Source organism: Apodemus sylvaticus, chromosome 1, assembly GCF_947179515.1.
Source record: "Apodemus sylvaticus chromosome 1, mApoSyl1.1, whole genome shotgun sequence".
NCBI classification, from domain to species: Eukaryota; Metazoa; Chordata; class Mammalia; order Rodentia; family Muridae; genus Apodemus; species Apodemus sylvaticus.
In genome coordinates this window covers 4,770,160-5,058,517 of record NC_067472.1, presented here as the reverse complement: position 1 = coordinate 5,058,517, position 288,358 = coordinate 4,770,160, and the positions used below count along the sequence as shown (strand labels likewise).

General features: G+C 47.7%; 4 protein-coding genes and 1 non-coding gene across 10 annotated transcripts; 3 read left to right on the top strand and 2 right to left on the bottom strand.

Annotated features, from left to right (window-relative positions):
- Window positions 1–67,330: 67,330 nt before the first annotated feature.
- On the bottom strand, window positions 67,331–67,462 carry LOC127676554 (small nucleolar RNA SNORA17). Its single transcript, XR_007976023.1, has one exon. It is a non-coding gene; the product is annotated as a small nucleolar RNA SNORA17 (small nucleolar RNA).
- Window positions 67,463–80,758: 13,296 nt separating this feature from the next.
- Habp2 (hyaluronan binding protein 2) lies at window positions 80,759–115,216 on the top strand. Of its 2 annotated transcripts, XM_052183039.1 has the most exons (13): window positions 80,759–80,892; window positions 93,334–93,370; window positions 101,392–101,502; window positions 103,441–103,548; window positions 104,894–105,010; window positions 105,808–105,927; window positions 106,377–106,548; window positions 107,586–107,683; window positions 108,708–108,963; window positions 109,883–110,025; window positions 111,134–111,268; window positions 112,940–113,085; window positions 114,662–115,216. In XM_052183039.1, the coding sequence occupies exons 1-13, from the start codon at window positions 80,824–80,826 to the stop codon at window positions 114,824–114,826; spliced, it is 1,677 nt and encodes a 558-aa protein (XP_052038999.1). In that variant the 5' UTR covers window positions 80,759–80,823; the 3' UTR covers window positions 114,827–115,216. The 2 variants fall into 2 exon arrangements, with proteins under 2 accessions (XP_052038999.1, XP_052039008.1); XM_052183048.1 differs by lacking the exon at window positions 101,392–101,502.
- A 121-nt stretch (window positions 115,217–115,337) lies between these two features.
- Nrap (nebulin related anchoring protein) lies at window positions 115,338–183,505 on the bottom strand. Of its 3 annotated transcripts, XM_052183006.1 has the most exons (34): window positions 183,384–183,505; window positions 183,010–183,105; window positions 178,570–178,674; window positions 177,552–177,668; window positions 172,155–172,262; window positions 171,139–171,243; window positions 165,297–165,395; window positions 164,360–164,464; window positions 163,232–163,339; window positions 162,850–162,951; window positions 160,566–160,763; window positions 159,980–160,084; window positions 156,122–156,220; window positions 154,533–154,637; window positions 151,699–151,806; window positions 149,283–149,594; window positions 147,820–147,924; window positions 144,490–144,588; window positions 142,836–142,940; window positions 141,990–142,097; window positions 141,345–141,458; window positions 139,581–139,778; window positions 137,972–138,076; window positions 135,454–135,552; window positions 133,919–134,023; window positions 133,478–133,585; window positions 132,287–132,598; window positions 125,628–125,732; window positions 124,526–124,624; window positions 123,253–123,357; window positions 119,993–120,100; window positions 116,868–117,179; window positions 116,040–116,171; window positions 115,338–115,450 (listed from the first exon to the last, which is right to left on the bottom strand). In XM_052183006.1, the coding sequence occupies exons 1-34, from the start codon at window positions 183,480–183,482 to the stop codon at window positions 115,346–115,348; spliced, it is 4,395 nt and encodes a 1,464-aa protein (XP_052038966.1). In that variant the 5' UTR covers window positions 183,483–183,505; the 3' UTR covers window positions 115,338–115,345. The 3 variants fall into 3 exon arrangements, with proteins under 3 accessions (XP_052038966.1, XP_052038988.1, XP_052038977.1); XM_052183028.1 differs by lacking the exon at window positions 149,283–149,594; XM_052183017.1 differs by lacking the exon at window positions 156,122–156,220.
- Window positions 183,506–202,069: 18,564 nt separating this feature from the next.
- Casp7 (caspase 7) lies at window positions 202,070–238,949 on the top strand. Its single transcript, XM_052182992.1, has 7 exons — window positions 202,070–202,399; window positions 207,712–207,821; window positions 229,640–229,776; window positions 230,213–230,341; window positions 232,492–232,667; window positions 232,986–233,115; window positions 237,431–238,949. Exons 2-7 carry the CDS (start codon window positions 207,712–207,714, stop codon window positions 237,673–237,675), a joined length of 927 nt encoding a protein of 308 aa, XP_052038952.1. The 5' UTR covers window positions 202,070–202,399; the 3' UTR covers window positions 237,676–238,949.
- An 18,223-nt stretch (window positions 238,950–257,172) lies between these two features.
- On the top strand, window positions 257,173–287,952 carry Plekhs1 (pleckstrin homology domain containing S1). 3 transcript variants are annotated; one of them, XM_052182978.1, is made up of 13 exons: window positions 257,173–257,412; window positions 261,040–261,085; window positions 268,420–268,508; window positions 268,617–268,723; window positions 269,386–269,520; window positions 272,471–272,546; window positions 273,396–273,509; window positions 276,495–276,635; window positions 278,391–278,506; window positions 280,159–280,371; window positions 281,393–281,494; window positions 282,923–283,058; window positions 286,251–287,952. In XM_052182978.1, the coding sequence occupies exons 2-13, from the start codon at window positions 261,058–261,060 to the stop codon at window positions 286,428–286,430; spliced, it is 1,437 nt and encodes a 478-aa protein (XP_052038938.1). In that variant the 5' UTR covers window positions 257,173–257,412; window positions 261,040–261,057; the 3' UTR covers window positions 286,431–287,952. The 3 variants fall into 3 exon arrangements, with proteins under 3 accessions (XP_052038938.1, XP_052038918.1, XP_052038928.1); XM_052182958.1 differs by having other exon boundaries at window positions 257,174–257,412; window positions 273,393–273,509; XM_052182968.1 differs by having other exon boundaries at window positions 257,175–257,412; window positions 269,389–269,520; window positions 273,393–273,509.
- The last annotated feature ends 406 nt before the right edge of the window (window positions 287,953–288,358 follow it).

Here is a 288,358-nt window from a genome sequence, read left to right as displayed (position 1 = left end):
CACTTGATCTTAAGAAAAAGAAAATCTATTTTCTCACTCATATTCTCATATTCTCACTAAGTCCCAGTTCTAATGGCTTCACTGGCAATCACTAGTAAATGTTTAGGGAAGAAAAAGTGTTAGTCTTCATTTCTTTCAGAAAACTAAGAGGCAAGAATTCTCAACTCATGCGATGAACCGGGAGTGCTTGACTAGTAGGATGAAACAAAGATCTTACAAAAAAATGTATATGGATAAAACCCACATTTAAACATGCTGACGTCCTTACCAATGTGGGACCGTGAAAGGCAGTCTGTGGCAGCTGAGCAAGGCTTTGTCCGGAGACCTAGTAGAATATTTTATAAGGGACAGAACCAGTGAGCCATGCTCCCAAATACTCAGGCTCCTGACACCAACTCCATACTCCTGACTCCTCAACTCCATAATCCTGTGGCCCTCAGTCACAGGTAGGGCCAAGCCCCTCGTGTTCTGGCTGGACTCCACCCACACAGTCATCTGGCTACAACCAGGTAACCCAGCCCACACTATAAAGGGGGATAACAGGCCCCTCCCTGCTCTCTTGCTTTTCTCTTATGTTCTTGTCCTCCTGTTCCCTGTCTCTCCCCATTCTTCTCCCCTCTTACACATGGTCATGGCCAGCTCTCACCCCTCTATCTTTCCTTTCTCTCTTTCTCTATCTCTTTTTCTTTTCTTCTCTATAATAAAGCTTTGAAACCATGGACGCCTCTTCTTATCAAAACCCGCCGTGTAGCAGCAATGGACTGGGCCTCAGCATCTCCAGTCACCAGAGAGGACACAGGACTCTTCCCAGCCAGGCTGCCTCTACAGATACATGGGGCCCATGCCAGAATGGCTTGCCTTCTGAGCAAGAACCTCCCTGCTAGCGGGGTAGCCTTCCTCCAGCAGGCACACCGGTGCCTGCCTTCCCTACATGGGTACGCAGGCCCCACTTGTTTTCCCCACATATGAAAATATTAGTAAATCTCATCTGTGGATATAAAGCCATGTGACCAGACGAGCTTCTTTCAGGGACACAAGGATGACTTAGCACTCAAAATCAGTTACCATAACTCATCTTATTAATGAACTAAAAGAAATTTCCTGTAACATTTTCACTCGGGAATTTTCTCAAAGTGATAATGGTCTTCTACAAAATACTCTATGGTTGATATCATAAAAAAATTAAAAGTTCCCAAAGATTGAACACAAGTTATGAGCTCTCAACACCTCTGTTTGGTATTATAATAGAGACCCTATGGCATGCAACAAGATGAAAAAATTAAATAAAAGGCCTTAGGTTAAGTGGGAGATATAGGAATCAGACAAGGGGATGAGAAGGAACAGTGGGGATTGACGACAAAGCTGCATTTTAATTGTGGCAGAGGTTAATGAACACACATACACACAGAGCCTGACAGTTAAAATGGTTAAATGAACACACATACACACAGAGCCTGACAGTTGAAATGGGTTTATCTCATTGTTTATAAAATTTTGTCTCAATAAAGTTGATGTTTCAAAAGTCAAAAGATTCCTGGTGAGGAAAGACTTTATTATATCAGCAACAACTTACTAGAGAATGCAAAAGCACTCAGCTGTGAACGGCCTGCCCTACTCCCTCACTGCGAGTATCTAGGAATTAACTGAAAAACATGCACAGGATTCTATCAGATAAATACATAAATAAAATGAGACCCAAATAAATAGAGCCATAACATCTTTAGGAACCTATTGACTCAAATCCCTCAATATTAGTTCCTCAAATTATATTAAAAAACAGTAAAATTTTATTTTCATGGATCTTAATAAAAATGAGTCTGTACAGATAACGACCACATCTTTGAAAAATAAGAAAGCAAAGGAAAAAAACTTTGATATCTAGAATTTCTGCAGAATGTAGCAATGTAGATAGGGAGACACCAGTGTGGAGGCAGGCGGAAAACTGGACTAAGAAAGGGACACTGAAGACTCCTGCCAAGACCCTTGATGAAGAGGCCCCAGGGTCAGCAAAGGCAGAGGGTGGTTTGTGAAGTACTTGCTAGTAACCGGCATCTCTGACGACAATGAATGCAGCTGTGGCTCTAATTCAAAACGTATTTTAAAATGACTCATAAAAACTCATAAATGTGAGAGAAACACGTTAGGTAGCCAGTAGAAGAATATGTAAAAGTGGCATAATTTTGACCCTATGGTAACAAGGACACCTAAAACGTAAACCATGGGACAAAACCAAATATGGTAAATTTGATTACATTGAAATAAAAAAAATATCCGTTCAAACACGGCCACCAGAGTCATAGCAAAGGAGCACAGATTGGGAGCAGGTAATGAACATTGTCCAGTTCAACAAAGAACTGGGCTCTAGATTATAAGATAGTTACGAGCTCTCAACAACAGGATGAAAGCGAGAGAAACCCAATGGGGAGAGCGGACACTCCCAGAAGGGGAACCCGATGGGTCATGAGTGTGTGGGAGATGTGAAGGCCCACTGTTCATTTAAAAGATGGCAGGAAGGAAGGAGCAGGTGCTGGTGAGGATGTGGGCAGCCGGCGCCCTGTGCCAGCCCTCAGCACTGTGCAGCTCTGGAGATGACCTAAGCACGATGCTGTGCTCCAGGTTGGCAGCTGGGTCCTTGAGACAGAACCTCCAGCTGCCATTTCTTGTGAGTGGACTCCCAGGATGCAGCCCTGCAGGAGAGACCCTGGTGGCCTTCGGGGTCCAGACGAGATGGGAGTATGAAGAACGCAGCGTGTGTCCACTTGGGAGATGCACAGGACGGTTGCAGGACATTAGGGTCCCAAACACCAGTCTTCTGAGGACAGAAAGCAGACAGGGTTTAAGCATGCTCTGGAAGCATCTGCACGCCTGCCCTGCCTCAGAATGCCCGTGTATGCTGTGAACAGGCCACAGCTCACTCTCTCAGGGGCCAAGTCACATGTCTAACCATCAGGATGCATCTGCAGGGATCCCTTGAGGTTTGACCTATTTGTTTTTCACCAGGAGTTCTCAATGCCTCATTATCCTTATGTCTCCGTAAGAGTCTCATTAAAGCCCAAAGACCAAGAACACGGCTTCTCATCCAGTCCCAGCCTTCCTCTCAGGCTTCATCAGTCCCTTTAGTGGCCCAGGGTCCCAAGCAGAGGCCTGAGGACCCAATGTTTGTCCTGCACTCTGTAACCTCAAGGCCTAGTCGTTCCTCTTACATCATCAATCCAAACAAGATCTGTGGGTCTACAGAGCATGTTCGTAGCCGAACATGTCAGGAGACAAAACAGCTTTGCCTGTGAAGAGAACAGGCTCTGTGTTGCCGTCTGGTGGATCCGTGACTGGGAATGTGTGATTAGAAATGCAAAGGTCTCGGAAGGAGGTCCTATCAATCATTTATACCTCAGTGAGGGTAGGATCCATACAGATCCCTGAGCCCAAGAGTGTGAGAGCTCTCTCGGGCATTCTGCCAGGAAAGGCGCAGACTTCTGAGGTAGAAGGCGCCACAGGAAGAAGCTGTGGTGTTGGTTGCCAAAGGCCGCACTCACTCCTGACTGGCTCAGGCTTGGACTGCCCAAAGCTTACAGAGCCCCCAGAACGCAGGGCCACCCCTGCTCAGGCGGGCCACCCCTGCCAGCAGTAGGTGACTGCCCCACCCAAACCTTCCCTAGTGTTTTCAGTCTCTAGAAACCTCCTCCCCTCATGGTCTCTGTGATTTCTGGGTTTGTTCTCATGTTTTCTCTCATCCTTCATTTTACTCATCTGCATTTCCCCTCTTTGTCCTTCTCTTCACAGTTACCTTCCTCCCCTGCCCCCCTTCCCTTCTTCCCCCTCCTCCCCTTCATCCCCTTCCTCCCCCTTCCTTCCCCCTCCTCTGATTCTTCCCTCTCCTCCCCTACCTCCCTGTCCCCCTTTCCTCTGGTTCCTCTCCCTTCTCCCTATCCTCCCCTTCTTCCCCTTCTTCCTCCTCCTCTATTCTCTCCTGCTTCTTCCCCTCCACCCTTCCTCCTCCTCCCCCTCCTCCTCTTCCCCTTCCTCTCCCTTCCTCCTCTAACCTCTGATTCTTCCCCCCACCTCCCCCTCCTCCCCTACTCTGCCCTCCTCCCCTTCCTCTCAGTCCTCCCCCATTCCCTTCTTTCCCCTTCCTCCCTCTCCTTCCCTTTCCTCCCCTTCCTCTGCTTCCTCGCCCTCCTCTCTCTCCTTCCCTTCCTTCTCCTTCTTCCTTTTACATTTTGAGACAAGGTTTTGCTGTGTAGTCCTTGCTGGCCTGGTATTCCCAGGCTGGCCTCAAGTTTTCAGCAATTCCTCTGCCTCCACCTCCCAGGTGCTAAGATTACCTGTGTGGGCATCAAACTCTGAGCTTCCTTGTCTCTTACACCCCGTGTGTTCTGTCGCCTCTCCTGCTCTTTCCTTGTGCTTTTCTTGTCTCCTGCAACCCCTTTGATTCCTCTTTTTGATTTTTTAAGAATATGTCTATTTTTTGAAATATGTCTATATGTTTGCATCTGTGCGTGGGCGTGTGGGAACAGATGCCCACAGAAGCCAGCAGAGGCATTGGATCCCCTGAGCAGGAGTCACAGGAGGTTATAAGCTGCCCGAGGTGGACACCGGGAGCCTAAGCCATGTTCCCTGAAATAGCAGCAAGCACTCTTACCCGATACGCATCTCTCCATTACTCTGCCCGCTCTAAGTCAGTCTGTGTTCCAGAAGCTGCTCTATTTTATTCTCACGTCATTCATCTGGACCATATCAGTAGAAATAAAGTCTGGGTGTGCATTTGTGCGCGTGCTTGTGCACATGTTTGTGTACAAGAGTGTGTGTGTGTTCAGGCGCGTGCATGTGTGTGTTCATGTGTGCATGCATTTGTTTGTGTGTGCATGTTGAATGTGCATGTATGTGTGCATGCATGCATGTGTGTGTTTGTTTGTGGTGTGTGTGTGTGTGTGCTGTCAGGGACAATCTAGGGCCTTGCACATACTAGGCAAGCTCTCATCGAGCTTTCTCCTAACACCTTTAGAAGGTTGTTTCTGCTGGGTCATCTGTGACATAATCTCTCTCAGCTCTGGCTGGCTTTGGCCTCCTCGTGGAGCTGAGCATGCCCTCATCCTCCAGATGTCCCTGCCCCACTGACCAAGCGCTGGGTGCAGCACCACACCAGGCCTTTGTTTCACATTTCATTTGAGACACTGAGACCTTACTACACGCGGAGGCTGGCTTTGAACTCTGTTCTCCGGCGTCCCGTGACAGTTGCAGTCTCCCTCTCAACCTCCCGGGTGTGCATCCCAGACCCACACCACCAGGCCGAGCTAGCACTTTAGTTTTGATAGCAAGTACACTTTGGAGGAGCGACCTTTTCCTTCTTCTCCCTTACTTGGTTGGCTTCCCTGTGAAGACCTCCGCCCTCCCGCCTCTGCCAAGCTTCCTATCTCCTGACCTTCCCCCTTTCCCCTTCCTCTTCTCCCTTCTTTCTCCCCCTTCTCTGCCTTTCTTTCACCCCTTCATTTTGGCCACTTAAACATCTCAATCTTACCACGTCTGCAGATCCTTGCCGGTCTGATATTTTATACTAGGTGTGTCTGCTTCAACCATTCCCCTGAAAAATTAAACCCATCTGCCCTGAACTGAAAACAGCTTCCCCCACTACGGGGGACAATAAATATTGATGACTTGAGGCATGATCGGCTTTTATGGCGTTTGATGACAACTGGTATCAGTTACAGAATTTAATCATTTAATAATAAAAAATAAAGAGCCTAGCAGGGATGGTGCATGTCAACAGACATTATTAAGTGTCAAACGAAATCCTTGTCTTCCCCAAGCCTGGGATCTAAACAATATGCGGATGAGGATAGGGAGGAGGAAGGGATTCAGGGGACAGGGGTGGAGGGGGCTTGGTCAGCTTTACAGCAAGTTAGGACACTGTCTCTTTTTGTAGTCACCAGAATCAGTGCCAGTTGAAGTTTCCCAAGCTCTGCTGTGGCGCTTGCCACAGAGCCTTACTCAAACAAATTCCTCTTCACTGTGACTTGAAACCTCAGCCTGTTTGGCGTTGTTCACCATGGCCAGGAGTTGCCTCCAGTTGGACAGCTGACAGGCCAGGGAGCCGGGAGGCCGATGTAAGAACCCTCTTTACTTCTGTCATCAATAGAAAATGAGAGGCGTCTGACCCTGAGGTTTAAAGCGAGTAACCAAGAGCCCAGGGCCCTGCTATTTATTCTTGGATGTGTTAAATATAAAGTAGTGTTATTAAAGGGTGGCCGCCAGCATTTATATTTAGAGTTTATTCAGTCATAAAAAGAAGAGCGGAAACCATTTACTGAGGGTTTAAGTGTATTTATATGGTTTCTGGAACTAGAGTCCGACTACCTAAGATACTTTCAGAGACTCATTTGGGTATTTTTAGAAGGATCATAAATTCCTGTGGTCTTGAGGGTGGCTTGGTGAAGCAAACCCCTCAGGGCTTTTGTAATTAGAAAGAGTAACCTGGTTTCTCCAAGCTGTTGACTGACCTGTCTCCCACCGCCAGCAGCTTTAGCTGTGGGAGAGTTGGGCTCCTTTTTCATTCCAAGGAAGGTTATGGAGAAAGAGGCCATAACTGGAAAAAATAACACGGGCACTCAGGCACTGATGAAACAAGGTTATCCCTACAGCTCCCACAGGGTCCTCACACAGGCAGTAGGAGTTCGAAGACAAAGGGGACAGCTGAGAATTGCCTCTGGGGAAGCAGGGTGCCACCCAGCTGGGACTTTGAGGCAGTTACATGCTCTCTCAAAGGCTCCATTCACTGGCTGGGAGATGGCAGTGGTATCTGTGACCTCTGCCGTTCATGGGAAGTATACACACAGTGTGTCTGCAGTTTGGTAATCATGGATGCTGGATGCTTGCATTTGGATACATATCAGCACTGAGTGTGTGCCAGGAAGGCAGTAAGGCAGTAGGAACTGGGCTGGAGAGAAGTAGCAAGGGGTGGCAGTGGTGGGTGGGGGGGGTGGGGAGGGGGTTATGTCCCTGTGTATGTCTATATGTGTCTGTGTGTGTGCACGCGTGTCAGTGTCTATGTGTCCATGTATATCCGTGTGTGCTTATATGTGTCTCTGTGTGTCTCTGTGTGTGTCTGTGTGTATGTGTCTGTGTGTCTGTGTGTATGTGTCTGCGTGTGTAAGTGCGTGTTTCTGTATGTGGTTTTGTGTATGTTATTTTTATGTGCCTCTCCCCACGTGTGTCTGTGTATGTCCAACTTTACTAAGCAAGTGCAGACATGAGAAGCGGTGGGGGTAAGGTCGGATTCTTCCCCACTGACCACCATTACCTTAGGAGCCAGGCCCACCGCCTCGTTTCCTTCTTTTTGGATTGTGTTCCTGTAAGTGAGGTAGCCTCCATATGTTGGGGTAGATTTTTTTGTTGCTACTGTTGTTGCTGCTGTTTTGTTTTCTTGTAATATACACACATAATTTTTTTAAGGTATAGGCGACCAGCTCCTAGAAAAGAAAAAGAAGAAAAAAAGAAACCCCCACCACAACTCCTGGTTGTCAGAATCGGAATGCATATCAGCTTTGCTGGGAGACAATGAAAACATCAAAAAGCGCATACAGACCATAAAAAATTCAAGTCCTCTGAAGCAATGTGGGACGCTCTTGGTTGTGCTCCTCATTTGCATACCAGTACCCACAATGCTCTGCAAGCTCCCAGATCTTTCTGAGCAGCCCTGGCATCTGAGCTCTAGGGAACAAAGCGAGAGGATCCAGTGTGCTTGTGGGGAGGCACTTCTGTGTCTGCGCTCGCTCGAGCGTGGGGCTGGCGTGGGCGCGGGCACTTCTCCCTCTGTGGTGATTAGCAGCAACCCTTGAGGGCTCAATCACAGGCTGGGGAGCAGCGCCTGGCTTTTTGTTTTGTTGGGTTGTTATTTTGGCCTTACTCTGATTGGCATTCCCGAGATGGCTGTGCTGTGGAGGCGCACAGGGAGCAGAGGACACGAGCCCTCAGAAGGGCTACCTGGGTTGCTACAGCCGCTAGCCTGGAGCTGGGGACTCTGTGCAAGGTGTTCTTTCTGTGGTATGGCCACATGAGATTCGAGGCTTGGTGACCCAGTGGCCTGTTGCTAGTGGGAGGCAGTTTCTCTCATCCTTGCGTTTCCTGCTCACACAGCCACTTTCCCCTCAGGAACTGGTTCTTCACAGAGCCCAGCAGAGCTATTGTCTACATCTAAGGGGACAGAGCCCAGAGGAGGCTTGGAGCTCAAACTCAGAGCTACAGGTAGAGAGTCGAATCCAGCCCTTACACAGACCCTAGCACCCGACCTCACCTACCATGTGGCCAGCCCATACTGCACTGGCCAAAGCTACCCTGAATGCCCCCAGAGTGGCTGAGAAACATTCGTTATTCTTGCAGTTTTAGCTTCTCAACCACTCTAGAGCATTACCAAACACATTAAAAATATATAATAATAATCTTTGCGTCTGCAACCTTGAAGGCTTGGGTCTGCGTTTGTGTGTTTTCAGCCTTGCTTTCCCCAATGCCAGCGGAGGCGTTCATAGGCCAGATTAATTTTGCAGTAAGAAAACAGTGTGAGGCAAGTAACTGACCATATCCGTGGGCTGGTAGTCCACCTCCTGGAACACGGAGCTTCAGAGGAAAGATGAAAAGATCTCCTTTCTCCATACTCAGGAGCAGTTGCTCTGCCCTGGAAGCTCTAGCCAGCCAGCCCATCTGTTTGCTTTGTAGAAAGTGTCCAATCCCTTACCAACATCCTTACCATTTATTTTTAGGTCACTGGGCCTTGAACCCAGGTATTTGCACGTGCTGGCAATCACAACTGAGCCGTATCATACCCCCACCCCCACTTAAAAGTCTTTATAGATTTATTTTTAAAACAAGGTATCCTTATGTTGCTCAGGCCTTCAACTTGGAGTCCCCTTGCCTTAGTAACTCAAGTACTTAGAATTAAAGGACCCCCCCCCCCGGCCCAGCTACAGGTCAACATGAGGCTTCTATATGTTTTTACTAGGACCATCAGTTAAGGTTGTGGGGACAGCACTACTTCCTGCTGGTCTGCAGTAGTGACTCCATCAGCTCCAGAAGCCTGGGTCTTTCTGAGAGTGCCCCTGCCTAGCATTTGCAGCACATGCGCACTCCTGGCTGGACTCACGGACTGAATCCCTGAATGGTTCCATTTGTTACCTGGAACTCCAGCCCCAGGATGGCCCAGTCCAGTCCTTAGTTATGACAACTCACCCTGGAGGGGACAGAGAAGGGGCAGCACCAAGGTTCTTGCACTTTTCTAGAAAAGTGTCTCCAGCTTTTCTAGCTCAGTCCCAAAGTTAACAAATGCAACGTTCACCTGCTCTAGCCTGAAGTGTCTTCTCTGGCTTCCTGTCTCCTTCTGGTGTTTGTGTTTCTTTTCTGTTTGATACTGAAAGGAATCTAGAGAGAGGGGGATGGTGGATGGTTTGGATTTTAAAATTCCTCCCGAGGTTTGTTGTGTCTAATTTAAGATGCAAGTGGTTCTGGGTATCAACAACTTGTGATTCAACAGCCTTTTCTGTCGAATGTGGGTGGCGGTGAAAGCCCATTTCCCCAAATAAAGTCTAACACATTTACATACTTATCCCATATGTGTTGTGGCATTTCTGCCTGTCTTACCACACCTGAGAAACCACAGGAGGAGTGCCTCAGGGGAGAGAACAGGCAGGTCAACCCAAACTTCTGATGTAAACTCCACAGAAGAAAAATCGCCAGCCAGTCCAGGTGGTGAAGATGCTTGGGTTCGAGTTTGGTTTGGAATCGACTTTCCTTATGACCCAAGGAACAAATAATGGTGCCATTAAACCAAGGGGTGGGAACAGAACTGGGAGGTTAGAGAAGCAAGAAGGGGAAAAAAAGGAAAGAGGCCACTTTTTAAAATGACCCTCTTACCTCTAAAATGGAACCGGATTCCTTAGATGGCACAGCACCCTAAAGGGGGGGGGGGGGTACTTGTTGCCATGGTTACACTAGTACATTAGCTTCTCTTTCCACTGCTGAGACAAAACATCTGGTCCTGTTCCACCCTACCCCTCCAAAAAAAAATTAAAGAAGGAAAGGTTTGGTGTGACTCACAGCTAAGGGCAGTCTGTCAAGACGGGGAAGTCAGAGCAGTGGGAGCCTCAGGCTGCCCGCACAGTCAGGAAGCAGAGAGGCACAGGTGTTGATGCCCAGCTCTGCTTCTAACCTTCTGTTCCGTCCAGGAGGGAGGGTCCCGCATTGGGGTAGGCCTTCTGTTTAGAAGCATCTTCACAGGCACACCACAGGTGTGTTTCCATGGAGATTCTAAACTTCTCAAATTCCCAGTGATGATTGTGTGTCACTCACAGGTTGTAATAATGTTGCTGCTGATAGTGTATCAAGGGCTCTCTTGTCCTAGCAACACAGATAAGGCCTTTTCTGCACCAATGTCTTTCTCAATAGTTACTCTGTAAAATTAATACGTTACTGTCATGTCAAGGAAATAGACACATGCCACAGGAGCAGGCGCAAAGCCAGACAGGTGGTGAGGGGAGGATTTGCCTCTCTTCAGGTCAAACAGTGTGGGGCACTGCCCGGTAGGCTCTTCATCAGGAATCCCCATGCTGGGCTTGGCCCTGGGGGCACACAAAGCCTGGGGCTGGGGCTAGACTCAGCTGAGGAAGCCAAGCATAATAATGAATGGCCAGTGTACAGGGCGGAGTACGTGCTGAGAGAAAGCGCCCACATGAACCTCTGTGCCACAAAGCACATGCCGGAGAGACACAGACCTTGTCAGCAACCCAGAGTGGAGGCCGTTGACCTCTTACGCTGGCTGTTAGATGTGGCCATTGCTTAGTTAGGCAGGGGGAGGCAGGGGCCCCACCCGTGGACACCCAGTCACCTGGGCCTGGACCCAGGATAATGTGAGCTCAGCTTCCCAGCTTCCCAGCTGGACCCAAGAAGGAGGGCCTATGGGGGGTGGGGGTGTGAAGGCACGGTGCCTCGGTCAGTGGGTCAAGCTTTTAGAGATTCTTGGAAGGATGTGTGTGAATGACCAAGAGGGAGTGTCTTAGAGGTGTTACTGCTGTAAAGAGACACCATGACAAAGGCAACTCTTACAAGGACAGTGTTTAATTGGAGCTGGCTTACAGGTTCAGAGGGTCAGTCCGGTATCATCGAGGTGGGAGCATGGCAGCATCCAGGCAGGCATGATGTAGGAGGAGCTGAGAGTTCTACATCTTCATCTGAAGGCTGCTAGGAGAAGACTGGCTTCCAGGCAGCTAGGATGAGGGTCTTAAAGTCCACACCTACAGTGACACACCTACTCCAACAAGGCCACACCTCCCGATAATGCTACTTCCAGGGCCAAGCATGTAGAAACCATCGCAGGAGTGCATATTGCATCAGTTGAGACTTGCTGCACTTGGGAACCTTTGGACCAGCAGCTTCCTTCTGTAGAGCATGCAGCACAAGGTCTGCAGGCTAAGGATTGCACAGCAGCAGAGGGTGCTGAGCATGCTCTGCATGACGCTCCGTTCCCTGTCTTTCTGCTCTTTGACCTTAAGGGCGTAAATTAACCGTAGGATTGCTTTATGGAGACAGGACAGCTCCTGGAACCCTATGCTTCACACCTGCTTTCTAAGCAGGAAGACACAGTTCAGGAAGAAGGGAGCCTCTTCCCGGCAGGCTCAGTTGACTTCTACATATCTCACTGTCCATTTCTTTTTTTTTTATTCGATATATTCTTTATTTTCCATTTCAAATGATTTCCCCTTTTCTGGCTCCCCACTATATTTTTTCTTAATAAGAACATTTTAAATTATTGTATTGTTATAATTACTAACTTAGGAAAGTGTATGTTTTTTATTAGATATATTCTTTATTTACATTTCAAATGTTGTCCCCTTTCCTGTTTCCCAGCCCCCCCAAAAAATTCCATAAGCCATCTCCCCTCCCCCTGTTCGCCAATCAACTGTCTCCTGCTTCCCTGTCCTGGTATTCCTCTGCACTGCATCATTGAGCCTTTCCAGGACCAAGAGCCTCCCTCCCTTTGTGTCTAAGAAGGTGTGCATAAACTTATGTAAGGGCGCATACATGAAGACAAGCAGCACCAAGTACTGAGATATCCTGAGTTTAAGAGCTCTGGGAGCGCAAACCTCCAGGGGTCCGCCTGCGGCCAGGACCTGAGCACATAGGAGGTTCATCTGCCAGCCAGCCTGTCGTGGGGCCTATGTCCTATGTGGAGATCAGCAGAGGGAGTGACTCCCCGCCGCCATTGTCTATTTCTAATTAGAAAAGAGGCTAGGAAAGAGATCCGATTTCTGGGCATGTTGTCTTTCCATAGAATCTTGTGTCTGTTGGTGATGAGAAGGAAGAGGGTGGGTAACACAGCACAGAGCACCCAGGTCTTCCATACAGAACACAGGACACAGCAGCTCGCTGAGGCAACACCCACCTGGTCTCACCCCCATCCAGAGAGATGGCTCAGCTCTGGGACACACCTTGTGACCTGACGATGTCCACGTATGATGATTCTGTGGTGTGCAGAAGCTTCTAGGGCACATGATTAGTTCTTCATTCTGATCCTGCTGTCAAGACTTGGCTAATGGCACTTCTCCTTCCTGGTTTTCAGCTGTTTAAAGTGCCTCTCAGACACTCAGCCTCTGGTTGGTGGCGCAGCCTCTGCTGAAAGCGGGATCCTGACAGGTGTGTGGCCGGAGCCCCTGGGCAGTGGCTGTCAGAGTTGCTGGGTCAGTCAGGCAGGTAGATGAGTGGATGGGTTGGGAAAACCTCAGCCGTTACTCAACAAAAAATTATTGCCTTCCAATGAAATTTCTTGCTTAAAAAAAAAAAAAGGTTGACAAAAATCCAAGCTACCGTGTAAGTCGGTCTAAGTCAGGGGCTGATTCCCACTCCAGTGCTTGCTCAGCTTTCTTTGCCTCTATGAAGCCCAGGAGCGAGCCAGGTGCTCTCAGATAAAGGGAGTCCTCTGTCACAGGGCTTAGTGGGTCTCTGTATCCTAAGACGTGGAAAGCCAGGTCTCAGAGTGGAGAGGCAGGACTGTGAAGTGGACCCCTGCGGGGGAGGGACCTCCTCAGGACTGTGAAGTGGACCTGTGCGGGGAGGAGGCCCCTCAAGTCTGTGAAGTCACAGGAGGGGAAGGGGGCTCCTCAGGTTTGTGGAGTGGACCCCTCCAGAGATGGGGAAGGGAGGAGTTCCTCAGGGCTGTGAAGTGGAACCCTCCAGGGAGGGGAAAGGGGGAGAGGGCTCCTCAGGATTGTGAAGTGAACCTCTCCAGAGAGGGGGAGGGGGAGGGGTTCCTCAGGACTGTGAAATGCACCCCCCAGGGGGCTCAGTTTTGAAGAATCACTGAAGGTGTAGGTCACCTCTTGGTGCAACCACCAGGTGCTTCCGGGTGTGACAACAACCAGTCTTAAAAGACTGGGTGGCCGTTGAGAACCTTCCATTTCAGCAGCACTGCACTCTACAGAGCCACTCATCTGAAGAATGCCCGCCTGTGCTCAGGCTGGCTGCATTCACAAACCCCTTCCCCTCGGTTCCCCAGGAAAGGCGATAGAGCACGAACTGTCTCTCCTGATTTTTTTCCTTGCTTCAGCCAAACAGGAACAGTACTCTGAAGTGTTAGTTTAATGATTATGGAGCAAATGTCAGCTCATTTCTTTCTGAACCATACCAGAGCTGGCTTCTCCTTCCTCCTTCTTCCTCCTTTCCTCCTTCCTTCCTCTATTGCTTCCTTCCTTCTTTGTCTACCCCACCTTTTTTTTTAATAAAAAGTGTCTAATGTAGCACTAGGTAGCCAAGGAAGATCTTGGCCCTCTGGTCCCACTGCCTGCTGTATTGGGATTGCAGGCATGTGCCCCCGTGCTTGGTCCACACAAGCAGGAATGAGAGCCAGGGCACGCTCACGCCCTGTTCCGTTCTTCAGTATTCACCCCTACCAAGCAGGAGGGAGAGGAAGAGGGGAAGACAAGCACCTTCCTCATACAAACATAACGCATAAGGGTCCATTTCACTTGCCCGTTTGAGAAAACATTCCTGACTACAGCTTCCTGCAAAAGAGGCTGGAGCATCATCTCAGATGTGTCACATGTCAGGAACCGATGTATCACATGATGTGTCACATGTCAGGAGCTGATGCTTCTAGATAATCGATGTTAGTATTTCAAGCCACCAAGGCAATGTATGAACTACTGGCAATTATGTAGAAATCCTGAACTGGTAAGTAATTCTTAAGCCATCTCTCTGATCTTCACATTTGAGTGTTCCTGGAAATATCTAACAAACCAGTTTAACAGGTAAAAGCATTGTTATTCAGAACACTTACAATCTAAATTACTAAATTTATTTAGTTTACCATAACTAAATAAAATCTGAAATATACAAGTTGTCTTAGTCAGTGTTTCTGTTGCTGCAATGAAACACTATGGCTGAAAAACAAGTCAGAGAGGAAAGGGTTTCTGTGGTTCATTACTGAAGGAAGTCAGAACAGGAACTCACACAGGGCAGGAACCTGGAGGCAGGAGCTGATGCAGAGGCCAAGGAGGGTGCTGCTGACTGGCTTGCTCCCCATGGCTTGCTCAGCCTGCTTTCTCATAGAACCCAGGACCACCAGCCCAGGGGCAGCACCCAGGACCTCCAGCCCAGGGATGGCGCCATCCACCATGGCCTGGTCCCTCCCCCATCAGTCACTAAATAAGAAAATGTGTTACAGCCAGATCTTATGGAGTCATTTCCTCAACTGAAGTTCCCTCCTTTCAGATAACTCTAGCTTATGTCAAGTTGACACACAGAACTAGGCAGTACACAAGTGAATACCATTGGGCAATATTCAAGTAAAATGATTCTCATGGCCTCTAGCTGATAGAGACAAAGAATCCCACCATGGCTACCAATTTGGGGCTGGCTCTGCTTCCAAAAATTGGTATTTCTGAGAATATCAATAACAGGATTTGAAAAACACATGCGTGTATATGAAGTTAATATTGTTTTATTTCCAATTGTGACTATTGATGAGCAGCAGTTGAGGTTACAAAGACTTGGGGAGCAGGACACTTGCAGGACCCGGTCTCACTGGCGTCTCCTGGTCTGTGTCTAGCTCTGCCCCTCTCACCCCGTGCACCCTGCGTCCTCTTGCATCTTGGATCGGTGATCCGTGCACCTTGGTGGCCACTGTCATTTGCTTTTCTGCTGCCGTCCTGATGGACACCATAACCAAGGCAGGACTTTGAGGAGGAAAAGCTTTCCAGCTTCCGGGGGAACAGTGCATCATCATTGAGAAAGTCAGTCAGGAACTCAAACAAAACCTGGGAGGAAGGCAGCTTGCCAGCTCAAGCTGAGCAGCTTTCTTACACAGTGTAGGCCGCTGCCCAGGGAGGGCGCAGCCCGCAGGAGCGGCTCTCTCTCATCAACCATCAATCAATCCCTCAGAGAATACACCGAGTCCTGCAGAGACTAAATGTGGAGGGGCTTGTGTATGTGTGTGTGTGTGTGTGTGTGTGTGTGTGTGAGAGAGAGAGAGAGAGAGAGAGAGAGAGAGACAGAGACAGAGAGAGAGACAGAGTCAGAGACAGACCCAGAGGGACTCCTCTTCTCTTTTGAGAATGTGGGGAGGACTTGCATGAGGGGTACTGGGAGGAGAGGAAGGGCTGATATTGGGCTGTAAAGTGAATTAAAACAGAGAATCCCCCATAGGTAAAGCACTACAGTGTAACTCAGGCTGTCCTGTAACTCAATGTGCAACCCAGGCTGGCTTCAAACTCACAGACATCTCTTGACGCAGCATCCTAAGTGCTGGAATTACAGATGTGAACCGTGAGTTCCGGCTTCAAATTCTTCCTTCTGTGTTATGTATCTGTTTCACTTATGTTTATTCTTAAAATAAACAAACCCAACAAAAGAAGCTGATACAGTGAGAGCACTCAGCATGAAGTCAACACTCGTACCAGATTTTGAAGTGTGCAATATTTACTTATTGGTGACTGAACCCAGGGCCTCACACACGCCAGGCAAGTACCCCACCTCTGAGCCCTCTACAAGTTCTTCGCCTCGTAACAGAACCTTTATCCCCCTTTTCCCACTTCCCCTCTCCCAGCTCTGAAAACCACAACTCCACTCTTTGCCTCTGTGAATGTGGATACTCCTGTAGGTTTTTCATAGAGCGCATGATGTCATTTGTAAGCTTGCCAGTTTGCACCTCCAAAGTGGGGCTCTGCAGACGGAAGTCTCTGTGGCCTAAGATCCCTCCGTGGCTGCAGATGGTTGGGGCACTTCTGAGTATCAGCATCTCCAGGACCTAACAGAACAGGCTTCTACCCCCTCGCCCTCACAGAATATCCTTGGGGCAAGTTAAGATGAAGTTATAGGGCCTTGTCTCTGGGAGGATAGAGGGATCTGTTATTATTTTAAAAGTTCCCAGAATCCTATGCTCGAACAAATATCTGGCTAGCTCTGGGCCAATTTCTTTGCCTTTACTTCATCCTCCTATGATTCTGAAACTCACTCTCCAAGCTCTTAAGCCCCACGGTTGCTGAGTTTATTCCCCCCCCCACACACACACACTTTTAAATGTCCATTTGCTACGTTAGCTGGAAGGCAGGGGGCACTGGATGTGAGCTAATTCCTGAAGCAATGGCTGCGCTCTGAGAAGGAAATGATTTCCCCCTGGTCAGCCAGCTGGGGAAGCTGGACCTCATGCACTCAGCTCGTGGGCTCAGGAGAGCGTCGGTCTGGGAGGGTGTCTGTGTTTCCAAGTCAGCGCCCAAGGCTCAGTGGTGGGCAGAAGGGCCATTGATTTTTTTTTTCCTGCAATAATAACTCAAATGTGTTTGTTCAGTACCTTTCAGAAGCAGAGCTTTGTCTGATTATATTTTTGTTTTGGTTTTGGTTCTTCTGTTTGTTCTGAGAGGAAGAAGCTAGACAGACTAAAGCAAAGCCTTCAATGTCTTTGTTCCGCGGCTCCTAGGGTCGAGTCCTTCCGTCCTTCAGTCAGATACATTGATTTTCAGCCCATATTTAATGAGTGCCTACTGTGTGTTGCTGTGGGGTCTGTGGGCGAACTGTAAGGCTTGGGGATGTGTGAGAGGGCAGCCTCGTTTCTGAAGTCCACAGTCCTCCCCAAAGGGCCTCTGAGTCCTCACCTCAGTCCTATGTTAGCAAGCCAGTCCCGGACCACAACACAGAAAGAAATGTTCAGCCAACCGTGACTACTCTCTGGCCTGGTGCCTCAGTTCCTCTTCCTCATTCCTGCCTTATTCCCTGTGAGCTAGTCCTTGTGTTTAGAGTGACAGTGCCCCCGGAGCTGAAAGCTTTGAGCTTGCTGACCCAGTCTGTCTGCTCACAAACATAGCAGGTAAAAACCTTCACACCGATTGCTTGTCTTGGGGAAGTGTGGGAAGCAGCTATTCACCACTGAGAGGGCACAGACTGACTGAAGAAGTCAGTCTCTTCCCAGCCCGGTGTGGTGAAACAGGGATTTTGATCGCAGTTACTTCCAGGAGCATGCTGACTCAAATGCAACTACGTAAAACCCATCTCGAGCGCAGTGTCACTGAAGTCTGAACCCCAACTCTCTCCTCTCACATACTCTAGCACCCACCCTGTAACGATCTCATGCAGTTGAGGCAGACATATATTTGGGGACGGGGAATCTCAGATGACCCCTCTCTCCAAGGAGTAGGAGAGTCTCATGCAGACAGCCATGGACCCTCTAATTTTAAGACAGCAATCAATACTCAAGTCTTACCTAGACAAGATAGCTCTGGTATAGTAACATGTGACAGATATCTAGGCTTTGAAGCAAGGTAGTTGACATCAAGAGTTAGTATTCCCACCCTATACCATGACTTCAGTAATAGGATTAATCGTGCCCCTAAACAGGATCTCATCTCCAGACCCCGACATCCTGGTCATTAAAAATAAAATATCCTTTCATCGCACTGAATTTGGTTGGGAAACAGTGCATGTGTATGTAAAAAGACAGGCTTTAAAAAAAAACAGAATCACTAATCACAAATAAAAGATTACATCTTAAAATATATCCCTGCCTCAGCATTACCCAAAACACCTAGAACTATAAAAGATACATAACTTGGGCCTGGCTCCTGAAACACCGACCCAGAATCTCCAGGGCTCGGCTCAGGAAGCGAGTTTCCATTTTGCGTCCGGGGGCAGAGATTCACATCACGCTCCTGTTGAACATGTTTCGTCAGAATTAAATTCTCCGATGCTGTGCCAGACATTTGGGAACATAACAGAATTGTTAACCTTCCCTCGGGGATCTGTGCAGACTCCCATGAAGCAGAGTTTTAAGTGACTGTCCCTCCCCTGCCCCCAGCCCTGGACTTGGGCACCACTAGAGTCTGGACCTATCACCAAGTATTGCATTAATAAAAGGCTGAAGAACTAAAACATTTCCAACTATCAGAAATAATTTAGAGGCTCAGGGTTTGAGGGAACTCAGGGAGAGCATTTCCAAGATGATTCTCTCTTTCACCTGTGTGGAAAGGACTCTAAGACTAGCTTTGCCAACTGTCACTATGCCAACAAGCCCACTACCCGGTCACAGTCCTACTTCTGGTTCTCTAAGCACAACTCTTGCTATATTATGAAAGACTCTGATATGAGCACTCCTTTATTTGGGTACCATCTTTCATCCCTAAGTCTCCAGGCTGTATGAGAGAGATGGTTGTCAAGAGAATTACCCAACACGGAAGTCCTTCTTACAGTGAGAAGATAACAGAAGCTGGGGCCTGGCAGATACCAGAGTCACTGTCTGACTATTGAAGATGTCATCAAAGTTGAGGAGTTGACCTAGACAACATTGCCTAATTCCATGACTTAATATAAGAAAAAGAAAAGGGATTGATATTTTTTGTTCTCTTTGTGGTATCCTAAGAACTTCACATTTCATCACGAGATTCTTGACACCTGCAGGTCCCAGACATGTTTGAGTAGTGCCCTCAAATTACTCTGTAATAGATGTGGTTCCCCGTTCAGCAGGGAACCCCAAATGCTAGGCACACATGAAAGCTGGCACAGCAGAAGGCAGAGGCCTTCTGCATGGCAGCTGGCTTCTTCCGCTCCTATTTTCAAGAAGAATTTATTATTTTTTCCTTATAAGAAGAATATACTCTTATTAAAGGAACGTTACCAAAATAGAAAGGTAAAAAGCAAAGAAACGTTTATGATCCAACCAGAAGCACGATTAACAATTGGGCGTGTGTTCTTCCAGTTTGGGTTTTGGTTTGTCTTGCTTTGCTCTGCCTACAAAGTTTAGAAAGCAGGATTAATATGACAAAGTTTGGGCTTGGGATGTGGCTCAACCGGAAGATCGAATTTCCAACACACAAGAAGCCCTAAATTCCATCCCCAGCACCACACAAGCCAGGTGTGGTGGCCCAGACCAGCCCTCCCAGTGAAGACTAAAGGTCACACTCTCCAAAGCAAGTTTGAGACCAGCCTGGAAAACAAGATTCTTTTTTCTAAATATGCAAACGAGACCAACCTTGAAGGTGAGAATCACATTTGGTCTTTACTAATCTTGGAGACTCTGGATCCAGCACAAAGACTGCGAGTAAATGTGGCTGAAGAAAATGGTGGTGGGCAATATGGAGTTTGTGGGACTATCGGAGCTTGTGAAACCGGCCCGTGGTTCACAACACTGCAGTTCTGGTGGGCAAATTGAAAGTAGAAACTGTGATCATGTCAATGATCATTTACCCTCTGCTCTCGCTAGATGTGCTCACAGACAGTCCCTGAGAGTCCCCTGATTGCTGTGTCACCTGTCTGAGCTTGTTCTCTGGCCAATCAGGCACGTACATGCCTGGATGTACCAGTGGTGGTGGTCCCAAGCACTCTTTCACCAATGGGGACTCAAGTTGGCAGATACTATCCCAGATCCCTTGCGTTTCAGAGTGACCACCTTAAAACGTTGACTCCATGTGGTCCCAACAATCTTCAAAAAATTGTATTACCCTTGGCATTGCCTCATTAGCATATTCAGCATTGCCCTCATTAGCATGACCTCATTAGCATATTCGTCATTTTGCTTTTCAAACGCCCTCACTTCTCTTGTTCTCCAATCGCTTACTGTATTTCCTGGGATCACCTCCCTGAGAAACTGCACCAAATCCTCCTTTCGGTCTTGCTTCCAGAGGGCCCCAGCCAAACCATTCCCTCTGATGGTCTTAGAGACGCACGGTTCACATTGGTGGGCAAGGAACTTCCACCCAGAGGTTTCTTGGGACTCCTTTACCAGCCCTTGATTTGACTCTTGGAATCTGAACTCTGCACCGAACACTTAGGAAGAGGGAAAAGAAGTCACGGCCTGACCTGCTGGGTCAGCTCTGTGGAATCCTTAAGCAGCTGCGTTTGAGTTTGTTCCTTTTTGTTCTCTTCTCTGTTATTTGCTTTGCTGGTTTTCTTCTGTGCTCCTGGACAGCTGCCAGTGCTTCAGGATTTTTTTTTCCCTTTTGTCTCTACAAATGGAAAGAGAGCAGGGAGGGAAGGCAGCAGAGTAAAGAACCTGGGAGGTCAAACAGTGAGAAACGCTGCTTTGCAATATCCCAGCCCTAGGTCTTCTGAACAACCAGAGCATGACACTTTCAAAAAAATGAAAAGGGGCAGACTGCGGTGGGGACAGGTTTTTGTCATTATGAGACCCCGAGATCCGAGAGGACCATGTCCATTTGTGTTACAAACCAGAGCTGCGCTGCGGGGAGTGTCATGGTGACCTAGAAGCACGCGTCTCAGGGGAATCCCAGGAATGAAGCTTTCTCCTGGCTTCTCTGATGAGGTGGTGGCTGCACACACAAAAGGGCTGAGAATAATTTCCTGAAATCCAAAGATAGGCACAGTGCTTACTGTGCTCAGGACTGCCTGGACATTCCCAGAAAGCAGGGGCTTGGCTGGGTGACAGGAACGTGAACACCCCCACTTTGTGGAAAGAACCCTTGCCAACCCAGTCTCTGCTGCCGGCCACCTCCCCTGCAGCTTTTATCCCCAGCTCTCTTTTCAGAACTGCTTTCTGGTCCCTCTACCATCTCATCTGAGCATAGGAGAAGCTCCTGGCCGTCTTGGCTCTCCTGGGAGCCTCCAGTTCCACCTTGTCGTAGACTTTTCTTGTGGGTTCATCACAGACTCAGAACAGAGTATTCATCAAGGTAGGTGATATTTCAACCTAGCCAGGGATACTTCTACATTGTTATTGCTTAAATAAATAAAAATAGATCAATTTTAGTGACCTTGGTTTTAAATTCTTCAAGCCCCACCCCACCCCCACAGCCCTAGCCTTGTCTGCCTTGTCTGCAGATCCCACAGGCTCCGGGGAGAGAGTAAATGAAACCACCACGTGAGAGTGCTTGGCTCATAGCCAACAGCTAGCACCTTCTGGACTTGAGGGTCCTTTGCTCTGTGTGAGAAGAGAAGGCACAAAGCTAGGCCAACTGCACACGTGAAATGTCCCCCACAGGCTCATGTGTTGAACACTGGATCTCCAGCAGGTGGTGCTGTTTTGGAAGGTCGTGGAACTTTCAGGAGCTAGAACCTTGCTGGAGGAAGTGAGTCACTAGGAGGTGGGATTTGATATTTTACAACTCAGTCCATTTCCTGACCACTCTCTGGTCTATCAAGATGTGAGTGAGGGGCTCCAGCTGTAGACTTCTGACACTGTGAAGCGCCTGCCTCTGTGTCCTCCACTGGGGACTGTATGCCTTTGAATTGTAAGCCAGAATAAATCCCCACCCCACCCCCCACTTAAGTCACTTCTCATCCGGTATTTTGGGTACAGCAACAGGGAGACATCTGATTTGGTGGCTAAACTAAGGGCCCGGCATTACCAGTACCTGGTGTACATGCCAGCTGGTCTGGAACAGGCTCTCAAGTTTCCTGATCAACTTGCAGGTGACCTTGAAGGAGGGGTTGTTCCCTCTGCCTCTAGCTGAGTACTCCCACCACAGGGAAAACATGCCCACCCCGTGTCCCCCAGGGTGGGTTCTGAAGGTTAATGAATTGGAATTTGTGAAGTGCTTTGAGAGCAGGGATGAAAGGCCCTATGAAGTCAAAAGCGTTTGGCTGATTATTAAATTGCCTTGCCTGAGGTCAGACGTAGGAGCCAGAAGGCGAAGACACTTTTTCTTCATTCCCCTGCCAGAATAACTAAGACAGTAACCTGTGCTCGTTACAACGGGCTGTCCCTGGGTGGGCGATGTCCTCAGGCCCCACATCCTGTCTCCTTTATAACTCTGGTTACTACCAGTCTCCACATCCCGCCAACTCTGCTCACCAGAATGCCAAACAGCTCCCCCAGTCTTGGGGAGACCTCTGATTCGGGGCTGTGAGGAGCTCAAGGAAGCTGGTGGGGGCAGACATTCAGCCCAACCTTCAGTTCACACTGTGCGTGGAAACGAGGGGAGTCATTATAAGCCAACTAGACACCGGGTGAAGAGGGAGCTTGACTCTGACTGAATTTGGGGGGAGCTGAGTTCCACCTCCCCTGGGTCTTTCCTGTACCCCGTTTTTCTGGCAGAGGCGACATTTGTTTTACAAACAACCTTTCCATTCTTTTGTTTCCTTTTCTCCCCCACTTCAGCTGCTGTATAGACGACAGCTCATTGCAATTCAGACACCTGCCACTTTGGAATGTCAGTGTGGCTGTTGCCAAGCTGATTAGTTAAGATGAAGAAAAAAAATACAGCACCATATAAATAAAAAATTACAGACTGTCACATTGTTTCAAAAGAGCCCACCTTGCCATACTAGATCTCAGCAAAGTGGCCTCCCTTCTGTTCCCAGCTAAAGGGAACACTTATAATGTCTTGTTTTTAGTGATTAAGTGGTTAATGATTTAATGAACTAAAGGGAAAAAAAAACCCTCATTTGTTGCTTCCCTTGGACTTGGGGAAAAAAAACCTCAAAGAGCTGATTTTCTGTGTACCTCAGTCCAATATTGCTACCTGCTGGGATACGAACACAGTCTCTAAATAAATTGCTAGTGGCCTTAGGCGGATGGAAGAGCCTTGCTTTGATCCTGCTGGAACGGGTGAAGTCAAATGTTCAATCAATCAATCACATTCATAACTCGCAGCTACTATCGGGTTGACAACAGCCTATTATTTATTTTTAAAATCATATATTTCATTATTGTAAAACACACAGGCTCTCACGAGGGGAAGAGACTAAATTATTGATAAGCCATATAGATGACGGAGTTTGTTGTTTCTGACACGCTTGTCACTAACCATTGTCAGGAGGAATTTACTAAGGCATAGAGTCAAGAAAGTTGGCCAGGAACGTGTGTCACACTAAAGCAGAGAAGGCAAGAGGAAACTCTAATGGTCTCGGTCTCTCTCTCTCTCTCTCTCTCTCTCTCTCTCTCTCTCTCTCACTGAATTCTTGTAGGCAAAAGGCAGCTGAAGGCAGAACAGGTTTTTATTGTAAAGCAAGACTTTAAAAAGACCCCCATTTGATTGCTGCAGAACAGGAGATTTGGTTCTCAAAATAGCCATGTGTTTGGGAAATGAATTTTTGCTGGTGTCTGTACATTCCTGGAAATAACAATTGCGACTCTCCAGAACTCCCTCATGGAGCTGGGCCAGGCATATTTATCCAATATTGTGCACTGGGGTGAGGGAGTATGCAACCACAGCAGCTGAAGAAGTCGGGCTACGAGGAGGCCAGCTATGGGCTCCCCTTGCTTTTGAGGCTGGGGAAAGAAGAGAGAAATCTTCTGTTTTACTGTCATGATCCCTGAGCCATAGGACATTAACAATGTCTGGGTGTGTTTACATGTGTGTGTGTGAGTCTACATGTATGTGTCTACATGCGTATATGTGTGTACACATGCATGTGCTTGTGTGTACAAGCATGTATGTGTACATGTGTACTGCGTGTATTTTTATATGTGTATTTGTGGGTATAAATGTGTGTGTCTATGTATGTGTCTATATGTGTGTATGCATATGTGTGTGTATACATGTGTGTGCTTATGTTTACATGTGGGTATTGTGTACATGTGGGTATGTGTGTATGTGGGTAAATGTGAGTGTACATGTGTACTGTGTCTGCGTATGTGTGAGTATGCATGTGTACACGTGTGTGTGTGTGTGTGTGTGTGTGTGTGCTCTCTCTTCCATCCTTTGGGTTCTGCGTAGGTTCTTAGGCTTGTTGGCAAGTGCCTTTACCATTGAGCCACTCACCCGCTATGCAAACAAACTTTGGTAACGGGCTCTGGAGCAGGAAGAACATTTAGGAAAAACGATCAACCTGCCCAAACTCAAGGGCTCATGCCTCCTTTGCGGGCACCCTACACTGACCTTAATCCTCAACGTTTCAACAATTCCCTTTTGCCTTCTGTTTTCTGCATCACTGGCTGATAGAACCCTGCAAGCCGAGGTCCTGAAGCTGTGTGTATCTCCCCTACTCCCACCTGAAGAGCAGTGTGAACTGTAGATTCTCCCAGATCGTGACCCTATTTATACCACAGAGAAAAAGTTGTTCCAGACTTGTGCTAAAAGAAAGAGCCTCCCCAACTGAGGGGGAAGGAGATGTTTTAAAGAGCTTGAGTCTTCATTCACACAGATCAACCTCATTAGAACAAACACCATGACGTTTGAACCAAACAGCTATGGGACTACGACTCCTGACACCTGGCCCTGCCAATCCGGTACCCCTAGGACATAAATACAAGAAAAGTGAAATCAGTACCCTTTTAGAGGTCAGTGTGAGGTTTGGTTTGTACTCCCAAGTCACCCTCCTATCACAATGTGGTCTCCCAGCTGCAGGGATGGAGTGGAGTAGTGTTCCTGGTGCGCCCTGGAAACCAAGATTGTCAAGGTCAAAGTGCCCTTTCGGGATCCATCTATTCAATTATTAAGTTCTGACTCCATGGACAAGAAAAACAGAAGGCGGAGGAATTCTAGCCAGATAGCCACCTAGGGGAAAATTCTAAGAGAACCAGATGGCAACCTCCAACCTCTTCCCTGGGGTGATGCAGAAGGTGTTATCAGAGTTGAAACCGAAAGACAGGTGTCTGATTGCTCTGCCCCTCAGTGACGCTAACTTCTGGGGTACAATCCTGGCATGCACTGGTTTGGTTCTAAGGCAATAAATCCCAACTGCAACTCAATCAGTAAACTCTCTGAAGCACATCTGTGTGCACAGGGCAGACTGTGACCAGGGTTATAGGCTTAGAATTTGTAGGAAACTCCTGGATCCAGGGGAGACACTGACTCGGCCTTCTGGGGGCTGGGAGCTCTAACCTCCAGAATTTTACTTATGTTTCTTTTGTGTGCTCCATGTGGTTGCAGGGGCTACCTGTGGTTCTGCTGTGAGCTCCAGTCAGTAATGCTGTCCTCTGAACCAGACCTCTACATGGTTGTGCACTGAGCTCTGCCCCTGTTCTCTCAGGAGCTTATGACCCAATCAGTGTCAGAAAATTCTGCTAAGTTGGTTTAGAGCCTCTTATCCTTATTTTCTCGGCTACTTTATGTTTCGGAAAATATTAAAAAAGAACCCTGCCAACTTTCCACGAGTTCTGACCATGCTCCCACACTCTTGCTGCCGCCAACTCTGGAGCTGCTGGCCTCTAGGCCCGCAAACTCTCCAGCCCTGCGGGGCCATAGGGCCTCCACTGGGCCATCTCACTTGGCCATCCCTCTGTTAGCCATCTCTCAGGCAGGAAACTCCGAGTTCCTCTCGCTTCCACACACCTCCCCACACACCCATGGTCTACCAGCTCACCATCCAAAAGCTTAACTAGCCAATCAGATTTATGTATAAATAATATTACAGTTTACCAGATGCCAATATAGTAATTCTAGAGCCAATTAAAAGTGATAAAGCTTTATCCTTGATGTGTTTGTAAAAAGATGAATAGGTAAAGAATATGTTTTATGGGGGTTTGGTGAGGTGTGGGGGAAGGGCTGCCTCGGTGGGCGCATGCTGAGGCATCCCTTCCCCCGAGGGACCAGACACATGACGATATAGTATAGAATAGAGTTTATTCAGGGCATGGGGAGGGGAGTTAAGAGTGTACTAAGGCCAGAGAAAGGCAGAGAGAGAGGGAGAATAGAGAAATAGAGGCCAGCCATGACTATGTGGAGAAAGGAGGAAAGAGTCCAAGAGGGCAAAAGAGAGAGAAAGGGAGGAGGGGGCAAGAGGCCCCTTTTATAGTGGGCCAGGCCTACCTGGCTGTTGCCTGGTATCTGTAGGGAGTTGCCAGGCAACTGTGGGATGAGTTTATTTCTAACTTTATGAAAACACACAGAAAAAAATGTCAGAAGCCATCCTGGTTCTCCGACCTGCGACCTCTCTCTCCTCCACTCCCAGCTCCTGTCCAATTACAGGCCTTCCGCTGCTCCAATGTGATTGGGCAGGAAATATCCTGCAACAACCTTCAGCAAGAGGCTTCCCCCATCAGCTGAGCACCGCCCCTCTAGCCTTCTAAGAACCTTCTGGCTAACTTTCTAGCCAGCGATTGATTCTGATTCTTCTTGTCCCTTGAACACGTAAACCTTCCTCTTGGCTGTCCGTCCCCAGCTGCTGCTTTTGAAATGGTTCTTGGTTGTAAACTACGATTCCTAGCCAGGCAGTGGTGGCGCGACTGTAATCCCAGCATCCAAGAAGCAGAGGCAGGCGGATCTCAAAGTTCAAGGCTAGTCTGATCTACAGAGCAAGTTCCAGGCCAGTCAAAGGTACACAGAGAAACCCTGTCTCAAACAAACAAACAAACAAAAAACAAACAAGCAAACAAAAATCTCTGAGATATCTATCTCAAAATTTTTATATATTTTATATACACTTCTATAGCTGTGATTCTCTCTAATTATTTATGCGTGCTTCCAGTCAACTGCCAGTCCCAAAATTTTGTATAAAACCCTATTCAATGATATTTTTAATTTCTTTTTCAAACCCTTTGCAGTCTGGCTGACGCACATGGGTACAAAACTGACCCAATGCAGCAGAAGAAACCATTCCTAATTATCTTATTACCCAATGGAAGGAACTCTTCAGCAAGAGCAGAGGGAGCTGGCCTCTTGGCTAGGGTGTGATATCCCTGTGGGTTTTCTGTCTGTTAAATGTGGATGCTGGCTCCTTTGCTCTTTGACCATCGGAAGCCCCGTCTGCAAGAATTTACATCCATTACATGAATGAGGGGAGGATACAACAGAAGCTTAAGACACACATGGTGTGGATCACTGGTTACGCCCGGTGGCGCAGTTGGTGATAGAGCTGCTGCTCTGTGGAGACTGCACTGTTAATTACCTGCAGAGGCTGACCCATGTAAACGAGTACCTCCTGGGTCTTCAGAAAAGAGTAGGAGAAAGAGATGGGCAGGAACTGGTCCCGCACTGGCGGCCCAGCACCAGCTCGCCTGTCTGTTTGTTGTAGCTGCAAAGAATGCCTTCAAGAGAGGGAAGATGCAGCCACCTCATGGGCAGTTGCACAGATGGAAGCACCTGCCCTTCGTCTTTCTCGTCGTCTTGTTTCTGGGTTACAAGATGCACTCACCCCTAACAGCACACAGGCCGCTTCTCTTTGACAGCGTTCATAAATGCTGCAGCCATCGCCCGTGTGCGGCTCTTTTCTGTTGTGGCTTGTTTGCTGCTTACATCTGTGAGAGTTGTCTCCTGACGGTGGCCTGAAGAGATTGGAGGTGGGCGAGCAAACAGACGGGCTTTTGCCCCCACCTCACCCCCAGCCAGAGATGACTCTATTAAGTATAGCTTTATTAATAGCCTGTCTCCCAGCTCCGCCTCCCCAGGAGCCTTCTGTGATTGGTCAGTTGCACAGTTATAATGGCTGCTAATTATACCTGGAAGCCAAGGATGGCAGGCCTGCCTGATGAGGAAGGCCCTTGGTGATTTGGATCTGGATAAACATGAAGGGCTAAAACGACTTCACCTTTCCAAAGGGACAAAAGAAGTTCTTCTTGAAAAATGAGCAATTTAGGAAAACAGTTAAAAGTGGGAGTGAGGAATAAGACAGGAGTGTTCCCGGCTTTCTCCTGGTTAGGAGAGAAGATTGAAATGAACTCTATGTGGAACTCTGTGGTGTCAGGAAAGCACCGTCCTCAACCTGTCCTGGAGGGCGCCCCACTTCTTGAACTTTACAGTGACTCCCAAGGATCGGCTCTTTCCTTCAGATCCCAAATAGGCACAGTGAATCAAACAAACAAATGAAAAACCAAAACCAACCAAACAAAAATGGGCCTATATCTTCTTCTTCCATATGACCCCTCTCCATCTGTGACCCCTGACCCCTGACCCCAGACTGTGAGATTAGCTGCTGACTTACAGCTCCTCCCTTAGCATCTGTCACACTAGCTTCTCCACAAGAGCTACAGACAGAATCTTCTAGAAGGACAGTGCCAAAAAGAATCGCTGATTCACACAGAAGAGCTGACTCCAGGGCCTGGCGTGTCATAAGGCTGGGCTTCTCACTAGCTCCCTCAACGTCCTGGTGTCTGGGGAGCAACCGGGGAAGCAGATGGGATTGTCACTGCTGAGTTACTGACTGTCCTATCCCTGAGGCAAGACACTGAGTAGAACACCCACCCACGCCCTACCTTGGTCTAGAATAGGTTTTTTTTTACATACTCAAAGGGGTTCAAGTCCAAGGGGCAAATGGTTTGGAGGCAGACAAGTTTATTTGGATCAATGAGTTCAGAGCCCAAGTTCAGTGTTCTTAGATGTTCTAACTGCATGTGGTGTGACCCTGTAAAGTCATTGGCCTTGTTTCTGCCCCTTCTCTGTATCCTGTGATCTGCAACTTGGTGCTCTATTGCACTTCAGGCTGACTAATTCCTTCCCTGAGACCTCTTCTTCTTCCTCTGTCTTGGCACTCTGCCTCTGTTCTCTCCCAGCTACCGACACTTCCTTCAGGTCCTTATCCAAGATATCTTCCTTCACAAGCACCCCCAAATACCCTGAACTTCCTGTGTTACCTTTACTGGGATATGACACACCATGTGGACTCCTTTATGCCCAGTGGTCTAAAACCCCAACCACATGAAACTCCATGTACAAGAAGACAAGATCAGTCTATTTCCGCCATGCTCGACGCAAGCACTCTCTCATGGTGGGTGAACAAGAGGCCTCTTAACAAGCCGTGGTCCCCGTCATTAACCTCGTTGTACACTCATGGCTGAGTCCCAGGGAGATGAACCCCAGTGACTAGTCCACTTTCAGTGCACAAAAGCAGAAGCACAATGTTGGAGTCATTTCTAGATCAGCTTAGTTAGAGCTCCTCTTAGGAGCTTCAGAGGGTAGGACTGGGATGGAAGTCAGCTGGAAGAAGGCTTCGCGAGCAGGCGTTACACCCTGGGTGCAGTCATCAGCACTGCAGCAGTGATAGGTGCATACCCGTAGTCGAAGCCCTCCAGAGGTAGAAGCAGGAGGATCACAAGTTCAGAGCCATCCTTGGCTATGGTGCAAGTTCCAGGCCAGCTTCGGCTACATGAAGCCCTGTGTCAGAACAACAACAACAACAACAACAACAACAACAACAAGAGGAGATGTGGATAGCCCAGCCTGCTGCCTTCAGTAGCTAGCTAAGTGGAGCCTTCAAAGCTCTCATGTCTATGTTGTTCTCATTTGATGTACTTTAGCAGAAATTTGTTTCTAGACTTTTGGGCAAACATTGATCATTTCTGTAGATTCTCCTTGCCTAGTGTGTGAGTTACTTTCGATTGCTGTGAGAAAATACCATGGCAGAAGGCAACTTTAGAAGAAAGAGTATATGAGTTTACAGTTCCAGAGGGATAAAAGTTCTTCACGGTGGGGAGACATTACAGAAGGTAGGCATGACATCTGAAGCATGAAGTTGGGAATGGGAAGGACAGACTGGAAGGAAGGGAAGACTGTTTTATCCCAAGCCTGCCCTCCTTCCGTGACAAGCCTTCCCCAGCAAGGCTGCACCACCTAGAACTCCCCCAAACAGCATCAGCTTCAAGTCAGCTGTTCAAATACCTGAGCCTAGAGTCAATTCCATCCAAGCACCATATCTAAGTAATCATAGGAAAAGAAACACGGTTCCGAGGTTCAGTGGGCAAAGAGGACAGGACACAACAACTTCAGCTGCCGCCTCTCCCTCAGCCCCTGAGCCTTAGAGCACCTCACAGCCAGGCCTCCAAGCTTCCAACCCAGGTTTGTGGAGAGCTAGTTATCTCCTCGTGATGTCTCCTCTTGCCTGCCATTACATTCTTCCCTGTGGATGGAGTATGAGTCCTTGCACCTGGGTAGCAGACTTGGCTAGGTGAATTGCTCTAGCTATGTAACAGAGACAGGAATGTGCCAGTTCTGAGCCTAAGAGAAGGATTGCTTTTAGCTTCTGTCCGTGCCTCTTAAGGTTCTGACAGTCACCATGACATGAACATGCCCCAAAGAGTAAATAATCCAAAGGATAACTGAGCTGAATCCACAGCTTGAAGCACAGCTGTTCAGCCAACACCCAGACTCACAAGATGGGAGAGGGAGATCGATGTCCACACTGTGTCATTTGTTACCTGGCAACATTGTAGCCATAGCTGACCAACACATCTCAGTCACTGTAGTGTCCCAGACTTTCTGGTAACAAAGTGGCCATAGTATAAAGGTACCTAAGAGAGACAAAGGAAGATTCTGCAGAGAAAATGTGGGTGATGGTGGGTGTCCGGACAATGCATTGACACTCGAGTTGTCACTATGACAATGGATTGGTTTTGCTTGTCTTTGTCCTACATTTCAAAGAAAGACTCTAAATTATTGATGACTTTGGTGAACTCGGTTGCTCTCTAATTAATGATGGAGCTTTTCTGGGATGAAGCAAAAAAAAGGAGTCCCTGGAGGAAAGGCTTCCCTCATTGACTTTTATTTAATCATTGTCCTGTTTGAACAACAAGGCTTTGGGGTGCCCTTGCCATCAAACGGTAGGGTACCCTTCAGGGAAGGGGAGGGTGGGAGGAAGCTGATGACCTCACCTCTCGGGAAAATTAGTCAAGGTTGCTACTACTGTTAGGAATTTGGAAGATTCTCTTGGGCACCTGAGAGTGGGGATAGCGTGGATCTTGCTTCTAGAACAGATCCCAGAGTCTCCTTGGATTCCTCCAGAGGGTGTGGGCCACAGCAACACTTAGTGTTTCTTGACTCTGTGGTGTGAGGATGGAAGGTCCACCGAATGGCAGCTGCTTATACACTTCATTCCGGATCTCCTCTGCACCTCACAGCTGCCCTGTGGGGAAATCCAATTACAAACTGAACCATATTTTACTCCTGGGAGGTCAGGGACGCCCAGCCAGGACCCGGTGGGCGTTTGTAGCCTCTGACAATCTGCTCCTTAGCCAGACTGTGAGCCCTTGTGTTCCAAAAGCCTCCCTTTGATTTATTCTTTATGTTATTACCAATAGTTAATTAACTAATCAATTAACTAATTAATCAATGGTATCTGTGTGAAAGTCGTGGGACAATTTGCAAGAGTCAGTTCTCTCCCCTGCCTTGTGGGTCCAAGGAATCAAATCTATGTCTTCAGCCTTAACTACAGGGGCTTTTACCAACGAGGAAACTTGTAGCCTCCTCTAAGCTCTTGACCCAAAGGATGTGTGCCAGTTCCTGGCTCCTGACCAATTCCTGAAAGCCCAACTGAGCATTTAAAGCAGACATGGACCTGGGTTCATCCATATTATCCAGTGTTAGTGGCCACATTCAGGGAGGATCAGAGTAGGATGGCTCTGGACCCTTCCCAATGACTCTACTAAACTGTTCTTGAGGTCAGGTGGGCCATCAGCTTATGTGGAAGATGCTGCGTGAATCTATCCTTTTGCACAGGAAGGATACCACTAGGGACATTGACCTTAATACAACCCAGCAGCCACCCCATGAGAATTCATGAGGGAAATTCATTTATTCTAATATCTAGCCAACGTGTGGAGATGAAGCTTGGTTTGTCAAGCCTCACGCTGACTTCAGGGAACTTACAGACACATAGAGAAGACAGCTTGGGCCAGGCTTTTGAGCTAGCTTCTTTCTGACATGAGGTGATTCTTGTAGTTTATGCATTTTTACACGTTTTTAACAGTTTTTGCTGCCATTGTGTATGTAAGCAAGCACACACACTAATTTAATTGTATGCTCCTCAGGCTTAGGATTCACCTTTTACTGTTTAAGCATCTTCTATCCTCTGTTAGTCAGATTCCCACATTGAAGGCTTCCTCCAATCCCCACCCAATCTCTTCTCAACCCCCCAGGCTTTAAAGAAAGACAAACATTTAGTTTTGCTTCTAACTATGGGGTAAACAGATAAGCAGGGTGGCTGATGGTGTCCTGAGCTTTTGCTGCAGCCACTACTACATGGCTTCCCTGCTGATCTTCCACATTCCTAAGTTCCAGATTCCTAACAGGATCTCAAGGTATCTACCATAGTGTCTTGTCTGCTGCCTCATTCTTGTCATTCATCCTCAAAGTGTGATTTAATCCAGGGTGACACCTCAGGCACATAAACCCCAAACAGAACTCCTAGGTCCTTGGGATGAACATGGACCAGAACTGAGCAGTGACTCTCTGCTGCCTGATCCCCACTTACCAAGGGTTTCCAGGGAGCCCTATCTTCTACTGGATAGGACTCCATGTATAGAAAAAAAACAGTAAACATCACAGGGACAGGTTTGTTGGCAAGCAAAACTCTGACAGCCACCTGGTTCTTTCTTGTACCTCATCCCTGAGGTGGGTTCTCAGTCCCCTTAGATATCCAGGGAAGGATAGCCAAAGCCTCGGAGGAGGAATCTTTAGGAGAATCAAAGGGAAGGATGGTGACATATGCTCAGAGAGCAAAGAACACCAGAAGTCCCTTGAGATGGCTGAAAGGTGGGGGAAAGACCAATAGAAGAAATGTCTCTCAAGCACCTTAATGTGGAAGCCATATTGAAACATGAAGTCACAACGCTAAGAGGAGAGATCAGCACGTTTCCAACAGCATGTGAGACATTGGCCTTGGTTTTGGTGTAAGAAAATTATGGATTTGCATAACTACTTCTGTCTAGAAGAGAATTCCTCTGCACTTAGCAAATGCACCTACTGTGGATACTCACTGTTTGAGTCTCTTGTTTAGTCATTGTTCCTGTGATAGGATGATGAACATATAGCTGTATGGTGTATGCTACGTATCTATTTAAAGCAGCAACAATCAGTTAACTAAGGCATTGAGTATTGTTGTCCCTTAGAGGCTTTCTGAAAACTCTTCCAAACAGACATTACTAATCAACCACTGGAAGCATTCAGGGGCAAGTCTACTTCCTTCCCTATCCCAAAGAATATCTGTTCTTCTTGGTAGGTGTGTATTCTAGTAAGTGATAGTGTATTCTAGTATCTGACAAAAGATACTAGATAGTATCTGACAACTACTAGTAATAACTGACAAAAGAAATGACAACTACTAGTAGTAACTGACAAAAGAAATGGAGAACCAAGCAAAACCTTCTGCCCACCAAGAAACTGAGCTCTGCATTCTGATGATTCCGAGCACCGCCAGAGAGCAAAGGGTGAATAGGAGGCAGAAGTCAAATGATTTTCTCTGTGGGTCAGCCTTGTAGCCACAGTCTAAATGGAGACACAGAGTTTCCAGACAGCTCCGCCATTCATTTCCCCAACCATTACCCAGTCACAGACGACGCCCTGACTCCTCTCACCATGGGTCACACAGGAATGAAACGCTCTCATGTGTATTCATTTAAGCCAGGCTTTTTATCCTTCATTACTGTGTGTGTGTGTGTGTGTGTGTGTGTGTGTGTGTGTGTGAAAATCCTAGATGTGTATTCTAGTAAGTATCCTCTCGTGATAGTGCATTCTAGTAAGCGTTTTCGATTCTCTTTCCACCTCTGCTGGTAAGTATTTAGAAATGGGCTCTTTCTTACAACTCTTCCTGAAGCTAGGTATGGCCCTGGATGCAGCAGTTCGGGTACTGGAGACACTGGGAAGCCTTCATTTTTCTGATAACAGAAGCTAGAGCTAGTGACATGCCTCTCTCTCTGCTTTCCTCAAATGTAGACATAATCTTCAAAGCATCACTGCTCACTGGTGATCACATGATACTTTTAGACCCACCAGGAGATCCCTTAGCTTCGGATGACCTGCTGAGTGGGTAGCAACATCCTGATAGCTGAGACATGACTAGTCAGGTGTCTCTTACTTGTATTTTATACACTATTACTAAACTATACTAGATGGGTGGCAGGTGTTTGATTATCTATAACTGTCAACTGAGTCACCCGAGAAGGAGTCTCGACAGGGGAGTTGCCATGGTCAGATTGGCCTGTGAGCACAACTGTCTTGTGGGGTGGCAGGGTTGTCTTGATTGTTAATTGATGAAGAAGTCCCCCGTCCACTGAGCAATGCTATTGGCTGGCCCGGTGGTCCTGGGTGTATAAGAAAGTCAGGAAAGCATGAATTAGCAAGCGAGCTAGCAAGCTGTGTTCTTGTATGTCTGCTTCAAGAGTTTCAACTTGACTTGTGCTGGCTGCGACCTGGAGGTGCAGTGAGGTAAGCCCTTTCCTCCCACGATGCTCTTAGATAGCCTTGTATCACAAGGACAGGATGAGACTAGAACCCTGGGGTTTGTAAGACTGGACCATCAGATAAGCATTGTCGGGGAGACAAAATTGACCTGATGGTTAACACCCACTTTCGCCATTCTACTTTTAGGCTTTGGGGGAGGGGGCGGTGCAGGGTCTTTTGCTTTAGCCCAAGATGGCCTGAAACTCACTATGTTGTCCAAACTGGACTTGAACTGCCTCTGACTTCTGGGTGCTTGGTGTGTTCTCAATACTGTACACCATTACCAGTGTCAGATGCCAAACATCTGCATCCTTTATAAGGGAAACCCACTCCCGTGAAGCAATCGCCCTCCCGTTCCACCTCCTCCCAGCCCCCCGCACGCTCTCATCTTGCTGTCTCTACGGATCTGACTTTTCTTGGCCTTGCATATAAATGGAATCACACAATATGTGCCCTTTTGTCTAGGCTTTTTCACATAGCGTAATATTTTCAAGGTGCAGCCATGATGTAGCATCCACCGGGGCTACTGAGCTCTTTAAGGCTAAACAATCTATGTACAATCCTCCGTATCTGGCGTATCCATTTATCAGTTGATGGGTATTTGGGTTGTTTCCACTTTGGGGCTATTATGAATATCGCCACTATAAGCACTTGGGTACAAGTTATTTTTTTTCTGAACAGATGTTTCAAATGATCCTGAGAATACACCTAGAAGTGGAACGGCTGGATCCTATAGAAATTCTATTTTTAACTTCTTGGGGAACTGCCAAGCCATTTCCCACAGTGACTGCAACAATGTACATTTCCACAGCAATGCAGAAAACTTCCAACGGCTCCTCATCCTCAGCAGCATTTTTGGCTTTTCGAGATAAGGTATCCTGTCTTACAGGATGGCCTTGAACTCCTGCCCCAGCTTCCAGAGTGCTAGGATTAAGGCACAAGCCACCACACCTGGCTCTAGCCAGCTCTTACTGTTTAACACATATTTCTCTTCCGTGCTGGCCACCTACTGGGTATAAAGTACCCACACTGCAGTGTGGGTAACATTTTTCCTAATGACTTGAAGTGGAGCTGTTTACTTATACAGGTTTCTTGGCCATTTAGGTACTGTCCTTGGAGAAACGTCAGTTCTCGTCTTTTGCCCGTTCCTAATCGGATCCTTCTTTATGCTGAGTTTTAGAAGTTTTTATTGTGGATACTGAATATGTGTAGTCAGTGTTTTGTCGCATCCTATAGATTGCCTTTTCACTTCATTAATAATATCCGTAGACAAACTCAACATTGTAGCACAAATCTGGCTCTGGCAGAGGACAGGCTTTCTGTGAGTTCTGTCGGCAACTCCAGCTTCTGGGGATCTGATTCCCTCTTCTGGCCCCTGACGGCACTGCACTCATATGCACATACCCATACACAGACAAATACACAGCATTTAAAACTTTAAATAATCGTTCAAGGCTTACTGAATCCATACCAGTGCTGTATCCCATTGCTTTGTAATTTTCAGTTCTTACATAGAGTTGTTTGAACCCTCTGAGTTACTTTTCTGAACACTCTAAGAGACAAGGGCCCAAGCTAATATTTTTCTGCGTGTAAATTCAGCTGTCTCAGCCCCATTTGTTGAGAACACCACTTTTCTCTCCTCTAACAGTCTTGAAACTATTGAGCTTGGATGAACTTAATTTTGGATTCTTGATTCCAGTTCAAGTGCAGCGTTAACTATGCCAGCACTGCATGATTCCTGTTGGGAGGGCCTGAGCTTTCAGGTAAATGTCTTCCTCCCATGATGATCATTTTCTAGAGCGACTTTTGGAGTCATGTTGTATTATCTTTAATTTCTTTAACAACATTTGTCTGAAGGGCTGCCACGCAGGGAGTTAGGAGTTACCTAGGTTCCTCTGACCAACACATCTAGATGTACTTTTCCACTTCACACTTTCAACCTATTGACCTAAAGTAAATAGCTTGTAAACAGCACACAGTTCTGTGGTGCCCTTTAAATGCATACTTTGAACCATTTGCTTTTAAAGTAATTCTCAATATAGAAGAATTGAAAGAAATTATACTCATTTCACTGATATATATGTCACATATATGTGACATATATCACAGTGAAATTATATATATATATAAATATGTGTGTGTATGTGTGTGTGTGTGTTATATAGTTACCTCTATGGGTTTGAAACAACTAGATAGATGTTGGGGGAAATATTTTAAAAAGTAGAACCAGCATGTTCCTGCACTTGTGCCTCTAACTCTCTGCCCCAGCTGTCTGGCCAGCCATGCACTGGAGATTTGTGGAGATTCACTAGCCCAGAGCTCCTGAAATGTTTCCTCAAAGCTTGCTAGGTTCCCAATGGCAGGTCACTACCATGGCAACCCCGTGCCCCACGGCCTTTGTGGTACACTTCTGGCAAACCCACACTTTGCCGCCATACCTTTCTCTCTTGAACCCAGACAAGCCACCACATGAAGGAAAATGCAACACAAACTTGGTTCAGAAACAATGGTAACTCAATCTCTGGGTACAACAACTAAAACCTAATCTTGTAAGCCTTATTAAAATCTGATCCCTCCAGTGGCATATTCTTGGGGACCCGCCATGATACTAGAAGACTGTAGTAGCCACATCTTACCCCTCTGCTGTCCCAGTTCCAAAAGGAAGTCCCTCTCTCCCGCTTCCTCTCTTCTTCAGTTCAACCAGGAAGTCCCGGCTACTTGCCCAGTGATTGGCTCCTTTATTCATTAGGGGATTGGTTCACAGGAATAGCACCATGCCCATCCACAACAGATAGATAGATAGAGAAAGAGAGAGAGAGAGAGAGAGAGGGAGAGACAGACAGACAGACATATAGCAATAGATACATAGATACTGATAAATAGATTGTTGTTATACATCAATTCATTAGTGCCTTCTTCAGGGATATGTGCACATGCATGTGTGCACACATATGTGTACACATGAGTTGCAGACGTGTATCAGTCCTAAGTCAACATCAGATGTCTTCAACAATTGCCTCTCTGTGCCCTATCTTTTTGAAACACTTTCTCTCAGGGCACCTGCAGCTCACCACCGTGAGGGAGTGGCTCACTCATTGGCTGCCCAGTGTGCCTCAAGGGTCCTCCTGTTTCCATCTCTGCAGCTTTGGAATACAGATGCAGGGCACTGTACCCAGGTTTGCTTGTTTTAACACAGGGGCTGGAGTTCAAACTCTGACCCACATGCCAGGCGGTGGTGGCACATGCCTGTAATCCCAGCACCCTGGGAGGCAGAGGCAGGCAGATTTCTGAGTTTGAGGCCAGCCTGGTCTACAGAGTGAATTCCAGGACAGCCAGGGCTACACAGAGAAATCCTGCCTCCTAAAAAAACAAATCCAAAAAACCAAAAAAACCAAAAACCAAAAACCAAAAACCAAAAACAAAAACAAAAACAAAGAAAACAAACTCTGACCCCCACCCCCACTTGCACAGCAGGGACTTTACTGACCGAGTCTTCCCCCAGCCCCTCTATTTTTAATTTTTCTGATTCTTTTTTTTTCTTTCTTTCACTCAGGTATGTTGTTGGATGCACAGAGTATATTTTTCATCTTTTTTCTCCAACAAAAGTATTTATATTTGGTTTTTGTTTTTATTAATTGCACATTGCATTCCAATGGCTTCCTTTCTTCTACTCTTTCTTCATCTGTTTGTATATCATTTCCTTTAGCTCTTTGGGTATATTTAAAATAATTTACTCAACATTTTTAATCTAGGTAACTAGACTACTAAGTAACCATTCTTAGTACTAGAGCACAGCCCCCTGGAGATTCAAATTCTGGTCCTCCACACCACAGTGCCCCACGATGCGGCGCATACATTCCTCAGACACATTCTTCTTTTCTCCTCTCCCGTGGTTTCCTTTCTTCTAAGTTCTTACCCTGTTCCGTCCTTTCAAGAATAGATGTCCTGACATTGCCTATCCAGCACAAAGTGAAGCCCTGACAAATGCAGGCCGGGTTTTGGGGAACCCGATCTGATGGTTGAATCAGGAATTTAGGAGGCAAGCAGCCCAAAGAATGGCTCCAACTCTAGGTAAGAGAGGAAGGCAGAAATAGCAGTGACTCTAGAAAAGGCAGTGAGGGGTGTAGCCAGAGGAAGACTAGAGAAATGCAAAGGACTGAAGATGAGTGGAAATCAGAGCAAACCGGAGTGCTGGGGCCGGGGGGTGGGGGGTGGGGTGAGGGGGAGGCAGGGTACCAGGTGACACTGGGGAAGGACCAGAGCCAGGTTCTGCCATCTGGGGTCTTGCACAGTTGTGAACATTCTCCAAAAGCGACAACAACTATAATGGTCACCATCCCAGTGCTGTGGGGTGGGGTGGGGAGCACCCGGGCTTACACTCAAAGCCTCCAATGCAGCTGTGGCATTCAGAGTCCCCGAGAAAACACCCTCTGACCCAGACCGCCAACCCAGATAAGGAGGGAAGCCCATTCTGCAGCCAGGGAGCCGTGGCTTCATCGCTGGTTTCATCCCATCTTGGTGAGATTATAAAACATCCTCCCTGCCTACACGTGCACCAAGAGAAAGGCGATTCACAGTCTGGGAGGACTTGATTAAATAAATATAAAATGAATAACATGCTTTAAAGCCCAGGGATTAAGTGTCTGAGCTTGATGCTGAAGCCGGAAAAGAAACAAAAACTTCAGGTCACGTTACTAGGTTTAAACAAACATCTTCTAATTCTTATTTATTTGGATAACACTTTGGAACAAGAGAAGAAAGTCAAATGTTACATCTTCAGCATCAAAGACACATGTAAAGGAGTCCCTGCTCGCCCGCCGTTGACAGGAACTGCCCTTTCAGAAGGGGCACGCACAAATTCCTTTGCGCTGCTGCGTCCCCATGTCCTTCTAGACTGAGCGGATCAAGGACAGGTGTGGAAGTAGTTCCCACTCACAATCAGCAAGGATTACTGCAACCCAAAGTGGAAGGGGAAGAGAGCGGTGGATGCGGCCATTCCTTCTAGGAAGCACATTCTTTCTGGTAATGGGCACAGAGGGAGCATGTCCTGTGTGCTTGGACTCACTGGGAGAGATTTGAGGGTGGAGGAGGAAGGGGGTGTCTCCTGGTGCTGTGAGAGGCTTCCCCGGGGCTTCCTCAGGGTAAAGGCAGCTCTTCGAATCCACTAACTATCTTGTCTGGCAGCCCAAAACCTGCAGGAAACCATTTGGAATTAGGCACAGAAGAGCGAAGGAGAACATTCCAAATCCTGTAGAGTGAATTATGAGTACTACTCTATCTGATTTCCAGAATAATCTTCTGAGGAAAGCCTTTATCCAAAGAATTGTGGAATCTGACATGTTCTTAAATTGAGACTATTTATTTATTTATCCATTTATGGGATTAGTAAAGTTGCCCAGGTTAGCCTTAAACTTATAATCCCTGCCTCAGCCACTTGCGTTATTTAATGTTTTTAAAGGTCTCTCATAATCATAATTCAGACTGTCCTGGCCCAGCACTCACTGAGCTTAGGCTAGCTCAGACTGGCCTCAGACTCTTAACAATCCTCCTGTTTCAAACTGTGAGTGCTGAGACTACAGGTATGAGCCAAGCCCAGCTGAAATTTTTTTTTCCTTTTAGCTATTATAAAGGAATAATCTGAGACACAGACTGAGTCACACCACACCCAGAACATCTGCAGTGGTACCCTTTGATCAGAAAGATTCATGTTTTGCATGAAATTTTATTAATGGTCACCTTTGGTGGGACACACAAAAGTTAGCTTCACAACCATTCAGCTCAGGTTCTCTGCTAAGTAGGTGTTAGTGGCAGACCTTGGGGGAGAGAGGCAAGGCTTTCTACACGAACAGCCTGTTGGATGTGAGAGCCAGAGGGCATCTGGACCCGTGCAGCATCACCCGTGCTCTGTATCACGCTCTCATTTTGAGTGACAGCTTTATAGAATGTCATATCTCTGGGATCTGAGCCCAGTCCCTCTGGAATTCGCGTCCGTCCGTCAGTCTTGCTGCTCTCTCTTTGCTGGCCCTCTGAGGACACTCAGCCGCTGGAGCATCTGCCCAGTTACAGAGATCTGCCCACCTCCCTCCCTTCAGCCAACTCTGCCCCTTCCTTCTTGGTTCTCAAGAAGGAGGATCAACCAACGGGTAGGCAAAAGGCAAAATATGGTCATTTTTATAAAAAAAAAAAAAAAAAGGAAGCCTCAGTAGAGTTGTCTGCCTGGAATACTGCATGACTTGGGAACTGTCATTGGTGGGTCTAGAACAGTCCATGTCCAATACAGTTAACCTTTCTTTCTTTCTTTCTTTCTTTCTTTCTTTCTTTCTTTCTTTCTTTCTTTCTTTCTTTCTTTCTTTCTTTCTTTCCTTCTTTCTTTCTTTCATTCTTTCTTTCTTTCATTCTTTCTTTCTTTCATTCTTTTTTCTTTTGTGTTTGTTTGTTTGTTTGTTTGTTTGTTTTTTGAGACAGGATTTCTCTGTGTAGCCCTGGCTGTCCTGGAACTCACGCTGTAGATCAGGCTAGTCTCAAACTCAGAAATCTGCCTGCCTCTGCCTCTGCCTCCCAAATGTTAGGATTAAAGGCGTGCGCCACCACCGCCCAGCTACAGTTAACATTTCTAGAGCAGCAGGCAGAGTCTTCATCTGGTGCTCAGATCCCCCTGCCTCTGTAGGATATCCCCGGGGTCACCTGGGTCTGAGACAGGTTGCTTCAGAGTTTTTGTTTTTGTTTTTGTTTTGTTTTGTTTTTGGCCTGTGTGAGCAAGTTTGTGGGCCGCTTTAGAAAGACCAAGTCGTAGCAGAACCCAGAGCCTTCCTCAAAAGCAAAGTGTCTGGGGGTTGTCTCTGTCTCTCCTCCTAAGTTCTGTCCAAGTGGAAGCAAAAGAGCCCAAAACCATGAGGATGAGACAACAGAGAGTCTCTGTGAGTGCAACAGGCTGAGGTAATGGAGAGGCTGACTGTGTGTGCGCAATAGGGGCGGGCACCCAGCCCTCACCAGAGAATCCCATTCTTCCAGTGATAGACGACTAATGTCTTCATTAAAGTTTCCAGCTGTGAGTGACAGGGGCTCCTGGATCATTGCTCTGGGTCTGCAGAGAGCTGGCAGCCCTTAGCAGAGTTTGCCTTCGGCCTCTTCAGGCGGCTCGTGTCTCTCTTTCAAGCAATGCAAGAGGCCTCACCATTCCAGAACAAGCAGGCGCTGAGTTGAGGGTGGGGAGAGAACTCCATCACGCCTCGGGAGAAAGAAAAGTTTTAGTGCAGCACAGAAGTTCTGCTGTGTACTCAGCTCCCTGCTGAGACAGCTAAGGTTCGAACTTTCAAAGAACCAGGTAGGAGTCTGACAGGCTCGCCGAGAACAGAGAGGAGTCAAATCTTCCCCGAGAATCTTGCAAGGTACTTTTTTCTCTGTTTCTGAAGGGACTTGGGGCCAAGTTTTTGCCTGGGGAGAAACTGCTCTCAAGAGCTCGGGGGCAGGAAGAGACTGAGTCGTGGGGAGAGGCCCCCGAGGGCAGAGGGAATTCCAACAGGGACCCTAGGCAGACAGGATAGTGAATAGTGAGCCCTGGATTCAATCAGAGCAAGAAACTATGCAGAGGGTTTTATGTGGGGACCACAGGTCTCCATCTCTCACACAAACATCATGATAGGAGATATCACCAAAACAAAACGTGCATGTTTCTGGCAATACGTGGCACGTGGCACTTCATTGTTGAGATTAGTTTAATTGACAGCTCTGTGTGTGTGTGAGAGAGAGAGAGAGAGAGAAAGAGAGAGAGAGAGAGAGAGAGAGAGAGAGAGAGAGAGAAAGAGAGAGAGAGAGAGAGAGACCATGAGAGGTAGCCTTGTTCCTGGTTGAGCTAAAGGGACGGTAGGTGTTCCTGGGCCCAGGCCCCTGTCACTAACCTCAGTCCCCCATAGATTTATGGCCATCAGTCACATAGGGGCAACTCCCCCAGGGCCCTCTACTTGTAGAGGACGTGACCTGTAAGCTCAAGACAGATCTCCATTTTACTGAGGTACCTAAAGGCCTGGAGGACTTAGCCAATTATCTTTCCTTCCCAGACACTCCTCCCTGCAAAAGGTATTTAACTTCAGGCCCACCCTGAGAAGTGGGGTACGGTTTTACACATCCACTTTCCACCATGACAATAAATGCCTCAAAACCATGAACTGCCTCTTTTCATTGGACTCCACCTGGGGAGCCATGGAGAAAGCCTTTGTCTAATCTCCCATGGAAGGCCTCTCTGCGATCCCAGCAAAGCCCAAACCCAAACTCAAGCCCACCTCTGTCGTCAAGCCAAGAACTTTCCCTGTGGGACAAGCCAGAGCTCTCCCCACTTCCCTCCTCGCCCCCGGGCCAGATCCCAGCCCAAGGGCCCCACTTAATTATCAGCACTTCCACAGCTTCCAGCGGCGCCTGCGTGTCTGAGGGCCTGAGAACCAGATGGCCCAGCCTCGGCCTCCTCTCAGGCCCGGAGACATCGGTGCGGAGACCTCGGTGCCTCAGACTGCGATTCCCCACCCCTGGAGTGGAGTCCCCAGGCTGTCCTAGGGCCTAGCTCTGTGGCGGAGCAGACGCGGGACCCCATCATCCTACGTGTGTGTGTGTGTGTGTGTGTGTGTGTGTGTGTGTGTGTGTGAAGATCTCAAACTACACATAGTCCAGGCTGACCTAGAACTCACAGTGATCCTCCTGCCTTAGCCTCTCAAGAGTTGGAACTACAGGTGTGCACCACCATACTCAGCTGAGTGGCAGTTTTTCTTTTTCCTTATACAGTGACACACAAAAAGCTCCTGGGGGCAACTTAGATTTGTGATTTGAAGACGAAATATCCTGCATAGAGCTGTGTGTGAACGGGTCTCAGCAGGCGGCACTATCTGAGGAGGATATGGAACGATTAGGCTGTGTGGTTTTGCTGGGTGAAATCCATCGCTGGGGGTGGGTTTTGAGGCGCTCCAGCCAGGTCCCACTTCCTGTTCTTTCTGTGTTCTGCTTTGCCCCGCCAGCACCAGGATCACTGAGCATGCGCAGTCTCAGTATGGCCCCTGTACCCTCTGGATCTAAGGATTAAGCACTTTCTCTCTACCATTGTGTGTGTGTGTGTGTTTTAATTTAATATAATCTACATTTACATTTCAAATGGTAAAACCTTTCCCAGTTTACCCTCCCTGAAAACCCCCAACCCCTCCTCCCACCCCCTGCCTCTACCTATATGCCCCTCCACCCGACACACTCCTACCTCCCCCCCCTCGATTTCCCTTTGTTGGGGCCTCTATTGAGCCTTCACTGGACCAAGGACCACTCCTCCCACTGATGCCCGACAAGGCATTCCTCTGCCACATTTTGGGCTGGAACCATGTGTACCCTTTGGTTGTTGGGAGTCGTGGGATGTCTGGGTGGCCTACATCGTTGTTCTTCCCATGGGGCTGTAAACCCCTTCAGCTCCTTTGGACCACCTCCAGCTCCTCCATTGGAGACCCCACGCCCAGTCCAATGGTTGGCTGCTAGCATCTGCCTCTGTATTTGTAAGGCTCTGGCAGGGCCCCTCTAGAGACAACCATGGCATGCTCCTTTTGGTATACACTTCTTGTTGTCCATAGTAGTGTGGGGTTTTGGTGACTGTTTATAGGATGAATCCCCAGGTAGGGCAGTCTCTGGTGGCCTTTACTTCAGTCTCTGTTCCACACTTTGTCTCCCTTATTGCTCCTGTTGTAAGACCCCACCCCAAAACCAAGGGTGCCCCAGCACCCCACGCCTCAGAAGGTGACACCCAAATTACTCACCAGAAACGGTCTCCATGCAATAACATGAGGATGTCTTTATTCCAGAATTCTGGGTTCCACACCCGTACACCATGCAGGATGTGGGCCCTGAGTGCAGAATTGGGACAGCTTTTATAAGTTCACAATGAAGCCCTCGAATCACCAACCAATCATTCCTTAGCATCGAGAGCCCGCGAAATGCGAGCCAATCGATTTGTACCACTCCATAGCTTTTAGGCCAATCAGTTTAAATGGAGCCCGTGCTCAGTGGACCAATTAGTTTCCTATTTTCTTGAATGTCTATAGCTGCGTGGACTCCTGGATAGGGTTAATTTTAAGCAGTTTACAGAAGCAAGATAAGCTTAGCTCATTTCCAGTTACCTTATGGAGCCAGGATCACCTATTCAAGGCCTTTTTGCTAGCTCTAAACAAAGGGCAGGCTCTGGAATGTGACCTTTTTACCTACTTTCCAACAAAGAGCACAAAGAGCGGGCTCTGGAATATGAAGTGTTTGGGGCTCCTTAGAAGGCTGGAGTTAGGCTGTATTTTCTATTCTTTTACTGTGAGTATTTTGTTCCCTCTCTCAGAGGAAGCAAAGCACCCTCACTTAAGTCCTCCTTCTTCTTGAGTTTCCAGGGCCAATGAATTGTAACTTGTTTATTTTGAGCTTTAGTGCTAACAACCACTTATCACTGAGTGCAGACCAGGTGCCATTGTTTTTTATCAGAGTATTTTATCACAATAATGGGAAGAGATTTCTGTCTTGCAGATTGAGGACACAGCCTCAGAGAAACCGGGTTTGGACCCATCCAGGGCCCTCCCGGCCTCCGTTGGTATTTGACGTGATCCAGACCTGCTTCTGGAGAGGCAGGAGGGAAAGCCATCCTTCGGAGTGGGGAGCATCTGCTCTTCTGACAACCCTGAAGGGAGTAAGAGGACATTGCAAGACACAGGCTGCTGGGCTGCAGGGTGGGATTGGGAGGGCGGGAGGACCTAGGGCTGCCTCCCCATGGGCGGCGCTCAGCTCACAAACTCCAACTGATTTTAAGACTCTGCCTCCAAGTTAGATGGAGGTTTTAAATACATTGTTGTATTGGTTAATGGGTGGATCCATTAGTCAATCAATTGGCTGATCAATTGGCTGGTTGATTTGGGGGTGCCACGGCACCTCTGTGGAGGTAAGAAAGAACATACAGGAGTTGGTTTTCTCCTGCTGTGTGGTCTTAGGTATCTGCCATGTCCCTAGCCCAGATTCACTTTAATTCAAGGTAGCTGAATTGTTGACGGAAAACAAGCAAGCAAAACCCACAATGGAAACTTTCCCTGCCTATCAGATAAACTGTGACTGACCCTTCCATAGAAGCAGCTGGAAATGGAGGAATTCTGAACTTAGACGTTAAGCAAACACACTAAGCCTGGATCTTGGCTTTTGTGAATGTGTACATGCATGTGTGTTGCAGGGTCCAAAGATTATGCTCTCTCTGTAGCCCAGGCTGGCCTTAAATCTTCTAGGTGGGGTTACAGGCCTGGCATCTTGCACTTTTTAAGAAGTCTTAGCTCACTGAACTCCCAGAGCCTCAGTGTGTTCGGTTGCAAAATGGGAACAGTAAGGACACCAGCCAGGAAGTGCGGTTGTAAACATTTCCTACCTGGGAAAGGCCTGGCGTGGCTTGTTCTCCAAAATTGCTGCCATGAGGTCATCATGGTGATAGACAGCGCTGGACCTTTCCATCCCCACTGCTCCTGAGACCACAGATGTCACGCGTTAGCCCCTCCTCCCTCTGCCTCCAGAGACCCCTGAGAAGGGCCATGCCTGCTCTCTAGCGCCCCCAGGTGTTCATGATGGTAATTCGTGCTCATGTTTTTCTTCTATGCCTTCAGGTCTCCCAGAAATCTTAGGCTAAAAGAACAGGGTTAGGGAACAGTAACGCCTTGCCAAGTAGTTTCTGGCCACGGTTCCCCAGCTGAACTGCCACAGACTGAGGGAAGGAGAGTACTGGACCCTCCCAGGAGCTACCTAGGGGATCAACCCAAGTCTGTTTACCCTGGTGCGTTGAACAGTCCCCCAAGCCCTCAGGATCCCAAGATCCTCGGTGCTCTAGTTCTGCAGCTCAGGTCCCCAGGCAGCCCCTAATTCAGTGATCTGTGAGTTCATCATATCGGAAGAGGAGGGGACTATGATAATCACTCTCTGATATGAAACTTAGAGTTGTCCCTCTCCAGCTCTCTTTATCTAGGGTGGTCACCTTTGACCTCCAATGCAAGGTCAAATGTCACCTCCTCCAAGATGCCCCCCGGGATCTCAGACAAGCTCTGGGCCTCCCAGATATCTTTTCCCAAATGTGCTAGAATTTGCCAGTCTGAATATCCTATACGGTCCTTCCTCCTCTCCTCCCTGACAACACAGAGCTATAATATAGTAGACGCTCAATAAATATAGGCCGGACAAAGACATTGATGACTAAATGCTGTTCCCGCATTCTGTGGAAGTTGCAAGGAAATTATCCATTAGATCTTTGCATCCGCCTGCTGTGGCACAAGTAGTCTGAGATCAATGACAGCAGCTACAGCAAAAGAAACAGCGTCCCTCCCCGCTGGACTCCCCTTGCTTTATGAGGCCTGGCTTAGGAGCTGGATTTAGTATCCTTGTCTTTACTGCCCTCTTGTGGAAAAACATTGATACTGCATCTGGGAAAGTTACTCCCTGGAGTAATGTTTTTAGAATTTTTAGAGTCAGTTCGAGCCAAGGTCCCACACTCTATATGCATCTGTGCCCCTCATTCCATATTCCCAAATTATAAGGGAACTGTCAGAATAGTAAATAGACCCAACCCCCAAAGAGCATCATTACAGAGACCCCATCGATTCTGGATTAGAGCTGTTGGATACTTCAGTGTGGCAGGGAAGGATATAAAAAAGTATATAGCAAGACCTTCCTGCTGAGACTTTAAAATAATTGCAGCTATCTCATCCAAAGCAAGTGGCTCTGGATCACACCAACCACCAGTACCTACAAAGAAAAGGACCAAGATTCATGTAGTCTAACCGCCAAGTTTGGAGCCAGACACTGGCCCCATCACACGCTGTCTAGTTGGCTTTAAAAGGCTGCTTTATCTCTGTGACTGTCAATTCCCTAATATGGCTCAGCTGGAGAACCTGCTGTACAGGGTTGTGACCATGACTAAGATTTTGACAATGACAAAGCCAGGACTTCATTATGTTGCTGGCATCTAGTGAGCTCTGATAAGAACTAGTCAGAAACTCCGATGAGTCCTTAACTGTCTGGTGCAGATCCAGTATGGAAGGGAGTCAGGTCTCCCCCCCAGAGCCAAGAAAATAAGATGTTTGTTGATACCATAGTCCATGAAAAGCTGAGACAAGCCACTGTTATAAACTGCAGGAAGAGGCAGACATCCATTGGCTCTTAGACAAAATCTGCTTCCATTTCTCCCTCTTCCATCCACGGCAGACATCACTAACCAGTAGTCTGCCTTTCTTTTACCTGTGGCAGACATTATTCATCAATAACGTCTTCTTCCTATAACCCCAGCAGACATCACTAGTCGATAGCTTCCTCCTACACGCGTGGATACATTGTTAATCACGACTCTTTCATGTAGATCATGTATCTATTTCAGAGTATACATCACAGAGGGCTCTAGGCACTTAGAACTACTGAGCTGAGTGGGAAAATGTAAGACAATGGAAACTATCTTTCCAGGTCGTGGCACCTGGGTAGATTAAAGCAGAACAGAGGAAGGAGGAAGGCATCTTAGCCAGAGGCAGTGGGGTCGGATGAAGTGTGACTGAAAAGGCAGATCTAAGAGGAAGAGGAAGTGAATTAAAGATGGGCTGGGTTATGGAGCCCTTGACAGCAGACTTTGGAGAAGTCAGAGACAATAGGGAACCTCACACAGCGTTGGGCAGGTAAGGGTGTCGTCACTCTCCGAGAGACCCGATCTCTGTGGCAGCCTGCACCAGGTGAACAGGAAGGGAGGCTGAGCTGAGGCTGCCACGTGAGGGAGGAAGACCTGCTTCCTCTTGGATCCTCACAACCTAAAGGGCAGGAAGCTAGTGAGGCTTCTTTGTGTCTGAACTCCACCTGCGGAAGGGCAGTGGCATCCCCACCAGAAAACGGGGTGGGGAGAGAGAGAGGGGAGGAGATGCCTTGTTTCCAGCTCCTGGCCTTTGAGGGCTTTAGGACATCCAGCTGTGACTGCCTGTGGGCAGCTGGCAAGGGGTTTGGAGCCAGCTCTGGAGACAGAGAGGAAAGATAGGAGGCAGCCAGTTAATGCCTCCTGAGTCCTGCCTCGGCTTCTCTCAAAGCAGCCTAAGTGGGAAGAGAAAGCCAGAGACAGGAAACAGCTGAACTGGGGGAAGGTCAGGCCTTAATTAAGAGCTATTCTCTGCAATCTGCTTATTCGAAAAGACACTGTGTATCTGGGTCAAGTGTCCCTTTTACATCCTTGCCCCCCCAAAAAAATGAGGAGGAAAAAGAACTTTTTGGTACTAGGGTTTGAAGAGTCTCATACACAGGACCCCTAATGTCCCCGTTGCTAAGAAAGAACGTACAAATTTAACTGAAATACCCAAGCAATCAGAAGCAGGGTCAAAGTGACACCCCCTTTATTCCAAGACTCCATTTCCTAATGGGTAACAAGGTCCCTCCACTTGGATTTGAACCTCAGCTCCACCACTTCCTAGCTGGGTGACCCTGGACAAGATACTTAGCCTTTCTGAACCCCATTTCCCTCATCTGTAGAGCAGAGATAATAGAGTGTCTAGTTCATAGGACTAGGGTGGCACTCAAACAAAGTGTTGCATGTGCAGGCTTCGTGCGGGACTTGACACATAATTGAATGGATTAGAATCGTCTTTTTATCCAATCGCCTACCTGCTTTAGGAACCAATTTGAAATGCCCAATCTGTCTTTTCATGACTGATGTGCCTCCTTGAACCTGCCAGGGACACAGAGAAACACAATTCTAAGTGCCTTTCCCCTCTGTCCTCCACGCCATCCAGGCAGCACAAAGTAGACAAAGACCTAGAGATGCCACACACAGCATAGTTCCTAGCCCCCTGGGAGGATCAGTAGGCTCTGTCTCTGCCCCCCAGAACTTGGGCTGCAGTTTAGAAGACGGAGCTATTTGCCAAGGGAGGGTTAAGCAACTGTTGTATCAGGCACTGTGCTACACTCTGTTACCCACTCCACCATCATCAAAATCTATGAAGAAAGAGTCAAGAGTCACCCCACTTCACATACAGTCACTACGGCCCAGAGACCTTAACCAACTTGCCCAAGGTACTTTTGTTTTTAAATGTCTGTGTGAGGGTGTCTGGTCCCCTGGGATTGTAGTCGCAGACAGCTGTGAGCTGTCGTGTAGGTGCTGCGAATTGAACCTGGGTCCTTTGGAGGACCAGTTGGCGTTCTTAACTGCTGAGCCATCTCGCCAGCCCTTGCCCAAGGTCTTACACTTAGTAAGTTGAAAAGAAAGACTTGAGTAAAGGCAACTGGGCTTCAAAGACCACATGGTTTCCTTGGGTGAGCACCTCTCTTTGGAATGAACAGAAAGCAGAGACAATTATAGCTTACCTGTGTTCACCACCTTCCCTTCCGAAATGGCCAGTCTCCCCTTCTGTGCAGTAGGAAACAGAGCACATCTGTTCCTCTGTTCTCCGTGCCCCAGCTGGTGGACTGTAACAGACTCATCCAGTGCTGGTCCTCCACCATCCTACAGCACGACGGAGGAAGGCAGGAAGAGTGGGTAAATCTGCCCGCCTCTTCCCACGGGCAAAAGACAGAACTTCTCTTAGAGTCTTAGCAGAGACCTCAGGTAGAAACGGTAGACAAGGGGAGAGGAAACTGACCTTCAGCCTGGAGGATCTTTTGAAGCAGGGTGTACCCTGTGAAGCACTGGTGAGCCTGGACCACTCTGAGGCTAGTCCAGGCACAGGACATTCGCAGAAGGAGATCTGAGCTTGCCCACTCGTGGGTTTGCTCTTTCGCCCCACCTTTTTGAGGAGTGTTTTTGTTGTGTGGAGAGTCTTGCTGTAACCTGAGGATTCAGAACCAAAAGAAACAGACTTTCTGGGGACACTTGGGGACACTTGAGGACATGTGAGCACCCAGAGGACTTCCTTCCAGCCCCACATTACTACTTGGAAAGTCACAGACTCACAAATGTCTGTCATCAGGACCAAACAATTGACTAAAGCAAGGAGGGAAAGATTTAGACTCTCAGCTTCTGGGGGCTTTCAGCCCATCCTGGCAGGGAGGAAGGAAGGAGCCATTCTGTCCAAAGCCGTGGGCCCATGGGGTGGAACCGCTGTTACACAGAGCTTGATCTTGAAGTAGAAAACACAGGCCAGAACCAGGGGCTAGTTTAACTTTCGCCCATCCCTCATGCCTCTTTCTACCAGGCAGGCCCCACCTCTTAAAAGCCTTATATTCTTCAAAACAGCACCATAAACCGGAAGCTGAATTTTTTTGAACACAGGCCTATGGAGATGTTTCAAGTCTAAACCACCATAGCCCCCTTTTACTATAGTCTCCACATGCAAAGTGACTCTGTCTAGGCCTTGGGAGAAGGTAGGTGGCCACTGGTGTGAAGCCCTGCTCTGAGTGGGTCGTCCGTGGACCGTGGGCACTCACTTGGCCTTCTTCCTTACCCATCCCACGGAAGCTGTGTGCTGCCTGTAGCTCAGTTAAGCTGAAGGTTTGGAGAGCTGCCCTCCTTCTTCATATCTTTTCAAACGGCATCGGGTCATGGGGACAAAGGCCCCCGGAGGCTTCCTCTTTGAGGAACAGGCAAAATATTACAAAGGTCACACACACAGATTTGAAGCCAGATTCATCTTGGTTCCAATCACGGCTCTGCCCCGTGGGCAAGTGTCTTAATCTCTCTGGGTTTCGGCTTCCCCACCTGAGCCCAGTGGAGGATTAGAGGACCTTCCTCACAGGAACATGGTGACAGGGATGACTTCAAGGCTCTTAGCATAGAGCCTGGCACATCGGAGCCCGCGACAAACCGTAGCTGTTACTACAATGGCATCAAAAGTGTTTTTCATCACGTTCCCGTTCTTTGAAAATCAGAGTGAATTTAGAGGCAAGAGGACCTGGCTTAGAATCTGGTCCTGCCTCACCTCGCTGTTCTTTATGTCCATCTGTAAGCCCCGGGCCTCTCTTTCCTGGTCACTGAGAAAGAATGTCTGCCCTACTGTGTTGTGAGAATTAAATACCATGAAGGCTGGGCGAGGGTTTGAACATCCAGAGTGGTATAAATGAAGATCAGGAGCCCAGTGTCCCAGCCTCCTTTTATCTCTCTGGGATAAGCACTACCTAGTACTCAGTGCTCCCTGGCTATCCCCCCTCACCTCCCTTGGCTCCCAGAATCCCTTTAGCATTAGTATTCCCACCCTGTCCAAATCGGTTTTTTTGTTTGTTTGTTTGTTTTTTTACTCTTCCCGTCTCTGAGGAAATCCTAAGTCTCCCAAGATCAGCCGGGACCTCATACACTCAGTGTATAATCCAAGCCCCATTCGCTGCCCCGAGATTCACCGGTCTTTGAAGTCCCTACATGTGCAACTTGAGGGAGAAAGAACAGCTAGAAGCTAAGCGTCGACTTTGTCCCAGGGATGTGAACCAACTTGGTGGGCTCATGCTAAGTGCTTAGTCTTATCCAGATCTGAGTCAGTCGGCTCCTCTCCCCCACGCCCATTCTAAGTTAACTGACCTTTCTGTTTTATTCTTGCCTACAGGAGAAGAAACAACACAGGAATTCATGAGCCACACCCCCAACGCCTCAGACCTTACAGGAGCTCCAAGAGGTGGACAGAGACTGTTATCGGCATAGTCCCAATTTCCCGGCATTCCCCGACTCCAGGAGAGAGGTCACCCACGGAGTCCACACCCCACCCTGATTTCTCCCAGACGCCAGCCCTGTGCAGGCCCAGCAGAGGCTCAGGCCCTGGCTTCTCTTCACCTTACTCCTGTCTCCTGCCCTGGTGACAAGGCACGGGCCACTCCTCTGGGACATGTGAATAGTAAAATCTTCAGCGGGCTTTCTCATCCTTCATCCGGTGTCAGCCCTTGGCACCTCCGTGATTGCAGATGCCTTTTGAGACACATCAAGCTGAGACCTGTCCTGAGGGGTCTACGCTCAGGGGAAACCCATGCGCACGTGGCAGCCAATGGTTGGAATGAGAGCGGTGGGGAGCCCGTGGAGTTGGATGGTCAGAAGATGGGCCTCAAAGGGATGGATCTTTGAGCAGAGTTTCATTTGCTGTGATACTTTCCATACGGAGTCTATTTCTATTTACGAGGGGGTGCGGGGCAAAGAAGTGGGGCAAAGCAGCAGAGAGACAGGGCAATGGGCCACCAGAGAAAGAGTCCACCCACAAAGAGCTGAGCCGATGAGTTCCTTGGGGTCGGTGACAGGGGCATGGATGGGACGTTACTAACAGGAAACTTAATAACATGACCAAAAAGCCCCCGCCACCCCGCTGGCATAGGTGAGCACTCTGAACAGCTCCAAGCTGAACCAAGTTGAACCAAGTCTCCCGTACAACCCGCAGGCAGCTCCACCGAGAAGTCCCCTCTGCCGGGCCAGTGCTTACTGATCCTATAACTCAACCCAGCATGGGCCCGCTGGGAGGTCCCATATTTTCCCTTGTGTGGTGATCCTTCCTGTTCCCTCCTGGGTAGAACGGCTCCATCTGGAAGCAACATCTAGGCCACGCATCTGCATATGGTAGGAAGGGAGAAGTGCGGGTTCCAGGATGAAAGAAACACGAAGAACACTCCAAACCTAGGAAGGTGAGCATGGCTGGTAGAGAGCTAGGACAGGCCAAGGACAGGCGCATGCGCTGTCTGTGGCTGCATGGCAGGAGCATGCGCTGTCAGTGACTGGCGAGACCTCACTGGAGCATCGAACAGAAAACTGAATTCAGCCTTTGTCTTTCTGGTGATCCTTGTGTGGGGACAGCTTAGCCTAGCTCCCCATCTAGAATATTCAGTAGTGCCCTGGCTTATTTCTGATCACCAGAAACTGAGTTGGAGGAACAGAATGCGCAGAAGCTGGAGACAGTGCTAAGAATTCTCAAAAGCACAAGGGCAGTCCTACCGAGAGAGAAATTTCCAGGAAGTGCCCCGGGAACCCTGGTAAAGACCCAAGGTTTGACAAAGTTCTCTCAAGAAGGTCCATTTGGTTCTTAGAAGGGGTAGCCATGTATCTTAGATATTAAGTCTCCCGGGAAAATAGACCCTGGATGACAATTTCCTCCTGCCGGCCACTTCCTGCCGGGTGGTGCCTGCTGGGTGCCTAAGCTGAGGATGATGGATTTCCTTTCCTCTGACAAGCCATGTGTGTGTGTGTGTGTGTGTGTGTGTGTGTGTGTGGCTTCTGGTAGCCTCTGGCACTGTCTATGTATCCTACATCCTGACTCCTGATTTATTAGCTCTAATCCCTGTCTAGGGGGATGGTAAGTCTTCCCTGTAGGAATTCTGGGAGGAGGACTTGCCCATTATTATTTTATCAGGGACACCGCTGTGTATTCTGTGGTCCCTGAATAGATGTCACATATTTCTCAGATGATTTAGAGTGTAGACAGCCTGGGGCCTTGCTGTCCCCTCACTGGGGGTGGGGGGAATCCATAGATTGTCACGAGTGAGTCCCAGAATCTGTCTTGATGTCTATGCCTCTTCTCTCTGCTTCATGCCAAACTGCGGCCTGTGGCCACACTTTATACCCTCAAAACCTGCGATGCCAGTTTCCCTCCGAAATCAACACCGATAGAGGCTGCAGGGGCTCCTTTGTGTAAAGTCTCCTTCCTCAACCAGCTCAGCTTGGCAGATGTGCTCCCTGCTGCATGAGAGAGAGAGAGAGAGAGAGAGAGAGAGAGAGAGAGAGAGAGAGAGAGCAGGGCTGCCAAGTCTTCAGCCTACACGGCCCCCAAGAAGAAGCAGCTGTCTTCATCACCTGCCTTCCCCACCCTGTCTCCATGTGCAATGTCAACTCTAACATGAGCAGGGCGGGTCCAGTGTCACCAGACGCTGAGTCCTCAGGCTCTGATGTATGTCGTTCATGTGTGTTCATCTCAGCTGGCACACCCCGGCCGTGGGCTTCCTGTCTCCCCCAGCACATAGAGGCTACAGTCAGGATCTTCCTTGCCTTGTTATCTCAATGAGCTCACGCTCTGCCCATGGCTTTCCTCTATCCTGCTGAAGAACCCAGCTAGGACCAGGCCGGACCAGGCCGAGGGAAGGCTGTTGAGTCAGAGCCTCAAGATTACATCCTGATACTATACCTGACAGGTCTTGGCTGGGCTCTTTGCTCTCTCTGGACTTCCATTTTCTCATCTAGAAACTTTCCTCCTTGGGTTGTGGGCAGGAAATGCAACAACGCAGCAGAAGCAGCTCCCGCGAGGCAGGGGGATACCTCTGTGTAGATTGCAAGTGGGCAGAAGGACAGTGGGGAAGGGCACTTCCTCTCTGGCTGAGGGAGCGCCCAGCACTTGGGCTGAGCTGATAGGAAGTCTTGGATGTCACCGCTGGATCAGATGAGGAGGGGGAACACTGGGCTGCCATGTGTCAGGGTCACAGTTGCCCTCTGGAGAGACAGTATCTGAGGAGATGAAACCTGTGAAGACTTACAGGTCCTTTTCTCTTCTGCCTGGTGCACGGCAGTGGAATCGGAGCACAAAGTTCTCACACTAAAGTTTTGAAATCATTCCTGTTTAGCTCATCAATAGCTGCCTTATAAGAATGATTCCTGGCCTAAGAAGCATTTTAAGCCCTTTAAGCTCCAAGATTAGGGTAGGGTAGGTGGAAGACAGATAAACAACAGGCCTGAGAGTACTCTCCATGCAGGAGAGGAGATTGTTCACTTGGGTTGCATTAATCCCCACATTGAAACCAGCTGAATATCGTTCTGAGGAAGGAGAGTGGGAGATGAGAGAAAGCCCTCGGCAAAGCCCGACATTGAGCGGTGTGTAGACCACGTCCTTTCCTCTGCAGCAGAGGACGCAGAGACCAGCCTGTGGAGGACAAACAGAGGGGGAGAGGTAGAGGGGCCAGGAAGGAGTGGGGCTTACAAGGATGATGTCTGAATGTCCTGTGAAGGTACGTGACATCTTCCCGACCATTTGCCGGCCTGGGGCACACCCTAGGAAGTCACTGCACCAGGCAATACAAAGGCCAAGCAACAGTCATCAGCCTTGTTTCCTGTTCCAGGCAGGAGGACCCTCACGGAGGACCTCAGCACCCACCAGGAAGCCACCTCGTCTCCATTGCTAGGACCTTGGCCTTCTCTGAGGGGGAAGTCTAGGCTGGACATCGAGGTTGGCATCAGAGAGGCAGAAATAGGGTGGGGTAGGTCAGCTGGATGCCCATGGAAGGGAACTGGTACATCTTCCAACTGGCCTCAGGGCTTCTCAGAGCACGGTGCTCATTTGCATGTGTTGGTGGCTTTAAAAGGCAACCCAGTGGCTGCATAGTCACCTCTAGAAAGGCTGGATTTCAACCTCTGCAGACATAACCTGGAGGAGCCTGCTGTCGGCAGCAGGGGTGGGACAAGCCCTGTGTTTGCAGGAAGGGCCCAGCTGGGAAGCTTGGAGGGCCAGGGGTGTGACCTCAGAACCAGAGGAGGGCAGGCAGCTGGAGAGGCGCCCATGGGAAAGGCTTCGGACACCTGGTCTTTGCTGTCCCTCCTGTGGAAGGTTTTAAGACTGCTAGGTACGACGTAGACCAAGCCTCAGGGTCAAATGAGGAAGAAGGGCACTGGCCGGCTGTGGCAGTGGAAAGGGCACTGAGGTGTGGCCAAGAACCTGATCCTCGTTCCTGTGGCAGGGAAGGGCCCAGCCTGCCACTACAGGCATGAGGACTTCAGGACACTGTTTTTTGGTTTTGGTGTCCAGCTGCTCAATGGCTCCATCCAGCACCATCTGGCTTCTCTATGATTAATAATTAATATTCTTCACTTCCTATGGTGTGGAGCAAAGATGGCGGCCAGGCAGGCCTGCCCAGGACTGCACGGGTTACATCGCTATGAGCTGATACAGCAATTAAGTGGAGGAGGGTTTATTTAGACTTACTGTGGGAGCTGGTCATATTCTGTCCCAGTCAGGGAGCTGAGGTAAATGCTGGGGCTCCGTTTGCTTCCTCTGTTCAGTCCAGAACCCCAGCCCATGAGAGACAGCTTCCGAAATTTGGGAAATCGTCCCTCCTTGGTTAAACCTCTCTAGAAACACCTTCTCAGGCATGTCTGTAGTCAAGTACAGTCAAGATGCCAGTGGATATGAACCATTGCAGAGACCCAAGGTATTTTCCAGAGCTAAGGCAAGGCAAGGCTGGAGGACATTACCAGATAGGCACGGGCTCATGGGCTAGCCTGGGAAGCTGGGGGGAGAAAGCCCTGTGGAGGAGCGGGTCTCACATGGGCTCATGGGATAGCCTGAGAAGGTGAAGGAGAGAGCCCTGTGGAGGAGCGGGTCTCACACAGGCTCATGGGCTAGCCTGGGAAGGTGAAGGAGAGAGCCCTGTGGAGGAGCAGGTCTCACACAGGCTCATGGGCTAGCCTGGGAAGGTGAGGGAGAGAGCCCTATGGAGGAGCAGGTCTCACACAGGCTCATGGGCTAGCCTGGGAAGGTGAAGGAGAGAGCCCTGTGGAGGAGCAGGTCTCACAAAACTCTCCAGATTGCTCAGGCGCCCAGCACCTGCCTCTACCTAACCTAGCTTCTCTGATGGACCTCTGGGTCTTTTCACTTCAAAAATAATTCATGTCTAAGAAAACATGATGACCTTGTAAATTTTATCCAAGCCACAGAGTTTTACAGCTAGGTAATTGAAGTCAGGCATGGTGGCACACACCTTTAACTCCAGAACTCCGGAGACAGAAACATGCCGACATCCATGAGTTTCAGGCCAGTGTAGTCTATACAGCAAGCTCTAGGCTTGCTTTATGTCCAGCCAGGGTAACATAGTAAGACCCTGTCTAAGAATAAATCAAGTAAGTTGTGTTGAAGTTGTAGAAAAGCATGATTTAAAAAAAAAATCTACAGTGCTCTTTGACTTATGATTCAAAACAACCCTCCCCTCAAAACCCAGAGACAACTTCCTTTCTCTGTCAATTCTTTCTGGTTTTCTTGCTGGTGATCAGGCCGCTATCCTCAAATAATCCACTTTTTACCTTGTCTACTTGACACTTAACCTGTTGACCTTTGACCTGGGCAGAAGCAGCCTCTCAGAAGTTCCCCACCCCTCTCCTTCCTTCATGCAGCTAAATCAAATCATCTCTTAGCCCCTCTGTGGGTCACATTCTCTAAACAATATACTCATATTATTCAAAAGTACTCTCACAGGTCATAGGTCACAGGTCACAACAAGGACAGCCGAGCGCCCTGTCCCTAGGCTCTTTCATCATAGTTCAGAAATGTTTTCATCTGCATGACCTCAGGATGGGTGATGAAATATGGCAGGGTGGGCAGATGCGTATGGAGCTGACATCCCAGGCCCAAGTGAGGCAGTAAACTCCAGCCTGCATGACCACACATTTACCCACATGGTGTTGTCCCATGGATGGCCAGGCTTCTGTAGAAAGCTAGAAAGCTTTGCTGGGTCCCTCTTCAGCCTGCTGCCTCCTAGTTGTTGACAGCATTCTCAGCCTCCCAGGAATGTGTTGGCCTCCCTCCCAGCACCAACCAGCCCTGTGTTCTCCTGGGTGTCTTTGTGCTTGGACGCTGAGAACGAACACAGCATGTGTAAATAAATGGACAGTTCTCTGAATCCTGAGACTGAGGCATCGGAGGCCTCTGCGGGGATAGATAGTAAATAACTGTTTGTAGGAACTCACAAAGGGATATTGATATAGAAAAGGTAGAGCTCTTCTCTGGAGAAAGATGGAGCTGGGCATTTCAGCAGCTGAGGCCAGAGACCGTGGAAGAGCCGGGCTCACAAACAGCAGACTGAAGGAAGGCCCGGGCGGGGACAGGAATGGGCAGAGAGCCCGCAGAGCGATGGCAGAGGAGATGCTGGGCGGGTAAGGAACTGGGGAGCCTCACAGATCACTTGGAGTGTGGCTGTCAAAGGAAAGTGGTCCAGATAAAATGGAAAAAAACCAAGGGGTGGACGCACGCAGGCCTGCTTGCCTGGGAAAGCATTTTTATCTCTTCTAAGCACATTAGGAAGAAGGCAGCTAATGATTTCATCATAGAAGCAACTTGACCCAGATTTTGGGCATCCTCAGAGCGCCTCTTTTCTAACCACGGGCACAGACACCCCACTTTTGTGGTCCTCACTGCAGGTGCTATCACCTGTAGCCAGCAAGCCTTCGCCAATCTGCTAGGAGCAAAGACCATTGCAGGGAGCCAGTCCCCACATGGCACACTATCCAGGGGGACTCTTTCATCCCAAGCTGAGAGAATGTTCCCTAGCTCGAAGCGACCTCTCAGGATGTGCGGAGTCTGGCTGGGCACGAAGACACAGCAGCCTGATGGGTTCTGCCCCCAGCATCCCCACTGGGAAGGAGAAGACAGTGTGACAGCTCTCTATTAGCTTTTATATATATATTCTTATCACCTGAACTCATTCGAGGTCCCCCTGGCTCCACAGCAGGGGTCCCCATGTGATATCTGCCGGGATCCACCCCCACTTTCAGAGAGTGGGGTTTCTACACTGCCCTCCGCTTTTCAAAGCCTTCCGCTGGTCATCAGAGACTCTTGGGTTGGGCGCTGAGACACTGGGGGCTTCGTCTCTTCTCGCCCTCTCCCTGTTCTGCCTCCTCCACCCCCTCACTTTCTCTTCTCCTTTATACCGAGTGATCTGTTCAAAGCAAGGCATCCCCTGGAAGCGCCTGCATGGGATCCGGGCTCCCATCAAAGCCACAGGAGTTTCCTATAGCCTGGCTCGGTGTCTGTCACAAGAACTAACGGAGATTTGGGGGGCTGCTTCTTGCTTCTTGAGGCTGCAGAGTGGGGGGCTAGAGTGGGCCTGGTGGTTGGGGTCACAGTTGGCTAATAGAAGTGAGGTTTGAGCCAGGTCAGCACGGTTTTCCACCCTTAGCTAGTAAAATGGCCATGGCCTTAGTCATACTCTGGTGACCTTGCATCTCTTTCTGGCTGTACCACCAACTGTTCGCAGACAAGCTCACCACTCTCAGACTCAGTATTTTCATCTGCAAAGTGGTACTAATGGTTAGAGCATCTTCTTCTCTGGTCGTTGAGATGATGGGCGTGTTAGACAGCCAGTATGTGGAAATGGCAAGAGTCTGTACCATAGCCAGTCAGATCCACCAGACTCTGAGCAGGCCCTGGGATGGTAGAGGGGACCCAGGCACATCCAGAGTCGCTACAGAAGGCAAAAGAATGGGAAGGCCCCCTAGCAAGTACTTCTTGTCACTCTCTGATCTCCATCACCCATGGGTGGCCAAACTCACTGAGAAGTCGAGGGAGACTCTGAGAAGCACAGCTCCCTCCATCGAAGGGTGCAGGGCAGGCTGGGAGCTGAGAAGGCGAGCCGTGTGCCGTGTGCCATGGGTGACATTGTCACAATTTGGTGCATACTGTCTAGGCTGTGTGCTCATAAGCACAATGCAGAGAAAACAGCAGAGTCTCCATCCACCTCCCACAAGGACCCTGAAGGAGAAAGAAAGTAGGGCTCAGAGTGGATCAGACCGGGGTCCAAACTCATCTCCTGGGAAAACCAGGAGCAAGTGTCAGGGGAGACAAAGGCTGCATTCAGTGGACAAAGATTGGAGCGATCACACAGAGCTGATCTCACGCGTCAGCTTCTGGGCTTCAGGAGGGTTGAGGAGTCAGATTTGAAACGGGAACAATTCGAGAGAGACTCGTGCTAATAATGAGGAAGGGATGCTGCTGTCTTCTCTGGGAACAGCAACCTTGAGTCCCACCTCAAGTCACTCCTTCAGGTCATGGATGCTGCTTTGCATATTTCTAGATCCAGCTAGCCCTGTGTTATAGCCCTGGGCAGACGTCTCAGTGATTAGCATGTTGATGTGTGTGTCTGAGTGGAATTTGCCCCGTAGGTTAAGATGGCACAGAAGACAGACAGAACATGAAGACAAAGTTGGTGCACCTTCTTCTCCAGTTCTGGCCACCATCTCATGTCTATAGATGTAAGGGAAGAGCCAGTGTTTTCAGAAGAAAACCAGCCTTCAAAGGCAAGTGTGGCAAACCGCAACTGTAATCCCAGCACTTTGGAGGCTGAGGAGGGGGCTAGCAAGTTCAAGGCTAGCCCAGGCTACACAACGAGGCCGTATCACATAACAAAAGGCTTTGAAGTCCCTAAAGTAACCTAGGCTGTGATGTCTACCCATCCAGAACTGCTACAACGGGTAGGCTAATAGGAAATTAATAATGTGCTATTCAGTGGTGTCGCCACCCAAGTTAGAGATTTCAAGTCAACTGAGAGCAAGAGATAGACGGTGTCTTCAGGCACTTCCTCAGCAACACTAATGGAGCCATAGTCGAAAACAGTAGTTCTCGACCTATGGGATGAGACCCCTTTGGGGGCCTGAATGACCCTTTCACAGGGGTCGCTATCCGAAAACACAGATATTTACAATCCATAAATAGCAAAATTATAGATATGAAGTAGCAATGAAAATAATTTTATGGTTGAGGGGGTCACCACAACATGGGGAATTGTATTAAAGAGTTGTAGCATTAGGAAGGCTGAGAACCACCGCTCTAAAGGGACAGAGCTTTGGATATGACAGGTTGCTTGACGATTGTGACGGCCATGATGGCTATTCTTGGTGGTCAATTTGACTGCATCTGGGATTAACTAAAACCCAAGCTGCAGGGTACACCAGTGTTGGAATTCTCCTAATTAAACCATCTGGAGTGGGAAGACCCCCTTTGATCCAGATTGTTTGAAGTGGGAAGAACCACTTTTAACCTGGACCACACTTTCCGGTGGCAGAAGACACAGGAAGGACATCACAATGTCAAGCAAGCTCAAGTTCTTTGCCTGCTTGCCCTCACGCTTTCTGGCAAGTTCATCCCTCCGCTGCATTAGATGCTACTTCTTCAGGATTCTAGCATGCACTGAAGACCAGCTGAGATACCCAGCCTTTGGACTTTCTATTAGTAGGCAGCCGTTGTGGGACTGGCTTGACCACAGCCTGTAGCCAGTCTAACGGATCCTTGATGTGTTCCTTGATGTGATGGTTGACTTGACTGAACTTTCAGAGTCAGTGAGGAACACACCTCTGAGCATGTCTGTGAGGGTCTTTACAGAGCAGTTAACTGAGGCGGTAAGAGCTACTATGGATGTGAGCAGCGGTATCCCACGCACGAGGTCTGGGCTGAACCTCTGCATCCACCTCTTTCTGTTTCCTGATTGTGAAGTTGGTGTGACTAGCTGTTTTAAGATCCTGCCGCCATTACATTCCCAACATGATAGACCATGCCTTGAACTACAAGCCAAGAATAAACATTCTCTAAGTTGTTTTTCCTCCAGTATTTTGTTTCAGCACCACTTCAAGACATTGGGCATTGATTCACCCAAGGTCACTCGTGCCTTAAGCAGTGGACCCAGAACCCACTTAGCCTCGCTTGGAACAGAAGCCTCTGGCCTCATGGCCCCAGCAGTGGCGGGACTGGCCATGCTCTCTGTCAGGAATAGCAGTCTACCCTTTTTTGGGGGTGGAAAATCCCACTGAGGGAAATCTCAGAGGACAATCACTCCAGCTTTGATTGTTTCTGTCTGTGGGATTTACCATTTAGAATTGCTTCCTCAGCAAATTCAATCTACTGCTATAGGAAAAGTAAGAATCAATTACCCCAGATAGATAGGTAGATAGTAGCTTGGGGGGGGGGGGGGAATAACGAATTCTATCCACACAGATAAGTTTCTGACAAGAGATTCAAATAATCGTCCTCCTCCTGCAAAGTCTGAGTAGGCATAGGCAAAATAGGAGCCTGCAAGAATGAGGCTGCAGCCTCTGGTCAGCCCTCCTCCCTCCCCCCTCACTTGGCTCCCTCAGCAACAAGGCCAGGGCTCTGGGGGAAGCTAAGTGCCATCTTTCTCTTTCTCTAAAGGTGGGAGTGGGCTTTGAGGGTGTGGTCACCGCCCTCCCTTTTCATAATAACCACTTGGGCCACAGTAGCCCAGGACCCACCTCTGACTCCAGGTCTCTACTGCTGAATTTTGTTACCACTCTGGGCTTAATCTACTGTAAGGGGCTTGGGGGGGGGGCGGGAATGGGGAACCCTGAACCAGGAAAGGAGGCTGACCCGTAAGACAGGCTGTCACTCACTCTTAGACATCTGATGGATTCCAGGCTCCTGGTTGCTAGTACTGAGACCTGTGACATCATATAGGCGGCAATAAGCACAGCGCGACTTATAGGCCTGTTGCCAAGGCAACAGCCACCATATACCCAGAGTTCAATGGGCTTACCTTTACCTGTAATTACATCATCAACTGTATATATTTGGGTAGCATCTCTTTCTCTTTCTTTTCCTTCCTTCTTTCCACCCGCTGCCCCTTTGCCCCACACTAAATAAAGCCCCACATGGAATTGTTTGGTCTGGTGTGCGCAGCATGCAGGCAGACAACCTGCGTGGAGAAAACACTGGTGGCTTTTTATTCCAGGTCAAACTCTCTGGTCACTGGAGACCATACTCCAGCAGGGTCCTGATGCAGGTGGGCTGTCTAGATGGACCAAAGGCCTTCACTAACTCTACATCCTCCTTGGCCCTGAAGTTCAACACCATGACCGCCCACCCTCCCTCTGCCCTGCTCCCACCCACCTGCCACCATTCCTCCTCCTATTCATTGCCAGTTATCTGCCTGCTCTGTGGCCATCTGAGCTTGTAGCCCCATGTCTTTCATCTATAACTGCCATTGTTTCTGTCTTGTCACTTGATACCAGTCCTCTGGAATCAGCTTCCACTCTGATTCCTCTTACTTACCCCTACTCCTTTCTGAGAAGGTCTCACATACCCCAGGCTGGCCTAGGGGACAGAGGATAACCTTGGACTTCTGATATGCTGGGAATATAGGCAAGGACTGCCAATACCCGTTTTATATAGACCTGGGAATTGAACGTAGGACTTGATGCGTGCTAAGGCAAGCGTGCTGCTACCAAGCCACAGGTCTCTGTGGATTAGATTCGAGTGGAGGCTGGGCTGTTTTCCTCAGCAGTCTCTGTCTTGCCAGCTCTCAGCAGCAGGCTGTTTTTCTGCCTGGTGAGGCCACGGGCTCATGGTCTCTTATGTCTTTACAAGGTTGCCTCTCACACACTGGCATCTTTCTGACCCAGCCAGGAAAGCTTTTCCACTTACTGTTAAGGATTCACAGCTTTACAAACAAACAACAAAACCCTGGGCCCACCAGATATCCAAATTCACATTTCTGCAACAAGAGCCACATAGTTAATTGCATCTCCAAAGTTCCACCTGACATAGGCAGTTTGGATTCACTGGACGAGGCTTTTGGAAGCCATTGTTCTATCAGTGCGTTTATCTGGGTAACTAAGTGTGGATCCACCCTTGCCCCCAGCCCACTATTTTGTAATCACGGGGAAGTCTGACTCAAACCTTCCTAAGAAGTCCTCCTTAGCACATCCCAACCACTCTATGGTGGGCACTGAAACAGACTTGGCCTCCTTGGTCTTCATTTCAAGCAGGTGCATTGACGTGCTGCTGAACCTGAACCTGGCTCTTACAGCATCCAGCAATCCCTGGGTTATAATCTCCCCTCGCGGCTGACTTCAAGCTGCCATCTGAGGGCAGGAGGTGCAGTCAGTCCTTGCAAGCCAGAGTGAGCCATCCCTGCCACTTGATCAAATTATCACTTGTGGATTAAGGATCTCTCAGAAACGTGCTCACTTTTGACAGTTCTCCATGTTAGAGTTGGCCCTCTCGGGGTCTGAAGCTATGTGCAGTGTAATCGTTCCAAAGTAAGCTCTGCAAAAAGAACAGAGCAGAGAGCCGATGTCATAAGAAGGGACCAGAAGAAGCCCACCTAAAAGGAGACCTGGCTTCAGAGGCCTTTGGGGTGCACCGGCTTCAGGGTGACCGCAAAGTCCCAAGGGCCACAGTGAGATAAGCTTAGCTTCAGAAGAGTATGATTCTTCTTAGGAAACAAACCAGGAATGTGTGCCATGGGTTCTGTTGTGATTTGTTAGGTGTTTGTGAGAAGGAATGAGAAAAGAATGTCTGGTTCATGAGAAACCCCCCCCCCCCTGCCATGTGAAGCCATCACTAAAGTACACTAACTGCAGGCTGTTGATGTGCCTCTGTTCCCCGTCCAGGGCCAGGATCTTGGCTGACTGGGGTGCTCAGCCTCAGCAAGTGCTCTTTCCTAGGCATTCTAATTCAAACCACTTCAACAGACTGCACACTAGTGCCTGAATTAGGGTTTCTACTGCTGTGATAACACAATATGACTAAAAGCCACCGGTCGAGGAAAGGGGTTATTTCTCTCTGACAGCTTGTAGGCCATCATTCAGGGGAGTCAGGGAAGAAACTCAGGGCGGGAACCTGGGTGCAGGAGCTGAAGGAGAGATCACAGAGGGGTACTGCTTTCTGGCTTGTTCTCGGTGGCGGTTCAGCTGGTTTTCTCCCACCATCCAGCACCATACACCTAGAGGTGGTACTATCCCTAGGAGGAGGAGCCCACCTATACCATCAGTAAAGAAACGATATTACAGGCTCACCGCTGGCCAATGTGGTAGGATCATTTTTTCCACTAAGGTTCTCGCTTTCAAAATGATTCTCACCCATGTCGAGTTGATATAAACACTAATCACTACAACTGAGCCCTCCTCGACTCGACAAATACAATATTGTTTAACCATAACCTCTTCTTTCTTTCTTATCTCCAAGATCTCATATTAATGTCAAGTATCACAATGTAAGAGAACCGGCAAACAGTGGCCCCATGAGCCAAGCCCTTAGCACCTATGCTAAAATGTTCCTTGAACAACAGGCCTCGGGATAAGCTACCTACAATGATGTGAATGGTGCCAGAAGGAGGCTCAGCCTACCAAAGGACCATGGACTGGCTGGTTCTGTGTGTCAACTCGACACAGGCTGGAGTTATCACAGAGAAAGAAGCATCATTCGGGGAAGTGCCTCCATGAGATCCAGCTGTGGGGCATTTTCTCAATTAGTGATCAATGGTACCCTTGTGGGTGGTGCCATCCCTGCGCTGGTAGTCTTGGGTTCTATAAGAGAGCAAGCTAAGCAAGGCAAGGGAAGCAAATCAGTAAGGAGCATCCCTCCATGGCTTCTGCATCAGCTCCTGCTTCCTGGCCTGCTTGAGTTCCAGTCCTGACCTCCTTTACTGATGAACAGCAATGTGGAAGTGTAAGCTGAATAAACCCTTTCCTCCCCAACTTGCTTGTTGGCCATGATGTTTGTGCAGGAATAGACTAAGACAGACCATGAGCAGTGGGAATGTAGGGAGGCCTCTCTCTGTTAAGAATCTCATGGTGGCACAGACCTTTAGTCCCAGCACCAAGGAGGCGAAGGCAGAGGAACCTCCAGTCTGAGCTCAATCTGAGTGACATCAGCCAAGGTGACCCAGCGGGACCCTGTAAGAGAGGATCAGTTTCCACAGACCCATCTACTGATGTCCCTTATTCATTGGCTGCTGCAGACTTAGCTGTTGACTCAGCTATAAAGATCAACATCTGAATAGACTTGGACCAAATTTGGAGACCTACCATCTTATTTCTTCCTTTCCTTTCTTTTTTCCTTCCTTCCTCCTTTCCTTCCTTCCTTCCTTCCTTCCTTCCTTCCTTCCTTCCTTCCTTCCTTCCTTCCTTCCTTCCTTCCTTCCTGCCTTCCTCCTTCCTTTCTTTCTTTTGTGCAATGACCTAAAGGTCTTTGTGAGTTTCACATCATGCACCCCAATCCCACTCATCTCCCCATCCCTTCATACCCACCCTCTATCCTGGCAACCTCCCCCCACCACAGAGAAAAAATCTAGAGGTGGAATCTGTAGTGTGTCACCCTTTGTCCACACTTCTTCACTTGCAAATAATCACCACTATGACTCATTGGTCTGGTACGAGGCTCTGGCTTCTGCTACTCTATCAGTACTGTCCTATGTCAGGACACTCCAGCTTCTTCCTACACTCCAGCAGCTCATCAATGGGGTAGATGTTGGGATGAGTTGATCCAAAGCCCTAGATCTGGGCCTGAGAGCTTTTCTAGCTGTTAAGCCTGCTGAGTGTCTCATGGCTTCCGGGGTTAGCTCACCAGCAAACCCTGCAGCTAGGGCCAGGTCTACACTGCTGCCCAGGTGAGGTACAGGGCCTTCTCCTCAGTGCTGCAGCAGATGAGGGGCAGGGAGAGCTTTCCTGTTCTGAGGACCCCAGGGCCAGGTCTTCCATCTACCAAAGGTGGTGAGGGATGGGGGGGTGGGAGGGTATGTCTCCCTTATCCACACCACCGCATAGAAGATGAGCAGTAGGTCCAGCTCTCCCACAATGCCCCGTAAGGGGTGGAGCCACTTCCTCACAGCCTTCAGACATCAATATGTGCCCAGACCGGGGACATCTGCCTGGTCTGTGGTGGTGCCCCAGGTATCCAGATGTGGCCCCCCAGGGGCAGTACAGGTCAAGAGCCCACAATAGTCCCAGGTGGCATGGCAAACTGTGTACTTCAGGCTGTTCCTCACTACCCTCGAGTCTCCATTCTGTTCCTCTCCCTGTCTCTTCTCCACTTCCTCACTCCCCTGGGTCTCGGAGTGTCTGAGATCATCTCAGGAATGGTCTCAGGAGTTCCATACTCTACTCAGACATCATGGGGCCAAGCAGGGGGTCATCCTGCGCATGGTCTGCTCCACAACGCCTGCACAGCTCTGGACTTGTGGTGGTCTTGGGCTAGCTCCCTGTGTGGGTTTCACAGTGCTGTCCTTGCCTGGGACCACCCAAGTGGCCCCTTGTGAGGGTCGTCTGTCTTGGGCTCACTCCCACCCTGGGCCCACAGTCTCAGGCAGAGTTCTAGTTTCTGGCTTGTTCCCCATCCTGGGTCCCCATCTGAACCTGCCTGGCACCAGACCGGTGGTCGTCTCAGGCTCTCTTTTTTTCAGGGAATGTTAGGCTACTAATCGTTCAGCTGTTTACAGGTCAGAACATAGAGCGTAGACATAGCCTCTCTGCTCTCTGCCACCTACTGATGCCTGTGTGACACAGCAGCCATACCTGCTCGGCCTCTAGGGGCAGGTGCTCTGTTTCTAAGCTGTTTCTTTCTCTTTCCTTCTCCCCTCAAAATCACCCCTCTGAGACCTGGGTTTTTCTCACACACCCATAAAGTGATGAATCCATTTCTATACCTTTAGTCGACAATGCCTAGCACTGACCAACCACGGCGTCAGACCCAAAGGGCTCCCACGAGTGGCTGGCCCACCAGGGTCCTAAGGCCACAGACAGGCAAGATACCAATGTGTCCCACCTGTAGGTAGAGAGCTCGCTCTGAATCCCAGGGAAGATAAAGCTTTTGAGTTTTGGTTTTAAATGGCATGTGGGACTCTCTCCAAGGCCAGATATTGAGAAGCCCTCCCTCCAATGGAGACATTAGAAGACATTTGTCAGGAGACAGGCATGAGAGGAGCTTGGAGCGCTGGGGAGGGAACACAAGCTGTCGAGAACAGATTAGCAGGGCCTCTTGTGTCACATTAATCCATCTGACCTTTGTCCTGTGGACAGTGTAGCAACACTGGTGAGCTTCAAGCAGTGGTGACACCAGACCTCTCAGGCCCTTCCATCACGGTGAAAGCAGAACTTCAAGGCTGAAAAGCCATAGGCAGCTACACAAGCCCAGCACAGATATTACAGCCTCGGCCACAGGCCTGCAGCTGAGGTGGGGCTGAGAAGACCGAGGTGGAGGCTACTTGACAGGTGCACACGCCTCAGCTGGTTCCTTCACACCTCCCTCATGCCTCTCTGCCGGAGGGCAAGCTTGGTCAGCAGGCCAGAGGACGACTTAAAACTCCAGGGATGCAGAGCCACTCACGAGACAAAACTGCCCACTGCGGGGCCATTTGACAAGCAGGGATGACACGGTGGCAGAAGAGCTGCAGGGCACAGAGGACAATCATACCCATGATCAATACGCAGCAGTCCGGGGAGCTAGCCGGTCAGGAGGAACAAGGAAAGGACAGACAGCCGGCTTTCACGGGGCGTTGCAGTCCTGAGCCATGCTGGCCCCAGATAACAGCACTGTCTCCATGGGTCAAATAAGCTGTAGTTTACAGCTGGGGTTCCTGGGGTGCGAGGAAGTCACTCTCATTTGTTTCAGGCTACAGAGATGCTCCAAGAAGATTAACCCCAACCCACGGACCGAGTTTCATTTCACACTGCCCTGTCTTCTGAAATTCAGGGACTTGGTCGTCAGTTTCACATATAGGGAAGTGACAGCTTAAAGCTCGGGTCTACACCACCTGCCAAGCACAGCTTCAAACCTTTAGAGGTTGTAGACTGACCTAAGCCAGCCACTCCTTCCCAGGCTCCCTTGGAAGCAGCCAGGGACTCTTGGCAGTGGGCTAGGCCTCTCCCCTGCCCACTCTTGCAACACAGAGAGTGGCTTTACCCACAAAGCATTTCTCCAGCACGCACAGAGGCGTGAGGCCACGCAGGGAGAGGGTCCGGTTGGTCCTCAGGCTGACTTTTCAGACATTCTCACAGTGCATTTAGGGAAAGGGTTATTTTGCAAACACAGTCAGCCACTGGTAGGATCGTGTAGCCCTGACTGTCCACAGTAAGGGCAGCAGACAGACAGCCTTCTTACCACATATTTCATTCTGCACAGACTGTGGTAATGGCGTCTGTTTGTTCCTTTATGTAACTGTCTACCTTTAGTATGGTTCATTTATTTGAAGTGTCTTAAGAACAGTCTTGATGCTGACCAAAGGGCTCCTGGTGCTGCTACCTGAGACTGTAAAATGGATCCCACTCTGTTTCCTGGCTTGCTTGACTGGACCCAGAGGAACTATCATGGAAGACCCTGCTGCAGACATTGGAGGGTGAGCTGCTTCCTGTTCTCAATGAACCCACGCACTTGGAACTTGGCCCATCCTAATTCTATAAGGTGTGTTCTAATATCCCCCAAGTCACAGACGAAGAACCTGAAACTCAGAACCAAGGGCTGTGAGTGAAGTTGATCTTCTCAACTCCATCCACACGCTCAAAGCCTGTACTACACACACACACACACACACACACACACACACTCTCTCTCTCGATGAAGATAATCTCCACATGACAAATAGTGTCACTTTACATAAGGTCCATGGTTGCACATTTTCCATGAGAAATTACAGACAAACCAGGCATGGCGGTACATGTATAATAATCTTAGGACTTGGAAAGTTGAGTCAAGGGGATCACGGGCTCAAAACCAAGGCTACAAAGGGAGTTCAGGGCCAACCTCAGCAACTTGGCGACACACTTGTCTCAAAACAAAGGTGAAAAAGAGAGCTGGGGTACAACATGGTGGTAGGGCTCTTACCTAAATAGGCGAGATTTCGGTCCCTAGTCCTACAAAGGAAAATGAAAATTTAAAGTAGAAAATGCTAATTAATACAAATTAAGCATCTTTTGTGTTTCAGGAATTGTTGCTAATACCATCATGCACATTTAAGCAAAACAAACACAAACAAACAAACAAAAACACATTTAAGATAGACTCAGAAAGATTAAGTGGCTTGCCCAGTGTAACTCAGCAAGCCAGTGTTTTTTTTTATTGGCAGTCTGATGCTAACCCAGACTGAAGATAATCTCCAGCATACACGTGTACTTTGGGAAGCCAGCAATGCCAGAAAATGTCTAGAAATTCATTTTAGAGAGGGACTCAAATGTCCCTCTTCCTTCAAAGTGAAGAGGCTTTGAAAATATTGGTACACTGTATTCAGAAAAATAGCAAATCTAGACATCCAAATCTCTAGATCCCTTTCTCTTTCAGGTTTTCTATTTCATGGGAGGGAGAGGATTTTCCATTTGCTAAACAAATGCAGAATTTTACTAAAAAATGTTTAATAAATCAAAGATGTCACTGAGAGACAGAGCACACAGCCCAGGTGATGGCTCTTTGGGAGGGTGCAGATCCAAGCAGCTAGGCTGTGTTTCCACAGAATTGATTGGCAGGATGGGAGCGACCAGGGGAGAAGCAGGCTCCCTGCCTTAGAAACCATCTGAACAGAGGAAATTGGAAATGTGAGGGGGAAGATTGAAGTCCCACTGAAAGTTTAAAGGAATGGCACAAAATGTGAACAAGCCAGTCAAGTACTGGGGAGGGAGCTATGGTGTGTGCTTCAGACAGGGTTGGGCTACACCAGGGCTCCCATATCTCTCCAAAGCTCATGGTGCATAGAAGTCAGAACTACCAGTAACTTCAGGCTACAGCCCATGTGGCAAAAGGGATCATGCCAGAGTTTGGAGCTCATCACTTGACCATGAACTTTGGCCAAAAGATATTCCTTCATCCGTCCATCTATTTATCAAGCCCTGTATCCATCCATCCATCTATCCTGTATACATACATTCATCTTTACTTGTCCATATATCTGTCCAGCCCTCATCCATGCATATAGCCATATATACATCTATTCACATATTTACCTCTCTGCCCACATATCAATTCACTTATCCAGCCAGACGAAAGCCCCACCCATTCACCTCTCTATATCATCTTTCCATCTACTGATCCATTTATCCCTTTGTCCATCTATTATTTTATCCCTCTGTCCATCCACCCATTCATACATCCTCTTAGTTACTCCCCACCCATTCATTCATTCATTCATTCATTCATCAACCATTTCTCTACCAACTAACACATCTACTTATCTCCCACCCCTCACCTATGTATCTATCTATCAGATATTTATCAATGGTTGTTTCATGACAAGCCTTAAGTGGGAGGATAATGATAAGACAAGGAGACAAGCACATTAATTATGTGACAGAGCACAAAGCAAGGTTGGTGAAGGCGGTGCAGGGTCTTGGTAGAATGAGGGGCTTGTTCACAGTTCAAAAGAAAGATACTGAAGAGTTTTACACAGGATTGTGACATAATCACATTGGCTTTTAGTGGCTGGAAAATGAGTGTAACAGCAAACAGAAGTGAAAGCAGGCTGCTGACATGGGGGCTGCTGGAGGGGAACCAATAGGTGGTGTCCACGTGGGCACGAGTGCGTTAACAGGGCACACAGGACTGGAGAGACTTGAGGATCTTTCTGGAGATCGAAATATGCCTGTGACTTGGGTTGGGGAGGAGAAAAGGAAGAACTCAGTGATTTCCAAGCCTAACTTTTAAGGTCAGTGTGTGTGCTGTACTCCTGAAAATGGCCAGCTTGGGAGAGGCAAGTCATTCCTTCCATCCTTTAGCTCGTACTGGCTAAGCAACATTGTGTGCTAGAGATCCAAAACTTGTCTTGAAGAAGAGGATATCTGTCACAAGTCCATCCGGCCTTGTGGTTCAGTTTCGCAGCAGGGCCACACCAAAGCACAACCAGGAATTCAGGGTTTTCAGTGTCTTTGAGCTTTCCCATCTTGGGCATCCAACTCAGGTCTGTGCCTATTGGATCCTGACTTTTCTTAAAGATAAAAATTGTCCATGGGGGCAGGGAACCAGTTTTCACCTATAAACGTGGCTTTTGTGTGGTGTAACCATGACAGATGATCAGATGTCTCCTTCTCCATCAGAAACTCAGATATAGTTAAAGCAATATTGAACAAGTGTTCCTACAACAGTATTCTGGCTTTCTCTTGGGTATTGGTTAATATACTGAGCATCTGTCATGTGCTCATGAGCTACCTGGCCATGCCTGTGACTTCAGTCATCTCTGCTTAGACCATACAGAGACCAAGGATGTTTATTTAAAATCCAACTATCCTAGTTTGGATTTCTATTGCTGTGATGAAACTGTGGTCAAGAAACAGGTTAGGGTTAGTAAAGATCTTTTCCCAATTTGTTGGTTGCCATTTTGTCCTACTAACCGTAGGGCTAATATCCAATGTATACAAAGAACTCAAGAAGTTAGTCTCCAGAGAGTCAAATAATCCTATTTTAAAAATGGGGTACAGAGCTAAACAGGGAATTCTCAACTGAGGAAGTTCAAATGGCTCTAAAGCACCTAAAGAAATGTTCAGCATCCTTAGTTATCAGGGAAATGCAAATCAAAACAACACTGAGATTCTACCTCACACCGGTCAGAATGGCTAAGATGAAAAACTCAGGGGACCAAAAAAAAAAAAAAAAAGAAAGAAAGAAAGAAAGAAAGAAAGAAAGAAAGAAAGAAAGAAAGAAAGAAAAGAAAAACTCAGTGGACAGCAGATGCTGGAGAGGATGTGGGGAAAGAGGAACACTTCTCCATTGTTGGTAGGGTTGCAAGCTGGTACAACCACTCTGGAAATCAGTTTGGTGATTCCTCAGAAAATTAGACATAGTACTACCTGAGGACCCAGCTATACCACTCCTGGGCATATACCCAGAAGATGCTCCTACATGTAATAAGGACACATGCTCCACTATGTTCATAGCTGCCTTATTTATAATAGCCAGAATATGGAAAGAACCCAGATGGCCTTCAACAGAGGAATGGATACAGAAAATGTGGTATAAATGCACAATGAAGTACTATTCAGCTATTAAAAACAATGAGTTAATGAAATTCCTAGGCAAATGGATGGAACTAGAAAGTGTCATCCTGAGCGAGGTAACCTAATCACAAAAGAACACACATGGTATGAACTCACTGATAAGTGGATGTTAGCCCAAAAGCTCAAAATAAAGAAGTTACAATTCACCCAGCACAGGGAGCTCAAGAAGAAGGAGGACTTAAGTGAGGGTGTTTTGGTTCCTCTGAGAAAGGGAATAAAATGCTCACAGGAGCAATAAAGGAGACAAAGTGTGTAGCAGAGACTGAAGTAAAGGCCACCCAGAGACTGCCCTACCTGGGGATCCATTCTATAAACAGTCACCAAATCCTGACACTACTATGGATGACAAGAAGTGCATACCAAAAGGAGCATGCCATAGTTGTCTCTGGAAGGGCCCTGCCAGAGCCTTACAAATACAGAGGCAGATACTAGTAGCCAACCATTGAACTGGGCATGGGGTTCCCAATGCAGGAGTTGGAGGTTGGTCCAGAGGAGCTGAAGGGGTTTACAGCCCTATGGGAAGAACAACGAAGTTGGTCACTCAGAAGCCCAGGACTCCCAGGGACTAAAACACCAACCAAGGGGTGTACACATGGTTCCAAGCAAAAATGTGGCAGAGGAATGCCTTGTCGGGCGTCAGTGGGAGGAGTGGTCCTTGGCCAGGTGAAGGCTCAATAGATGCCCCAACAAAGGGAAATCGAGGGGGGAGAGGTGGGAGTGTGTCTGGTGGAGGGGCATATGCTTGGAGGCAGGGGGTGAGAGGAGGGGTTGGGGTTTTTAGGGGAGGGGGAAAATCGGGAAAGAGTTTACTATTGGAAATGTAAATGAAGATTATATTCAACAAATAAAAAAAAAGAAAATTAAAAAGAAAAGAAACAGGTTGGGGAGGAAAGGGTTTATTTGGTTTATATTTCCACACTGTAGCACAGCATTGAAGGAAGCCAGAACAGGAACTCAAACATGGCAGGAGCCTGGAGACAGGAGCTGATGCAGAGGCCATGGAGGGGTGCTGCTTACTGACTTGCTTAACTTGCTCAGTCTGCTTTCTTATAAAGCCCAGGGCCACCAACCCAGAAGTGTAACCACCCACAGTGGTTAGAACCTCCCCCATCTTTGTGTTTTGTAAAGGCTTGCAGCTTGAGTGGCTTATTGAACGCTCATCTCTCACTCCACAAAGACCCACACTGCTGTGGCCATGAGAAATCGAGGTACTTGCCTTCTGGGTTAGCTTTGTGAGGAAGACATCAGTCCAGGGCCTTCCCCTCTTGTCCAGAGTACTGTGTGTGTTGTCTGTGGGCCTCCTTCTACAGCCTCCCTGTGAAAGTGTAACCCTGATGTTGGCACACTTACACTGGAACATAACCACGTTCTTGACTTGACCTGGCCCGTGGTTGCATTTGTGGCCAGAAACAACCTGAAATTTTATACTCTCTGGACTGTTCGGAAAATGTGTTCACCTTCCTCCCAGAGAGGCCAGTTAAGAATGCAGGCCTTCCTCAAGTGGTGGCCATCCCACGGGGAAGTCTGGATGTCACAGGCAACACGTTCTGCAGAGCTCTACTCTCTCTCTCTCTCTCTCTCTCTCTCTCTCTCTCTCTCTCTCTCTCTCTCTCTAATACATCACTACTTTTTATTAAACTAATAAAACTTATTTTAAAATATACTACTCAGAATTGAAATTTTTTAAATCATCAAAATAATTTATAATAGTTAAATGCCTCTTAAATATACATGATATCTTCTGAAGCCAAAAGTAATATGCACTCAAACAGTTTTTAAAATCTGTTTGGAACATTAAACATGATAGAAGTAGAAAAATAATCTCTCATGAAATCCTCTGCGAAAGGAAATTGTGGCAGGTTCCTGATTAGACAGAAACCATTCCATCTCCAAGGGAGAATACTCAGTGTAACTGTGGCTTCATGGAATGAATTGGGTAGTGTCCCTTCTTTTTCTGTTTTGTGGAATAGTTTGAAGAGTATTTGGTATTAGGTCTTCTCTAAGGTCTGATAGAATTCTGTACTAAACCCATCTGGTCCTGGGATTTTTTTTTTCTTTTTTTGGTTGGGAAACTTTTAATGACTGCTTCTATTTCTTTAGAGGTTATGGGACTGTTTAGATGGTTTATCTGATCCTGATTTAACAGGTATTTGGTATCTGTCTATAAAATTGTCCATTTCATCCAGATTTTCCAGTTTTGTTGAATATACGCTTTTGTAGTAGGATCTGATGAATTTTTTAATTTCCTCAGTTTCTGTTGTTTATATCCCTCTTAGTTTCTGATTTTGTTAATTTGGATACTGTCTCTGTGCCCTCTGGTTAGTCTGGCTAAGGGTTCATTTATCTTGTTGATTTTCTCAAAGAACCCACGCCCGGTTTCATTGATACTTTGTATAGTTCTTTTTGTTTCTACGTGGTTGATTTCAGCCCTGAGTTTGATTATTTCCTGCTGTCAACTCCTCTTGGGTATATTTGCATCTTTTTGTTCTAGAGCTTTCAGTTGTGCTGTTAAACTGGTAGTGTATGTTCTCTCCAGTTTCTTTTTGGAGGCACTCAGAGTTGAGTTTTCCTCTTTGCACTGCCTTCATTGTATCCCATAAGTTTGGGTATGTTGTGCCTTCATTTTCATTAAGTTCTAAAAAGTCTTTACTTTCTTTATTTCTTCCTTGACCAAATTATCATTGAGTAGGGCGTTGTTCAGCTTCCATGTGTATGTGGGCTTTCTGTTGTTTTTGATGCTGTTGAAGATCAGCTTTAGTCCATGGTGATCTGATAGGATGTATGGGATTATTTCAATCTTCTTGTATCTGTTGAGGCCTGTTTTGTGACCAAAAATATGGTCAGTTTTGGAGAAGGTGCTGAGAAGAAGGTATATTCTTTTGTTTTAGGATGAAATGTTCTATAGACATCTGTTAAATCCATTTGGTCCATTGTGTTAGTTTCAATGTGTTGAAGTTTAGTTTGTGTTTCCATGATCTGTCCATTGATTAGAGAGGGGCGTTGAATTCTCTCACTATTATTGTGTGAGGTGTAATTTTGTGTGCTTTCAATTTTGTGAAGTTTCTTTTTTTAGAGTTCTTCTTGGTAGCTTTTTTTCCTTTGATGAGTATGAAGTGTCCTTCCTTATCCTTTTTGATAACTTTTGGTTGAAAATTGATTTTATTCGGTATTAGAATGTCTACTCCAGCTTGTTTCTTGGGACCATTTGTTTGGAAAATTGTTTTCCAGCCCTTTACTTTGACTTAGTATTTCTCTTTGACATTGAGGTGCATTTCCTATGTGCAGCAAAATGCTGGGTCCTGCTTATGTATCCAGTCTGTCAGTCTATGTCTTTTTATTGGGGAATTGGGTCCATTGATGTTAAAAGATATTAAGGAATAGTGATTGTTGCTTCCTGCTATTTTTGATGTTATTTTTATGTCTGTGTGACTATCTTCTTTGGGGTTTGTTGAAAGAAGATTACTTTCTTGCTTTTTCTAGGGTGTAGTTTCCCTCCTTGTGTTGATGTTTTCCATCTATTATCCTTTGTAGTGCTGGATTTGCAGAAGATATTGTGTAAATTTGGTTTTGTCATAGAATATCTTGGTTTCTCGCTCTATGATAATTGAGAGTTTTGCTGGGTATAGTAGTCTGGACTGGCGTTTCTCTGTGTTCGCTTAGGGTCTGTATAACATTTTCCCAGGATCTTCTAACTTTCATTGTCTCTGGTGAGAAATCTGGTGTAATTTGGATAGGTCTGCTTTTGTATGTTATGTGACCTTTTCCCCTTACTGCTTTTAATAGTCTCTCTTTGTTTTGTGCATTTGATGTTTTGACTATTATGTGTTGGGAGGAATTTCTTTTCTGGTCCAATCTATTTGGCGTTCTTTTTTCAGGTTAAAGAAGTTTTCTTCTATAATTTTGTTGAAGATATTTACTAGTCCTTTAAGTTGGAAATCTTCATTCTCTTCTATACCTATTATCCTTAGGTTTTGTCTTCTCATTGTGTCCTAGATGTGCTGGATGTTTTGAGTTAGGAGCTTTTTGCATTTTGCATTTCCTTTGACTGTTGTGTCAGTGTTTTCTATAGTATCTTCTGCACCTGAGATTCTTTCTTCTATCTCTTGTATTCTGTTGGTGATGCTTGCATCTATGACTCTTGATCTCTTTCCTAGGTTTTCTATCTCCAGAGTTGTCTCCCTTTGTGATTTCTTTATTATTTCGATTTCCATTTTTAGATCCTGGAAGATTTTGTTCAATTCCTTCACCTGTTTGGTTATGTTTTCCTGTAATTCTTTAAAGGATTTTTATGTTTCCTCTTTAAGGGCTTCTAGCTGTTTACCTGTGTTCTCCTGTGTTTCTTTAAGAAAGTTATTTATGTCCTTCTTAAAGTCATCCATCATCATCATGAGATGTGATTTTAAATTAGAGTCTTGCTTTTCTGGTGTGTTGGGGTATCCAGGGCTTTCTGTGTTAGGAGAACTGGCTTCTGATGATGCCAAGTAGCATTGGTTTTGTTACTTATGTTCTTGCCCTTGCCTCTTGCCATCTGGTTATCTCTGGTGTTAGTTGGTCTTGCTGTCTCTGACTGTGGCTTGTCCCTCCTGTAAGCCTGTATGTCAGTACTCCTGGGAGACCAGTTCTCTCTGGGAGGAATCTGGGTATGGAGAGTCGTGGAACAGGGTCAGCTCCAGGGTGCAGATAGAAACTGGAAGAAGGATCCTGACCCCAGTGGTTCCTTGGTTCCTGTGACCTGAAGTCTCCAGGTGGGTCCCTCTGAGCAGAAGTGGTGGTTTTAGCTGTGCTCACAGGCTTGTCAGCACTCCTGGGAGACAAGCTCCCTTCCGATGGTATTTGGGTCTGGAGCGCTGTGGCACAGGCTCAGCTTCCACGCAGAATATTCTCTTGCTAGTCCCATCACTAAGCATGAAGCCCTTGGCCCTGCCTGCTCCTGCGCACCTCTCAGTAATGCCACGAAAAGGAAACTGTTCCCATTTTACAGGTGGGAAACTGAAGCTCTGAGAAGGTAGATGATTGGCCCCAAGTTATGTGTTAGGTGTGGCCAAGAGGCTGGACCCTAGATCTGTTCTGATTCTAGGTTGCTGTCTCCCCCAGGCTCTTGTCTCTCCCGAGCTCCTGTCTGTGTGTCCAAGGCTGCTATCTCTCTGTCCTAGGCTGTTATGTGTCTGTCCCAGGCTGCCATTTCTCTCAGACTGCTGTCTCGCCATACTGAAGGCTTAGCAGGAAGAAGACTGGCTTTGAAGACAAGGAGCAAACATGAGTCATGTCCGTTCAGTCACGACATATGGCTTCTGTTAACAAGAGTCCCAGGCACATCAGAAAGGAACCATCCTGGCCAGGACTCTGTGTGTTTTTCCAGAAGGAGCAGCTCAGTGGAAAACAGTGTCCCAAGCTTGTTGCCCAAGACAAGGCTCCATTGAGAGCTGTGTAACCCAACATATGAGAACTTGACACCCAGAGTGCCCAGAACACAGACCAGTGGGCACACCTGAAACCTCCACCCCAGAGCACCAAGGGAGAAAACTGGGGCTCTCACATGGCTCTGACTCAACTCCACAGCTAAGCACAGATTACACAGTAAGCCAGTCCCTTCATCCTAGGGAACTAAAAGGACTGTCCTCTAGAGAATGATCTCTAGAGGGTGCAGTGTAGACATGTATTCAGTTCACATTATTGTGATAATAAAACCTTGGGGAAATAAGAGACTGTGTTGGAGGCCTGTAGTTATTACAAAAAAGTGAAAAATTGTCCCATTATTTTTTAACTAAGGAAAGATGTCCTGATAGAGCAACAGGTGCAGCCCACAGAGATGAGGAGCGAACAGGCCCTGCTCCCTTCCTTTTGAAACAAGAAGGGACATTTTTGGCTTGTTTTCTGGGAATCTCTCCACCAAGTGAGATTCACTAGTACCTGAAACTAGAGAGAAACAGAGATGCTGAGCTGGAGAGTCAGAGCGGCTGCTTTACCCCTCCCTGTTTGCAGATGCTTTTCCTTCAAACTCGGAAGGCTGGGGATGACTTCCACGGCCTCTCACGTTGCTTTATGATCACATAACCACAGGCAGCACCCTCAGAACACCCTGGGGACCCACTGGACTGCCACCGTCACCTCCCTGTCTTCTTAAAGCTTCCGTCTGTGTGGTTTCTATACCACTGACCTCTTCTCTGTCTATTGTGCATACCGCCGCCAACTAAAGTTAACTGATTTACCTTTCCAATCTCAACCTGCTCCTTAAGAATGAAGCTGGAAGCCTGGCGTAGGGTTTGGTAGGCAAAGTGTCCTGAATTTGGATCCCCAAACCCACATCAAAGCGAGGCATGGTGGCACACACCTCAAACCGCAGCATGGAGAGATGGAGGCAGAAAGATCACACACACTTGCTGGCCAGACAGTCTAGTCTGGCTGAAATGATGAGCTTAGGTTTAATCTCTCTCTCTCTCTCTCTCTCTCTCTGTCTCTCTCACACACACACACAAAGTACACACACATACACACGCGTACACATGCATACACACATACATACACACATGCACACATACGCGCATGCACGCGCACGCGCGCGCACACACACACACATATGCGCGCGCGCATACACACACACCCTCTGCCTTTTCACAGCTAATTTGGTCTCCACATAGATCCGCTTCTGCTTGTTTCTGGGCTGTTCATCTTGAGATAAAATGCCCAACTACTGAACCAATTGTTCACCTGTTCATGTTCCTAAATTTACTGGGTGTCCATCTATCTCAGGGGCTCTCACTGGTCATCTCCCTCAGCCTCAGGAACATTCCATCTAAGGGGGCAGAGAGAGAAGAGATACCGGTGAGCTAGGGGAAATTGTCCTCATGACAACCTTGTGAAGTTTGCAAAGCAGAACCCATCTAGTGAGTACCTTTGACTTCAGCACACACACCCCACAAGGAGCCTGTGGGGCTCACAACCATGGTCTCCGGCTTCTAGAGGGAAGGACAGCCTCTGGCTGAGCAGCATGAGTGCATGTGTCCTGGGGGGTGGCTGACGTGAGATGTGAGTATCGACCATGAGTCACTTGGCACCAAATCAAGCCTACATTGGAGACTCAGGTTGGAGGATTCCTGGAGCCTATGCATAGATTATTGTGGACAGGCAGGAGCGTGGGATCCGTTCGAGCTGAGATCGATTGAGTCCACAAGAACCCATCCTTCCCAGGCCATCATGTCTGCCAGCAACCTGTGCTGCTAGGTAGGGGACACTGGGAACCATTGTCCCAAAAGGGAGCACCATGGTTGTTTTTCCTGACCCCTGGTTGAAGAAAGTCTCCAACAAAAGTGAAAGCCTTATGTAATGAGATTTAAAAGAAAACTTTTGAAGCCAACAAGCAGCTGTGGGCAGCACTTCAAAGGGCCCAGGATCAATGTTTGTCAATAGCAGTTTGGCATTCTTTAATTTATCGTTCATGAATATAAGGTGTGATGCTAGTAGGGGCCCATCCATGCCTCCATTCTGGTTGAGATTTGAAGATCAGAATTCTAGCAGTAATTTCAGAAGTGTCAGAAGTTCTTGCTCGATCTGGAGTCCTTTATCCTGTGCCTTAGACGCCACCCATGCACCCAGATCTACAGCACCAAACATTCCCCAGCTTCTATCTGCACCCACAAGCCATACGGCTCTTTATTTTGGCCGCTATCTTTGGAGACTTTCTTTTTTTCTGCAGAAGACAAGGCACCCCTTGACTCTGCCCAACCCCCAAGTTGCCATTTGTTTAATCAAGATAGTTGGTTTGCAAAACATTAAACAGTATTTGATGCCTAGTTAATAATTTGCACCTTCTTCATTTGTTCCGGAATCCCCAGAGACTGACATCCCCACCCCCACCCCTATCCCCAAAGGAATAGACAAGAAGAGAAGCTGTAGAGGGAGAGAACAGAGAGGCCTCCAACTGAACAGATGTTTGTCAGGATGTTGGTGCTCCGTGTTCTGCTGCTAATCGCCCTGGTGGGGAAGGCAGTCGTCGGGGTAAGTGGTCACCTCATATTTCTATGGTTGAGAGACTCTGACGGTTTTTAGCAAAATCAAACCATCTGGGTTAGAAGCAAGAGAAATCTTAAATTGGGAAAGGCTGGTGTTGCCAAGTCCTGTGTGTCCTGACCACAAGAGCTAAACAGGCTGTACCACGGACTTCTGGGCAGTCGGTTTTGTAATGGCATGTGTGTGACATGAGCTCTTGTGGCAGAGCCTCTCCAAATTCATCCCCACAGAGGTGACTAGGGCACACAAATACTCTGTAGCAGGGATGAAATCTGGCATGGACATCAAGGAATCCTCTGAGAAGTCATGGAAAGAAAGCTACATACTCTGTCCCCAGGAGGAAAGATTAGGGTCCCAGCCTGAGCTCCCATGTCAGATTATCAGCAATCTGGGGCTGACACTGAGGACTCTCAGTGGCAGAAACGAGCCCAGCAAAGGACTTACTTAACTGTCCTGGATTTGTGGAGAAGCCCCACAGTTACTACTTACTATTCTTTTCCCCATGACCATGGTAGATGAGACAGGGAGGAGGAGACAGGGCCCCAGGGAGCTTGTGGTGGCCAGAAAGGGAAACTGTAGGGGCCTTTGACCAGGGGACTGAGTCCTTCGGGTTGAATGAGTTTGGTGGAGATGCTGACCCAGCCAAGCAGGGAGCAGAGCTTCCTGGGGTCTCCACGCTGGTTGTGGATCGAGGCTTGAGTGTTGAGCCTTGGCACCAGAAACAGTCTTGATTTTGTCACAGCATAACTGTGGGATAAACAGTCATAACAATCTCCCCCGAGCTGTGAAGGAATCGCCAACAACCAACTGCTTGTGTGGTAAGAGTCATGGCGACAAAAGGTTGCAGACCTGGTGGCTTTTAGTAAACCTTAGCTTTTTCTTTGTGCTGCTGCTTCTGATCGAACCCAAGAAGTTTATCGTGTGCAGGAGGCAAACTCTTTACTGGAGAGCCGATCCCCACCCTTGAGTCAGTTCTTCTCAGAGAAAATGCCCAGACTGAGAGTAATTCCCCTATAAAAATCAGAGCATAGTCCTTTGATGAGGAGATTTGGAAGAGAGACAGGAGAGGGTGGGAGTCATTGGAAACTTCTTGTATCCGGTTAAGCACTTTTGAATTGGATTTTCCTTTTAGACTGTTTCCTGAGGGAATGGAGTTAAACTCCAGCCTTTCTTATTAGCACGTCCATAAGATAATGGCCACACCTCACCTTGTCAGCCACCTTTCCTAGTCCCAGGTTCGCTAGCCAAGTGATTTGCTTTAGAAAGGATTTTCTTTCCAAACTATGGGGGTGGTGGCTGCAATTATAGATAGCTATCAAGTCCAGTGATCTGGTCTTGTAACTTCTTGGTGGGCACCTGGGCCTCAGAAAGAGCAGCTACCCACAGGGGTACAAAAAGGCAGTGGGAATTATCAGAGGCCCAGAGAGAAACCAGCAGAAAACAACTGAGCGGAAAGTTTGTAGGCAGGAAGGGTTGACACACTGTTACAATGTTTGAGGTTCACAAAAGGATAACATTGCCCCAGCCCCCAACCCTCCCACACACTTTTTTTTTGTAAGATCCAGGGAATTTTTATGGTTATCAATGAAACTGTAAGTCAATAATGGATAAAAGAAAACATATGAGGGCTAGCCTCGGGCAATGAGTTTAGTCGATTCCAAAGAGAGGACTCGCAGTCTTCGTATGTTTTCTTACCCAGATGTGTGCCAAACAGATGGCTTGGAAGTCTTTTCATGTTCCATGGGCTGGCACACTGCATCTAGGGCAAAGTAGCCAAGTTGGATGCTTGGAAGAGTTTGAGGCTTCATTGGGGACAAAGCCACATAGCCTGATGGACTGGGTGGCCTCTTCTATGTAGCTAAAAATAATAACCAGTTGTCTTTCAGCACTCAGGAGGTTGAGGCAGGAGGATTATGAATTCCAGGCCACTCTTGGCTATATAGTGAGTTACATGGGCCAGCTTGTCCTATGAGGCCAGATATTGTATCAATAATAATAATAACAATAATAATAATATAATGAACTGATATCATGTAATAGAGCCAGTCCACAGTGCTAGCCCCTAAGTTTGCTATGATTTGGTTCACTGCCAAAAGGGCGCCAAGCCATAGCTACTGTGATGGTTCCCATTTCACACTTACAGAACTGGATAGCATAGCCCCAAGTCCCATAGCTTGGAAATGACACGGTTAAACTTTAATCCTTTAGAGGATAGGCCTGGGTCCCTAAGTACAAGACCTCTTGGTGCTCGTGGTACCAGGAACCACAACCTTACAGGAGGTAAGGTCATTTGCAGGGTAGAGGGTAACGGGCTTCAGGTGCCTCTGGAATTGAAAGAAGAGAGCCTTGGCATCAGTATTGCCTCAGGCATCATGCTAACTTATCCTTAGGATCATGTGCATCAGAGGCTCTTCTTTAAAAAGCATTTATCATCATCATCATGATCATCTTCATCATCATCATCATCATCACTGTGTGTGTGTGTGTGTGTGTGTGTGTGTGTGTGTGTGTGTGTGTGTGTAGACCAAAGGACAACCTGTGAGGATCAGGTATCTCCTTCTACCCTGTGGATTCCAGGATTTGAACTCAAATTGTCAGGCTTGGTACCAGTCCCCTTTAGCTGCTAAGCATTTCCCAGACCTCTGCCTGAGATTTTATTTAGAAATTAATTCTCAGATACCACACAGTGAGCTCCAGGCATCCTTCATATGCCTTCATGCCTAGTCTAGACTGGTTTGTACACACTTATTTTACAAATCATTTTGACAGTCTATGCCCAATATAGCTGTGTGACATTATTCCTGTTCTCCAGAGAAGAAACAGGACTGGAGCAGAGCCACTAGCCTCTCTTGTACCAGGCCTGAGACAGAGTCTGTCTGACCCTCATCCTTATGGGAAGACCACCCAGCTGCCAAAAAGCCAGGCACTGCCTTAGAAATCTCTTCAACAGTGATTCTTAGAACGTTCGGCGGGGGCGGGAGGTACACTGGGCTTGACCACAGTGAAATTCTACCTCAGGGTCAGAATGAGAGAATAATGCTTGTAAGTCCTGTCCTGCTTCTGTGAAGATGCTGGTTTCTCCATTACTGCACAAAAGGGACATGTGGGCAAAATGCCTGTTTGCTTACACATCTGTACTCTTTGACTTCTGGAATCTTCCCAGGGGCCGAACCACAGAAACAGCCTGTGCAGAGGAGAGGTACGTTAGGAGTGTGGAGTACACGATTCTGCTTGTGGCCTAGTTTTGCCTGTAGAGAAGATGGTCAGACAGCAGAGCATTTCCTTTGTCTTTCAGTTGCCAGGCAGCATTTAAGAAGCAGAATATCTCAACTAGGGAGAGAGATTTCCAAGGTTTCATACAAGTTGCATATTCTGGTAACAGTGAGCACACGTTCCTGTCCACACCGCACCTTGAAGGGGATGTCTGTGGACCACCTCTGTATTCTTCATTGCCTTATTGGTGGAGGGAAAGGGGGAAGGAGGGAGGAGGGAAGGAAAGAAGGAAGAAGACAGGATGTCCAGGGGCAGAGTAGACTTATACGGTTCTTGCTCAAACACATAGAAGGCGAAGTATTAATGCCAATTTGGAATGGGTCAGTCCCCAGTCTCAGCACTCAAATCCACATGGGCCCCAGGGTAGAACCCGTGAGTCCCCTTTTGGGTGAAACACCAGCACCCCCAGAATGCAGCTTCTTCATGCCTGGTGTCTCCTCTTCTCCAATCCAGGCAAGGATTTCTGGAAAAGGGGAGAGATTGAATTCCCTTGAAACTTCTCATAAATTTAAGGGGAAAAAATCCCCCAAAACAAAAACTTGATTGCAAGCAGGAGCCCATCTCATTAGCTTTGCAATGTACACTGGTATTTAGGGAAATCAGGTCGCTGAAGTCGCATGCGTGTGTAAGCATGGATATATTTATATTCTAAGTGCATTAGGGTTTCCCAGATGCAAAAGAAGTTCTGCTGTCACAGAGAAACAGCATGGCAGAAAACTCAGCAGCCGGGATTTTAAATAAAACATGTTTTCTCTTCATAATTAATATAACAAAGTTTCCTGGCTTAGGGTTTGGCAAAGATCCCAGGGAAAAATGGCGAGGGAGGGGCTGTGATTCGCCTGTGATCGACCCAACAAAGGAGTTCCTGGAGGACTCTGTGCTGAGAGGGCTCTCCTGGGCCTGCCCCTCCCACGCTGTGCACCAAGCAATTTGAAAATAACAGCAATAAAATAAACTTGTTGACACTGATATCTCGTCACAGTACCACCACCATTTATCGACTTTTACCGCATATTTCTTGTGGTTTAAACTTCCTGACAAGTCCACGAGGTAGGGCCATGGTAAATTTCATAGATAATAAAGCAAACTACAGAGACAAGGTAACCCGTCCAAGATGGTGCCCACAGCAAGTCAGAAAGCTGGATTCAGACACACCTCTCCAAAGCCAGTTTCAAGGTTTATACCCAAGGTGACATTGGTGGGTGGTCACACCAGGCTCTACCCAAAGATGACAGGTCTCTTTGATGTGGAACCAGAGGTGGCAGGCTAGAGTATGGCCGCTGATTCCTGCTTACACTGAGGCTTCCACTAAGAGGTGAAATTGGTTCCTCCTGGCAGCCTCCCTTCAGCCCAGGAAGCTCCCCTTCCTGACATCAGAAGAATCAGTCATGCCAGACAACCAAGTAATTAAACTTCAGTCACGGCTGAGTCTGCTTCAGAAATTCTGCCACAGCCTCTGCTGATGTCTTAATACTTTTGTTAAACAGACTTACCTTTAACTACTTTAGTTTTTAAGATTTATTTTTATTACTTTCCTGAGTGTATATACATGTGTATGTATGTGTACATGCACATGTGTGTATGTGAGTGAGTGTACATTCATGTGTGTGTACCTAAGTGTGTACATGGGTGTGTGTAAGTGTAACTGAGTGTGTGCATGCATGTGTGTACATGAGTGTAAACGAATGTGTGTGCACAAGTGTATTTTTATGCATGTGTGCATGAGTGTACAGGCATGCATGTGTACATGAGTATATATGCACATGCAGATGAGTGTACATGCATGCATATGTACATGAGTGTATGTGCATGTGCACATGAGTGTGCACGCATGTGTGCATGAATGTACAAACCTATGGAGGCTAGGAGATAGTGTTAGAGATCTCCCCTGTCACTCATCATCTTTTTCTTTTTTCTCACTATGTAGCCCTGAGGAGCCTAGAAACCAGAGAGCTCTACTTGCCTCTGCTTCCCAATTGCCAAAGTTAAAGACGCACGCTACCATACCAAGCTCCCTCCTTATATTTTGAGATAGTCTCTCCCTCTCCCTCTCCCTGTCCCTGTCCCTGTCCCTGTCCCTGTCCCTCTCCCTCTCCCTCTCCCTCCTCCTCTCTCCCCCACTCCCTCTCTTCTGCCTGGGGCTCACCTACTCAGCTAAGATGGCTGGCCCGCCAGCTCCAGGGATCCTGCTGTCTCCACCCCTCACCCGTGGGATCACAGGCACATGGTACTGCCGTGTCTAGCTTTCCACACGGGTTCTTTGGAATTGAATCCATGTATTTATGCTTGCATGTCAAACATGTTACTGACTAAACCATTTCCCCAACCCAGAAATTCTTTATAATTGAGGAAACTGAGGTAAGAAACTAATCAACAGCCATACAAGAAAAAGATGAACCCTTGGTTTCCTGGGTTTAAGAGAAATGGCTATCATTCAGGGGACATATGACACTGGTCTCCACATGCACACACACACACACACACACACACACACACACACAAATAATAAAAACAGGGGCAAAGGTCAGAGTCGCCAGCCCCTGGTTAAGACCGCATTTTCTGGTCCCACCTGTACCCATAGGTTCCTGCAGGTCCCAGATCTCCACAGGGTCCCTATGCATTATAGTGTAAACCTAGAGGCGTTAAACCAGAAGTGTTCCAGGTCCTGAGATGAGATGCTTTCTTGTCTTCCCTGCCTATCTCTGCCTGCTCTTGTCACAAGAAACATAGCTCTCAGGCAGCTAAGCAGGAGCCCAATGGGACAGCTCTGGCCCTTGTAGCAGGGGAACCACTTGGAGTCCTTGTGAGCTATGGCAGAGGGTTAGAACTAGTGGACCTGAGCTCATATGTGCCCCCAAAGTCCTCCCAAATCTTCCACTAGCCACTTCCCCGGAGTCAGCTTCCTCCCTGAGGGGGCCTGTCCAGCTCCTCTCTGTGAAGGGCTTCCGGCAGGTCTCCAAGAAGGAATCCATCTGCAATATCTTCCTTTGGGGCATCCATCCCACAAGAGCCTTCCCCTCCCTACCTGAGCTTGAAGGCACAGCCATGCTGAGCCGTCCACTGAGGTGGCGCTGGGGACATTCTGGAGAACTGAGATTTCCTGTGGTAAAGAAGAGAGTGGTGGTACTTTGTACAAACCCCAGTGACTATAATTTCTTCCACTGGAAAATAACAAGCATGGTTTGGATGTGAAATGCACCCTAGACCCATGGGCTCATTTTGAATACTTGTTCCTTAGTTGGTGATACTATTTTGAAAGGTTACAAGCAGAACCTTTGAGACATGAGCTCTAGCTGCTTGATACAGACCACTAGAGGCAGCCATTGACGATTACAGACAAGCCCCACCTCTGGCCAAGTATCTCCACGCTCTGCTCTTGTGGGATGTGCTCAAAGCGTGTGGCCAGCTCCTGCCACCACAGAGACAGCGCTGCACCAGCTACCCTGATGACTGAGCAAGAACAAACCCACCCTCCTTTAAATTGCTTGCTAGGTGTTTAGCCAGGGTGAGGCAAATGTGATAAATACAAGTATTGTTGTGGACACGAGTAATGGGAAACTCGTGCATCCCCAGTGGGAGGAACATGAGATGGTACAACATGGAAAACAGCATAGCAGATCTCAGGAAATACAGGCAAACCACACTTGAACCACTCCTTCCCGTCTACAGACACAGAAGAACTGGGAGAAGGGATGTGTGCGCATAGGAATCCAGGATTCAGAATTGGAGTAGTCATTCTAAATACATGGGTAAACATTCTCTCTCCACTCTGGATGGAATGACCATGGCCAGTCCTTTAAGAGAGGCCAGTCATTTGTGACTATGAATTGCTTAAATCCCACTGAAACCAGTAATAGAGGTCAAGAGAGAAATGGGCAGTGAGTTACACTCCACATGACTGAAAGAGATGTTTCTTGAGATGTGTTTACCACAACGGACTGGCTGAGGCAGCCTTTCATGCTCTCCCCAGCTGCCACTGTGGCATGTGTCCCCCACTGTCACCTCCCAAGCCTAGACCCTTCCAGACAGAACTCTGATGAAGTGTCCCAATAACAGGGTCTTTGGTATCTTCACCTTGCTCCAAATCTGCTTCTTTGGGATCAAGGAGCTCTTCCATCTTCTCTGTGCTGGGTAATTTCTGTCAACCTGACACAAACCACAGTTGCCTGTGAGAAAGGACCCTCAACTGAGGAAATGCCTCCACCAGATTGCCCTGTGGACAAATCTACGTGGCATTTTCTTGACTGCTGATTGCAGTGGGAAGGCCTAGCTTACTGTGGACGGTTCCATCCTTGGGCAGATGACCCTGGGAGATGTGAAAACAGCAATAGAACATGAACCTGCGATGGAGCCAGCAACCCTCCATGGGTTCTGTGTTCCTCTGTGGGTTATGGGTTCTGTGTTCCTCTGTGGGTTCTGTGTTCCTCCATGGGTTCTGTGTTCCTCTGTGGGTTCTGTGCTCCTCCATGGGTTCTGTGCTCCTCCATGGGCCCTAAGTTCCTCCGTGGATCCTCTGTTTCTCCATGGGTTCTGTGTTCCTCCATGGGTCCTGAGTTCCTCCATGGGTTCTGTGCTCCTCCGTGGGTTCTGAGTTCCTCCATGGGTTCTGTGCTCCTCCATGGGTTCTGTGCTCCTCCATGGGTTCTGTGCTCCTCCATGGGTCCTGAGTTCCTCCATGGGTTCTGTGCTCCTCCATGGGTTCTGTGCTCCTCCATGGGTTCTGTGTTCCTCCATGGGTTCTGTGCTCCTCCATGGGTTCTGTGCTCCTCCATGGGTTCTGTGCTCCTCTGTGGGTTCTGTGTTCCTCTGTGGGTTCTGTGCTCCTCCATGGGTTCTGTGTTCCTCCATGGGTTCTGTGCTCCTCCATGGGTTCTGTGCTCCTCTGTGGGTTCTGTGTTCCTCCATGGGTTCTGTGCTCCTCCATGGGTTCTGTGTTCCTCCATGGGTTCTGTGCTCCTCCATGGGTTCTGTGCTCCTCTGTGGGTTCTGTGTTCCTCCGTGGGTCCTGAGTTCCTTCGTGGGTCCTGAGTTCCTCCGTGAGTTCTGTGTTCCTCCATGGGTTCTGTGTTCCTCCGTGGGTTCTGTGTTCCTCTGTGAGTCCTGAGTTCCTTTGTGGGTCCTGAGTTCCTCCATGGGTTCTGTGTTCCTCCGTGGGCCCTAAGTTCCTCCGTGGATCCTCTGTTTCTCCATGGGTTCTGTGCTCCTCCATGGGTTCTGTGTTCCTCCATGGGTCCTGAGTTCCTCCATGGGTTCTGTGCTCCTCCATGAGTTCTGTGCTCCTCCATGGGTTCTGTGCTTCTCCATGGGTTCTGTGCTCCTCCATGGGTTCTGTGCTTCTCCGTGGGTTCTGTGTTCCTCCATGGGTTCTGTGTTCCTCCATGGGTCCTGAGTTCCTCCATGGGTTCTGTGCTCCTCCATGGGTCCTGAGTTCCTCCATGGGTTCTGTGCTCCTTCATGGGTTCTGTGCTTCTCCATGGGTTCTGTGCTCCTCCATGGGTTCTGTGTTCCTCTGTGGGTCCTGAGTTCCTCCATGGGTTCTGTATTCCTCTGTGGGTTCTGTGTTCCTCCGTGGGTTCTGTGTTCCTCCTTGGGTCCTGAGTTCCTTCGTGGGTCCTGAGCTCCTCCATGGGTTCTGTGTTCTTCCGTGGGCCCTGAGTTCCTCCGTGGGTCCTGTGTTTCTCCATGGGTTCTGTGTTCCTCCATGGGTTCTGTGTTCCTCCGTGGGTTCTGTGTTCCTCCGTGGGTTCTGTGTTCCTCCGTGGGTCCTGAGTTCCTTAGTGGGTCCTGAGTTCCTCCTTGGGTTCTGTGTTCCTCCATGGGTCCTGAGTTCCTCCGTAGGTTCTGTGTTCCTCTGTGGGTTCTGTGTTCCTTCATGGGTTCTGTGTTCCTCCATGGGTTCTGTGTTCTTCCATGGGTTCTGTGTTCCTCCGTAGGTTCTGTGTTCCTCCGTAGGTTCTGTGTTCCTCCATGAGTTCTGTGTTCCTCCGTAGGTTCTGTGTTCCTCCATGGGTTCTATGTTCCTCTGTGGGTTCTGTGTTCCTCCGTTGGTCTGTGTTCCTCCGTGGGTTCTGTGTTCCTCCATGGGTTCTGTGTTCCTCTGTGGGTTCTGTGTTCCTCTGTGGGTTCTGTGTTCCTCCGTGGGTTCTGTGTTCCTCCGTGGGTTCTGTGTTCCTCCGTGGGTTCTGCCTTTGCTCCTCTTTGATTCCTTCAGTAATATGCAACAATGAGGACATGGGAGACAAGCTAATCCTTTCTCCCAAATTGCTCTTGGTCATATTTACCACAGCAAGAGAAACCAAACCAGGACAGTCTCTGTCCTTCTGCTACAATGTGTGCATGCAATGACCCTCTTAATCTCTCTCCCTGGTGGTTAGGAACCAGGACTCTGATGGACAACAGGCAATTCTATTCCAAGGCTGTGTTAATCTTTGGGTGTAAGTTGATAATTACAGCATTGGAATGATCAAGTGGCTTGGGGAATAATCAAGACAGTGTATATGGAACATTTTACCACCACTGGCTCACTGCCAGCTCTTCAATTAGACAGAGAGCTCCGTTTTCTCATTTGCTTCTTGGCTATCCCTCACACACACCACTTCTTCCTCTGAGTCTCATCTTCGGAATCTCAAGTCCCCGGAGGAAGGGCTCTTCTATTATTTCCTGCCTGAGGAAAATCAGAATAGAATGGCGTGGTGGGAGGAGACAAATGGTATCTGTTCTTCCTGCTTCTGATGCAGGGTGGATTAGTATGGAGGTACCCAGACACCAGCCAGGTGTAAGGTTGCCTTTCTCTGGCACCATAGCCTCCCTGTGAGTAGAAACAGGGTCATACAATGAGTACACAGCCCTTGCAAGAGCTGGAAACAGGGTCATATATTGAGTACACTGCCCTTTCAGGAGCTGAGGGCTGGATGGAGGCTTGTGTGAGCAGGGCGGTGCTGTCCAAAGGACCAGGCTGGTTCTGCCAGGAAACCTGCCTATTTCCAGTTTCAATTCCTTCAGCGACCATGCCTAGAAAGGACATGTCTGCCACCTGCTGGCTACAGGTAGAACAGCAGCAGCTGTCTCTCAGGCTCCCCTTGTAGCCAAGATTTGAGATTCTTACCTAACTCTGGCACAAGCCACTAGGGCTTTTCTCTGCTGGCTCAAAAAAGATGTCTCTCCTGCCCTGCCCACTACTCAGGGCTGGCGGCATCCAGGAATGCCCATCGTAGTCAGCTTGAGCTGATACCCTAGTGGTGTCTACCTGAACAGAGATGGACGCAGACCGTGGGCTCCCCATAGTTCAATGGAGCAGATGGGGTTGAGCAGAGAACCAGATCCGAAGTGCAGCCACTGGCCGTACTGGGGTGTGGAGCCATTCTCCAGGGACCCCCAGCCTTTCTTCTAGCACCCCCAATACTCCCATTTCCCCAAGCCTAAGAATACCCCTCCCCACCTCCAGTGAACTATGCGTCCCTATCTTGTTCTCATAAAAAACAGGGCTGGAGAACCACACGGTAATTAAACAGAGACACACCTCCAGATAGTGGAGACCATTTTCCTTCTTTCTTTTTATCCCTTGCCTCCCTGAGTTTCACCTTGTCACTGTTCCAGCCTAAGAAGAGGGAGAGAGATGCTGGGAGCCTCCCCTTCACTTTGTCACCCCAACACTAGAGCTCACCCTCCCGAGTATGCATTGTTTGTTTCCTTGCCATTTCCAAATAGAAGGCAGAGAGCACCCTAACCCAACTCTAAAGACACTGTGCTACTGAAGTGCAATGTCTCCATCCACTCTCGATATCCACAACACTATCTGATGCATCTGTATTTAGATTCCCCTTGATCTCAACACTGCACTAATCCAGGGTCACACCCTGCGCTCAGCGGTCCCAGCAGTCCCATCGCTTGAGCCCTCCATCCTCTTGCTCTTAGGGCACCGTCATCTCTGTGGTGTCAAGGCGGGGTGTCCTATGGAGGTCCTGTGATCTGGAGAGCTGAGTGGGGATCCGTTCTGCCCCTGAGGATGCATTTCTGTCAAGGATGCTATTTATCGATGCCACATCCTCACTGTGCTGCATCCAGGAGTGTCCCTTTACTTTCTCTGTAATGTGACATCTGCCCAGTCCCCAACATGGTTCATCAGAAAACCACAACCTGAGCAGGGAGTTATCACAGACTGTTCGGTGCAAGCACAGGGACCTGCATTTGAGCCCTGAAATCTGTGCACAAACGTGGCATGTGCTAATGTAACCTCAGAGTCCCAACTTTGGGGAGCCAAGGACAGGACGATCTCTGGATCCTGTTGGCCATCCAGTCTAGCCTTGTCCAATTAGAAACTCACAAAAAGCCCTGTCTCAAAAAAGAAAAGAGGGGTGACATTTAAAGAATGATATAAAGAAGTCTTTGGCTCCCACATGTGTGTTCACAGAAGTGCATGAACACCTATGCCCATGGGTGCCCACACACATCCATCTGCACATATGTGCATACACACACATATGGACACACACACACAAAAAAAAAACCATGGAAGAAATGAATGGAGATGATGTAGTGCTGTTCTGACAGAGCCTTTGTACTGAGATTTGGTCAAGAACTTGAAAGAGGGTTTCAGGTTGAACCATCAGTGCAGAGGCTTGGGGTGGGAGGAGTCTGGCTTGATCCAGTCTGAAGCCAGATGCGGCAGCTGTTCTCTAGGGGCAGGGAGGAGCGTGGGAAGAGGTTTGCATGTCAGGGCAGGTGTTTATATTTTATTCCAGGAACACTGGGGGATAAAGCTCTGGAGAGCTTTGCTCATTCCCAATCCACAGGGTCAGTCACCCCAAGAATCACTCAGATGAGAGCAGAAATCCTAAGCGTTCTCCTCTGTAAATGGGGTTGTCATGGGAACATAACACAACCATGCCACCCATGATCCCAGAGCAGCTGACTAGTTAATATTGTGGCAGATTCCAGAGACGCCATGTTCCAACAGGTGTGTATGAGGGACACGTGTCTGCAGAGAGGAAGGGTCAAGATGTGTGCACAAAAGGAGTGTCTTCCCATAGGCTCTGCTTCTCCCTCTGCAGACTCCCAGCATGCCTGTGTCTGGGGAGTGGTGATTTCTGGCTGAGGGCATCTGAGGAAGGTGCCGGAGGCTCCATCACACACTCACTGTGTCCTTTTGTTTTTCAGCTGTCACTGATGTCCTTCATCGCGCCCCCAGACCCAGGTGAGTGCGCCATCACCCCGGGCTTCCACAAGCCAAGACCCAGAGCACAGAAGCACTTACGGGACCTTGGGACTCAGTTGGTTTCAGGGCATCGCAGAAATTGTTGAGAATTTATCCAGAAACACTGCAGCTGTGTAACACTCCGCACAGCTTTGAGATGCCGGTCTCAGCCTCCTAAAGGAGAAACTGCAAATGTGGTTAAACACCCTGATTTCATAGAGAAAGAAACTGAGGCCCAGAGGAGGGAAGTAACTGGTTCCTTGTCCATTCCTGATTGGAGACAGAAAAAAAATGTGACTGAGCAAGGAGCCTACTAACTTCACTTCCCCATAGAGAAGCCAAGACACTGGACAGGTAGCCCCACGAGGAGCTACTCCAGTGCTGACCCCCCCCCCCAGGACCACCACCTCCATTACTGTTAGGCTTAGGGTGTCCAGAAACCCCACAGGAAGTCTCAGGTTGATAACAAGGCACGAAGCACTGAGTCAGGTAGACCTGAGGTGGATGCTGTGTCCGGCACTGGCATGGTGTTACGATCACATTCAGAACTGGGCATGGTGGACACATCTGTAATCCTGACACTTGGGAAATGGAGGTGGGAGAATCAGAGACCCTGGTTCAGACTACTGGCATACATGGAGTTCAGAGAGGAGCCAGGGCCAAGGCTGGAAGGGCATCGTTTCTCCAGCCTCAAGAACAGCTTGCTCAGACCTCAATAACGTGTTCTTGGAGTTGGGAGGTCAGAAAGACAGTAAGACATAGCTGTAGATGCTATGGCAAGGAAAGAGGCAGAGGCATAGAAGGGCTAAAGAACCTCAGTTTCAAGTGTCCACACTTGTCTTTATGGGCCAGGAAGATGGCTAAGCGGGTAAAGTGCTCACTTTGAAGCACAAGGTGTGACTCTACAATGATGTGAATGCTAGATGCACAAGGCAGCCACCCTGTCATTCTCACCTTGGAAGATGGGGGCAAGGCAGCTGGGAAGACTAGCTGTAGCAATGAACTCTGGGTTTGATTGAGAGCCCCTACCTCAGTGAGCAAAGTGGAGGAACAATAGTTAAGGATGATCTTTGATAGTACTCTGTCCTCTATGTGCACATGCACGCACGCACGCACACACACACACACTCATAGGTGGGCAAAAATACACACACACACACACACACACACATGTACCACAACACGTGTACCACATACATGTACCAAACACAAGTACCAAACATATGTCACACACGCATGTACCACACACATGTACCACACACATACCACTAACATACATATATCACACATACATATACCATATACACACACACCACACACAGATACAAATGTACCACACATACACAAACATATCACACACACAAATGTACCACACACACACACTACACACATACCACACACACACACTACACACACACATACAAATATACCACATACATGCAGGCCACACACACATGTATCACACACACATGAAAAAGAAAAAAATATTTAAGGAATATCTTCACCACAAGGCACTTTACTATTATCTTCCAGAATATTGTGTACGATGTCTAGAGGGAGGTTATGACATTCTGAAATTAGGCAAGGAACTGGTTGAACCAATGTAATTACTCTGTAGACAAAAGAGTGGATTGACTCACTGTGTCCATACATGAACAGGTGACAAAGCATAGTTTCAGATTTGGCCTACAGACAGACAGACAGACTTTCCCAGCATTAGACTATCTCAATTCTGAGTGGGCTGATGGACTCTTGAGAAGAAGGAATGAACATCCCAACACCAGAGGCACTTAAGGCAAAGACTTAAGTTGGAAAACAACTTAGAAAAGCATGGACAGTTGTGAGACTGAGCACGCCAAGACACCAAACCCAAGAACGCCGCAGATAACGTCCAAGAGTCAGTGAGCAGAGGAAGCCTGTGGCCCTGGCAAGGTCTGTCTCCAGATGTTCTGTTGGCCTCAGGCTGTGGACTGAGAAAGTCAGATTTAAGGCGTGTCCTTGTCTGGCTTCATTGACACGGGGCTGTTCTTTGATGAAATTCATCAGCTCCATGCTCCCCTCAGATAGTAGCATGCTGAAGAGACGCCCTGCTCATGCCCTCAGGCAAACTGCTTCCTTGGTTGGTCTTACTGGTGCCAGTACATGGCAAGGGCCTTGCCGGAGCAGAAGGTGCCTGGTCCCCAGTCCCCAGTGTGCGGTAGAGGAGGTGGCCATCAAAGAGCCCAAGCTCTGACCGTCTCCCCAAAGCAGGTGACACACAGCCGGCAGGCCTGCGGAAATGCATCTTCAAAGCTGGCTTGACTCTGCCCGGCACCACAGGCTGTGCCCATCCATCAGCTGCCTGACGCCTGCCAGCCAGTCTCCCGGCTGTGGTTGCCTGCCAGCACGGCTGGAAATGTCACAGGCAGGCCGACAGGGCTGGGGTTTGGGGAAGGCCCTCAGAGGAGCCAGCTGTGGCACAGTGATGAATGAAGCCACCTGGGATGACATTCCAGGGATTTTCATTCCATCCCGCACATCTGGCAAGCTCCTTCAGCAGAGCAGCTGTGGGGTTCCCACAGCACCGACTGGGAGCTCATTCCAAGAGGCCCTCACCATGGACCACAGGAATAGGCAGGGATGAGGGGCATGTGATGAGTGAAGATTTCCTGAGGAGGCTACTTCCTGAAAGGCAAAAGGCCAAAGGTTTTCTAACCTGAACCAGGAGATGCCAGGCTCATGAAGAGGCACACGGGACTTGGAGTCAGATGAACCCGGGTGTGGATGCCCTTCTGCCTGGGCCTTTCCTTCTGTAGAATACAGATAATGATTACCTCCACCGAGGAGGTAGACAGTTACATGGAATTTTGTTTACCCACAGTTTCATAGAGTATCTGACACACAGAATATTTAACATGCAATAACCTACCATTAGAATCACCTGTGTTGATTCAGAATACCCTTAATGCTCTTCATAGTTATTTCAAACTAGACTCTGGTAAAGGAGCAAGGCCACAGAATTTCTTTTTGTACCTGATGTAAAATGCTTTTGAGAGTCACACTTTCTTCCCAAGGTTCTCCCATTCTCAACACTTCAGAGGAAGTCTCAAGCAATCTGAATTTAAACCCAAAGCAGTCTTTCTTTGTGTACATGCATGTTTGTGGAGGGCAACCTCAGGCATAGTTCCTGAGACAGACACACACTCTCTCCCTCTCCCTCTCCCTCTCCCTCTCCCTCTCCCTCTCCCTCTCCCTCTCCCTCTCCCTCTCCCTCTCCCTCTCCCTCTCCCCTCTCCCTCTCCCTCTCCCTCTCCCTCTCCCTCTTCCTCTCCATGGACATATATGCATGTCCATGTATGGATGGATGCATGTGCACATATGTTGCAGTACTGGAGGTCAAAGGACAACCTCTGGAGTTGCTCTTTGCCTACCCCCCTGTGCTTGAGCCACAGTAATCTTCATTCCCACACATGCCAAGCTGCCTGATCTACAACTTTCTGAGGATTCTGAGATGAGTCCTCATAGGTCTGGAACTAACAGTGGGCCCCAGGGATCACACTGTCGCTGCCTTCTCAGCACTAGGATTGAAAGTCTGTAACCCCAACCCCTGCTTTTTAAAATGTGGATTCTGGAGGCTGAATTCAGGTTCCCTACCTTTCAAGGAAAGCACTTTACCAACTGTGTCTCTAAAGAAGTTTTCTCCAGTCTGCCAGAGCAGGACCAGATTTCATGTTAGATAACAGTTCCTTTCTACCAAGAAAATAGATGGCTTTACAGCCTTGTACAAAGATCATCAGGTTTTGTTAAGTACAAATCTCACCTACATTCTTCCTAAGGTCCCTGATCATGCTGTTTCAAGCTGGGCCAATCAGAAGGCAAGGAGGTTTAGTCACAGGTAGAGTCACTCTGTTACACATAGCAATTATACATAGGGTTCTATGTTGGGCACTGTAGGAAGACAGAACAGAGGCAGCCTCATTTTTAAGATTCCAGGAAACAAATCAGATAGACGTGTTGAGGCCCAGAGGGAAACAAAGAGCTTCCATCTAAGACATCCATACCCTACAGACAACAAGGCTACAACAAGGAACACCCCTGTATCTTAACCCCCAATCTCATGAGCAACCCAGTGTCAATCAAGCCCTGTGTGTCTGTTGCTGTTATTATAATACAGGGCCCCAACTTGAAGATGTCCATCAATAACCATGTATTTAGATATTCATTTCTTGGGTGCAGTTTAATCTGTGTTCTTCTGGTCTATACCAGGTCTAGCTGCTCTGAGCTGGATTTCCTTGCATCTTTATTCAACTAGAGGCCCATCTGGCATCTCATTTTGCAATTAGCTGGCTTTCTTGTGTCCAAGACTTCATCTGGGATTGCTGTTGACTCCTATGGCAAAATAGGCCAGACTATTTCCACAGGAGTCAGGAAGGCCCAGGAAAGTAGGCGAGAACAGGGGAGAAGGAGGGAGGAAGGGAGGGAGGGAGGGAGGGAGGGAGGGAGGGAGGGAGGAAGGAAGGGAGGAAGGAAGGAAGAAGGGAGGGAGGGATGGAAGGGGAAAGGAAGGAGAAAAGGAAGGAGAGAGGATGACATGAGGTTTCGAGGTCAGCCTTAGAGCCAGTCTCAAAGTCAGCAAAGGTCCAAGAGGTGAAATATGAACCATCCCTGCGAAAACGAACTGGAACATCCTGCTGTAAGGGAGGAAAGATGCAGGAGGCGGGAGAATTGGGGCATCCGTGTCATTGATTGGCTCAAACCAAGTCAAATATCCAGCACTGAAAGCACAGACAGCAGGCTTCCGTGTGGCCACACCCAACTACTCTTCCCCCACACCATTCTCGGTCTGCTCCTCTTGCTTCTTCCTCAAGGCTATTCAGACTGGAGGCTCCTCCAGGACAAGCTGTGCCCACTCTTGTGGGTCTAACTTTGTGACACTCTGTGGTCCCCAGTGCCTTCCACCACCCGACATAACACGCCGTCCACTGTAGGTTTCCTATATACTGTTCATACGTTCAGTGAGACGGAGTGTCAACATTACAAAAGAGGTAGGGGTCTGCCCACATGGAGAGCCCTTGGTAACATCCTCTGCAGCCCCCTTACTGAATGGCTTCTCCTTCCCTGGTGATCTGAAGCCTAACGCTGAGCCCACCTCCACCCCGGACCCTCACAAGCTGTCAGACTTAATGCATCTCCTTTATTTCGTGCTTTTTAAATGTGTGAGTGGTAAGCAAATGTGTACAGATTTGTGTGTTTGAGCTTTATATATGTGGGTGGTGTGTGCATGTGTGTGTGCCCATGTGTTTAAGACAAATGTGTGTATATGAGTACGCACGCATTTACATGGTTGTGGTGTGTATATATACATGTAGAGGATTGCAGTAAATGCCAGGGATCTTTATCACTTACTTCCTAGTTTTTTAATAGAATCTCTGATTGGACACAAATCTCACCAACTCAGCAAGAATAGCTGGATGCTCCAGGGATTTCCCATCTCCAACTGACCCCATGAAGCACTAGAATTATAGGCCTATGTCACCATGTTCTTACGTACATAGGCAGTAGATACCAGAACTCAGGTCTCAAGCTTGTGTAGGAAGCATCTTGCCAATGGAGCATCTTCCTGGCCACAGAGCGGGGCTGTGGAGTGGAAAACCTTAATAATATAGTCAAGTCAATCCGCCCTCCAATTTGTGGGACTATTGAGAAGGGTTCTACAAACTCCCTGAGAGACTCTTATCTGTAAACACCTGTAAGAAAAACAAAATAGTCAGGCAGTGAAAACAGAGATAAATCCGTGTTGCAATCAACTCTCTGTCTCCTTCAAATGTCAGCTTGGAACTTTTCATGGCCAACTCAGAACAGTTTCCGTCACCTCCTCCTTGTCTCTACTTAATTATATTTGTGGAAGGAAACTTCATTGCTCCAGGAAGTCTGGGGTCTTATCTTCAACCTAGACCTTCATGCCTAGAAAGGCGGCCTCCTCTGGGTCCATTTTCATAGTCGGGGGAAAGCAGCCAGGGAAAATAATGAGCAAGTAAAGAGTCTTGACTTGACACCGTGATAAATGAGGTAAAACTTCACCAAGGAACCAGGGTTGGCATATTCAAAAAAAAATGAAATGAAAAGATAATTCCGATTTTAATGGGAAATATAAAATAGCCATGTGCAAAAGTCAGTTTTTCAGATGCCACTGATATAAAGACTATTACAGAATGCTGGGAAGATGCACGAGGCAGTGTGCTTGGGAATCAGGCTTAGATGGAGAGCGGTCCTCCGGTCCTCCTCACCATCGCTGCCTTATTGGGCTTCCTCTCAAGTCTTGCCTCATTGTCATGCCTCTCTGGAGAGTTTCCTCCAAGCTCCCTGCACCAACTTGCCATCCTCTCATCAGCTGCAAAAGGCGAAATGAGCTCAGCTTCCTCCCAGTTCCAAAGTTCTCTCCTCCAGTCACAGGGCCTCCAGCATCTTCCAAGACTCCATGTAACCAAGAGCTCAAGTTCAGACACACACGCCTCCTTGTCTCAAAGTCCTGTGTAACTGAACATTCCATCTATGGGTGTCACGGCAGTCTGTCTCCTTTGGCAACCAAGGTCCAGGAAGAGTCTGAGGGCTGAATGTGGGTGTCTGCTAAGTAGTAGGCTAGACATTCAGTGGGGATTTGTGTGTGTGTGTGTGTGTGTGTGTGTGTGTGTGTAGAGCCAATTAAAGCAAAAGAAAGAACCTATCAAAGCAATTGAGCACTGTTGTTAAACTAGAAAGATGTGGTGATTGCACTGAGGCAAACTTTAGTGTGAATCTGGCCATGGGACCCTTGGGCACATTGCTTTTGCTTTTCTCTGTGTGTCTCAGAGCCCACAGGGTAAGGCCCAGTCAGCACACACTTTCCAGATTATTTCGAGCCAGGGTCTCATGTATCCCGGGTTGGCCTGAGTGCCTGATTCCTTTTTGCCTTTACCTCGTACGGTCCGATGCCAAAGTGCCAATCGTCAACATGACCACTTCTGTACTCATCTAGGAGACAAGCCTCCAGGCACACCTGTGGGGGATTATTTTTCCTCTGTGCAGGTACGTGAGGATGCAGTTGATTGGGTTCATTGAGGAGAGGACACCATTTCCTGGCCTCAGATCTAGACTGTCTAAAATGGAGAAAGGGAACAGAGCGTTAATGTCCACTCATCCCTCTATTCTTCCTGACTGTGACTCCAACGAGACCAGTGCCCCAAGCTCCTGGTACCCTGACTTCCCCACCATGGGAGACTGTATCCTCTAACCTGTGAGCAAAAAAAAAAAAACCTCCCTTCCTTAAGTGCATTTGTTGGGGGTATCTTTATTTCATAGCACATTGAAAGAAACTAAGACATTTGGGATCACAGTTCCACCACAGCTGGTTCATACAAAACTGGGATCTGCATCTAAAGGCAAGCAATCTATCAGCTGAGCTACATCCCTGGCCCGGCTTCCCTGGTTTCTATGAGGATAAACCTGCAAACGTTTAGCACAGGCCCAGCAGAAGCTCAGTAAAGCTCGCTGTTAAATGATCTGTAGTGGCAACTGTGTGACCCGAGAGGAAAGGCACAGGAGCCTTGGACTTCATTAAGCTAAGATGACTGATGAAATCTCATGGGGAAATACTACGTCCCTCACGGTGGCAGCACCATGTGCTCTATCCCTGGTAGACCCTATGTAGATATGTGAAGACCTGGAGGCCACAGGATGATTCCTGCTGTTCAGAGATGAGAAACCTAAGGCATGGAGAATAAAGAACCACAGCCACGGTCACACTTAGTGTAAAGTTGGGGCTTGATCTCCTTCTGCATTTCTAACCTGTGCTACCATGCCTTGCTGGCCCATAACATCTCCCAAATTAAACATTACCAAGCCTGACCCTCCTATCTTCCTGTGTCGCTGGGAGAGCTGAAAAGATATGTGATTTTTCCTTAAAGAAACTGAGCTTGCAGGGTAGAGGTGGTCTCCTAAATCAAGGATGCTTTCCTTAAGCCTAATGACTAGGGTGTGTCTTCTGTCCTGTCCTGCCCCTGCAGATTGGACTCCCGATGACTATTACTACAGCTACGAGCACTCCAGCCCAGACAAAGACCCCAGTGCCACGGCAACCTCCCCCGAGAACCCCGACTGGTACTATGAAGATGATGGTGGGTGCCAATCCAGAAGGAGGGACCATGGCTGGATTTATGTGTGGCCGTGTGCAAGGGCCTTTCTCTCCCCTCTCTGGCCTGTGTGGAAAAATAGGTATTGAAGAGCTTCGTAGACTGGCTCTGTCCCCATCCGTCTGTGTCTTACACTACGAGAACAGGGAAGGTGCTTTGAAGCATCTCCCCACCTCCAGTACCAAGTGAAGTAAGGGAGGCCAAGAGAGGAGCAGACTCGACCAAGGTCATGCAGCAAGGCCATGCCTCATCATCCGGCTCCTGTCACTGCAAAGAGATCTCAAGTTCAACATCAGCTCTGTGTCTTTGACCTCAAGCTGTGTCCTAACAGTGCAAAATAGTTTAACTTAGCTTTGAATATTTACATCCCAGCATTGACACATCTGGCTATACATATTTGTTCTTTTTCTTTCTCTTTTGCTACTTATAATCTCTGTGTGTATGCCTGATCATGCATGTGTACATGTGAGTCTGTGTGTATGTTGGAGGGGTGTGAACAGTTAGATGCTTGTGTACATGTATGCATACAAAGTCCAGCAGGCAACCTCTGATGTCCTGCTTCAGGATGTCCACCTCAGTTTTTGAGATGGGACCTCTCACTGGCCAGGGCTTACCCTGATTAAACTGCACTGACTGATCAATGAGCCTCGAGTTCTGCCTGCTTCTACCTCCTGGGTGCTAGCTGGGATTATAAATATTTGCCAACATGCACAGCTTTTTGCTCAGAATCTTTTCACAGTTGTTAGTGTGGTTGTATGAATGTTTATGTGTATTTGTTTGTGTTTTATGTGTTTGTGTGAGTGTGTGTATGTAAAAATTTATGTGTATATCTGTGTATTTGTGACTGTGATTGTGTGTGTATATATATGTATGTGTGTGTGTGTGTACTTGTATGTACATATATGTGTTTAGGTGAATGTGGTTGTGTGTATAGGTGAATGTGTCTGTGTGTGTGTTTGTGTGTATATGTAATGTAGTTGTGTGTGTTTGTGCGTGTGTTTGTGTGTGTGTAATCACACACTTAGTTTTGGTTTATGACTCCTTAAACTAATCAATAGGACAGAAAAGGAAAATAAGAAGCTAGATCCAGGCAAAGCCACGTGACTGAGCCAGCAGAAGGCATAGAAAGCACTTAACAGCTGGTATAAAAAGCCCTGTTACTGCAAAGTGGCCTGGAAGGCAGGGCCAAGATACGGGGCACAGGGGGAACATCAGAGGAGACCATCAAAACAGGAGCCAGGCCCCGGGATCCTACTTCCCGAACCAAAGAACAATGAATGTGAGTGCAGGACAAAGAATTCCCCAAGGGAGGATCCATTCAGACGACCATGAAAAAGCCAAAAGCACAGATGAAATATGACAAAATCTAACTGAACAAGGAGTTGAAGAAAGACGAAGGCCACTGGGTCATTTCCTCTGAGCTGTCAATTCTCTGTCACCCTCTTGCCTTTGCTCTGCCTTCCTGATGTTCAGAAAGCCGCGTGTTTCATGAGGGGTGGGCTAGCTTTGCACACTTCTGCCTGACCTCCACCCCTGGGCACTGGAAGTAGAGGAGGTCTTCAGGCTTGTGAAATGCCTTCAGCATCAGAGACAGACCCCAATGTACTCCCGGCGAGGTGGGAGGGGAAAACACTCACAAGGGGAAGGGGACTTTCTCAATGAGAAAGCCGGGTCCAAAGCGGGGCTGAGGGGCACAGTCACAACTGTGTCTGCCTGCCTCCCCTCTTACTCGCCTGCATTCCTATCCCCGGCATGTGACTGTGGTTGCCCTTGATCTCGAAGGATGATACAGTTTTCGCCTTTGTCCAAGCAACAGTTCTATTGTTGTTCCCCGTCTGGGGCAGGAGGCCTACGTTAGGTGAGAAGTGGGTCTTCTCTTTGGATTCCCCCCCTCTGACCTTGACTTCTGCCTTTGCGTCTTAGATCCATGCCAGTCCAACCCCTGTGAACACGGCGGGGACTGTATCATCAGAGGAGATACCTTCAGCTGCAACTGTCCAGCCCCCTTCTCTGGGAGCCGGTGTCAGACTGGTGAGCACACTGCTTTGTATCCTTCATCCCTTGGGGTTAACTGTGACCCCCTCCTGCGATGGGAAAACGCTGGGCGATCCTGGGGCAAAGGTTATAATTGCACAGGCTGTGACCATGCATGGTTGGATCAGGCTCTGTGTGGTCACAAGTGGCACCCGTGTACATCCTACCCCCAACACTATGACACGGGCCTCATGGTTCCATTCTCTAGAGAATAATATTGAGGCCAAAAGAGGGTGAGAAACTGGGAAATGTGCTTTTAGACTAACTTCAGCGGAGGAATGTGCTCCTCGAACGCCATGACAGGACTATCCCAGGGCACATAAGGGCCAGCTTGAGAGCAGGGTGCACAGGAGCTGCAGACCTGCTCCTGACCACACAGCTGGTCAGCGTGGAAGCAGACACCAGAGCAGCCAGCCCGACTCCTGGGCTCTTTCTCCCACTGCCCTCCTAGTGTCTGCATTTAGAACTGCTGTAGGGCTGTACAGTAGTGGGAATAGAGACACGGGCGAGGAGCTGGCTTTTGTCCGACTGAGGGTCACCTCCTGTGGTAAAGGAAGGAGAAAAGATAGGGATAAGTGCAGAGAGCCTCATCCTGGCCTCTGGCCTTTGTGCCTCTCCCACTTATTCCTTCCATTTTGACCCTGAGTGTCCTTCAGGAAATGGTTGAGACCATTGGGAACACAGCTGAGCACACCCGATCACTGAGATCTTTGGTTCACCCATCTCCTTACACCTCAGGAGAATGGCCAAAACTGGAAAATCAAATCTATGCAATTTAATCTAAGGGGCAAGCCGGGCAGTGGTGGCCTTTAATCCCAGCACTTGGGAGGCAGAGGCAGGCAGTTTTCTGAGTTCAAGGCCAGCCTGGTCTACAGAGTGAGTTCCAGGACAGCCAGAGCTACACAGAGAAAACCTGTCTCAAAAAAAACAAAAAACAAAAAAAACAAAAAACAAAAAAACAAAAAAACAAAAACAAAAAAAAAAACACACACAGAGAGAGAGAGAGAGAGAGAGAGAGAGAGAGAGAGAGAGAGAGAGCAGAAACCACAACTGCCTGTTGAAGGTATGAACATGGAGGTGTGAACATGGGAGGTGTGAACATGGAGGTGTGAACAGCTATCTAAGTGTATGTTAGGATGGGGGGAAATATCAGTCAGGACCCAAGGTTAAAAGGAAATCCTTGTCCTGGAGCAGCTTGGCATTCCAGGACTGTGGCCAAAGCCACAGATACAGTTGGCTTGCCCCGCCTCCAAAGTTAAGCTAAGCAGGTGTCCCTCTAAATCAAATGTGCCCCAAGTAATGTCCCACCCCCATTATCTACTTCTCTGTGTATCTTACACAGCCCAAAACAAGTGCAAGGACAACCCGTGTGTCCATGGTGATTGCCTCATTACCCAGAAGCCTCCCTACTACCGCTGTGCCTGCAAATACCCTTACACGGGGCCAGACTGCTCCAAAGGTGAGTGGCAGGTGCTCTTCTGGGCAGAAGATTTCCTCTGCTCTAACTTGTGCCTATGGTGTCTGCATCTTACTGTATGTATGTGGGTTGAAGTGTGTCTGCTGAAATTTTTGTGGCATCCAAGACAGGCCTCTTAATTAGGATCCTTAGAAAAGGGATCCTCCCTGGGGAACTCAGGGAGAATTCACTAATCTGTATTCCTACACACACACACACACACACACACACAGAGAGAGAGAGAGAGAGAGAGAGAGAGAGAGAGAGAGAGAGAGAGAGAGAGAGCTTGGAGGTTGATTCCTCCAGGAAGTAGGCACTGATCTATTATTCCTGAATGGGTTGTGTGAGGGACTTACACACTGAGACACTGTTATGAGTAGGTACATCGTCCCAAGAGATTTACTCTTGTCTATGAGAGAAAGAAATTCATAAATGAAGAACCTAAAATTCAGAGAGGTTAACTTACCCATGGTCACATAGCTCTCAAGGGCCACAGACAAGTTTCTATGTTGATCAGACTATCTGAAAACTTCCGGATCCGTCTGTAAGGACCCTGTGACCCATTTTGGGGAGAGGGGTTATTTGGTTTTTTGGTTTTTTGTTTTCCTGTTGCTCCTCTATCCATCTGGCTTTATGCGTGTTGGTCTATGCCTTCTGGGACATTTGTCAGGGTGTCAATGATCTGTCTACGTCCTTTGGTGTCCCATCATTTAGGAGAGGATGACTGCAGAAGAGTGCTACCATTAGGGGGTGTCACACCTCCTAACATGCCCTCTGAGTCCTGCTTCCTGTTTTCACAGTGCTTCCAGCGTGCAGACCAAATCCCTGCCACAATGGCGGGGTCTGTTCCCGACACAGACGGAGGTCCAGGTTTAGCTGTGCCTGTCCGGACGAGTATAAGGGGAGATTCTGTGAAATAGGTATGGGTCTTCATACCGCTACATCTTCCAAGACTCTGGGACAAGGGAAACCTCCCGGGCCTTTTCTGTTCAAGCGTCTCCCAAACTCACGGCTCAGAGTTTCCCAAGGTCTACTCCTCCCCAGTCTTCCTACCTCAGAGCCCAGAGCCCCTGCCAAGGAAGTGATGCTCTGGGGTGTAGTGTAGCAAATCAACCCTCCACCTAGACCAACCCTCCACCAGAGCCCTTTCCCATCTCCTTTAGTTGTTCTGTAAGCACCTTCTCAAACTGGACGATTTCATATTTTTAATTCTGGTTGAATGTGGAGCTTTCTGGAGCTTTTTGATGAAACCGAGGGATAACACATGATCAGGCCCAGACCCGTGACCCACCCGATATCCCCACGGACCCTCGTTGCTGGCAACGAGTCCACAACTGACCGTTCTCATAGGTGGCCTGCTCTCTCCGAGGTCCGGACGACTGTTATGTCGGTGACGGCTACTCGTACCGAGGCAAAGTGAGTAGGACAGTCAACCAGAACCCATGCCTTTACTGGAGCTCCCACCTCCTCTTGCAGGAGAATTACAACGTGTTCATGGAGGACGCCGAGACCCACGGGATCGCAGATCACAACTTCTGCAGGTACGAATTATCACCTCCTGGAGGTCCCATCTTGGTTGCTTGATTTTAACCGATCGCAAGTCAGCAGCTTTCTTTCTGAATAGAGAATCATCCTGCTCGGGATAACACACCAACAAAAACTCCCCTAGTCTCGGGGCCTCATGTGTGTCGAAGTTCATTTCTTCCTAATGATACACGTGTTGTGGGCAGTAGGACGGTGATGATGGGAGAGTTCAGTGCCACAGAGTATTGCAAAGACTCAGAAAGGGTAAAAAGAGAAAAAATGAGGCAACCCCGCCTCCTCCCCCAAAAAATCCAAAAGTCAACTCAAAACCAAGAAATGACACATTACCTTCCACATGAATTCTGGGATTCTGTGGCAGAAGTGGTCACATGGGCCCACTTGCCATCAAGAGAGGCTGAGGAGCAAATGGACCAGACTGCCCGAGCCTTCTGTCTCCAGACAACACTTCTGGTTTCCTTGATCTACCTTTAGTCTAACCAAGGTCCCTGACCCAGGTGACTTGCATATAGGAAGCAGGTGGGGTGTTTTGCCTGCCTTTGCACTGGTCTCCCCAGCAAGGGTGTCTTCTCTGCACATAGCACCCGTCCTCTGTTTTCTTAATGCTCATTGGGAGCTGCCTTCTGTGGAACTATCTTCATGGAGAAAGTCTTTGACTATTTCCCAAAGGGTTCTTCTCATGCCTGGGACTCAGAGGTTGGGGCCAGCTCTCACCGTGTCTGTCTGTATCCCTTTCCTGACACACTGAGTGGGGTCTTCAGTCGGAACCCCACGTTTCCCATGTTCCGTGTCTCCCGTGGTCCAGCACACTGGTTGGAAACTGCTTTCTGGTTCTCAGGACTCTCCCTCTGACGTTAAGATTTTGCCCAAAATCTGTGAGCATGCCTGGATGCCAAGGTTTGCCAACCTGTTGGAGGATTCCAGTGAAGAATGGTTCCGGGACATGTGGGCACTGTGTATCCTCTGACTCAGGGTGCTTCCGTGAGACAATGGCCTCCGAGCCTTGATGGTCAGTCACTTAAATTTTGTATTTTAGAAACCCAGATGGAGACCACAAACCCTGGTGTTTCGTCAAGGTGAACAGTGAGAAGGTGAAATGGGAATACTGTGATGTCACAGTCTGTCCAGTGCCTGGTGAGTCTGTGCTATCCATGGGGCCTGGGGAGGAGATGGATGGTCCTGGACAGTCCTGGTGGAAATCCTGGGGCTCAGCCACTTCCGCCCTACACATCCCTTGACTTCGCCTTACAAACAAACGTATCCCTCTTCCCAGACTTCTGTAGCCCTCAGGCAATGAGCTAGCCTCAACACTTCTATCATCTCAGGTTAGATACAAAACTTCCTTTCGTAACCCCAGGTCAGTACCCTCAGCATCATTCACTGGCTATGTCAGGTAGACAATGACCATCACACGCTGTTGATCACTTACTGTGTCAGGTGGACAATGACCACCGCTGGCTGGGCCCTTGTGGCCTCTCAGGAGGAACTATGGTCTGAAGCCCAGCTTCTCATTCTTTCTGACAATCCTCACTGGCCCACCTCTCCACAACATCGGAAAGAATGTGCTGATCTGACCGAAGACATTCTCTCTCTTTCACACATACGGCAGTGTTCTGTGGGCACCTTTCTGTGACGGTCCATCTCGTATCTGCTTTTCCTTGTTTTTAAGCGTCCTTTGATAAATGACCCAAGCATTCTTTCCTCTGACAAGCCCCCTTGAGCTCTTGAATTGGGTGTTGTATCTCCCTCTGCACAACTCAAGGAACAGAACAAAGTCTCAGCCCTATAGCCCTTACACTCTTTGCTTGCCACAGATTTCTGGGTAAACTTCCTACCTCCCCTAACCTACTAAAAGAAAAGCCTGAAAACACACATGTGTATGCATGTCCGTGATAGGTTGTATATTTTGCATATATATTTGTATACCCTAGGAGTAATGCACTTCAAAATATGGAAATAAAAGCAATGTCTTTCACATCAATTCTATGAGCTTGCTTTATATTACCTAAGTCATCTAGCGAGTCTCAGTCACACACCAAACAACATATTGAAGGTGTACAGTCTCTCGGCTCTGGGCATTTGGTCAACCTGTGGTCAGAGTTATGACTCCAGCTATGTCCTCCACAGCTTGCATGATTTATCTTCATGTGCCCTACAGACAGTCCTAACCCAGTGGAAAGCCTTGTGGCACCTGTGATGGAGATGCCAGGGTTTGACTCCTGTGGGAAGACGGAGATAGCTGAACGCACAGTCAAGCGTATCTACGGGGGCTTTAAGAGCACGGCGGGCAAGCACCCGTGGCAGGTGTCCCTGCAGACCTCACTGCCACTGACCACCTCCATGCCCCAAGGCCACTTCTGTGGGGGTTCCCTGATCCACCCCTGCTGGGTGCTCACTGCAGCCCACTGTACTGAGTAGGTATCTGTGGGGAAGGGAGAACACGTGACTGTAGTGCAAACAGGCTTTCTTCCCTCCAGGTGATAACTCAGACATTTTGGCATGACTGGGGCTAAATGTCCAAAGGACAGAGCCTTAAATGAGAGTAGATATAGTTACCATGGCTTACCACAGCTGTTCCATGAAGTTTGCTAACTACCAAGAGAGGGCAGGGTTCGTGTGTTTTGTAAATTGTGATATCCCTGATGCCTTCACTACAGAGGTCTTTCCATGTAGCAAGCACTTAGTATGTATGCTGAAGGAAAGATATATAGTTATTCCTTTTTTAAAAGAAACTTGGGTTTTAGGAAAGTTTAATGTCTTAACTAAAGTCTCATGGAAAGAAGGCCAGTGAGTGAGACTGAATTCAGCTCTGTCTTCTTCCTGAGCCTCTAGAGTTTACCCTGAATGGGCAAAATGGCCCATTACTATCAGTGAACCTCTGGGTCAGGCATTCACATCTGACCTCCAGTGACTTCTGGGAGCTGAGAAATCATCACCTCTTCTAGATTCACAAAGTTCACGGTCAGGGCTGGTTTCATGAGCCCTGGCTTGAGAGGGCAGCCTGCAAATTTTCTAAAGAACTATTCTATCCTCTGGGATTCTAGTGTGGTCCCCAAGAGAAATTAGACACATGAACATTAGGTACCTACCCATGAATTACAGCAGACTTGCTCAAGACTTCAATGGCCAACTTTTAGCCAAGCCCAAAGAGAAGAGATCTCCCAGGAAAAATGAGAGTGTTTATTCCACTGATGAAGAAGTTCCCTTGCATTGTCTTATCTGGAACCCAAAGAGAGTTTTTTAATGGAGAAAAGAACTATAGATAAGGATACTGAAAGCTCCTTCTTCTGGCATCCCAGAGCAATTTTCTGAGCATCTTATTCTACCTTGTAGCATGAACCCCAAGCATCTAAAAGTTGTACTAGGGGACCAGGACCTGAAGAAGACAGAATCCCATGAGCAGACCTTCAGGGTGGAAAAGATACTGAAGTACAGTCAGTATAATGAAAGAGATGAGATTCCCCACAATGACATTGGCAAGTATCCCCCGTCTCCTCTGGGTCTTATCCTGGGTGGATTTCTCCACAGATAGGAATCTGGGGTTGGATTATAAAAAGTTCCCTGGAAATGTTTGCTTTCTATCCCTCGTGGATCCTATAATGTAGATGATTTATTTCAAAGCTTGCTATGTCTTGGGAGTGTGTGGTAGCATTGCTGATAACTGGGTAAAACTTTTCAATTGAGGGGAAGAGATGTGAAGAATATCATATAATGAAAAGCACTCAGCCTTGAACCCAAGCTCTCTGGCTTATTAGCTAGGATTCAAGTCATCTTCCCAAGTCTTGGTTTTCTGTTCCGTAAAATTGGGATGCTGTTACACAGCTTCCAACTGACTGTGTGCTGTGACACAATGTGTATGTGTACTTGTGTGGTACCTACTAGGTGACTATGTGCAGAGGCAGTGTGTTGTTTTTGGCTGTTGGGTGTTCAAATCTGGGGTGCTGTGTTCTGACCCATTCTCATTATGGGTTTTCTTCCTCCTCTTGTTCCTCTTCTCCTCCTCCTCTTCTTCTTCCCTCTTCCCTCTTCCCTCTTCTTTTCTTCTCCTCCTCCTCTTCTTTCTTCTTCTTCCTTCTTTCTTCTTCTTCTTCTTCTTCTTCTTCTTCTTCTTCTTCTTCTTCTTCTTCTTCTTCTTCTTCTTCTTCTTCTTCTTCTTCTTTCTTCTTCTTCTTCTTCTTCCTCTTCCTCCTCCTCCTCCTCCTCCTCCTTCTTCTTCTTCTTCTTCTTCTTCTTCTTCTTCTCTCTCTCTCTCTCTCTCTCTCTCTCTCTCTCTCTCTCTCTCTCTCTCTCTCTCTCTTCCCTCCTCTTCATCTACAACCCCTCCTATACAGCCTGCTTTTGAAAAGTGAATCAGCAATGATTTTAAATCTACTTAGTTTTATTGACTGTTGACCTTCTTTTTGTGTTGGGTTACCCCTCTCTGGAAGTTTTAAAACACGAAACATAGATGGGGACATTTTTCAGTTGGGGAAGGAGTAATATGGCTTGCTAACTGACTTTCCAAAGCAACATGAAGCCAATACTTCTCTGATCAGGAGATGACATCACACCCAATTCTCGCCACCCCTTCTGTCTCTCATCCAGCTTTGCTCAAGTTAAAGCCAGTGGGTGGGCACTGTGCTCTGGAATCCAAATACGTGAAGACCATATGTTTGCCCAGTGACCCCTTTCCCTCTGGAACTGAGTGCCACATCTCTGGCTGGGGCATAACAGAAACAGGTGAGTCTGCGATGTGCTCTCCACACTCATAGGAGAGCAACACCCTCCAAAGAATGAAGGACCAAAGCATCTGTCCTTCTGCTCCTGGAACAAGTACAAAATGCACCATCAAAGAATGCACCTGGCTCGTTGCTCGGGCCCTGGTTGAATTTAGCCATTTGCACGGAGCTTGCCCTGTAGGTCTCTGATCTCCACAGTGGTCTCTGGCCTTCTCTTCTAGACAGGTGGCCTTTCTCAAGCACTGATACACCAGGGAAGACCACTCTCCTCCTCTGAGGAGATTGCAAAGCTGCTGGATGTTGCACATGTGGGCACTTGTGGTGCTGGGCAGGTGCTCAAGGGCAAAGATAACGCTGTTGTGAGCTCCTGGCACTGGGCAGCTCTTCAGCGTCAGGCATTCTTGACACTGAATTCTTGCTTGTTTCCCAAGCAGCTCAGTTTCACTTTCTCAGTTGTTATTTTTACCTCCAGGGCTTGGATTATGTGCACCAAAATTATATCTTGAATACAAAGAAGTTCGTAAGAGTATTTTCAAGTTTTTGCCAAATACCCAAAATATGTCGCCTCCTACTAGTAGTATCCTTAATAATGGACAGGGGAAAAAAATCACTTTGAATAGGTTTAGATTCATAAAGAAAGGGAAATAGAATGTATGTGTTACATTTGCCAGAGGCTCAGGGGAAAGAAAATCTCGGACTAATTGGACTCAAGGTCAACCACGAAGTGTTTTGCAGCTCTTTGTTGTAGTCTGTCTAAGCCTTTCCACTTTCTCTCTCCTTAGTGGGGTCTGCGCAGCGTGGTGATGTCTTAGTTGGGAAACCTATAGGGCATCAGATTAGAGGGCCTTTATTTTTCCACAAATAGCTCCTAAGATTATATGTTCAAAGTTAACGATGCTTCAAGCAACTTCATTATCTTTAAGAAGGGGATATCCTCTCTAGGAAGCAGATAATTTAATATGTCAGGGCACTTCAACTATTCACCCACCCATGTACATATGCAGGAATCCATCTGTCCATCTATCCGCACCCATTCATCTCTTCAGAACCTACTCTGTGTTAACCCTTCTGCTAGATACAGGAAAGTTAAAAGAGGTTATGAATCATCCCCACTTTCCAGAATTTGCGATCTGGTTGAAAAGACAGAGAACAGAGCAAATGATTTGTCCACCTGTGATCAGAATGGCTCTGAAAGTGCACATGCGGGCTGGAGAGATGGCTCAGCGGTTAAGATTCCTGACTGCTCTTTCAGAGGTCCTGAGTTCGATTCCCAGCAACCACATGTTAGCTCAAAACCATCTGTAATGGGATCTGATGCCCTCTTCTGGTGTGTCTGAAGACAGTAACAGTGTATTCATATAAAATAAATAAATAAATCTAACAAGAAAAGAAATGTTTGACCAGCTGGGTGTGATAGCACACACTTTAAGAAAGGAAGGAAGGAAGGAAGGAAGGAAGGAAGGAAGGAAGGAAGGAAGGAAGAACACATGCATAGGGTGAGGAGAATGCAGGAAAGTTGTCACTGTGTTGGAAGATAGGACATTTCTCCCCATACTCTGTAAAAACACCCTTTTCCCTGAACTGAGAGTCGGTGGCTTCTTGCTAATGGTGAGTTCTAGTAAGGCGGGTATCATTCCAGTCTTCATAGTAGTGACTGTTTTCTATCCCACAGGGGAAGGATCCCGCCAGCTCCTGGATGCCAAAGTCAAGCTGATCGCCAACCCTTTGTGCAACTCCCGCCAACTCTATGACCACACAATCGATGACAGTATGATTTGTGCAGGGAACCTTCAGAAGCCTGGATCAGACACCTGCCAGGTCAGACACCCCACAGGGTACTTGGAGGTAGAGGCTCACTGAATACCGAGCTCAGTGAAGAGGCTTGTGACAGCTCTGGGATGGAAACCGGGCTCAACAGGCCACCTGCCTCAGCATGAAGACACAGGCGGGCATATCTATCTATCCTAGACGACACCAAGATGGGTCAGCGCAATAACTGTAATCGCATGTGGCTGCACAGCCTTGTTTAACTCTCCCAGCATCGTAAGATGTCACTGCCATGCATTACAAAGGCTTGTAGACATTATCAATGTCAAAAGCAACGGGGCACTAAGTGGCAGGCAGGATCAGAACAACCCAGGTGTGTGCGACACCAGAGCCTTTGCTCCACTCTGATAACAGCAAATACTCAGCTGCTAAGGTCTGTGGAGATCCAAATGTGCTCCTGGAGACTGAGGAGGTGGTGACTCCATCAACTTCGGGTCCCTGCCCCAAATCCAAGCCCATACCCCATTTAAGTCAGAGTTCGTGTCACCTGGGAGGCATTGTTCTAGACTCCCAGGGTCAGCTCTGTTTATGCTTTCTGCCTGTCTTTACTGCCCAGGCATTCTAGAAAATCCAGCATAGCCACACCCTGATCCTGTCCTAGACAGAGCCTCCCTACGAACAGACCCAATAATAAGCAGCCAACTCAGAGCCTGTTTGGGTTTAGAAACTGGCGTTTCTCCAGACTCCAGAGTCTGTTTGATCCTCTCTACCCCTCCAAGGGCACATGAGTAGGTAGGTACTCAGGATGGAGAAGATTGAGTGGGTATAGTTTTCCCTAAGCTCTTTGAAGATAAGCAGGATCACGGTATGCTTGGTATCCTACAAAATGTGGGCTATACTAAAGAGAAGCCAATAGCCACGGTTTCGAAGCCTGATTCTGTCACATATTATAGGACCTCAGTCAATCATTGAAAAGACATATCAAACTTCAGATACCTGTAATATGATCATAAGACTGCAGAGTATTGGTTATGATTAGGAGAGTAAGTTATGTGATAAAAGCTGTTAGTTGCAGCGACTAAGCAAGCTGTTTCCTCTCTGCTTCCCTTCCTGCCCATCTCTGCCCTGTCCTTCACCCTTCAGAAAGAATCTCTACAGTTCCTTTCAGGAGCACAGTTCCTCCATAGGTATCCACAGCTCTCCACTGAAAAAGCAAGTCCTCAGGTCACTGGTCAACAGGCAATAGGTTGAGGATATAACTACCTCTGAGTCTCTGTCATACTCCTTAAATGTGGGTCCACCCAAAAATAAAACCATCACCCACCTTGGTCAGCTACTAAAAGAAGTTGGGGAACCCTGGGAATGGAAAATTCTAGAACTGAGAGTCAGGAAGCATTACTTGTCCACAACCCTGGGATTCAAGCTTTTTCCAAACTCTGGGACTGAAGCAGGTGCTAGCTTCTCTCCCTTTGGAGCTGTGCATCATGGGACGCTTGAGAAGAGCCTTGGCTTCCAGAGAAGCCCAGGGTAGCTAGCAGGTGACTTCGCTCCCCCTTCCCCGTGTGGGCAGTTTGGGACACATCTGAATTAAGTTTACAAGGCTGAACCCCTTTTGCTCTTCCTTTAGGGTGACTCGGGGGGCCCTCTAACCTGTGAGAAGGATGGAACTTACTACATCTATGGGATTGTAAGCTGGGGCCAGGAGTGTGGGAAGAAACCAGGAGTCTACACTCAAGTCACCAAGTTCCTGAATTGGATAAAGACCACCATGCACAGGGAGACTGGCCTCTGAGGGGCTGTCTGCAGAGCACCAAACAAGAGGGGCTTCCTGTGTAGCCAGGGATGCCCTGGGTCCATGCTCTAGACAGAGGCATCGCTGCCCAGCCTGGGCCTTTCCAGACTGGCACTATACCATTTCATGAGGTCCACTCTGTCCTTCCCTCTCTGGGAGCCAACAAGAAATAAATTACCTTTGCCCCGCTTCCGGCGAGTGTACCTTCTAGAAAACCAGAATTCAGAGATGTTCTTCGCCACGGAGTCCTGCAAATCTGAGCTCCCGGCTTGCCCAGCACCAGGGGATGCTACCTTGACTCTTACTCTTCTGCCCACACCATCAGGGTCCTCCACAGAACCAGCCCTCAGAGAGAAACCCCCAAAAGATCACAAGCTCTTTGTTTGCTTCAGAGTTGTTGTTTTAATAAAGGCAGACGTGGGAATGGGGAGGGTGTGCCATTTTGTACACGGACTGAAGCCACAGAGGCGTCCATGCCTCTTGCAAGCAGCCCTCAAGGTGGCTTCTTTCTCAGGAGGCTCACATCAGCAGAGTCTTCTTCCTGTTGATATGCAGGATCTCCGAGGCATCCGGGTTCACTCCCCTGCCCTGATGATCTCCAAGCTCCACAGCCTCTGGCTCCACCTGCGGAAGCCGCACATTAGCGCCCCACCCCCACTGAGTTCACAGGAAACCCCTTTGCTGCTCCCACAAGCCTTGTTAAGATGCCCCTGCAACATCTAACGCGCTCCCCTTCCCTCCTTTGTCCTCTCTTCCACCCCTGCTCAAGAAAAAGGATCCTCAAGGCAGAAATGAGAAAGAAGCAACGCCGGTGCCTGTTTCTCATTTAGACGTGGTGTCTCTCTCCCGAACAAAGTAGGGTTCAAAATGCAGACTGCTGGAGCCAGCACGTCCCCGACCCTTTCCGCGAATGTAACAAGCGAGCAGTCAGCACAGCCTGGGCTGCCCTGGCCCGGGATTGATGTCCCCCTGGTAGGTTTGCCTCTGCAGAACTAATGGCTGTGACTTCAGAGGAAGCCCGCGGGAAGTTTAACCCACGTGTCATCCGCCTGGTCATCTCAGACCCATGAAATTAGGCGCCTTGTTCAGCTGCCTTTCACGCTTCTTTAGAACTACCTGACCTTTGGCCAAAAATAAACTTTGAAAAGCAACAATGAGTTTGTGTTTCCCGCGGTCTCGCAAGGCAGGGTGCAGCTTGCAGCTTGTTACTCACAGAAGCCCCCTGGATCCCCAGACCCCTCCTGTTGGCCAGTTCTGCAGCCCGGCGAGCCATTTCCACTTTGTAGGAGCCGGGAGGGGTCCAGCCAACACCTCGAGTCAGGTTCAAGTCAGATTTGTATTTGACCTTGAGGGAAGGAAGAAGCAAGGGGAAAATCAGCGGGATTGGGTGCTTTGACCACCGAGTGAGAGAGATGCTGGCCACACTGACATCATTAAAGTCGGGACAAAGAGCAGTCAGGAGATGCAGAGGACCTGCACGATGAGTCTGGCCAGCCACTGTGCACTCGCTCCTGAAATCCCAGTGGGGTAATAAAATACCCTGGGGACACCTGGCTCAAGTCTAAGTTCCCATCTTAATGTGCACTTACTGTGTCCTTGGAAAACTCCCCTCCCCTCTCTGAGCCTCAGTTGCCTATCAGGGAAAGCAGAAAACTGGCTTCTGTAATTATCAAGACCTCGTGGAAATAGCAGAACGACACCACCAGGGGGCCTGAGCTTCCGGGCTGGACAGCTGCTGAGTGGCTGAACCCATGGCCAACATGTATAAGGCCCTCGGCACAATCCCCAGCACCAATTAATTAATTAAGGAAAATAAGAAGTTGGGCTATCACAGCAAACACCCGGGGCTGCCACTTATTTCCTGTGTGATCTTAGGTTGCTTAACTTTTCCTGGCTTGGGTAATCTGTCTGTTAAAATGGCCATACCACCCTGTCCTGAGAAGGCATTGGATGCATTTGTAGAAGAATTGGGACTGGCTGTCATCAGGCCTCCTCAGCCTGCTCCCCCAGAATGTCACAGGGCGTATGTGGAGGCGCTCACATCACTCTGTAGCTGGTGGGCTCTCCGGGCGTGCCTCAGGCCCAGCTGTTCGGGGTCGCTGGTGTGCTGGGGCAGCGGCTGCCTATAGAGTACATCACTGGCCAGTTGCTGACTCCTCTTGGCCTGGAGGAAGCCGGGTTGGTCAGTGCGACTGTGGAACTGGGAGCAACCTTTGGCAAAGTCCTTCCTGTACTCGCTGTCACTCTGGAGTCTGCCTACGCGGAGGAAATGTGTCATCCTTGGGTCGTCATTGATGCTGCGATATCCAATCTGTAGGCCCCGGGCCCTCAGAAATGCCTCTTTGTACCGGAACTGCAAGTCAGAGAAACAGAGAGGTGATGGGGATGCCCTTCCCCTTTAAAGCCAGCTTCCCCAGAGAGGACAGACCCCAGGCCTTCAGCAAGAAGCTCAACAGTGGATAAGGGAGTAAGCTTTGGAATCAAAGCAAGCTGTATGGTCTTGGAACAGTTGGGGAGCCTCTCTGAAAATCTAATAAAATGGGAGAATAAATCTTCACCACATGGAGTGTTGAGAGAGGTCAATGATATGGAACTGAAATGCAATCCACACCCACTGATGATGTCCTGTAGGTAACCGGTAACCTCGGGTGTGGAAGGATGCACCTGTAACCTCAGGTGTGGAAGGATGAACCTGTAACCTCAGGTGTGGAAGGATACACCTGTAACCTCAGGTGTGGAAGGTTGCACCTGTAACCTCAGGTGTGGAAGGATACACCTGTAACCTCAGGTGTGGAAGGATGCACCTGTAACCTCAGGTGTGGAAGGATGCACCTGTAACCTCAGGTGTGGTAAGTTGCACCTGTAACCTCAGGTGTGGAAGGATGCACCTATAACCTCAGGTGTGGAAGGATGCACCTGTAACCTCAGGTGTGGAAGGATGCACCTGTAACCTCAGGTGTGGAAGGATACACCTGTAACCTCAGGTGTGGAAGGATGCACCTGTAACCTCAGGTGTGGAAGGATGCACCTGTAACCTCAGGTGTGGAAGGATGCACCTGTAACCTCAGGTATGGAAGGATGCACCTGTAACCTCAGGTGTGGAAGGATGCACCTATAACCTCAGGTGTGGAAGGATGCACCTGTAACCTCAGGTGTGGAAGGATGCACCTGTAACCCCAGGTGTGGAAGAATGCACCTGTAACCTCAGGTGTGGAAGGATGCACCTGTAACCTCAGGTGTGGAAGGATGCACCTGTAACCTCAGGTGTGGAAGGATGCACCTGTAACTTCAGGTGTGGAATGTTGCACCTGTAACCTCAGGTGTGGACGGATGCACCTGTAACATCAGGTGTGGAAGGTTGCACCTTTAACGTCAGGTGTGGAAGGATGCACCTGTAACCTCAGGTGTGTAAGGATGCACCTGTAACATCAGGTGTGGAAGGTTACACCTGTAACCTCAGGTGTGGAAGGATGCACCTGTAACCTCAGGTGTGGAAGGTTGCACCTGTAACCTCAGGTGTGGAAGGATGCACCTGTAACCTCAGGTGTGGAAGGATACACCTGTAACCTCAGGTGTGGAAGGATACACCTGTAACCTCAGGTGTGGATGGATGCACCTGTAACCTCAGGTGTGGAAGGATGCACCTGTAACCTCAGGTGTGGAAGGTTGCACCTGTAACCTCAGGTATGGAAGGATGCACCTGTAACCTCAGGTGTGGAAGGTTGCACCTGTAACCTCAGGTGTGGTAAGTTGCACCTGTAACCTCAGGTGTGGTAGGATGCACCTGTAACCTCAGGTGTGGTAAGTTGCACCTGTAACCTCAGGTGTGGAATGTTGCACCTGTAACCTCAGGTGTGGAAGGATGCACCTGTAACCTCAGGTGTAGTAGGATGCACCTGTAACCTCAGGTGTGGTAAGTTGCACCTGTAACCTCAGGTGTGGAATGTTGCACCTGTAACCTCAGGTGTGGAAGGATGCACCTGTAACCTCAGGTGTGGAAGGATGCACCTGTAACCTCAGGTGTGGTAAGTTGCACCTGTAACCTCAGGTGTGGTAGGTTGCACCTGTAACCTCAGGTGTGGTAAGTTGCACCTGTAACCTCAGATGTGGTAAGTTGCACCTGTAACCTCAGATGTGGTAAGTTGCACCTGTAACCTCAGGTGTGGTAGGTTGCACCTGTAACCTCAGGTGCGGAAGGATACACCTGTAACCTCAGGTGTGGAAGGATGCACCTGTAACCTCAGGTGTGGAAGGATGCACCTGTAACCTGTGTGACTGCTGTAATTACCACTCCAACAGGAATGGAAGTGAGACAATCTGTCTTCTGTCCTCCCTACACTCAGGGATTAAGGCTAATGCTTCTCAAATCACTTAAAGTGAAGAATCTAGTTCGTTTTACACAGCCACACCTCTTATTTTATCTTGTGTGTATGAGTACATGTGTCAATTTGTGTGTGTGAGTTGGGGAACATATGTTCCACAGTGTACTTGTGGTGGACAGAGAACAGTGCTGGGTGTCTGTCTTGGCCTTCTACAGTGTTAAAGTTTCATGTTAGCCAGTGCATATGTCAGGCATCACATCTGGGGCTACACAGACCTCCACATCTGGGGCTACAGACACAAACTCCACATCTGGGGTTACAGACACAAACTCCACATCTGGAACTACAGATACAAACTCCACATTTGGGGTTACAGACAATACCTCTACATCTTGGACTAGAGACACATACCACCACATCTGAGGCTATAGACAGATACCACCACATCTGGCTTTACACGGGATCTGTGCGTCTGAACCTAAGTCCTCATGCTTGTACAGAAGCGATTTCACAAGAGGCCCGTTATTACAGATGGGGCAGACAAAGAAGCACAGGTTCCCTGGCTTCTAGGGGCGCCACACCAACTACTGTGTACCCCTCCTTTAAAAGCTGCCCCCCAAAAAACCCAAAACAAAACAAACCCTTCCCAACCTCATATTTCTGGCTACAATCCTAACTGCCAGGCCTGTGTTCTCGCCCCTTTGAAGCATACATTGTGTTTATGTTTTAGTTTGGAGAAAGGCAGTCTGGCAGCCCAAGAGCCTGCCCTGAGCCTTTCAGTTCACTTGGATAACCAGGGAGAATCTACCATCTGCAGACTAGATGGTAGGGTCTAGAGTCTTACATCACTGGCGATATCCCTGGATGCCCGCGCGGTCTGGAATGGGATAGCGTCCAGCCTGAAGTCATAGCCGCCAGCCCGGTTCTGCTCCCAGGCACTCCTGTAGACTTTCTGGTGGAGAGAACAAGAACACTCAGTGAGAAACAACCACTGCCTGCTATTTGGTCTCCGCTGGTCTCATAAGCAATCAGGCCCCAGAGATATCAGAGTCCGTCTGAGGCTGGGGGCTTCCTGACTCTGGGATTGACGAGACTGGCTGTAAAGGGTTTCTGCTCTTCAGGAGTTGTGGTCTGTGGGTCTAGCTCACGTGCCACACCCTGCTATTCTCAGGGGCCTTGCACCATCCCTTCTGTGTCTGGATCCTCTCTCTGTCTCATCTTTCCAGGCCCCTGACCCCAGAACCCGGAGCTCCAGAACCAAGGTGCTCCCAAGTGCTGGAAGTGCTCCTCTCTGGATCCTCTCACCCACCTCTTGTTCCTCTGACTCCTGAGGTTGGGGGTTCAGTCTCGCTGTGATACCTCATCCCATCACTAGGAGGCATGGAATATCTCTCCTGCACTCCAGACTCCTGCAGGGAGGTCTGAGGTTTCATCTGAATTAAATGTATTGTCAAGAACCTGACAGGGTACTTGACCCACACAGTTCCTATCTTCTTCCTTCCTCTTTCCCCCCTTTTCAAGTTGACCCACACCTCCAAGGGGTCTCATCCTCTCAGGCCTGATACACAGCCGTGTCTCCTATGGAGGTGCTAATCTATCCTTGCCCTCCTGTAGCTATTTCTTTCCAAGATAAGGCGATGTCTCCGTGAAAAGAGTTTTCAGGAGACCCCAGTGCATGTTCTCCCCTATTCAGTCTTAGAGAAACGGGACAGCAGGAGAGTCACAGCACCCACAGATGGCAAGGTGCCAGCCCCAGACTGTGATGGTTGCTCGCGCGTTCCGAGAGCTGCCGCAGGTCAAGGGCCCCTGGAGAGCCTTCCTTCCCTTTGTTGCCTGAAAATGGAAGTCAGGACCAGCTCTCTGCTCTTCAAAGACTTGGGGAAGTTACAAGGGAAAACAGGCAAATACAAAGCAAAGTGCTCTACCCACTTTTATTCTGGATCCAGCACTGGAAGTGGAGCAGTAGTGCCTGTGCCAAGCAGGACAGATCTCATCACCTACCCGAGACTGCTGAGATCACACCATCTCGACCTCCATCCAACTCCAACACACAAGCCAAATAAATCAGGCCCGAGAAACACAGAACCAAGCCTTGGAATGGGAACCACCTAACTGAGGTCACAGCCAGAGCCGACTTCTTCCATGCACTGGGTCACTATCTAGCTTATTGGTGAGGACTGGAAGATATTCAAGAGAAGGAGGAGTCAGACGATAACTCATCAATGATCCCTTCTAGCAGTCCTGACAGCTTCCAATTGATGTCTGAATGGGAAGTCAGAGACAAGAACCCCAAATGCTCTGAGGAACCAGTGCTTTCCTAATAAGAGCCTCTACCCCAGATCTGGGCCAGCTAATGACTTTCTACCAACTTCAAGTCCAACACCAGGCTGTGCCAGTGGCCTGTGCACCCCAGCCTCAGGTAACTGAGAGACACCTATAGATGCAGTGGCCTGAACTAGGGTTGTCCCTGGCGTGCGAGCTCTCTTTCCCCGGGTGCCCCCACCCACCCACACACACCGCTGGCCTATTGCGGTGTCCTCCTGTGTTTGCTCTGCTGCTGAGGTCTCTGCTTTGCTGCTGACATCCTTTACATTCTGCAGGCGAGGCGCGCTTTGATTCGGAACCCTGGGCGTCCCTCTTCTTGATCACAGTTTTGTCCTCGTCCTCACACATTAGAGTCATTTGATTTTTTTTTTTTTTTAGTTATTTCGGCTGCCTTGCACATCTCAATGGCTTTCTTTGCTCAGGAAGGTCACTCTGCCTCCACATCCTCCTCACAGAGCACTTGATCCAATTGTGCACAGCCCACACGCCCCTGAAGAAGTGCTCTTTCAAACGAGGTTCACGAGTTCTCCACACCCCATGAGCTCTGGTGGCTAATTTCAGCTCTGGGACTCTGCAGGCTGCCTCCCTTGTGAGAGCTAGCACACTGCTCCTGCTAGCCCAGGGTGGCTGTCCTCCTTAATCTGGGACCCTCATGAACTAGTACCTTCCTCCCAGTCTCTGGGCTGAGGTCCTCGGAGAGTTACTCCAGCGGAGACCTGGCCTCTCCATCCTTGGGAATTAATGAGCTGGACCTTCTGCCAGCTCTGCAGAGGGGGCGTTCCAGCTTCCCCCAGATGGAGGCCAGCCCACCAGAGCTGCTTTCTAAAATTATCTCTTGCTCGTTCCTCAAAAGCATCAAATGGATGTAATAACTCATATTTACAAAGCACGAGAGCATTCACCGTGCGGGATCCCACAGGGCTTTACAACCGCAACAAACTGATACACACGCTAACTAGAAGGCGCCTCTCTCCAACCCCTGCAAGGCAGCCACCTCTGGGGTGAACAGCAGCAGCTGTCATCCACACGCAGCCCCAGGACACAATGGCCAGGCCAGGCAAGGAAGAATGCCTGGGCGCCAGGAGGCCGCTCGCTGCCCCAGGCCGACACACTCAGCCTGTGTTATTCCGACCTGACGGTGTCTTTTGATTGCACAGTTTCGTTACCTGTCATCTGGGGATCACAGCATCGCTGGCTGAGCGGCTGCCTATTCTATTACAACCAGAGGCCTCCAACCCCCGCCAACAACAAGCCCAAGTTTAGGAAACAGCACGTTGGTTATGCACGCAAAGGGCAGATGTCCAAGGGAAGCGGAGTGCTGCAGGCATGGGCACAAAGGAGCCGGCTATGCTGGGAACGTCTTTTCAAACTGCAGAGTAAGATGGTATCATTCCATCTCCAGGGCCAGACGTCTCTGAAAGTCCAAGGTGCCCAAGAAACTGATAGAGTGGGTGTGTCTACACCTGCCCGTGCCTGGGACCACACCCCTGACCATCACCAGGCACATGACTGAGGCCTTCGAAGCTTCACCTACAATCAGAATGTTAGAGCTACCAGAGACTCGCTTATCCCTTCCTGGTTTACAAGTAAGGAAACTGAGACCCGATGAGGAAAATGATAGGAACTCACAGGAACAGTTTATCCCACTCTAGGTACAGGTTTTTTTCATTTTTATGTCCTCCTTCTTAGACTTAAAAATAAAAGTCTATAAATCCCTTGGGAGCTGGAAGCGTTACAGACACGGGCACACAGCACACGTGACCACTTATGACCACTTACGTCACTCAGATGCATTGCGTTCATGCGTGCTCTGGTGAAGTCCGGGTGGTCCGGGATTGGAGTGTACCTATGCAGGGAGTCTGCATCTCCCAGCCTGTACAGTCGCTGTGGAGGAGATGAGACAGTCAGGGCAGAGCTGAGGTAGGACTGTCCTCAGTAAAGAGCCCAGGAGAAAAGCCATTGATTCCTCCCCCTTACCTGTCCCCTCTACTATGTGAAGCAGAATCCATCACTGCTCTTTGAGACAAATCCTTCTAGAACTATCTGCTGGGTGAAAGTGCCTATGTGGCCAGGATCATGTGATGGTGAACGTCATCAAAATATTCACATGATCTGTTCCAAACTAGACCTTAAACCAACAACTCCCTGGCTGGCCATGTCTGTGGATGCCATTTGGCCACAAGTGGGTGGCTATGTCTCAGACCCTAAGCAACCCAGTGCATGCGTTCATTGGTAACTAGACACAACCCCAGGCCTTGAGGCCCCATTGTTGAGCACGAATTGTTTTAATAAAAAGCAGATAATCTTTTTTTTTATTATTCAGTTTATTACTTGGTTTTCATAATTTACCCAGATCCTACAAAGACACAATTTTAAGATTAATGCTTTGTCTTGGTTTTCATTCTTTGAGCATCGATGTAAACCTTGCCAACAACTTTAAGAAGCAGTTGGATCCTGTCTATTTCTGCAGGTGAAGACATCCTATTTCTTACTATTCCCAAAGCTATTACATGAGGTCTTTTAATTCCATTGCAAACACCAGTAATTAGGATGCATCTGATCTCACGTTTGGTAGCACTAGATATCACTATGATTATAACTCAAGCCATAATAATGTCATTTATGGAAGACTCACTGTGTTCCTAGTCCCTCCTTAAAGCTGTATTTGCTTTTTCTTATTCAATCCTCTTTATGTGTAAGTACACTGTAGCTGTCTTCAGACACCAGAAGACGGCGTCAGATATGTTTACAGATGGTTGTGAGCCACCAGGTGGGTGCTGGGATTTGATCCTATGACCATTGGAAGATCAGTTGGTGCTCTTACCGGCTCAGCCATCTCTCCAGCCCCTCAATCCTCCTTAACTTTACTCAACTGGCTGCTGTCTTTACTCTCCCACCCCATCCCTCCTCCAAGCAAGGAGAACGGGAGAATGCATGTGGCCAGGAGAGCCTAGCACCTGGCCCACGAGCCCCAGACAGTTTGCACTCCCATCTAGCACCAAGCCACAGCACCCCACTGCATGCCCAGGGTGGGTGAGGTTGAGGAACCCACCTCGTTACAGTGCTCGTAGCTCTTCTTGGCATGAATGAGGTCTGGAGAGTCGACCACCGTAGTGAACTTGATGCTGTCTGGTTTCTTACGGTACTTGGTCTATAAAAGAGAAGATTTCCATGAGGGATGATTAAATACAACTTCCATCTTTAATCCCAGCTTCTTGTATAAATAATAATGGCATATCAGAAGGCAAGCTTTCTTGATCTACAAAGCTTGATAGGCACCTGCCAATCAGGAGTATGGGAGGGGCTCAAGCTTTCCTCTATGATTAAAAGCACGTGACAGATATTTAGCCTGACCATTACAGATTTGGATGCTCACAGCCAAGCCTTGGCCTGAGCACAGGGACCCCAATAGAGGAGTTAGGGGACGGACTGAAGGAACTGAAGGGGTTCACAACCCCATAGGAATAACAACAAAATCAATGAACCAGAACCTCCAGAGCTCCCAGGGACCAAACCACCAACCAAAGAGAACACATGGAGGGACGCATGGCTCCCGTTGCATATGTAGCAGAGGATGGCCTTATCTGGCATCGATGGGAGGGGAGACCCTTGGGCTTGTGGAGGCTTGATGCTAGGGGTGGTGAGGAGGGAATGGGTTGGGTGGGTGGGTTGGGGAGCTCCCTCATAGAAGCAGAGGGAGGGAGGATGGGATGGGATGGGGGTTTGTAGAAGGGAAACTGGGAAGGGAGATAACATTTGAAATATAAATAAATAAAATAACATATATATTATATGCAAGTTTAACACCCATATAGAGGTCAAGAGACCCCTGTACACTGGACCAAACTCAATGGGTAGATAAAGATTCCCCACATTGCTGATGAAAACAGAGGCCACATGGGATGATAACTGGTCACAGCGTATTTACTAGGAAGCCCCTAATATGTCTAATGGCTTTATCTCCCAGGCAATGAATTAGTTGTAGGAAAATATTGTCTTAGGTTTGGGTTGCAAATGGCTCCAGAAAAGATGTTGGGTATCTGTCAGTTGTAGGTCCCCTTGGCATGCATGGTCTCTCCTGTGTAAACCGGTTCCCTAATTCAAAAGGGGGTACTCGGGTTGCCCTGTCACTGGGGAAGGTGGGCAGATGGTACCTCACTGATGAGCTCCCCGGCCTTCTTTGCACTCTCTATCTGAGGAGATCTCAGAGCCAGCCATCCTGTTCCCCTCATGCCCATCAAGTCTGCCTTGTAGCGAAACTGCAGAAAGAAAACCAAGGGCTTCTGTCAAGATCAGGCCTAGGACCATCGGGCATTTCAGGAAGGCCCTTGCTTTCTTATAATGACAATAAAGAATAAAGAATAACAAGATCTTTGCCATCACACTTCATCCCAACAGGTCTTCACTAAGAGAAGACTCCGGACACCATCCAGCTGGTTTGGGTTTGTGTACTTTTCCATGAATAAAGGAACACAATAAAGGTGCACGATGCCCGTCAGCAAGACCTGAAGCTGGCAGCGACGGATGACGTCCGTGGAGAAGCGTTTAAAGAAAGAGCTATGTGCTCAAATCCAAGGATCAACCAGGATTATTGGGGTTCATTCTGCCAGTGAGGCAGTCTACCACTTGTCAACTGAGAATGATCTACACCCAGGTTCAGCTGATCAAACGGTTTTGAGCCTCGGATCAAAGCTGCCACAACTCAGAGCAAGTTACTTTTCCAAAATGCAACTCAGTCTCTGTCAGGTGTGAAGGCCAAAACAACCCTTCTTGTGAAGCGTGTGCACACATACGCGCACGCGCGCGCGCATACACACACACACACACACACACACACACACATGAACATTAAGAGTCTCCGGGGACAAGAAATAGTCAGATTTAGTGGCCACACAGGGTGCCAGAGTCAAGTTTAAAAACTAAAACAAATTCCAATGTGAAGGGCCAGCGATGAGCAGCCCCTTCAATCTCTTCCGGCCTCAGTTTCCTCCCACCCCCAGCTATAACTTATTACGATTTGCTCGTATTGCAAAATCAGGCAAAATCTTATCAGCTTTCTTTATTCTAAAGGCTTAGAAGGTTAGGCCAGTAATACCATTCCTGGGAGAAAATAAATAGGATGCATTACAACGGTGGCTCTGATTCAAGCCCCAAACTGTCAAGTCTTATTAGGAGTCCTTGATCTACCTGCATTGCCTAAATGATGCCATCGCCCAAGTGCCTTTCTTCTCCTCCTTATGGAAATTGGGTGTTTTTTTTTTCCAAAGGTAGAAAAAGCCTCTCTAAGGAAATCTGAAATTTGGCCCTAAACGAAGTTTGATGGCATCTCTCTAATTTAGATATAAGCCCCGCTGCAACGCAAAATATCGTTCTAGATGTCAGCCTCTCGGCCTCTTTAGTTCCCTTTCATTTCAGGATCCACAGCGCTCCTCACAGCCGGCCTCAAAGAGGGTCTGTTTCTGATCTACTGTCTGCTGGTTAATGCCCCTGTGTCAATCCCACACTGCTCTCCGACCGGCGAAGGGGAGGGCATCACTCAGGCTCGGGAGCAGGTTTCAAAACCCCATGTCAGTAAGATTGCTTTTCATACCGTGTCTTTTCAGTCTACCGCGGCAATGCTTTTGCCTTCGACTCTGATAAAGAACAGAGAAAATTGGATAAATTTCTAAGTTGGAGAGAATAATCCTACAGGGCCTCTTCACAGCCAGCCTCTGCTCCTTTCATGAGCGAGATGAAGTGCGGAGCACCCTTTCAACTCGCCTCTTGTTCAGCTGAACAGTACGATTACAGGTAAGACAGAAAGCAAGATGCGGGTTCCCGAAGAGCTGACTGTGCCTTGACTCCTATAAACAGACTATCCATTGATATCTCCGCATCCCCAGCCCAGCTTTCGCTATCTACACAGACCCTAAAAACAACACGCCCGCCCCAGACTTCACGACGGAAGGGAGAAAGGAGGGAAGTAGAGAAGAACTCGGCTATCCAAAGACAGAATTAGTCTAAGAAAGGAATGAACCTTCTCAGACCGCCCAGCCTCATCTAACTTTACCCAAATGGCAGATTCTCTTTTCCCTTACACATGCTAAGGCCTGGAAGCCCACTAGAGACATCACAGATGGAGCGTTCCCGACGCCCCGATCTCTTGCAAATTCTATAAGCACAACATTCACTTCCTGAGTGAGTGTGGGTCCCATGCAGGTGATTGTTTCCCCGGAAGCAACTGTGCCTTTGTCATGCGAATACAAAATGGCATCCTTACTATCTAGGTGGCGCTTGTGTAGAATCTATCTGAACGCATGCCCGTCCTGCCTTGCAAAGGAGGGGTTCTAAAAACAGAATGATTTTAGCGATCTAATGCTGTTTCAGATACCAAGAGCCACGGGCTGCTGTGCTCTTGGTAAGGCACACCGGAAACCATCAGGAACACAGACTAGAGCACCTGGGTCAGAGATCGCTTCCTATGGAAGCCAGAGAGACTGAACCAGGAATGAGGAGACCAGAGCCGTAAGCCCTGCTCCTCCGTCTCTTTCTGGCTGTAGGGCTTTGGGAAAGCCATTTCCCTGCCAGCTTGTAACCCAAGGCAGATGACTTAGATGATGACGGTATCATATCAACACCTGTAAATATAAGAGTGACACTTGTTCCTTTATATTAAATGAGATTGCAAAGTCTTTACACTAACGCCTGCACCAGGAAGTTATAGGGGTTCTGTGTTTTAGCTATTCTTGTTTCTCATGGAGGAACTGAAGCCTGCAGTATTTCAAGAGTCAACCCAAGGTCACCGCACTGGGAAATGTGTTTCAAGACTTCCTACAGCCCTGGCATGAGATTATGCAGGAGCAAGGAACAGCGGACTCATCACAGGCCGAAGAAGCCATAGAAGGCTCTGTCAAGTGTACATAATGGATGCCCCCCAGGCCAGAGCGAACAGGTCGTGACCCTCGAAGGAAAGCAGAACTTGGACATGATGCCTTGTGAAGTTTAGCCCAAGTTGGGAGAGCATGTCTCAGACATTCTGGTACAACCTAATGCTTTCTTCCTGGCCAGAGCAGGGAAACACAGAGTGGCTCAACTAACAATCTCCTGTGGTGTGCCTGGCAGTTAAGAGCACTTGCTGCTCCTACAAAGGACCCACACAAGCTAACTCACAACTGCCCATAACGCCAGTTCTGGGAGATAGGGTGCCCTCTTCTGGTCCCTTCAGGCACTACACTGACATAGTGTGTGTGTGTGTGTGTGTGTGTGTGTGTGTATGTATGTATATATGTATGTATGTATGACATATGTATATATTATATATGTATATAATATATATGATATGTACATATATACATATGATATATATATATATATGTGTGTATATATATATATATATATATATATATATATATGAAAGATGGATACGACGATGACTATAAATAAGTTAATGCCTGGAACACTATCACTGTTCATCACAGCTAGGAGTTCAGACTTCTTAACATCCCACCAATTGTAGGCTAAAAACAGTGCCCAGAGCATCATGTGGTCACTTCTTAGGCCTCAAATTGTAAATCTGACCCTGTTTTTAAAATGTAATATTCAGTTGCCAGCTACCATTTTTCCTTTGAGACTATGGTCTCGATACTTTTCAAATATTAAACTTTTTTTTCTTTCTTTGCAAAAATAACAGTAACATAAATCATACATTTGGGTGGTATTTTGGATTTTTTTTCCTTTTTTTCCTTGATAAAATAAAACTTGGCATTATTTTGATCCTTTGGTTAAAGGAAAATTTCCTATGACTCTCAAAGATCTGAGATCACGGAAAGATCAAACTTTGCTCTTTTCCTGATTCAGGAAATACATCGACGACTCAGGTTCACCGAGCCAGCTGAGGGCAGAGCTGGGTAAACCTCATGTCCTAGCTCAGCATGAGTCATAGTGAATCATTCATTGATATGATCATTATTCTAATAGTCCTTAGCCATTTCTGTGCTTGCGATACCCTGCTCATTGGCTTGAACTAAGACAGACACTGACCTGGGGGCAGCAGAACTGAGGTCTGGTGGGGGAACTTACGAAAGCAGCCTGTTTCTTCCAGGATGCTGTGGACCAGGCTTCAGGCTAAGTCCTTCACATAGACCAGCTCAGCTCCAGACTGGATTCTCAGTGTGAGTTAATTTTGCTCCCCGAGGACTTCTTGGAGGCACTCTGTCGCTTTGGTAAATACCACCTTGAGACAGCTAAGTGTCTTGCGGTGCTCGGAAAACACTCCCCACTCCCACTGTCAGGCCTGACCTTCCAATGGTAGGAAGAGCAGGAGCCCGTAGCTCACAGGCTAAAGTGGGTGGAGTGCCTTTTGCTTAGGGTTGGCATAGGACCCAGAGAGATGGCGGGGTACTGCTCTCCACTCTGGGTGTCCTACACAACCACAGCACATGATCACTTAACTATCACCACCATGTCTGAGACTGGGCAAGGACGAGGGACCCGTGCAGACTCACATGGCGAGCACGGAGGAATGGAATATAACCGTAGAGCCTTCCTCCAGGGTCATGGATCCTCTTTCCCCTTACCTGACCCTGCTCTTGATTAGGGAGATCTCTCCTTTGGGAGCCTGGGGGCCTATACCTGTTGCTACTGTTTTTTAGAGCTTACAAGAGAACCAGAGTTCAGAGGGTAGGATCCGGGCCCACCTTGCCAAGCCTTCATAGCAGCTGTAAGTGTGGTCAGTGTGAGCCGCGGTCGAATTATCTTCAGATGCTCAGCTCCACTCTGTGCTCTCTGCCCATCCATGAAACATCACTTCGTTCACCCGCTTTCGTGTGTATGTAGTGTCCATGGTGTGTATGTGCCTGTTCACAAATGTGTGGGCATGAGTATGTTTGTGGGGGAGGCATATAGTATGTGTGCATGTTCACATGTGTGTGGGCATGAGCATGTTCATAAGGGGTGCACACTGTGTATATGTGTGTTCACATGTGTGTAGGCATGAGCATGTTCATGGGAGATGCACACTGTATATGTACATGTTCACATGTGTGTGGGCATGAGTGTGTTTATAGGGGATGCACACTGTATATGTGTGTGTTCACATGTGTGTGGGCATGAGTGTGTTCATAGGGGATGCACACTGTATATGTGTATGTTCACATATGTATGGGCATGAGTGTATTCATAGGGGATGCACACTGTATATGTGTGTGTTCACATGTGAGTGGGCATGAGTGTGCTCATAGGGGATGCACACTGTATATGTGTATGTTCACATGTATGTGGGCATGAGTGTGTTCATAGGGGATGCACACTGTATATGTGTATGTTCACATGTGTGTGGGCATGAGTGTGTTCATAGGGGATGCACACTGTATATGTGTGTGATCACATGTGTGTGGGCATGAGTGTGTTCATAGGGATGCACACTGTATATGTGTATGTTCACATGTATGTGGGCATGAGTGTGTTCATAGGGGATGCACACTGTATATGTGTGTGTTCACATGTGTGTGGGCATGAGTGTGTTCATAGGGGATGCACACTGTATATGTGTGTATTCACATGTGTGTGGGCATGAGCATGTTCATGAGGGATGCACGCTGTATATGTGCGTGTTCACATGTGTGTGGGCATGAGCATGTTCATGGGGGTGTATACTGTGTATGTGTGTGTTGTATGTACGTGTTCAAGCCTGGAACTGGCACCAGCCATGTTCTGTAGTCATTCTCTGCTCTCTTTATTGAGACAGGGTCTCTCACTGAACCTGAAGTTTGCTGGGTTCCGGGGAGCTGAGCTCTCCAGTTTGTCCTGGAGACCCCGTCTCTGCTTTCCGAGCATCGGAATGGCGGATGGCTGTCATTCTCATCTGGCTTTTATGTGGGTCCCAGGGACCCAGCCTCTGGTCCCCACACTTGCTTGTCAAGCGCTTGTCCTCTGAGCCTTCCCCCTGCTGGCTTCTGCCTGACATCAAACATATTACAACTGGTCCAGGGTTTGGCCTAACTTACTGCTCTATCTGCACGTTCCTCCGTCTCCTTCCCTCATGGCCTTTAGGCCTTTGTGCTCAGTTGTTGGGATGTTTCCAGTGAGAACTACACGGATGCCCATTGTAAATGTGACGTAAGCCGGGTGTTGGTGTGTGCTGCCACCACCTGTTATCACAGCACTTCAGAAGCTGAGGCAGAAGCACCTCACATTTGAAGACATCCCGGGCTACACAGAAAGGCCCTGCCTCAAAAATTTCCATATATTCATGAACATACGCACCTGTGCACACATATGCATGTGTGCACCCACACACCATTTCTGTGTTCACACACACACACACACACACACACACACACCACTTCTATGTTCCATTTATCTTTCTAGCACGTATCTCCATCTGAGGTATAAGACAGCAGAGTGCTTATAGTAGGTGCTCAGTAAATACCAGTTGAATAAATAACCCCAACCTGGATGCTCAGTCTCCCTTCACAGGGGTTCCACATGCATAGGAGATATGTTTTACTTTTGATGATGATGACTGAATTCTCCCAGAGAGAGAGAGGAATTGAAGGGATGAGAGGGAAAGAGAGGAGATAGGAGGGGCGGGCGGTGAGAGGGGAGGAAGGTAAGAAACTCACAGCAGGAATTCAGGTGAGAGGAAGTTTCTAAAGAGAGATGGAAGTCAAGATAGACCAGCAGAGTGCTTATAGTAGGTGCTCAATAAATATCAGTTGAATAAATAGCCCCAACCTGGAGGACATAGGCAAGTTTGCAGTGGAGAGGGTTCAAAGGTCAAAGAAGAACCTCAGGTGTGGGGGAAAGAAGGCTCTACTAGCACCATAGAGCCTACCTCACTCTGCAGGGCATGCACTTTCTTGGCCCAGGCCATCTTCAGATCCTCGGGTAGGGCGGTGAACTCATGGCACTGCATCCGGTAGTCATGGTCACTGGCCAGGGCCTGGGCCTTCCTGGCATGGACCAGGTGCACCATATCCATGGGCAGGTGGTACTGAGCTTGGCCGCTGGCTGCCTCCTTCCTGTACTGATTCTCACTCTGCAGCTGGCCCATTCGTTGGCAGTGCCGCAACCGCGGGTCGTCGCTCACACTCCGCACCCCTATGAGCTGTCCGCGCTCCTTCACGAACTCGTGCTTGTAGAGAAACTGGAAGGGAAGGCGAGCTGAGCGGGCGCCGACGCTTGCGCACCTATCTCACAGCAGCATGGAGTCAGTGCCTTGTGTGCACTGTCACTTGTGTGTGTGACTTCATCCCAGGCCTAGTGGGGAAGGGGATCACCTCTTCTTCTTCTAAGCAGTGAGGACCACCTCAGGCAGTTGGCCTGAAGCATGCTACCCCGCACCCTGGCCTCAGGGCTGAAAAGTGAAAACATTATACCTCCCTCGCTATCTCATTAAAATCAGATTCTCAGAACTTTGCGAAGTGACCTGCTTCCCTTGCATATCCTGTGGCCAACAGGAATTTTATCAAATAGGGTAAGAAATAATCTTATATTTCATCCATTCATATTTGGAGGATCGTTAGATCCCAAAACAGGATCTTCTCATTTGAAGTCTATGATTTCTGTGATTTGTTTGCAGGAAAGAGAACATCACTGTCATGTCCCAAAGCAATGGATGTATGAGAGAAAGTCACCATCATGTCCCAAAGCAATGGGTGTGTGACACACAGCTGTGGGGTGTGGAGGGAAGTGACAGAGAGCCAAGGGGGAGGCAGTCACCATCTCTGATCATGTCCTTGTTATTCTGCAAACAGGCAACTCCCAGGTGACCGCTGCCGCCATTTGCAGTCAGACTCAAGCGGCCGGCTCCTTCTGCTGGAGACCGTTGCACACATGTAACCTGTGAGAGGCTCTCCCTCCTTTTGCATAAGGACCTCATTCAGAACTAATATATTCTGCAGGTGACACCTTGACTCCCATGGCTATAGAGTTCCTTTAATTCAGGGAAAATCAACCCCACACATTGCTTTACATGAAGTTAACAGAGAGACAAGGCAAGATGGGGTCAGGGGAGTTCACTCACATCACTGGCTATGTCTCCAGAGGCCCGCGCAGCCTGGAAGGGGAGGGCGTCAATCGTCAGCTTGTAGCCTTGAGCACGAAGATTATGCCAAGACTCCTTGTATTTTGCCTAAAGTGGGAACACATATATATCTTTTAAAAAATACAGATGAATCAATTAGCAAAGGGTGAATGCCCTTTGGTATGGTGTCCTAGAATCCATTTATGAGCAGCAAACACTTCCGGTTTCACAGAGCAAACTCTCATTAGCACATACTCTATGTTAGGCTCTGAGCACAAATGCATATATAACACGCATGTGGATTTTACATGAGCATCTACAATGGGTGCTTTTTTAAAACTTCGGCAAAGAGTGGGGAAGTGGCTGTTAGATCGCTTGTAGCACACAACATGGGTATCTTCAGAGTGTGCTTGAAGAACTTCCACAGGGAGAAAGGTTCACCTCGCTCAGGTTGGCTGCGTTGGTTTTTGCTCGGATGAATTCTGGCAGGCCAAGGGTCATCGTGTACTGGTGCCGTGCTTCCTCGCCAGCTGCCTTATAAAGTCGCTGAACCCAAATTAAAAATAAGTAAATAAACAGAGGAGCAAACAAATGAATAAATAACGAGGGGCTACACACAAATTAAAAAGTAATTAGCTGACTAATAATAATAAGCAGGTGAGCAAACAAATAAATAGCGAGACACCACACATAAATTAAAAATTAATTAATTGACTAATTAATTAATCATAAATAAGTCGTGAGAAGACAGTGGTGTGTGGGCCCACGCTTGCCGCTGAGAAGGCTTCCCCGGGCACAGCTTCAGCCTGGGTTGGTGGCCATTTCTTTCAGTTCAGTCAGGCTGTCTAAATCACATTGAGTGAACATGGATGGAACTGCTAAAGCAGTTTACTAAACACGGAGGAAGATAAACAAGGGGCGAGTGTCCTGAAACTCATTCCCCCTGGTATAGCACAAGGTGGTCCCAAGACCTGGGACACATAATGGAAGCCCTGCTGGTGGAAAGAGGTAACTCAGGTCTGCACCCTTCCCTGACACCTCAGGATCCCTTCTGAGAGCAAGCTGAGCCGGGGCCACTCTGGAGGGCCAGTCTCTGTGATCAGAAGTGGGTCAGTGCTTGGCAGCCTCTGTAGGGTCAGAGGCTGTCTTAAAACAGCCTCTCCACAGCACGCAACTTTAGAAAGAGGCAGGGAGGGCCAAGGAAGAATTTTAAATTGATGGCATCTCTGTGCAAGATGCTGAACTCTGTCTCTTTTGGGTGCTTCTCTTCAGCTGCCACTTCCAGCTTCTGAAGGCTTGGGTTGTATGCGAAGGTGAGTGGGAGAAACAGCCAGATTCCCCACATGACTTCTGAAAGCTAGCGTTGGGAGAATCTTAAGAACGAAAATGATCTGATAATATGTGTCTGCTCGGCTGACAGGAGAGCCCCAGCAAGGGGAAGAGCTAGGAGGGCGGGAGAAATAATTTTGGCAGAGGAGACCCCTTCCCCTCCTTTTCTTTCTTATTAGAAATAGAAAGTACTGGGGTGAATAGGTAGTGGACTGAGATTAAGGTGAAAAGTTCCAGACAGATGCCATGCGAGACCTGCCTTTAGATAACCATATGTCTTCCACAAGTGAACACTATATTGGTTAGCCACCATCTGTCTAGAATAGGGCACAGGCCAGCCTTTCTGACATTGTACAAACAAGTCAGCTGAGGGCCGTGTCTACAACTCCTTGGGTCCAGCCACTGTAGGGTGTGACCTGAGGCTGAGATTCCAACCTGTCCCTGGTCTAGAGGAATCAGACTCAAGTCCAAAGCAGATGCCTGACTAGCCCTCCTGTCCCCTGAAAGATTTCTAGGCTCTGTAGGAAATGTTCTTTTCTTTCAAAATACCCCCATAATTACAAATGATTTTCCCTTCCCCGGGCCACACATCTTTTTCCTTTTCTTTAAAAATCTAGCCATCCGTGAACGGCCACTGGAGATTTCACCTCATTGGTGATCTGGTTGCTGAACTTGGCATGCAGAAGGTTGGGAGTATCTGTCACAGCGGTGTACTTGAATGACCCAGGATGCTGGCGGTATTTACTCTGAGAAAGAAAAGGGATAGCTTGGTAAGAGAGGAAACGGTGCTGTAAATCCTAGTGTGTGTGTGTGTGTGTGTGTGTGTGTGTGTGTGTGTGTCTGTGTGTGTGTGTGTGTGTGTCTGTGTCTGTGTGTGTTGTGTGCATTTGTATGTGCACACATGCCTGTGCATGTGTATGCACAGGTATGTGTCCCTATGTGTACATGCATGTAGATGCCAGAGGATAATTTGGGTTGTTGTTCCTCAGGAACACTATAAAGATCTTCTGTGTGAGATCGATCCCTCACAGGACCTGGAACTTGCTGACTAGACAGCCTGGTGGCCAGAGACACCCCTCCCCAACCCCACCCCAGGATCCTCCTGCCTCTGCCTTTCTCCACGTTGGAACTGGAAGTGTATGCCACCATGCCCACTCAAGCCTCTTCCCACCCAGACTGCCAGCCCACCCATCCCTCTAGAATCCAGCAGGCCATCTCCCTCTGTGGCAAACAGGACTGACTACACTTGCAGTCTGCACTTGAGGAAATTGGATATCCGCAGCATCGAGGACACGTGAAAGACTGTGCACCTTCAAAACCACACTCGTGTGAGGTGACATGCTTGTAATCCCAGCACTGGAGAGGCAGGCAGGCACATCCCTGGGGCTCACTGGCCAGCCTGCCTAGGGGATCATGGAAAGACCTTGTCTCAAAAAAACAAGAAGAATAGCTTCTGGGGAACAGAGTCTTGGCCCCGGGTACACACCCACACAAATGTACACACAGACACACACACACACCACACCTGCCTGCACCAGGACTCAGAAAGCCATTGGCTTGATGGGTTCTTTGAAGTTCCACATAGGGTTCTGAGGAACATGGGCCACGGAGAGCTTTGATGCAGAGACTGTTCTGGGAATGCAGAGGCCAGGCCTCTGAGCTCCCACTCCACCCACCTTAGCTTGCAGGCTGATGCTAAACATCTGTCCCCCCACCACGCTGGTGCTTGAGTCCACCATAAGCATCCTGGGTGAGTAAGGCTCACCCTTACTCTCATGCATTCCAAGTCTATTTACTTTTTTTTTTTAACCAGCTAATCAGCAAGCACATAGCTGTCATCTCAAACACAGCTGTCAGAGAGACACCGGGCTTAAGTCAGTGCCAATCCTTACAAAAGCCGGACAAAAGTTCTCTGCATAACCCCATGTGACTAATTTAGAAGCTGGAGATCAGAAAGGGCAGGTAACTAGGCTGAGGTCACAAAGCAGATGAGAGCTAACAGAGAATTTCAATGCCTTCCTTGTGGTTTTCAAAGCCTTCCTGCTTCTATTGTACCACAGAGCTGTCCTTCAAAGGACCTAGGAAAAGTGCATCTTATGGGCTCATGAGTCACTGACTTGATATTTTTATATATGTGTTTGTGTGTGTATGCATGTGTGTGTGCAGAGTGTATTATGTATTGCATGCATGTGTATGTACAGTATGTGTGTCTGTATGTATACATTGTATGTATACATGTGTGTATAGTATTGTAGCATGTGTACTGTATGTATACACTGTATATATGCATGTGCACGGGTGTGTGTACAGTATGTGTATTCACATGCATGCATATTTGTGTACAGTGTGCTCACGTGCATGCATATGTGTGCAGTGTGTGTGTACATGCAATGTGCATGCATGTGTGTGTACAACGTGTATGCATGCATGTACATGCATGTATGTGTATAATTTGTGTGCACATGTATGCATGTGTTTGCAGTGTATATGGATGTGCAGTGTGCATACATGTGTGTACAGTGTGTGTATAGTATGTGTCTCTGTGTATACACTGTATTCTTAAATATGAGTGCATGTGTGTCTACAGTATGTGTATACATACAGTGTGTACAAATGTGTATGCATGTACATGTGCATGCATGTGTGTGTATGATGTGTGCATGCATGTACACACATGTATGTGTACAGTGTGTGCTGCATACATGTGTATGTGTATGTATGTGTGTATATGAATGCCAGAGGTCAATGTTGGGTATCTTCCTCTATCACCACTCGCTTTATTCTAGAGACATTCTATCACTGAACCTGAGACTCACTGCTTCAGCTGGACTCATTGGCCAGTAAGCTACAGGAATCCTCCTGCCTCCATTTGCCCAGTACTGGCATTACAGATGTACACCGTGGTGCCTGGCTATGTAAGTGGATGCTTGGGGATCTAAACTCACACTTGCTCATTTAACCTTATCTCCTGAGCCATCTCTCCAGCCCCCACCAAGCTTTCTTAGGTGGAGTCCAGTCTGAACGAAAACTTCAGTAAGAACAAATATTCAGGACACGAGGTGACGGCTTAGCCCCCAGCCACCTGAGAGCAGCGGGACACACAGCGACCAGGACGTCTGTCGTGGACATCCCATAGCACCATCACTCTCTGGAGTCCCACGTTACCTCGCTGATGAGCTCGGAGGCTTTCTTCCTTCCTTCAATCTCCAGTGTTCCAGGAATGACACAGGGAACACCACGCATGAAGTTCAAGTCCGAGCGGTACAGATTCTACGAGGAATATATAAACAAACGTCAGAAGAGCCAAACTGAACAGGGAGGCAAGAGACGCCGGGGTCTCCGGACACCATCTGGAAGTGCACGGCTAGGACCCCAGGCAGCCTGGGTCTGTCTGTACAGATGTGATACCACTCAACAATGCTTCTCTGCAAAGGCTTACCAGGGGGAAAACATGGGTCAGAAGGAAATCACTCGGCTGTCACTTCTCTGTGAGTAGCTGTGACAGGGATGCCGGATGGAGTTTTGTTTTAATGTGAGCTATCAAAACCTAAATGCTGGAGAGGATTATGGCCAGAAAGTCAGGTGTCTTGGGGCAAATATACAAATGGTTTAACCAGGCTTTCAAACAAAAGCCAACAGCAGTGGGTGGTATTAATTAATCATGGGTAAGGCAAGAACTAATGAATGAATCCAAAATAAGTTGGCAAAGACCCGTTTCAGGTTTGCACCTCTGTGGGTAAGTGTATTTTAAACCCTAACCCTGAGTGATTTGGAATGACAGTTAGAGTCCCCAAGTTTACTCCCCACAGCCAGCAAAGCAGCGGCTGTGCTGCCCTCCGACTGGTACCACAGCACCAGAAAGGACAAGCTCCAGGGCTTTGCATAACTGACAAATGGCCTATGATGAGCGAGCAAGCGAGCGTGCAGCTTCCTCCTTCCTACAGCTGCGCTCAGTTCCAGGTAATTAGTGCCTGCCGCCGTTCAGTAAATGCTGTGCACAGTCACGGTGTTCCGAGGGTGAGATTCCAGGAGGCCCGCGCCGTGGAACCACGGATTTCACTGTCCTCCATGGTGTTTATTGCCTGCACATTCCTGGAACAGGCAAACCTGACAGGCTGTGGGGAAGGTGGGTACCAGGGATACCATTGTCTGGAAGGAAAACCCACCTCATTTCCTCAGGTATGTAAGACTACCTAACTCCCCTCTGCCCTCTTGTCTTGCAGAACAGGCATCAGGAGTTGGGCATGCCACCAGAGGAGCAAGGCTATCTCAGGAAGACCAAGAGGACTCTGGGAGACATCTCCAGGGCCTGACTGCCTAACCTCAATCTGTGCTCCCCCATAAAACAGTAAGAAGGTTTTCCACCCAACATAAGGCCAAGGACAAATCCTGAAAACCCACCAACCCTTGCAGCATCTCCCCTCATCCCTCATGTACAGCTGACCTCATTTAGACTACTGAGTTCCCTTCTGTGTGTCTTCTACAACTTCTATGAGTGGTAAGAACTATGAATGCAGGGATATGATGGGGTTAAATGAGGTAATTTCCAAATATAATGCCTTGTATTCAACAGGAACTCTCAAGGAACTGCAGCTATTCTCACTGGAGTGCTGTAATTGTGTCAGGACGGTATGGGAGCTCTTGGGCTAGATAAAGATGTTTAGGATGCCTGACCTAAAGAGGCTACAAAGAGCCACGAGGAGCTTGAGGGTCACAGACTTGTGGTCTGAGCTGCCAGGAGAAGGGTCCTGAGGGAGAGGCCCGGGCACTTTACCTCACTCTGTAACTTGTGAGCTTTCTTGGCACAGCTCAGCCTCAGGTCTTCTGCCAAGGATGTGTGTTGGGGGAGCGGATGTCTGTAGTCCTGGTTGCTGGCCAGGGTCTGAGCCTTCTTGGCACACACCAAGGTTACCATATCCAGCGGCAGATGGAAGTGAGCCTTTGAGTGTTCAAAGTCTTTCTTATAATTCACCTAGAGGGGCAGGCAGATGAGCAGACATCATTTCAAAGCTACTCTGTACACAGGGCCATCAGGGAGAGCAACTACAACGCAACTGTCCCATCATCCGGAGACACTGATGCAAGTCCTAGTTGTCCCCTTGCAGACACACACCTAACAAGCATGCTTGAGTCTGGCTCATGACTTTGCAACTCTTGGCCATGGAAGTCACTGGCCTAGGTACGAGGGCCATGGATCCCTGACTAGGGGAAATATAAACGAGAGGCATATCCAACACCAGGGAGGCCCTGGTCAATTTCCTAGGTCGCCCTGTTTTACATTGTCAAAAAGGCTCATGAGCTCCATCCAATGTATCCCCCAATATCTGCTCAAGTTCAGGGGTTCTCAGGTCATGGCACTTGGCAAAGAGCTTCGTCAAACATTAGATAGACTCCTAGTCAATCTGAGAGCCAGCAAGAAGAGAAGGCTGAGAAGCAAGTCCTGAGAATAGATTCTCATCCAAAAGCCCAACATATATCTTGAAAACTGAGGGAGGAGCCCATTTCAGACTCACCACCTCTCCCTTTAACCAACTGCCCTGACATTCAACCAAGCACGTGACCCAAACCTCCCCCTCTCTCCTCAGAACAAGGCCAGCTCCCATCTAATCCCATACTCAGAGGTCAGCGACCCAAGTCAGAAAGCAAGGGTGGAAACAGAAAGCCTGAGGCAGAGGAACATGGCAGAGAACAAAGATGTGGGGCAGGAGAGAGGGAGAGGGGGAAAGCAGAAGAGGAAGTGAGGAGGGAGAGAGGGGGAGAGGGAGAGAGTGGGAATTAAAAAGAAGAGGGAGAGAGCATGTACTGCCTCTTTCTATCTGACTCTGGGCAAGGGACTGAGCGATTCATTCACTCTTGACCTCAATAAGCCAGTGGAGACCCTAAAGGGACACTTTGACAGTTACATGAGATAATATATAAGCTAGACCCCTGTAACATGTTGGGTACAGCCTGACATTTGCCCCTCATGCATGTGCAAGGAGGTTGCACATACATCTGTGTATGAGAGTCCACAAGATCATATTAATTGTCAAAGGGTGATAGCAAATCAGGTGCACAAATAAGAGTAAAGGTGTGTGTGTGTGTGTGTGTGTGTGTGTGTGTGCAAGTACACACCCCATCTACAATCAATTATTAGCGAGCAACTTCAACTGGCTGTAGCCTCCAGGAATCCAGTCTGTCACCTAACAAGCATTCTAGAACGTTCATAAAAATCTTTTCGCATTTCTGAACACTCGCGGTAGTCCACTCTGTTGCCCTCAAAAGTAAAGTATCTCTGCAGGCCAAACACATCTCACAGGCCACCTAGATCCAAATCAGAGAATGCCGACTCCAGAATGGAATTGCGAGGTCCACAAATCCAAGCACATTTTATGGAGGAAGAAGCTGAAACCCTGAAAGAGATTCCACTGACTCTGCCCAACAAGTCAGAAGCAGCAGCAGCACCACCCACTTCCCAGAGGCTGGGCGAGCTGGGCCGGCTGTTCTGGGAGCAGCGTCCGGTGGGCCCTCCACGGCCCCCGCCTCTCCTCCGACTTACATCACTCTGCAGCGAGGTCGCGTGGACTGAATGTGCAAGGCTGAGGTCATCTTCCAAGCTCCGGGAGCCGAGCATCTGGCCTTTCATTCTCTCAAATGCTTCTTTGTATTTGTACTAAAGGGAGAGAGCGCGGGGAGAGTAACAGCTTGGGGACAAGGGGCATAGAATGGAAGAGGTGGGTATTGGGCAAAAATGTTTTGTTCTTTTGACAGTAACTGGGTGAGTTAAAAGGGAGCTCACGGGAGTCGTCAAAAAGTCTATTCTTTCATATGCAAGACTCCCAGTGACTAAAGGGCTCCAATTTGAAATGGCGGAAGCGTTAGCACTTGGGCAGCCCGGGCTGGGAGACCGTGCAGCATCGTTAGTGGGCTCCTCACAGGCTGGCTTTATGAAATCTCTCGGTGGCACGTACATTTCATCTGCCCGGGTTCCGTGTTTACAGTCCGGCATTTGGCTTTGTGTCCCAGGCCAGGGAATTTTTTGTGTAAGATGCACTCTTTCTCACTGATCATTATCTGATTGCCCTAACACAGCTGGTTTGGATGGGAGAGGATATGAAATCCACAGGCAAAAGAAGGCAAGAGTTAGAGGCAAAAGAACGGAAACAGGTTTGGATTAAACGTTGCCACAGAACTGGACGCTCACGTCACTTATAACTTCACTGGACGCCTTTGCTGCCTGGAACGGAAGGGCGTCCAGCCTCAGCTTGTACCCTCCATCTCGAAGCCGGCTCCAAGATTCCTTATAGCGAGTCTGGGAGGGAGGAAGTCACAGGAGAAAGGCTCTACATTCTGCCTTCCCCCCAAGGGATCTGGCTCGGTAGGTCTCCCTCTCCCACCTAGAGCCCCATCTGGGGCTCGAAATCACTGAGGCTGAGAATGGATTATATCCTGGAGTGAGCTCCTGCCTCAGCTCGGGAAGCCATAGAGGGAATGGGCTCAGAACAAGGCCTTAGCTCCGACAGGCTAGAGCTTGCTGGGCAGTAAGCTCAGTAAGGAGGCATAAGGCATAAGGCTCTGCTCGTACAGCTCATTGCACAAAATAGAATAGGCAAACGCCACTGCAAAAGACCAGGAATGACTGGAGAGGGCCTCTTAGAGAAACTACAGAGGGAGGAGTTGAGGTCCCCAAATGCATCCTTGGTACGACCACCAGCTACTCTAGCGTTATTAGGATGTGTCTGTATTTCATCTCCTTTGCATGGAGGCCTTGATACTGAAGGAGATACTTTTCCTGACTCATTCTCCCTAGCGAGCTTGCATGTTTGCACAGGACATGAAATCATTTACAGAGCCCAGCGCAAACACAAGTGTGGATCCTCTTCTTCCCAGCAATCATAAACCCCAATATCATGAAGCCCATGAAGGCACTCCATCCCCTTCTGTCTCCGAGCCCAGCATCCCACCACAGTGCCAGCACAGGGTACCATGATGCCGGTGAGGACACCCTGCCCTCCCGCCTCTATCCCAGCATCCCCTTCGGCAGTTTCACCTCGCTAATGTTCATGGCGTTCAGCTTGGCCAGCAGGACTTCAGGCAAGTCTACAGTCTGCGTGTAATGGTGCTTTATGTTCTCTCCTTGCTCCCTGTACAGTCTCTGTGGGCGGGGAGAGGGCCTTGCATTACACCCAGAGCCTTCCCGATGCAGTTGTACCTCCCAGAGTCAGAGGGCCTGCAGCTGCTATGCCACGGTAGAAAGCTGATCAAGGCGCCCTGCCCCCACCCATATCTCTCACAGCTGGCACAGTGAAATTCATGTCACTCTTGCCAGTTCTACATTCCAACTCAGAGCATGACAGGTGGGAGCCTTCCCCACCACCAAGGCTATATACACTTAAGCTCTGCTGGACCAAGTGTCACCTGGAGAAAATGAGGTCTGGCCACCTTGACTATTCACTTCAAGCTATGCGATAAGGACTGGGGACCCAGAAGGCACACTGGCGCTGGCATACTGCAGGGGGTATCACAAGCCCACCTATATCTTCCTTCTGTCCCCACCTTTAGGATTCCTGACCTAATAAATATTCTCCTCCTCTAGAGTTCTGGTTTTCTTTACCCAGAACTCGCAGGGAGCTTCAGGCAGCTTGCAAGTTTGCTTGATGGCATGCAGAGTTGGCACAGCCACTTAAGAAACTTTCAAAATTATGTGTTCCCATCCTTATCGGACATGTCTAGGGTTCTACATATCACAGCAGTGCCCCCTAGAGTTGGTTAGAATAAGGACACAGCAAGTATTTTTCCTCCTCAAAAATTTCTTGTCCAACTGTTTCTCAGAATTAAATTTGATTCTGATGAACAGGTAAACAAGAAATAGTTTCCAAAGTTCAAAAGTCTTGAATCGGTTCCAAAGTCCAATGCATGAAAAGTACCTAGGCCATTTTGGGGTGCCTATAGACAAAGATACAACCGGAATTTCTTGTAAAGCCATACAAAGAATTTTGAAAGCTGGATCCCAGGGTTTGTCAATATTTTTGTGGGTCAGACTTGAATATTTTGAGATATTTCAAAGCCAAGCATGCCTTATGCACAGATCTGTGGACTTTGCTCAGTAGTAGCAGCCTGTTAATTCCTGCGCTTAAGGGAGTTTTTTATAAGATCTCAATGATCTATTTAATCTCTAGTGAACTGAGCACGGGGTCAAATCTTGGTTTCTGGTAATATACAGAATACGGTAAGTGGCTTAAAAGTCAGGCTGGTATCCACAAATCAGCCTCAAATCATTTTTGAAAGTGTGGGGGAAATGAGAACACGGTGTCAGTGTCTGCCCTCGGATCCCCAAGAGCCCCGAGCCTCATCCCAATTAGCCAGAATCCTACTCCAAGTTCTAGCTCTGAAAACAACATTTTTGAACAAAAGGAGGAGGGGGAAAGGGGCCTGGCGGCCACAAATCCACAAGCTCCGCAGAGGCAAGGAGGAAGAGCTTCCAAGGCGGCAGTGGGGCGCAGAGCCCCACTTGGCACATGAGTACAGGAACGCCCCGTTTGCATCCTAATGAGGAAGGAACCCCACTAAGGGTAGCATCATGAAAGACAAGGGTCCCTTCATCCTCGGGACAACAGAAGGAGCAGACCCGAGATCCCCTCCGCTTCAATCATACCGCTGAAAGAGAGCACAGTCTCGGAGTCATAATGTACATTATCACTTACATCCACTGCTTGGGTATAACTAATCCTGGCCTGGACCATCTCCGGAGTGTCTTTAATACTGGTAAACTTCAAAGCATCTGGATGCTGACGGTACTTCTTCTGTTGAGCAGGGAAAGATCAAAGCTGTGAATTTTGTGCCGCTCTTTCATGCCATTTGAAAGGGAAAAAATCACAGGTTGCTTGAGATTAGAGTGAATTTGTGAACATAATTATTATTCGGCTTCCTCCATCTTTATTTCTTAGGTACCTTCGGGTTAATATTTGTTTCCATTTAAGAATAACCTTGTGTCAATTAACATTAAAGTATTGCTACCCGGTGCAAAGACAACATCTCAAAATTAGATTACACCAGTAAAATACTGTAGGGTATACACTTCCAAAGCCGTCCTTTCGAGAGGCTTCAAATGCTGCGTCTCAGGTGTTTACAGCTTAGTTTGGCAAGAAAGTGCATTCCTGGCTACGTTTATCGATGGAAGCTTTCTGTTTTCCTTCCCCCAAAGGACCCGGCAGGCATTATCACAGCCAAAACCCTGCATTTAACACGCAGGGTGTATTCATTGTAGACCATGCTTTATTTAGCATATGTGCAAATTCTCAAAGACATTACAGTAAGGAAAAGGGTCCCATTACCATTGAAAGAAGCGCTCCTAACATTTGAAAGACAGAACGCGTGCACTAAACAAAACAAAAAGCAACAGAAAATGTAAATGCCGGCAAAGGTCTAGATGATTCCATTTGAAGAAATCTGAATATCATGGTCAAGTTCATTCCATGTTCTTTTAATCAAAGAGTCTGAAATATCATAATCTTAATGGCACAGTGAAATCTATTTTCCCCGAAATCATATTATTTTTCTAAACTCCTGCTCGTTTGTCTGCTTGAGTTTGTGTATACTATACTAGGCTGTCTCGGGTGCAATTAAACCCTGCCAACCATCTGCATTTTGCAAATGAAGTTTTACTATAGCATACCCACACTCCTTCACTGACATATTCTCCATAAGCATTTTCAGTGAGCTGTGATGGAGACTATGCAATTAGCAGAGCTAAAAAATTTACTACCTGGGGCTAAGCAGAATAGTTGTAATGACTTCTGTGTCATATCTCAGATGTATGTGCATGTATGTGTGTCTGTTTCTGTGTTTATATGTGAATGCATGCATACATGAATTTGTGTATATGTGGATGAACACATGTATACATGTGTATGCATGTGTGAATTCAATTATACATATGTGAATGAATGTATACATGTATGTGCGCATATGTGTATGAATGCATGTGTACGTGCATGTGGATGAATGTATACAAGTGTGAATTAATATATGCATGTATGTGTGCATATGTGAATGCATGTATTCATGTGTGTAAATGTATGTATATGTGTGTGAATGAATGTGTACATGTATGTGTGTGTGAATGCATGCATACATGTATATGGATGAATGTGTACAAGTGTGAATGAATGTATATATGTACATGTGAATATGTATGAATCATGTATTCATATGTGTAAATGTATGTATATGTGTGTGAATGAATATATACATATATGCGTGCATATGTGTGAATGTATGTATACAAGTGTACATGTATATGGAAATGCATGTATACATGTGCACGCATGTGTTTGTGAATTTATATATCCATGTGTATTTGCATAAATATGTGTGTGAGCGTGTCCACATTCATTTGTGGCTCTTTCCACAGTGTCTGGTATTCTCTCTGAAGAATTTCCAGCCCAATTTGACATGACCCTAGAAACATCAGATAGTTGTGGAGAAATTGTTAAAATACATCTTGCCTGATATAAAGTTTGATAACTGGTCTGAAGCAAAGATGTTAAGAACATAAGCAAAGGTCTTGAGAAAGTCCACAAAATGAGGCAAGTATTATGACAATTGCACCACTATGGAGCAAATGACTCCCCTGAGAGTCCTTGGTGCCAGACTTAGACACATAAAGAACTCATCTGGAAGTCTAAATTGAAAATGATCAGGTAGGGAGTGAAGTCTCTCCTTTAGGAGAGGGCCCAATGCTCAAAGCTTGGGGTGATTAATCCTCGAGTGTAAACGCTTGTTCCCATAGCTTTGTATGTTTATGCTGCTGAGAGGCACTTTTTCCAATTAAACAAAAAACCCACAGACCAACACTGACCCCACTGAGGTCTCAGGGTTCTCTGAGTCTTAAGTGACAAATAAGATCTCTGAAAATTAGGTCAATGAGTACAAGGCAAGTTTAGCAGTTTCCTCTAATGTGTGAGGAGACTAGACTGCAGAGCCTTGCAACACTGGGTGAGGGCATTACAAAACCAATATAACTGTCATTCTACAGTGCCTGCATTCAGTAAGAAATGTGCTTCGAGTCAACATCTGAGAAGCCTCGCGGCCAAAACTAAAGTCTTCAAGGGCTATGCAAACTTAGGGCTCCTCCCTGTCCAGAAAGTTCTAGAAAGACCAGCCTACTCTAAGGGCAATAGAAGGGCACTAGCATGAAGGGGGTGAATTTGGGAGTTTGGTGGCATGGAGCCTCTAATGAGCTTGAGCTTCAAACCACAGTTCTCAGAGGCGCTCTGCTCAGCTGCCATTCTGCCCCCTAGAGGGCATCTGCTGCCTGCAGACATATGCAACCTTTCAGGTTGCCAAGGCTTGACAGAGAGTGCTTCTGACACCTAGAGGCCAGAGATGCTGCTGGCCATGAATCAACACTGTATCAACAAGAATCAACCCTGTATCAACTGCACAGGGGCAGCACCCGACCCTCGATCCTCACCGCCTTTAAAACAGCTGCTCAGGAGAAAGTATCCAGAGAGCAGGAGAATGGCTGTTCCCATGAGCAGAACTGCCTTCAGGTCCGCTAGGATGGCTGCACCCTGACATGGTGAGACAGGAGAACGGACGTGTCCCTCCCACAAGAAAGTAACAACCAGGTCCCCGTGTTGGACAGCATTGTGGATATTCACAAACTGTTTACACCGGGGCAACAGAGGAGGGATGAGCATGAAGCTATAGCAGAGCTTCCTGGCCCCACAGACCTGTCTCCTGGGCCGCTTCATTAAAATGGTACGGGGTGGGGAGCAGTTGAGCCGCGTTTGGTTGTCATTATTATACATAATGTCACTTGTCACCCACTTTGTTTTTGCCAGGGCTCTATGGGCCCCTACTGGTGTGTGTTTGGTGTGTGGGTTCTCTCTAATTACCAGCCCTAGTCTGGGGTTGGAGGCCTTTCATATGGCTTTGCCTTTTGAGTGGAAATTATTTTAATTTCATACAGAAACGCTGCACGCCGAATACAACCAAGCCCATCACACACTCTGCCGGGGAAATCTCACCTCACTAATGAGTTCTCCTGCCTTCTTCGCCTGCTCCACATTTAATGACCCGGCGGCCACCCAGCCGGTGCCTTTCATCCACTTCATGTCTGCCCTGTATTGGTTCTGACAAAAGAAAAAGGAAGAGGGAGAGGCAGGCCACTGTCACTGTGGAGCCATTTAAAGGGCTGATAGCGTTCCGGTGTGCCCTTAGTGCCAGCTGAGTCAAATCAAACGCCATTGTCTTACCAGTTTCTGAGGAGTCAGGGGTAAGGCTCCCAAATAGACAAGTTAGCCCCACCCTTTAATCAGAGGTTTACCTAGAGATGGTGGCTTTCGGCCCTGCCCAACATTACTCTAGGGATGCAGAAGGTGCCGAGTCAGCCTGGGCCCTCATGGGGGACTCATGTCTTCCCTCTGGACAAGCGTCCTCACTGTTGGCTGTATCCGTATTGTTTAAGTGACATGCAGGGGAGAAGACAATGATGGATCAGAACAGAACTAAGTGGGAGCCATTGGATGGACTTCTACGGCATCAACTCCCAGCACTGTGGGACATAGGAGAATAGGTCTCACTTCTCACTAGCTAATGAATGAATAGTTTTGATGAAAGTTATATAAATGAACGCTTTTCTTGAAAGGTAGTCTATCATTTATGTACCCTGAAACAGACATGCCAGGAAGGAATACAGGGATATTCTCCCCTCCCCCCCCCCACACACATGTAACAGCCTGACTATAGCTGAACCATTCTCATGTGTTCTTTTCCAAAATACAAGAGCAAGCAGAGAGAGGAAGCAGAGCCAAGCATGGGGCAGGGGAGGCAGAGGGAGCGGTGAAGGTCAACAAACTGGTCATTCACAAACCGGGACCAGCGGAGCTGGAACAAGCTCTCCGTGACACTCTCACAGGTGACCAAAGCTGGGGATGAAGCCAATACATTCAACTCCAGCAACAGAAAGAGACCTCCAACATATGTCAATCAGAACCCCTAAAGTAGCTCTGTCCAGCTGACGTTGGTACATAACTGCAAATCAGCATAGGAGGAACAGAACTCGTCAGCAGGAGGTTAAAGGTTTCCTCTGAGGGATTCAGAAATAAGCACCCTGGAAGCAGGAACTGTTGCCCCGAAGAATCTGACGAGACCAAGAGTTAAAAACAAACAAACAAAGCCAGCAAAGGCGCACATGCACACACACACACACACACACACACACTCATACACAGACACACACACACACACGCATACACAGACACACACACACTCTCACACACACTCACATACACACATACTTGCTTACACACACTCACACACATTCTCTCACACTCTCTCGCACACACTCACATATACATAATTGCTTACACACACTCACACACATACACACTCTTTCACACACATATTTGCTCTCTCTCTCTCTCTCACACACACACACACACACACACACACACGGTTCTGTGTACAGCAACAGCAACTCTAAGCTTACATCACTCTGCAGTCCATAGGCCTTCTTGGCCCACTCAACCTTCATGTCTGTGGGCAGAGCCGTGAAGCGGCGAGACGCCGTCCTGTAGCCTATGTCTGTGGCTAAGTGCTGTGCCTGGCGAGCGTGGGCGAGGTGAATCATGTCAAGGGAGACGTGGCACTGAGATCTGGTATCTTCCAAGCCCTTCTTGTATTCCAGCTCACTCTGTAGCTTCGACATCTGCAGCGAGTGGCTCATCTGCGAATCCCCCTGTGCGCTCTTCACCCCGATGAGTTTCCCTCTGGACCTTTCATAGTTCTCCTTGTACTTCACCTAAGTGTAAAGCACGGAGCGGGACACAGGTCAGTCTCCACAAGGAGCCGGGGGCGGGGGGGCTCCAAATCATAGGCAGGAGGTTGACAACAGCCATCTATCTGGTAGAATTCTATTAGTGGGCAACTGGTGTGTTCTTTAGTTATAGTATTCTATTATCCATAAAGACTCCAAGTCAGCTGTAATTGTGCCATATAACATGTTATAGTGCAACCCGTAGAGGAAGGACTTCTCACCAAACTGGCAAACGGAACATCACCACAGGATGCTGGATGTCATTACAGACCTACACCACACCTCTACGAGGCAGCATCTCTGCCCTCTCAACTCGAGATGTCCTTCACTTGATTTCTCTTTCATCTTTTGGACTTTTAAGGATTTGTTTATTTTTAGCTTATGTTTATGGCTGTTCTACCTGCGTGGACATTTGTGTGTCATATGCATGCAGTGCTCGCAGAGACCAGAAGGGGGCATCAGGTCCCCAGGAAGTTACAGAGCTTTGTGAGCAGCCGCGTGGGTGCTAGGAATCAAATCCTTCAGGTGTTCTTGACCTTAGCATTTCCAGCATTTTAAGATCACGCACACACACATGCACACATGTATAGAGGTGCCAAGAGAGAGCAGAGGAAGACGTCAGAGGTCCTAGAGCTAGACTTACAGGCAGTTGGGAGCCACCTGATATGGGTGCTGGACCCAAATTCTAATCCTCTGGAAAAGCAGCAAATGCCTTAGCTCCCAGTCATCTCTTTAGCCCCACTTTTGATTTCTTTTGAAATAACTTGTTGCCATCCACAAAGGCTGATTCTCAATCTTTAGGGATAACAGAACACTGTAACCAAAAAGCAGTGCAAAACTAAAACAGCACAAGGCTAGTGGGGCTGCTGTGGTTAAGAGTTCTGGAGTTGGGAGAGGGAGCAGAGGCAGGTGTGCTGATGCCGGACAAAGAGCAGGGAGAACCAGGAGAAAGAGCTGTGGGCGTGGCTTGAAGAAAACACTGACTCCAGCCAGGGGCCACTGTGTCCAATGCTGCCTTTCTTGCACTGTGAGGAGACTCTACACTCCTTTCCCAACAACAGCATCAACACCTTCTTGGTTTACTGTGAACCAGACATGGGATAAGCCAAGGGCACTCACTCACCCACTGATGGTGTCATAACGTGTTACATGGCAGACTTTACATCAACCCCACCACCAAACCACTGGATAAGCTCTTATTCTCTCTCTCTCTCTCTCTCTCTCTCTCTCTCTCTCTCTCTCTCTCTCTCTCTCCCACTCCCTCCCTCCTCCCTCCTCTTTTTCTTCCTTTCTCCTCCCTCCTCCTTTCTTCCCTCCCTTTTCCTCCCTCCCTCTTCCCTCCTCCCTCCCTCCCTGTATGTATGTTTTGTTTTAATTTTGGTTTTGCACTTCTTGTTGTTTAGCATGGTTTGGTTGGCTGTGTCTTTGGAGGTGGGTGCTGAGCCCAGATCCTCATAGGGAGGGAGATCTTAAACTTTTATCCTCCTGTCTCTGCATCTAGAATGCTGAGACTATAGAAATGGGCTGCCTTAGTTCGTCCCCCTCCTCCTTCTCCCCCCTCCCCTCTCCCCTTCCCTTCAATTCTGTCTGTTTATGTCTTTCAAGCATGGCTATCTCAAGGAAGGAAGCACAGATCTCTTCTACACTCTGGTCCACTTCACCGCCCACCTAAGCCATAAGGGATTGCACAGGACAGAAGAGCAGTGCACAAAATCCTGAGATTATGTTTGCCGGTAACTGGGATGCGGGAAGGTTAAACCATCTGCTTAACTCACAGAACCAATACACAACACGGAAGAGCTTTCATCCGAAGTCCATCTAACCAGAGAGCAGTCTCTGAACCATGGTCAGGCTGTGTCCCGCACCTGAGAAGGAGCGGACATTCCAAGACTCTTGCCACCGCGGTTTCTGCTTGCTGAGAAGTTGGCGTGTGGCAACAGCCCTCACTGTAGGAGTGGTGGCCTCACTGTGAGGGACTTGCCATGACCCCAATTCCCCATAAGAGCCCCAAGATTTGGGGAGTCGAAGATGCTGCCCAGATAGGCAGCAGCAGGGTGTGTGCGTCTGCCTCTAGCGCCGAGGCACTCACCTCACTAGCCAGGTCTCGCTTGGCTTTGGCCGTCAGGAACGTCAAGGAGTCAAGCCTCAGCTCAAACCCTTTTGCCTTCTGCTTCTCCCAGCTGCTCTTGTACAGGGTCTGGGGAGAATTGGGGGAGCAGTGGTTATCCTTAAGTGAGAGGGTTCCTCTAGAACAAGTGGTTCTCAACCTTCGACCCTTTAATACAGTTCCTCATGTCGTGGTGACCCGCCCCAACCATAAAATCATTTTCATTGCTACTTCATGATTGTAATTCTGCTACTGTTGTGAATTGTAATGTAACTATCTGATATGCAGGACATCTAATATATGACCCCTGTGAGTCCCCCAAAGGGGTCTTGAGCCACAGGTTGAGAGCCACTGCTCCAGACTCTGTGAAAACCTTTCTAAGGAGCGGCAGCATGGCACCCTCCCCGAGCCTGAGAACCAGACCTCTTCACTCTTCCTGAGCGCCTCCTGGCATATCTGATTTCCATCACAAGAAGCAAGGATTAAACCTTACATCCCTTTAAAAACATACCATAGGTTCCCTCAGAGAAGTCTCACAAACATGACAGATGCTACAACATTCCGTGGGTCAGCACAAGACTCAGACACAGGACTCAGCCACAGAGCTCAGCCACAGGGCTGAGCCACAGGGCTCAGACACAGGGCTCAGACACAGGACTCAGCCACAGAGCTCAGCCACAGGGCTCAGCCACAGGGCTCAGACACAGGGCTCAGACACAGGGCTCAGACACAGGGCTCAGACACAGGGCTGGGCCACAGGGCTCAGCCACAGAGCTCAGCCACAGGGCTGGGCCACAGGGCTCAGACACAGGGCTCAGACACAGAGCTCAGACACAGAGCTCAGACACAGGGCTCAGACACAGAGCTCAGACACAGAGCTTGGCCACAGGGCTGAGATACAGGGCTCAGCCACAGGACTGGGCCACAGGGCTCAGACACAGGGTTCAGTCACAGAGCTTGGCCACAGGGCTCAGATACAGGGCTCAGACACAGAGCTCAGCCACAGGACTCAGCCACAGAGCTCAGACACAGAGCTCAGACACAGGGCTCAGACACAGAGCTCAGACACAGGGCTCAGACACAGGGCTCAGACACAGGGCTCAGACACAGGGCTCAGACACAGGGCTCAGACACAGGGCTCAGACACAGGGCTCAGACACAGGGCTCAGACACAGGGCTCAGACACAGGGCTCAGACACAGGGCTCAGACACAGAGCTCAGACACAGGGCTCAGACACAGAGCTCAGCCACAGGGCTGGGCCACAGGGCTCAGACACAGAGCTCGGCCACAGGGCTCAGACACAGAGCTCGGCCACAGGGCTCAGACACAGAGCTCGGCCACAGGGCTCAGACACAGGGCTCAGCCACAGAGCTCAGCCACAGGGCCCAGACACAGGGCTCAGACACAGGGCTCAGACACAGGGCTCAGACACAGGGCTCAGACACAGGGCTCAGACACAGAGCTCAGACACAGGGCTCAGCCACAGAGCTCAGACACAGGGCTCAGACACAGAGCTCAGACACAGGGCTCAGACACAGGGCTCAGACACAGGGCTTAGCCACAGGGCTCAGACACAGAGCTCGGCCACAGGGCTCAGACACAGGGCTCAGACACAGGGCTGGGCCACAGGGCTCAGCCACAGGGCTCAGCCACAGAGCCCAGACACAGGGCTCAGACACAGGGCTCAGACACAGAGCTCAGACACAGGGCTCAGACACAGGGCTCAGACACAGAACTCAGCCACAGAGCTCGGCCACAGGGCTCAGACACAGGACTCAGCCACAGAGCTTGGCCACAGGGCTCAGACACAGGGCTCAGACACAGGGCTCAGACACAGGGCTCAGCCACAGAGCTCAGACACAGGGCTCAGCCACAGAGCTCAGCCACAGAGCTCAGCCACAGAGCTCGGCCACAGGGGTCAGACACAGAGCTCAGCCACAGGGCTCAGACACAGAGCTCAGCCACAGAGCTCGGCCACAGGGCTCAGACACAGGGCCCAGACACAGGGCTCAGACACAGGGCTCAGACACAGGGCTCAGACACAGAGCTCAGACACAGAGCTCAGCCACAGGGCTCAGCCACAGGACTCAGCCATTGATCTCAGAGGACTCTCTCCTGAACCACCCCTCCTCCAGCCTCCAGTCCTAGGCTACTTTTTGTCCCTTCCATCCCCAACCTCTGCCTCCAAATTTTAAGTCCTTTTTTCTGGAAGGCTTTCCTTCCTTCCTGAGTGGAAATCAGTTCAGCCTCTGCTGCATCTTCTGTTTCCCCTTCCTGCCTATTTCCAGGTCAGGATCAGAGAGACTTGGGAAACGTGTACGGACACTCAAGAGCAGGTGCGCTGGGCCAGGATATCAACCATGGGTACTGGCCACATCAGGGAGCTACCAGAGTGCACACTCCTGAAGAGCACCATGTATGTACGCGTGCCGAAGCCTTGTAGTAACTCAGGAGGAAGAACCAGCATTAGGTGCATTTCACTAACGGACAGCAAGAATAAAGACCTGGTCTGCGATCGCACCCCTGGTAAGCACGCCAAGGACCAAGGTTTGGAGTCAACAACTGGGCTTCCCTCCTTCTTCCATTCAGGGCTGACTCTTGGAATAAGTGCCTTTCTGTCCTCTATGATCTAGTCAGTAACTGAAGACCTTTCCAGCCATTGCTAGGACGTTCGTCTTCCTTTTCCCCAAAGCATTGGTCAGGAACCACACCACAAACACTATAGTTGAACCAAACACTGCAGAGTAGCTGGTGGCTCTGGTGACCACAGAGACACGGGGGAGCCGTGCCCGCAGCACCCACCCCTTGGGTTTACCTCACTGAGTTGGGCAGCATTGGCCCGGGCTTGTAAGAAGAAAGGCTCATCTTTGCTGATGGTGTACTGATGGACGGAATGCTCATGTCCTGCTTTGTAGGCCGCCTGATAGAGAGAACAGGGTCAGGGGTGAAGAAGGGACAGGTGGACCATCCGTCACAACCGGGGCAACATAGATGGAGTCAGGGACATTGAGGTCAATGCAATAGGCCGGCCACAGACAAAGACAACATGATGATTTCCACTTATCTGTGGAAACCGAAAGAGCTGACCTCACAAGCAAAGGTGAGAAAGTGGGCAGGAGTCAGGGAGACCAGGGAGGGGGTGCATGACAGGTATAAAATTACAGCTATTGTGAAATACCGCTGTTATATAGCACATATACATGTATGTACATAATGCATACATATACAAGTAAACACACATACATACGCACACATACACACACACACATGTGTATGTATGGGCTAGCCATGTACTCCAGCAATTAATTGTACATCCTTGAGAGAAATGCCAAGAATGTGAAGGTTCCCAACACACAGAAATCACACTGAAAACTGGAAATGCTAATTACCCTGGTTTGAGCATAGTCATGGATCAGATTATAATACTGTATCTCATGAGTGTAAATATTGCAAATCAATTAAAGCAAATAATAGGCTTATGCCTGTAATCCCAGGACTAGGAAGGCTGAAGGAGGAGGTTTGCGGAGGGTTCAAGGCCAGCCTTGTATATTTGTGTGTGTGTGTGTGTGTGTGTGTGTGTGTGTGTGTGTGTGTGTGAACACCAAACCAAACAGTAAGAGACAACACAGGAAAAAAATTATGTTTAGGGACAGAGACCAAGACAACTATCCTCCTGGTTTTCTTTCCTTAGAATTGCCATCTGCCTCCCAAATCTATTGTCATCTACATTCCTGTGAACACCAAAAATCTCCCAACACCCAGAGAACGCCAAAGTAGGCTGGGCAGGAAGCACAGCACCCAAGATCAATTCATACACTGTGAAGGGCTGACCCCAGGAAGTGGGCAGTGACCCGACCCGGAAATAGATCTCTGCTTTCCCGCTTCCTTTCTCCTCTCCCCCAAATCATGTTTGCAAGCAGTAGCTATACTGCCTCTGAGAGCTTTCAAGGGGTGCAGCATCTGCTGGGCCTGTGGGAAGAAAAGCTAGGAAGGACAGGCTGGGGCAATTAGTGGAGGGCTCTGGTTGAGCACCAGCCTGTACATCATACACATGGCACCTTGTTCGGACTCCCTTGTTAGAACTCAACTGGCACCCAGCCAGAAGCAAATGCTCCTCCAACACAATTATCTGTTAATCTAGAATTATAGTCTCGGATAAGGAAAAAGAAGAAAGGACAATTAAGAAATAGCAAAGGAGTAATCAAATTAATTGGTCTGTCTGGGTGAGTGAGGAAAAGCAGGGCGTGTCTGATCTGCAGACTTCCTGGACGCCTGGGTCATGCCGGGTCCAGTCTCCTTAAGGACTCCTGAGCTGTTCCTGTGGGCAGCACCTGCTGCTGTCTGCAGAGGATCCTGGGCCCATGACACAGCAGCCTGCTGCCTAGAGGGCAGCCCGGGACTCACCGCCTTCTGCAGCTCCTGGCTCTTCTTGGCATGCTCCATCTGGGAGCTGTCGGCCACACTGGTGAATGCCAACTCATCTACCCTCTGCCGGTAGTTTTTCTATTTCCAAAGAAAAGGTAGGGCATAGTGTTGGGATGGAGTCGCCCCTTCCACCTATGCACAGGCACGTACACTTCTGTGCTTACAGCTCAAGCATTTCCTTGCCGGAGGGGTGTTCTTGCAGGTCCTAGAACAGAACCTCACACCCTGCTCTAGTGGGATTCCCTCCCTCCCTCCCTCCCTCTCTCTCTCTCTCTCTCTCTCTCTCTGTGTGTATGTGTCTCTGTGTGTGTGTGTGTGTCTGTGTGTGTTGTGTTTCTCTGTGTGTGTGTCTGTGTGTGTGTCTCTCTGTGTGTGTGTGTGTATACATGTGTACATATAAACGAGTGCATGCTCACTCCTGTAAGCCCCCTCCTGCTTTCCCGTAAACCTGTTTCCATGGCTGCATGGGAACTTCAGTGCTTCTCGGCAAAGCACTACGTTACACTGCACACACTGGGGTGTTTCCACCCTACAGACCCAAGGTCTGACGTTAGAGGTGAAGTGGAAGGAACTTGGACTCAAGACTGTTTCAAATAACACCTCCACCTTTTTCCAGTTCCCTGATTGGACATGTCACTAACAGACTCAAGACCCTCTTCCTTCAGTTGCACAACAATAACAGTGATGAAAGAGGCTTTATCACCTTGAGGTGCAGCGGTGCATTAACATCATTCTGTCCATGTGACTCAAGGTCACAGCACGTGTAGCACATACTCTATCACCACTGCCCATGGGGCCCCCATGACTATCCAAGGAGCTAATGAAAGGAACACCAAAGCCACAGATGGAAGGGTAGAGGTCACAGGTCACTCTGTTTCTCTGCGGTCTGTGTCCCTACCCCACTGCCACTCGCTCATTGGAAAAATTTCAAGTGTGCTAATTCTGTCTCCCCTTGGGGGTGTCTCATCTTTCTTGGAGATTACTTCCTCTGGCTTTTCCATTGGCGTTGCCAAGGTGGATGGGAACGTTGCCTCTGTGGATGACTTGTTGAACAATAGCACAGGGAACTCACAAGCGAGCTCCTACTCCCTTGCCAGAAGCAGCACCTTGCCCACTGAGGGCCAGACAGTGACAGGAATATTGGACACCTCAAGTTTCCTTCTTTTAAATGGAAAACACAGACCTAAGATGAAGCTCACTATGAGCATCAGACTCCAATTCTGAAGGAATCACACACTTCCCCAACATAGTAGGATGCTTAATCTTGATTTTTCAACCTGTTAGGATGTAGCATCAACCTAGGAGGCATAGCCTCTGGCCGTGACAGTGAGTGTGTTTCCAGATGGGTCCAACTGGAGTGGGAAGATGTTCCCTGAATGTGGAGGCACCATTCCATGGACTAAGGATCCAGACAGAATAGAAACTGAGTATCAGCACCTGTCTCTTTTTGATTCCTGACTGTGGTGCCATGGGACCAGCTGCCTCCTGCCCTGCCACCATGCCTTCCCCATCGTGATGGACTGTACCCTCAAACCCTAAGCTAAAATAAGGCCCTTCTTGCCTGAAATAAACCCTTCTTGCCTTTAAAAAATGTCTACAGACAATATCCCAAGGAAACTGCTGACTTTCCTCCCTAGTTCCTGCATTGGATGGAAAAGCTCATTTGCCATGTAAATGAGGGAAGTCACATGACCCTTCTGTGGCTGGAAATTCCCAGTCACCATAGCACAGGGAATAATATCACCACTGAGAGCCTCAGCATGATAGTCTGCCTCTACTGCTCCCATTACTGACACAGTTTAGAAACAATGTGTTTTTGAGAGTAAGTAAGGTAGAAAAATGAGAATAAATTATAAAGTATAAAGGTCAAATCTTGAGTCTTTGGAGCTAAGAGTTCATTCTACTATATTTTAGCACACTGAAAATCACTAGGAGAGAAACCCCTCAAAGAGCTTAAAAAGCTGTGGCCAACACAGGAAGTGAGGTAGACACCCACATCTCTGACACTGTAAGGATAACCTCCGGGACCCTTCCCACACTGCATCCTGATCCAAGATCTACCTGGATCTCAGTAGATCTCAGAGAAGGGAATGAGGAGAGCCTCGGGGTGATACTCTGTCTCTACTGCCCCATTACTGACACAGTTAAAACCAAATGTATTTTTGAGAGTAAGTAAGGTAGAAAAATGAGAATAAATTATAAAGTGTGTGTTTGGGGATGTGTACTGCCAAGGAGTCACTGAGTCTTATGCTAAGTACTGTGTACTGAGCACTGAGTACTGAGTAGTTCTGCTCCTGAGTAGAGCCATTACTTAAGTCTGCTTTTCCTGTGTATGAGACAGAGCAAAACAGGATAACCTCAGAATCCGTGCATAGTACCGCAGTGACCAATGCACCATGAATCAATACACTCAGAGAGATCCATCAACTACACCAGTGATAAACAGTGGCTCTTTTATCTCTTTGCAATGTGCAGACTCAGCCTCCCTGGCCCAGAAGCAAGAATCTCCTTGACAATCCCAAGGTTCCTGACAGTCCCTCTTCCACATGAGACATCCTTCCAGGGTCCCTCTCTGCTTGCTGCCAAAGCAGTTCCCCAAGGCGTAAACAGATGCACAGCTTTAGAGCACGGGGACTGGAAGTGTCTCTGCTCCCTCTACCCTCCCATTCTTCCATGACAAAAGACTCCAAAAGAGTAAATGACCCTGCCCAAGACTCCAGAGTGTGGCAACACTTACTCCAAGTGCCAGACTGTGACTCAAATGTTCTTTGCGTAAAAAAAGCGTCACAGGTTGATTTCTTAGGATGGGAGGTTTTTCAGATATCAGAGAATCTTTCTTCCTTTGGTTGGATTGGGGTGGGTATTTGTACATGACATATTTTGGGGATGAGACCTCGATTTAAATTCATTTATGTTTCATATATACCTATGGTAGCTATAACTTTAAGGTCATTTTATGTGATATTTTAAATAATTTAGTGTCTAATATAAAATGTCACGATGTGAATTGTGATATCCATTTCAAAATGTTGGAGATTTTGAAGCATCTTGAGTTTTTTTGGTTTTCAATTGCTCTATTTATACAATCTCTCTACATTAAATGATTCTTTGGATAAGACTACTTCTTTCCAGGCAGTGACGGTGCATGCCTTTAATCCCAGCACTCGGGAGGCATAGGCAGGTGGATCTCTGAGTTTGAGGCCAACCTGGCCAAAGAGGGAGTTTCAGGACAGCCACGGCTACAGGAAGAAACCTGTCCCCCAAAAATATTCTTTAAAAAAGACTACTTCTAGGGCTGGAGAGATGGCTCCGTGGCTAAGAGCACTTACTGATCTCCTAGAGGTCCTGAGTTCAATTCCCAGAAAGCACTCGGTGTCTCACACCATCTGTAAGAGGATCTGACGCGCTCTCTGCTCTGCAACGTGTATGCAGCAGAGCACTCAGACATTAAGTTAATTTAAAAAAAAAAAGACTACTTGTTAAAATAAATTGATAATCTTCTTAAAAATATCTTCCCAGAGCTGGGCATGGTGTGGCAATCCTGTAATCCTACCACTCAAGAAGCACAACAGGAGGATGTGGAGCCCAGGGTCTGCTTGGGCTACATGGGCAGATCTTGTGTCAAGAAAACAACAAAACAAAACAAAACAAAACCTACAGGAAGTTTAAGGGGGCGACGAGTTGGTTCTAGAGAACTTACAGTTACAGACATGAAGATGTCTCGCCCTTTGACCTGAATTCAGAGTAAAGCCCTGGAGCTGGGGGAGGACACCGGCACTTCATGCCTCAGAGGTTGAGACTCAGTGGAGCCCAGGCACAGACACTCAAGTTACCTACCTCGCTGATGAGCTGTCCAGCCTTCTTCGCCTGTTCCAGGTTAAGACTCCCCTCTGTCAGCCACCCAACTCCCCTCATCCATGCCAGGTCAGCTTTGTACTTCACCTGCAGGAGAAGTGTCATCAAGTTCTAATCCTGCATACACAGACAGACACAACCAAGTCCCTGGGGAAATCCAAAATGGCCTCCCAGAAAGCCACTCCCATCTATCCTCATGGCTCTTCCTTAGGAAGGGAAAGCCACTGGGTGCTCCCTGCTATGGAGATGAACTCATTCCGCCTTCGTGTTGAAGCACTTTGGCCTTGCTAAGAGTAGTGTCTCATATCATTGACCGACATTGTCAAGATGTTTGTCCTTGACTATAGTTTCCAGCACACCTTGACTTTCACACTGGCTCCAAGCCCCGCCCTATGCTAAGTCTCTACTGCCTTGGTGCTTTGTCTCTCTACACCTGTCTTTCCTGGGCCTGGAACAGCTCTAGTTCTTCTCTGAGCTACACAATGAACTCACACACAAGTTCAAATCACCCTGAGAGTGCATCAATTGGCAAGGGGCTAGGCAGAGCCAGCAACCGGTGACCACTCACCTCACTCTGGAGCCCGTAGGCTTTCTTGGCCCACTGAGTTTTCATATCTTCAGGCAGCACAGTATAGTCATGCAGTTTCTTTCTATAGTCGAGGTCACTGGCGAGAGCTTGGGCCTTCTTAGCGTGCCTGAGGTTCACCATGTCCATGGGAAGATGAAAGTGGGTTTTACTCTCCTCAAACCCTTTCTTATATTCAACCTTGAATGCAACAAAACAGGGATCATTGGTTAAATGCTGTTCTTGCAGGAGTTAAGAGAGAGTGTGGGAGAGACTCTAGGCTTCTAGAAGAGTTAAGCACTCTGGGTGAGGCCACCTGTCTGCTGGAAAGGTGGCCCCAAGTCAGTGTTACCAAAGCCATACTGGTCCTGTTCCCTACCTACTTGTCATCTAAGGCCATCGCTTAACCAAACTTCACCCTGTGCATGGCTGTTGCAGGAGAGGCCGCCACCCATGCTTGCTGCAGAGGCTTTCCCACACAAAACAACAGAGTGTGAGCTATAGAGTCAAAGAAGCCTAACTTCAAACCAGCTGATTTCCACTATCTCTTAAACACAACTCACGTTGCTGGCCAGGCAGCCTCTGGAAAGTTACATCGCCTCCCTTAGGGCTCATCTTCCCGAAAGAAATGGTTGTGGTGATCTTACTATAGTAACAGAAATATGCTTAGAATAGGGAGTGTCAGGTGCAAACAGCACACGCTAATGATGAGAACACAAGGATGACAGTGATAGTGGTAAGGAGGATGGATGTCAATGGTGATTTCCATGGAAAAGGTGATGATGACTGATGGTGTGAAGATGGCGGTCATGACATTAGTTACAGTTGTGGCAATGGTGGTGACACTGGTTATAACAGCATATGGTGAGTGCCCAGCAGTGTGAGGGGTGTGGTACTAGGTATTGAGAGATCTAGGCTCTAAATCTACTCTCCTGCTATTGTTAACTACCAAATGGCTTTGGATCACAGATAAATATAACAATTTGTTGTCCATTTAAATCAAAGCCCAACTCAATTCTTACCATATCCTTGTGCTTCTTGGCCATGCATTTCCCAAGACATGTTCTACGGTGTGTCTAAATGCACGACTTCAGTGCCAACTCCCTTATACCACTCAGGCCATGGTCTCTTAAAGGCCCGCCAGGTAAATCTGCTCAGCTGCTCAGTAGAGCTTCATGGCTTCATTGCTTGGCTCGGGAAGGCAAGAGTAGGAACTCAATGCTCGTGGGTCCAACTTGTATGCTTTGCACTGGGTAAAAGATTTGACTGGAAACCATAGGTGTCTGTTCCAGTAGAACTCTCCTTTCCCAGTGGCTCTAAGACCAACCTAACATGGTCTTTCCTAGGTGACAAGCATCAATCTCCAGACACTCCAGTTATCTACAACCAATGACATTCAAGTTGGCTGGGGCCTGGGGTGCCTCAGTAGCCTGGTGAATGTTTTGAACACTATGCTGTGACCACCCAGAACATCATCACACACACACACACACACACACACACACACAAACCAAGCTTACAGCTCAACTCCCTGCTATGATTTAGATATGATTTGTCCCCACTGAAAGTTATGTTGAGGTTTAGTAGTGGTGGTGGTGGTGGTGGTGGTGGTGGTGGTGGTAATAGCAAGTAAAACTGTTTTGGGGTGTAGAGCCCTCATGAGTACATCATTGCCTGCCTCTCCTGGGGCTGGATTCATCATCATGAGAACACATTGTTATTAATATAAACCAAAGGTGCCTTGTGTTCTCTCATTTACATACATTCTCTCCCCTTTACACCTCTCTTCATCCTGAGCGACACGAGGCTTTTCTAGATGAAGATGCACATCCTCGGACTCTGGAGCCTCCAGAATTATATGACAAGACAGAGCTCTTCCTTCCTAAGTGCCATCTCTAGGATTCTGGTTTAGCAGCGGAAAGATGGACTAAGACACTCTCGACTTTTCGCTAATCTCTGCGAGGGAGGAACCTGTGAACTGCTCATTCTCACAGCTCCAGAGTCTCTTGCAGTATTTTACCCAAAGCAACCGCGGAAAATATCTGTGGCATAGATAGATGCACTCAAGCACCTGAGTACTTTGATCAGTGCTTTGTCATCCTCTGGGCCATACACCTTGCATACTTTTAAAGAACATTCTGCTTTGGCAAAATAAAGAAAAGGAACGAGTTCCTCATATACAAGCCAGGAGAGAACAGCCTTGCAGGTGAAGTCAGCAGAAAGGCAGGCTTGCCCAGGAGGAACTTTCAAGCACAACTGTCAGGAGCTGGGGGTGGGGGAAGTTTACCTCGCTGCTCATCTTGGCCACCTGCAGAGAGTGCAGGAGCTTGGAGTCTGCGGTTCCCAGGGCTTGGCCCTTTGTTTTTTCATATTCTTCTTTGTATTTAATCTTGAGAGGAAGAAGAAAGTCTAGTGTGAGCAAGAGGGAAACTGCCATAGAAGGGACTTTGACTGTAAGGAACACAAAGAGAACAATTCTTGCGGTGGGGGTGGGGGTGGGGGTGGGGGTGGGGGTAGTGTGCCCTCCATCTTCCTCAAACCCAGAAGAAGATTAAAGTGTTGCAATGTTTCCGATGTTAACAGTCATTATTTCTCCAGCAGGTGGCTGGCATTACTTTGGATTTGTTCCTTATCCCTTACACAGTTCTGAGTTAACGAGAAGAACCTACGCTGCTAGCAAGTTCCCCCGAGGCTTTGGCGGCCAACAGAGACATGGCGTCCAGCTTCATCTCAAATCCTCTTCCCTTTGTCTTCTGCCAGCCTTCTTTGTACTTCACCTGACAAACAAACACAAACACGGGTGAGTGGGCCCCGCTACCCACCGATCTGCCGGAAGTCGAGAGGATTTTTCTTTAAAGCCAGTTTGGTTTCTTCTATTGTTGGCAGGCAGGAGAGTCTTGGCTATTATTGTTAAGACTGTACTAGTAATTGTTAACACTGAGCCTTAGGACCACTCACAGGGCAGGACAAAGAGCCCTCATTGCCTGGTCATGTGACTTTGGGCAATTGCCTCTGACCATTTGCAAAACGCATATTATCATATTATCATTCTCCGGGCAGTGTAAGGCAAATCCTAGCCCACGGGTGGGGTACTGGCAAGATGCAAGGGGCTGATGCTGCCTGTAACAGCCACTGGGTGTGGTCCCTTCCTAAATGCTTTCTAGACACTAACTTCAAATCTTCACGCAAGCAAAGGCTCAGCAAGGGATTTACTAGGGTCATACAGATCAGAAGAGTCCAACATGGCTTCTGAATCTGGGTCTGTCTCATATCAAAACCCATGGCAACAAATGCTGGGAGGTACTTTACCAACATGCTGTGCCCCGTAACATGTCATATCTATGTCACCATATCCTCTGCCTCAACACAGAGCAGTCTTGTACAAAACAATTTGTCCCTGTTTTTCATTTTCCTACCCCATAACTCCCACCTAGGCTAGTGGCCCAGCCACAGTCCACCCAGTGACTCCTTGTATTTTTTTTGGTTGGATCAAGATTATTCTTGACACTTAAAATCTCTTCACACACGAGTCACCAGTCAGTCACCGGAATGGTGGTGGTGGTGGTGACAAGTCTGCTGGTTCACATACCACGCGTGTGTCTGCGTGTCCACGTACTATGTGTATGTCTATACAGGAATTGCATTGCTATGAACAATTCACACCCAGGGACTGTGTGTCAAAATTCTAACTCTCACTGTGGAGAATGCCCTAGAAGACTCTTCCTTAGAAGGCAAGGCCCTGCTTGTTCGACCGTTTCTTTCCACATTCGCAGCAAGCTCTCCCGGCTTGCTCTTACCTCGCTGAACAGTTCTGCATTGGTCTTGGCCTTCAGCAGCTGAGGAGCGTCCTGGGGCAGCGTGTAGTTCAGCTTGTTTCTCTCGTAGTCAGCTCGGTAATTCACCTGTCGGATTTAAAGTAGGTCTGCAACGTTTAGTGCGACAGGAGGAGAGCCTTGGGGAGACTGTCCTGTTTCCCATGTTCCTCTGATTCCCCTTGCAGAGAGGGAGTCTCTGGGAAAGGCCTTTTACAGGGAAGCCTGTAACCTGGGGTAAAGTTTTAGGTTAACAGATCGAAGCTGTCAAATGATAAATGAAACAGCTCACGGGCACATTCAAGTCTGTGATACCTTTGAGCTGCTATGGTGCTCAGTGCTTTGCTATATGCAGGCTATACACTTGCCAGGTATCAAAAATCAGTATTATCAGAATATTGATTATGTACAGTTATAAAATGCACATCTAGAATCCCATGTGCACAAAAGAGCCAAATGCATGGGTAAGAAGCCGATGTCATCTGTGTGGACCGTCGCTCAAAACTTCACCCTGGGCTGTGAACGGTGCCCAGATTTGAGATTAGTGTCAGGTTTTTTTGGTGTGCTGCATCAAAATTATAAAAATGTGTTCCATTCTTTTTACTTTTTAGAGATTCATACTAAAATATTTACAGATGAAGCTAGGTAGTATCTTGGATTTTCTTCAAAATAAGAGAGAAGGTAGGGGGAGGGCACACATATGTGGCAGGGCGTGCTGTGAGTGATAGTTATCAAAGCTGGTACTCAGGGTTTCCATATGCTCGGCTTCTGCATACGCTGACATCCTCCATAACAAATTGTTTGAAAGGAAGAGCATCATTTCTGGTCTGTAACCCCACATTAGTAAAAGTAAAATCCTTGGCTGTTCAGAGGCCTCACAGCGACTGCAAAATTCCCAGCTGGGCAGAAGCTTGCTACATACGTGGCTCAGCTGCTGGGCGTTGATTTTAGCTTGAACAATCTGTGGCGTGTTTGTCACCGAGCTGAACTTCAATCTGTCGATGTTCTGCCTGTAGTTGACCTGGGCGGAAAACAGGCACGGGAAATGTCATTCGCCATCATCTCTGTGATGTGCGTAGCTCCCTTACCCGACTGTAGTGATTCTCGGAGAATTAGAAAAGGAAGAGAAACTCCTAACTGGACACCAAGGGACACGTCAAGCCCACAGACTGAAAAGCGGTCTCTCCGTGAAAGGCTGAATGGCATGGACAAGAAACACGTAGCAGAGACCAGCTCACTCAGCAGCAGACACAGGAAACACACTGTCTTCACATTGCCAACCACAGCAATGCCCTCCCTTCCCCACCCACAGAGGGGGAAAGTCACCTGCGATAGTATAGGTTAGAAGGACAAGGTGGCTATGGGAATGGCAGAGACTTTGCTAACACTGCTGGAATCCAGAACAGCATTTGAGGACATACACAAAACCTCTATCCCAGTAATTCCATCGGGAGGCTCGCTGCAGCGAGAACAAACACAGAGCCATTTTATAAAACCATCAAGAGGCTGAAGAGATGGTTCAGTGGTAAAAGCACACACAGGCCTTGCAGAGGACCAGAGTTTAGTCTCCAATACCGTGTCAAGTGTTTCACAAATGGCAGTAACTCCAGCTCCGGAGCATCCAATGCTGAGATCTCTGAGATCATCCGATGCCCCTGGCCTCCCTAGATACTGGCACTCAGGAGTTCATGCCCACATTCAAGCATGTACACATAACTAATGTACAAGATGAGATGCATCTTGACAAAATTCAAGATGTGTATATATATATATATATATATATATATACATATATATACATATATAATGTAATTTGTCTGTATGTCTGACACTTCATAAAAGTGATATACTTTGAAAAGAGAACATGGAGAATAAAGGAGGGGCAAAAGTCCAACCAGTGTCACACATGTGCTATCCCTTGTTACTCCCTTGCCCTGCTGGGGATAAACCCAGGGCCTTGTGCCCATGGCGTGAGCTCTCTCTCAGAGCGATGGCCTGGCCCTTATGTGTGTGTCTGCGGGAGATACAAAGGAGCCCCAGTGGCCCTGGAAGTGCTGCGCTAATGTGCCCACCCTGGCACACCTGTGCACCAGCTGCAGCTTGGCCCTCTCTCCCACCTTTCCAAGACCCCAAAGAGACTGCCATATTTCAGCATCTTCCTGGAAGAGGAGGAGCCAGGGTCGCCAACCTAGCAGCTTTCCTACCTCTAGATATTTGGGGCTGCTAGATTTCACTTTTGAAACTGCAGATTATTTTTGAAGGTGTAAAGTGTCATCAGCCATTTGTATACACACACACACACACACACAAACAAAATACTTTCATCTAGATTGCATATTTCTCCTACATGCACCTGACTGTTGTTCAGAGTGGAAAGAAGGGAGCTTTAAAAAAAAAAAAAACCCATCAAGGCCTAGGTTGTGGCCCGAGGGTATGCAACATGGGAGGCAACTGAGATGGGATGAGTGAGAAGAAGCCCTCCATCCTACTCAGGACGGCAAGAAGAACAGCTGAAAGGGAAGCGGTCACGCCTTGGCAGGCCAGCGTGCCATGGCCGGCCAACGGCCCCTTCACAATGTCACTTTCCTACAATGCAAGGAAAAGACTAAGAAGCAAACGCATCCCTATTCTTCCTTTCAACCTATCTGGCCTCGACCTCTTGTTCATCCATCCACTCCTTCAACATACATGGAGTCTGTGCAGAACAAGCCAAATTAGACACAGCCCTGCCCACCCACATTCCAGATGAGTTTCCCTGCCTACGTACCCCATGCCGACAGTGGCAACTCCCTAGTGAGTGCCTCCCCATCTCCTGGACTCCCTAAGTTCAGCAAACCCATCAGGATGCCAGAGTGTGTCACTTCAGTCTCCCGGCCCACTGCTCTCCCCCCTGCAGCTGCGCACATGGCCTTGTGAGTAGGCACACAGTGGCTCTGTTTTCTGGTTGTTACCAACAAGCTATAAATCCACATTCTTGTGTAGACCATTGCTCAGTCTAGTCGTCCATGATGCATGAATGTTTTCAAGCATCTTTATGGAAAATGTATATACCTGTCATTGACGTACTTAAAAACAGATCTATAAAATCCTGGTTTGAGCAAGCTTTCACATGACCGCTTCTTGAAGGATTTCTTAGCCTTTCATTTTTTTCCACAGCATTTTGCCACTTCTGAAGACACAGCTTCAAGATGGTGGGCTTTCTAAATTTGGCTTTAGGCATTTCCTTTTACAGAGCGTTTAACTGATCGTTTTTGTTACCTGACCATCTCGCGATTGTGTATGATGTGCTCTGATCCCCGACTCCCCCATGCCCTCCCGAATCTCCCTCCCACACCTACCAATCCCCCCATCCTCATGCTCAGCAGATCCTTTCCCAAATATATGATCTTTGCTTTTATTTTTATGACCCGTTTAGTTTAACCTGGGTCACCTGGAAGCACCAGTGGGCACTATCAACTGGCCCTTTGTGGTCTCCAGTGGACACGTGATTGAAGGCAGCGATCTTTGTCTTCTCCCTGAATCTATCAGTAGCAAGCATGTCAACAGAGCAGGACAGACCAACCCCGCAACCATCTTCCTTCACGCTGACTTTTGCTAGGCCTTCTCTTTTGCAGCTCTATCCCTGGATGTGAGGGAATCCATTCCTGTAAACAGGGTCGGGAGATCCACAGCGAGGTCCTGACATCACAGGCCCCAGGGTGAAGGTAGAATGCAGATTATCTAAACTGCTGACTTCCAATCCGTACGCCCCCACCCACAGACAGCGCTGTGTTCTGCCTTAATCAGAGGAACTTCTCTCCCCAGTGAAGGGCAGTAAGCGCAGAGTTGTGAACTCACACAAAGCGAATCATGTGGAGGTGTGCTCACCATAAAGGAGGCGTGCACACCGTCTCGCCCCAGGCTCAGGAGCTCTGCAGAAATGACCCAAACGAATGCAAATGCCAGGAGACAGGAAGTCCGACTGCAATTGACATCTGGGCATGACACAGCTTTGCCAAATGCCAACTCCCAGCGGGGGCCTGCTAACCATAACCCCAACCTCAACCCCAAGCCAAAATCTAATCCTAACCCTAACCCTAACCCACTGACATTTTAAGAGCTGGCAAGTAAGTCCATATTTTAAAATTCCATCGACATGCGTGGGATGCCAAAGCGTTCACAGGCTCACTCCTGAAATAAACTTAAGGGTCACCTTGGCCGTGCTGGCTTCCAGCTCATCCATTCCAGGTCTTCCCTCCACTCAATATCTGGTAGTAGCAGTTCTGACCAACACAGGGCACTTACACGTCTCACGGCTCCAAATGCTCCATACATCCTAACTCATTTACCACCACCACCCCAGCCGTCCTGCAAAAACCCTTACCTTGAAACGTGGTAAGGGAAAAGCGGAGACCTAAACTAAACTGCTCAGTTAGTGAGGGGTGAGAGCTGTGGTCCATCGGCATCACAGTCTAACTGGAGAGTGGTCCTCAGGCTGAGCCCTTGAATCTGTGCTTCGTAAGCCCAGTTTACCTAGGGTGCTTGGGACCACTACCTCCAGACAGCAGGATTCACCACAGAGAACCCTCTGACTTCTCTATTGAGATCAGGAAAATCCATCCCAGGAGCAAACGAATGACAGGTAAACTTGTCTTTAAACAGCACATACGGACAGTGCAGACCTCAGGCACAGGGCGGCTGCTCTGCTGGGTTTGGAGACCATCACTTTGCTGCTTTTTTCATTAATAATTCAAGAAGGACAAAAAAACTGTACATCCGGAGTATATAGGGAAAACTGGAGATATAAAGTCATTTCAATGTCAACTGCTAATGAGATTAGAGTGCTGTGACTGTCTAATGCATTAATTCAGAGGGAAAATTATCAACTCATAATACTGTCTTATTAGGATTCAGTACTAGGCATGATAAAATGTCACAAAAACTATATTTTTTAAAATAGCACATTCTTTCCTGATAGTTCTGCACTAAATATGTCACACTGAGCATAATTACTTTTCTCTGCAGGACATAATTAACAGCCTCCATGATTAATTTCACAAAGGTTCGGCCACTGCTCCAATCTACATTCTGAAAGCTTCTATGCTAAAGATAGAGTCCCATTTTCATTCTATTAGTGTTTATAAAAAGCCATCCTCAGGAATGCCCGCTAATTAAGGACCCATGCTATATTTAATTTTCATGGCTATTTTACCACCTTTAAGGCTACCAGATGGCAAGACCACAAACTCTTGAAAAAGGAATGGGTTTCCCACTTGCTGAATGTTAATAATCTACATTAGGACTAATTCGCTCAAACATGTGCCAGAGCCAAGACAGGACGAGGAAGGAAGGAAGAGGCACTTGTAGACCAGCCCTGACTCAGTCCTGGCCAATTTCTGCTACATAAGACATAGCAGCCCTTTTGATTTTGATTTTCCTTCTGCACAGGCACAAGCAAACAAGTAGCTAGCCTGGGAATGGCTCATGTGCTGCCTGCTTAGAAGCTATCTCTCAACCCCATGTCTATTGCAGTCCAGTTTAATCCTGAGCAAGCTACAATGTTTTAGGCATAGACTTTGATGAAGAGTCCTACAGAAGAGGATGTTACAACAGAAATACAAAGCTATAGCAATCTATCTCATTTTACTTGTGTTAATTCCTCTGCTTGGTCTCTAGAACTTCATTGTAATCACACAACTCGACATTTTACTTTTAATTGCTAAGTAGCCTATGAAGAATTTGGGACCAAACATAAAGATATTTTGGTTTCATTAGGATACAAGAGAGTCAACCTAATTAAACTCCTTGGGAAAGAGAGGCACAAAGCTTGGTCCCTTCTGTCCTGTGGGGTCTCATTGCCTACGTCACCACCTTTGTAAAGGCCCTTTCACGCAATAGGCTGTCATCACCAGCTCTCACTCCTTGGTGGTCTAGACACTGTCTCAGATCCAGCACAACCAGTCTCATCACATCTACTCTCCACAAAAAAGAGAGAACCGTGAAGTCCTATCTAGCAGCAGGAAAACCCAGCTGGTCACTGGTGGTGTGCTGAGCCCATGGGAGATGGAGGAAAGCACCCCAGGTAGTCAGTGAGCACGCGCAGGACTACCTAATCTATTAGGTGGTCAGTAGACGAAAGAGTGTCTTCTCTGGCTAACTATGAGGTCAGCTGATTTTTAAGCAAGTGAATCATTTTATCTTTTACTTCATGCTCTTTTCTGTATTTTCTACAGTTTTAATACTGAACACATAATAGAATTATTGCAGTGCCAAAATAATAATTTTAATTAATTGTATTATTTTCTTTGGAATGCCAAACCACTCACTCCTGTAATAAGTAAGGAATCTAGATATTCATCTGTTTGTCTGCCTGCCTGTCACCTATGTTTGCCAGCATGTCCCCTGAAAAAAGGTATAGGTAACATTACCATTTGCTTGCTCTTAATTTATACCTACTTTGTCTTTACCATCCTAAGTTCTAATTCTTTAAAGGTCATCATTGCTATGGAAAAATTATTGTAAATGTGACCAGCAGATGCAGCTCTCCAAACTCTCAAGAGGAGCATCTGAACTTTAGGATATTTTCAAGACAAGGGCAGAATCATCCAAATTGTACGTAGAAAGTGAGTTTTTAGTCATGAGTGCATGGACTTCCCAGAAGAGAGACAGGCCCTATTCCTAGCCCCTCTGATCTCCTATATGTTGATGAGAATTTTTCCTTCTCATCTTTCTGCCTAAGCCTTGCTCCACAGCAAGTCACAGAATGAAGGGTAGTGGGAACTCACGTCCTTCAGGGGCACCAGTTTCATCGTTGTTTGGTAGAATGGCGTGGCAGTGGCTGGGTAGTTGTAATCCACAATGTCATGTTTATAATCAGCCTTGTAGGCAACCTGAAACCCAAGGAGGAGAGGAATCAGTTCCCACTTCCCCCAACCCCTTTTTGAATGTCATAAATATTCCTAAATAATTAGAAACAAAATTAATACGCTTTCATCACCTCCAAAGAAAATTACATTGCGTTCACACTTTCACCTTTAACGGAGCCTAATTACTCTTAATAAGTTCAAATTTAGTCAACTTCCATCTGCAGTACATTTATCTTTTGTTTTAATTATAAGGCTCTCGGTTTTGTTTTAAACGTGCAGTTACACACAGGTATGCAATGGAAGTGCTTCTGGGAAAACGTAAAGATAATGAAAACAAAAAGTTCAGAGTAGTTTAGTTACTTTTATAACAGGCAACATCAGTATCCTTGGGCAAAGGAAATCCAACATTTGGATGCTTTGAATGTAAAACAGGTCTTCTGTAAGTACTCGTTACCTCCAAGGTTTAATACGCAGTCTTTTCATATCTGTGAGTTAGTTTTCTCTCCCCTCCCCCAATGATGTCTGGTTACCCAGTACCTCTCACTATTACATGGCCACAGCATGTCTTCAATGAAAAACAAAGTCATCCCTCAGTAACCACCTCCCATTCATAAAAGCTTTGAAACCCCACAGTATCTCCAACAGGAATCACACTGTTCCATTTTATTATATCTTTCAGAAGTGGAGTGCTATATTACACTGAATCAATGATAACAGATCCTTTGAGTCAAAGTGCACTAATTGGCCCTGGCTGGGCCTCTGAAAGTTTTAAAGGCTTTTATAATCCTTTATATTTGTCAACATTTAAAGATCTGTGGGGGGGGTCTGTTTTTACAAATAGAAACATACACATTTTCAAAGGAGGGTTTAAAAGGAATTGGCCAAATTCTTCACATCCCAGCCAGTGATTCCCACTGTCCTTAAACACAACTCACATTACTGGCCAGGCTGCCAACTTTGAGAGCGTGGAGCATGCGTCTGTCCATGCCAACTCCGTCATAGTGGCCTCTCAGCTGGGTCTGATAGTTTTCTTTATATTTATTCTACAGGGAAACATTAAACTTTTGATGAAAAGTTCCCAACTAGATGAAGGTAAACGGTTTAGCTTAATGATCTAAGTCTAAATATAAGCATGATTGCACTACTGAAAAAAAAAAACCACTTGTTTTTAAACAACTTAAAGGTCCAAAGAACACAAGAACTTGAGGAAAGACAGGCAGGCAAGCACACAGAAGTAGATGTTGTCGGGAGCACCGAGGCAGACAGTTGTGGGGAGGGCCAATGCAGGCTGTCATGGGGAGCATTGTGGCAGACTGTTGTGGGGAGCACCAAGGCAGACCATCGTGGGGAGCACCAAGGCAGACCATCGTGGGGAGCACCAAGGCAGACCATCGTGGGGAGCACCAAGGCAGACCATTGTGGGGAGTACCAAGGCAGGCTGTCATGGGGAGCACTAAGGCAGGCTGTCATGGGGAGCACCAAGGCAGACTGCATGTGTTTTTTAATTTTTGCATGTTTACTTTTAAATCTACCAGACTTTTCAGGTGTGGAAATTCACTGCGAGAGTGTGGAACTGGCAGTGGGCAACCAATAAACAAGCCCTAGTTGTGTGGTCCTGATCCAGAAGTCAAGTCATTACAAGTTATTGCTTCTTTGTCTAAATGCAGTCAGGCCTCTACATTCATTAGCATCTACACCTGTGGACCCAACCAGACACAGATGGAATAATTTGAAAAAACAATTGTATCTGTAGGAAACATGTGTGAGCTTCTCTCTTACTGTTTTTCCTTTAAAAACATTCAGCATTACTATTTATGTAGCATTATTGATGCATAAGGGATTATAAGTAATCTGGAGAGACCTAAAGTCTATGTGAAGGCTGGGTCCCATCACCACACCATTTTTATATAAGGGACTTGGCACCTGAGGATTGTAGCACCTACCGAGAGGTCTTGAACCAGTCCCCAGTGGATATTATACACGAAGAATGGAATCTATGTCAAATTTTATGATGTAAAACTTGATCACTATGGCAACCAATAGGAAAATGAGTCCTGTCTTAAACTCTGCTTATCAAATAAAAGGAAAGTCAAAATGGGATGAATATATCTTCAAACCTTCTCTGAGAACACCAAAATTTGTAAATGACACTCTAGCATATGTCTGGTCATATGTAAAGTGAGGAGATCTTATCTGACTCTTCAGCTGACTGTGTTACGTGAGATCATATATTAACTCAGAAGCACAACATCCACAAGAGGTGCTGCATGCTCCCTCAGTCGCCCATGCTAGCATTCAGCACCAGGGACAGCTGCGGAGCCACAGATAGGATACACAAACAGTTCCACCTCGAGAACTCGGTCACATATGGGCAAGCAAGGGGACACTGGGGCCGTGACATCATTCGATCATAAACAGACTAATCCCAGAAGACACTCCTAACCAAACTCAATGTACCATGCACCTGAGAGGCCATGCTTCTCCGAGACACAAGGATATAGTCCCAAGTCCATCCCTCAGGAGACGCAGATGCTCAACCCACAAAACGTGCTTATGTAGTAACTCACATCGCTGGTGAATTTCGAGATCTTGCTCACGTTTCTGAACTGGGGTGTCTCACAGTAGTTGATACTGTGACCTTTACTGTTCTCCAGACCTTTCTTGTACTCCACCTTAGAATGCCAAACATCAGGTGCTCAACACAACCACCCCTGAAGCAATTCCTGAAATCATCCCCAAGGTCTGACTGAGATGGATATACATACACACACACACACACACACACACACACACATATATATATATATATATAATATTACATATAATATTACATATTGTTATATAATATATAATTATATAATTATTATATAATATGTATAATTATATATACATATTATATATATTACACAACTTTCAACCCAAGACTTAAAGTAGGTCAGAGGATACTGGGAATGTATGGTGCTTTCCTTTATAAAAATAAATAATAAAGCAAGTTATTTCATCCTGAAAAATTACAAATATACAATCCTTCTCAATAACAGGCACTCTAATGTTTTACACAGATCAAGAAGTGTAAGACAGGGGTTAGGGTGTAACTCATTACAGAGAGTCTCCCCAGTAGGGGCCTCTGCATTTGCCCTACAGCTTCAAACAATAACAATAGCAATGGCGGCAAAAAAAAAAAATTATCATTTTAGAGATGGCACGGGTACTCTTTAGGTAAAATGTCTTGGGTGTTTATGTGACATCCAGACTTCCAGCCATGTCCTGTCTCTTCTGAGAAACAAACACTACATAGACAAGTCCACCTAAGAAACTCCTCCCGCAGTAGACCCACATGCATGTCTCTCTGTGAACACATCAAGAAAATTGACAGAAATGCTTTACAAAGAAATATCATAAAGGAGTCCACTCTGAGGCAGGCCATCTTTAACTTAAAGTGAGCTGGTATTTGAGTTCCCAGGGTGCAGAATGTGAAGCTATTGCTATCAACTAGACTGAGTCCATCCCACGTAATTGCAGAAAACAGCTACTGGTGAGTGCCATTAGAAGAGACAGCTGACTCATCTTACTGAGTAATCATGAAGGCAAAAATGAAATCAAAAGTGCCTTGGAATGGCTCATCAAAGGAAATATGATGCAAATTGTTTTGGTGCGTGATCAAACGATATGGTAGAGCTATGCCTTTTTAAAGTATGTAAGGCTCACTTTAATGCTAACAATATGATATATATAGCTAAAAGTGCAAAACTGTGTATGCATTAACCTTAATTCTAGAGCTGCATCCTTATTAAAGCAGGGGGGGGCAGGGCTGGAAAGAGGGCTTAGTGTTAAGAGGACACTGCTCTTGCAGAGGACCTGGGTTTAGTTCTCAGCACCCATATGAAGGATCTCCAGTTCCAGGGAATCCAGTTCTGACCTCTTGGCATGCACATGGTGCAAAAACATACACTCGGGCACACACACATCCACATAAAATATTTTAAAGGACTATAGTTTTAATTGTGTGTGTGCATATGTCTCTGTGCTTGCGTGTACACACATACGCACTGTTAAGTCCACATGTGGAGGCCAGAGGCCAATCAATATTGAATGTATTTTTTTTTATGACTCTCTAACTTACTTTTCCGAGGTGTGGTCTCTTGCTGACCCTGGAACCTGTTGTTTCATCCACACTGGTTGGAGAGCAAGTTCCCAGGACATAGCTGCCTCTGCTCTCCCACTCCACCCCTGCCCACAGTGCTGAACGTGTAACTTTGTGCTGCCATTTCTGGCTTTAACTGGGTGCTATGGATTCGAACTCAGCTCCTCTTGTTTTTGTAGCAAGCCCTTTACCCACTGAGCCTTCTCCTTGGGCCCTATAAATGTGTCTTGATATTCATATGTTCAGTTATGCATAGTCACAAGGCTTTTTCTATGTGAATATACTCTTCCTGGGTAGTTGAACTGTTCCCAACCTCCACTGACCCGATGGACTCTGGTTCTACTTCTGTCCCTGAGTTCAGTAGATCAGGTCAGACACTTTCCTTTTCTAGGACTATGAAAAAGTAATCACCCAATGATTACAAAGATCTACCAGAGCTAACAAAATGATCATATAGTTATTATATATAAGGTATTATGTTAATATTAATTATATTAATATAGTCACTATTATATTATATATCATAGAACTAACAAAATAGATCAAGGCTCCCCCCTCCACACAGTCTCTGTGTCAAGTGTTCAGATTTGCTGTGTGAGCCTAATGGCCCGAGGGTCAGTATGTAAGCAGAGACAATGTGCTGGGTCCCAAACACAACTTTTTATTTAAAAAAAAAAAAAGATCCTGAGCTGGATTTGAGCCGTGCGCTGTATTTGACACTAAGGTCTCAGTGTGCTGACATCTGCTCTAGAGAACTGGAATCACCTAGAACATCTATCAAAATGCAGAGCCTAAGCCCTCGGCACTGCACTTACTACCTCAAAGTGTCCAGGGCTCTTGATGGGGCTCGGGAAAGTATGGTTCTGAGCATTTAAAAGTCAGAGGGTCACCGATGAGCTTGGATTGAGATTAAGGCGCAACCATTAGAAGAAACAGAATGCTCTAAGTGTTTACATCTCAGCAGAGAGCATTTTAATAGCCACAAATTCTTCCCATTCATCGCCAGAGATGTCACTCAAAGGTCTTCAAGTACTGAACAGCAGTACAAATGGCAGGAGGCACCATGAAGGGACACCAGAGCTCCAGGGAGCTCCGGGACATAAGTCCTTGCCAAGCAGTCCTGGTTCAGAAAGCCTTAAGCAGGGCTGGTTTAAACCGTGCGCACCCTCCCGCAGCTGGGACAGCCAGGAAGGAAAGAGGACTCGGATGGTAGACACAGCCTCTCTGGACTGACTCCAGTGATAAGGGAAATATGGCCTTTACGACAGTCTAGGCTTGGGCTGGAGAGATGGCTCAGCGGTTAAGAGCACTGACTGCTCTTCCAAAAGTTGTGAGTTCAAATGCCAGCAACCACATGGTGGCTCACAACCCTCCGTAATGAGATCTTCTGGGGTGTCTGAAGACAGCTACAGTGTGTACTTACATATAATAAATAAATATTTTTTTTAAAAAAGGCAGTCTAGACTTTGATTCCACACTAATGTAACAATATCTCAGAGGTTAACAGTGCTTGCATCTTTTTCAGAGGACCATTTTGTTTGGTTCCCAAGTTAATCAGCTCATAACTGCGTATAACTCTAGCTCCTGGGGGATATGACACCCTCTTCTGGCCTCTGAGAACACCTGCACTCACATGTGCACATACATACATACATACATGCACACACACACACACACACACACACGCATACACATGTACACACACGGGATTAAAAGATAAAAATAAATCTCTAAAAGTTGCATTCTCTAGAGTTCTTTCTAACAATTACAAATCTGTTGACTGGGACTTCAGAATATTTAGTAAGAAAGTTATGAGCCAACAGGGAGAGATTTCACTTGTTTGGTTCTATATTTGGTGAATTATTTGGAAGCTGGCAATGTGAGGACAGTCTGCGTGGTTCCATCTTGTTTATTTGTTATGAGCCAGGATGCCATGTAGCACAGGATAGCCTCTGACCCACTCTGTAGCCCAGAGTAGCCTTGAACTCCTGATCTCCCTGCCCTACCTGTCATGTTAGTTATGTATTTATGTGTGTATGTATGTGTGTGTGTATGTATGTATGTATGTATGTACACAGGCTTATACATATGTGCCGCGACCAGCTGCGTTACTTTTACACAAGGCCACTGCACCCCTTGTCTGAGAGAAGGGGGACAGTCCAGAGGTATAGCTCACCCCAGTACTCACCTCACTCACAAGCTTGTTCACACTCTGAGCTCGCTTCAGAACCAAGTTGTCCTGGGCTGTGAGGGAGTGAAAATGTGCTGCACCTTTCATTTTATGGAAGTCCTGCCTGTATTTTATCTGAAAGAAACACACATAGAGAGTCTGGAGTTGTGGTTGCCACATTAGGACTAACTCAGTAGGAGTCTCTAAAGGAAGGAGAGTTCCTATGGGCCTTTTAAAGTCTCTTATTAAATCTAGAAACCACTTGATCCTTTTTTGTGCTAATACATTTCCTGGCTCTCCACACACTTCTCGTTCTTCTCACTCTGACACTTCCAGGAGAAAGGAGACGGGTTCTTCAGGCTACTGTGGCAGAGAGAATAAAATCCAACCACATTCTGCCCTAAATTGCATCCCCATTTCTGCAGTGTCTCCTAGGCAGGAGTAACGTCTTGCATTTCCCATCTCAGGGCATAGGTGGCGCTGTTCCAGGTTCCCAGGTACTCACCGAACAGTGGCAGAAAGAAGGGCATAGGATGGAACGAATACTAGGGACTGAGTCCACGCTGGCATGTGAAGAACTGCGGTGAGCGCCGCACTCTACCAGGTTTAATTATAGCCTTCTCTCAAGGACCGACTGCCAGCTGCCTAACACTCTTTAAATAAAAACCACTTATCGCTCGCTGGGCCACACCCGACTTGATAATACACGACTTCCTTCAGTGAGCTTTCCCCTTCAATTTCACACTGGCATTTTGGCAAAGGCCCACCTCGTCCCAGCTGATCTGCTTGCACCAGCGCGCATACATTTCACAAATGACCTAAACAAGCAGTACAGTTTGTCCAACTGTATTTCCATGCAAACAGATAACACAGTCAGAGTATATGAACAGATCCATAAGACACTGAGTTTGGACAGGAGGCTGGGCTAGCAGCCTGCTTTTGCTTGGCTCTAGGAGATGCGCCTGTGCGTGGCTTTCAGCAAGTGTGGCTGTCAGCTTCCCATAATCCGCACCTCAGCGGCTCTGCCAGTACTTACATCACTAACGAGTTCATTGGCCTTCTTGGCATTCTGATAAGCGGGGGTGATCATGGCCGGGAAGCTGCCCTTTCCCCTAGGTCCATCACACTCTTCTGAGTAAACCTGATGAGTCAATCAGAAACTTTGATCAGTAATGTGTCCCTCCTGGCATGGATGGGGTCAGCAGTGATAGCCCCAGAGACTGATCGCAGAAAAGGTCATCCATGCTGGATATTCCAGTGACTGTCAGAGATGTACATGTGATGAATAAGATACTAGAGCTTGGAGTCTGGACCACTGTATGATGCATACACACACACACACACACACACATACTATATCATACATATATGCACATGCATACATACACTATATCATTTATGCATGCATACATACACTATATTATAATATATGCACACATGCATGCATACATAAACTATATCATACATGCATATATATACTATATCATACATACATGTATGAATGCATATATGCACACATACATACATGCATACATACACCTGTCACCATCAACTTTCTCATTATCAGTCATCACAATATCAGATAAGCCAAGAGACTCTCCCATTCCTGTGCTGTTATTGAATATACATGTTTGAACTCACGCTAGGGAGGGTCCACTAGTCTCAAATATTACTTTGTTTAGACATAACAGCAGACGTATGCAAAAGAGTGTTTGACATCTCTGATACTGCTCCCCATCAGCAAAGTGTGTTGTGGACCCAGAGAGCAGGCAGAATAAAACTTTTTATAACTTTGTGAGGAGGAACTTTGTGCTGCTATCAGTCTGTGAAATGGGGTAAATATGTCTTGAAAAATAAGAATTATCATTCTCATTTTAATTTTTCCCTTCCTTTCCCGATATCACTCTTCAACTCCCATAAAGAAAAACCTTCTTTCACAAAACCAGCATTGCATGAATGAGAAGGGACACGGCAAATAGAGACAGTTGCATCTTCGCCTGGAAGTCCCGAGTCCTCCATCCCAGACCTGCCCTGGGCAGAGTCAGCTGCTTCTTCATCTGCACTCTGCCCTGGCAGGAGATAGTCTACAGGACCCAGTCTACAAAACCACCGCACTGCCCTGGCAGGAGACAGTCTATAGAACCACCGCACTGCCCTGGCAGGAGACAGTCTACAGACAGAACCACCACACTGCCCTGGCAGGAGACAGTCTACAGGACCCCAGTCTACAGAACCACCACACTGCCCTGGCAGGAGACAGTCTACAGGACCCCAGTCTACAGAACCACCGCACTGCCCTGGCACGAGACAGTCTACAGAACCACCGCACTGCCCTGGCACGAGACAGTCTACAGGACCTCAGTCTACTGAACCACCGCACTGCCCTGGCAGGAGACAGTCTACAGGACCCCAGTCTACAGAACCACCACACTGCCCTGGCAGGAGACAGTCTACAGAACCACCGCACTGCCCTGGCACGAGACAGTCTACAGAACCACTGCACTGCCCTGGCAGGAGACAGTCTACAGGACCCCAGTCTACAGAACCACCACACTGCCCTGGCAGGAGACAGTCTACAGGACCCCAGTCTACAGAACCACCGCACTGCCCTGGCAGGAGACAGTCTACAGGACCTCAGTCTACTGAACCACCACACTGCCCTGGCAGGAGACAGTCTACAGGACCCCAGTCTACTGAACCACCGCACTGCCCTGGCAGGAGACAGTCTACAGGACCCCAGTCTACTGAACCACCGCACTGCCCTGGCAGGAGACAGTCTACAGGACCCCAGTCTACAGAACCACCGCACTGCCCTGGCAGGAGACAGTCGGCAGACAGGACCACCGCACTGCCCTGGCAGGAGACAGTCTACAGGACCCCAGTCTACTGAACCACCGCACTGCCCTGGCAGGAGACAGTCGGCAGACAGGACCACCGCACTGCCCTGGCAGAAGATAGTCTACAGGACCCCAGTCTACAGGACCACCGCACTGCCCTGGCAGGAGACAGTCTACAGGACTCCAGTCTACAGAACCACTGCACTGCCCTGGCAGGAGACAGTCTACAGGACCCAGTCTACAGAACCACCGCACTGCCCTGGCAGGAGACAGTCTACAGGACCCCAGTCTACAGAACCACTGCACTGCCCTGGCAGGAGACAGTCTACAGAACCACCACACTGCCCTGGCAGGAGACAGTCTACAGGACCCCAGTCTACAGAACCACCGCACTGCCCTGGCAGGAGACAGTCTACAGAACCACCACACTGCCCTGGCAGGAGACAGTCTACAGGACCCTAGTCTACAGAACCACCGCACTGCCCTGGCAGGAGACAGTCTGCAGACAGGACCACTGCACTGCCCTGGCAGGAGACAGTCTACAGGACCCCAGTCTACAGAACCACTGCACTGCCCTGGCAGGAGACAGTCTACAGAACCACCGCACTGCCCTGGCAGGAGACAGTCTACAGGACCACTGCACTGCCCTGGCTGGAGACAGTCTACAGGACCCCAGTCTACAGAACCACCGCACTGTCCTGGCAGGAGACAGTCTACAGGACCACTGCACTGCCTGGGCCTCCTCTGAGATGAGAGCCTGCCTTCAAGAGACCTATGATGGACTCTAGCAAACACATCTCCTTAAGCAAAATACTTGGGTCAAATCTAAGTAGCCAGGCCTCTTTTTACAACCAACATGAAGATTGGTTAGCTTGAGCCCTGTTTTTGCTTAGCTGCCAGAATGTTTGAGTCAATGTAAGTTCAGGGTGCTGGGGATGGGGGAAGTAAGTTTGGAGGAGGGAGAGGATCTAAGTTTATTGTTTGGTTTTGGTCTTCTGCTCTCTAGTTTTTGTTTTGGTAGCTTCATTTTAAAGTGTGTGTGTGTGTGTGTGTGTGTGTGTGTGTGTGTGTGTGTGTGTGTTTTGTAAGATACTGACTTCTATTAGGGAATTGCTTGGTTATGAATAACAAATTTGCATAGTGTAGAGTTTTCATGGGTGTAGTCATTTGCAAGAACAAGCTGTGTGGTATTTAAGGCAGTACAGATATTTATCATTTACCCACCTGCCTGCCTCTAACTCCTTCCTACTTATTCCCTGACAAGTCATGCTAAATCAAACAGCAAAATGCCACAGCAGACTGAGCTCCCTTCAGCCGCTGACAGTGCCATCCAACACCCACCTTGATTCTTAAGGGTGTTTTCATCAAGACTGGACAGTGCTGTCAACTACCAAACTACATTTCAACAACAGGTGAAACCTAGCATGCAGGCTTCCTTTTGACCCTCTCCCAAAATGAAAATTGATTAATTTAAGCCCTCCTTCCTGTTCGGCTGAGAGAATGTCCTAGGTCAAACATAATCAGTGAAAAGGGTGTGTTTTGGAGGAATGGGGGGAGAAGGTTCTAAGACTCTTTGATAATGGGCTTTGTGGCTTTCCAAGTTGGATGAACACAAATGAAATTATGTGTGTGTGTTATAACTAGGGGTGGGAAGATGGTGAAAATACAGATGGGATATTTATTTATTTATTTATTTATTTATTTATTTATTTATTTTTGCCAAATATAAAAGCAAAAGTTTTCTGCTCTGTTTTGTTTGTTTCTTTTGTTTATTGAGACAAGATCCCACTGTGTAGACCAGGTTAGACTGGAACTCACTGTGTTTTCCAGGCTCGAAATCATGGCAACCCTCCTTGCCTTGGCCTCCCAAGTTGTAGGATTACAGATGTAAGATGTAAGACATCACACTTAGCTCCTGCTAAGTGTGTGTGTGTGTGTGTGTGTGTGTGTGTGTGTTCTGAATGTGCACATGTATATGCAGATGTGCACAGGCGCAGAGGCCAGAGGGGGACTTCGAGTGTCCTGTTCTGTCATGCTCCACCTTACTCCTTGATACAGGGTCTTTCACTGAAACTGGAGCTAAGCTGTCAGTAAACCCCGGCAATTCCCACCTCTCCACTGCATTGACGTTGTAGCTGTGCACGGCCACGGCCAGCTTTTGTCCTTCCTTCCTTCCTTCCTTCCTTCCTTCCTTCCTTCCTTCCTTCCTTCCTTCCTTCCTTCCTTCTTTCCTTCCTTCCTTCCTTCCTTTTTTTTTAACGTGGATGGTGGAAATTTGAACTGAAATCATCCTACTGACACTGCAACCTCTTACCCACTAAGCTATCTGCCCAGTCCCTGAAGACACATACATTTGAATCCTGTCAATACTCATGCAGTGATGACCTAACTCAACTGGTCAGATTCCTAGTCACAGTTTTCCAACAAACCGATGGAAATGTCTTCCTATTGGCCAAACCACATTAGCGTCGGTTTTCTTTCTTTTTTAAGGACTTGGGATCTGTCACCTAAGCAGAGAGCTAAGCCCTGTATATTGCCTGCACCAAGTCCAAATCCTGATCACATGCCCATGGCTGTCACAGCTGTAGGGAGCAAACAGCTGGCCTTGGAGAAGACCAGCTCCCTGAAGTGTCACTTACCTGGCCACAATGGTCTACTGATGTCATCCCGCCCTCAGCTCCGACAGGACTAGCCACTCCCTTCATTTCTCTGTGATATTGTTGATGGTACCTCACCTGTTCAGAGTAAGAAAGAAAAATTCAATGAGTCCCAATATAAGAGCCACAAAAGTAAAAACCAGCATTGTGGCGTCTTCAATCTCTGCTTAGGTCTAAGGAGAACACCACAGACAGAAGTAGCAGGTCGCTGTCATGGGGAAAATGATTGACAGCTATGAAGAAAAGGTACTTCTTGTCTCTTAGGAATATATAAAAACAGACAGGAAGTTGGACCACCCGAACCAGGTTGACTTCCTCTTTCCTCCTTAGCTAGACAACACAACCAAGGTACTCACGTCACTCGCCAGCTCGGCGGCCCTTTTGGCTATCTGGTAAGCTGGTGTGATCATAGCAGGAAAACTGCCTTTCCCTCTCTGCTGCCCACCGTCTTCCATGTACCTCACCTGGAAAATTAAAAAGAGAAAAGCTGAATGGCCTACTGCGGTTGAACTAGAGGGTCTGAGAGGGGAGTCCTCTGAGAGCTCCGGGAGCCTGCCTATCACCTTGGACAGTCCTTAATGTATGGAACAGCGTGCAGCTTGGTGGGCCACGTGCATCTGCCTGGCCACACCCAACACCCAGCATGGTGCCTGGCTTCTGAAGACACACAGGGTGGAGTTCCCACGTTCTCGGGTTGCACCTGGTGTGGGCCGGGGGTGGGGCTGGGCAAAGCAGTCAGGCTCTCTCTGAAGAGCTGATGCCACGTGTGGGAGAGGAAGTGGGCATCTCAGTCACAGGTCTCAGCCAGGGCAGGGGAGAGCACCTTGGAGCCCAAGGCTGGGGTTCATGATGCTGGGGTGGTGCTCCATTCATGGATTTAGCACAATGTGGAACTCGTGGGCTGAGGAAAGGGAAGTGGTGACCCCTTGGAAGTCACTCTCTCGGGTCTGCAGGGGCTGGAGAGGTTTCTCTCACCCTCATCTGCTGTGCCTGGCTTGGTTCACATACAACAGGATGGCTTTTGGTTTAAGAGTTTTTGCATATCCTGGGAGGGCTGACTCATAGCATGTGACCTCAGGAATTTCTTCCTGGTACCTGGGCAGGACTAGGATTCTCACTCCATTCTCCCCTCCAGATAACAACAACAAAGAGGGGTCTTAAGAATCATCATGCGGAGGCTGGAGAGATGGCTCAGCAGTTAAGAGCGCTGACTGCTCTTCCAAAGGTCCTGAGTTCAAATCCCAGCAACTGCATGGGGGCTCGCAACCATCTGTAATGGGATCTGATGCCCTCTTCTCGAGTGTCTGTAGACAGCTACAGTGTATTTACATATAATAAATAAATAAATAGTTTACAAAAAGAATCATCATGCATCAGATTGAATCACTGGTACGTGTATGTGTGTGTGGTACACATGTATGTGTATACATGTGCTCGCATGAAAGGGAGTGCACGCAGTGTAGGTTCATTTGCATATGTATGCTTACATAGAGAGGCCTGAGGTTGGCATTTGGCATCTCCCTTGGTTGCCCTCCACCTTAGGCATGGAGGAAGGGTCCCTTGCTCACCATGATGCCCTCTAGCTAGCCAGCTTGTCCCAGGATCTGCTGTCTCTGCCTGCCAAGCTCTGGGACTGCAGGCAAGGCGGCACACTTGTCTGGCTTGTGTAAGGGTTGTGGGGATCCAGACTCTGGTCTGGTGCGGCCAGTGTCCACTGACCCATCTCCCTGGCCCTTCTGCATCATTTCTTACATCATTTTGAAGCTGTCCCCCAGCTTTGGCCCGTAGCAGCTCGGGAGTGTCCGCCACCGGAGTGAAGGTGGAGACGCGCTCATCGTGGCCTCTCTTGTATTGCACCTGATAGGGAGAAACTGAGTCAGAGTGGCACCATGCCTACTCAAGTCTCTGTGAGAACCCTGCCCTACCTCTCTCTAGAAGTTACCTCTTCAGACATTAAGACAAACCCGTTCCAAGACTGTACCCACAGACATTATCTTTGCTGATTTGGCAGTTCAGAGTACCACGTACTTCTAAAATGTCACCAAATAGCAACTCCTGTGACCCCTTCAACAGGCACATCCAGTGGGGCTATTATGTACCACGAATAACAGAGAGGCTAAATAATTTGACAAAAGCTACACAGAGAATGTTCGAGAGAGTCAGGATCCAGATGCTAAGTTTCTGTCTCTGAAACCTGAGCCCTTAACCCACAAGCTGCACCAATCTCTGGGTAAATCCACATCTGCTCTAAGAAGAAACAGCAAAGCCTGGAGAGACATTTACTTCAGCCACTGGGTAAGTTACAGGGTCTCTGCATCTTCCCCTTTCCACATCTCCTAAACGTGGCCGGATGAAAGCACAGAGGACTCGGCAGTAGGGGGTGTGGCTTTCCCCATGACTCTACAACTTTTTTTCATATTCTTTTCCTGGATCTTAGAGCTGGCTGTATTGAAGTCCAAAGTTAGCATCGTCAAGGGAAGAGGTGAGCTTGGGGACCCTCACCTGGCTAGCCAGCTGGTTGGCTGCCTTGGCCCGTTGGTAGGCGGGGGTGATCATAGCTGGGAAGCTCCCCTTGCCTTGCTGCTGCTCACCGTCTTCTGCATATCCCTGCTGGTCAGAACCAGAGAAGCATGAGAACGGACGGACGGATGGATGGATAAATGGACGGATGGATGGGAGCTCGTAAAACTGCCACCAAACCGGGGCGCTGGGCTCACTCCATCCATTGGAAACACATCGATTTCTGGGGTAAGTCTGAACATGACTCTTGAATAACACCATCAAGACTGAGAACCTGCATCTCTTATTACAGGAAGCCTGGCACAGTTCCCTCAGTGCCCTCGTATCTTAACACAGCCATTAATCCAGGAGGCTGGAACTCACCTCCAGGGCATGTGCTACAGACTGGAAGGGAAATGTCTTCTTATTCCTCCTCACTTTCTGAGCAACCCTGAAGGTCAGCTTTTCTAGTGACTTCTATTTTCTACTGCCTTCTGTTTTCTAAAGGGGAAAAAATGCAAAAACTAACTGTAGCTGGGCAGTGGTGGTGCACGCCTTTAATCCCAGCACTTGGGAGGCAGAGGCAGGAGGATCTCTGAGTTCAAGGCCAGCCTGGTCTATAGAGTGAGTTCTAAGGGAGTCTCACACAAGGAAACACTGTCATGAAGAAAAAAAGAAAAGAAAAGGGGGGGGGGAAGAAAACGACAACCCAACAGTAATTTCCCAAGTAGGTTTTTCAAAGCAGAGCTGTGTTCAGGAGTGAGAGGACCATCTGCGGTTATTCTGCAGCCTTGTCTTTTCCTACACTGTCTAAGCATTCCCTTACAGTCCTGGAGGTGAAGAGGCTGTGTAGGCCATCAGGACTGGCTCCTTCTGAAGCAACAAGAGGAGATTCGTCCCACCCTACCCCCACCCCACCCCCACCCCACCCCTACCCCACCCCGCTATTCTCCAGTCCTGCCACACTGCCCAACCTAGCCTGGCCCTGCCCCACTGCCCACCCCTCCCCCTTCACCCTGCCCTTCCATACTGGCTAGAAAAAACCTTGTGGCTCCGCCCTAAGAATCCAGGTTCTTCCCTTTGCCAGACCCGTAACTTCATCACATCTGTACAGTTTCTTTGGTGGGTGAGGAAACTGAGTGCTGGGGTCCACATGTTGGGACCACACAGGAATCTGATGGGGCGGCGGTGTTAAAACTTGACTGCACCCTTCCTGGTTCACGTGTTGAATACTTGTTCCCTAGCTTAGCGTGTGGTACCATTTTTGAGGTTGGAGCCTTTAGAGATGGAGTCTAGCTGTCAGAAGGAGCTGACGAGCAATCAGCCTTTGAAGGACAGATCTACTCCAGGTTCTCGCCTGATTGCGCTGTATGAACAAGTCACAGTGATCACAGGGTCACTGCCGATAGGCCCTCTGCAGCTGTGAGCCAAAATAACCCCTTCCCCTTTGTTTCTGTCAGGTTTGTTGTTTTGTTTTGTTTGTTTGTTTGCTTTGCCACCCTGACAAGACTAATAAGAGGGCAGGGAGTTCTGTCTACCACCATCTTAAAAATAAAGGATTATTTAAAGGACTTGTCGTGAGCAGTTCAAGGCCTCACCTCCATGAGAGACTGTCGAGCCTCTGCCATCCTTATGATCTCAGGGTCTGGCAGAGCTCCTGGACACCAAGTGCTCCCTTCTGCATGCCCTGGCCAGCAGTCTCTCTGTAAGGGGAGCACGGGCATGCATTTAGACACACTAGCTGCACACCTGATTGGTGTCCATCCTACACTCCCACAGGCCACCCCAAACTCCCCCCAGCTCACTCCACACTCCCCAAGCTCACCCCACATTCAACAATCCACCCCAAACTCCCCCCAGCTTACCCCACACTCCCCCAGCTCACCCCACACCCCACAGCCCCACAGTCTATCCCAAACTCCCCCCAGCTCACCCCAAACTCCCCAAACTCACCCCTCACCCCACAGTCTACCCCACACCCCCACAGCCCACCCCAAACTCCCCCCAGGCCACACCCTATCCCCAAGAGGACTCCCTCACTGTCAGGATAAGCTGTTCTCTAAGTGCAAGCAGCCCCTGAACTCAGGGTCTCAGCCAACCAAAGTGCTCACGCTTTTCAGACTAGAAAATGACCTCATATCTTGAATAATTGAATCCCCTGTGTCATGGAAACTTTCCAAATGCAATGAAACGTTTCTTTGCTCGTCAGTGTCCTAAGACTGAGCGGGAGAAGTCCCCATAGACGGCAAGTCTGGCTAAGTCAGCTTGGACAAATCTCAAAACCTACCACTTGTTTTGTATCAGAAGATTGCCAAGGGGAAAAATAGGTTTTTCTTTTTAAAAACATTTGCTGTAAAACTTCAGGAATAAAACTAACAAGGAATATAAATAATGGTTAGGAAATATTTGTGTGCTTACACATACTTTAAGGAGAGTTAAAGACTTGTGCTTATTTCTCATTGTCTGTTCCACAGAAACGCCCTCCTTATGTAAGAGACTGGGGGAGAGTGTCTGTCGCAATCATTTAAGACAACCTGCCCATGGCTGAGAAAAGACCTGCGTCTGCTCTCTTAGTGATGCACCCAGAACATATGCACAAAAGCTGAAAAAAAAGCTGATGTGGAAATATCTCTCAGGTGTCTGTAGAATGAAAAGACAAGCTGGAAAATAATGCATACTGTTCAGTGAAAAAAAAAACAAAGATTATGATTAACATATAATAATATGATATGTGATATATGATATGACATGATATATCATTAATATATTATATAACATATAATATTTGATGTATAATATATGATGTATCATATATAATATGTTTAATATATAATCATCTATAAAAATATTAATAGCTGATGTTTTTGTACCTGACACTATTCTAATATCTTTGCATTCATCCATTCTTTAATCTTCAAATAGCCCTGTTGATTAACAAGTATTTTTTAAGTATACTTTGCATGTAATAATAATTATTTTCTGATTTGATTTGCGAGGGACCTTATGCTACACATGAGTCCAGTACTGCGACCCTGGTCAACATGCCAGGGCCAGAGATGTCATAGGCCCTAGGGTCCCCCTGCTGCTGCTGTGCTAACTGGGAATATGGTGAACCTGCCTCTCAATGCTAATGTGTATATCCGCAGATTAGTGGTGCTCTGCACACTTGGCTGAAACTCAGCTGTTAAGGCATAGACTCATAACTCGCCAAAGTTCCAAGAATACAGGACAGTAGATTCCTGGCCCTAAATACACCTGTATCCCCACCCCATCCCCAAGGCTCAAGGAAAACCACAGGAAACAGGGAGAAAGGATGTAGAAGCTGAAGGGTGAGAAAATGGGCGACCATGAAAGATGACGCTTAGACCTCACATTCAGGACTGCCTGCAGTGTCGTCATCTGCGCAAGACTGGTCCCAGAAACGTTATACCACGGATTGGGAGGGACCATGAGGCCCCAGCCTTCCTTGGGGGACTGCTGGCCATAATGGTTGTTGGGTGAGGACATGTCATTTTCTTCAGTGGTGTGGCCACTGATGAGTGGTCCACATTCCAGTAAATAACCTTCGACCCACTCGTGTTAGTAATCTCAATTAAACTCTGTCAGTCAGTCAGTCTGTCTCTGACTCTGTCTCAGTCTCTCTCTCTCTCTCTCTCTCTCTCTCTCTCTCTCTCTCACACACACACACACACACAGACACACACATCATGAAAATAGGAGGGTGACTCAAAACACAAAGGATTTCATGAATGAGATAATAGAGGCATAGTAATGACTAAAATTCATCATAAATATGCACAAAAAGATTATTTAAAAATAAACATTAAATTAAGAATAAAGGGGCAGTTAAGCAGCTCAGCCCGGGTCCTTTAGGAAGCACGTAGGCGTGCCCAGACGTAAATGCTCGACGCTAGAGATGGGTAGAACATGGAGAGTCAGGTAGAGGGTGGAGAGGGACAGACAGGGGACAGTCACAGACAGAGAGAAGTACAGAGAAAGGCCAAGAAGGACACGTGCACGTTGGTAAGAGTTAACTGGCCTCGGAGGTGGTAGTTAAAGGGTAGCTCTCTGCTCGTTAGTACTGTATGAGCAATCAGAAATAAATAGGCCAAGGGCGTTTTAAGGAACCAGTCGTCAATACACAGGCCATGAGAAGCTCAAGTCAGGGACATGCGAGAGACTGTGTGACTGATGTGGCGCGCTGGACTGGGGATGAGAATTAGGGGAGAAGGGAAGCCATGCTGGGAGGCCCTCCTAGGGCCAGGCGGGAATGACTGGATCAGTGGGGACGGGACATGGAGACTGGGGCCAGGTGAAGTGTCACAAGAAGAGCAACACCAGCCACAAGTGGGTCATGGCTCCAGAGGACAGAAACCCTGTGATTGACAGAAACCCTGTGATTGGAGGAGAGCAGGCAGAAACCCTGTGATTGGAGGAGAGTAGAAAGAAACCCTGTGATTGGAGGAGAGCAGGCAGAAGCCCTGTGATTGGTGGAGAACAGGCAGAAACCCTGTGATTGGAGGAGAGCAGGCAGAAGCCCTGTGATTAGAGGAGAGCAGGCAGAAACCCTGTGATTGGAGGAGAGCAGGAAGAAACCCTGTGATTGGAGGAGAGCAGGCAGAAACCCTGTGATTGGAGGAAAGCAGGAGCTGAGCTGGAGCAGGTACAGTTGGGTGCTTTTAGGAAGGATTAATGGAGTCTGCTAAGGAGAGCTGGAGAGATTCGCTGGACAGAAGAAAGGCTAGCTGGCTTGCTCTAGAAGTGGTGGCGCTATCCGTCTTCATTCATTTCTGCATTCTCCCTCCTTCGACGTACTCACCTCGTTCATCAGCCGGCTAGCTGCCCCTGCTCCGGCCTTGGACTTCATGTCCCAGTGGAGAACGGATTTAAACTGCTCGCCATCTTCTTTGCCGTCCATCTGTATACAATGAAAGCATTTTCAGTAACTTCTCCACCAGAGGAGAGAAAGAAAATAAGCAATGCATAGGTAAACTGGGGCAGTTCTTTGGAGCCTAGGCAGTGAGGTGTTACTGCAAAGCTTGACACGTTATCAACACGTCTTCAACAAGTCTGATCAGTCCCTTTGTGGTTTCGTTTGTGCCACCAGCTGTATGGCATGCTGATCATCTGCTGTGTGCAGAGCTCTATTGAGTGGTGCATTTTAAAAGGCTAGAGGCACTCCAGCCATGCAGCTCAGCCAGCAAAGGTATGCCACCAAGCCTGACGACCTGAGTTCAATCCCCAGCACTGACTCCACAATCTTCTAACCTACACACACACACACACACATACATACACATACCCACATGTAATCAAACATGTAATTTTTAAAAGATAAGGTAAATTCTAGAAATGCAATGTTGCATTTTCTTTTGCTCTCAGAAAACAGGAAGTTCTAGCTTAATGTACATTTATTCATTTTTTTCGGAGTGACATTTGTGAAGTAGAAAACCAAGGATCTGTGACAAATCCCCAGTCAAAGTCTTTATCAAAATTCTCGTCACCACCGCCTTTTCTTCCTTTTGAAAATGTTAGCATATACATGATGCATTTATCTCTTTTTGATTGGTCATGTCTCTCAGAGAGGTAGAAGGGTATTATTGAAAATCTCATTCATCACATACCCTAGGAATATCTAAAGAATTGAGGTCTAGAAAGAACATGATTGGCCATTTCAATTTTTCCTGATGTTTTTTATCAGGAGGAGAAAGGAGAAGAAAGAAAGAAAGGGGTTCCAATAGTCAACTATTTATATGTGCACATATATGCACATGCTATATGCTTATATGGTATATGTACACACTTTATATACCATACATATATGCACATGCATATATATACATGCATGTACATATGATATACAACTGTAGTGTACACACATATATATCCATGAACAAAAATACATGCTGCAATATATCAATGTACAAACACATATACACAGAAACACACACACACACTTCACTTGAGACATATCCATGCATGCATGCACATATATTTCAGACATATAATGCACATGAATGTATACATATATATAGCAGTACACATATCATGTGTCTGTATGTACATGCATGGCTATTCACACTTGCTATGTATACTCTGCCCATGTGCAAACATATGAACATTGTCACATAGTCATAGATGCAAACAGTTAGACACACTCAGACCTCCTGGGAAACTGGCATTCCTTCCTATAGTCTAAAAGAGAATGAGAGATTGTGCTAACATCCTGCCAGATTAGTTCTGTCATACAGTTAGAAGGAAATGACTGCTCTGCCTCCCAAGGAAAGGTAAACACTGTGTGTCTTATAGAACTGTAAAGCAGCCTTGCCGACTAAGGCTGGGAGAGGCTGGGCGATGGCAGACAGTGTAGATCTGTTTGCACACTGTATGATATGCCCGAACAGCATTCTTAGAGCAAATACTCCCTGTACACATCTTCAGAAACATCTGGATGTATGAAGTTGCCATTTTTCTGGCTTTTGCAGTTTGCTACCTTCTGGGTATACACACAGTGGGCCAATGATATGAACTCTACAGCTGGACAGGTCTGGATTTGTATGCAGGGGTCTGGATGGAGTTGTACGGGTTGTGTAATGTCTTGGAGTCTCAGCTTCCTCTCCAGCAGGATGGGCTAGGAATAGTATCTGTTCCCTTGGTCGGTAATGTGTATGGAGTGAAGTAAGCACTTTCCAGTCAGTGCACTTGCGGAATGAAAGCGCGACGCAGAGAGCTTAGGGAGGCAGGTCTGGTAACAGCAGCTGTAGAGAGTCGCATGCAAGGACAGAAGCAGTAAGCCCCTTTCTTAAGCACAGTCCTGTGAATACCAGAGTCCATGCAATTGGGGGGTGATACCAGGAAAGGACTCTGGGGTGAAGAGAGATTACTAGAGAGCCCTCCACCTGCTGGGTAATTCCTAATTTTAGAAATGTGCCTAAATTCCATCCCACAGAGCCTCTTGGGCCTGCTGACAAAGCGCCAATGACTCATCGTATTAATAGACACAGCGGTTCCGTCAACAGCTGAGGGGGTGACAGAAGCTCACTGTTGGATTGGCCATGCACCATCCTCCCAAAGCAAACTTCATTTCTCAAAGTGTATCTGAGCTATCCTCCCCAAAGGGGGATCGTGAGATTATACATAATTGTAAGCCACTACTCCATTCAAGGAGAGAGAACTGGAGGGTTGTAATATTCTATTCCAAAATAACAGAAGAAGGAAAAGAAGAGTGCTTTTTGTAATATTTTTCAACTATGTAAATTTTGTTTTATGTGTTAATGATCCAACATATGCAAGGTCTACCATATAAAGTGATACCATGGTCTGGCTGGCCAGACATACGTTAGAATCAAGGACTCTAATGTTGAGGTAGGATGAAGAGCAGCAATAGTCTTCTAAGAGCCCTTTGCATGTGTCTGAGGAAGAAGTGAATAGGTCTGTATATAAACAGAAACACTTAAAAACTGACAGGTGTCGGAGTCCATGGATTTTTTCCTAAAGGCTATTTCAAAATGCAAAGCTGAGTGACTTACCCCACCCATGGCCGCCACAGGTTTCTTCAAGGTTAGATTTAAGGGTGTGTGGTAGACACTAGTGAACGTGTTGTTCTTAGGGTTATGGCTGCAAAATTAACACAGATCAAAATTAGGTAAGTTCTATATCCAAAGGGATAAGGGATTCTTCTTAAAATAATAGTCTCTTTTTAAGATGGGTGAGCACAGAACTCAAGGAGTCAGCTCATGACTCCCCAATGAATCACCCTCAAAAACTCAAGTCATGTAAGCCAAACACATATAACAATGAGATACAGTTCACCGAGGACAGTCACTCAAGAAGTTTCCAGCAGAATAGATGAATCTGGACATCATTTAAGAGAAATAGCTCTGTCTATGCATATCTTTGGCAATTCCACTGTTCTGCAGAGTTCACTGTCTAACACACGGTTACAAAGTGGGGCTTGGTCTCCCACTAACTAGAAACGACATTTATTGGCCACAGTTGAAAACCCCACCTGGGGCTCTTCCATGACTAGATATGAGTGAGCACTTCGGGAGAGGTGCTGGAGCTTGGGAACTGATCTCTCCGGGGACTACTTGTTGAAAACCAAAAGTCATGCACTGGTGAGCAGAGCGCCAGACACTTACGCGTGACAGTATGGCTTTTTCTGGTGACTCACAAAGTTATTAACAGAAAGCATCATCTTGCAGACTTCGCAGTGGAAACATGCTTTGTGCCACGTCTGAAAGTCACAGAAAAGAGCTGTCAATGAGCCGTCTTCCTCCCGGCCTGGAACTCACAGACTTTAAGGTAAAACATTGGGAATTATGGATAAAATGAGGATAAAATTCCTGAACTCACACATGAGTATAATATGTTAAAATAAAATGTTTCTTGAAACAGCACAGAAGACATAGAAATGAACAGAACCTACGTAAGGTAGAAAAATATAGCTTTTCCTTATCATTCAATATATCTCTATACTTGAGAAGATAAAAGTCCCAAGTTTGTCCGTCTTCCTAAAGACCATAGAACAAATCCACTGACCTGATCTATGCAGCTGATCTTCTCAGCAGGGTAGACCCCATAGCCACACCTAGAGCAGGCCTGCACATTCATCTTGGAGTGTGGGAGACAGGGAGAAGCCACAGGCAAAATCCGCTAGAACCCCCAATTGAGTCGCTATTGCCTTCAAAACCCCACCACTGTGAAACTCCGAGGGACGCCTGGAGCCTTCGGGATCCAACTTCCACTTTCCTACGCTGACCTTCTGCTTTGGAGTCTGCAGCTGGTTAGTTTTTAAAGCTGCCACTTACTCAAGTGACAATTTTGGCAACTCCGTCAGCACGCATGCGTCTGAGACAAGGTAGAGGTATTTCAAGCTGACGTGCTTCTCAAAATAGAAGAGTTAACTCACGATGGCATCATGTTTATGCTCTTGGTGTGTGTGTGTCCTGGTGAACACTAGTTGTGTTCATACTCTAGAAAAGGAACCTAAAGGAGAGCAGTACCCCCATGTAGGCATCAAATTAGAAAAGCTGACTGCAATGCCTCTGACGAAGGCAGGCAGGCCCCAGAATATTAGTGAGTAAAAAGAAAAAAATTAAAAGGAAAAAAAAAAGATCTTGACTGCTTCTAGGTGTGGTGGAGGAGAAAGCTTACTGCAGATTAAAGGGAGAGAATAGCCCGAGGCAGGGCCGTCTGGGGAGTCCAGAGTGGACATGGCCGCACTGAGCCCGGGCCGTGTGTGCAAGTAGAGGAAGGGAAAGAGGGAACTTGGTGTAGTGGCCAAGAGGCCAAAGGTGCCAAAGGGGGCAGGTAACCAAACAATGGGAATTATATAGGGAAGAGCCTCCAGAGGAGGACAGTCCAGCCTGGGGGGAAAGGAGGTTTACCAGCCTTACCCTGTGACAGGCGTGGACCAAAGGAAGCTGGGAGAACATGGCGGTGGGTCTGCTTGGATATGTTAAACAGGCACCTCAGCTGTTTGCCCAGGTTTGAGATCTAACGCTGGGGATAAATGAGAATTGATTCACACTCCTGGAAGAATAAAGACCAAATCTGAATTGTATTGATTTTATAGTAACAAAACTAAAAGCTTATTATGATACTCATTGGTGTTTGTTTAACTTTTACTGAGATTGAAAAATGTGTAAGAACAAATAAGAATGCTTGGTGTTTGACCTTCTATATCTTGCCCTAGAATATTCCAAAAAGGCTTATTTCCTGGCCTAGGAGGACCTAACAGAGAGTTTGGTGACAAAAATCTTCTGACTTTGGCAAGTGTCCATGGACTGCAGTCTCTGCTTACAAGCAACCTATGACCTTCTGAAACACCCTCTACAAAACGACACCTCACTTGTCCACACCAGGACCCGACTGCTTTGTGTCTCCCTCCTCCTGATTAGTCTTACAACAGTAATTGCCACCTGGAATTATTAAATATGAAAAAACTACTGTTCAGAATCATGTCCCCTCCACCAAAATATAACACTGTGGTCCAGACTACAGCTTCCATGTCCCAGGATCTAGAATAACGCCTGTCCTTGGTGCTCATGAGAGCTAATAAACTAATGTAAGAAACTTAATGCTTATACCAAGATCTGAAGTCTAGGCAATGGTAAATGCTTCAGACAGATGTATAAATGTCCCACCCACAGCAGGCAACAGGACACAGCCAACTGAGCTCAAGAGGAAACAGTCTCAGAATTGCCAAAAAGTCTCATTTTTCCATGGAAGCCAGAAATCTGGATTTTCACGTGAAATTTCCTTTTATAAAATGTAAATGGAACACTGGGAGTGAAAACTATTAAGCAGGGCTGTGCTCAGTACTTTTTTTTTTTTTATCAGACTATCAGTTTGTGACCTTGGGCCTCCCTTCCTGGAGAGAAGGCTGGGTGTGGGAGGTCAGCCAGTGGGGAGGAAGCGGCAAAGCTTGAAGCAGAGACTAGGGTGGGGCTGGGCGTGTCTCAGTAAACAGAGACTGGGGTGGGGGTGGAGCCTGTAAAATGGGAATCGGGTGGGGCCAGAGGCTGCCTTCTCCGAGCTGGGAGGGCACTTAAAGCAGCAACTCCAGGCTCAGCTGCTTTCCACAGAGCAACCGCCATCCTGGAAGCAGGATTGTCCCCAGCCTGAGCAATGGGAACAGACTTGGGGTGCTCTGCTGTGTACCAGAGTTCTCCAGCCTGAGTTAGCTGGGAGCCCCCAAACCATGAGAAGGAATCACTTTCACGTACCAGGGAAAGCTAAAAGCATTTGTAACCTGGCAAAGGTCGACTGCGCCCTACGGCTGCTCCGGGTCTCTGTCCACTTATAAAAACAAGGATCGTTGAAGGAAAAGATATTTAGTTTGATTTGTACCAGAACTTCTGTTTCCTGAGATATTGAAAGTTGGGGGTGGATGGTTAACAGCACAGAGAATGAGAATCGGGACAATGTATGGGTGGAGAAGTTAATGCCTATTGCAAGACAGACACAGGTGTTCGTTAGCTGACAGATACTAAGTTTCGAGCACGTCCTCCAGTTTGTCTCAGAAATTCTATCTCCAGTGTAACAATACCGGGAGAAGGGGCCTGAGTAGCAATCAGTGGATTGATGTCACCAAGGAGAGACAGAGGTGTCCCCTCCTTCCCTGTTCCTTCTCTTCATCCCGTCTGCCAAGGCATGAAGCAGCAGGAAGTCCTTCCCAGATGCAGTGTGGTGCAGTCACCCAGCCTGCTCTCCAGAGGCATGAGCCAAATGCTGTTGGTCATGAACTGCTGAACCTTGGGTGTTATTGTAACTGTAGGAACAGGGTGAGACAATAGGGTTGGCACTCGGCCCATACCAAGGCTCCCCTCTTTTCTTTCTTGGTCAGAGCTCTGTGTCCTTGGCTTCAGGATTATATCAGGCCACCAAGCACAGGGGTTCCTCTGACCTTAGAGAGTGGTTCAAATAATATGGGCCTTAGCCTCAGTCTCCAAAAAACCAAGGTGAAGGCCTGCGTTGAAGACTGTATTAAGTTAAAATTCAGGAATCAGAGTGAGGAGGCAGGAGACAAGAGGAGATAGGTGTTGTGAGGTTGGTCCTCAAGGTAACCAACATTTGTATCTAAAATGATCAGGACAAGAAGGATCCAGGTTTCAGCTTATATTTTAGTTTTGAATGTTTACATATATCATGAAGGTGATCTTAGGTGAAGAAGTCATATATAAGTATGAAAATCATATTTCATATATACCCTAATACACAGCCATAAAATACTTTTATGCATATCTTTAATAATTGTGTGTATGAAGCAAATTTTCCTGGTGTGGAATCTTCTACTAGTAGCTCCATGGTAGTGCTCACAAAGTTTTGGATTTCAGGGACACTTAACCCTATAAAGTGTATTAGTCCTATCTTTCAAGGGGGCCACCTCTGTTAATTAGCTTTTCATTGCTGTGAGGAATATCCAAGAGGAGGAAAGATTTACATTGGCCTGGAGTGTCAGAGAATTCCTTCCATGGCTGGATGACTCCATTGCTTTAGACCCACGAGGAGGCAGAAGTGGGTCAACAAGTGCATGGTGGGAAGAGCGGCTCACCTCAGCACAACCACCAATTGTCAGAAGTCAGAGGAAAGGGCCAGAAAATAGACACGTCCTCTGTCTTAGTGGCTTTGACACTATGACCAAAGCAAATTTAAAGAATAAAGCATTTAATTGGGATCTTATAGTTCCAGAGGGTTAGAGTCCACGACAGAGGTACAGAAATAGAGAGACAGAGACAGAGAATATACTAACTGGGAAAGGGGGCTTTTGAGATCTCAAAGCTGAGCCCCCAGTGACACATCGCCTCCAAGGTCACACCCCCTAATCCTTCCCAAATAGTTCCATTAACTGTTCACCAAGTATTGAATATACAAGCTGTGATGGTTTGTATATGATTGGTTCATGGAGAGACCCTATTAGGAGGTATGGCCTTGTTGGAGTAGGTGTGTCACTGTGGGTGTGGGCTTAAGACCCTCACCCTAGTTGCCTGAAAGTCAGTCTTCTACTAGCAGCCTTCAGAAGAAGATGTAGAACTCTCAGCTCCTCCTGCACCATATCTGCCTGGATGCTGTCATGTTTCTGTCTTGATGACAATGGACTGAACCTCTGAGCCTGTAAGCCAGCCCCAATTAAATGCTGTCTTTTATAAAACTTGCACTGGTCATGGTGTCTGTTCACAGCAGTAAAACCCTAAGACACAAGCCTTTTGGGGCCATTACCATTCAAACACTTCAAAGGTGTGTCTCTGGTGACCCTGGTCCTCCAACTGGATCCCACCTTCCTCATTCCTGCCACTTCTCCATCTATTCAAATTGAGACTCTAGCAATGGACTAAATCACTCATGAGGTCAAAGCTGTTATGAGCTAATCATCTCTCGAGTGCCTCCACAGGCACACACAAGAGTGCACTTCATTAATTTCCTGTGAGATCTCTCAATCCAATCAAACCAACCATTAAAATTCTCTGTCACACTACGTGAATGACAGCCAGAGGAAGAAAGGGGAGGAAACTGACCATCAGCCCTTGCTGATGAGAGCTCATAAGTATGAATGCTCTGTGAGACAGAGACCCAGAGCAGCTTAGCCCTCAACACCAGCAGGCAGAGGGCATGGTCACAGATACTTACCCATATGAAGATGGCCTGTGTCCAGAGAGCCAAGGCCCGGCTGGCACCAGAAGGTACAGCCCCTCCCCACCCCTGCAAACGCGCAAGTGAGGCTGAGGGAGTCTAAAGTGGCAGCTGAGAGTGGTGAGCGGAGTCTGGTCCTCCAGTCTGAGGATGAGAAGCTACAGCTAGATCAGGACAGATACCACAGTTTTGCGGACCCTTGGTGGTAATGCTTCTGGCAGCACAGTCCCGCTGGCTTTGGCTTTATGTGTTGATTCACAGGGAGCTGTGGTGAGTGAAAAACTCCACAGGTTGTGCTGTGCAGTCCTGACGCTGTTGGTGATATGGCCAGGGGTTTCCTTCCAACTCATGTATGATCAGATGATCTGTGGTTAGAATTCTAACAACGCCAGCTGTTCCTCAGCTGAAGTTCTTTCTTAGTTGAGAATCACGAACAGCTATCACAGGGAACAAAGAAAAGTCTCAAGTCTCCTCTGCTCTCCTCAGGGCTGAGGTCTGGACTTGGATGGAGAGGGTGTGGCTGAGGCTCAGTAGAGATGCATTAGAACTTGCTAGAAGTTTCTTCTCTAAACTCCACAGCAGCTGATACTGTTGGTACCAGACAGAGTAGGTCTTGGGGAGGGGGCCTCTGCTGGGAAAGCAATTCAAGAGGGTAGCAAGGGAAGTTACTGACTGCAGAGAGCTTTATACCACCAGGTGGGGTATGGGAACCTGCCACTAAGAGTCCACTGTTTCTTCAGGATGCAAGAAGTACAGAGACTACGAGCAAAACTTCCCATTATGGAAAGTCTCTTCAGCTCCGCCAACATACTATGTAGTCCTAACACTGGTATAGGAAAAATACTTAAAGGGCCTGAGTGAATTTTCTTTTGAAATTTTTTATTAGATATATTCTTTATTTACATTTCAAATGCTGTCCCCTTTCCTGGTTCCCCCCCTCAAAAAAAATCCCCCTCCCCCTGCTTACCGATTCACCTATTTCCCTGTCCCAGCATTCCTCTGTATTGGAGCATCTAGCCTTCTCAAGACCAAGGGCCTCTCCTCCCTTTGATGTCCAACAAGGCCATCCTCTGCTGCATATGCAGCTGGAGCCATTGGTCCCTCCATGTGTACTATCTGGTTGATGGTTTAGTCCCTGAGAGCTCTGGGGCTACTGGGTGGTTCCAGGAAATCCAGTTCACAATGAAAAGACCAAACCTAAGAATTATATGTATAGAAGAAAGCAAAGGTTGACAACTTAAAGGGTGGAGTGAATTTTCACAGGGCAGGCAGAATATACCTGGAGTTGAGAGGCAACATGAATTCCCTCTGTAGGAAAAGAAGGGGTTCTTCCTGGGCCCTGAGCTCCCCGTGCCACTCAAACAGCAGAAGGTTGTTGGCATCTCAGCAGAGGCCTGAGTTTGGGTCTGAGTCTGTGGGTACAGGAATGTCACTTCAGCTAGTCTCAGGGTATCTCTATCCTGAAGTCCTGTGTAGTTACAGCCTGAGTTTGTTAGATAAACAGTCATCTGGTGCCCGCAGGGGTGAGGTGTGGACAGGTGTGCCCTGCAGGTAGGCACGGGAGCTCACAGGCAGCTTGGCTACCAGAGGATGCCAGAGACAAAGCCTAGAGAGATGAGGCCAAGAGCAGTTATGAGCTCAGCCCCAGGAAACCACATGATAGATAAGGCTGGTAAAGGTCTTAGGAAGGAGATTCCCCCACGCACACATAGTATAGCCTGTAAGCTTAGCACAGTTACATGGCTGGCAAGAGTGGGGGGAGGGGCAGGGTATAACTTAGTGGAGCGTCTTCTCTCCAAGACTCTGGGGTTAAGCCATAACACCACCACACCCAAAGCTGGGGAGATCTAGGAGAGACATTCAGGAGAGAACATCACTTGCATTCAACATGTCACTCCAGTGTTACAGAGCAGAAGCAGCAATGGGTCTCTTTGCTTTAGTGCTTCTAGAAGTTTAAGAGTCGGTATTGTAACAATGCAGTCTGGGAGCAAGTCACTGGAGGTTCTCACTCCAGTCCATGTGCAAGAATGGACAAGAGCTTTCTGGTCATGCTGCCCTGCCTCTCCATCTGAGTTAGCTATGGATTCCCGTATGCCGAAGCGTCATGCGTGCTATAGCACAGGCGGAGCCTTCTTGTGGATAGAACATCACTGTCTGTCTAGGCAACAGGACCCTGGCTCTGTCACGTGGGCAACTCCTCACATTCCTCACCACCAAAAGAGCAGAGACTGGTTGTTAAGGCCCTTCCACATTTCAAGACTAGACTGGAAAACGTCACTGTTTACACTTAGATAAATTGCAGTGTCAATACGATCTCTTCATTTTTCAAAGAATTGCCAGTTGAATTATTTTAAAAAGCAAATCATCATAGCATGAGCCTTGGCTTACCCCAACATTTACCTCGACAGTTCAGGGATATCCGCATTAAATAAAAAGGAGGGCTGGCATATTAAGAATTGCTCGTTTTAATTTATGCCCCCACACTTGCCTCGAGTGAGTCTTTCTTAACATCCAGAAAATGCCCATATGGGCTGAGATTTTAGAGATAGTGCTAAAACTCGGGTTCAAGGAAAAGCACACTAGCAAATAAAATAGCCTCGATGGCTCTGGAGACCCGTAGGTGGGAGAAGCAAATACCTCCGGTATGCCCATAACCAGTTCTCTCACATAGCTCGCTTCAGTGAGCGAATGAATTGTTCTGAGGACTCTCGGTGGAGGGGAAGAATTGAAAGCGTCTACAGATGGAAGCCCAGGTGTGTGTGTGTGTGTGTTGTGTGTGTCATCTCCGTGTGTTGGATGTGACAAGAACAGGAACTCATGTTAGTTCACTGTCTGCTTCCTCAAACCTAATGCCTGACAAAGGCAAGAGAGCACTCATGCATGATTTTGGTGTAATATCCATATAAGCTGGGGTCGAGAGGTGTAAACTTGCTTAAGACAAAGTTCGTGCCCTAGTTTCCCCCTCCCAACAACGTCTGGGAAGACATCAGACTAAAGTGACTGGTGGTCGCTTTAGTAAAGCAAAGCATCCAGTCGAGATGCAGATTGCTTTAGGAAAAAAGGGAAAAAGACAAGACAGGAGCCCCATCGTTGAGGGCAAGTCAAATCTTTGGTATATTTGCTGCTGTATAGACAGTTTTGTAGAATAAGCTCCCAGTGGGACTTCTGGCGTTTATAGTTTTAGAATCTCGCAGCAGCACTCTCTCCCTCTCCGGGGAACAAGGGGAGATTTGCATATGTAGCCTAGGGAGAGGGCCGGCCCAAATTTGCAGGGCGACTCTCCTCTGGTGATGCTTGCCAACTTTGCCGAAGCCTGGACCGTGCGCGGTCAGAATTTCAGAGCACGTGACAGATTTGCAGCAAGTAGCCTGGGGCCACTTTTCTGGCGGGCAGTTTTGCTTAGCCCGCGGCCGGCCTGTTCTGTAGAGAGCGCTCTATCGCCCCGTTCCTGCTGCGGCAGGGGTCGCCCAAACCTCGCAGAAGGCGGGACGCAGCACGTGGGTGGCGACGGCTTCCCGCGCGAGCTTCCCGTGCGAGCTTCTCCCGTGGCGGCGGGCTCCGAAGCGCGTCCCCGCGCGCCCCCAGCTCTCCCGGGCCGCAGGCACAGCCCCGCCCGGCCTGCCAGCCACTCCTCCTCCGCCTCCCTCCGGGACTTTTACTTTCAGTTTCCCTAAAGCTGCCCTCGACCCTCGCGGAGGACGCACGCCGCCCTGGGCTCCTGGCCGCCGCCGTGGGAACGGTAACTTGGGCCGCCATCGCGGCTTTCCCGCCCCTCTTCCGCGCGCTCCCTCCTCCCGCGCGTCCCCGCCCCAGGTCCCCCTCCCTTCCTCCCTCCCGTAGGCTCGCAGAACCTGCTTGGAGGCACGGTGGCTCAGAAGGCTCTCCACGCCCCTGCCCAAGCTGGCTTTGCGCGGCTCTGCGGTCCCTTGGCCTCCTGGCCCGGGGTTTCGCGACATCCGGTGCCATTCCGGATGTAACAGGGAAGAAAGAGCGGGTGTAGAGCTGTAGATGTGGTTGTTTGAACCCGCACCGACTACCTTGTCAGACAGGCCGGGACGCTTAGGCGCCTGGTCCATTCGATGGGAATCTTGGGGGGTCCTGGTGGCCTGTGCTCAGGGAAGAGGGAGTCTGGTGCATAGACAAAGCGCTTGAACTAGTCTTTCTTGTTGGTGGACTCTTGCACTGGGACTCTTAAAGTGGCCGGTGAAAAACTGGCCGGCCACGCTTGTCAGTATGGGCTCTGGCGACACCTCACCCTTACTCTTTGGCCTTTCGGTTTTATGGAAAAGTACGTTTATTAGTAGGGGCAGGTGGTGTTCATAAGCAGTTCACAGGCCCTTCTCTTGAGCTGGGCTTACTGACGAGGCCCTGGTTTTCTGTTGACTTCTGTTTCTTCCTTCAGAGTTTGGCCAGCCCGACCTTACACCCCACTCCATATTGTCAAGTCCTAATAATCTGCGACTTTGCAGCCTCCTACAGGACATGGGCAAAGTCTCTGGTTACCTAACCATGTGAACCTCAGGTGGCACTGGTGGGTAGGGTGGAGGCCTCAGGACTTTTTCACTTAATGAGGAATGTATTTGGGCAGGAGGTGAGCCTGTTGGACATCTCTGTGCTAGGGAAGCAGACAGCCTGTTCCCTCAGGAATATCCTGAGGGCGTTCGGGCAGTATCCTGACCCACCTCAGTGACTTGCTTCACATCTGTTCTAGTCTGCTTTCTCTTGCTGGGATAAATACCATGACCACGGAGAGGAAAGGCTTTATTCCATTTGACTATTCAGATCGCGGTTTGTCTTTGAGGGAAGTCGAGGCAGGAACCTAGAGGCAGGAAATCTGAATACTCAACTCAGCTAGAATTCGTCCACAGCCCAGACCCAACTGCCTGTGGATGGTGCCACTACAGTTGGTTGGGCCCTCCCTCACTAGCCGTTAGTCAAGACTCTTCCCCACAGACATAGCCACAGGCCAATCTGATCTGGGCAGCTCCTCAAGTGAGAATTCCTGTTCCCAGGTGACTCTAGGCTGAGTTAACTTAACAATAAAAAAAAAAAACACCAAACCTAGATATCACACCTGTAAGTGTAGGTCTGGGTATGCTCTCAGGACAGGTGGCATCCCAGCGGCCTGCAAATAGGAGCTGCTGTGTAAGCTGCCACGCTGTAAGACAGGCATTTGGGGTAGCCAGGGAGTAGCTGGACATAGTATTTTCTAAGCAACCTCTTGGGAACTAACACTCAGAGCCCCCATGGCTTCCTGATGGATCCCATCTTGGCCCCTCGTGTAGGGGGCTAGCCTTCCAACACAAGGAGCCCACTTGTTGGGGGACCACTTACAGCCAGACCATAACAGCAGGCATCGCACATCTTACATCATTTAAAGGAGACATTCCATGTCTCTTTACAGCGGGCAAGCACTGTCTCTGTAATGACTGAACTTTGCAGCCCCTGGAAAAGGGGCAGGTAGAGAAGTCATGCTAGGAACCCTAACCCCCAAAGGTTGAGACCCTCCGCTCTAGAGCAGTTTGGGCTCCTGGTTCTGAAGTCTCAGTTCACCTGTGGCAGAGCACCATGGCAACCAGGTGTTGATTCCCCCTGACAGACGGGAATCAGGGAGAGGCTGCTGGAGGGGTCCAGGTACACACTACCCTTGCAGGAACTCCCAGTGCCCTGTCTCCTCCAGAGAGGCCGCAGCTCCAGAAGCTTCCAGTGCACCACCAGCCGGAGACCAGGCAAGCCTGAGCAACCCTTGAGTCTGTAGGAGACTCCTTTCACTTTGAGGCTCAACAATAGGGTATTGGCTTTATGGCTTAGAGGTAAAAAGGAGGAGGGTCTCAGTATTTCTTCTGAGGATGCATCAGCAACAGGAACCTCCCCAGGAGACCTCACTTGGGGGTCTCCTAGCAGCAGGATGCTGGGGACTTTGGGGGGGAAGGGGCACACCAAATCTAAACCAGCCAGATCTTTTGTGCATTCATTCATTCATTCGTTCATTCATTCATTCTAACTGGATGTTGCTGTCCTGGTGTGTGAATTCTTCTGTATACCCTCTCTCCTCAGTTTTGGGGTTAGCCTTTTGATATACACATTTTCTACATCCGTCCATTGGTCTTAAAATGTGTCCCTGTGTTGCATCTCCTTAAGGAAAGAGATGGGAGATGAACCATCAGAGGCTCCCTGCTGCTCACAGTTCTGCGAGTCTGACCTCTCAGTGCTGGAATCTCTTCTGGCACCTACACTTCCTGGATGTAGTCTGGCTTGTGGGGAATGGCCAGGGCTGGAGTTTCTAGGGCAGGATCAGAGCTGGAACCTCCTATCCTGGAGTCATAAGGACGTGTGTGTGTGTGTGTGTGTGTGTGTGTATGTGTGTGTGTGTATTCTCCCTCTCTCTCTCTCTCTCTCTCTCTCTCTCTCCTCCCCCTCCTTCTCTCCTCTTCTTCCCTCTCTCCCTCTCTCTGTTTTATGGATCTTTGGTTTAACCCTTAAGATTAAATTTGGCAAAAGAATCAAGGCTTAAGACCACAAGGCTTAAGACCTTATCTTTTCTTGGTAGGTTTTAACAAAACTTTGACTTGTTAACTTTGAAAGATATTTGAACGCACGCCTTGCTGATGGCCCTGCACCGATGAAATGTATGTGAAACTGCCGGGGTCTTCCATGCCCGGCCTCTGCTTCTTTCCTCTCTGCTGACATAAAACACACTTGGGGCCTGATCTGAAAGATTTGTGTCCTGAGCAGAACCATGTTGGTGACTGTGGTAAGGCTTGTGATGTGCAGAGAGACATGGCGGCCATCTGATTTCTCCTGGCCACTGCGGATGTGACCCCAGGTTCCTTCCTGACTCAGTTCTTTGTCCTTCCCCTTCCCCCCTCCCCTCCGTTGTTCTCCCCCATCTCTGTCATCTGCTGGAAGATAATGTCACAGTGAGACTTTACAGCTCCAGTCCGCAGAGCTGCTGCTGCCTGGCCTGCATGGCTGTCCCTCTCTGAGACTGCATTTCCAACTCCAGATGTCATTCCTTTTATTTTTTAAAGATTTATTTATTTATTTTATGTATATAAGTACACTGTAGCTGGACAGATGGTTGTGAGCCATCATGTGGTTGCTGGGACTTGAACTCAGGACCTCTGCTCTCTCCAGCTCTACTCACTCCAACTCAAAGATTTATTTATTTATTATATGTAGGTACACTGTAGCTGTCTTCAGACACACCCGAAGAAGGCATCAGATCTCATTATGGATAGTTGTGAGCCACCGTGTGGTGACTGGGATTTGAACTCAGGACCTTCGGAAGAGCAGTCAGTGCTCTTAACCACTGAGCCATCTCTCCAGACCCTAGATGGCATTTCTTGTCCCATTCTGTAATAAAGGATGGTCTATAAAAACAGACGCCATCTTCTTTTCCAACCAAGTGAAAACATCCCTAGGCCAACCCTTCAGGGACAGTTTGCTCATACTGTCCCTGCAGGCGGAGGCCTCCTGCCCCCGCGCTCACGGCTCAGAGCACAGAAAGCTGAAGTTTGCCAGTTGCCTTTGGTTGCTGACAGTGAACGAGTATTTGATTTGTGAGCAGTGATTCCAATATGGAGTCTCCCTGGACCAGCTGTGTCTTGTTTAGCTAGTTCTGTTCCCGTGGGGGTATTCATTTCTTCCAGCCTTCCACTCAATATTTATTTAATAAGCACCTTCTGCGTGCCAGATGCCTCTACCACAATGAGTTTATGTTGTCCTGCGGGAGCCAGGCAATTAGCAAAGCACAAATAAATGGAAAATAAATACAAGAGCCAAGCAGGCAGTGAGCAGGATAAACGGGCAGGTAGTGAACGCTGTGTCCGCTCACTGGGGGAAAGCAGGCAGAGGCCAGATGTAACAGGTAGACTTCCCTCACAGAAACAAGGGGCCGTCTCCTAGGGCGTGAAGGGCCTTGGAATCCAAGGAGGCGGGTTAAACAACTGAATTTTTAAATAGCGAAGATCACTTGAAGATGTGTGTGTATCTGGTGTGTATGTGTACGTGTGTGTACATGTATGATTACAGACCAGAGGTCGGCCTCAGGTGTCACTCCAAGACGTGTCCTACTATGTGTAACTCTTCCCTGGAACTGCCAGTTCAGCTAGGCTGGTTTGACAGTGAGACTCTGGCATCCACAGGTGTGGGAACTGGACTGGGGTGACAAGCACATGCTGCCATTGTGGGATCGGACTCCAGGCCTCGCTCACCCGTGCGACGTTGAGCTGTCCCCGTAAGCGTCGTGAAGGTTCTTGAGCAGGAGATTCATTTGTGGGCAGTCCACTTGTGTAAAGTGAAGCTTGTGTACACACACACACACACACACAGCCGCCCCTACAGTGCAGAGCTCTGTGACTTGGAGTTACCACTGCTGTTGAAGTGTGTGGAGTGATGCCAGGCTAGGTATGAGCATCTGTGACCTGCCGAGAACTTAGGGGGCTGATTGTTACGAACCTGACAGAACCTACACAGTTTATTGTACACACGTTTAACAGAGCCGTGGGAGCTGGAGCAGAAGCTCTGGGGTTTTGGTTTCTTCGAGTTGGTTACTTGGTCTTTGGAAGGAGGCCATCCATAGAATTGGCACTGACGTATCGGATTGCACTATCACATTGATGGTGCAGCAACTCTGAAGCTTAGATACAAAGCTGCTCACCCCTACGTTTAATTCATTAAGGGCTATGTCACCTGAAAATGCTAAAAGAATGAGGGCTGTAGTTGTTAGAGTGTTGTTCATGTGTGAAGACCTGCGTTCAGTTCCTAACACGCACATACAGAGCCTGGAGCCTCCCCACACAGTTGAGCCTGGTGGATCCTTGGGGTTCCCTGGCCGGCCAGCCTACGGGGAGATCCAGGCCAGCAGGGGAACCTGGCTGAAAACACACAGAGACAGCCTAGGGAGTGACGTCCAAGGCTGACCTGCAGCATGCATGCGCGCACACACACACACACACACACAACTTGTTCACACATGAACGCACACATAATCACAAGGCTAAGCCACCACCCTGCATCTCTGTTTTCCTGGTTTGGTTTTCCTCCTAGATGACAGATGATCAGGACTGTGCTGCGGAGCTGGAAGAGGTGGATTCTTCCAGTGAAGACGGAGTTGACGCCAAGCCAGACCGCTCCTCCGCCATCAGCTTCATCCTCCGGTAAGTTCTCTTCTTGCCTGGACTCAGCCATTTAGACCCACTTCACACCGGAGGGGAGGGGACACTCAGGAAAGGAGGCTCCAGGAAGGCAGGAAGTGTCCCCTCAGGACTGTGCTGTGGTGGCTCCTGCTCACAGCTGAGTGCTTGAGAGACAGTCTCCAGGAGTGAAAACCTGCTCTCTTTAGAGCGAGGCTGGGGCTTTGGATGCCTGTCCGTAAGGAACATGGCTGCCGGATAGCCGAGTTTGGGTTCTAGGAATAGCAGGTGCCAGGGCAGCTTGCTCCTGGGATGAAGCTGGAGCCCTCCATGCACATCCCTACCTTTCCTCAGTTCATGAATTACTCATATTATCACATTTAATCCATACATATTCCTGGGGGATGTGTCCCTTGTCGATGCCAACTGGTGGTTAGGGAAACTGAGGCACTAAGGTTTCATCACTTTTGTATCAGGTCAGTAATAGATGGTTGTGCTGAAACTAGTGTCCAGACAGTACCAGTTGCACTTACGTGAAGGGATTTCTAGTTAAAAAGACTGCTGGGCGAACAAGGGGACCCAGTGTTTCAAGCCTACCAACTGGCCAGTATATATCCCCTGGACTCACATGGTGGAAAGAACTGACTTCTCCCCAAGTTCTTTGACTGCCACAAGTATACAATTAAATAAGTAACATAATTTAAGAGGAAGGCTGCAGGGGACCCTTATACCTTTTTATGATCAGGGACATGTCTTCATATCCTGAAGGTCAAGAACACCCCTCTAATCCCTACCCCCTTCCCCTCTTTTCATCCCCCAACCCCCCTCCCATCACCCCACCCTGGGTCTACAACTTCACCTTCTGAAGTTTCAATTACTCATCAATCATGATCTGAAATTGTTAAAGACTCCAGAAATAAGAACTCATTGATTTCTAAGTGGCACATTGCTCATTTCACAAAGTGGTGAGACAGAGTCTGATGTCACGCCACTGTCCCGTGCAAGATGTGTCATCTCTCTGTGCAGGATGTCAGCCACCAAGTCGTGGCTCAGGCTATGACAGCTCTATGCTTGGGTTATCCCGTTTATTTAATAATTCCTCCAAAATGCCGGTTCTTAATGCTGCAGTCCCTATATGCCCAGAGGGTGCACACAGAGTTTCTTTCTTTAAGCGGAAGTTCTCAACCAGCAAGGAAATAAAAGCCTGTGCTAAAGTTGCTGAGTTCAGGACTTTTTCAGGGGCCTGGGGAGATGCCTGTGTGGTTACTCACTTACCGTGTAAGCATGATGTCAAGAATTCCAATTCCCAGAACTCATGTAGTAGGTGGGTGCTGGCCTAGCCTGCCCGTAGTTCCAGCCTTCTTTGGCAGAGACAGAGGAATCCACAGAGCAAGCTGGCTGGTGAGACTAGCCTTACTGTGAGCTCTGGAGTTGAATGAGACATTCTGCCTCAGGGAAGAAGGGGGAAGAGCCTTGGGTGCTAATTCCTGACAGCCTAGGGCCTCAACACACACACACACACACACACACACACACAGCATACACAGGCATGCACACACAAACACACACACACACACACACACACACAATGAAAATAGAAAGGGGAGAAGAAGAAAGGATCTTCTATTGTGAAGCTGTAAACAAAGGAGATGTAGTAAGATGCTGTGCTGTTCACGCTTCCAGCCTGTCCACCATGCTGGTGACATCATCACGGTGGAAAAGGCACCGGACAATAGGGTTTGGTTTTGCCTGTGGGTTGAAGGGCCCCATCAGTGGTTCTGGAATGCATGCCCCACTGGTAAGAAGGGACCACAGTGCTTCCTAAGCCATTCCCACTGGACACAGACCGCGAGGGCATGATGGCTGAAGCTGGACTCTGGGCAGTGCTAAGAAAGGGGAGAGCTGACTCATGAGGCTTCCCCTGAAACCCTCCAGAGACAGCTGCAGGTCATACCGTCCCAGACGAAAATAGGACTCAGGAGAGTAGTCCCCAGTGCAGCGGGCTTGAATTTCCATGGGTGTCACCTGAGTTCAGGAGTTCCAAATAATATGGCTCCAACTAATGGGGACTTTCAAAAGCCTGGTGAATTGGCCCAGGCTAACCTATTTCCCAGAGAAAGCCACTTAGAGGAGTAGCCTTCAAGGGTTAAATGTCACATTCTGACACTGCACCCTTGTACAGCTTAAGACATGACTATTTAGACAATGTAAAAACAATTATTAATATTCTGTGTATATTAATGCTGGAAATTAATATAATAGCAGTTATTCCTTAACCAGCTAGTTCCCAACTAACCACAGAGACCTTTTACTATTTCAGAGCTTAGCGACCACCTAGCCCCATCCAGCCATGTGGGTTGCTGAACCTTCCAGACCGATAGTCACATCTCTCTTATCTTACATCTCCTGGTGAAAGGGCCTTCCTCTTTCTTCTACCCAGAGTTTCTCTTTCCCTCTCAGGAATTCCTGTCTTCCTCTTCCTACTGCCCAATTACAGGCTCTAGTCTTTTATTGACCAGTGAACTTGGAGAGCAAGGTTTGCACAGCAAAAGCTGTTGTTCAGGAGAATTGGAGTGTCTCGAGGTAGCCTGATCTCGGGGTACAGAATTTCACACACGAATATATAGCAGCCACAGACCAACCCAACAAGACAGTCGCAAAGGATGTCTCACTTTTGATTGTTCAGGGGAAAAGACAAGTAAGAATTGTTTAACCATCAGTAGAGTCTTGGAGCATTGTACTTCTCAGAAGATAGGAAAAGAAATTGTGTGGTAACCAATGACGCTGGAGCACCTTGTCTTTGTGCGTCTGATGCGTCTAAACAGGAAGTGATCACAGCCATCCGTGTTTCATTGAAACCACTTTGGTGGACAGAATTTTATCTCATTTTTTACTCTTCCATTTGCCTTTTTTTTTTTAATCCTCTCTCTCGAGCCTTTTGTTTTATTCTTTCTGATCGAGTCATTTGAAAGTCTTCTGTTCCTCACCCAAGCGCGCAGCTGTGGATACTGCCCACGCTATCGTGTGATTGTATGTGATTGAAGGCGTTTTCTAGTTCTCCTCCTGAGTGTTATACGGAATTCATCCTCAACTAAGCTCCTGGTCCATTATTGCTCCAGATAAGTCATTAGATTATTACCTTCTTAGTCATCAGGATGATTAAGTAGGAATTGCAGATGATACTGAACTTGCAGACTTTAAAAATGGCTCTTAATAATGAAATATACTCGGTGTTGGATAAGAGAGCCAGTGTCTCTTTGCTTATCTTCCATTTTTAGACATGGAATCACTGGAGAGTCATGAATAGATTCATGAGACGAAAGAATGTCACAATAGCAATGCCACCTAATTCTTGAATTCCTTCTGTGTTCTGTACTGACAATGGCAGCTCAGTCAGGCGCTTCCTCGCGTTCAGAATCTAGAATTGGGAGTCACCTGGACCGCACCGCAGTTTCCAGGAAGGTCATCAGGGGTCTGTGTCGAAGCTCCTCCAGCAGTTGTTTCTGAGGCTGATTATCTTTTACTTAGAGGCAAATCCGTTTAACTCAAAAAGGAAGCACATATAAACATTCAAAACTATTCTTTGTAAGGGATTTATGTATGTGCGCATGCGTGCTGCATTAGTCACACCAAGCTGCTCACAGCATGCATTCGCTCGTGCATATATGGCGGCAGTGTGCAAAATTTGCAAAGCCAGCTCGTCAAGCAGTTACCCCCACATAGGCTCTTTCTCATTAGAGCTCTGAAACCATTTTTCATTCAGTTAATGTCTTACTAGGCATCCTGTGACAGTCTCCAAGTGTAAGTTCTCAGCTGTAACTGGAAAGATGGGGCAGGGCTAGGGAGGGGAGCATGGAGCTCAGCTCCAGTTTCCTCCTGATCCAGTGCTTGCTCCACTCCTGAGACTCTGGGTCTGCCTTGAGGGAATGGGTGGGGCGGTGGGGCTGACCGATGCAGTGTCACTAAGCTGGTCCCATTCTATCCTGAATCCTAAATGAATGGAATTCTTCAGGATGTTTTCCAGTGCCTAATTGGATTTGGCACAATCCAAACCTGAGTTCCAAATGCCAACTTCCCCCTTCTCATATGTAACAGGAAACCCCACTTGCCCTGTTATGGGGTGTCTGGGCCCTCTGCAGCATATTAAGAATGGTTCTGCCAGCTACCCAGTAGAGATGGGAGGATGGGAAAGGGGGACCCACACCATTGGAAGTGGAGAATCTGGCCGTACATTTGCATAAAGCAAATGACTAAGGCCTTTGGGAAAACTGGGACTTCTGCTTGAAGACCCAGGCCTTGGCAAAGCTGTTTTGCAAAATTAGATGTAGTCTGTGACGTGCCCTCTCCATCTTTGGAAAGTGATCAAGCACGGGTCACCTGGTTCAGGTCTACTGTACACAGTAGATGTCAACGTCAGAGCTCATGTAATCAAAGTGAACACTTCGGTGTGCCCTTGCATGGGATCTAATACATGCTGGTTTTCTTAAATGCTGATTTTGTTGTGTCAAGTATAAGACAGGACTGTTGAATTATTAAATAATTGTGAAATATTAGTTTATTTTTTCAGCTTTTTTTAGGCATCTGACTCTTTAAATCAGGGCTTCTTAAAGTCTTTCCACCTATGACCCAAGAATTTTTATGTCTTCAAGTGTGTGTGTGTGTGTGTGTGTGTGTACTGGCTCAACCCACCAGCTCCTGGGTAGTGATGAAGACTTGTATTTATTTATGAAAGCTTGGGCTATTTCTCAACTTGTTCATATAACTTAATTAATCCATTTATTCTGATCTAAGTTCTGGCATGTGGTGCACTAGTTACCTCTGATAAATCCCACTTCCTCTGGCTGGCTGGCGAATCTACCTCTCTCTCTTTCCCAGAGTTCCCATCTTTGCCCAGAAGTCCCGCCCCTCCTCTCCTGCTTTGCTATAGGCTGCTCAATTCTGTCAACCAATCAGAAGGTGATGGAGAAGATGTTTATAAAACACTGAGACAGGTGATTCTTCATAAAAATAAAATACCAGAGTCCCAGTACTCAACACTGCCATTACAGAAATCAGCATTTGAATAATACAGAAATAACTTCTATGCACTGAACAAGAGGCACAAGAGATTATACCAGTGTGTGTGTGCATGTACTTACATGTGGGTGTACCTATAGGTATAGGTATAGAAAAAGCAAATGTTTACTACTAAATTAATCCAGGAGTTTAAGGCTAGGAAGACAGTCCAGTCTTGATGTGCATATGACACAAGCATGAGGTCCTGAGTTCTACTGTTGCCAGTACTGTGTAAATGCAGTGTAAATCCATGTCATTAAGATGCAGTTAGGGTTTGCCTGGTATGGTGTCATGACTTACAGTCTCAGGTCTAGAGAAGTGGAGACGGCAGGGCAGGTCGCTGGGGCTCACTGGCCAGCGTCAGAAACCAAGGTAGGAGGATCCTGAGGAACATCACTTGAGGTTACCCTCTGGCTTACACACACACACACACACACACACACACATATGCACTTACACTTACACATACACAGTCACCTGGATCTGGATGCACATACACACTTATACACACACACAGAGTCACCTGGACCACATATTCACTTAAATACACATGTACACAGTCATCTGGACACACAGTGGACTCATGTCACACTCGCACATTAAAATAATTTATTTAAAATAAGTCCTTGGCAGATATGTAACTTTGCCAGTTATCAAAGCTGGAAGTGAGTCTGTAGTTATAAGATAGATGTGCCTGATTATTTTATTTCTCGGTTGAGGGAGGCATGGTGGTGCAAGCTTTAATACGGGAGGTTGATGCAAGCGGATCCCAGAGTTCGAGGCCAGCCCCGTCTACAAAGAGAAACCCTGTCTCAAAAAACAAACAACAGCAACAACAAAAAGAAATCTTAGCTGAGTATTTGATACTACAGAACCTAAAAGATCTTCAAGTTCCCCAGAGTTGCTGTGTTGATTTTAAAATTCTCAAGGCTAACAATACCACTTTACCCACGTATAGTACAAAGCTATCCAAGTGCATGTAAGGCAGTTGTAGAAATGGTTGGAAATTCTGTTCTAACCCCAAGCTAAAAATTCTTTTATGAAACACACATCAGTAAGTCACATAGCAGTTTCAAACATTCCAACACAAGCCAATCTAAAGCTACACCAATTGAACACTTTAGTGTGATAATGAGAATATATTTACTTTATAGTATTTTGTTTTATTGTGTTTATTAGGGTTTTCATTATTGTTTTGTTTTTATGTTTTGTCCTTTTGAAACGGGGTCTTTCTGTTTAGCCTTAGCTGTCCTGACACTTGCAGTGTAGACCAGTCTGACCTTGAACTCAGAGAAATCCACCTGCTTTGCCACTGGAAGTGTTAGGATTAGAGGCGTGCCCGGCCACACCTGCCTGAGAGTAAGAAAAAAAATGTGAAGTCTGTTTTCTGTAATTAAAACATTATGGTTCCCTAAGACAGAAAGCTTCGTGTGTACGTAGGGATGCTGCAGTTCACTACACACGGTAGTCTTGAATCTGAGCCAGGGTGTGTTCAGCCTGGGTTCACAGTGCAGAGTACACCAGGTGGACCAACCCCGCCCAAAGCTCCTCCAGTCCACTATTTGACTGTCCACCAGTTTCTGGTCTGTATGTGAGAAACTTTCTACTATTGCCAAAATGGTTCTGTTCCCGCTGCTCAGTTACACAACTACATATAAAGGGGGTTGTGACTTCAAGAACTGGGTGTTAAATAAAACACTGTCCACCTGCTAGGAGGAAATCTGTGTAAGTAAAATACACTTAGGATCTGTAATGTCCCTTAATTCACTTTGATATTTTTCTGACCTAAGATAGAAGGTTTTTTCATCTATTAAAGTTCCCTTTGCTTTAAAATGACACTTCAGATCCCATAATTAATTATATTACTACCCTCATGTCTTAAGTATTTATAGAGTGACGTGACATTGCCATGAGTCATTATATTACTACCCTCATGTCTTAAATATTTATAGAGTGAATAGGGAAGTAAGTCCCTTGCAACAAGCGTCATAGTTTGGCTGTTTTTTGTTTTTGTTCTTTGAGATGGTCTTATTTGTAGCCCAGGTTAGCCTCTAGATTCCAGCCCTCCTCCCTCTACCTCCCAGATCCCTGGAAATAGGCGGTCATCCCTGTTCCTAGCCCTAAGTGCCATTAGAGGCTGAGCCAGGACTTGGAACTGTTGGCCATGTGCCTCTCTTACCTGACCACCTGTGCCTTTATAACCTCGGTTCTGTGAGGGTCTTGGGCCCCTGCAGTGGGAAGCAAGGTCATTGTGGGGCTGCTGGGTGGAGCTAAACTGAGGCACTTTGGAATTGGTCCTCTGACCAGGAAGTCATTTCTGGGCTTTCACAATAGGGTAATTTGATCTGTCACAGCTGTAAAGAAAATGCCAGCTCCTCAGAGCTGCCTCAGGCTACTACCCAGGATTGCAGGGAAGGAGGTAGCCTGCAGCAAGAGAGGCCTTGTCCTGTCTGGCCATCAGAGTCAGGTGTGGACAGTCTCCAGCCCACCAGCCCCGTGGAGTTAAGAATATATGTGAGTGTGTGACCCAACACAGTGTTACTTAAAACATTGTGAGGTTTTGGATATGTTTGTTTGTTTGTTTGTTTTAGCAACGTTTTTTGTTTTTTTTTTGTAACTTGATTGGACTGCATGCTTCTGAGTGTGAACTTTGTAGGTATAAAGTTGAGTCAAGATCTCAGAGGGTTAGAGGGTTGGAATGCCTGGTAGTTGACCTGGAAGTCAGGTGGGTGGGGCAGGGCAGCCAGACCCCAGGGTGCCTCCTCAGCAGAAAGCAGCAGAGCTTGGGTGGCCAAGCCTGTGCCTCCACTTCTACCTGGCTGCCAAAGCTCTGTGGAAGAGAGAGAACTTGAGGAAAGCAGAGTCTGATCCGCAGAGATGGTTACGCTGGGGGGGGGGGGGAGCGCATAAAAAGTACAGCTATGTTAAACTTATCCCTGACTAGCTTACAAATAAATCAGAATTGGACTGTGGCTATTTTATTCAGCTTTGACAATTACTGGGAGTAACCCCTAATCTACTCTTCTAATTGCTGGCCTGGCCGCCTCCCCAGCAGTGTACCCCAGATACCTGCTGTATCTCCTGGCCATGTACTCAAGGCCCGTCTCCCCACGTGGCAGCTCCCTCCTCTCCTCCTGGTCTCTCCTCTCTTCTCCCCCTTCTCCACGCCCAACCAGATCACTCCAAACCCACCTACTTCTAATCCCCCCAGCAAACTGGCCACCCCAATTTTATTTAACCAAGTTTTAAATCTAGGAACAAGGTTTGCACAACATAAGCTTGCAAAGGTGAGAATTCTCTCATAGGCTCTGACCTTCAGGTACAGAATTTAGCATTACAGTACACAGCCATAGAGCAAACCACAGAGGCAGAGGCTTGCAGAATGGACTGGCTGGGGACTGATTCCTGGGAAGATTGGTGTTCAGTGATTGGCAGTGAGTGGTGGAAGGTGATAGAGATTTGTAGATTGTGGGTTGATGATAGAAAACAGATCGTAGATAGCCAGACAGAAGATAGATAGATAAATGAATGGATGGATGGATAGATAGATAGATAGATAGATACTTAGTTACTACTTCACTGCTGTGAAGAGAAACCATGACCAGGGCAACTTATAGAAGAGAGAGTTTATTGGGACTGAGAGTTCCAGGGTGTAGGGAAGTCTTTAACCTGAGTCTTTTTTGCTAAAATGTAACTGTGGGGACCTTATTGTGGCACTATCCTGCACAGATTGGAGGTACAGGGACTCCTTCCTACTTTCTCTGTCAACAGTCTAGGAAATTCTTTGTTTCTCTTTTCTTTTTTTAAAAGATGATTGATAGATTGATTGATCAATTGATTGAATGATATGAATACACTGTAGCTGTCTTCAGACACACCAGAAGAATGTATCAGATCCCATTACAGATGGTTGTGAACCACCATGTGGTTGCTGGGAATTGAACTCAGGCCCTCTGGAAGAGCAGTCAGTGCTTTTAACTGCTGAGCCATCTCTCCAGCCCTGGAGTCCTGTTTGTTTTTCAAGACAGGATTTCTATGTGTAGATCGGGGTGTCCTGGAACTCACTTTGTACTTCCAGGCTGTCCTCCAACTCAGAAATCCACTTGCCTCTGCCTCTTGAGTGCTGGGATCAAGGGCGTGCACCACCGCTGCCCTGCAGTCTCAGGGACTTTGGAAACCCATCATCACTGGGTGCAGGTGCTCTGGGGAAGTGTGACTGACTCCTCAGGATATCTCTAGCCACACAAGCAGTGCCTTCTCTCCCCATCCATCCCTTGTCTCAGGCTCCTCATCAGGCCGGACTGTGGCAGGAGACAGTAGCACTCCACAGCTGGCCCTAATTAAGAGCCTAATTAAGAACACCCCCCCCCCCCACCACCACCACTGCCTGGAGAACCCACAGTTAAGGCCTTCACATCCTCTTGCTCTTTTGTGTTGTGGCCACTAGATGGCAGAACCACATTGTTTTATTCTGTATCGGGTGTCACTGGCCTTTAATAATCCAAACTGTCCTTTACTTAAAGTTCATATATTACTATTAACATGTTTTTCTTACTTTATGATTATTAAAAAGCAGTTGTGAAACACAGAAAAACACAAAAGGAAAAAGACCAGAGATGGTTTTAGGACTCGTAAAGCATAGCTCTTAAGCTCTCCAGAAGAAATCGCTAAGGCAGTCTACATTAAATATGAATCACCGTTGATAGCACAAGGTCCAGTGCCCTCAAGGTCCTGAATGGAGCCCTCTCTGAAGGCAGCAATGACCCTGGAGCAGCTGGAGGCCATCAGCTACAGTCTGTGAGACATGCAGTCTCTACCGTGGCCTTGAGCTAAAATTTTCTAAAATGCTTGGGCATATCCACAGAAAATAAAATATAATTGCTGGGCATAGGACTAGAAACCCTGAGAGGCCGGGGAAGGAAGGCCTGAGGAGGAACTAGAATTGTGAGTTTGCAGGGCATCGCCAGGGGGCGCTGGAGGGCCAGCAAGATGAGATGGTCAGGCCAGACCAGTGATAGGTTCTGCCTGGAACATTGGGTAAGCCACCAGATAGGCACAGGATCGTCTTGGTGGTGTGAGCACAGAAAGTCCCTGGCTGTCCAAAGCAGGAGCAGTCTGCCCACCCCTGGAAAAAGTTGTATTCTGACCTGCAAAATCAAAAGCTTGGGTGAAGGTCACACAAGGTCAGAATTCAAGAAAATACTGCAGAGTAGTGAACAGACTTCACCCATTGTCAGTGCCCTAAGCCTCTCCAGCCCTCCCATGTCCCTGGCCGAGAGTCTCCGTGCCCATCCCATCCGAGGCAGAGGACAGGAACAAAGGCTGCCCCTCTGAATCTGATAAACGCCTTTCTGCAGGCTCGGTCACATGGCTCCTCCAGCCTTCGTCCCCTAGGGGGTGTTCAGTAAATGGCAGTTGGTTCTCATTCCTTTTCCCATCCTCTAGTCGGGGTTTCTCCAGTAGCATGTGTTCTATATAAACAGCTCCCTATTTAAAAACGTGTTGCTTGTGTAATTATAAGAACGGTCAGGTGGCTGCCTCCTTCATGCGGGAGGGAAGGAGGGAAACTCAGAGAACAACGCTTGTAATGAATAGACAAGAAAGAAGAGGCCGGACTGCCCCCCATTCCAAAGACTGTGTGCTAAATCAAGCATGCTAGAACGTGTTCCCGTGAAGGCAGAGGCACCCGCCGATCAGAAGATGCCAGGACTGAGCACCCTAAAAGATAGGAACTTAATTAAACCCACGGCGTTTAGTTCTCAGTATAAAAACCTTCCTCTTGAGCTCTAGGATACTGGGTGCCTAAGGCCCACTTTTATTTTAAAGTTATAAAGCTTTGTCGCTGAATTGGACACTCAAAGGTCTCCCAGAAATGCCAGTGGAGGTTTGGTGGAATCAAACAGGCTCCCCCGTTCCCATCCCGGCTCCGTCTCTCACTCACTAGTTGAGAGACTGTGGAAACCGCAAGGTCCCCTTAACCTCCGTCTCTTCAGTCTTCGTTTGCACTGGATTGAGAATTTAATAACTGACTCAGTTTCTTAAGTTCCCGAATGAACCTGATGAGGAAGAGATGGGCTCTGGAAGGAAGACCCCCTTACGGGGTGATTTGTGATTTGTCAGTCTCGTTTCTGTATGAAGAAGGAAAGTGAGGTAGAATATTACACATTGTCTCAGGTCCTCAGAGAGGATGCAGGCCCAACTCAGAATACAGTGTGCCTAACCATACATCGACCCTATGTCCACCCACACATCAACCATACATCAAATGTCACCCACGACTGCAGACAGAAGGGCTCAAACACACCCGTCCGCTGACAACTTTTTTATTTTCACCCAGTGGTACCAAAAAATAAATTTCTCTTGCACACTGTTCTCTCTCTCTCTCTCTCTCTCTCTCTCTCTCTCTCTCTCTCTCTCTCTCTCTCTCCATCACCACAGCTAAGGGACAGTGTGTGGATGGCTGCTATGGTAGGGCTGACAGTGACCCTCCAGTAAAGAGAGACATGGTTACCTGTCAGGAGCAATCCCAAATCACTGACGCATGGTCCCAGAGTCCAGAGGTGTGAGGCCACAGCGCCTGTCCACAAGGTGACCCTCCCAGGTACCTCAGGCTCAGCCATAGTAGGAAAATAGAAAGAAAATGGAAAGTAAATCAGGGTTCAAATTGCCTTTGTCTGAGACAGGGTCAGTTACACAGAGCAAGTTTATTTGGGTCTGTGGTCCTGAGGGGTGAGAACAGGATGCTAGCTAGCTTCTGCCCAGCCTATGTATGGACAGTGTGCCATGAGAACCCGGTCCCTAAAGAACTGTGTTGTCAACTCTCGGAGGTCCCACCCACCACCTCCTAGTTACGTAGTAATTCTGCTGTTAAGAGTCAAGACCAGTCTGGTCTACAGAGTGAGTTCCAGGACAGCCAGGGCTACACAGAGAAACCTTGTCTCAAAAAACAATAACAAAAGAAATGATGTGGGCCAGAGCAAAACACATCCACCTGGAGACAGAAACTTAAAAACCACTAGTAACAAAAAGATACGCTTAGCAGAGGACCAGAATCAATGCCCAGAACCCCATATGGAGGAAGGAGAGAGCAGACTCCTGTAAGTTGGTCTCTGGCCTCCACAGGCATAGCATGGAACACCTATGTTTGTGTGTGTGTGTGTGTGTGTGTGTGTGTGTGTGTGTGAGGGGGGAGAGAGAGAGACTGAAGATGGTGAACCCCTCTGGGTCCCGCAGTCATCCACACATACTGCTCTTTCACCCTGCCTGTCTGTGGTGTTTGAAGACAATTCTCTTTGCTGTCTCCTCCCCTGAGTGATTTTTCTTGGTCTTGCTGATTTTTATTGTCATTGGTCTGTGTCCCCATCCTGTTTTGGTCTGGAGAAAGGAAGGAAAGAGACAGGTGAAGGTTAGTTCCTCTGTGGAGAACGGCACTCCTCCTCTTTTAGAGACAGGTGAAGGTTAGTTCCTGTGTGGAGAACGGCACTCCTTCTCTGTTAGCTCTTGGGATGCTCATCGCTTCCCTGCATCCGCCTTTCACACACCATGAGAAGGTTGTAAAGAGCTGGCTGTCTTGTTCACTGCCGAAGATGGCCCGTGACCACAAGGGGCACAGCAGCCACCACTGGTCACCTGCTTCTCTTTTAGTGTCCACAACACTCGCCAAACCCTGGGGCACCTGCCCAGAAGTTTGCTGTCCCATGCCTTGTGCCCTTCCACGACTGCCTTTTTCTCAGATGTATTTGGAAGGTTGAAACTGGGAAGCCTCTGGATCATTGCTTTATGCAAAACCCCCTGGCAACCAGTCTTCCTAGAAGATGAAGGGACTTTGTAAACCCTGTCTGTTCATCCTAACCCTAGCCTGACTGCCTTTGGAAGAAAGCCAACCTCATGAGCCTGGATGGACCGGCAGATTCCCCAGGAGCCATCTTCTTGGTTTTGCTCATTTACAAACCAGTGTCGCCCGCAGCCTGTTGTAGACTGGCACCGGGGTAGGCTGGCTGTCCACGCGTGTGAACATGCTTGGGCAGGCTTACTGACTCACTCCATTCACAGAGCTCTCCATGCTCTATTCTGTGGACACTGCTGATGGCCCTTTGTTCAGCTGCCTGCCTGCCGCTCATTGTTTGTTCCTGACGATGGCCTCCTAGCTGCATTTGTCCGGAAGTCTGGTCCTTCAACACAGACCCTGTGGTCCCTTCTCCTCTGGGTGCAGTACTTGTCATTCTGTCCGCAGGGAGCTGTCCCTGGGATGTGGGGGCCTCAGTGTGGAGGCTGGTCATTTCTGCCTGTCAGCAGAGAAGCCAGAGGCCAGTGTGACCTTCCCAGCCCCAGCCTGAATGTCCTATGGAAAACTCCAGCGGGCAGCTCACTGCTGATTCAGGCCCAGGTCTTCAGGGCTGCCTCCTGTGCCAGCCTCCCGTCGCCAGCTGCTCCCCAACCATGTTGAGTTTTTACTACTACCGAGAAGAAGGCAACTCGCTCCCTGTGGTCTCAGGAGGAAGCCTGGTCTTACAGAGGGGACTGCTTCCAGACGGAGACACCAGGTACCTCCCTCTCTGCTCTCCCCGTTCAGCACTCTGGCCCGCCTTTACTGTGGCATGAAAAGACTGTGGGGGAAGCCCCTCTGCTGGAATGTTCAAACCATGACTTAACCATCCCCAAAATATTTAGACAAGGCAGCTACAAAAGCCAGAGCCCTGGATCCGAACGCAGCAGCAGCAGCAGCAGCTGGGAGCTGTGTGCCCGCTGATGTGTTTACTGTGTGCTGAGGAATGTCTACAGGACATGCTACTGGGAATCCTATTCAGGGAAGCACTTCAGAAAATAAATAGGCACGGGTTTGTGTGCTTATATTTCCTTCCAAACGTAGAAAGGCATAATTCACATTTCGAGCAGCTCAGGGGATCTGTAAGAGGATAAAACCTGTATTTATCTACTCCAGTGATGGGGAAAATTATACTGGCACCCCGAGTGGATTGTAGAAGCCCACCATGCTCTCTGAGGTTTCTTGCTAGTCAAGTAGGCAGAATAGTTTTTGGATCCCATAATGTTGTCTGGTAAGAGTCGCCAGAGCTTCTTCAAGCAGCCCCTTTTATAGAAATAACCTGCAGGGTTTTCATCATCGTCTTCCTCCTCCTCCTCCTCCTCCTCTTCCTCCTCCTCCTCCTCCTCCTCCTCCTCCTCCTCCTCCTCCTCCTCCTCCTCTTCTTTAAACTCGTAAAAATGACTCAGTTGGCCTCACACTGACATCTGAAACTGCAAGAAATGGCTCTCTGCCCAAAACGCTGGGATAATCCAAATCCTTCCTAGTAATCGGTGCTGGTGTTATCTGTGTTTCTGGAAGAGACCTGTGGCTGTCTGGCCCGTGAAGAAAGTGCAGTGGAAAACCAGCACTCAGGAAGGAGGCCTACACAGCTCCTCCACCTGTCCCCACCCCCACCCCACAGTGTGACTTCTCTCTTCCCTTGGTGTCAGCAACTTCCTAGGTTGATCTATAGGATGCCATTATTGGTTGCAGTCACTCGCTCCTGTGGCCCTAAGTACAGTGATTTAGTGGCCAGATTTTTTTTTTTTTTTAATCTGCAGCCAATTGTGGAACACTCAAGCCTTTAAGAGGATTTAGAACTTTTAATGCACTAGTCTGGTTTATCCTGGATTTTGCACTTTAAATATGACAGCCGCCAAACAAGAGTGTTTCCTGGGAAAGTCTTGTGTGTAGAAAGGGCCAAGGAACAGCTAGATCTATCAGCAGAGAATTGACAAAGGGAGAGGAAGAGGGAAGAGGTGGAGGGGCGTGTGCGCGGTGTGTGTGTGTGTGTGTGTGTGCTATGCGTTATGCATAGAATGGAAAATGACAGAAGCTGGCTTAGAAAATCCTCAGCCAGGAGCCTGGGGAGATGACTTAGTGGGTGAAGTGCCTACTGCTCAAGCATTGACCTGAATTCAGATTCCAGCACCTGTATACAGTCTGGTAACCTTGGTAACCACAGCACTGGGGGTGGAAACGCGCAGATATCCTTCAGCCTTGCTGGTTAGCCAGCCTAGCTCAAAGGGCAAGGTGCAGGTTCAGTGAAAGTTCTGTTCTCAGTAAGTGGATGGGTGGGTGGGTAGACTGGTTGGTGGATGGATGGACAGACGGGCAGGTGGGTGGGTGGGTGGATGGATGGATGGATGGATGGATGGATAAGTGGATAGGTGGGTGGATTAGTGGGTGGGTGGGTGGATGGATGGGTAGAGGGATGAATAGGTGGATGGGTGGGTGGATGGATGGATGGGTGGATGGATGGATGGGTAGATGGGTGGATGGGTAGGTGGGTGTTTAGATGGATGGATGGGTGAGTGGGTGGTTGGATGGGTGAATGGGCCAGTGGGTGGGTGGGTGGAATGTGATGAAGAAAGGCAGCAGACATAGACCTATAGCTTGCATATGTATGTGCATGGGTGAAGGTGGCAGGACATGCCCACCCTTCTTTACATGTATGGGAAAGAAAGCCCATAGCCAGTTTGATGCTGTGTCTGTCTCTCAAGACTTCTGGGGCAATGACTGCTGATTGACTGTGAAGCTGGAATGTTTAATACCCGTGTATTTGTTCATAATGAGGAGGACATTGAGTTGTCCCTGCACTCTCTGCCGTTGTGAGATTCAGAGAAAGACCCTTGTCCCTTGACCTAGCTTTGGGTTGTGCTCAGCACTACTCTGGGGTCCATGTGACAGCAGCCCACATGGTCTAACTCCTTATAGAAAACTGTAAGTACCCAGGCAAGGATTAGAGCCACATTCAGACAGTCCTGACTCGATGGGTGATGGTCCACTGAGGACGTAGCTAATCTGGATCTATCAAAGCCTCTTACTCCTTCCCTGCCCCTGCTGAGGACCTGCTGCTGCCTTCTTCAGGGAGCTAATTAATTAGCATGGTCTCCCAGGAGTCCTGTCTAGTGATCTGCTTGGCTACAGCTGCTGATGTCCAGTTAGACGTCAGTGGCTCCTTTTTAACTGCTAGGGCTAGGGCACAAAGACTGCCTCTGACTTAGCCCAGGGCAGGGAGTTTTGCTCACAGGAAGAGGCCTCTAGATGGTGTGTTAAAAACCAGGCAGACTCTGAGATGACATCAGCAGGGTGGCTTTTCCTGGGACTCTTCTGATATTAAAGTGACCTAATGCTCAGTTTGCTGACAGGGCTGGGAGACTTCACTTGTGAATTTGACCTACATCAATGCTGAGAGACATCTGCCAGACAGCCTGGCTACCAGAGGCATGGGGTGAACAATGGGGCCCAGTAGAGAGGAAACGACACAGGGCAGCACACCGGTGTTCTGTCCACAGAAGATGGCCACCAGGAGCATGGACAGTGTCATCTGTCTTGCCTTGATGCCACAGCACAACTAGACCCTTTTTGGTGATAAACCATAGTAACCCCAAAATGACCATGCCATTTGCCTGTAACCACGCATCACACTTTTTGTGCCTTGTGAATATTGACTTGTCTGTGAGCTCTGGGCTAGATTCTGTTTGATTCTCATTACGACTTGTGCCTGTGTAATCACACATCTCCACAGAAAAACAGGGATTCAAGCCATCAGTGTGGCCCCAGAATCTATGAATTTTTCTATAACACCATTTTCAAGACTGCTTGTGCAGACCTGAACAAACCAATCTAAAGTATCTCCTCTCCCTGTCAGGGAGGGTGCTGGTCTGGGGAGATCTGTAGCTCTGTTTTGATCCATGCTCCACGCCTCCTGCTGGAACTGGGCCACATGGGAGCATTGCTCTTTGCAGAAAGGGTAGTTATGATCTAAGATTCTCCCCTTGGAGTTGAAAGTGTGGCTCAGCGGTTGAGAGCACTGGCTGCTCCTCCAGAGAGCTTGGGTTTCGGTCTTAGTGCCCACATAACATGGTAGCTCACTACCATCTGTAACTCCAATCCCAGGGAATCCAGTGCCCTCTTGTGGCCCCCACGGGCACTCCACATATGTGCTGCACAGACATGCATGCAGGAAAAATGCCCATACACATAAAAATAATGTTTTAACATGCCCCCACACACTTTGAATTTGAGCCAGCCGATGGACACGTGCCTGCTCTGCTGGCTGCGTGCCAGGTGAAGATGTCTGCATGCCTGGTGACTCTTTTGACCTCATGCCCCAAAGGTTAAAAATTGGAAATGGGAGAAGAAATAGGGTGAGGAGAAATTATCTTGGTCTGAAAACCTTTCCAAGTGGTGAGACTCCAAACACAGAGGAAAGACCCAGGATAAACAACCACCCTAGCACGCTAGAACTTCAGAAACATTCCCATCTCCAAAGTCAGTTCCCTTTGGACATGTAACATTGGGGTGGGAGGCTGTGAGCGCCCCTCCATCCACTCACCCCAAGTGTGCAGCTGGCCCACAGGTGAGTGGGGTGCTCACCTAGTCAAGCTGAAGGCCCTGGGCATTTGTGAGTTCTGCTTACACTCAGCCAGGGGCTGGGATGTGCCCAGATGGTCAGGGCCAGCCTAGACAGCATATGGAGATGTTGAATCCAGACAGGGAGGGCTGGGGTTTGGGAGAGAGGGAAAGGAAACCGTGTTCGCCCTCTGGCAGGACAGATGGTGACTCTGTAATCGAGGTCAGGTGACATGTGATGCATACACTAAATCAGAGACAAGACCCTGACTGGTGGTGAAGGGTGGTGGCCCCAGTAAACCAAAGGGAGGTAGTGTGTGATCTGCGGCACCACGAGATGCCAGGCAGGGGAGAGAGCAATAGCAAGGACCTGTGGTAAGCACAGGATAGGCCAGTAGTTCATGGTTGTCTACGGTGGGATGATTGGAAGAAAAGTGCGGAGGAATGTGGCACCATCAGGCATATGGCAGAGGCCAGAATGTTGGCATCTTTCTCAGCAATGGAAGCCCACTGGGTAGCTCTGGGCAGGGAACAAACATGATTGGATTTAGCTTTTGTTGGGTCTTAATTGTTTGGCACTCTCCTGGAGGAAGAGCACAGAAGCGGGTGATCAGAACCTAGAGGCCAATGAGGAGGTTACAGGCATTAGATTGGAGATGGTATGGGCAGCTGTCAGGATGGCCATGTGCAGAGGCACAAGATGGATGGGCAGCTGGACACGGCATGAGCCCACTGTGGTGCTCTGAGAGCCTCGTGAGCTGTCACTCACTGCATGCCTGGGCCTGGGAAGGAGGGCTCCAAACAGGATCAGACCAGGAACGAAACCACAGGGGCCTTTGGAAGCCTAGAATGGAGTTTCGTACTACTTGTTGGTCTTTAAATTCTCTTCTTGTTTTTATGTAGGTGTGTGTGCATGCACGTCTCCATGATCACACATGTGTAGTCTATAGTGTAGTCCAGAAGAGGCCATCCCATTCCCGGAACAGAAGTTACAGGTGGTTGTGAGCCACCTGACTTGGGTATTGGGAACCAAAGTTGAATGCTGTAGAACAGCAAGCAGCATTAACCACAGAGACTCTGTCCGGCCCCCTGGTCACTATTTTTGGGCGACGCTGAAGCAGTTGGAGCCTTGGACTTGTATGTCACCCACCCACGGTCCTCCCCAGCCTCCCCTTTGCTTGCTGATTCTTTGGCTTGGCTCAGTCTCTGCCAGCCTGCTATCTGGACTTCCCAGGCCACATGTGGAAAAACGGTCACCAGAAATTCCCATTTGTACCACTTGTGGGAGACTGACTCTATGACTGTAACTAAATGACCAGGGGGACAGCTGAGAAACTAATTTGTACCAATATGGTAGCTATCCCCACGGGACCTAAGAGATAGTGGGTGGGCGTGAAAGGGAGAGAGATCCAGAAAAGATGGTGCCCCAGACCACAGCACTCTTAGATGGCCGGCGACATTCTCAGACCTGTTCATGCAGTGTCATATGTACAGCGGCCCCTGGGCATCCCTCCATCCTCCTGGGCGTTCCTCTGTCTTCCTGGGAGTCCCTCTGTCCTCCTGGTGTCCCTCTGTCTTCCTGGGCATCCCTCCATCCTTCTGGGTGTCCACTGTTGGCTCTGTTCCATGCTGTAAGCTGATTCCAGCGCTTGCTTGTGCAGAGCCGGCTCGCCTCAGAAAGGTAAATGTAACGGCGATGAGTGGGGGATAATCACCCTCTGGTGTACATCTGTGGTCTGGGCAGATCTGGCTTTGACAGAAAACTATCTCAGCTACAAGGAATGATTAATACCGAGTGACCCAAATCTGCGAGAGGAAGCGATTTAGGTTCATTTTGAGAAATAGAAGTTTATGTTTGACGGGATGGCTCAGAGGGCGAAGGTGCCTGCCACGGAGCCTGACGGCCAAGCTCGGTCCTCCAGAAACACTAGTGGGAGTAGAGGCTCAATTCCTGCAAATGGTCCTGACCTCCATCCACACCTATACCATGGCATGTGCGCGCGCGCACACACACACACACACACACATACTAATTAATTGTAATTTTAATTATTTTGAGGAGTTCAATGTAGGGACAGGTTTGGGAAGGGAAATTGTCCCTGCCTCCCTTCTGAGATACTTGTAAGGTATTAGAACTGTACATCTCTTGCAACTCAGTTTTTAAGGTACTTTTTGGAGCCTGTGTTACTGTGTTTACATATGTGTGTCTTTATTCCCTGTCTTGTTCCTTTTTTTTAACCAAATGAATTAATAACTGTTTTATTAAATGATGAGGTAGCGAGCCAGGTTCTGCTCTTGCAGAAGCAGCGACCTTCGAATCCCCATGTACCATTTGCTCCAGCCCTTTTCCTTATAAAAGACTCTTGCTGGTTCTGTTTTGCACGTTCCTGGGATCGTAATGACAGGAGAGCTGCAGCATGTCTGAGACGTGGCTGTCATCCTAGAAAGTGTAGAGCTTTTAAAATGACATTTAATATATGGGGGAATTGGGGAGCTGTTGGGAGAGGGCGCGTGTGCGTACATGCGTGTACACACGCCGTGGCCTGTGTGTGGAGATCAGAGGCCATCTTGCCAGAGTCAGTCCTGGCCTTCCACCAGTAGAGTCCAGGGATGAAACTTGGGGTCACGCTGCTCAGCCACCTGGCTAGCCCCTCACCATAGAATTCTCTCCACAGAAGACAGAAGTTGAATTGTGCCTCTTAAAGGGTATTCCTGAGTAAAGTGTCCTCCAGACTGGGCCGTCCTGCCACCTGCACAGTTCCCAGATGGCCTTTAGGTGGCTATTGGGTGCAGGAATCAATCGAGCCCTAAAATAAAGTTAAAGAGCTGATTTCCCTCCTGCCTTAAGTTTTCTCTCATTTTCTTCACATCCTGGCTCTTTTCGAGGCCTCAGAACACCAGCGAAAGCCAGTCCAGAGCCGGTTTTGTTGGCGGCTACCGGGTCAGGGACCTGTTTACAAAAGGTCTGGGATTGTTCACCAGCTTCTCCGATTTAAATTGAGAAGTGGAGCCCTGCCCTGGATTTCAGTATCAAAGGCAGTGTTCAAACAAGGTGCTCTGTAGAGGAAGCACAAAGCAGGCCGCTGGCTCCTGGAGAGTCACATCCCAGCCAGATCTGAAGGTGCCCTCGGCTTTGGGATGATCCCACAGATCCTGTGAAGCCCCTGTGTGCCTTTGTGCAATAGTTCCATAGTTGTTTGGGGGATGGGGAAAAGTTAATGTTCCTTTAAAAATCACTGCTCCCCCTCCCATTACTGTAAGTGCCATTAAAATATTCATCCATACAGAGTGTATGTACACATGAGAATTTTTGCCAACCTGTGTAGCCATCACCAATCCGTACAAAACACATGAGGGCCTGGGGGGAGGGGAACGGCTCAGTGGGTAGAGAGCTCGCTTGCAAGCCTAAGGACTGACCTCTGACCGGCACTCACATAAAAGTTAGACCCAGCAGCAAGCGTCTGCAACCCAGGCACTGGATAGCAAAATGGACAGTGAGTCCAGCGGCTCGCTGGCGGGCCAGTCTACTGAAGCAGTGAGCGCCACGCTCATAGAGAGGACCTGCCTTTTACACATGATCTTAGCCAAAAGGCCGAGAAGCGATGACCTGTCTTTTAAAAATGGTGAAAAACAATAGGGAAGACATCTGATGTTGATGGTATCCATGGGTACACACGGGTGAGCACACTCACACACATATGCTCACATGTGTTTATGTGCTCACACATAAACATACCACTTTTTTTTTTTTTTAATAAAGGGAAAAGAAATAGGGTTGGCCTTCCTCTGGTTTCTGAGGCTCTCCAGACTTTTAGTGTGAGGTGCCTAAGTCTGCGTGGTTGTTCACGTATCAGCTCTGCGCTGGGTTCCATTTAGGATATTGGCCCGTGTGCTGCATGCTGTCTTGGCTCATTGTCTCTGTTTTACCTGTTAGCTGAATATTCCTCGGTTCAGCCATTTACTGTAGGCAGGACGACGGGGTATTTCCTCTCTGGGATATGGTGAACAGTGTAGCCCTGTCTTTTAGTAAACCTTTGCCTGACCCAAGGCGGCTGTTCTGCCATGCGGTTGCTGTTTGTGTAAGCTTAGTGGGTCCTGCCGGCCTTACACAGTGGACGCCTCAGACCCCCACCAGCCCTACAAGTCCATGGCCGATGCTGAGCCACCCATTTCCCTCAGCGTGGCCACTCTGGGAAGCGTACTGTGCCAGCACGTTGTGACTGTGGTTTGCATTTTCTGACGTCTATTGAAATTTACCCTGGAGCCCTGTTCCATTTAAACATGACAGTTAAAACAGAACCATCTGTCCACCTTGGGTCTTCAATTCACAAATACCCAGGCTTCCCTGAGTATACAGCTGCCCAGACTGCTTCAACAGCCTCTGACTGTCTTTCTGTAACCCAAGGAAAAAGAAGAAAAATGCCTCCGTGTGCCCCGTCAAGACCACCCGCGACCAAGCACCCACTTACTTGTACCGCATGGATTTCGAGAAGATGGGCAAATGCATCATCATAAATAACAAGAACTTCGACAAAGCGACAGGTGGGTGCGGGGCCGGGCCAGCCTCTCCTGACCCTCCCCCTTCCTCCACATTGTACCAGACATTCATCTGAGGGCGGCTCCCCATGACCTGGAGAGAGAGGTGCAGAGAATTTTCGGTCTGAGGCCCCGCCGTGTACTGTAGGAACCTGCCTTAGTTACTTTCCTGTCTCTGGGATAAAATGGCCTTTTTTCTTGGGTGCTTCTGGTTCATGTGACATTGGCAGCCAGTACTGGCCATCCCAAGACCATGAGGAAGCTCACCTTGGGTGGAGGCTGGGTCCTTGGGAGTTTGCCTCTGGTGTCACGTGTGTGGTTAAGCTGTAATGCTGAAAGGTGTTGTCTCTGCTTCAGGGATTGCTGCTGGAGCCCACAGGCCCCTGGTCTGGCTGGAGCCTGGTCTTTGTTGCTCACCCTGCTCCTTGCCTTACCCCCACAGGTATGGATGTCCGGAATGGGACGGACAAAGATGCAGAGGCCCTCTTCAAGTGCTTCAAAAGCCTGGGGTTTGAAGTGTCCGTCCACAATGACTGCTCTTGTGCAAAGATGCAAGATCTGCTTAGAAAAGGTGAGTGTGAGCTGCCCTTGTCTGTCCCACCCCAGGCACCTAGAGGGACAGGGTGTAGACTCTAGAATGTTGGTTGTAGACAGACCACATTGTAATTGTGTGGATGGGCTTTGGACAGCGTGACAGAGAGACTGGAGAGTAAGTTAGGGACCAGACGATACTCCAAGAGCTATGCCCACCTCCCAGAGAGATGTGTTTATCACTGTATACCAGGCCTGTCCAACCTTTGAACATAGTGATGTTGCATTGACATCTGCAAAATTTATGCTCATGCACCGTGTAGAGTTACAAAGCCAGTCCTAGAAGAATTAGGTAAGTTTCCCACTTTGTATTGAGCCTGAGTCCGTAGCTGTCCTGTGGTGCAGGCTCCCCACAACCATGAGTTGGATGTGCCTTAAGGATGCCACTGTGGTGCTCTCATACATGGGGCACGAACCTGAAAGCAGACTCCTCCTACCTGCTCATCAGACAGCAGGGCATCAGCTTTCCTTAACTACAGATCTGAGAGAGGAAGTTTTATGTGCTTTTTTCCTTTTAATTGACTTCTTGGAGCCCAGGAGATGGCTCACCGAATGAGAGTGTGTACGGAACTGCTCCTGCAGAGGCCTGACTTCGCTCTTCAGCACCCATGTTGGATGGCTCGCAGCCACCCAATACTCCAGCTCCAGAGGCCCAGATGCCTTCTTCTGGCTTCTGCAGGCACCTGAACACACACACACACACACACACACACACACACACACACACACACACAGTTAAATATTAATATAATCCCATAAAGTACCTGTATGAGTGCCAGCACCCAGGAGGTACCCCTGAATGGCTGTTTATGGTATCCACTAGTAGGTTGGTCAGTGTCACAGGCATAAGCAAGCTGAGGTCAGGCCAGTCAGCTGTGTTCTCCACGATTCCTCTCCTAATCCCTGTACTGACAGACATCTGATACTTCTTCCTCTTAACTTTGTAGTTTACATGCTGGGTAATGGGTTCAAATGTCTGCGTGTCATTGTACTTGTTCTCCCAACCCCCACTCTGCTCCATGGTGCCCCTGCCCCTCTCTGCTGTCTTCCCTCCTGCCTTTGTATCCTACGCATCCTACCCACCCCCATTAACGCCTCTGTTCCCCTCTCCCTTCAAGTTCTGTAACCAACATGCACACACATACACGCATACAGGCTTGCATACTTCTAAAACTAGGATCCACGAACAAGAGGAAATGTGGGTCTTTGTGTTTGAACTAGCTAGTTTCCCTTAACACATGTTTTCCGGTTCTGTCAGTTTTCCTGGTGATGTCATGATTGCAGTTTTCTTTATGGATACACACAACTCCATTGTATGTACGGACATGCTTCCTGTGTCTACTTTCTGTTGATGGCGCATTCTGCCCCCTAGCTACTGTGACTCATACAACCATAAACATGGATGTGCATGTGTCCCCATGGCATGCGAACTTAGGGTCCTTCCCATGTATATAGTTACGTGTAATACAAAATCACTGTCCTAATCATTTTTTTAAGGAGTACAGTTCAGTGGAGTTAAACACATTCACCTGGTAGGACTTCTTCCATAACCAGTACGACCTATCTCCTAACTACCCACTGTCTCCCCTCCCCCAGCCACAGACACCCCTCCCCAACTTCTGCTTTTCCTCCATGAACTTGTTTTCATATCTCACCAAAGTGAAATCTTACACCATTTGCCCCCTTTTTTTTATGACCAACTTATTCCTCTTGACCCAACATTTTCTTTTCTTCAACAAATGCTTGCATGATGTTTCCTATGTATCTCACTTAAAAAGCAGTTGCTATTGCTGGGCGTGGCTAGCAGAGCACACCTTTAATCCTAGCACTCAGGAAGCTGGAGTTCGAGACCAGCCTGGCCTTCATAGCCAGTTCTATGCATGTTTATATATATTTAACAGCTACTGCCAGCCCTAGGAATGGCTATGTTCCTCTGTTCCCTGGAGTCCTCTAGTGTCTGTTGTGGTGCCTGGGTTCCACCTGAGAGAAATTCTAGAATTCTCCCATGGGTCCACAGTCTCTGCCGAGGGGGCTCAGCCCAGTCCTTTGAAAGGGCCCCATACCATGCTCTTCCCCGGCCCGTGTCTGAAGCCCACCCCAGGACATTCAGTGTAAATTGCTTCCTTCCAGCCTCTGAGGAGGACCACAGCAACTCAGCGTGTTTTGTCTGCGTCCTGCTAAGCCATGGAGAAGAGAATGTGATTTACGGGAAAGACGGCATGACACCCATAAAGGATCTGACGGCTCATTTTAGGGGAGACCGGTGCAAAACCCTGTTAGAGAAACCCAAGCTCTTCTTCATTCAGGTGCTTTTGAAGGCCAGTGGGACTGCTTGTGGGAAAAGTTAACAGAGTGCAGGGGAGGTGTTATCAGTACAAACCAACTTTGTTGTTTCTCTGGGATATGCAAATTGGGGCCGGGGCTTCCTGCCCAGAAATGGTTGGCACGGGCACTTGCTGTATCTACAAGGCTTCGCTTTGTCATCTGACTCAGTCAGGTGCTTATCTGCTCATCAGCTGGCCACTGGACTCCTGGTGTGCCAGCCAGGGCTCCTGGGGCACAGCAGAGAATGGCACAAGCAGTCTCCCTTCCAGTCCGTTCATCTCTCCTTTGATGTGTTTCAGGCTTGCCGAGGGACGGAGCTGGATGACGGCATCCAGACGGACTCAGGGCCCATCAATGACACGGACGCTAGTCCCCGGCACAAGATCCCCGTGGAAGCCGACTTTCTCTTTGCTTACTCCACGGTTCCAGGTACCCTGTCCACTGTCTGCTGACCTTTACCAATCCACGTTCCTCCGTCAGCATGCAGGTGTGAGGGCTCTGTCAGTCTCTTGTTACTACGGTAATTAATTAGAGTTTTTAGCACCTCTAACACAAACCGTTTGAAGATTTAAAACTGAGTGTCAGTATCCCACTCAGAAGTTTGGATTCTGGAGAATGTCAGATACCGTATTTCCTTGCTAGAAATGCCCCAACCAAGGGGACCTGGCTCGGTGACTAAGCCACTTACAGTTCAAGCATGAGGACCCAAGACTGAATCCACAGCATCTAAGTAAGAGCCAAGCATAGCTCTGGGTGCCTGTAACCCCAGCACCGGGTGCTTAGATGAAGGAGAATCCTGGAGGCTCTCTGCCCTGCCACTCAGCTGGGTTGGCACACTCCAAATTCTGACAGACTCCGTCTAAAAAACTAAAGTGAGGATCAATTCAGGAAGACACCCAACGTGGACACAGGTTCCTTCACCCACTTGTGCACAAGCACATAGACACGCATGCACACATACATGCATATATACATACATGCATGCATGCATACATACATACATACAAACAACCCAGAAAGAAAGAAACACTGTTCCAGCAGTAGCCTATCGTTTTGAAGCCTGAGGTGCCTGTACTCATCATGCCCAAGCACTGCGGATAACGGATGCCCAGTCCATCCTACAGACAGAGTGACTCAAGTCACATAGACATCATCTTGGTGGTCTAGAGGCCAGAATCCCAGAGGAAAGAGAAGGGCGGCCTCTCTGCTGGAATCACATGGGGAAATCTGTTTCCTCTTTTTCCTAGCATGTTAGAGCTCCTAGATCTCTTGGCCTGTGGCCCTTCCCCATTGAAAACCCTTCCTCACTCTCTCCGTCTCTTCCCTGTCTCTTCCAGGCAAACACGGTTCTCTTTCATCCCTCTTCCCTCCCTGGGGCTGGGTCTACCTGGCAATCCAGAACCATTTCCTCATCAGGAGTCTCAAATTTTAATGGCATCTGAAAAGTCTTTTTTGTCATGGAGTTGTAACATGGTCACATTTTCCAGAGTTAGGTGTGTCCACCTCCGGGGACCACTACTCTGCCTGCCACAGAACTCATTCCTCTCCTTGAGGAAATAGAATTCTGCCCCTTTGTTTTACTAGGATTAACAATAATGGCAGACTTTCACAAAAACAATAATTATGCATATAATCATAAAAATTACGTCATTTTAGATCATTTTAAACCATCTCTCCCATCGTCCTTATAATAATTGTGTAGGAAATGAAGAAAACCGTTGTTGCTTTTGCAGTTGAAAAATTAATTGAACTTAGGTGAGCTTCAGAAATATGTTAAAGATCAGATTTCAGTGCCCAGACTTTGCATTGAGTCACAGACCAGGATTCTTTAGGCTGGGACCATGGCAGATACCACGCAATGCCAGGAATGAGTGTGGTTTCTTGTTATTTACCGAGCCCTGTGTTTGCCTGAGTCTGTTCAGGACAAGCCTTTCCTTTGTTGGGCATAGCCCCCTCGTTGGATGAGAATTCCCCCAGCTGCAGGACTTTTGCAAAGACTCGATGCAGAGGTATTAGTTCCACTAAATGAGTCAGTGTATCTGGAAAAAAAAAAAACAGAACCAAACCAGCTCTGGCAGGCTGTACGGATGGGTTCTGTGAGTATGCTAAAGTCACACTTTTAAGCACTGTAAAGGGTAGAAGGTAGGTTGGCCTTCCTGGAGGTTGACAGTGCAAACATTGGCAGGAGTCAGTGTGAGGAAACACAGCATGGAGGCATTGCTGCTCCCAGAAGGTCTGGAGGAACTGGGGGAGGAAGGCGAATACCTCGAAGGGGCAAATAAGAAATCTTTCTTTAAAAGTTACTTCCATGGCTGACTGCTGAATTCAGTCATCAGTCTGAACTAGGCCTAATGCCCAGTGCACTTGCTGGACAAGACCGAGTGGATCACAGATGTGTCAGTTGTCTTGGGTCAACAGACATCCATGTCTGCGCCAACTGGTCTCTGGACTCTCTTCCTGCTTTATTTAAAAAAAAAAAAAATTCATGGCTCATCTGAATTAAATTTGACTGACAATCTTGTATTTTTATGAGTTAGATTCATATTTACTTATTTTCCATTTTTATTTTATTTTTATTTCCCACTCTGGTTGAGCCCACTATCTCTAGCTTGAAGATTTATTTATTGTTATATCTAAGAACACTGTGGCTGTCTTCAGACACACCAGAAGAGGGAGTCAGATCTCTAATCACGGATGGTTGTGAGACACTGTGTGGTTGCTGGGATTTGAACTCGGGACCTTTGGAAGGGCAGTCAGTGTTCTTAACCGCTGAGCCATCTCTCTAGCCCCTCTTCCTGCTTCATAAATCCTGCCTTCTTCCTCTGTCCTCATATGGCAGAGAAAACACAGGAAAGAACCAGAGGAAGAGTTCTGACATATCTTCTCATAACGACACTAATCCTACTACATCAGGGACCCACCCCTCTGACCTCACTAACTTAAATCCTTAAGGTTGTCATACTGTAGACTAGAACCTCAACATGTAAACTTGAGGAGGGGGGTGGGGCACAATTCAGTCTACAGCTCAACATGTGACAGTCTGAATGGCACACAAAGGAGCCCCTTATCCAAGGCCTGTGTGTGCTGCCAAGCAGCCTGATAAAGGAATACGAGAAAAAAATGTTTCCGGGTGGGGAATCACAGGATTGTTATCTGCACTGTCAGATGGTTACCTCAGGGCCCTAGAGATCAGAGGTTAACCAGCACAAACCTGGGGAGATGGTAGTGCATGCATCTGTATGCGCTTCCACACGCACAGCCCACCAGGCCACTGGGTTGAATGACACCCTGTCTGCAGACATGTGCATTGTTGTGTGACTGACTACCCATCAGTCCCTGGCTTGGGCTGGTGGCTGCTAGTGTGTTCACTGCAGACAAGAATTCTAAGTTCGCGATAGCCTACTGTGTGCCACTGCTGACTGAACCCTTGTGACATAGCTGGGCGGTAAGGCTGCCGGGGATGCTGGTCCAGTTCTCACCCTCCTGGGTCTGGGCCTCTCGGCAGGATAAAGGGGCTGTGCAGCTTACCCTGTGAATGGAACTCACCTTTGTGTTGGTCTTGATGACCCGAGAGCCACACGCTCTCCCCTCTCCCTGGGTGTGGTGGCCCGAGGTCTTCAGCTCTGCTGCTTAGACGAAGACATCAGACAGCCGGGTGGCCACCTTTAAAAGTCACAAGCCAAGGCAGTCCTTTACCAAGTCTACCCCAAGATAGTGAATGAAATTCCACATGCCATTGCTGTGGCTTGTGGATCTCGGTCAGCATGGCGGCCTGGTAAGGCTGCACAGGGACTGTCTGTCTCTCTAAGCTCATGTCCTCTGACCTCTGACCCTGAGGGCTCCCAGGTAAGAGTGTGGTCTTGTCAATGTGTGTCATCTGCCAGCCTTGCGAAAATGCCCCCAGGGAGGTCTATCTTCCCATTTTCTGCCTGGCTTTCCCAATGGCAAACAATGTGTTTAGATTCCTTCAGAGTCAAATATGGCAGGAAGTCACAGAAGGACAGAGATGGAGTCAGAGATCACAGCCTAGTGAACCTCTGCATTGTTAAGAGAGCTGTTGTGAGTCTCACAGCTACTGTTGTGAGTCCCTGGGCCCCCTGGGACCTGCTCGTCCTCCTCGTGTCTGCCACTCCCTCCCCAGCACCTAGGTCAGCTGAGGTGTTCCCACTCTTGTAAGACATCTGGCTCAGGTAACCCAGGAAAACTTACAAATTGGCTTTTTTACCATATACCTTGTACGGCCCATGAGAAGCACACCTGTTGACCACCAGTGCCCGCTGCCCTAGGTCAGGAACCTCGCCTGCCTCTGCCCCTAAGCAGCCAGCATCTCTTGCCTCTGCTGTATCTGTGAAGTATGCCCCCTCCCCAGGGTCTCTCCACGGACCTCATTCTCGGTGAGGTACCTCAGCCATCCCAGCTACAGATGCACTGGTCTCTAGTGACATCATCTGTTGCTAGGTTTCCATGCTGCAACACCCAAAGTGTTCTGAGCTTCTTCATAGAGTGCTTCACACCTGAGGTGCTTGCTTTTGACACAGGAGAGAGTAGAGGGGGGTGATCTCCAGACACCCGTGCTGTACAATGCTGCAGGTCCATTCCGACCTGTGGGTGGCACAGCTCTCAGGGTTGGCTAATGGATCTCTCTCTCTCTCTCTCTCTCTCTCTCTCTCTCTCTCTCTCTCTCTCTCTCTCCCCCCTCTCTCCCCCTGTCTCCCTCCCTCTCCCTTCACCCCTCTGGCTGAAGGCTATTACTCCTGGAGGAACCCAGGAAAGGGCTCCTGGTTTGTGCAGGCCCTCTGCGCCATCCTGGATGAGCATGGCAAGGACCTAGAGATCATGCAGATCCTGACGAGGGTGAACGACAGGGTGGCCAGGCACTTCGAGTCCCAGTGTGACGATCCGCGCTTCAACGAGAAGAAGCAGATCCCATGTATGGTGTCCATGCTCACCAAAGAGCTCTACTTCGGCCGTCGAGCACCCTCCAGCTGAGAATCTGCCGTCGATCATTGAAGAATCCTGTTTTTATTTTCTTTTTCTTTCGATGCTCTCAAAATATCCAGAAATGTTAAGGGGATTTAATTTCAGGAAAGTACATTGATTCAGCAGGGAGGAAGTTCTCTGGTGATGTTTGATATTCTGGGTTTCCAGATTTTTTTTTTTATGTTTAATAACTTTGTTCATCCGATGACTTCATACTTTTCCTTTAAGGTTGATTTCCTATTTCTATTTTTTTCCTTCATGCTATGAGCATGACCTCTGGAGAAGATATTAGCGATGACATGGATGGAAAGTCAGAGTCATAGTTAAACTTGGTGAGGAGAATCCCAGCTCTTGATGAAAGGCTGCAGCTGAGACCCCTGTCGGCCTCCATTGGAAAAGGCGGCTGGTGAGAGGGTTGAATGGTTGTTTCAGTGGCGTAGGACAGATTCTTATGCAGACCTTCCCAGGTAGCTGCTGAGACAAGAAGACAGTTAATATTCTAGTATATAGGACCCGATCCAAAAAACAAGCCATTCTAGGAATATCAGTGCAGAAGGGTCGATACAAGGAATTCACTTACGTGGGTAATTAAGAGAGAGCCAAGCAGTAGACGCCTGTTACCTCACGTGCCACTGTGTGACTGTAAGAGGAGTTTGGTTCCCTGTCATCAGTATGACAGGGCATCCTTCTCGAAGGCAGGTCCGTGGAGGGCTATGGTGATTGGGTCCATGCCCAGGACAAGCCACTGTCTGAGATAGAAACCAAGCCAGAACTGAGTCAGACACCAAGACACACCCAGGCCTGTGCCCACATCCCCCAGCCCCTTAACGTACCAGGGTGCGTGAAAGCCAGCTAGTGGGGCCTGGGGACTGCGCTACCCTGTGATGCAGAGCAGAGGCAGAGATAGCAAGGCAGGGGCAGTGGTGGGGTAACCTTGGCCAAAATGTGAATTAAATAACCATGTCCTCTGGCCGTGCTACAGTGTACTCATTCTTATTCAGTGATCTGCTGGATCATCCACACAGGTGCTAAACAGTAACCCATTTCACTTCATGTGCAGGACAATGTTTTTGTACCTCAGATATAGCTGAAATTCTTTCAAATATTCCAAGATTTTTTTTCTGAATAATCTTTGGTTCTACAAATGACATTTTAGGCAAAGATCTTGGCATTTTCTTCTCAAGGTATCGTTTTCTTTGGAATTCATCATACATTCCTGTTTTTCCCGCCTAAGTGGTTGACAGATGTTCCTATTTATTGATTAAAATATGTTTCAGAAACTCCTGACTGGTCCAGTCTGATCTCTTCTTGAAGTTATTCAGGGAAGTTAGAAATTAGAGAGAGGACCATACAAATCACAGGCAATTGTATCCTGAAGCTAGACCATAATAATCACATGATCACTTAGAAATCAAAACGTAGGCCGGGCAGTGGCGCACGCCTGTAATCCCAGCACTTGGGAGGCAGAGGCAGGCGGATTTCTGAGTTCGAGGCCAGCCTGGTCTACAGAGTGAGTTCCAGAACAATTAGAGCTACACAAAGAAACCCTGTCTCAAAAAAAAAACAAAACATTTTGTAAATGGGGTCGATCAGCCTGTAAAGTGGTTTAGGATGGGCAACCTCCTGTTAATTTGGGGGGGGGGGGGGGGCGGAAGTATTGTAAAAGTAAACTTCTCGAAAAGAAAATCATTTAATATCAGTTTGTTGGACTTGACCTGGTCCTTGCCATCAAAAATACACCAGATGATCAGAGATCACAACTTAGACAGTCTGCTACCCTCCAGCTTCCATAATCCACAGACTGGTAAGCATAGTGTGCTAGCCGTTAAAGGTCCCCAGCATAGAAACTCAGACACAGTGGCCTTGCAGCAAGAGCTCGGTGGCTCTAGCTTTTTGCTTTGTAGGTTCTGACAGAGGGGACAACAATGATCCCAGGTGTTAGATTTCGTTGGTGTATTTTTTTTTTTCTTTTTGACAGTTAGGACAACTCTGTGGAGTCAGTTCTCTCCTTCCACCTTTACTTGGGTTCCGAGCATCAAACTCTGGCTGCCAGGCTTCTAGCAAGCATCTTTAGCTGCTGGTCCTCATCCTTCTATAGTCTGACCTGCAGACACAAGCTGCTGGAGGTGAGAGTATGCCTTCCCAGGTCTCGGTAGGGAGAACCCAGGCTTCTCTTGTGGGAGTAACTTAGCTCTGTCTTCACATGAGGAGGGGTGCTCCAGTACCGCAGTAGTCATGCATCACCCAAGGGAGGCGATGTTCCGTGTGGTGTCTGTGGGCATGGCGCACGCAGGTCTGGATCTCTGCCTGTTCCTCTTCCTCGGGGTGCCACCAGCCTATTTAGGGGGTTGGCTATTTATACATTCACAGATTGGCCACAGCTTTATTCCTGAGCGCATTTCTGTAAGCCGTCATAAGCCCATTATGTTTATGAATTGCTTAAAACAGATTTCAGGATAAAGTGGTGGGATTTGTTGCACATGTGTCAATTCAAACCTCGGGCAGATAAAGTCCTCTGTGAGAAAGGACACGGTGTTTCCTGAAAGGTCATGGGCTCTTGCTGACCTCCAGTCTGGTCTTGTAATTTATCACCTGCTGTGTTAGATGGCAGGGTCTCTGATAACCAGGGGTTGCCTATTGGTATCCTGGGTGCACACCCTTCCCCCCAACTTTTCTTCTTTTGGGACCTTTCCCAAAAAAGCAGTGGGCTGGTGGGCAGGTGTGGAGGTCCAGGTTTCCAGCATCAGTCTTAGCATGGCCGTAAGTATCCGTGGGAGAACTAGTTCCTGTTGCCAAGATACCAAGATCTGAGTATACTCAGATTTCATCAAATGACATTGTGTCCCCACATGAGCCTGCATATCCTGTATACTGTCATTTTTCTATATTCGTATATGGTGTGCATGCATGCATGTCTATTTGTGTGCATCTGTTCATGTGTGTAGGTACCCATGTGTGGTCAAGTGCACATGCAGCCTGAGAATGGTAACAAAAGCTTCCTGTCACAAAGGCAGGGTTTCTCAGCTGAACCTGGAGCTTACAGGGTCTAGCTAGCCAGCCTTCCAGGCAGTACAGTCACAGACAGGCCATCATCCCCACCCAGAATTTACCTGGGTGACGGGCATCTCAAGTCTGGACAAGCTATACCTGCTGAACTCTGTCCATTCCCCCTCTGTGTGTTTTAAATCGTCTAGATTACACATAACATCTGACACAACATGAATGCTCTGTAAATGTCATAGTACTGTATTGTTTAGGGAGATGATGAGAAAAACCTTCTGTTCGTGTTCGGTACACGTGCTCAGTATGTTTGATTTTGTTTGGTTGGATCTGCAAATGCAGAAATGGCAAGGGCTGAAATGAGCCAGGAAGGCAAAGAGCAGTGTCCCAGCATCTCAGGGACACTCCCAGGTCACCGCAGGCTTCCTCAACACGTCCAGTTCTAAATGCCTGTGTTCCTCGGTTTGGAGGATCGCTTGTTTATGTAGTTGGTTTTCTCTGCACTGACCTCAGTACTGCTATCAGGGAGCATGTGCCCCCTGTGACAGCTGACCCTCATGGTTAGCCCGACTGGATCCGGAGTTATCTCGCTGGCTTGAAGGACTCTAGGACAGACTTGAAGAAACAGAGGAGATGGCTGACTGAGTAACTGTTCACCCTTCTTGACTGACTCCTGAGGTGATATAAGGACTCTGCCATGATAGACAGACCTTCAAATTGTGAACTATGAAAAATCCATTGTTTCATTTCTGTTGCTTCGATAAAATACCCTCAACTAAAGCAACCTAATGAAGAAGGGATCATGTGGCTCATGATTTCAGAACAGACACCATCATTGTGTGGAAGTCAAGGCTACAGGAACGTGAAGCAACTCTCATAGTATGTCCACAGTTGGGAGAAGAAAGCACTGAGTTAGTGCATACTCTTCTCAGGTGTTATGGTTCCTTTTCCCACTCTTACATCGTTCAGAATATCCCTTTTCTAGGATTCCACCCACCTCAATTAGTGTGAAGAGGATAACCTTTCCACAGACATATCCATGAACCAGTCTCGTCGTGATAATCCCACATGGAGATTTCCTCGCAGTGACTCTCCGCTGGGTCAGGTTGGCAATCAAAATCAACCCTCATACTATCTTAAATTGCTTGCCAGGTATGTTACCAGAGTAACTAGAAAAGCCACTAATAAACCTCCCAAAGGCCCCACTTCCAAATACAGCTAGCATATGAATCTGCATATGAATCTGGAGATTAGGCAGTAGCTGAGCTTCTGAGGTCACGAGCCCTAGTGCTGCCCCACCCCCACCCCCATGGCCCCCCATAAGCTTCCGACTCCTAAGCCCGACTCCATTCTGAATAAGCATTTGCCAAGTGTTGTGATCGGATCCCTTGTATGCTCTCAAAGTGTCTGCAGATGTGATCGGAGGCTTTGAGATGTCTAGGTACAAAGGTGGTGGTGTATGTTCTCGCTGGTGGAAAGAAGGGTTCTGCATTGAAGCCTGGGCGCTTGTTCCTCCCCTCCAAGCCCCCTTCCTGCCCTTGTAGCCTCCCAGGAGAGATTCTCCCTCCTTACTGCTGTGCCCTCAGGCCATAGATTGCTTTCCTGATGGACCTCGGACTGTTTAGGATCGGATGTTAAGCCATTCTTTTGGATTCATAAATCATGAATACAAATGCACTAAGGACATATTTGGAAAGTCCCAGCCAACACCTCACCACTGATGTGAACCGGGAAATTCCATTGGCTTATAGGTCTGTGCATCACAGTGTGTGATCAACCAACATCTGAAAATACATGGTCCGATGCAATGAGCTGCCTTTGGTGTTACGACTTTTAGTTTATATGGCTTTGTAAATGTTTATGCTGCCACAGCTCTTAGCAAATTTGTTTCCGGCGTTTAAAGCCAAATGATGCCACTGGAGTATAGATTTAGAAGGGCTATAGCACCAGATACACAAGACCAGGGACTTGTTGAGCTCCGATGGTCTAACCTGAGCAAATAGCCCGGGGGTTGTGAAGGGGCAGGAGAAGGAAGGGTTAATGGCAGGATGGGTCTGGTCTAATTCTAGTTTTAGGTTCAGTTGTGTAAAATGCATCTCATTCAAAACATTTATTTTTATCAAGGAAGCATTGAAATGCTTACAGATTGGACTCTGGGGCTGTAAAGATGGCTCAGCAGTTAAGAACTCTAACTGCTCTTCCAGAGGTCCTGAGCTCAATTCCCAGCCACCACATGGTGGTTCACAACCATCTGTAATGGTATCCAATGCCCTCTTCTGGTGTGTTTGAAGACAGCTACAATGTACTCGTATAAATTAAACAAACAAACAGATAAAAATTGGACTCTGAGTTGGACCCATGATCAGATTCCAACTGTTCTGTTCGACCACATGTTGCTCATGGGATCCTTCTGACTCATCATCTGTATAAGAAGGTGATACGAAGATGAAAGGAGGATGCCAACAAGCGCTTGCTGACAGGAGCCTGATATAGTTGTTTCCAGAGAGGCTCTGCCAGTGCCTGACAAATACAGAGGAGGATGCTTTCAGCCAGCCATTGAACTGAGCACAGGGTCCCCAATGGAGAAGCTAGAGAAAGGACCCCTAAAGACAGCCCCATAAGAGGAGCAACAATATGAGCCAACAAGTATCCTCAGAGCTCCCAGGGACATAACCACCAATCAAAGAGTACACATGGAGGGACCCATGGCTCCAGCCACATGGGTAGCAGAGGATGGCCTGGTCAGACATCAATGAAGAGGAGAGGCCTTGGGACCTGTAAGGCTCATTGCCCCAGGGTAAGGGAATGCCAGGTCAGGAAAGCAGGAGTGGGTGGGTTAGTGAGCAGGGGGAAGGGGGAATGGGATGGAGGTTTTCAGAGGGGAATCGAGGAAAGGAGATAACATTTGAAATGTAAATAAGGAAAATATCCAATAAAAAGATTAAAGGAAATGATGTAAGTGGGAGATTCAGTGAGATGCCTGCACAAAGAACATCAGTAAACAGTAGACATCCAAGACAGTGATGCTAAAGATATTCAGGGTGCTGCTACCAGTGGTAGTAACCCTCCACTTGCTAATTCTGCCCCCACGTCTCTGATCTGATCATGTCTTCTAATCTGTATTGTCAAACTGAAGTCTTCCCGAAGTGCAGAGACTGACTGAAGAAGGGGTCAGCGCTTAATGAACATAACCCATTGTCCAATGTCACGTTATGTTGGGTGCTTTCAAATGTGAACAAGATGATGCTCAGCCCAGAAAAAATGAGCAAATCACCCCAGTAAGGTAGTTGGGGGAGCTGTATGTATCCAACCCTGAGTACAAATGGGAGCTGCCCCTCTGCCTGCAGACTCAGGGACAGATTGCCGGAAGAAATCCTTTCTAGCTTCTACCAAAATGGAGGAAAGAGGAAGGGAGAGGAGGTTGGAGCTGGCAAACAGAATATTCCTCCTTTATAGATTCCAGAGCTTTGGTGTATCTAAACACCCTTAGAGGACTGGTTTATGCAGCAGTTTCTTAGTCTGAGCCATTCCCACTACAGCTCAGAAGGCCTGGGATGAAAATCAGGAATCTATGTTTAACCACTATTACTGGAGTTTCTGATTCCACACTTTAAGGACAGAAGACTTCCAAAAGGAATGTAGTGGTATGTTGTCTGTTTTCAGACCTGGCATTTGTCTGTTGGGTTGTGGTTTGGATATGAGGTGGTCCACAGACTCTTATATGTGAACACCTAGTCTCTAGCTAGTGGTACTGGTTCCAAAGGAACCTTTGGGATGTGAAGTCTTGCTAACAACAGAGGGATACCAGAAGCTAACGTTTAATATGAGATGCTGGCTTCGGCTGCATACTTCCTGAGCGGCCAGGGTGACAGGTCCTGCTCTGTGTCCCTGCTGCTGTGAACGCCACTCTGCCTTTTCTGCCGCATGGATTAAGATAGCAAGAGTGAGCCAAACCAACCTCTCCTATCTTCAGTTGCTTCTTAGCTATGTTGTTACAGTGATGAGAAAAGTATCCAACACAATATCCTCTCCCCAGATTTACTGGCAAAGGATTCGGGGGATTAACATGCTCAGGGCTGGGGTGCCTTTGCCCAGGAATTTTGAGAGTCTGCCTAGGAATTTTAAGCTCAAGGCAAGTTACTGAGGAGAGCTTAAGACAGACACAGACACAATCCAGCAGCCTTCAACAGATTAGCCCAGATGCAGGGCCTCTCCAGGGATAAAACCCTTTGGCAGGTCCTGCCTGACAAGAGGGGGCCATTAATCTCCACGAGGCATACTGATGTTTAACTTTTTAAATTCTGTGCATGAGGCAAGAGAATTGTGCACTTGAGTGCAGGTCCTGAGGAGGCCAGAAGAGGGCACTGGATCCCCTGGAGCTGGAGTTCCAGGCAGTCAGAAGCCACCAACATTGGTGCAGGGAACCAAACTCTTGCACAAGAGCAGGATGCATTATTAATCACTGAGCTATCTCTTCAGCCCCCACTACTAATGTTTTCAAAGGAATCTCTTCTTCCTGAAATGGCTGTCACAACTAACTAGATTGATGTTAAGTAGAGAAGGAAACAAACCATTCTCAATTTTTTTTTTCTGAGGGTTTAGAACCTGTTCTGAGACACTTGGGAACACCCGATCAGCTCCTGCCGGTTACCCTGCTCCTCAGCTGCATTAAGTACTGACAGTTTTTAAGTACCATGATGAAAGAGACGAATTCTTTTGCTTTTGGGTCGCTAGTTAGGATTTTGCTTGACGTGGAAACGCCAGTTTTCTCCTTGAGCATGCATGAATTATACAAACATTTTCAGACCAAAGCATAAGCAGTTTATCCCCCCCCAAAAAAAAGATATGAAAAAGGACACAGAAAACAGTGTCTCGTACGCAGTGATGACCTGTTACCCTGAATCAACTGTAAGTCATTTGCCCCTCAGTTTCAGCAAATGTGTTTAAAGAACACTGTGCCTGGGTTAATTTAGAGTTTAGCATGCTGGCAGTGATGGCGGTGACTGCAGTGCCTTTCTTCAAAAGCTTTGTGGTGACACTCTTTCTTTTTCTTGGTTAAAAATAAGGTTTCCAAGGATATATGTACATCTTAAGGATTGCTATATTGAAAACCCTTTTAATCTCCCATGCCACCCACATGGAATGGAGAGAAGGTCTACTCAGTGGTTGTTCCAGAGCCTGGGAGCTTCAGAAAGCCAAGTAAGCAAGACATAAAACTGGACCATTAAAGCCGTGCAGCTATGTCACCACGCGGTCCTAGTGTACAAGCTACGAAAGGCCACGGTGTCAGACGACCTCACTGTCCAGTCCCAACTCCACTGCTTCCATGTCACATAACCCAGAGGATTCATAATTATCCAAAACCCGCTTCTACATCTTAGAGTAGAAATTATTCTGTGTGCGACCTCTTTCCATGGGTCTTGTAAAGAGCACATGAAATAAGGAGAGGAAGCACACAGCACACTGACTGCATAGAACCAGAAAGCATTCAATAAGTGTGTTTTATGCCAGACCTCATGACAATGCATGAAGAAGAAAGGCTCTTGGGCAAGGGGATGGGAGAATGGGGCACAGATGGATTTTGTTATACAGAGGAGGCCTTTCTAAGAATATTAATTGTCCTTTCAAGAAATGAATGGTTATGGAGACAACAGGAGGGCATTCACCACTTGCCACTTACCCAAGCTATGGAAGAGACCTCCTGTAGAGTTTCCAAGATGCATACTGATGTTTAACTTTGTAAATTCTGTGCATGTGGCAGGAGAATGTGTGCACTTGAGTGCAGGGCCTGAGGAGGCCAGAAGAGGGCGTCAGATCCCCTGGAGCTGGAGTTCCAGGCAATTAGAAGGCACCATCGGTTCAGGGAACCAAACTCTTGCACAAGAACAGCATGCACTATTTATCAGTGAGCCACCTCTTCAGCCCCCACTACTAAAGTCGTCATAGCCAACATGGTGTCACTTTTGTCAAAGTCAGATTGAAGTCCCGTCAAAACAGCAGCAGCTGCAGCAACAAATGCACAGGAATGGAAGTCTCATGCGTGTAATTCTTAAATCAAGAACTATCTCAAGAGGATCTATGGTCAGCTTTACACAAAGACCACAGTCTCACACTCCAACCTAGCGACTGCCTGCCCAACCATGGAGAGAGGCCCCTTGCTTTTGGGTCTCACCATGAATGATTGTCACGTGGTACCTTTGTACCTCTTATCATTTCACTGTACCCCCACCCCCTGGCTTTCCTACATACATCCTTGATTTCCTGTGGATGTATAATTTCATTGCAAGATTCATTTCCAAAACAACTTCATTGTCTTTGGAGATGCTCTTTCTGTCAATCAGGTCAACACCAAATAAGTTTTAATTTCAGAATAAAATTTTATTTTAGGGTGAACACACACCGAATATTGAATGGAACTTTCCATGATCTTAGTTTGGTGAGTTTTGTTTTGTTTGTTTTGTTTTTGTTGTTGTTTCATTGCTGTTGATACTGGGTTGTTTCTGTGTTTGTATAGCTGAATCTGGTAGCCCTGGAGGTAACACCGCAGAACATTGCTCTAACATTATCGCCTCTCACACGATGGTTGGGAGGAGCCAGAGAACTAACTTGAAGAAAAAAGCTTGCAAGCTCTATAGAGGTATACACCAGTAAGGACTCATTTCTGTTGGTGGGTGTTTTTGTGAGAATCCTGATTCATCAAGCACCAGGCAGATCCTTGTGGAGTTAAGGAGGGGGATGAAAATGCCTAGTGAGGCTTCTAAAGACCACAAGGAGGGCACTGGATATGACGCTAGCCAGCACGGACACCTCAGTGTCACCAGGGAGCCTCTCTGGTGTGGATGCTAACAGTACTTCCTCCCAGCTGATCTTGAGGCTGCACTCAGAAATCAGTCACTGCACAAGGAGGTGGACACTGAGGAAGGGGGGCTCAATAGATGAGAAATTGGAACCCGAAGAGTGTCGGCCCTGCAGCGAATCTGGATAAAAGGAGACGGGAAGAAGGGAGCAGAGGAAACGTATCATAGCCAACACCTTCAATCAGCACTTGTTATTTAAATTTTAGAAATTATAACACCTGCACCTAAGACTCAGGGAGCATTGAGGAAGAGGTGCAGAAAGGAGATGAGAGTCAGAGAAGTGGCATGCCTGCTGAGGCTGCCTCCCCGAAATGTCAGGAATCTGCACCCGGGAAGCGCCAACAACGTGGCTGCCCACACAAGTGTGAAACCAATTGACAAGCCCGCCCGGAAGGGGAAACGTGTGTGGTGCCAACCCTGGACAAAGAACTACGAGCAACTACGGGATGCTGAGAGTGGGCGGGGAAAATAGAGAGGAAGCTGTGCTGTCCAATAGTAACTGCTCAGCTTTGACATCATATACGTAACATCATATACGTAATGTCATATACATAATGGCACATATGTAACGTCATATATGTAACATTATATGGACTGCAAACAACAATTAAAGAAAAGGGTCCAAAGGCCATGAGTCTGATATATAGCAAGAATGAGACGGTATGGGAAGGTTTGTGAGGAGAAAGGTGAAAGGGATAAATGATGTAATTATATTTTCATTTAAAAAACTGTTAGTTCTATCAAACAACGTAGGCATGGTGACTAATATTTGGCCAACTTGGAAAGATCCAGAACTGCCAAGAAGTCCCGCGACTCTGAGTGTCCGAAAGGGATTCTATAGGTTCACTGAGGTGGACAGACCACCTTAATACGAGCAGCACACTTCCTCAGCCAGGGATCCCGACGACGTGAGGAAGGGGCTAGCTGGCTAAGCACCATCTGCCTCTGCTTCCTGACTGGACAGAATGGAGTCAGCTGCTGGAGGCTCCTGCCCTCTCGCCTCCCCCATGTTTAACTGCACCCCCAGTAACCCTGCACCAAAATTAACCCTGGAGTTGCATTTGTTGGGCGTTTTGTCAGCTATGAGGAAAGCAACGAATACGGACAAGGACAAAGCCACGTGGCCACATTACAAACAGACATGGAGATGAGCTCCGAGGAGCGGGTTAGGTTAAAAATACACAGTAAGAAGCACTGTAGTCCATCAGCCAAGTCCCTACAACCACACACCCGGTGGGAACAAAGTTCATGCTCATTTGAGGGTGCGGAAAAACACCAATCTGTGACTGAAAATTAATACATAGAAAGGTTTACTTTCAACTAAACCAGCTGGCTCCTATTTTTTTCCCTATCTTGACAAGGCTTGTGGGGGCCGAAGACCAATTTCTCTTTCAGGACTAAAGACAGGAGATGTGGGTGGTTACATAAAAACTTACCCAGCTTGTTCTCAGCAAACAACAGTTCCATGAGATTTCACCATTCGTCCCTAACTATCCATGACACTTGAAAAGAAATGACCATATATGTAGTGACCTGTCTCTGTGTGTATATTTCATCAAGTATTTCTTGGACGATGTGCGGGACATTCTTCTGTTCCTGGAGCTATAGCAGAAAATAAAACAGTCTTAGTGCTTGAAGAATCTGTATTTGGTCAAGAACACTGGTAGTTAATACAATTTCATGTACCAGGAAGTACTGAGTACAAGATCAATAAGATACGATGCCTATAAAGGCGGAGTGGGAGGCTGGGGAAGGATGGCCAGGAAAGGCTTCTCTGGGGAGGTCAATATGTGAGCAGGAAGTGGGGTGGGGAGGGAGGCAGGGCAAGCAGTTAAGTACAGAGGTTTTGTGGCAGCTCCCACCAGACCTCTGTGAGAAAAAGCAAGAAACTCAGATCCAGGGATAATGAAGAAAGGGGCGCGGATAGATGGTACAGGTCTTTCAGCCACATACATGAGCACACTGGGTTCACTGTCGGGAAATGGGAAACCTTAGAGATTCTCAAGCAGGGGGTGGAAGGCTGCTGTGCTGCTGCTGAAGACTCCCTGACTAAAGTAGCAAGGAAATAGAAACGTGGGAGCAGAGGTCCAGGTGGGAGGCTGCGGTGGGAATGGCTTAGGTGAAGGTGTGTGGAGCACAGCCCTGCAGCTCAGCTGAGGGCGGGGTGAAGCCCGATACTTGGGGGAAGAACAGCATCACTCAGATTAGTGCTGCTGTCTTCCTCCTCATACTGAGGCATGACTGGTGTATAAAGCCATACCGAGCTTATGTACACAACACAGCGAGTGTGGAGATAAATATGCCCCCATAAGACCATCATCGCCATGGAGTCAAAGGCTTATCTGCAAAGTCCATTCAGCAGAAGACCCCTCCCAGGCATGTGACTACACAGGTGGGTGCAATGACGCTGGTCCCGGCTAGCTCTGCCATGTCTGTGGGAAGGAAGAGCGCACGGGGTGAACGTCAGTATTTCTGCAAGTTGCAAATGTTCGAGGTACTCACAAGGTCTGTAGTCGATTCTTCCATTCACCCATTTAATTTCCACTCTCCCTGTGACGGTTTCCGGTTGCTGTGCTAGCAAATAACTATAAAATTAGAGACTTAAAATGACACGGATGTGCTCTTGGTTATGGATGTCGGATGTATAAATCCAAGTCATCTTCAGGGTAGATTCCCTCCATAGACTCCAGAGAACAATCTATGCCCTGTCCATATTCTAGAGGATGCCCAGATTTCCTGGCTCCTGGCCACTCACTATGTCTTCAAAGTCTCCAGCAGAGGGTCTTGTCTTCCTTACAAAGACTGCCATGCCTAGCTGAATAAACCTGGCCCATCTTCTGGTCTCCAGACCCTTAGTTTATGTTTTTAAATTCCCCTTTGGCCATATAAAGCATCACAGTCTCAAGTTCTGGAGACTGGACACAGACTTCCTTCAGGAGGAAATGATTATTTAACCTGTGATACATTTTGTCTTCTTCATCCTCAAAACATAGGTTGAGTGCGGATACTAAGCCCCTGTTGCACCCATGACCTTATCCTCAAAACTGAGTCAGACTGGTCATGTGTCTAATTAAAGCTCCTTTTGCAGCCCTGTGTATGGTTCGTGGTGACAAGACAGCCAGTCACATCTGCCAGTGTCCTTTGCCTGTCTGTCAGTAGCTAAGTGCTTCTGCATGTAGAATACCTCCGCCCTCCAAAGCCAAAGGCTCTCTGTGCCGATGAATTGCTGCTTATTGATGTTGTTAGCAGAGATGATGTATAAAAACACCCCAGCTCCCTCAATCCCGGATGGACTAACTCTAGTACTCGCTGTCCCCAGATCATGGCCCCTCTGGACATCTTCATTTGACCCTCCAGAATCTCTCCTCACTGTCCTTTCCCTCCCCCCTGCAACAGCCCTCAGAAGATAATGACCTAGAAATGCTAAAGGCTTGCAGCGCATGGGCCCTGGTGTTTTCACCATGCCTGATTATTTCCTGTAACTCGATTGACATCTTTGTAAAGGCCCACTTAGTAACTCTCTCCTGTGTCTACTCTGATCCTAGTGATCTTGACAAATACACTGGATTTTTTTCTGCATGTGTCTCTCATACTTACCAAGAGAGAATTATATGCCTAGTTTCTTTCTCTGCTCCCACTTTGCCTGCTGTGCAGTTCATACCAATAAATGTTAAAGGTCAAATATTCGTTTGTTTTAAATGTAATCAGCTGAAATAGATTATGATGGCTGATTTTGGTTGTCAACCTGACATACTTGAGAAGAGGGACCCTTAACTGCAAACTTGCCTCCATCAGATTGGCCAGTGGGCCTGTCTGTGGGGCATTTTCTTGTGTTGGTGCACTGATGGAGGAGGAGTTGTAATAACTCTAGGCAGGTGGGCCTGAGTTATTACACAAGAAAAGCAGCCGAATCTGAGCTGGTTAGCAAGACTGTGAGCAGCATTTCTTATGGTTTCTGCTTCAGTTCCTGCTTGCATTGCTGTCTCCACTTCCTCAGTGACAGACTGTGACCTGTAAGTCAAAATAAACCCTTTCCTCCACAAGTCGCTTTAGGTCATGGTGTTCACTACAGCAACAGAAGTACGCTATAGCACAGCTTGAAAGAGATTAAAACATTGAAAAAATAAAATGCATTTCCCAATACAAAAAAGACATGACAGAATTACAGTACCAATTGGAATGTAATCCAATTTTATGGGATTTTGTCTGGTTCCTCAAATTTATGATTTATATAATTGTATATATAGCCTACTCTCTCTTCTGTGGGTCCCAGAAATGAAAGATGGACACTTCTGCTATGTTTAAAGTTGAAAACAAATAAACTGGTCCTCTCACACCCTGAGCTGTGGAAAAATCCCATCACTGACTCATGGGAGCCAGAAGTTACATCCTGGACAATGTGACAGAAAGTAAAAAGTAGTTTCTGTGTGTGGACCACTGCTCATGGGGCCTGCCTCCTCCTCTCTTTCTGTTTTCTGTATTGTGAACTGCTTCTTTCCCTGCCAACCCAGACCCTACAGCTCAGGGCTAACTACTGACAACATAAAGATTTAGGACAAAGGAAAGAGAGTCAAAGTAGGAGGCTTCTAGCATCCTTCCTACCTCCTGCATCCTTCCTACCTCCTGCATCTCTCCCTCCTCCTGCATCCCTCCTTCCTCCTAGTATTGCTACCATAGCTGTCTCCTGAATCTGAATTCTTTGACTTACCCTTTATCACCTGTCCCCATCCTCTACCCTCATCTTGGACCCAAATACTGTTTTTGAAATAAAAAGAAGCATGACTTTGGCACTCTGTTGATGTCTTTGACATCTCTGTCTTTGCTTCCACAAACGAAAGACTCAGTGAAGCAGTATAGGGCAAAACCAGAACGGGGAAGTGGGAAGGGGTGGGTGGGAGGACAGGGGGAGAGAAGGGGGCTTATGGGACTTTCGGGGAGTGGGGGGCTAGAAAAGGGGAAAACATTAGAAATGTAAATAAAAAATATATCGAATAAAAAGAATCCAATATTAAAATGTGTGTGTGTGTGTGTGTGTGTGTTGGTGTGGTGTTTAACAGGGAAAAGATTGTTACCTTATGTTTTTTGGCTCATTCACAACCCTATTAGGGAGCAAACAAATGACAGCTCTTTTAGGAAGCTTCAGAAGGGGTTTGTTCCATTAGCTGGGCACCCACATGGAGGATGAGACACTCAGTCCAGTCCCTTGACCTTCCTGTTGCCCGTGATCTTGCCTGGACTGCCCAGTTCCCGCAGCTGCCCTAGTTTGTGGGGACAAGTGGTAGAAGCTGAGTCCAGGCCTTGCACACAATCTACCACCTCCCTTCCCACCATGTTGTTCTGCATTGAAGATTCCCTCAAACCTGTTCTTTCCAAGAACTGCCTTCTTGCCCAGCCAGCTTGGACCATCAGACTCTGACCTCACCTGACTCCCATCCCAAGGAGCCCCTCCTGTTGCTGTTATCTGTTCGTCTCTTCATATCTTCCCTCTTCAATCCCCTTTAATTCTGCGGGTCTTTGGAGCACTCTTGGGTAAGTGAGTATACTTAACTCTTTGCCTCTTTGTTTTTCTCTTGTGACATCTCCCTAGGAAATACTAGCCCAGATTGGAGGCACCCCTTCCCCACGAATTTCCTGTCTCTGCTCCTGAACCGAAGATTGCCACATATCAGACAAACCTAAACCTTGCCACTTACCACGGTGACCCTCGGTGGCCCTGTGGTAGTTCTAGCATTGGGAGAGGCAGTCAGGGGACATTTCTGAAGAAGGACCCCCGAGAGCACTGAAATGTGGTGATCGCCTGTGAACAGAGAAGGGGATGGACAAAGAGAAGTGACCCTTGCAAGTGAGGACCTGATGAGAACAACCTAGAAGCCGAGTGTAGAGGACATCAGCAGGGCTGGCTGACTGCCATTACCTTTTTGAGCAAGGACTTTGGTGTCAGGCTGCCACATACGCTACTGGCCAGAGGGAGGACATTAGCAGGACTTGCTGCTCCCTCGCTCCCTCCCTCCCTTCAATGGTTTTCTTCTGCAAAGTCCAACATAGCTCATCACCTTTTTACAGCAGTAAGGAAATGGCTACAAAAGGTCAGCTACAAAAGGTCAGTCATCATAGCTGGCACACCGAAGGAATGAGGAAGGTGCCGCATCTTGACACCTCAGGGAGGATAAACAGATGATCAGGTTCAAACAAGGTGATAGAAAGAGTAGCAAAGCTAGTGAGGTGCCATCGTAAAGGGAGGCCAGCACTTTATATGTCACACAGGCGTAGGTCATTTCAACACCCATGGTGGCCATGGAGAGAGCAAGGAAAACGGTGGAGAGATGAACGCTATCACTACAGTGTTAGACCTAATGCTCTCCTGGCCTCCATGGCTCAAGGATGAGTTCTCCAAAGTTCTCCATCTTTTTAGTTGTCTGTGTATCCATAACAAAGTGACTGGCATCCAGCAAGCATAGCATTATAGAGTGTGACGGGTACCACAGCTAGCCACAGGGTGATCGGTTCAGTCTTAATGGAACATAGGGTCTTATGGAGGATGAAATAGTTGTTAATGAAATGATCAGACAAGCACATACAAAATGATAAGAGTGAAATGTGCTCCAGAGTTTGTGTAGGACTAGATGATCCCCTGAAACCCTGCCTCTGCTGGAGAGATAAGAGGTCCCTGGGAAGTGGGGCTTGAGTGGGACCTGGAGGATGGTCGGGGGTGGGGGCAGTATAGGAAGAGTAAGCTAGAGAGTGGGAACATCGTGGAGGTGTAGAGAAGACCACGATGGCCAGAGTGCAGAGATCAAGGAAAAGGCTTTGCTTCCGTAGTCCTCCCAGAGGGAGGCTGGGACTGGTGCACAGTGACCATTTCCCACCTGTCTTCCTGAGCCCCGTCTTTATTCAGGTGACAGTAGAAAGAACCAAGATGACATGACTAGCCCAATCAGATGTAATAGGAAATCTCCCTCAGATCGTGTAGGAAAACGCTCCTCCCTGATGTAGAAAGGTCTTGCAGGGATGCTCATTCCCCACACATCCCGTCCCTGGAACTTGATGCTGTTTTGTGAAAACATGATACAGTCAATGGCAGATAGCCCTGACCCAAACAATCGGAGCTACAAAGTTGTGTTAGAATATCACCAAGTGACTCTGGACTACTTCACTCAGACATTCAGCATGATTTCTGACAAATAAGGCATGGGCCACTCTGAGTTTTCTTTTAAATGTTCAGGTAGAGACAGTCCAATTCACAATGCCCATCAGTTCAGTCACCAGACTCATGAAAGCACATCATATTGCCAGTTGTCTTCACGTTAGGACATCACCAAATGGGGCAGGAGATGAGTTTTTGCACTGGTTTCATTTTTACACTATCTGTAGGACACTATGTGTAGCTTTTTCTTGTCTTACCTCTTTTCATTATCTGTTCTAGAAAAGAGATGCAGTAAAGATGGCCTGCAGTGTGGTTGATGTCACTACTTATTGGTGGCATCAACAGGGATGTCCTTTCTGCAGGGACAGTGAGCATACATGTGTCTCATCAGCCTGCACACTGGTGAGCTCTTGGCTTTGAAACAAGGGCAGAATCATCCAGTGACCTGAATGGGTACTGGGAATGCTTTGAACAGAAACAGGACCGTGAGGACCACAGATCTGGCAACCTGCCCGGCTAACCTTACCAGTTGGTAGCAGAGCAGGAAGAGAGCACAGAATAACTGGTGCTAACCTAGGTCTCACAGATTTCGGGCTACAGAGGAGCACATGCCAGCCATAAGGCCAGCACAGGCTGGCGTTCCCTTTCTGTCCCTGGCTGTGTGGCCTTTAGCAAACTGTTTCATCTCTAAATTACAATTCCCTCTTTCTGAAATTAAGAGGTTATTATTCATACTCTGCAAAGTTGTTGGGACTAAATGATATTCTGGGTGAATTAACCTCCCCCCTGTAAATACTAGGTATTTCCATGCAGTACATACTGCTGAGCTCTGTTCTGGAGAAGGAGGAACAGGAAATTAAAGAGTAATTTCATGACAGAGGCTGGTCTGTCATGTATTTATCAGATTAGTTGTCTGAAATTTCAAAGAACCTGCTTACTAGCAAAGGTATTTGACTGACAGCCTTTCCCGTGTTGTTGGTAATGATTAATAAGGAAAAAAAAAGACACTTCTGTCTCCTGGAATGTTTCCGGATATGTCCCAAGGTTAGTATTTGATGCCAGAGGCAGATTTCATTTTCATTTTCTATATTGCATCTACAGTACAAGTAGCTTTCTTAGGCACCTGTGAGATATACTAAGCAACTTCCCACAAAAAAATATTATCATTGGAGAATAAGAACAAATGCAGGAACATGGTGGGATATGTGCTGGACAAGCAGACAGACAGAAGATGGAAAGATCACAGGTCTGCCATCTGTTTTATTGTTATAAAGCAATACAAATCATAAAGTAATTTCCTCTTTCCCTGTTGGTTAAGGCTTCTTACCAAAGTGACAGGCTATCAGTAGTTGTGCAGTTCACACTGGAGACCAGCACAGCTGTTGATGAACTACTTAAGACTCCAGTAACATCTGGATAAAAACCAGCTGTGAAGCCACAGAAAGTTTCCAGGTCCAAGGTTGACTTTATATCAGGAAATACATTTCAAGAAATGGTTTCTTCTAAAACAAGTAAAGCAAGTTCTGTGCAGCAGGGGAACAAATTGATTACCTCTGCATGCCAGGAACCCAGAAGAGTTGCCAAAAGAACTAATAAGACCCACCCCCTGTGGTGCAAAGTAAACAATGGAGAAAGAACCCTAGCCAGAGGCTAACCAGCACTGTGTGGCTGCTTTTCATGTGAAGTCTTATGCTTTAGGAAAGATCCTGTGAAGTCAGGATTATCCATCCAAAGCTGGGCAAGGTGGCACACTCCTATAACCCCAGAACTCAGTAGGCAGAGACCAGGGACACTTGAGTTTAAGACCAGCCTTATCTACCTAGTGAGTTCTAAACTAGCCTCAGAAACAAGGAGACTTTGTTTCAAAAAAGGAGAAGGGGGAGATTATCCTTCCTATTATGTCGATGAATAACAAAATCCAAAGTCTGCAAGACTGCAACATTTTTGAATATGTGGCAAAGCTGACAGGAGCTGAGCAACCTCAGCTAGAGTAACGAAGATTGAAGACTACGTCCTTTTGTTTCTAGATGCAACAATGTAACAATGATGTAACTCATTAGCACTAAGCCCTCTCTTTGATCTGTAATATAAGTTAAAATACATGATGGCCAATACTATTGCACTGGTCAAATGGCAACCGTTTGTGTACGTTTCTTGCTTTGAAGAGGCCATGTACTGGAGAGCATGCCTAGCCCCTCCCCACACCAATGAAACTGTTCCATCATGCATGAATTTGCCAATCTTCCTGGAAACTACTCGAAGGCATGAATGTATTAGGCTTTTGTTTCCTCATCCGGTACAAAGCAATTCTTCCTGAGGAAGATGTGTTGGTCAGATATGGCTGGGTGGGAAGCAGAGAATTGTTTCAGTGGTAGTCACTGCAAAAGGTCAGGGCTAGGTTGGCATTGTCCTCAATAAGAGTCATTGTTACTACGGTCCAAAGTCTTGCAGGAATTTTTAAAATTTGTTTACTTTTTTTTTTAAACCAGGTACCTGGAACGTCATGTGTAATTCTGTGCCAAGCCGCAAGAAGAATGAAAGCCCAGGACTTCCCCCTGGGCACTAGCTTCTATTTGTATTTGGGACAAAAGTAAAATCTTCCCAGGGCTGGTTGAGAACTTCCTTCTGGTTCACATATCAAATGGAGCCTGTACTTAATCCACACCCTTGCACCAGCGGCTCAGAGTAACTGGACAAGTTCCGGAGGCTAGGAACAGCACAGTGCGGGAACTACCTGGAGACCTGGTAAGTACTGCTGGACTGTGGCAGGTCTGGATTCCCAGGGTTATGATGATCTGGGAGCTTGTTCACGATTGAGCAATTGCCAATTGGAAAACTGGAAATGTTCCAATTGTGCAGTCCTGCTATTTTAGGCTTTTTCTTTCTAATCTTCTCAGGCTGTAGAACCAGAGGGAAGTGGGGTCTCTTGGCATGAGACCTATCAACTCCCAACTGGCATGACAATAACCGGGCCAGGGAACAAACGTGAACTATCCTCAAGTGAGATCGGAGAGCCAGCCGAGCAGATGTGCAGGGGCTTGTCTGCTTATTCAGGGCTAGTGACAAGAATTACAAGGAAAACTGTAAAGAGATAGAATCTTCTGTTCCTTGTCTGTCTGTCTACCTATCATCCATCTGTCATCTCTGTCGGTCTTTCTGTCTGTCTATCATCCATCTGTCACCTAGCTCTGTCTGTCTGTCTGTTTTTTGAGACAGGAACTCACAAAGTAGCCCCGGCTGGCCTAGAACTCACAGATATCTTCCATCTTCTGCCCATCAAATACTGGGATTAAAGCCATGTAGCACCATGCCCCACACATTCTCCTTTGTTGAACAGGGAGGAAGTACACAATTCTGAAAAAGATTGACTTCCAAGTTAGAATTCGGCTCTGTGTTCTGAATTCTTCATTCTGCAGAGATTAGTTGCTTAATCTTTCTAATGGTTGTTTTCTTGTCTGTGTTTGGATGTCACAGAATCGTAAAAATAATTTAAACTCCGGGTGCACACTGAGTTGTAGTATGTGCACCATAAATTATTGTTATTTTATTTTTTATTATTATGGTTTGTGACTTATTATTAAGAATATTTGAGACAGAGAGGACCTGGCAACTAGCATTCTTGGTATCAGAGCACCTATTATATGCTAAGCTCTCTTAATTTCCACTGAAGCTCATAGCAATCCTGAGAGTGGAACGTGGAGGGATACTGTACTACCATACTACATCAAGATCCCATCTTTCCTTATTGATAGGGGAAAAAAATTAAACCCAGACTCCACAGTTAGCACACTAAGTCAGCACTCCCTACAGGTGTGTCTGTATGGTGGGTGGGGAGAAGGCAGAAAAGCAGTCCCCACAGGCAACATTGGAGTCCTTTGTGGGCACCATAAGGCTAGAGTTGCCCCCAAAGCATACTTTACCAGGCTTAGTGCACTAGGAAAGCGATGCCACTGGAAGCATCCGTGTGCATCCGTGTGGAGCCCTGTGTGTTCTGCTTGGAGAGCTTGATAGACCTCACCTCACTCTTTCTCTTTCACATGCAGGTCTCCATTTCTGAACTAAGCCCCTTCCATACCGGTGGCTAGTTCTGAGACCCAAAAGTCACAGAGTATGCGAACATGTAAATACCTTCGGTGCTCAGGGCCAGGTGTACCTACAGTCTCCTTGGCACCAACCAGAGCTCTGGTGCTGGGGAAGGATTAAGGTAGATTCTGATAGATTCTGTACAAACTGTAAAGAAGCAGGATGTTCTCAAACCAGTACTATCAGGAAGATTTTATCCCTCCCTTTTACAAACTATAAAGCCTCTAAAAACAATTAAGCATTTTATCAGGAACTTCCTATTTTTTAAAAACAAGGAACAGCCTTATGTGGGTTCTCTGCACCATTACGTGCTGGACTAAATGCTGTATGCATGGATGCCCAAGTCTCACATGTGCAGAGGCCAGATGAAGGGGGTGTGAAAAGTATCCCTTCCTAATTACTTCTCTAGGAAACAGCACTCTCACATTGAAAAGAAGTTCGGGGAAAACTCACACTGGTCTTCAAATAGCTCTGACATGCTTCCCACAAGCCACAAGCCAGCAAGGGAGAGGAATGAATGGGCTGATGTTAATTAAAGGCACAGGTCAGGAGGGGAACCTTCACACCAGGCACAGGCCAGGGGACAAGCATTCACACCAGACACAGTTCAGGAGGGGAGCATTCACAGCAGGCACAGGTCAGGAGGGGAGTGTTCATACCTATCACAGGTCAGGAGGGGAGTGTTCATACCTATCACAGGTCAGGAGGGGAGTATTCACACCAGGCACAGGTCAGGGGGCAAGCATTCACACCAGGCACAGTTCAGGAGGGGAACATTCACTCCGGGTACAGGTTAGCAGGAGAGTGTTCACACCAGGCACAAGTCAGGAGGGGAGTGTTCACATCACGACAGTTGGATGGCAATCACCCTCTCTTCTCTGATTGCCCCAAGCTGCTGGTGCCTCCTTTTTCAGGCACCATTGCCTTCCAATTTGTGGCGTTACTAATTTAAGGCAGAGGTTGTCCATGGACACAGTTTTAGTTCTCAAGACCCCCATCAGCCCTGAGGCCCTCACCTGTGGAAGTTTCCCACCCCTCCACCTCTCAGTCCCCTAGATCAGTGGTTCTCAATTTTCCTAGTGCTGCCACCCTTTAATCTGGTTCCTCATGGTGTGGTGATCCCCAACCATAAAATCACTCTCATTGCTACTCTTGCTACTGTTACGAATCACAATGTAAATATGTGATATGCAGGATGTCTGATATGTGACCTCCTCCCCACGGGGTTTCAACCCACATGTTGAGAATCACTGCCTTAGATGGTCACGGGTGACAGACAACTTGATGGGACAAGACTTAAATTCAGCTCACTTGCGTCAGCGTCTGACCTCTGCATCAGGAAATCTTGAAAATGTCCACACAGATAGCAGAGGCACGTGGAGAACAGGGCTCTCTGGCCCTTGCTCATGAGGTTCCTTGTGGAGAAAGCAAGGCCCCAGATGTGAAAAGGGCTTATTATCATTACTGCTTCTCAACCCATAGTCTTCTGCCCTCTGTGTTGCTCGCTCTCTTTGCTGTCACCTGCCTCCCTGGGGCTCTCCTCCTACAGTCACATGTGGCAGGGACATCGAAGACTACCCTTAAAGTCTTCTTCGAAGCTTCTCCCCAGATGACCTGTGGGGTGAGCACAGGCTCCCTGGATGGTCCTCATCACCATGGCTACCATCCTCATCACCATGGCTACCATCCTCATCACCATGGCTACCACCCATCATCTTTGGGGCACAGTGGAGCAACACGTTAGTGAAAGAGTTGGCTGAGTCGGTAAAGCATTTACTGTTCAGGCATAGAAACCTGATTTCCCTCCACAGAATTCACATTAAACAGTGGGATACAGGGCTGGAGAGATGGCTCAGCAGTTAAGAGCACTGACTGCTCTTTGGAAGGTCCTGAGTTCAAATCCCAGTAACCACATGGTGGCTCACAACCATCCGTAATGAGATCTGATGCCCTCTTCTGGAGTGTCTGAAGACAGCTACAGTGTACTTAGATATAATACATAAATAATAAATCTTTTCTAAAAAAAAAAAAAAGTGGGATATGGTGGCACGTGCTTGAATAGCAGCAGGAGAGGCAGAGAAAGCAGATGCCAGGTTAGCTCACCCTGTCTCAAAAAACGAAGATGGATGGCACCTGAGGAACTACACCCAAGGTCGCCTCTGGACTCCACACACAGAAGAAAGGCAGAAAAGGCAGGAAGCAGGGATTGTGATGCATGCCCTGGCCCCTGACGGTGCCGTAGCTGGTCAGCATGGAAGCTAACTGTTGTCTAACTCCTCTTTCTGACAGGTGAGAAGAGCCAGCCAGATGGAAGCCAGACCTCTAAAGGGCCCAGGTACCTAAGGGCGGAGTGGCAGAAGGAAGCTGTCCACCAACAATGATGAGTCAGGTCCTCCAGGCTACCCAGGAGCAGCCATTAGTTAGCATTGTAGGGACAATGGGCATCATTCTAGGACAGCGACTCGGTCTAGAGAAAATAGGAGCTGTTGGGTTCACTTCATTTTTTTAAAATTTTTTTTATTTTCATTTTTTTGTTTTTTTCGAGACAGGATTTCTCTGTATACCCCTGGCTGTCCTGGAACTCACTCTGTAGACCAGGCTGGCCTCGAACTCAGAAATCTGCCTGCCTCTGCCTCTGCTTCCCAAGTGCTGGGATTACAGGCGTGAGCCACCAATGCCCAGCTGGGTTCCCTTCATTATTTGTAAAAGCTGAACTGTCCAGAAATTTAGCAATTCCTGGTTTTCATTGGCTAAGTGTTCCGTTTGGGCCTTGAAGACAATGCTTTTAATAAATTACAGCCCAGCAAAGACTAGGATATATTTCTCTAATTTTGCATGAAGTTCTTGATAATAGAAGAGTCACTGTGCTCAGAGAACTTACAATCTCACTGAGAGGTGGAGAGAAACGCGGGCAAGTAGTCGTATGGAAAATTCTAGCTCAGCACATGCAATCAGTGTAGCCTTGACACAGGGAACAAAGTGCAGTAGAATCAGAAGGGAAGGCCGAAGTCGTCTCGGGAATCCCTGGAAGTCTTAAGAAAAGGGTGTGCGCAAGGCTTGGGTTTTTTTTTTTGTTTGTTTGTTTTTTGGTTTTTTTTTTTGTTTCATTTGTATGCATATGTGTGTTGTATATACGTGTTCTAGAGGATGTGTGTGCATGTGTGTGTGGGCAGCTAAGTCCAGAGATCAGTGCTGAGTGTCTCCCTTGATTATTCCCTGCTTTACTGTTCAAGTCAGGGTCCTTCACTGAGCCTGCATCCCCGTGATTCAGCTCGGCTGACTGGCCAGTGGCTTCCGGAGATCTGCTGTCCTCGGCCTCTCCAACCCCAGCGCCGAGGGTAATGATCCACAGCAGCACATAGGATTTATGTGGGTGTGGGGGACCCAAGCTTGGGTCCTCATACTTAGGTCGTAAACTGAACCATCTCCCAACTCCTCTGTGGAAGATTTTGAGGGGCTTTTTTAACAGATATTTTTAATTAAAAGAGAATCACTTCCTACTTTTCTAACCCCTGCTAGGTTCCCCCTTACCCTTTCTCAAATTGATGGCCTCTTCTTCATTATTATTGTTATAAACACGTGTGCACACACATGCACACACATACAAACATATTACATATGTTCATAGAGAGAGATGCACAAACACATAAATCTAGCCAGCTAAGTCAATTTTTGTTCTTGTTGTTGTCTATGTGACTATAATTTCAGGGTTGACCTCGTGGTGTTTGGTAACCAGTTAGGTGGCTCACCCCTGTGAGATGCTAACTCTCCCTCGGAGATTTTCCCTTCAGGATTAGCGTGTCTATTGACATTACTGTCGTTCAGACAGTCTTCAGGCTGAGGTTTCTAGGAGATACAGTTTCACTGTGGACTTCCTGGTCCTCTGGCTCTTACAGGCTTTCTCCCCGGTCTCCCTGTCTGTTTCCTCAGCCTTAGGTGCAGGAGTGTTGTAGGTGTATTTACTGGGCCTGAGGTTGCCACAATCCAGTGATCTCTACATTGTATCCAGCTGTGGTTTTCTGAAATGCCTTTCATTTGCTATAAAGAAAAGCTTTGGGAGAGAGTTACTCTCATCCGTGGGTGTGAGGACAAGGTTTAGAATGCAGTTATGAACTAGGGGGGAGGTTCTCTTCTACAGTTCATGACCTCACTAGCGCCCTGAGTGGGGTGGATATACTTCTAGTACCAGGCATGATTTCCCTCTAGAAAACGAAATGCATCCCATCAGAAGAGTTGGAAAGACCCACAACGCTGCATACAGAGGTACAGAGCAGGATGTGAGGGAGCAGGACAGTGTCATAATGTAGGGTGGGGAGAAGAGAGGCTGAGGAGGCCAGACCCTGACCTCCTATGACTAGCATCATTTTGCACATGGCCTTGGTATGACCCCGCATTTTCGACTGCCCATAGCATTCAACAGCTTGCTGTAATTTATTGCACATCTCCTTGAGGTGGACAGTCTGAGTCGCAGTCACCCAGGCAAGCGTCACCACAGTCTGCACAGGGAACATTCCCTCACCTCAAGCTCTGCTGTTTGGTCACAATCCTTCCCTCCAATGCCCAGTCCTTTGTCCTACTGCATGGCTCTCTGTCACTAGAGTTTTGCATAACTGTGAGCACACAGTAAGACACGCTCGCCTGACTTCTTCCTGGCACAATTCTCTAATTCATAATTGAGGTTCGTCCATAGTGGATGTTGGCCCTTTCCCCTTTTCCATTATATGGGTGTGTCATAACTGATTATTCATTGGCTTTCTGGAAACATTTGGGATTTTCCCACCTTTGTCTATTCTATTATAAAAAGATTATATGAACATTTATATATGTATATATGCATATATAGTATATATGTGTGTGTATGGTGTGTGTACATGTTCATGTGGTTGTGTGCATATATGAATGAACATTCATGTACATGCTGAACCCAGAGGTTGGCATCAGGTGCTTTTCTGTATATTCTTTTAATTTACCTAGGAGTAGAAATGGCTGGGTCATATTGTAGAAATATATTTAACTTGTATCAAATGGATTTTATGTTTATGAAATCTTTATGGTGATTTACAAGCAGCAAGCTCCTGCGTTTAAATCTACACGTAGCTAGGATTTGTCATATAGAAATCCTATAGGTGGGGCTGTAGACCAGAGCAGAGCACATGCCTAGCATTCATGATGCCTTAGGCTAAATTCTGAATATTGTCAAATTTAAATAAATAAGTAATTAAGTAAATACCACAAACTATCACCAAAGTGCAGATAATGAACTATCAATCCTGTGTCCCTCTTTGCGCCATACACCCTTTCCTAGGCAACCATCGGTCTCCTCTCTCAGTATCAAGTTAATGTATTATTCTGGAAATTTCCATATATAAAATCACGAAGCATGAATACCCTTTGTCCCGGTTCTTTCTTCATTCTTTTCCTTTGGTGGCAGGGTCTCATGTAGTCCAGGCTGCCCTCAGTGTTGCTATGGAGTGGAAGATAACCTCCCAGTTCTCCCGCCTCCACCCCCCCAGGGCTGGGCATGTGATTCTAGAAGGATTTTATTAAGGCGCTGTCCTCTGTCCATGGAATGGCCTTGACCTGTGGGTTTAGTCCTGGATTCTCCTTCTGTTACCTTGGCCTGTGCGGCTGCCTTCACACTATGCTCTTGATTCTTACATGTTTGTAATGAGATGATTTTCTAACTATGTACTTATTTTTCTTTCATGTGTTTTAGTGTTTTACCAGTATGTGTATCTATGCAGCACGTGAATATCTAGTGCACTAAGTGTACCTTGTATGTGTCTGGTACGCCGTGAGGACAGGAATGAATTTTGGAACCCTGAAATTGGAGTGACAGCCAGCTGTGAGCTTTCATGGAGGTGCTGGGGATCGAACTGGTGCCCTCTTCAAGAGAGCAAATGCTCTTAACTGATAAGCCCTCTCTAGCCCTGTACAGTTTGTTTGTTTGTTTTAAGGAAAATCTGAATAGTCTGCTTTTCTGAATTGTTTTGGCTATTCAAGGCTATCAAATAATTTATATGACAATATGAATAAGGTTTTCAGATGGCCGATGGCCTGAGTTCTCTAAGAAAGAGGCTGAGCCATCCAGGAGGAGCAAACCTGTAAGCCGCACCTTGCCATAGCTCCTGCCTTGACTTCCTGCCCTGACTTACCTTAGTGATAGACAGGTCTATTACAGGTAAACGGAACAGACCCTCCCTCCTGGGGCCTCTTTCCCTCACGGTGTTTTATAACAGCAATAGAATTCCTAACTAAAACGTCCTTTTTTTTTATTTGTGCCTTTTATACTTTTAATGTGTTTCTTATAAGCAGCATAGAGTTGGACCTTTCAATTTCATCCAATCGGACAACCTCCTCCTTTTAATTCTGGTGTTTAGAGTATTCACATTTTCTGACTATTGCTGTGTTCAGGCTTGAGTATACCCTGTCGCTGTTCAGTGTCTTTCTCCTTTGGTCTTTGCCACATCCGCCCCTACCCACGCCTACCATCCAAGCCAGCCCACACCAGCCCACACCTGTCACACCCTCCCACACCAGCCCACACCTGCTACACCCTCCCACACCAGCCCACACCTGGCATGCCCTCCCACACCAGCCCACACCTGCCACACCCTCCCACACCTGCCCACACCTGCCACACCCTCCCACACCAGCCCACACCAGCCCACACCTGCCATGCCCTCCCACACCAGCCCACACCTGCCATGCCCTCCCACACCAGCCCACACCTGTCACGCCCTCCCACACCTGCCCACACTTGCCACATCCTCCCACACCAGCCCACACCAGCCCACACCAGCCCACACCTGCCCACACCTGCCATGCCCTCCCACACCAGCCCACACCTGTCATACCCTCCCACACCAGCCCACACCTGCCCCCACCTGCCACACCAGCCCACACCAGCCAACACCTGCCCACACCCTCCCACACCAGCCCACACCTGCCCACACCTGCCATGCCCTCCCACACCAGCCCACACCTGTCCACACCCACCCACACCTGCCCACACCAGTCCACATCTGCCACCCCTGTTCCCACTCCACCACCTTTTCTGCTTTCTTTTAAATGAACTGAGCCCTTTTTATGATTTTACTTCATCTCTCATTAGCTTATTACACTGCTACACTGTGTCATTACTTTAGGGTTTATATATTTTTAAACATACAACAGCCTGACCCCAAGTAATGACATACTAATTCACAAATAATCCAGGCTCATTGCCAAGATGTGATCTCGCCCTCCTCCCGAGCCTCTACACTGCTATTGGAATTTATGTTATCCATACATCATTATAATCTGCACAGTGCGTTGCTATTTTTGTTTAGTTGGTTGAATTACTGGCTGCTTTAAATAATGAAAAAAAAATCACCTAACATTTAGCCTTGTAGTTTCTGTATTTGGGCTCTGTGCACCTCCAGTACATTCCGGAGGGTTTCCGTAGCATTCTTCCTGATAAGTGGACGCTTCCTGATGATGAAATTCTTTTAGAATTTGTATATCTAAAAATATCTCCAAATTGTTTCCATATTTAAAAAATACATTTGCTGCTTATAGAATTTCAAGTGGCAGGGTTTCTTCAGAGCTGTTGTTAGTGGTCTATGTTTTCTTGATTATATACACAAGAAATGAAACAGTTGGGGCTGGAGAGATGGCTCAGCAGCTAAGAGCTCTGGCTGTTCTTCCAGAGGACTTGGGTTTGAGTGACAGCACATGCGTGGAGGCTCACAATCATCTGTAACTCCAGTTTCAGGGCATACAGCACCCTCTTCTGGCCCTCTCTGGTACCAAGGTTGTGTGTGCTGCTCAGATATGTATGCATCTGTACACCGAAATATAATTTTTTAAAAAAGCAGAACACCTTTGTTGTTCATCTTTGCTGTGAGGGGCCGCCTTTTCTCCACTCTGCTTTTGAGATGTTTTTCTCATGATGTGGCTTTGAATGTCTTGATCTTGAGGAACTTTGGCATCTGTTTCTTTTCCTGTATCTTGATTCATGGGCTCGCTGAATTACTTGAGTCTTGCTTTAGAGTTCTAAATTTGTAAAACTTTTTAGAACTATTTGTTCACATGTTTTTCTTGCCTCTTCCCCTCCTTTAAGGGATCACAGCTGCTTGCATACTGGACCAGTTGAGGCACTGTCCCAGTGCACGGATGCTCTTTCGCATTTTGGACTCTTGATTTGTTTTTACTTTGTTTTAATAGGCCTTATTGATACCCGTTCCAGCACTCTGTAATTTTCTTCTTCAGTAACCAGCCTTCTCTAACAGTCTGTGGGTGTAAACCTCCCTGCCCCCAAATGTCGTTGTTTCCATCTCTAAAAGTTCACTTTGGGTCTTTTCTATCTCATTTGTCTCCCAAGGTTTTGACAGTAACAGTAAATCTGTGACGCGTCTAACATCTGTGCCAGTTCTGTCTTGATTGATGAGTTATTCCTTTCATTACAGAACCCATGTGTCCATCTCTTCTCCATGCCTGGTCACCTTTGACTGGTAGCCAGACATTACACATTTTACCTTATTGGGTACTGAATATTTTTTATTCTTATAAATCTTAAGTTTTTTGGGAACAACTCAGTCTCCTAAGACCTGCTTGTGTAAGATTTGTTAGGTGGGTCTGGCACTGTCCTCGAATCTAGGACTAACTAGTGTGAGGAATCCTACTGCAGCTAATGCCTCATGAATTACAAGCTTTTCCAGCACAGCCGGAGGGAACAAGCACTTTTCCTGGCCCTGTGTGGGTGCCCTAATCTTTTTAAATCTGTGGCACACACATGCATAGATCAATAGTCCCAGTATGCTAGTATGTAAGAAGAGTGTGTATGTGGGGGTATGTGTATGTGTGTGTGTATGTGTGTGTGCATGCGTGCAATAAACAAATATACACAATTTAACAAATAAAAGCAGCAATACCGGCTGTGGAAATGGCAGAAGCTCTTAAATATTAACAGTTTCGTTGTAATTACTTGTATTAAAGACAGTTATCATTATTATCATTACTACTACTACTACTAATTATTATTTTGTGAGTTCCAAATGCAGACACCTTTCATTTAGGAAAACAGTGCTGTTAAAACAGTGTTGAAGGGCTTAATTTTACTCTTAAATTTACACAGCTGCTTCCCTATGGTTCAGGAAAGGCAGGCCTTACCAAAGGCTTTAGCCTGGTGAGTGGAATCAGGGTTGTGCAATACAGCTGTTGAGACCTTTGTGTTCCATCACACCATGAGACTGTGCTCCCTATCTTCTGTGGCCACTCTACCTGGTCCTCCAACAGAGAGAAAATGCCCACCCCTCCTGCTTCAGTTTCACAGGCAGGCGGTTCTTCCCAAAGGGTGATTTAACTACTAACTTACTCTGGCAGTGGAAATGGAAACAAACCTTTGCTCTCCCTAGGGACCCAGGTCCAAACTGCAGCAACAGAGCCAGGCAGGTGCAGGCGGAAGGTAGCTGCCTCTAAGCACAACTCTCAACTCCCAGGGCATGGTGGCACAGCTGTTGTTCTTCAGCTGGTCCTTGTGGTGGGGGTGGCAGAGGGAGCAGCTATTGTGCATGTTCTTTTGAATAACTGAATAATTTGAAGAGAAACAACATTTTCCAAATGAAGTCGTTCTTTCCTGAAATTTATGAGAGAACAAACTGAATCCTCTTCACTTTCTTTTATTAGGCAAACAATTTACATTTGGTTATGAAAATGAAGTCCATAAACGAGATTACTTCATTAAGTCGCCACCCCCTCAGCTCTTCTTCTCTGGGGTAAGTAACCGCAGTGGTTTTACAGGCCTCCCACCAGCCTCAGGCGCGTTGCAAGAGTCCTTGCTCTTCTGAGCTTTAACCGAACTGCAAAACCTTTTCATTTTTCAGACCTCCTGGAAAAAGCGTCTTTTTATTCTGTCCCAGAGTCGGGGAAAGGGTCTTAGTCTTTCCTATTACAAAGATCATCAACATAGAGGTTCCATCGAAATCGACGGGTGTGTATCCAGACCAGGAAACGTGTGTGTGAGCTAATGAGCCCAAGTCAGTTGTCAAACGATGAGATACATGCGCAGAAGCTTAAACCCGTGTCTCTGACAAAAAACAAACCAAGGGCTTCAGAGCTGCTGTAGTGTTTGTGGCTCTAAAAGAACCTAAGTAACAAGGGAGGGGGGGGCAGTGGAATGCTCACTTCATGCTGTACATTGTAGACGGTAAATCTCTAATTCCTGAGAATTCAGTTGAGGACTTTGTCTCACTTAACTTTCTGGTGATAGAGAGCTCCTGAAATCCACTTCATAGAGCCAAAGTGGAGTTTAAGAAATATTTAAACTATTTTTTCTGTCTTTTCTTCAGAAATCATGTACTGGGAATATTGGAAAATATAGTGATTTGTAGACTCCAGAATCCAGCCCAAATAGGAACCTCTGAATTGAATTTCAAGCTGAACAGAGTATTTTAATTACTGATGAACCAGATTCAGAGCCTTAGTTATTTTTTTAAAATAGAAAGAATTCAAATGAGATTCATGATGTGAATTAGACAGTCTTTAAAATGTGGGTCAATGAAATCTGCAGCTTTGCTCCTGATTTAAAACAGGAGTCTAATTTCATCTTAAGTTGCTATGCGTATCAGTTTAGTTACTTTGTGTCCGTCTCAGCAGTGCCACTGTAGAAGTTGGTATAAATTGCCAGGAAAAGATGCAATCTGTGCAGAAGATGTTCAAGTGCCACCCGGATGAGGTGATGTCCATCAGAACTGTAAACAGGGACTACTTCCTTATTGGCCATGACAGGTAAGCAGGACGACAAAAGCTAGCCTGTTCCGTGTTTAACAAAACAGGCTGTAAACAGAAACCAGGCTGCAAGCACAGCCTTCTCCCTTGTGTGCTAAAATGGTTGTGTGTATGGTTGCATATTCGCACATGTGCACACATGCACAGAGGACAACCTTAGCTGTTCTATGTTTTTTGATACAGGATCCCTCACTGGGACTAGATTAGGCTAAGATGGCCCACAAGAAAGCTGCGAGGATCTATCTGTCTCTGCCTCCTGTGCTGGCAGTACAGACACTATTTCCGTGTCTCTGAATTTCTGAAATCTCTGAATTTCATCCCTGGAACCCACGGAAATAGCATAATCCAAGTCCCAGTGAGGGATCCTGTATCAAAAGTCAGAGATCCTCAGGCTTTGCACGGCACACACCAACTAAGCCATTTCCCAAGCTTTTTTTTTTTTTTTTTTTTTTTTTTTTTAATCAGATAGCCTGCTAAATTAAAATTAATTTTTAATTAGGTCTATTCTTTATTTACATTTCAAATTTTGTTCCCCTTTCCTGGCTTTTTCCCCAAGCTTTTAAAATAGTTTTAAGAATAATTATATTAGCTGCCTAAGAGTGTTATAACAATGCTTAAAACAGCAGAGGTTGGGCTGTAACCTCACTGTTTTGAAGGGTGAGAATGGGGAATTCAGTGCGGGCAGGACCACACTCCTGTGAGGCACCACAGAAGGAAGGCTGCACCGCAAGCCCCTCCAGGAACTTCTGATGGTCCCTAGGCTACGGCACCAACCCCTAGCTATCACATGGCATTCCCCCACACTTATGTATCTCTGGGTCAAATTTCCCGTTTTTCCCACAGATACCAGTCCTACTAGGAGGCACCTCTACCCCATTATGATCTCAACAAATTATTGATGCAATGAGTCCCTTTCTGCATAAGGTGACCTCTGAGGACTAGGAGCTGGAACTGGGACATAAAGTAGACGAGGAGAGGGTCACAAAGTAATCCACAACAGTAGTCATCAAGGCCTTCTGTGAAAAACAGCTCAGCCAAAAACATCTGCAGGAGCCGCCCAGTGCAGGGAGAGGCCTTGCTCACCTTGAAGGCTTGTACAGGTTTTAAGAGGGCTCCTGGTGCTAACACAAGTGCCCAAGTGGATTCTCACATCCACTTGTTGGCTGCAGGGGGAGATTATGGGACAGGAGGAGGCTGCACCAAGGAGGCCACAGACCCTGAAGCCTTTTTGTGTTTCAGCTTGACCCAGAGCCGCAGAGTTTTCTTTTACATTGTCATGTGGGGAAGAAGACAGCATATTACCTGTCTTTGTTTACTTTTTCATTTGCTGTGATCAAACACTGACAAAAACCCCCTCCCTAGGAAACAGTTTGTTCCATTTACAAGTCCTTATTACAGTCCCTTATGGAGGGCAGGAACCTGGAGGAGGAGCTGATGCAGAGGCCATGGAGGAAGGCCGCTCATTGGTTTCCTTATCTTGGCTTAGCTTTCTTATAATACCAAGGCTCACCTGACAAAGGCTGGTACAGCCCACATTAGACCGAGTCCCACTACACTGACATTTAATCAAGAAAACACCCCCACAGACTTGCCTACTGGCCAATCTGACAGAGGAATTTCCTCAATGGTGGCTCCCTCTTTCTATGACCCTAGCTTGTGCAAAGTTGGCAAAACAAAACTGAACACCCTAACCAACACATTCATTCTAAGAACTGCATCTCCTAAGACAGGCAGGGAAGACTGGAGAATATAGGAAGTGGGCCTGTGGGCAGGAAGACTGGAGAATATAGGAAGTGGGCCTGTGGGCAGGGAAGACTGGAGAATATAGGAAGTGGGCCTGTGGGCAGGGAAGACTGGAGAATATAGGAAGTGGGACTGTGGGCAGGAAGACTGGAGAATATAGGAAGTGGGACTGTGGACAGGAAGACTGGAGAATATAGGAAGTGGGCCTGTGGGCAGGGAAGACTGGAGAATATAGGAAGTGGGCCTGTGGGCAGGAAGACTGGAGAATATAGGAAGTGGGACTGTGGGCAGGAAGACTGGAGAATATAGGAAGTGGGCCTGTGGGCAGGGAAGACTGGAGAATATAGGAAGTGGGACTGTGGGCAGGAAGACTGGAGAATATAGGAAGTGGGACTGTGGACAGGAAGACTGGAGAATATAGGAAGTGGAACTGTGGGCAGGGAAGACTGGAGAATATAGGAAGTGGGCCTGTGGGCAGGGAAGACTGGAGAATATAGGAAGTGGAACTGTGGACAGGAAGACTGGAGAATATAGGAAGTGGGACTGTGGGCAGGAAGACTGGAGAATATAGGAAGTGGGACTGTGTGCAGGAAGACTGGAGAATATAGGGAGTGGGACTGTGGGCAGGAAGACTGGAGAATATAGGAAGTGGAACTGTGGGCAGGAAGACTGGAGAATATAGGGAGTGGGACTGTGGGCAGGGAAGACTGGAGAATATAGGAAGTGGGCCTGTGGGCAGGGAAGACTGGAGAATATAGGAAGTGGGACTGTGGGCAGGGAAGACTGGAGAATATAGGAAGTGGAACTGTGGACAGGAAGACTGGAGAATATAGGAAGTGGAACTGTGGACAGGAAGACTGGAGAATATAGGAAGTGGAACTGTGGGCAGGAAGACTGGAGAATATAGGGAGTGGGACTGTGGGCAGGAAGACTGGAGAATATAGGAAGTGGAACTGTGGGCAGGAAGACTGGAGAATATAGGGAGTGGGACTGTGGGCAGGGAAGACTGGAGAATATAGGGAGTGGGACGGTGGGTAGCTGTCCACCAAGACCATGGACCATTTCAAGTACTGGGGACAGAGTTTTATGGTGTCGGCAGCTGATCCCAAAGCCTGTTCTGAAGGCAATCAAAGAACATTCTAGATTCAGAGTGAGTGTGGGAGCTATTGCTGCCAGTGCCAGACTGAAACTCTCTTCCTGTCCCCAGGGAGAAGATTAAAGACTGGGTCTCCTTCATGACTCCATACTGCCGGGGCGTGAAAGCAACCCGTCAGAGAGCAGAGGTGACTACATTGCTCATGACAGTCCAGGGCACCTGAACACAGCCCTCTTTCCTTAGAAACAGCAGTGATCCTTTCTTTCTCCTTAGCAACTGGTGCTAATACAAGGAATAAATAAGCCAGGAAACATACCCTTGTTATTTTTACGACCAACAAAAGGAGAACATACTTTTTGTGTTTTGTATGAGAGCTAAATTAGATCGTCATTGTTCGTGGTAAGGGGGAGTGAGTGTTAATGGTGGCAGTTTTTCAGGGTAGCTGCAAGCATACCATTTTCCACCATTGTGGTTCTCGTACATGACCAGCTTCCCTTTGAATGACTAAGTCTGGGGAGGCGTCTATCAAACATTGCTCTCATCTGCCTTGCATTTCAGTATAATGTCTCCTGCGTCAGGTAAGCAGCTGACGGGTTTTAATTGACTTCGTTGGTTGCTTTGTGAATTTCTCCTAGTCCTTTCTTGGAGAGGCAGTCACAGAGGGAGCTTGGCTGTAGGCATATTTAAGGATGTATTTTTCCAGGTTGTTCCATGCTCATAACAAATGCCAAAGAGAAGGGAGCAAGGCAGATTCAGTACTGAAAGCAGAGAGGACAGGGTGGGAGGAGGGGCACCACGGAGAAGACAGACTGGGGGGTGCGGGTGGGACTAAGGGTACCCATCAAGGCCAGGCTGAATACCTTCAGGAACTGGAAGTGGGAGGAAGTCACACTGACAAGATTAGCCATGGCTAAGGGACAGCAAGGCCTTGGGGAGACCCTGGAGTTGAGGTTAAGGTAGTGACATGGGGGTGGGGTGGGGGGAGGTACTGAAAGCAATAGGTAAGCAATTGTGCTTTTTTTTTTTTTCCAAGCAGGAGAAGCCTTCCCCGGGTGACAGAAGGCCAGTTTCCGATCCCAGTCCTTTCTTGGGCCTCTGCAGCACACCAGAGGGTATCAGCCTGGCATCCCCGAGGGCCAGTCTTCCAGAGGTAGTAATCGAATTCTCTTTCTGTCTCAGGACTTGGCCATTGCTGAATGGTCCCCACTGCCAGAAGTGGGGAGTCAGCCACTGCTGAATGCCCCACTGGCTAGCGGTTCATGTTGCCCTTGCCCATCAGAGTCGAATGCATGGAAAGAATCATTCCCAGGGCAGAGGAGTAGGTCCAGAGCTGCATCTAAGCACAAAGACCTGACTCAGGCTCCCCAGGACTCATGTGGTGCCACCCACAAACTAGTGCTGAGGGAGGAAGCAGAGACAGGTATATTCTCCAGTTCAGCGGCCAGTCAGCCTAACCTATGTGGTGAGTTCCAGGCAGAGGAACCAATGGCAGGTACTTATGAGGAACAACTGAGGCTGCTCTCTGACCTCAAGCACGCACACACGCACACACACATATGCACACATAAACACACATGCACACACACGCACAGAATGATCCCTTAATATTTATGCATATTTACCCATTTCTTATTCTACAGGTAGGCTTTAGTGCTCGCCTAGCTGACTCTAGATCTCATCCAGTTTGGATGATCTAGACTGGGGTTCCTTCACTAAGCTTAGCCAGCAGCCCTTCCCCTCTTTCCACACACAGGGCTCAAAGGTCCCTCATGCCCCCGGAGCTCCTGCTTACTGTCCGCACCCACAGGCACCTGGAGGAAGCAGGTTTCCTCCTGCTTCCCTTCACTCATCCAGTCAGTCTTGCTTCCCCGTTCTTTTTTGTTCTTTTTCTGAGTACTTTCCTCCTAGAGCAATCTGAGGAAGTAGAATGGTGTGCCTGAAGCTGAAAGGGGCAAGCCTGGGGTGGAAGGGGCGAGTCAGCCACTGGAAGGCCACTTGACCGTGTCCTCACCTCTGGGGATTCACTGTCTTTCTAGCTTTGGGTCTGATCAATAAACAGGCTGGGTGGTGCATTCCCCTGCACATCTCTTATTTCATCCTAGAGACACCACTACTGGCATTCTTCCCTCTGTGGCTCCCAAGCACATGCCGTGGAGCAAAGCCTCCCAATTTATTTTGCTCTCCAAATGTTAAAAGTCTTTTTGGCTTATCAACACACCCAGGTCCAACCCTTCATCTCAGCCATTCACTGAACAAAAGCAGTGGTAGGAACAAGGGCAGACAGACCTTGAGCAAAGGGCCTCTTGTTCTCGGTCACAACAGACCCCTTTCCCCCAAGGAAGACTTATAGGTGCCTTTTGCTGTTTCCTCTTATTTATTGAGATCAAGCAATAGTTTTTCAACCATCTCAAGTTAAAGTCACCAATTGTCTTGATGGGTTTTGTTTTTGATGTTGTTGGGACTTCAGGATCCCTCCAAGGCCACCTCAGCATAATCTGGTCCCATAGTCCATCTTCAGCAACTGCGGTAGAATATCATACACAAGGGGATGTGGTCCTAACCACAAAAACATCAGTTCCCACAGCTCCAAAGGCTGTAAGGTTCAAGACCAAGGAGACTTATCTGGTGGAGGCCTTCTTGCTGGTTCATCAAGTCGTATACAGGCAAGCAAGCAAGGCAGAGGGCAACCAGGGTGGACTCAGCCTTCCTCTCAGATATGACATGCAGGCTGACATGGTGCTGGAGGAGCCAAGAAAATCATACATCTTGATCCAGGTAGCAGAAGGGGAGCCAGGAAGAGGTGCTGGATCACATTGGCCAGACTTGAGTGTATATGTATGAGACTCCAAAGCCCCACCTTCACAATGACACACTTCCTCTAAAAAAGCTACACCTCCCGATAGTGACACTTCCCATGGGCCAAGCATATTCAAACCACCACAAGCTGAAAGAGCTTTTAACACACCCGCCTTGCTGACCACCACAGCGCACCGCACTGAGCTCCCTGTTTCCCTCATGACTGCAGGACCAGCTATCAAGGAGCCGAGGCTCACTGCTGCTACCAGATTTACAAAACAGTTGTCATGCCATTATTGGTAGTCCACACAAAGGCTAGCATTCAAAATCTGAAATACAGTTTCTAGTGAATGCATCTTGATTTTACTCCTTTATGAGAGGAAAAAAACAAAAACCTGAAAGTTGAACCATCACAACTCAGGGTACACTCTCTTTCTGTCTCTCTCTGTCTTTGTCTCTTCTCTTTCTGTCTCTGTCTCTGTCTCTCTGTCTCTGTCTCTGTCTCTCTGAATCTCTGTTGTCTCTCTGTCTCTCTGTCTCTCTGTCTCTCTGTCTCTCTCTCTCTCACACACACACACACACACACACAGAGAGAGAGAGAGAGAGAGAGAGCTCATGCACACCAAGTTCCATAAAATTCCCAGCAAACATTTGGTGGTCGTGGTCGGGGTGGGGGGGCTTACGATAGTCCCTGGCCATCAGGCACTTTTCTTGGGACAACTAAGTCACACTCATAACAATCCCTGTGCCATGCAGAGCAGCTACATCAGTAGACGATCTGGTGTCTGTTAGGGGAGGGAAGGCAATAATTAATTGCTTGCATCTATGTCACCTGGAAGTGTATAATTCAGACTGTCACGTAGCCAACACTACCTAATTACACTGCTGTGGAAACAGACAAGGCTGTGAACAAAACACAAAAGAGGAATCCTGAGCCAGAAAGAGGTGCAGTGACTCTGGGCTAATTACTTCCTCAGAGGCTGCGGAGAGAGGACTGGGAAGAGATGGGGGTAGGGACACCGTGACAAAGCTCTGTGACTTACCCTCCACCTACCACTTCACCGACGGTAGAAAACTTCTTGTTCGGATTGTAATTCTTCACAGTAGAGAAAAATTCCAAATATTAGCTATGAGTATGTATCCCACATTGGAGGGACCCAAATGAGGAGCAAGTTCAAGCCCACGGGTTTCCGCCTGTCACGCTCAAACAGCCTCTGATCTTGTCAACCCAGCTCATCTATTACACTTTTTTCCTACAAAGTATTGGTTTAATTCTATTGAAAAGGGGGGAGGAGGGAGGAAGGAACTCATCAGTTTCTTCTGTATCTTCCTTATTCAGCATTTAATACAAAAAAGTCTCCAAAGATTCAGGCAAGCTCATCTTCATCATGAACATGATTTCCACTCCGAACCCACTCAGGATGCAGAAGAGGAGGAGGAATACTATCTCACTCCTCGCAGTTTAGAAGCCTGTTTAGAAGTAAGTCCCCTCTCCCTGCACCGCCCTGCTCTGCCCGCACTGCCCTGCTCCACCCTGCCCCAGGAAGCACTCATTCCTTCAATGACTGTGCCCAGCCTCTGTCGCATGCACGCTGCTGCAGAGCCAGCAGGCTGAGATCTGGAGGCACAGAAGTAAAGCTGGCAGAGGCGATGGCTGGCTCTGTGCTGGCAGTGAACAGGAGCCAACCATAGCCCAGGGCTTATGTGATGTCTGGGTGGGGTGGGAAGAGGGAGCTGGCTTCTAGGTAGAAGATCAGAGAAGGTTCTATAAAGAAGATGACATTTGACTACTTGGCGGATTACATTTGGAACTTAGTAGCCTTTCTATTTTTCTGGACTGAAAGGAAAAGAATAAAAAAGCCTTTGGGGTAATCAGCCGTGGGTGTATATGGGACAGCTCACCAGCTAGAGGTCCTGAGAGCTAAACCACACCCTATGCTCAGCCTGGCGACCACGACGATGGGCCTCATTGTCCTATTGCTTTCAGAGCCCACAGCCTCGGTTACCAAAGATAATGCTACACAGGGAAGCATCTGATATAGGGCAGATTGCTCTTTCCTCTTAACTCAAAGCACGCTTCGGAGACCAGTGATGGTCCATGTCTGGTCAATTGCTTAGGCGTGCCACAGTTCAGAGTGTGTGAATGGCAGAGTAGAAAATTAACAGAGCAAAAGAGCCAGCCCAGGACAGCCAGTGAATTCTAAGGCGACTCGATGCTGTGGGCGGCATAGGGGCAAAGGTCTTCTAAGTGGGGAAGTGGTGAGACAAGAGCTGACTTTTAGGCACATTGGCCACGAAGCCCTATCTGTGGTGCACACCACTAAAGGATGTGTGTGGAAGGTGGCACAGGAGAACAAATGGTGGTCACATAGTCGAGACATCTCCAAAGTTGAAGGTTTTCTACTGGACAGCGACATGTTCACTTAAATGTGGATTTTGGGTTCAGGTTGGTTATGGACATGCTAAATTACACATACTTTCTGTACAGCAATGTTCTCAGAGCCCTGGGTATGTCACTCTGCATTACAAGCAGCCAAGTGGGTTGCAGAGGTGTTGCCCAATATTTCTTAAGCATAGAACACATCTTTCACCAAAAAATACTTCTCTGGGCCAACCAAGCAATCAGGTGTGTTGTAAGGAGGAGCTGCTGAGCCTCTGTGGAATCTGGCATCTGGGGAAGTAGATGAAACCATATAAAAGTGGTCAGGAGGGCTGAGGGGATGACTGAACAGGACTTCACTGAGTAAGAGAAGAGAAGAGCATTCCAGGCGGGGAAGACTGTGAGCGTGAGGTCTGGAAGAGCCTTTGGCAGGAAGGCCGCTGTGTAGAAGACTGCCTTGACTGGGAGGCACTATTCCAATGTGAGAGGAAGTGTGAGCCTTTGTGAGCAACCATTGCATCTAGCCTTTGGCCCAGTCCGCTTCCATGATTCACAGATTCAACCACCTAGGGGGAAGGTTCATGGCATTCAACATCTCCAAATGAAGCAGGAAGGAAAAGCAATACTTCCCAATAGAATACGTTTGTCTGGAACAGGGCATGACAGGCTTCGAATCTGCCAGAAACTGTGGCGGTTCAGTCTCCTGTGGTTAAGGCCGGTTAATATTCTCTAAAGAAGCACTTTCCCTGCAATGGAAGATGTGTCATTCCAGATACAGAGAGGCAAGAAATGAGGTGAGGAGGTGCCTGGCCAGCGGTAGACCTGTATCCTTACGTCTGTTCCTCTTGTCTTTAGTTAGAGAATATTGCTGGATCCAATGATTCTGGTGACTCTGTTGAAGCCAATAGTCCAGACCAAGGTTTCAAGAGAGGAGAGAGCAATTACGTGTCAATGAGATCAATGAGATCCTGGTGAGTGGAATATGCCCTCTTAAATATTGCTTTTAGCTAACCTGCTTCCAGTGGAACAATTACCACTGTTCACTGTGTTAACCTTTGTATGAGGGTGCATGTTTATTTATATATGTGAATGGTGTGTGTGTGTGTGTGTGTGTGTGTGTGTGTGTGTGTGTGTGTGTGAGAGAGAGAGAGAGAGAGAGAGAGAGAGAGAGAGAGAGAGGTGCACATATGCCATAGAGCACATGTGGAGGTCAGAGGTCAGAGGACACATTGAGTGTTGGTCCTCACCTTCTACTTTGTTTGAGTCGGGGTCTCTTGCTGTTCCCACTGTACATACCAAGTGAGCTGGCCCATGAGCTTCCCGGGATTCCCTGCATCCCATCTTGTCACAGAAGCACTGGGGTTTCAGAGGCATGCTACCATGCCTGGCCTTACATGGGCTCTGGAGATCCAAACTGAGGTCCAACCACTTCCGTGGCAAGCACTTTACCCACTGAGCTGTCTCTCTAGCCCCCAATTCATTTGTTTAACTGTTGATAAATTGATACAAAACATCACTGTCTTAGTCAGGGTATCTATTCCTGTACAAACATCATGACCAAGAAGCAAGATGGGGAAGAAAGGGTTTATTCAGTTTATACCAAAGGAAGTCAGGACTGGAACTCAAGCAGGTCAGGAAGCAGGAGCTGATGCAGAGACCATGGAGGGATGTCACTTACTGGCTTGCTTCCCCTGGCTTGCTCAGCTTGCTTTCTTATAGAACCCAAGAATACCAGCCCACGATGGTACCACCCACAATGAACTGGGCCCTCCCCCCTTGATCACTAATTGAGAAAATGCCCCACTGATGGATCTCATGGAGGCATTTCCTCAATTGAAGCTCCCTTTTCTGTGATAGCTCCAGCCTGTGTCAAGTTGACACACAAAACCAGCCAGAACACTCACCAAGGACTATATCATCACATACTGTTAATTAATTGATACAGGTTGGGTATCCTTTATTTGAAATGCATAGGATCATAAATATTTTGGTATTTAGAATTTTTTTTTTTAGTTTTTGGAATATCTGCATATCCGCAATGACATCTCTTGGGGAATAAAGCTCATTTAAACATGAAATACTTGCATGCTTCATATTTTTGTATGCATATACATACATAGATATATGTGTATACATATATACCTGACGATAATCTTATGCAAAAATATTCTGAGATTGCTTTGTCCATGAAAGAGAGTCTGATGGTGTGGAGTTATCCATTTGTAGTGTCATTCTGTCACTGAACATTCCAGAATTCAGATGCTCAAGTGAAGGGTGTTTAACCTGTGGGCTTAGGAGAAGAAAAATGTGCTTTCTTCACCCACAGAAAGCTACTTGGGACATCCTCAGGACATTTCTGTCTGCCGAAGTCTTCTGGATTATATGCCTCTCACTCTGTTCTTCCAACCCTGTAAACGGTTATTTTGATTCCAAGTCCACTTTTAGAAAGCAAGCATGTCTGGCTCTGCCCAAGGTGGGGTTCCGATGCTCACACAGACCTCAGCCTTTTTTAGTCCCTCGTATGGCTATCCATGGCTGTTAGATGCTTACAGAGGAAAGATGTTACAGAGCTGTTGATGCATGTGTCTAAACAGAGGGCCTTACTTAACTTCTTGTACTCCAGTCTCCTTAAAGAATCAACCTCTACATCAGCCGACAAAGACGGCCAAGCTGAAGTCCAGATTTCCCCAGAGACGTCAGAGCTGGGGCCTCCCCACCAAGACCATGGTGCAGGAAGCGACCCGTGTCTTTCACCTGCTGATTCAGAAGCACAAACCACAGATGACCAAAAGGAGTCCGCCTCACTGACCGTTGTGAAATTGTCTATATTACTCAAGTAAAGCTCTGATTTCTAAAACTTCATGGGCCCTAAAAGTGAGGCAGCTGCATTAAACACACTTTATATTCAAATTTCAAGGTAGTTCCTTGAAGTTTCTAAGTCAGACAAGGACCTGATAGGATCAGGGTCACCGCCGTTGCAAGCATAGGCGGTGGCTGGGAGAGGGAAGAGGAGTGGTCCCTGGGATGGGAGTGGTGTGTCCCACTGTTGCGACATTTTCTGCCTTGACCAGACTTTTGATCCCTATACCTGGACCACACTGCTCTGTTTAGAGCATCTCCAGCCTCTCTCCTTGATATCCTGTGGGCAGGCAAGTCGCTTGAGGCTCTGAGTGGGTCCCAGGTGATGTCCAGGGCACGTGATAAAATAGTTGTATTTTCTTTTTTACTTAATCATTTTGTTTACATTTCAAATGCTATTCCCCTTCCTGGTAACACCTCCACAACCCCCTCCATCCCATACCCCCTCTCCCTCCTCCTCTTTGCCTCTGTGAGGGTGCTCCTCCACCCACTCCCTCCTCGCTGATCTAGCACCCCTCTTGATGAGGGTATCAAGCCTCCCTCCCCTCCCACTGATGTTAGACAAGGCCATCCTCTGCTACGTGTATCTAGAGCCGTGGGTTTCTCCACGTGTGCTCTTTGGTTGGTGGTTCAGTCCCTGGCAGCTCTGATAGTTGTAATCTTAGCCACTTTACAGGTCCTTTTGTACAGAATAATTTCCAGAAGACAAATATGCAAATAGAACTGATGGGCGTGGTAACAAACCCACTTAGTCCAGTTTTGCCTCCTTCCTCGTTGTCTGCCGTGTGCTACCACCTCCCAAGATGGGCAGGGAAGGATGTAATGAATGACTTTCAGTGGCTTAAATTCATATTTCTTTCTTTATATGTTCTGGACAAAATTAAGCTGGAAAACGTTATCTCAAAAACAGAAGGCCAAAAGTGTACTCTGAAAGGATAGTTCACAGTCAGGGACAGTTGGCTGTTGGATGTGATTTATACAAATGTTTTCTGTCTCAGCAACATCCCTGATGAGAGCCACGTGGAGACTCTGAACATGTTCCTCTCTCCTCGGGATGCCATCGACTATCTTGCGCTGGTAGAAGCGGCTGGACGGATATGGTAGGTGGGAGCCGTGAATGACAGGAAATGAACAGCAGTTAAGGGTGGGGGAGGTTCTTATTTGGAAACACCACATTTGTCAAAAATGATGTTGAACACGGATTACAGTGTTGCCACAGAGGGGACATGGAGGCAAAAGTGTACTGCTCTGTGTGAGGTCCACTTTTGCAGGGGGTATGTGTAAGAGGACCAAAAAAATCCTGCCAATCAAGATGCTTCTGACTCTTCAAAGGGGAGTGGATGACAAGGGTTCCATTCCCAGGCACAGCAGAATGAATAATGAATGGAAAGATCCGAGTTAATAAGATCTAAATGAAAAAGATGTACAGGAGGGTCTATGAGTCCCATACCCAGTAAAAACCTCTACTCCAAAACTCAAAGTCTAAATTTTTTTAGCATAATTGCTATATTTCTGATTCTGTATCATTGACTGGGCATGATGACACAGGCCAGTAACCTTAGGTCCCTAGATGACCCTAAGGTCCCTTAGGTCCCTAAGGTTCAAGGGTAACCAGAGCTTCATAGCAGGTTCAAGGCCAGCTTTAGCTACATAGTGAGACTCTCTTCCCTCACACCACCAAATAAATTATTCTGGTGGAAGATCAAAATATTTATTCATTTTATTTTACATGTATGGGTATTTTGCCCGCACCACATATGTTCCTGGTGCCATGAATCCCTTGTGACTTCAGTTCCAGACAGTCGTGAGCTGCCATATAGATGCTAGGAATTGTACGCCGGGGCGGGAGGGGGGGGCGGTATCTCTGAAAAGAGCAGCCAGTGCTCTTAATCACTGAACTATCTCTCCAGCCCTGGAAGATTGGTTTTATACACAATAATTCTTTAATGTAAAGAATATGCCACAATGTCATAACTTTCCATCTTTCCAGATTTTTTTTGTAATCTAAGACTTGTAAATAGCTGCTTAGCCCATGAGCTCATCTATGGCCAGCTCTCAGATTTGTCCATTCACTGTTTACTCATTAGACAGTCGTTGTGTGGCTCTGTGTGCTTGCTTCTGTCAGGCATTTATAGAGCATCCTGTTTTCCTTGGAACTGTGGAGTTATAAAATTTTAAACACAAACGAAGGAAACAAAAGGGGTAGATCTGTACCCCCAGAGTCACAAAGCCAGGCAAAAAGAATAACCACATGAATGAGTAAATAGAAAAAGTACATCTCATTCAAAACTACAATTAAAGTGTTCCCACTGTGCATAATTATAAGTCCCAGGACAGGAGAGATTAACTACAAGCAAAACAAGGGACTGGGCTTAGCCGGGCTTTCATGGGTGCTTGGCTTGGAGCAGGGCTTGAGAGAGAGTAAAGTGGGGAGGGAAAGAAGTCAGTCTAAACAGAGAAAGGAGATGACCAGCCATGTGGGAGACCTCTGTCTTTCTTCCCTGTTGGATGCTGTATTGCCCCTGCAGTGTGGCTCGCTGGGAAGGCCCTCCCCGACTAGGGTGCTTATTCTACCATGGAGATCACATCTTGGCTGTGAATGACCTGAAGCCCCAAAATGTGGAGGAGGTGTCTTTGTTTCTTACCCGATGTATCCAGAAGGAGGTGAGTCCTATGGTTCAACTCAGTGACAGGCGGGACAAGATCCCTCGGGTGTCAGGTGGAGTCTGCCTGCTGGTCAAGTAGTATTGGGGAAAGCTCTGGGCTACGAACAAGGGCTCTGGATTTCTGAACTCAAACACTGAGGTGGCAGGAAGGGCTCCTGTGGGCTCAAACTAGCATGTGGACTGTACCCCCCTTAAGCAATCTACACCTTGGATTTCTGTAAAGTTGGGACACTGACCACACCAGTTGTTGAAGAATCAAGTTGTATCGCATACCGTGACATTTTTGCTGTGTTTCTAGCGTGCTCCATACAATCACTATGACCTTAGTCTGACCTGCATTGGCAATATTAAGAGGCTCACTTTTCTTTCTTTCTTCCCTTCTTCCCTTCCTTCCCTTCCTTCCCTTCCTTCCCTTCCTTTCTTTCTTTCCTTCTTTCTTTCTTAAAAAGATTTATTTATTTTACTTATATGACTACACTCACTGTAGCTGTCTTCAGACACACCAGAAGAGGGTATCAGATCTCATCACAGGTGTTTGTGAGCTAACATGAGGTTTCTAGGAATTGAACTCAGGACCTCTGGAAGAGCAGTCAGCTCTCTTAACCACTGAGCCATCTCTCCAGGCCAAAGCTCAACTTTCCAAGTGTCGGTTTTCTCATCAAAAATCTGACATCACTGTGCCTTCTGCATGGAGTTATTACTAAAATTCAACACAATATATGATCAGCCCTCAATCTATCATTAAAGAGCTAAACTGTTTACATGGTCTCACCGGCTAGTTCATCCCTTCTTAGCCTACTTTGATTTTTAGACCTTTGGATGGGCATTCTCTTCTCTGCATTTAGTGTCTCTCTAAAGTGAGAAGCAGAACAAGGATTCATCATTCATTCATTTATTCATTCATTCATTCATTCATTCATCCATTTCTACAGTTTTCGAACTGCACTCCTTGGATCTCTGGGATGTGTCTGGAGGAAAGGTTCAACCTGATGGGTTTCAATTAGGGACATTCATTTTTATCTTTTATAAAGTACTTACATCCAAATATGGGACTACCCAGGTAACATTCTTTGAAAACACAGAGCCGTGACTTGATATTTCTGCAAACTACAACACTAGAGATCCCTCTTCAGGCTCTAGGATCTGCAATTACATATTATGCATATTAAGGACAAAGTCTCATCTCTTCTTCATCACTCTGTAAACCTGCCAGTTAGATAAAAAACAGTCGTTATTGCTGTTATGTAAAGGGCTAAAACCAGTCAGACATGTGACTAAAGTAGACACACACCTAGTTACTGGCAGGGCCAGGATTCATTCATTCATTCATTCATTCATTCATTCAGTTTCCTCATTATTTACTGAACATCCAACTACACTATCCTGGATGCTGTGTTTGTTATTAGGCTACTAAAATGACCTCATCTTGCATTATGTAGCTCATAGATCAGTGGATTAAAAACAAGTACAATAGGAACATCTTAGAGTACAGTATGTGCTTGAGACATGAGAGATTATAGAGGGAGAATAGACTTGTCTTTAGAGGGAGGGCAGGAGGCTTTCTCAGAACACATTATATTTGGCTAAAGATTTCAATTACTGATGCAGAGAAGAGCTTGGTTTGAGGGTCTTAGTCCAGTAACTTACAGTTTATGGCATCTGCCAATAGTCCATACTGCAGCCAGCCAGTTAAAAAACAAAACATGTGTACCTTCCAGAAGCTACTGAATGTTACTCTGACCCAAAGAGTCAGACTTGATGTGTTCAGCAATCAAGAAGAGGGGTTTAGACTGGACTCAAATCTAACCCTCTACTTGGACATGGCTACATATGTTTCATCATAACGACTATTCTAGGCTGCACCTCTCCTGGGCTATTTCTGTCTCCCTCACTCTATCTGAGAACAACTTCTACATAGGACTGACCACTACGAATACCCACCAACATGATTATCTAGAACAGTGGTTCTCAGCCTGTGGGCCGCAACCCCTTTGACAGGCAGCCAACATTTTCGCAGGGGTCATGTGTCAAATATCCTGAATATTTACATTATGACTCACAACAGCAGGAAAATTACAGTTATGAAGTTGCAAGGTTATGAAGTTTCAGTTATGAAAGTAATTGTATGGCTGGGCCACAGCATCACAGGGAACTGTATTAAAGGGTCGCAGCATTAGGAAGCCTGAGAACCACTGCTCTAGAGGATCAGAACATTCCACTCCCTCCCCCACTCCTGGATTTCTTCGTTTATGTGAAAGTAGATAGCCGATCCTCTTTTAAAATTAAAACACTTGGTTCTTGGGAGAAGAAAAAATATTGGCAAAGGAGCTGTGGGCGCAACGGCAGGCATCTCCTGTGGCCGACATGCCTGAGCCAGCCACGTCTCTCGGACCACAGTGGAGGAAGATGGAAGGCAGGCGTAGGGACGGGCTAGAGACAGCGAGAAGAAAGTATGACAACATTTCAGAGGCAGAGGAGATGGCCTGTGTTGGTCTCATGTGGTGGTCTCCTTTGGATGCACAGGGCTCCAGGGGTCCTTTGAGTTCTTGGAACAACTGGGTCTATCTCTGTGGCTATCTTAGACTTCTGTTCCTATAAGAAAACACCATGGCCAAAGCAACTTGGGGAACTAAGGGTTACTGTCTCATACTTCCACACACCACAGCCCATCACCAAAGGAAGTTAGGGCAGGAAGTGACTCGGAGGCCATGGGAGTGCTGTGTGCAAAGCTGCTCTTAGGAATTAACTTGTTCTGCTTTCTTACGCGCCAGGACCGTTAGCCCTGGGATGGCGCCACTCACAGTGAGCTGGGCTCTTTCAAGTCAATTATCAATCAAAACAAAATGTACAACAGACCTATCCACCAGCTGACCTAGAGAGGACATTTTCTAATTGAGGTTCTGTCTTCCATAATAACCTCTGCCTGTGTCAAGCTAACATACTAGCCAGCACAGTGGGCCATGTCACTCTTTAGAACCTGCCTGGAGGCATAGGCCAGCAGATATCAGAAAATGAAAGCCCAAGTTCCACTTGAACTGCAGACCATCTGCAGCTGCCTCTGGCTTGTCGCAGCGCATCGCAGATCTCCTTCAAGAGCAGATGCGAGGGGTGTGAGGGATGGCTGGTTGAGAGCGTGGGGAGTCTGAGCGTCATCTTCAGTCATTTAATCATTTCCTGTGGTTTGTCTTAGAAAGTGAAACTCTCCATTGGCCGGATCCCAAACTCAGCGAAGCTCCATGCGTCCCCCTGTGCGTGCTCCCTAAGACACCAGTTGGTTGAGCCTGTCCAGCAGGATTTGCCAGGACTGGAGAGGACCCCAAAGAGGAGTCCTGCCATCAAAAAGAGCCAGAAGGAAGCCACAGGGGAGTAGGCTGCCGCAGGCCCAGGACATGGAAGGAGGGTGCCCTGGGCCATGCACAGCCCTGTGATTGGAGACAAGACAGCATCTGTCTCTGAGTCACTGTACTGACTTAACAGTGGGGTCACTGGCCCCTTTTGGCTGTTGCATTGGGAAAGTCACATGAGATAAGGACTATGGAGTGGAGTTAAAACAGGCGGGCTTGTTATCTGAGACTCTGCCCCAGACACGGCAGACACCATTCAGTAAATGCCTGGTCTAATTAATGGCTTCTGAGGTCACAGTCCACACAGATGGCTCGTCATTAGTCACATCATTTCAGGGATGCAAGAGAGCAGAAGTCTGCAGCAGACCTCCCAGACACTTCCTGTGGTTCAGCAACCTAGGAGCCTCTGTCCCACTCAGCACACCTGCTCTCTTAAAGACACACTAACTATTTGGGAAGCTGAGGGAGTTTGGAGATGTATCCAGCCAAGATGTGCTTGCTCTAAAAATAAATAGGAAACTATGTTTGGACACTCTTAATTGATTGGTTTATTGCCAAATCAATTCTGCAAAGCCAAAAGAATCAAAGGCCTTTTAGTAATCAGGAAAGAGGAGCAGTGAGATCACGAATCAGCTTGGGCACTGTCGGTGTGAGGGGGTTTAGAAAAGACATCTTAGCAGGCCGTCCTTTCAGGGGAAGAAATGAAGGCTTTAAAAGATCATGACACTCGGTCTTCATGACTGAGTTCTGAGTGGTTCGGGGCAGAACCACAAATCTGATACCAGTTTTAGAAAGAAAATTCCCTGACCTTTGCCTTGTGTGTGGGTTTAGATTAGGAAAGACCTTTGGCACGCAGAGGAGACATTCAATATGTTTCATTTTCTGTTATCTAGATTTTTGTCTGTATAAAATGAGTGTGTACATAAATTATGAAAAATAAATGTGCCCGTATGACTGTTCCAGTCCCATGAGTAAGAAATGAAGCCACTTCCGTGAGGAAAAAATAAGCAGCAAGGTAAAACTGCTCTAAACCAGCTGTGGGGATGGATTCCTGGGGTCTGAAATCCAAAAATCCCCTGGTTTCTATGTACCTCAAGGAGGCAAGGAGGAAACTGAGGAGTTGCCCACCCACCCAGCTCACAGCAGCACTGGGACAAATAAACATGGCTGCCGGGCCTTCCCAGTGTGCTGTCAGCCTGCCACCCTCCCCCAGCCCCAGAGCCCCCCTTCTGCCACAGAATGAGAAGTGGGGGGTCTTGTTGTGAGGACCATGCTCTGGGTGCTTCTCCTATTCAAAATGTTTGCTTCTCAAAATGAAATTACAAGGCAGACTCCAAACCCAAAATTCCAATATGGCAGCTCTGGTGTAGGAGTCTGGAATCTGCATCCTAATGCACTCCCAAGAGATTTGACCAAGGAACACAGTTCCTTTGGTGAATCATCTCAGGCGCCTGGTGGAGAACTTGTGCTCCTTGAAGAGGATCAAGTTTTCAGTGGTGCTGAAAGAGGAAAATGATTATTGTCCCACCCACCTCCAACAGGGAGCCCCACCCACCTCCAACAGGGAGCCCCACCCACCTCCAGAAGGGAGCCCCACCCACCTCCAACAGGGAGCAGGTCCTGAGGAAAACTGCTCTGCTTCTCCCCTTGCTTCCTCCTCTGTGGAGAGAAACACAACCACGCCTGGAAGAAGTAACCTTCCTGACGGGGCTTAGGCATGTGTTGCTGGCGGCTGAGATGGATAGGAGAAGCCACCATTTCACTATTCTCTGTGCTGTTCCTCAGAGTCTGTTGTCATTTCCGCTGTGCCATCCCTTTCCTAGAGCTGGAAGCAGCTACACACTCTGTGGCTCAATGGCAGTTCTTTCCTATGGTTACAGCAGTAACCACGGGAAAACTCCAGACCTAGAAATGGAGATGTTTGTCTTTATCTGTTGTCGAGATGAGAATACAA

Coding starts and splice junctions, on each gene's coding strand:
- Habp2 (XM_052183039.1), top strand. CDS start 80,824: ATGTTTGTCAGGATGTTGGTGCTCCGTGTTCTGCTGCTAATCGCCCTG. Junction 103,549..104,893: donor TGGGAGCCGGTGTCAGACTG/GTGAGCACACTG, acceptor TATCTTACACAG/CCCAAAACAAGTGCAAGGAC. Junction 107,684..108,707: donor CACAGTCTGTCCAGTGCCTG/GTGAGTCTGTGC, acceptor TGTGCCCTACAG/ACAGTCCTAACCCAGTGGAA.
- Nrap (XM_052183006.1), bottom strand. CDS start 183,482: ATGGAAGACGGTGGGCAGCAGAGAGGGAAAGGCAGTTTTCCTGCTATG. Junction 141,459..141,989: donor CCAGTGAAGTTATAAGTGAC/GTGAGCGTCCAG, acceptor CTCTCCCTTTAG/TACAAATACAAAGAAGCATT. Junction 125,733..132,286: donor TGCATGCCCTGCAGAGTGAG/GTAGGCTCTATG, acceptor TTCTTTCTGCAG/TTTCGCTACAAGGCAGACTT.
- Casp7 (XM_052182992.1), top strand. CDS start 207,712: ATGACAGATGATCAGGACTGTGCTGCGGAGCTGGAAGAGGTGGATTCT. Junction 232,668..232,985: donor CCAAGCTCTTCTTCATTCAG/GTGCTTTTGAAG, acceptor GATGTGTTTCAG/GCTTGCCGAGGGACGGAGCT. Junction 233,116..237,430: donor TGCTTACTCCACGGTTCCAG/GTACCCTGTCCA, acceptor CTCTGGCTGAAG/GCTATTACTCCTGGAGGAAC.
- Plekhs1 (XM_052182958.1), top strand. CDS start 261,058: ATGGAAGCCAGACCTCTAAAGGGCCCAG. Junction 268,509..268,616: donor CTCAGCTCTTCTTCTCTGGG/GTAAGTAACCGC, acceptor TTCATTTTTCAG/ACCTCCTGGAAAAAGCGTCT. Junction 269,521..272,470: donor TTCCTTATTGGCCATGACAG/GTAAGCAGGACG, acceptor TCCTGTCCCCAG/GGAGAAGATTAAAGACTGGG.